General features: G+C 41.7%; 1 protein-coding gene across 2 annotated transcripts in view; it reads left to right on the forward strand.

The window, feature by feature from the left end:
• Positions 1-1105, forward strand: part of LOC132472633 (protocadherin-9) — a 171935-nt gene extending 170830 nt beyond the window's left edge. For both annotated transcript variants that reach the window (XM_060072350.1, XM_060072351.1), the window contains exon 5: positions 1-1105. This exon is cut by the window's left edge and continues 910 nt beyond it. The gene's annotated coding sequence lies outside the window, so the exon portion shown is untranslated.
• Positions 1106-288358: the final 287253 nt, after the last annotated feature.

Here is a 288358-nt window from a genome sequence, read left to right on the forward strand (position 1 = left end):
GTCTATGTCTGTGTGTTTGTAAATAGGACCTATTAACCAATCATGTACCCGTTATAATCCGACCAGTAGGACAGTGATCCTCATTATGGCTTTGTGTTACATTAATTTCACAACTCAGCTGGACCAAGATATTTAAAATGCGGCCAAACGTTTGTTGACTTCATCATTGCCCTGGAGTTATTTTAAAAAACAATTTCCCCCAAAACTGTATTCCACTTTCCATTTCTTTGCTTTTTTGAAGTGCTGCGCCACTGTTGTTTTCAATATATATATATATATATGTATTCTGTAAGAAGGATGTCAGTACTCAATATTCTACATTATACAATTTAAATGGTGAAAAGTAAAGTTCCTCTAAAAAACGATTTTAAAAAGTGTTGAGTAAAATTCAATAGCAATATATTTGTAAATGGCTAAATGTTTTATCTAATGTTGATCTTAATACTGTATACATTTTATCGAAAGTGATTTTCAGCAGAGCTCAAATTCTCAGTAGTACTTGCAATTTAGTTACATATATGAATATAATTTCCATACAGAATATTTTTCCATACGTAGAGAAAACAAAACGACGACAGACCTAATTCAATGTGCCTTCGTGACGTTTTTTACGTAAATTTAAATGAGGACATCCTTTCTAAAAGACAAACAGGTCATGAATGTTGGACAAATTTAAACACATCATGCAGATTTGAAAAGACTAAATTAGCTCTGTGAAATCAAATGAAACGAACAGGCATGTGTCATCGGGCATAAATTATTCTATCATTCATAACTTTTCCTCCCCCCCTCCCCCACAGCATGGAAGGCTAATTTACACAAGGGAATAGCATGCGACAAGTTATAGCTCTTAAAATGAAGTGGATTATTTTGTGTCATATTTCATTTTGTCTATACCAGATTTGTGTATTAAGAAGGCATCGTTTGTAAAGCACCTTCATGTTACCGTCACAAAACAACCTTCTGTTAGGGGTGGAGTGTTGAGTTTGCTTACTGCAGTATGTTTGTCGTGGGGGTGTGTGACATCACAGATATTGAAACAGTTAATCCTTGTTATTATTCTACAGGTATACGGCTACTGCAATAAATGTTTTCATTATGCACACACTTTATCCTTCATCATTTAGCTGGTCTCCAATTGCAATATCTACACTGTGTGGAAGAAATGGGGCCATTCCCAGAATTCAGGTCAAGGTATCAATCCAATTAAATAAAATATTAATATTATATTGTACAATTATAATAAAATTAAAAATGACAATAACATTTAACATAATCTAGAAGTATACCTAGATGATAGACAATGGGTATTTTTACAATGGATATATGGACACCTTTTAATGTCCCTGGTGACTCATCAACTGTGGGCCCAGTCCTAGAACCGTTGTCCAGGGAACCAAGCCCTGACACCAAATAAATAACCGTTTTAAAATGTTTTACTCAGAAATGTCCCACATCCCCTACATGTCGGGGGAGACCACACTGGCCGCGACCCCAAGGTTGAGAAGCCTTGTTGTATATGGAGCAGTTTATAACTAATATAAGTAATTGGTATGAAGGCACACCTGCAACTGTGGCGGTTGGTAAATAATGGTGTTCAGGTTCAGTTGATTCTTAAGTAGCCTGTTCCCCAAAAAGGCTACTTCCTGCAAAGAAATGTGGGCACACGCACTTCTGCCGTTCACATCGTCCCCTCCAAAGTGTGTGAGTGTGAGTGTGTGTGTGTGTGTGTGTGTGTGTGTGTGTGTGTGTGTGTGTGTGTGTGTGTGTGTGTGTGTGTGTGTGTGTGTGTGTGTGTGTGTGTGTGTGTGTGTGTGTGTGTGTCTTGGATGTGTCTAACTTGCCTGTATAGAAGCAAACCGGGAGCGACCCCCTCCTCTGTAATGGCGGGCCGGAACCCTGACTAACCAGTGAAGTAATTATATTTTCTTTTATTCCTCTCAGTTTCTCTTCCTCTCTTGATCTGTTTATCAGCCGCACCCCAGCGGACCTGCTGCTTAACTTCCCAGTTCCCAGACTCGCCATCGACTGGCCGAGACGCTTCCGCGCTAATTGCCTTGGAAGTGTGAGGGGAACCAAATTAGTGTCGCACCACAACCAAGAGAGAGGAGAAAAAAAAACCAATCGCATTTTCTTTCATATGGCTTTGAGAATATTTCTGAGCGTGCACACAGTGGAACAGGCCGACTGTTCAGTTGGGAATCAGTCAGCTCCCTCTCCCTTTCCCCCCCTCTCTCTCTCTCTCTCTCTCTCTCTCTCTCTCTCTCTCTCTCTCTCTCTCTCTCTCTCTCTCTCTCTCTCTCTTTCTCTCTCTCTACCAGACAGAAATAGTGGTATTTACATATTTCAAAGGCCATATTTAAAGATAATAAGAGCTGCCATTGATCCAAGTCTTGTTTTCCAACTGCAGTGAATTAATTTAATCTCATCAAATGAATGTATGTTTTCATGGAACCCTGAGGGTCCGGTCCTCCTGCACATCTCCCCATGTTTGTTTATATCCCATCCCGCAGAATAAACTAACTTCAGAAGTTGTGGAAACCCAGAGCCCAAGACATCTAATTGTGGTGAAATATTAAGGCAAATTAATAATGTATTTATAATATTGATGTAGTTTATTGATTATATATAATCAATATTTCAGTGCCATGTTATATCTCACTATGTTACTGAAGGGGGTTATTCAAATGTTGTGCGTTAAAGTATATAAAGTAGCCTAAATGCAAAGTCTTTGGGTCGTTTTTATGCCAAACCTCGGCTCCTACTCTTCCGTGACCATGAAAGAATGTAAACTAAGCAGACATGACTATTGTCCAAAATACCTCACTGTGCATTATTCACAGTCAACCATCGTCAAGAATAATGAATACAAAATAATTATGAAGGAAGTAGGCTATTCATCGCAATATATTTTACCTCCTTACATTTACTTTTGGATTGCTGTTATTAAATGTCACATTAGGCCCTATCTTGCATCGAACGCAATTTACTTTCAACACCGACGCATGTATCTTTGCTAGTTTGCTTAGATACACCGACCCATATATCTTACTAAACACGTAACGCATGATACAGTCCATGGCAATGTACATTCACGGGGGAACACATGCATAGTAGGAACATAAGTCGATAACGATATGTATACAATACTGGTAAGAAACGAAGCAGTGGTGGCTCGCCTATAGAGGGCGCTGGGGCGCCGCCCTCCCGCCGACCGGCCATCTTTTCTTTTTTAAATATATTTATATATATATTTTTAAATAATCTTCTCATTTTGAGAATTAATCTATTTTAATTGCATTCGAATAATGCATTTACTTTAGAATATCTTTTGAATCCCCCATCATTAAATCTTCATTCACTTACATGTTCAACGTTCATTTTGGTGAAGTAGATGTCTTCCGTGGGGCGCAGTTCGCTCAGCCCCACATGCCTGAATTATTAGCCAATGGTTCCTCCGTTGCTAGGCAGAATAGTACATTATTTCGCCAATCAGCGTCGTCGAATTGTATGGCTTTGGGGCGCTCATAGCCCCAAGCGCAGTGCACCGTCCACTGCGCGTAACCGCGCATTTGCCATTACCTCAGAGATCAGCAAGATGGCGACTTTCAGTACTGCTACCACTGTTTCCTTGTGAGTTCAGCTAGCCCCAAATTCAGTTAAGTCTTTGCTTATGAATCCCTTCGAAAGAAGAATATTTGCAGAAAAATTGCAAGTAAAAGAACTCAGAGCAGATAAGCCAGAAGTGAACATGACCCAACAAGCAAGAGAAAAGGATAGAGCCTACAAGAGAAGTTTTTCCAGAGTTTGGTTCAGGCTTGGCGAACTAGCTGTGGTTATGCCAATGCAATTTTTTGCTTTCCTTGTATACTTTTTAAAATAAGTGCGTGTGATAGTTCGTGGACACTGGACACAGACAGGGTTGACAGACCTGAAACATCTGTCAGAACGGATAAAAAAAACACAAGCGAGCAAGAGTGCATATGAACAACTGTGTGAAGCTAGCCATGCCAGAGGTAAGCCACTTCTATTTATTCCACTAGCCTATATGTATTTCCCTCGAGATGAACACTGGTTGCAGACCCTCACAACCTCCCCCCACCCCTTTCAAGTGTACTGTATATAGTTCTCTGCAAACCTATGGTGGGACCAGGCCTTCATTGTGCATATTGTATATAGTCCTCTGCAAACCTATTCAGTGTACATACTGTATATAGTTCTCTGCAAACATGGTGGCATCAGGCCTTCAGTGTGTATATTGTATATAGTCCTCTGTAAACCTATTCAGTGTACATACTGTGGATAGTTCTCTGCAAACCTATGGTTGCTTCAGGCCTTCAGTGTTCATATTGTATATAGTCCTTTGCAAACCTATTCAGTGTACATACTGTATATAGTCCTCTGCAAACCTATGGTGGCATCAGGCCTTCAGTGTGCATATTGTACTGTATGTAGTCCTCTGCAAACCTATGTTGGTATCATGCCTTAAGTGTGTCTTCAACAACCACAAACAAAAGTTTGCACATTTACATGAATTTTGTGGAATTCATATTTCATTGTATTTGTCTAAATGCATACTAATGCAGACTGTAGATATAGTTATGAGTGACGTTTACCAACACAATGGCTTGGCCGTAACACACTCACCCATTATCTCTATCTCTCTCTCACTCACACACAGAGGGAGAGAGAATGTTACCTTGTGTGTAATTCAAAGTTATTGTTTATGTATCTGCGCACTCTTAATGTTGCTGATTTCTACAAGGCAAAAAATTTACTTAAAACTTAGTTCCCTGGCCCCATTCGTCTTTGTAAGTAAATGTTCTTTTTTTGCCTTTACTATTTTGTCAGAATGCACCAGAATGCTTCGTTTGTTTGTGAAAATCACAAAAAAATCTTGTGGGGGAGGATGCCCCCAGACCCCCCTACAGGGGTTTGGAATGCAAACGTTCAGTCCCCCCTCAAATAAATTCCACCAGCCGCCACTGAAATGAAGTGTGTTAATGTATTGCCGCATATCATTAAATAGACCAACAGTTGTGGCCAGAGGACCGCATATCAGATGTGGGTTAAGTTTCCTTTGCCAAAATGTACATGACGACTCAGTAATTCGAAAGATGCAGAAAAAACACTATTCAATGTGTGAATTAGGGCTTATTATTTGACCAATAACTGAGCCATTTGAAGTTTGAAATTCATGTGGTCATGCATCTGTCTCATCGGAGACTGCAAAAGCGCTGTCAAAATATCAACTCGTCAGGTTCAAATGCGCTCATGGCTCTAAAAGGGGATGGGAGATGGCACTCTCATTGGTTTATTGCACGTTACGCCCAAATCACACCTACGGGTAAATAGGTTACTTCAGGGCAACTCTTTTTAGATTTGCGTCGGGCGCAAGAGTCATTTATCCGCCGGTATAATGGCAACAGCGGCAGAGACCCGCCCACAAAGCTACTTCCGATTTGCGCTTCTCACTTGTGTTTGAGACCGTTAAAATAGGGCCCATTATGTTGCACTAAACTCTCTTCCTACAGAACCTTTCACTGCAGTTCAAAACCTTCTGCTGTCCACCAGAAAGAGTTTCATAAGGAATACAAGGAATTACAGTACATAGGGAATTCAAACAATACAAACAATTCCCAGATATAAGTAACTTTCATCCCTAACGTAATTGTTATTTTATCGACTTATTCAGCATTCTTCAGCAGTGCTTTGAGCATATTGTTTTTGCGTTGGCATGGAAACATCAGGTTGCAGAGATGTCATGCTATTGAAAGATAACGCACACCCTTGAAACATTATTGACCAATCACAAGAACAATGCTGTGGCATAAAGTAATAGGATGCATCTGTCTGACAACACCATGTTGATGCAGCAACAGGAGTTTCACCTGTACACAATCAACGGGCTGAGTGCATCCCGATGGCTGCGAGTCCTTCTAATACGCACTCTGCCCACATCCTTTCAATTACCACACCGGGAGACGGCCCACCAGAGAGGAGATTGAAGAGACACTTGATGCAGCCATTGACAGAACGTTCTGGCTTGTTTGACGTAGAGCTCAGGCCCAGGGGGATCAATGGCCGTACTCAGCTTGCTGCGGAGAAGTCCATTTCTGAGCCCAGAAGAGCCTGAACGTTCCGGAAACACGGATGCACCCTGGACACCCATCCCTCCCACACTTACAGCCTAGTGGAGAGCAAACACACAGTGAGTTCCCTGTGGAAAGGAAGACCTGAGCTGTGAACACTGTCCGTGGGGAGAGCAGACAGACAGAACAGAGATGAGTGATTCACTTGTGTCGTCAGTGGGTAGTCGTTGTGTAGTCAGTATGTAGTCGTTGTGTAGTCTGTGTGTAGTCGGTGTGTCATCGGTAGGTAATCTGAGTGCAGTAAGAGTATAGTCATTGTGTAGTCTGTGTGAAGTCAGTGTATAGCAGTTGGTTTGTAGTATTATATTTTCATTTAGTCATTGACCAAACACTTTTATACAAAGCAAGTTATTTAATACCATTAAAAGCACATACAATTGAATTTAGAGCCGCCACAAAAAAATCTTTTTTACAGATTTGCGTAGTTACTGTAGATAGTGTGTTTTAAGCTTTAGCTGTCTAGTGCAGGCTGTTGAGCAAACTATTGGAGCAGGTTGTAAGGAGGTTATTGGAACAGGTTAGAGACTTGTAATTGGTGGAAGTGTACCCTGCTCCTAGATCTGGTCAGGTGACCCTTTAAGACCATCAGGCGTTTTGTTATTGTAGGGGTGTGTTTAATAATACTAAGCAACAAGGTTCATAGGGAAGAGACGGTATAGAGGCAAGGTTATGTTTCTGTTCATTTTGAAGTGTACACACACACCTTGGTTGTTGAGTGTTTGCTTTGGGATTGCGACCTCTTGTAAGCAGAGTTGGCTCTGCCGTTTGTTTGCATATTTTACTTGGGATGCAGGGTAATTCTAACAAGGGATATTTGTATCCATGTAATCACTAGTTTATATTCCTGTATGGTTTATGCATCATACTTTGGTTGAAGGTGTAAGAAAATTAAAAGAAATTAAAACGACTTTCGTTTCCCTGATACAAAGGGAAGCCATCAGGCTTTAATCACAGACTCCTATTCACAAGTCCTCGTAATTGAAATCAAAAATCAGTTTTTTGGCTGCAGAGCATCGTACTGAGTGCCTCATGTCAGTGCACCTTTTGACCGAGTTAAAATGGAATTAGCCGTAATTGTGCCAGTTTTCAGATGATCCTAACAGGAGTTCCTTTGAGAGCCTGAAATACGGGCCTGAGATAAGCAGGACCCATTAACAAAACCCTCTACGCTACACCCTGGGTGGGCATTAGCCCTGGTAAGAGCTTTCAGCCATTCATATGCTAATCAACCAACATGGAATTCCAGTTATGTCTTCAGTTGCTACGATTTTGAAGAGATTCATTTATTACGTTGCGCTCTCGCCGCAGCCAACGTTTTTGATTGGCTAACGCTGAATTGATGATGTTGTTTTAACTGAAATGTGAGTGAATACTGTGTGACTAATGTAACGTTTTATAATATGATAGAATTGTATATTCTCTACTATATATATATATATATGGGAGAGGAGTGAGCATCGGCAGATGGTTTATTGAAAGAGGGAAACCATTTCAACGTATTCATTAAAATACATCAGCCAGTTTTATTGTCCGTTACTGATGTAATGGAGAGATTGCAGGGTGAGAACGAGAGGAACAGAGGTGGCGTGGGGATCTACTAATTAAAAGCTAGAGACACTGTAGGTCAACATGGACATTAATAAGAAATCATCACTTTAATCTTTCATCTATTGCTTTAGATTTAATCAAATAAGTTAATTAAGATATGCCTTTTAGTCATCATTTTCCATTTTAGAGACAGAGTTGAATTAACTAGATGTGTGACAGTTACTGTTTGTATTGTTTGCTGTATGGATGTAATGTGATATTGTGCAATGTTACATCATGTAATTGTTTGACCCATCGAAGCAGAGACAGAATGCAGGACCATAACTGAATTAAAGGGAGAAGGAGGATAAAGAAGGTATTTGTGTTGTGATACCAAGGTGGTTATGAGATGCAGCAGTTTCATCGTTCAGCAGAATTATTTATTGAAGGCTTCAGGAACCACCATCAGAAGACACACAGCAGCATGCCATGTCTTCCTCATGAAAGTATAAACCTATCAAGAGCAGCCATGTTTTTATACCTTAAGCTGTCCGTCTGTCCATCTGTATCTCTGCTTGCCTGTCTGTATGTCGATCTTTCTGTTGGTTACTATGTTCCATCTTTCTAAATTCTCTTTTTGCTTTACAAATTCTTGACTGCTTGAATGTAATTTGTTGGTAGGCCTACCTTTCTTGAAGAAGGCTCTTACAATTCTTACAACATGGAGGTTAAACTAATTTTGTTCTGAACAAAATGTCCTCTCCATAACCAATACAAACCTTCGCATTTCAGATGTGACCCAACCCTTTCCCATACAGACACAAACTAAGATATCTGACTCACACATGATTCATCTTTATGTTGAATGTGGATTTTTTTTAAATGGCATTGACAGTTTTTAAACAAAAATTAAATGCATAAATAAATACTTTTCTGAATAGCTGGCACGAGAAGAGGAACTCGGGTTGTACCAAATCTTTCTCTCTGCCTTAATGATGCAACCAATGTGACCGCAAAGCTACGATTAAGAGCTATGATTGAGATTGCAAGTATTGCAATAAAACACCTAAACAGATTTACAGTGTTAAGATCTGCAGAAGTGCTTCTAAAACTGGGCAGCGACCAATAAGCTGTTAACAGTAAGGGAACACCTTGGTTGCGATACGCCGACAAGTGCATATTTTATAAAAAAATAAATCTAAAATAAATATGCTACCCACCCTAACTTGTCGATTTAATTCGGTTATAAGTGTTGGAGACTGGAAAAGGGACATTGCATTGATGAACAATCTACACGGCAACTGTTTTTTTTTTACATAATAATGAGAACGGTTTGTTTATATTGCACAAAATCTTGTTTAGGTCCTCCTTGGTCAAGGTAAAACCATAGGGGATACAGAAAGCTTACCTGCTGAAAGTTTCATTTTAACAGTTAACAACATCAACCTCGCCACACCCTGCTCTACCTCGTGTGTCACAGTTCATCTTCAATCTTCCAGCACACGTACGAGTCATTTCCTGACCCAGTCTTTCCCGGGATACCAGAGAACATAAATGTCTCTCTCTTTCTCTCTGACCTTGCGTCTCATCTGTAATCTCCTTTGAGGAAATTACGTTCACTTTATGAATATATTGTAATTAGGAATATGTATTCTATGGGGCCAGTATAAGATATAGTTTCCGCCTAATCTCTCATTTATATGCAAAGAAGCAGAGAGCTTATTTTGCCTTGGCTCTTCTAAGCGATCCCTTCTTGCCCTAATCAACTTCCTCTTTTCTCCCCTGCCATTGTTCAGTTTGCCTTATTGGACGCACACTGCGCCACTGGGTCGTGTATTATGAGCTGAAAGGGGGAGGTGGGTTGGAAACAACGGGTGAGGTCGGGTCAGGCCTAGAGAGCGGGAGGTGGGCTGGAAACGAAGGGTTAGTTCGGCTCAGGCCCAGGTAGCAGTCATAGATGCAATGTTTGTAACACTGCTTTCTAAACCTCTCGTACAAAGAGTGTAGTGTGTAGGTGGGTGGATTGTGCCCCTCAGTTTGTAAGTTCATCGGATGATTTTGATGAACTCTATTTAATACTTCACTACTATAATACTTTTTAGCCTCTGAACTTCTGGAGAGGCAGGAGCTGGGAAGTAGGAGTGGTCGGATCAATCCCAATGTACGGACGCCTCCGATCGGCTTCACTCCGCTCCCCGCTGAGAGCTGCTGACAGGGCCTGGGCAGGACCCCTGGGGAACAGTTGTGATTGACGATCAAAACGATCAAGTCCTCTGCTATGTAAACTCCTGGTCATTAAGGGGGTGAGTAGAATGCCACACCAAAAGTATGAAAAGTTGCAGTATGTTTTAATTGAGTGATTTTGAGACGTAAAACATTCAACTTTAAATTATGCAATATATCAACTTTAGTAACTGAGCTAAAAAATCAACAAAAAAATGTGTCTTGTTTAAACATCTCAACTACTACAACTTCAGCAGAAGAAAATCAATAGTATAAATAGAAGCCTTTAAATATTGAAGGCAGATCATCTTGAGTTGTATTTTTTTGGGATTGACTGTGGGCTGTAAGCATCAGGCTGGGGAACTCATTAAATTTTCCTATTTTTTTCACCTACTACTGTACGGCCTGATCAATCTGACATCTTGCCACCGATAGGATACCAATTGCCGCATGCAAAACAATCCAATTGCCAATATTATCAAGTATGTTGCATGTATGTGTATAGATACAGTATTTGTGTATATATTTATAGCCTGCCTATATCTATTTATTTTGCATTGAGCAGAACATTTTAACAAAGTTTTAATAAGGTTTTTAACAAAGAATCTCACCTCGAGTGAGATGCACCCCTGGTAACATCTGCCACAGCCTGTGACATATAGCACGCTCTTTTCGCATGCTCTTTTTGCTCAAATGTGCGATATTACAATTAGGATATTCTTTCTTGGAATATGAAACACGAGGGTTTAAGAGACCATTCATCATTTTTTGGGGAATAAGTTAATAGGATACTTCATATCCAAGGATTTTGAGAAGCAGTAGTGAATTCTTCTTACGTGACAAGGACACAAAGATTGAATAGCTTTCACCCGACTTTGGGATTTCACTGAAACTTTGAACAATGTACAAAACACCTTTCTTGTCTCATGATAATTTGAGGTACCCCCATATGTTCAAAGCCGTGCTTTATTGGAACTTAAAGCTGGGGTAGCTAACTTTGGAGAAACCTGCCGGACTAAGCTAGATTTTGAAAGTATCCAATTAAAACAAATCCACGGCCCCTTTGGGCTTCCCTCCCAAGCCTCTCCCCTATTATTGTGCGACAAGCTTGCTAGTTTTTAGCAATAGGTCTGCCTAGCCTCTGGTCTTGCACAATAAGTGCATGGGCAGAGTGCGTGCAGGTAGGCTGGTAGCTAGGTAGACACATCATCCAATCATTTAATTTGGCCTAAATTAAATGATTGGACAGATTTAGTACTTGCCAACGACCTCCACAGATGCCTGGATTTTTTCCTTCTTTTCTCAGAGCATTTGTTTTATTGAATACATATATTCAATATTTTATCGGAAGTGCCTTTCGTTCAGACGGTGACGACGTTTTTGGGGATAAAAACGCAAATATCTGAAACCACCCTCCAGAGTGGAAAACTTGAATACGCTCCGCCGTAGCGTTTCCGTCTACACTGCCAAGACACAAAACCCTACTCAGATCTGCTCACGTCGCATACGCGTTTATGTCACATACAGCACCACTACAGGGAAATAAATAAACATGTTGGATTATTTCCATGCGTCGGACCGTCAAGCCTCTCTGGCAGCTCTAATAAACTTACAGGAGTCTTTCCACGAAATGTGCAGGATATTTACAGATAGTAGGATAGGATTACAGAGAAGGATCTGTAATTATTAGGGATGGGCACGAGTAGTAAATTCCAAACTCGAGTGATCGAAGGAATTCCTCGAGGATCAATCGAGTACTCGTTTAATCAAATCTATTTTTAGAATGCAACGCATCTGCAGCAGGAATAGGCCTAATGATGAACGGCAATATTACCAACCAAACATAATGCTTATTCTCGATCAAAACAGTCAGTTATCAGAGTTCTCATTATTTATTTTTGCAAACGTTCAAAACACATTTTCATTACAAAAATAAATATGCGTCTCACAATTTAAATCACGTCGAACCAAGGCCTGTGACGGTTTAAAAAAAACAAAAACGAAACAAGTAGCCTAACCATTGCAAATAATTTAAAGCTGCAAATAAAACGGCAGCAAATGGACTATAGAAATACTCAGCATTGTGATCTTCTCTACACGGCCGCCCGGGATTACAGCTGCGTCTTGCGGTGGTGAAAATAGCCGACACACTTGGTTGCTGCGGGTCTGCTTTCCCGAACTCACCATTGTGTTTCAGGAGCATATGTTGCCGGCCGCATAGTACTTGTAGTACTCTGGTAGCTTGATTTCGCTTGGCATATTTTACATTTCACCTTATGATCTCCTATTTCGAATGCGTTAGTGGCGCCGCACATAAAATTGATACATTTGCTTCAGAAAACTTTGTTTTTGTGTGTATAAGCAAACTCGAGTTTGCCTGTTCACCAACCGAGTTAATTTGTAACGAGGAGTACTCGAGTAATCGATTCCTCACGCCCATCCCTAGTAATTATGTTTTGGTTTTCGCGGCGCAGATAAGAAAAGGAAGATTCTACGCATGCATTCAGACATTGCGGTGTGTGATAAGCTGTGTTCGAAATCATTCAAAATGGCCATTTTGTAGTGGTGTTCGAATTCTCTGTGGTTAATTTCATGCACTATATAGTGCACTTAAAATACCCAAGGTTTTAGTGTACATACGATGTACCCTACATGCGGTCGTGTTTTTCTGAAGAAGCTGAATAACCGCGAAAACGAATACATTAATGATGGAGTCTCCGGCTTTCGTTTAGAAATGTCAACAATTTATTTGGAATCTAACATAGAAAATGTAACATTCAAAATTAATAAAAAAAAACTTGAACAAGGAAATGTAACATTCAACATCAATACAACCTCCAGCTTTCCTCGTGAGTACCCGGATTGTTTACATGATGTGGGCGCATCTGTCTGAGTCACACAAGTACCCGGCGCATTTACTGACGCACATGACGTTTAGAAATGTTCAGTGTAGTCTCAGAATTCTCGTTTGTTCGTTCCCTATATAGTGCACTATATCATGAACACTATATAGGGAATAGTGAGTGAGCGATTTTGAACACAGCTGTAGTGCTGCCAGATCGGCTCGGGGTCCTGTGCTTACAGATGACGTATTGACACTTGACGCATCGACACGGACAAAGCCAACGGACAAAACCCGGAAGGGTCGTTTATAAACGGTGCTCAATCAGTTTTGATATCATTGAACGGAGCCCGTTATCTCACAAAGACATTTGAAACACGTCTAAAAGCACAGATGAACGCATATTTTTATTTTCACATATGTTAAAGTAAGGATTGGCATTGTTAAAGTTAGATATTAAGACATTATTTTCTAGTTTCTATTAACTGTAATTGAAGAACTTGGACAGTCGTATGATTGGTGAGATTTTATTTGCTCATACAAAACCGAATAAATAAGACAATACATTGATACAACTGAGGAACAGCTAAATATAAATCCATAAAAAACGGCATGTTTACATCCCATGGTGAATTGAGGATGAAATCATGAATGTGTTCATATACATCCTATTCATTGACATTTTTTTTTTTTTTTATGATTTTCCAGATGGTCAATGAATTGTATCCTTGCCTATACAACTAATAACAATAACAAAATTTAAAAAAATTCTCGTTTCCTCTAGGGGTATCTTAGCTCTATAGTTTAAAAAACATCTGTAAAATAGTACAAATTTCAAGGTAGGCCTATAAGAATGTATATGTGTTACCACATTCAGCTGTATTTGTGTATGTGAATTGCAGTGTATGTGTTTGGATACACACACGGGCACACACGCTGACATAAGAGCGGAAAAACGCTGACACACCGGCTACTGAGTGACGCGCATGCGCATTTAATGACATCGTTCACAGGAAGTGCGTCATTATTGCGCACTAGGACCCGCGTACTAGGACCCCCGAGCCGATCTGGCAGCCGAACACATCTGGTACTCACACCGGCACCACCTAGCCGATGATGGTCTTCTGTTCAGACCATCATCATGTAAACGTAGCCTAAAGGATACTTTTTTCAATTTTGGTTTTAGGTCATTAACACATTAGGCCTGATTTCAGGATGAATTATAGCCAAATGATCCCTCAAATGATTGTTACACATCAAAGTGTATCCGGTTTATTAAGCACATTCATTGTTTCAGATCATTAAGCCACACAAAGATCAGTTTTTTACTCTGGCTAAGTCTGATGGTGTCCTAGATCTGAGAATATTGTCTGCTTTGTCGGCAAGGGTAAATATTTGCATTGCCTCGTAAAGCCGTTTTCACACTAAGCCGTTTGGGACATGCCGACACTTGACGTGATCCTAATGTGTTTTTCCTCAGGGCATGTGAGTGAAGACAGACCTTCAACAGTCATTGACCTGATGGTCGATGAGATAACAAGGCTTGCCAATCAATCACTTGCATGGCTATAAAGATGTCGAAGGGCCTAATGTGCTCTGTTAGACCTGTAACGTCTGATGACGATGTTGATGGCACCAAGAAATGTTATTATAAAACACTGCCATTATCTCGTCCTGCAGCGTTCGGGTTCAGTGATTCATGCGTTCGTGTTCTGTATCAATCTAAGTGTTTCCTCCTTAAAAAAAATGGAGGGAGAACAGGTCAGACCTACCTCTATGCTGGAAGGAGGAGGGGAGAGGAGAGAAAGAGAGGAGGGGTGAATAAGAGATGAGAGGAAGGTAACGGAGAGAAGGTGAGAGGAACGGAAAGGAGAGAGAGAGGGCCCATCTGCGAAGGAATGTTGTGATGTCATAAAGCCGCTTCAAATGGAGCTCCAAAACAAGTTGACTCCTCCAGACATGCACAATCGATTAAGCCCCTTCACTTCAAAGGCTGAGGAGCCAGCCTCACTTCTAGGTGAGGAGAAAAGAAGTGGAGGAGGGCAGAGGAGGAGGACAGAGTGGAGATGGAAGTGGAGAAGGGGGGGAGAAAAGGGGGAGGGAGAGTGGGGAGCCTCCTTCACAGAGATGATCTTATTATGCATATCACACACACACACACACACACACACACACACACACACACACACACACACACACACACACACACACACACACACACACACACACACACACACACACACACACACCGTCTCATGTAGAAGTGTGATATGCATAAATATGTATAAATTGATATTTGGATTTTTAAGAAGATGAAAAAAATGAGGTTAAGAAGACATGTGTTCAATATTTGTGTTAATGATAACCATTCCTCTTCCATCACCTTTGATGAGTGTGAAAACAGGAGCTTTTTATTTTAAGAAAGATAAAATCCTCTCATAATTCACTCGGAACTTTTTATGTAACTGACTCTGTTGTGTACACTGAAGGCATTAGCCCTTTGATTCCTCTGTATCTAAACTCACTATCATAACCCTGGGGAGAACACATCCCCAAGACCGCTTCTGTCACTTCGTAATCACTTGTAACCAACTCCAGCAGTCAATGGGTGCAGTTCACATGCATTTACAAGCAGTTGGATTATTAATTTGTTCATTGCAGTCATGATAATGCTCCTCTGGAATCTGCTGAGTGAAGGTTGGACGGGTCAAGGTTTGGTTTTAGCTTAAGGGTTTGAGTTTATGGTTAGGGTTTAGGCATTGGTTATAGGGTTAGGTTTTGGTTTTACTGTTAGGGTTGGTTTTAGGGTTAGGGTAAGGGTTCTGTTCTGGTGATGATGGTCCCAGGGTAGGGCCCACAGTCACAGGTTTCCAAGAAATGGTGGAACAGGTGGAACTTGGACGGGGCGTGTTCCCAAGACAGACCCTCAATGCCTCTGAACTCGAAACTAAATAAAATCATAACTTATACCTTCCTAATAGTGGGATGATATCCTATATTTATCCTAATGGTCACTGGAGAACATTATCACACACGTATAGATGTTTTCCTTTATTCCATGGTACAATTTAAACATCCATTTAGTATATATGTAAAAAGAAAATAATATTTCAAAAAGCATTGAGGATTAATGGAAACAAAGAATGTATTACATATTAGGGCCCGACCGATATTGTTTTTTGAGTGCCGATGCCGATTATTTTCAGAGAAAAATTACGATTGCGATTTAATCGGCCGATTAAAAACAAAACAAAATAAAGCATATAAAACGTAGTTTTTGATACCTTAAATATACTTTAAACACTTTTGACGAATATGTGAATTGAATGCAGAACCTTTGAGTGTTTTAGAATACATTTACAGTAAAAAATGAGTGTAAAGTAAAATGTAAAATAAATAACTAACTCCCAATGTTCTGCGCTCGTGGGCAGTGACACGTGCTGAGCAGTATGGTCTCACCGTTAGAGCCTACAGTATAACAAATTAACATGGCCTGGGACCTAAAGAAAAACAGGCACAACATGCTCAAACAACGCGTCTTGTGTACATTGGTGAGGTGAGCGCGCAGCTGCCTGAGCGAGCGTGCTTTCATGTTGTACGGTAAAATTCAATCTCCTCTTTTTTACTCCAGCTAAAGTTGTTAGTTAGCAAGGCGAGTATGAGCGCAATCTGCAGGATACTAAGCGCAATAACATTTAAAAAAAAATAAAAATAATAATAATAATAATCGGTTGTAATCTGCGTCTTTTTGGCAGATGTTGATTATTTTCAAAAAGGCTATAATCGGCCGATTAAATCGGCAGGCCGATGAATCGGTCGGGCCCTATTACATATATTGTTTTTCATTATTATTATTTGGATGGCTACTGGAAATGTTATTCTTTTGCCACAATCTAAACATAAAGGATGAGGTATATCTGTTATTTGGGTCATCTAGATACATAGCTATGTTATACTTTTTATTATTCATGTTTTTTATCAATCTTCAGTGGACATAGATTTTTTTATCAATATTACTATTTTTAGATCAATTTAATCAGAAGTGTTGATAGGTCATCTCACTTTCCTTCAGTTGAAGGAGAGTCAGAGCTTTAATGAAATTCGGTCGGACAGACTCTTGTGTGCGTTCCCTGAATTTCTGCATATTTATGAAGGTAAGATTTAGGGTCTTGTGTTTGTTTTCCATAAACACTGCAGGTATTGATGTGTCTGCTGCTGTTTACCATGATGTTAGGAACATGGTGAAAATATGTCCTTGACGTAATGGAACCACTCGTTCCTTCCCCTCTCTATCTCTCTCTTTTTTTTATCTTGCTCCCTCTAATTCATTCTCTCTCTCTCTCTCCTACCTTGCTCTCTCTTTCTCTTTCTGGCTCCCTCTTTCTCTCTATCTGTTTCTTTCTGTGTCTTTCTCCCCTTCACTTTTGCTCTCCTACTCCCTGTCTCTCTCGCTGTACATGCATGTATGTGTCATTTTGCGTGATAATTAGGGGTGTAACGGTACATGTATTTGTATTGAACCGTTTCGGTACGGGGTGCTCGGTTCGGTGCGGAGGCGTACCGAACGAGTTTCAATACGGACATATTAAGTAGAGGACCGCATGTGTGGAACATGCTGCGGCGGCACATGCACAGTTGCGCAAACCGTAGCTGTGTTCGAAATCGTTCCCTATTCACTCACTCACTATTCCCTATATAGTGTTCATGATATAGTGCACTATTTAGGGAACGAACAAACGAGAATTCGGACACTACACTGAACATTTCTAAACGTCATTTGCGTCAGTAAATGCGCCGGGTATTTGGGTGACGCAGACAGCTGCGCCCACATCATGTAAACAAACCGGGCACTCAAGAGGAAAGCTGGAGGTTGTATTGATGTTGAATGTTACATTTCCTTGTTCAAGTTTTTTTTAAATTAATTTTGAATGTTAAATATTCTATGTTAAATCCCAAATAAATTGTTGACATTTCTAAACGAAAGCCGGAGACTCCATCATTAAATATATTCGTTTTCGCGGTTATTCAGCTTCTTCTTCTCCTCCGGAAAAACACGACCGCATTGCATTGTGGTATACGGGAGTAACATGTAGGGTACATCGTATGTACACTCAAATTTTGGGTATTATTATCCTGCAGATAATGTGGATAAAGAGATTTTTCTAGCAAAAAAGATAGATTGAGTGAAAGTCATCAGGGCTGAAGATTGGAGGGGGGGGGGAGTAAAAATTAATCTGATCAACAACTTGAAACTGTTTAGTGTTGCAATTGTTCATTGTTGCACATTAGATAATATATTTTTTTAAAAAACAGTGAGCCAATGTTATTTATTTTTATTTCTACATTTCAGAATCTTTATATTTTTGAGCAGAATTCTATTTTTGTATTGTCTAATGTTCCTATTGTAAAAAGCACAAAAGTGTGTTATAACAACTTGAAGCACATGTTATGAAGCACATTTATATTATTTAGCATTTTGATTTCTTACTGTACCGAAAATGAACCGAACCGTGACCTCAAAACCGAGGTACGTACCGAACCGAGATTTTTGTGTACCGCTACACCCCTAGTGATAATGTATCCACGCTCCATAAAAGCATCCATTGCTTGTTTAAGAATTATGCATATAAATATGGCGTGCATAAGTCTTGCACAAATATGATACAGCAACTAATACATTGGAACCATAACGTGTACAAAGGATTGAGTGTTCATGCATTAATGACAAATAACAAATACACACAAACTCCTTATTGCTTTCCAGTTCTTTCTTCTGTGACACACGCGGGATCTGAAACCATCAGAGTGTAGTGAATCTCCTGAAGAGACTCTTGCTTCTTAAAAAGATTGTCTCATGTTCTGTACCACCAGTATGTACTAACAGTCCCTAAAATTATTTTGATGAGGTCGGGATAACCTAATAGGTAGAAAATGGATAAGGAAGGCAGGGTTGAAGGATTAGGGAAACTAGGTGAGCTAACAATTTGCCCCCATATGTGGCAAACAAAGATGTGCTTGGAGACCATAAACAACATAAAAGTTAGTTTGATGTTGAAGCCATGTTTGTGCATTCTTTGATAACAACCCTGGCTTGGAGCCCATGGGTGAATCACAGAGCGAGCCAATAAAAAGCTAGAAAACTGAGGTGATCTGCACACCAGCCCTTCTTTTGTATTGCTTTCTTAAAGTTCTAAAAAGACTTACACTTTATTCTGCGGTTTCCTAATCTGTTTTCTAGTTAAAGTTAAAATGTTGTTTTCTATACAACAAATGCATCTATGTTCTCAGAGTGCAGGAACGCTGGAGTGATTTGTGGAACAAAAGCCGTCTACATCCTGCCCCGCCACCCCCTCCTCCATCACCTCTGTGTGTTTTCCTGGCCTCTGCCCTCTTCTCTCCTCCCGACGCTAAGTGCTGTGCTATTGATACCGCCGTATTTACGTTAAGACCGTAGGCTCGCCTGGCAGCCGTACTGTTTGATTATGTCATGATGTAACGTGGTACGGCATTGCCGCGGGCAACAGATGAGAGTGTGATGAATGCTTGGTCCATATTAAAACGTTCATGTTTTAGCTATGTCTATTTGATAACAGCAAACAAACCTATCATTCATTTCATTTTAAATGCCTGGGTGTGTTTAAATTACCACTACTTTAACAGCAAATATTTGGTCACATACACACACACACAAACACACTAGGAAAACACACACACACGTTCCACGTAAACGACGGTAGACACATCCACATATTTCTTATTCTGCTATTACATTGGGCGGGGAAGGATCAAGAGGGAAAATTAAAGAGTGGTTGTGATAAAGATTCTGGCTGATAAACTCAGCTGTTTCTTTTTTTTAGTTCAAGGTCAGAGATGAAGTAGTGTTGAGGTGAGATCTTTTACGAGGACGCAACTTGTTCTAATTACGATGCGTGGAAGTGAAGGATTTTTACGAGGACAGAACCCGTTCTAATTACTCAAGTTTTTAATTCTCCAAAGGTCTGTCTTTTTTGGTGCGACCCGCTCGGTTGACACACTTTCATGAAATGAACAACCTCGCTGTTCGTCATTTAGCGATAATAAAAACTCAAGACGCAGACAAGAAAATATTTAGCCGCACAATGACGCAGTCAAGACACCGCAGCCCCCCTAGGTCCTCGGTTCCATTTGTCGTGTTTGTGGCGTGAAATCGTTGCAGCACATGGAAAAATCAATGAAACACGCAATGATGGCGTGTTCATGAGTTCACAACATAACGGCAGGCTTCTGAAAGCCGCCGTGGAAATGTAAGACCTCTGGCACTTTCATTTTAACTGCAAAAAGAAGACCATGATGTGTAACAAAAAAAACGGATAATTCTCTACTCTTGTCTAGAGGAAAGTTTACAGCTTTTTAGAGCAGACCTTAAGAGCATTATATCTTATTGGCAACACGTGGTCTAAGAGTCATTTTAGTCATACTTTTAGTCCCAATTCTTATGGGAGAATTAGTCACTACCTCACAAAGGCAGTTCTTGTACCTAGAATTAAAAGGAACGATTTGATGAGTAATTTAGCATAAAATAATACAAATAAAATCCTTGTTTTCTTACAACGCGGCACCAGTTGTTTTTACCACTGAGTGTCTCCTTGAGGGTAATGGAACAAGATACAATAGTATTTTTTCCTGACCAAAGAAGAGTCAATCGTCTGAGTGGAGGTCATGCTATTATAATCACAGTCTGCTGGGACAGAGGAGAGCTGTCAGTCCCCTGTTGGGAGAACTGGGGCCCCTGTGGTGGGGTACTGGTAAGGACTGTTGGGGGCACCCTAGTGGGTACAGTCAGTACCTTTTGATCAGTTGAAACAACAATTTGAAAGGGCACATAGCGTGTGTTGAAGGAGGTATAAGTGTACATGCAAATCACACAGAAATAGAAACTGAAAATGTTATCAGGTGCTGTTTAAAACACCATTTGAATACATGAAAGTGATGCCAAGAAGATAAATATCTTTGAGGAGCCGTGCTGTTTGGCAGATGAGCGTCCATTGACTACATTTTGTTGTTAATTTGTCTCTTTATCACCAACAAAGGTATTTCCACAATTTGCACTTAGTCAGATGAGTGGAATGTTGTGTGGAATGGTTGAGATCAAGATGCCGAGGATTTTAATTAATCAACTCACTGACAGGTATGTAACAGAGAGGTGAAAACTGAGTATATTGTGACAGCTCTCAGGTTCTTTGAGGGATAGAGAACTTCAGGGATATTTGCAAAGGTGGAGCTCAGAAGCGTACAGAGATGTCTTTCTGTTTTAGCTCCTCAGTTCATCCGCTCCCCGTGTGCAGAGGGGAAATGGAAACAAGAGCCAATCTCCTGGACACTGATTGAGCTGGTCCTCATCACGTCCCTCCGGATCTCATATTAAAGCCCTTGCTGCTTCACGCTGGCGAACACGCTAGGACACGTCTCAGTGTTCCCTCGCCACAAAGCCCAACATTTGCCCAACCGACCGGACAGATAGATAAAAAACACAACACATTTAGGTTGGTGGGGAATGAAGCAGAAAGTACAGCACAGGATAGAAAGAAAAAGAAAAAGTAGTATCAATAGTAAAAGAGGACAAACAATTTATTCAATGTAGAGCTGTCAAGCGATTAAAATATTTAATCGTGATTAATCGCATTAATGTCATAGTTAACTCACGATTAATCGCGATTAATCGCAAATTCTTTTTCTATGCTAAATATCCCTTGATTTTTTTGTCCCATAATTCTTCTCATTTTAATTCTCTTATCAACATGGTGAAGTGCATCGGCTTGTCTTGTGCAAATGATTTTTTATTGATAACAACATTGGCATATACTGATCAAAACAGGACGATACAAAAAAATAGCCTATAGTGCAATTAAACGATTTGAACATAGCAGTCAGGCTACTGCTTCTTTGTTTTGAGCCAAAGAATTTTTTTTTTTTATTTTTTTTTGTAAATAAAATATTTGCGTTAATCGCGCGATAATTTTTTTAACGCCGTTAAAATTGGTTTGCGTTAACGCCGTTAATAACGCGTTTAACTGACAGCTCTAGTATATATACATTGAATAAATTGTTATTGCGCATAAAGATATATCTTTATGCGCAATATGTATATAAAATGTATTGAATTTATGTGAAAATTTAAAACAGTTGAGCTTGACATTATTAACAGTAAAAATCCCAAAAATGTGAACTTATAGAGATTTAATTATGGTGAATGTAAAGCAGTATCTTTGGTGAGCTCTTAAACATTTCAACATTGCAAATGCTCTTAAACATTTTGATTTCAAATTTTGTCATATCTTAGCAACTCTGGCAACAGCAATAAAGCTTGACAACGTAATTCCTTAGGGTACAAATTAAAATATAAAGATGATAACAAGATGGAAGCTTTGAATGGTAAACAAAAATTACCACGAATTGTGGTCATTGTGGTCAATATTCACATATCCAACATGTTAAATCATGAAATTTCTACATAACTTGATTCACTGATTAAAAACACTGTGTGTGTGTATATATATATATATATATATATATATATATATATATATATATATATATATATATATATATATATATATATATATATATATATATATATATATATATATATGTGTGTATCTCTTTCTTTCTTTCTTTCTTTTCAATGGTTTGTCCTCCCAGGAAACGCCAAAATAGAGCAGTTATGTTCAGCCTCTATGGAGGATACAAAGGTGGAATAAATAAAATGAAGTTGAAGTGTGTAGGTACTACAAAGCGTAACCTAAGAGATACACTCGACCGGTTCCTTCAACATAGCCGTTTAAAGCCTTCAACTTTCAACTGCCTCCTCTCTTCTCTGTGACTAGAAAGTAACATCCCACAAACACAAAATAACATCACACATTGAGTCGCTTCATTAAAATAAATGTTTGATGTGCCTTATAAGACTTTGCTGCCAAACATTTGGATTTGATCAAAGCCCCGGTTGGAAAACCATCGGGTCTTAAGGACTTAAGGCGACAATGTCTCGTGAACAAAGTGTCGGGAGAATCCTGACACTTCTATTCCCAACCTCTGACACTTCCTTCAGTAGATGCATAAGGTCTAGACAGACACTAATCTGAGTTGATATTACACTCTCACATTCCTGAGTATATATTTATTCATTCATTCCCAATGCAAGTTTAAGAAAAGATTGGATTGAAAGTTTCTCTCTCTCTCTCTCTCTCTCTCTCTCTCTCTCTCTCTCTCTCTCTCTCTCTCTCTCTCTCTCTCTCTCTCTCTCTCTCTCTCTCTCTCTCTCTCTCTCTCTCTCTCTCCTGCCCCTTTTTTCTTTTTACTCGCTTTTATTTTCTCCCCCGCCTACCCACCCTTTCCCTCCATCATGCTCCTTAGGTCTGAAATAAGAGTGGCCCGAAGGAGAAGGATAATTATTAACAATTAATATTCATAATGAGGTCGGGTCCCAGGACAACCGGGCTGAGTCTCAGTGCAATAGATTCAGAATTCAATCTGTACTTTACATAAACCAATCAGAACGATGCACACTCCCGCATTCCACTGGCACCCCAGAACTCACTCTCTGATATTTAACAGAGAAATCTGTCAGGATTACCGCATGGTATCCTAAACCTACGAGGAGGAGGAGGAGGAGAAGGAGGGAGGAGCATGGAGGAGGACAAGTGTGAAAGGGAGGAGGTGGGAGGAAGTGGAGGAGGTTGCAGGGAGAGGAATTAGCAGGGAAAGTGACATTCAAAATGTACTTTTTAATTAACTCCAGTTCTGGGATTATCAATTTGTGTCGGTAACTTCACTCTGAGTGGGAATATTAAAAGTCGGTTGATTGCAGAGTCTATATCCAACGTTGTATTATTTGATAATTTTTGTGTATAGGAGAGACACATTTTTTATTTTGATTGAAGAATCTGGCCACTTCTTGTGTTATACATGATGTGTTTGTTGTGGATGTTGTTTAGGACACAATCAGGTTCCTTTATTTACAGACAGATCAGTTCTGATGCTTTTTCCATAAAAATAAATTCTGAATATGACGCTAAAATAAAGGATAAAGTTGACATATATTAACATATGGGATAACAGATTGTTTAAAGCTTTATTGACTCCTAATTACTTACTTACTCAATTATTTGGTAAGCCTTCAGAATAAGAGTACATTTTAATAACCATTCATTAAACAGTAATAAATGCAGTCATAAGAATGAACTTACAATTCATTTCTAGACATAGTTAACTGTCTATGTCTAGTAATCACTTGGATTTCATGTTAATTAAGGTTTTCATTAATTCATACATTATTTAATTGGGTATTCAATAATGTATGTATGAATAATATCTAGATAGATGGATAGAATATACAATATGAGTACTTTAATGAACCTGAACACCATGAGTAAACTAGACACCATTGGAAGATGATTACCAGACCATTTGTTCACTTTCAATTAACTTTTAATTTTACGTTTACGCTTTTTACTGCATTAACCATTGTTAATCAACGGATAATAAGTGTACCCTTAGTGACAATATTTTTACTTCTTATGTATCAAAAGATCTTCGCCTCACTGGGAGCGACATGTTTAGCTGCACATGCTTAGTCTAAGTTTGCTGCTAAGTGTTTTCCCCTGTGGAGCCACCTTGGGCGTGACGAGACAGGAGAGGGCAGAGTTGGGATTCTCAGCAATGCCTGCGTTGTGTTCAGCATCAAACTTTTATCAAGACATAATGGGGATAAATGATGCATGTAATCAGTGGCTAAATAATGCTTGAATATGCATGGTGGGCAGGTAGGCTGTGACCGGGTGTCTGAGCGGTCGGCTCCCAGGTGGATGGCCACCATCTGGCCACCCCTGCGCGCGCTGACCCGAGTGCCAGACTCCTTAGTGTGCACGGACGTGTGCACGGACGCTGGACATCATCTGGTCAGGCCCTCGCACACCTGACCACATGGACACAACCTTGCCATGGAGTTAGGGGACACACCACACTCTCCCACTGCCCACAACAGCACATAGAGGTTGCACACTTCTGGAAGCAAAGCTTTGCCTTCCTGAACGGGCAACTTGCTGGGTTCAAGTTTATTTTTACAGTATTACAGAAATAATATTCAAGAAATAATACATTCAACTACATTTCCAAAAGCAATCAAATATCTGTGCATGGTAGAGTGGATGAGAATAAATGCAATGGTTGTATTGGTGTCGTCTTCTAATAACGTGTTTTGACAGGCTGCCATGTGTGACAATTACATCTCAATGTAAGGAGAACAAAATAATTCTCGAATAAGTGTTACGTCAAATATATTTATATTTTAATTTAAAAAACATTCTCCAAAGTTCATCAAAATAAATTAATTTCCATTTAAGCTGTTCAACTAAATGTTAATAACTTGATATTATTCAGCCCAGTCTGATTATGTACGGCGTGGAAGAGTAGAAAGTAAATAGTTAATTGTGTTCACGTGTGTTAATCAGAGCTTTATTGATGTCTTATTGAGGGATTTCATCTGGAACATTTTCAAACAACTAATAAATTGTAGGGCTGCACAGCATATTCAGAATCGGGTTTGCAAAGAAATTGATCAGCAGGTTAATTTGCAAATGCAGGTTTGTTTCTGCTATGTTATCGAAGGAAATTATTTACAACATGTTCGTGTAGCCCTTAATCCACGTTAAAGTCTCAAAGATACAATTGAATAAGAAAAAGTTTTAATTCAATACCTACACATTCAGCTTCAGGCTTGTCTTTTTGGGGGGAGGAAAATCAACATTTCAATGCATGGTCATTTTTTTGTGACCCTTCATTAGTCCTTCCTAATCCCTTCCTCCATTAGTGGGTCCTGGCTTGTCCGTATCTTCGGCCGTTGAAGGGCCCTGGCAGTGGGCCCCGGAGGCCCAGATTCCGGCAGGCGATCCAACCACAACACCCTCCTCTCACCTCTCCTCACCTCTGATTAATATCAAAATCTCCTTTAGTTCCAAGGTCCAAAAAATGAAGTGTGTTTGACAACAAAACTAAGGTTTTGTGTATTGATTGAAACTTTTGCAGAAGGTTGTTGATGGTTCTACCCTAACAAGCCGCCTTACGGCTGCTTGTGCATTCTGTTCCAGTCGTCTCCTTCCAAGGTTCAAGGAGGAGGAGGAGTGAGAGTGCAGAGTTTGCAGAGGAGCCAGGGATATGTATTCTAGAACACAGTCATGAGGTTTTTTTTGGACAGAGAATAATAAAGGCTGACCAGAGCATTGTGTCGTTCGCATGCTAACAGTCTAGCATTGCTCCATTCATTTAGCTTTCAGACGATGACACGTGACATGACAATGAGTACTCGGCAACCTCCACTGACCGGGACACGTGTCTGGTTAGCCCCAGAGTCTTCCTGGATCTGCTCATTATGTAAATTACATCCCACGGTGGTTGGTGTAAAGCACTGCTCGTGACAGCGAACAGGGCTTCATTTCAGCAATTTCTTTCAGAGAATGTCGAGGTTCTGACAATTGTCCCCGATTGGTGGAAAGTGCGATAGGGAGAGAGATGAGACAAACGGGGCGATCTGTGACACGTATAACGGGAAGCATTCTGGGGTTTTTCAGCAGATGATTATTAGGGGAAGAAGATGGATTTGTCTGGAAGTGGTACGTGTTCACTGATTTTTGGACTCGACTGAAGGATAGAATCTTCCAGACTTCCTTACAATTCTATTCCCCCCTGTAATGCCTCTGCTCAACTTTCTTACCAAGGACACGTTCATAATAATAATATTACAAATAAAGTCATGTTGACCGAAGCTCTTCCCTCTCAGTGAGAGATTATTTTCAACTTTATAAGCGAAGAAAATCCTCAGCAGAAAGATTTTATTTTTTAACAACATTATGAAATTTTGTTAATACGTCGCAAACTGTTGGGTCCGCCTTGTAAAAATAAAAAAAGAAGGTCTTCAATGGAAATAAAACAGAAAATCCATAACACAGAGTTCTGTGACTGGTATATTAGCAAAGCACACAGCTGTTTTCCCAAACCACCAGTCTCTCTCGACAACAAACACAATGAACACACAAGAGCAGAATTAGTATCTCTCAAGAGGAATCCACTGTTTCCTTCTGAAAGCCGTTCTGCTTTTACTAAACTCTGAGTAGAAATGAGCGCTTTGCCCTCTGTATGCACATTGTTATATTTAACAATCACACAACAGTTTATGTTTCTATTCATAAAGCCTGGCACACAATAATTGGTTGTTTGTATTACAGTATTATTTATTTCTTGCTTGTGATGTACACTGCGTCTTAACAGGAGCCAACATGAAGTCAAAGGCTTTTTCGAGTTTCATGGAACCGTTTGATTACATGAATGTGGATACTTTTATGTACCTTTCTGCTTACTAACGAGTGTGTCAAATATCCTTACGTTCAGTTTACTCGGCTCCTAATTTATTTACTAGTGGTAGTTGTGTCATTATTATAGAGGATTTAAGACAATATTTGTTAACAGTGTTGGCTGCATTTTTGCACAAGTGCAGGTTTTATCTTGCCTGACATCGCAGTACCAATTTGCAAATGCATAGTCTAAAACCCTATCAGTCAGTTTCAGATTTCCAAGGGGTGGTATGAACCACACCAAAATGCCTCTGGATGCATTGAATAGACCTATCACAAATCAGAGCAAGGATGCACGTTACACATTAGTGGCACCCATTGTGGTTGTTTATTAAAATGCATTGATGGCGCTCCTATATCTGCACAGTCATCATAAATAACCCTCCATGTATGAGATAAACGATTGTGATTGGCCTTACCCAATCCAGGTCGGCTAGATATCTGTGGGAGGAGGCCAGACGCATATGCCAGATCAAATGAAGCTTGAGCTCGCAGATTCGTCTGGTTCCCAGGCTAGGATTCAGCATAAAGTCATTAAATCCCAGAGTATTATATTTGATTTAGATTATCAAGCTTCAAATTCATAGTATTATAGTTGATTTAGTTTACTAAGCATTAAATTAAAGGTATTTTAGACCGTTTATTTAATTTATTAGGCCTCAGATCCACAGTTTTATAGTCTATTTCGTTTGTAAAATTGTGTGGAAGAATCCTGACCTTTTGTGCGTTGCATATCAGATTTTCTGTGCTTTGGAGGAGCAGCGACTGCTGATGCAACAATTGGAAGCTCAAAGCACGGCTGACATTATGTCCTCTCCGGCTTGCCGTATGTGTACATGACTAATTAGTGGGAAAACTCTGTCACAAAGCCATATGGTGGCGGTGACGGAGCAGCTTGAGCAGGGTTGCTGCCACCAAAAACATCTAAGAATGTCAACGCAATCTGTCCGGCGCCAAGGTACCACCATATGCAAATGAGGTTAAATGTTCAACAATTTTTTATTTTGTGTCGCAGGGACAGGAAGCGACAGATAGAGAGAGAGCGTATGAGAAGAGACATGTTTATCATACCAGTTCAAGCAGGATGTTTTAATTTTATTTTGTAAAGATCTATATATGTCGGTCTTATGTATCCGTAACGCAGGGGGAGAAGGTAATAGGAGTTGGAGCACGACACCATCTGACTCACTAATATCAACACTTTAAAACACGCAACACCATCAGTCATCACACCGAATAAATCACACTGCTAATTCTGGGTCAGGAAGATTGCAGAGGTTAGTGTGTGTGTGTGTGTGTGTGTGTGTGTGTGTGTGTGTGTGTGTGTGTGTGTGTGTGTGTGTGTGCTTCATGGAGTGACTGAGCGGGTGATTTTTTTCATGTTAATGAATGCCGAATGGTTCACAGACTAAAATAAGATAATTAACAATTTGTTATTATTTGTAGATGCGTTGACAGTTTAAAAAAGCAAGTTAACAGATAACGTACAAATAATAAATACAAATAATAATAATAGTAATAATATTAATAATACTATGCCTACAAATTATTAATAATATATTTTCGTTATCTTAAAAGTAATACATGAAAATTAATCAATTAGATTATTGATGAACAAAGAACATTTTAATCTTCATTCAAAGTATGGCTCAGCACGGTAGGGGTGGAGGGGGAGTCGTGGGAGGAGGAGTGCTGGGTGGGCAGAGGGGAAGGAGGAGTGGGCCAGTGCTGATTCAGGGAAAGCAGCTGACGTCTGGCTTGAGAGGGAAGGGGAGGGTTGGGGGGTTAATGGGTAATGACGGGAGACACTCTCAGGACTTTCAAGTTCACAGGAGGTCGACACTCGCCGCTACAATGCTGCGGGTGCTTTAACTGTGGGAGAATCTCCGCTCCGCGCCTTCAGTCAGCTCCTCTCCTCAAATCCAAACCAGGACTCCGCTCCACTGTCGCTGGTTTCGAAACACAGATACCGAGTGAAAAATAGAGAAGGTTAAAGAATATTAAATTAGCACTTCACTAAGTAGCAATCGTTAGGCGCAAAACACTTTGGCATTTAATATTCTTAACCTATATTTATTTAGCCTTATGAATTCACGAGAGTCTCTTTATTATTTTCAAAATTATTAATTATTTCTAAATGTAGGCCGTTTCATTTAATGTTACATCTCTGAACTCCACTTTGTCTAATGGCCCATTTATCTCATCGTTCATCAAGTGGAAGAATAAAAAAAGTTTATCTCTGTAAGAGTTCAGACAAGATCATTTTCAACGAAGAGGTATCTTTCTTTGGCACTGTAATTAAAAGCTTTTTCCCTGAACTCAGAAGGCAACTGTAATTTGGAGGTAACAATGCTCTTTCCCTGAACTCAGTACTGTAATGTAGGGGTAACAATGCTCTTTCCCTGAAGTCACTACTGTAATGTAGAGGTGCTACAGCTCCTTTCCTGACCTCAGTCCTGTAATGTACAAATAATATGGCTATTCCCATTGACTCTCTAGAGGTCCCAAAGTTCTTTCCCTGACCTCAGTGGAGTAGCACAGCTTTTTCCCTGGCCTCAGTACTCTAATGAACTAGGACAGCAAAACTGAAGGGCAGATTTCTGCTCACCAGCTCAGGAATGTCTTGTAAGATTTAGATGCAGTAGTTTGACAGGAAAGGGCAGAGATACGGGAGACTGTCATGCAACTGACAACCAATGACCTCTGTCCAAAGTGTCAAAACACTACACACATTTTTCAACGATTCAGTTCCCTTACTGTTTTAGTGCTACCAGCTTAGCATTTCAACTGACAACAAAGTTTTATTATCTACTGCTATAGCAGTAGCTCATGTGGGTCCCTCCAGATTTGTATTTCACTGTGAATTCAGATACATGTCATTAAGGAGCAGGTGGGGCTAAGGGGTCATCTTGATCTAGGATGGCATAGGTACACTGTGGACATGAGGATCAAACCAAGGACCATATCTTTTGGGAGTCTTATAACAATACAAATGTTATCAAAACGACGTAGAAGGGAAGAAGATAACTTTACTTTATTTAATAACATAACTGACCAAACCAAAATCATTACTGTTACGACCCACCCTCTTGCGAGTCTTGCGGTTTGTTTGTTTGGACGGTTGTTTGGCAGGGTTTCAAGGAACATTCCTTTCCCCAGTGTTTCTAACAGTGAAACCCACAACATCAATATAAACCTCGACCGTGTTTTTAAGAGTTAAACCCACAACACAAACCTTGACAGTGCTAACACCGCAGCTAACTGCCACCCCCAGCTTCATGAGTCCGCGTCGCTCTACTTTAAAAGCCAAAGCACTACCACCCATGCTGGCTTAAGGCATCATTGTTTTAGCTGACCCGCATATACAAACTATAGAAACAAACTTTTAATCCTTAGTCACTTCAGTTTAACTTTCTCTACTCTTCTTGGCCATTTCCTTCTCTCTCCTCACAAGATATGATATAAATGTTCACATGGGAGAGGAGAAAAGGGCTCTGGAAATAGCATCGGGGAGAACATTTATATCTAGAAAGCTTCGCATTATAAAGATGAATTGAGTAAGAGACTAATTGAGCCGATGTAATTTGTCAATTAAACGCAATCTATTTCCCACCGCGCTGCCGCCTCCTTGCGATTCAAATATAGTTTTTTTTATGATCGATTCAATAAAAGGGTACTTTGCAGTTAAACACTCGATATAATGCTCTCGTGAATAATTAAAGAAGACCTGAAATTTGGCATTTAAACATTTATCTCAGCAACCAAATTTGGTCACGCAATTAAGTTAGGCCTAAGCTTGTGGTGATGAATGTGGCTGGGCAGAATGTGGGTTCTACACCTTCCAGACTTCTCCTCTTGAGAGTTTATACCATCCATAAATGAACAAATGACTCACAGACTTTCAATACTGATACTAATGCTTATATCAAAACCAATACTGAAAATAGGCTACCGTCAATCCAGCGTCTAGCAGCACGAGTCTGACCATACATTCTAATGTGGAGGCTTTTATCAAATATTTTCAATCAGGTTCCAGACTTGTGTGATTTAGGTTAACTTTCAGACGTTGACTTACCTAAAACAAATCTTACTGCATTCAACTTACAAATGAAACAAACCAAATAAGTATAATTGTAATTATACACAGAACATAATTTACAAAAAATGTTTTAGCCATCGTTGTCATAAAGGTTCAGTTGAATACATTTATGAGATGTTGCATACATATTTACCATAGACCGGTCAAATAGGTAACAATTAAGTGAAGTAATGTCATTCATCCTCCACTGGCATTTTTTCACTTTTATTATATCATAACAGCAGGTACTTGTGAGAAATGCTGGGGCCTAAAAAAAAATTTTGTTTGGTTCCGGTTTCCGACCGACCCTGTCAATTTATGTGCGACCCAAATTATTTTATGAGCTTTATAAAAAAAAAAAATAATAATAATAATTTTTGATGCAAACTATAATTACGTTTTGGTACAGCACCTCTTCATTCTGTACAAGGATGAGCGAATTTTCTCGTTTTTAAATGAAAACAACCTACCTATCATTCGCTGCCGCTGGAAAAAATAAAATAAAAAAATAAAATAAATTCCCTTCCTACCCATGACCTCAACTGACAACCAACAGGAACCAAACTTTTTTTTTTTTTAGGCCTGGGCCCTGGATTCCAGGCCAACAACACACTGTTGTTTTTCAATTCATAACTTTTTATATTGCATATATATTTTATTTCCTTCTTCCTTTATCGGATATGTATGTAGGCTTACAGTAGTTTGTTGTATTTTGTCTATCATTTTATTCAGTGCGGCAACAGATTGGAAAAAAAAAAATTATCAAACGAAAAACACAACCGAAGTTTGGTCTCTAACCTGTAGGAAGACGTTTTAGCTTCAGAAAGAATGATATCACCGGCCCACTATCTGAGAGAGGAACCACAACAGACCTCATTATGAATAATAACTTTCGTGTCCCCTTCATAAGCTCCTTATGAACTTATGTAAATGAACATGCGTACGGTGGAAGGAAGTGACATTAGTATTAGTCATGTTGGGGTTTATGTATCCCCATGGGCTGGGGGACGCTGTCATTGTCGCTCATTTGAAAATAATTGCGGTGTTCAGAGGTTGGCAGTGGTTCAGCTTATCTCTGATTGGGTTGAATAGCGACTTCAGCAGAGTAGCAGCGCCACCCTTAAACATTGCACAGCTAACAACAGAATACCCGGGAGAAAAGTAAAAAATTAAGCTTTTAAGATGCTTATTTTAAGACATTTATCACTCAACCCAAAAATATATATATGAAAAATTATCTCACAATTTTTCTTCCTCTCTCTGTCGGAAATATAAACACAAAAAGAGGAAGCACTTAGCTTTGAGAAAGTACAGAGAAGTGTGAGTTGCATAATGAGATGAAATGAAAGTACGATGTGCAGGTCTCTTGTATGAGGGAATCGGAATGTGTAAGATATATAGAGGCCGATTTTTATATATATATATATATATATATATATATATATATATATATATATATATATATATATATATATATATATATATATATATATATATATATATATATATATATATACATATATATACACCTACACACACACACACACACACACACACACACCTATATCCTTATATATAAATCTCTATATATCTATACAGTTTGATAGTGTATTAACATATATAATAAACACATATATGTATTAAAATTTTGTGTTATTTGTGATTATTTGTATTCATTTATTTTTCTCATGTTTTAAGATGCTTTGGCAATAGCATTTAATCAATCATACCAATAAATCCCATTTAATTTAAAAAAGCTACACAGAATCAAGAATTTACAGTGTGTGTGTGTGTGTGTGTGTGTGTGTGTGTGTGTGTGTGTGTGTGTGTGTGTGTGTGTGTGTGTGTGTGTGTGTGTGTGTGTGTGTGTGTGTGTGTGTGTGTGTGTGTGTGTGTTAACAATGCTACAAAGGTAAATTATCTATGCTAATCCTGAGTATAATTTTTGCATACAGCATATTTGGTGATGCAATAAAATGGCAATAAGACCTTAGATATGCCACTTCTTAAAAATGTTAGTCAACTTATTAATTCTGATATGGAATCTGTTTTATGTCGAAGAAGATCATGTTAAAATATTTCATATTTATATCGGTACATGTATATCCCTCTTATTTATAGGCAAGCCTTAACATCTTTTTAAAATCTGTCTTTGGGCACTTCATTTATTAAAATATAGCAATGTGGAAATTCTGAAAATGTATATTACATGAAGGATCAGAGTGTATGGCTTATTTCCTTTCATATATTTTGTTTTGCCAAATATAAATCTCATGAATATTCAAAAGGCTTAGAGCTTGGCCACGTCAGCTGACTTTTTTCAAACGTACATTGCAGTTACTAACCCTCAACCAACCAGCTAAGCAGACCTACAGAACACACATTAACACAACCAAACCCCATCAACACATAAGCACCAACCAAACCAAACCCCAACCTACAGAACACACATTAGCCCAAACCAGACACCAACCTACAGAACACATTAAAACCAACCAAGCAGACACCACCCTAACAAACACATTAGCACCAACCAAACCCCAGCTCACATCAACAAAATTGCACCAACCAAATCACAAACTATATAAACTCATTAGCACCTACCATACCTGACATTAACCTACAGAACATGCATTAGCACCGACTAAACTCCAACTTACATCAACATATATGCACCCACCAAAGCAGACACCAACCTACATAACACACATTAGCACCAACCAAACCCAATAAACACATCAGCAAAAACCAAACCGCAACCTACACAAACATATTAGCACCAACCAAACCTGACACCAACCTAACTAACACATTAGCACCAACCAAACCCCAATTTGCATAAACACATTAATCCAGACCTATAGAACCAATAGAACATACATTAACCCAAAAAACAAACCAAACACCAACCTACAGAACACACATTAACGCCAACCAAAAAAATAAAAATAAAACTGTTCTGTGTTTGAAACGATATCAAAGGTCATACTACACCAAACACACAGGATAAAGCTTCAGAATTCCAGTACTCCATGCAAGTAAAAGTCCAAACATATACATCCAAAAAGAGAAATGTGATGTCAAAGGTCAGTCGTTACAATATCTTGCCACTTCAGGTTGTCCTTCTGCAATCTTTCTACTTGTTGGCCATCCTGGGAGACCAAATTGTCACCTGATTAGCTCCAAATGAATTAAATTACTCGCCTATACTAACACAACACAACCCCATTATACATGGACGAAACCTTACAGTCTGATGCCCTGCTCATTCATTAAATATAATACTTTTGTTTTCATGAAGTCAGGGTTTAAGTCGAAGAACTATCTGGATGACAAGGCTTTATATTTACTCAATTACAAAATAGTAGTTGTTTTTTTTTGGAATGGGACTCATAATCTAATTAGGTTAAGTTTATCTTTATCATTCCACGGATATTACTTGCATTTCATTATTTATATTTTCCCTTGTTAAGAATGTGCTCTATAAATAAAGTTTGAGTGATCAATATCTGATGAAACAATAATTTTCATCCAGAAATGAAATGCAAAAAGTATCACATCACCAACATTTAAATCATCCACTCAAATCTTCTTGGGGGAACTTACCCAGTTCAGAAAAGGTTGAGATCAGAAAGTCAGTAGAAGTTCAGAATGACACACAAAACAATAGTATGGATACTTTTCTTCTCCACCATCTCTCTATGACTCTTCAAGCATCACATTTCCCCACGAGTCAGACCACTATGAAGCCCTCAACGCTGTACGCCGTTTTACCGGACGTGCGCTCCAGCGTTTCATCACGCGCTGACATTTCCTATTGAGCGGGTAACAAATGGCATTTCCCCGGACAACTTGTTAACTTTTAAAGGTTGATGGCTCGGATCTGTGGATCTGCCCTGTGCCTCTGCCCCAAGAAACTAAGATGGGAGATTAGCTGCTGTCAGCTAAGGTGATGTGTGGAAGTTTGAGAAGCAAAATGTTAGGACGCTATTTATAGTGCGACACACAGCATATTGATCTGCCATTTATTGGAAACAGGAGACTCGGTTGTGCTTTCTCCACCAGTGTCCTCTCGCCTACAGGGGATTCTCCTCTGTACTGTTTGACTGAGCGAGCAGACATCCAGACTAAGATTAATGTAGCGGTCAGATGTTGCAAGAGAAGATACACATCTCATATAATTACCAGGGTGGACACATTTGCGATCGTTATGAATATCAGACGAGCAGGTTTGAAATAATTTACCTTTGAAGAAAACATTAATGATGATTATGGTTTTATGGCTCGATCTGAAGCCGTGTCATTAAGCTAGAGGTAAAGTTATTCTCTTTCAGCTTCAAGGTCTCCTGTCTTGGTGTCAGGATAGGGAGATACGGTGGTGGAATATCATTTAGATTTACCAGAGGTCATCTCCGATGAAACCTTTAATGAAATGGAGAGCAGAGAGATTCATAAAGCAGACCACGCCTCACTGTGTGGATCGCACATGGCCGGCCGTCACACTAATTAAGAAGTCTGTAGTTCAGGTCGCACATGAAAGTCAAATCATATTATTCAGTCTTTAGTCAACTTTCCTTCTCTCTATCTTCTTCTGAATGGAGGCCCTTCAAACAAGTTTAGTTTTCATCTTTCAACTTTTACAGCTTGAAGGAAAACTCGGAAGGCCAAACTTTAAGACGCTCAGCAAGAAATACTTAAGTAGTATATACGTGCAATGCTATGAACTACTGTGCATGATCACTAGTATTCACTCTATTCTTGGAATCATGGCCATGAAACACACAAGTTTTAAAACACAACTGCATTCTGCATTTACTCTGCCATCTCCCTTTCTCTCTCCTGCCAAGCAATCCAACGGTGATTTAATCTCTGTCCTGCCCAACACTCAAACCTTGATTTAATCTCTCTCCTGCCAAACAATCCAACCCTGATTTAAACTCTCTCCTGCCCAGCAATCAAACCCTGATATGAAATATTTCCTGCCAAGCAATCAAACCCTGATTTAATCTGGCCTGACCAGCAGTTAAACCCTGATTCAAATTCCCTCCCACCCGGCCATCAAACCCTGATTAAATCTCTGTCCAGCCAAATAGTCAAACCAAGATTTAATACTCTCCTGCCCAACAATCAAACCCTGATTTAATCTCCCTCTCTATAGCAGAGGTGTGAAGGTTCTTTGAGGCGGACAGCGGGCAAACTCCCAGGAAACAGTGGATGGTCTCTATTAGGTCCTCAGTGGTATCCCCCGCTGGGCTCTGCATACTCAATAGGTTCACAGCAGGACAGAAGGACATGTGCACGCTCTCCTGGCTCAGAGGACACGTGCACGCTCCTAGGATAGGCAGGGCTCTTGGTTTGGCTGAGGAGTAACACAGCGCTACAACCAGCCTTCTGTCTTAAGCATAGCATTTAAACATTTAATAGCATTTAATAAGATGTTTATTATTTAAGAATCTATATATTAATTATGCTATCAACTTGGGTATATATAGCACCTTTCAAGGAAACCAATGACCCCTTTCAAATAGCAGACAAAACAAAATATTTATGCAATGCATACATATGTTTAAACATTCTAAAATATGCTTTTTATGGTTAATAAAATGTATATTACATATTTGCTTTTCTGTGTTTGTTTCCATTTGGTACAACTGTCCTCCGTGTAGTCACTCTGGTTGTGCCCTCTTCAGAAAATGTTATCGGGTAAAATAAAAGATTCTCAGCCTATTTCCATCATCTCTTCTCTGTGTTATCTACTTTGTCATTAGATTTCAGTGTGAACTGCCTGCACCACTCGGAGATTGTTCTAGAGTGTCCCCTCATCTCCTTATCGTTACGCTCCACATTTCCTGAGCATTTGAACTTTGATGCTAGCCTGACACAATGCTATTGACCTGGAACACATTATCTGCTGAGAATGTTTAACTCGCCCATTAACTGTTATTTAATCAGTGATACACAATAAAAAAATATGATGCCTTCACCGTCCGACATATTTATTTAAATACATATTCCGTATTTAAAAAAAGACCCAATCTACAAATGTTCTCCGCACAAACACACACAAAAATACACACACACACACACACATTTTGTAAACGAGGGTCTCTGTGGTATTGCAGGTCTCTATGGTACTGATGGTCTCTATTGTATTGCAGGTCTCTATGGTACCGAAGGGTCTCTATGGTACCGAGGGTCTTTATGGTACCGAGGGTCTTTATGGTGTTGCGGTTCTCTTTACTATTGATGGTTTCTATGGCATGTCAGGTTTCTATGGTACCGAGGGTCTCTGAGGTACCATGGGTCTCTATGCTATCGCAGCTCTTTATGGTTCAGAGGTTCTCTATGCTATCGCAGCTCTTTATGGTTCCGAGGGTCTCTATGCTATCTCAGCTCTTTATGGTTCCGAGCGTCTCTATGCTATCGCAGCTCTTTATGGTTCCGAGGGTCTCTATGCTATCGCAGCTCTTTATGGTTCCGAGGGTCTCTATGCTATCGCAGCTCTTTATGGTTCCGAGGGTCTCTATGCTATCGCAGCTCTTTATGGTTCCAAGGGTCTCTATGCTATTGCAGCTCTTTATGGTTCCGAGGGTCTCTATGCTATCGCAGCTCTTTATGGTTCCGAGGGTCTCTATGCTATCGCAGCTCTTTATGGTTCCGAGGGTCTCTATGGTACTGCGGGTCTCTATGGTACTGCGGGTCTCTATGGTACAGAGGGTCTCTACTGTCCTGAGGTTCTCTACTGTACTGAGGGTCTCTTTGTGACAGAGAGTCTCTACTGTTCTGAGGGTCTCTTTGTGAAGTAGGGTCTCTTCTGTTCGAGGGTCTCTTTGTGACAGAGGGTCTCTATTGTACTGAGGGTATTTTGGGTACAAAGGGTCTCTACTGTACCGAGGGTCTCGTTGTGAACGAGCATCTCTACTGTACTGAGGATTTCTTTGCGAGCGATGGTCTCTACTGTGCCGAGGGTCTCGTTATCACTGTGTGTCTCTAAAGTGCCACGAAAGAAAACTTTCACTGAGAAGCTGAAGCGAATATCTGACTTGATCTCTTTTGGGTAAGAAGAGGCAGCCTGGTTAGGCTTGTATTATTTTGTAGCTTTTTGGAAATGCTTGGGAAATGTAAGTAACATGCGTAGGCCTTATTTCATCATTGATATTGCTGCCAAGAAGGGGATCAGATGTTAATGTTGCTTCATATGGTGGGATAGTTGCTTGCTTTGCATAAAATCGATGAGGGTGGGCAGACCTAGACCAATCTCTGTTGTTGTCCCACGCAGCGTGTTACGGCACGCGTTCGGCAAGGCAGCTTGGTAGTGAATTGTCCATGTTTTTATAGTGCTGCAGTAGCCTGTATTGTGGATAACCGTGGGTGGCTGCAAATACAATGTGTGTGATTGTACTATCAATTATTATCGCTCTTGGGTTGTCAGAAAGGGAAAAATAGTTGTGCCCCCTCTGTAATTTCTGATGCCTTCAGGCCTAGTTAATCCTGCTGCCGGCGTCTTGGCGCAGCCAACAGGGCTGTCCACTTTATTTTAGGCGCCAATAATGCAATTCACAAAGCAAAGGAAGCGAAAATTAAGCATCGGTGTAGAGACCCATGGCGTACCCGGAATGACTGTTCAATGCTGAATAATAATTCAACCGTTTACTGGTGTAATTGTTGAGAAGTCCGCACATCTGTTTTTCTGTTGGGCTCAGTGTGAAGTCAACTCCTGTTGTTCCACTTTCATTTTGTTTGAAGAGGGAGACCCCCCTGGCTAGCTCTTTAAGTTCCTCTTTTATTGAGGTCCTTCGCTCTGGGCTCCGCACACCCAATTTATGTTTGTTACCGTGTGGACTTTTATTTTAATCGTTCTCTCCAATTAAAGAAGAACAGCTCAGTCAGACGTTTGTCCCATCTCACTCTTTTATTTTCTTTTTTTTCCCAGCTCCCTCCTCACAACCGTCTTCCACAGACACACATCCCCATCAGGCCAATTTGCTGCCGTTTCAGTTTGAATGGCAGTTGAGTTTGAATGAACAGAGTGTCTTTTAACTTCCTTTTGGTTTTCAACCCTTATTAAAACAACTGTGTACTATTAGTGTGTGGGTTCTTAAAGCAATCTATTTATATATATTTGGATGTATTTGATGATAGCTATCACACCGGTTTAATTATAATTGTATCGGTTGTAAAGCTGGGTTTGGCAGTTTGGAGAGACCAGCAGGGTAAGCTAGATTTTGAAAGTATCTAACAGAAAAATCTAGGAAGGAATAGCCTTGTGGAAAACTCTGGTCAAGCACATTAGGGGCCCTATTTTAACGGTCTGAAACGCAAGTGAGAAGCGCCAAGCGCAAGTAGCTTTGTGGGCGGTTCTACGGCGATGTCGCTAGTTTACCGGCGCGAAACATGACTCTTGCGCCCGGCGCATATCTAAAAAGGGTTGGTCTGAAGTAGCCTAATTATGCGTAGGTGTGGTTTGGGCGTAACGTGCAATAAACCAATGAGAGTGCCAGCTCCCATCCCCTTTAAGAGCCATGAGCGCATTTGAATCTGACTTGATATTTTGACACCGCGTCTGCAGTCTCCGATGAGACAGATGCACATGAATTTCAAACTACAAATGGCTCAGTTTATGGCCAAATAATATGGCCTAATTCACACGGAATAAGGTTTTCTTCCACAACTTCAAAAATACTGAGTCCTCAAATAAATTTCGGCAAAGAAAACGTAAATGATATAACGTATGACATGCGGTAACTGTGGTTCTATTTAATTATATACGCAATACATTATAAGCATAGTTTCTTATCAGTATTGTATGCATTATCGCTATCGACTTGTGTTCCTAATATGCATGTGCTCCCCCGTTAATATACATTGCCATGGACTGTATTATGCGTTACGTGTTTAGTTTGCGTGTGTTTAAACAGATGGGCGCGCGTGTGTGTGTTACACGTACACACACGCGCACCCGCATTCATTCATTCTTTTTAACACTCACTCGCGGTAAAACGATGTTTTCTCACGATCAAACACTCATCAATCCTAAAAGTTATAGTCATGTACACGATGTCTGTGTCAAGAAAATATGTGTTTGCTGTACGGTGTTTGCAGATGCATTGATTTAAAAGTACAACTTATTACCCAAATAATTTACCAAGAATGTGTGGCTAGGTAGATGAGAGGAGCAAAGTGTATGCGCGAGGTGCACAAGCAACATGCGCCCTTAAAATAGCATCTGAACAACGCGCCACTGACTTTAAACCAGGTGTTTCCTGGTTTATGGCTCAAGTCGTTTCTGAAACTGCAAGATAGCACCAGGGAATGTTTGCGCCAGAACACGCCGCCTCCTTTCGCCGAACCGCCCCTTGGGGCGCAAGATCATTCCCTAATTTACCGACGCGTGGCGCAGGAGGGAAAAGAACACAACAGTCAATTGCGCTGGATGCAAGATAGGGCCCTAGGTGTGCAGAGTGCATGCAGGTAGGCAGTTAGGTAGACAAACAGGTTAGCCATCCGATAATTTCATTCGGGACAAATTAAGTAATTGGACGGGGTTATAATATAACAGACCTGCGACAGCCACAGATGTTTTTTTTTTTTCTAATTTATGAATTTCGGTCTGGATGTAAAGAAAATGACAGAATGCCTCTAAATAAATTGCCTGCAATTGCATTAAAAGTTTGACCATTCGAGTTGGTGTTTTTCAGATAAGATGAAATCTGAGTTTAAAATCGACACCGATTTAAATAACACATTATAAAGAATACATCGTATTTTATGTCTAAATGGTGTGAGGTCTTTATTCAACTGACCTTTTCATGTGCACGAGCAGTCACAAATTGCAGAGATATGTGTGACATCCTAAAAACTGAAATTATTTCAGTAAATATGTACACATATACAGTAAAGATGTATGTTTCTCCTTATGTTTGATCTCATCTGGCCTGACTTCACTCATCCTCCATGTGCACGGAAAGGCCACATTGGCAGAGATGCAGTTACAGGGCTCAGAATAAGATCAAAACAGACCAGCCTGTTATTGCTCAAGGGACGCCAGGTAACAGGTTTATCACTCCGGTCCCGACGACAGTCTCTGGGTTTGAACCACTAAACCTGCGCTATGTTACAGCCAGCCCAGGCCGTTCTTCCGCTCTTCTCTGCTTATAGAATGGAGCGGCTCAGTTAGCGACAGATTAAATCGTGTTTTTAGGACAACGCAGGGTCTCTCGGACATCCTTCACATAGGTCCCCCCCCCCCCCCCCCCCCACACAGTAATAGAAGACCAGGAAATGTCAAATGAAAGAGACAACTGAGTCTGTTACCTCCTAAACCGTATCGGGGAAACATCGGCTCTCTTTGTGTCGCTGTGGCAATCTAGCGACATGATATGAAAATATGCCCTTATCCCCCAAGAATCAGCAGAGGTTAAAATCCTGTGGAAAAGTAAATACAAACATAAATGGATCTGACGGAAGAACAAACAGGTGGTGTGTCAAGGGCAACCTGAGTTTTGCAGTGTAAATAGTTGTGGTTCTTCCCTTCCTAATGAAAATATATTTGTGCAGCGTTGTGCTCGGCGGCTCAATGTGTGTGAATTGTGTTGTTCTGCAGCCAGAAGAGATGCTTGCGATATTCCCGCCGCATCCTATGCTGTCATGGAGACGGATGGCTGCGATGTGATCGATCGCCCCGACAAGAGATGGATCACTTCTGCCTGTGATCTGTTCAGATTTCTCTCCTTGAGCTCCACAATTGACTAGTCTCTCTCTGCCCCCCCCCCCCCCCCCCCTCTCTCTCTCTCTCTCTCTCTCTCTCTCTCTCTCTCTTTCTCGCATTCTCGCATTCTCTCTTTAAAATGGCCAGAAATAAAATGGCCCAATGCTGTGTTTTGGCCTTGGGTGAGGAGTGGGGTGAAGGGGGGGAGGAGGGGTAAAGAGGGGACGGCTGGTGGAGGGTGGCGGGAGGAGAGGTGAGGATGGAGGGTGGGATGAGGTGAGCATAGTCACTACTCTAAGAATGAATGAACAACCTGCCGATATACTGCTCCATCACCTTTTATATATGGAAAGACGGCCTGCAACAATAACTATATGGAACAGCACAGAGAATGTATCATGAAAGTACCTATACCGATCACACATCATAATCTGTTAACCAGGCCACAAACTAGGACAATAACAATTGTGTATCATTTAAAACATTTTCAATGCAACCACTTTCTTTTGGAATTTGGAATCCAATATACAAAATCGAACCAACTTCCAGATTTTGTTGGGGTGGCATCCGGTTCAGCCATTCATCTTCTTTGTGGGGTCAACGAAGCCCTGGCAGTGAGGATATCATGTGATGTATTGAATACTGTGGTTCTGAATAATAAACCGAGGCTCTGAGTTCCGAATGAGAGTTGAGATCTGTGGCTGAACTGTGGGTGTGGTCCCCAGACAGCTGACTGGGGTGTGACCTTTGCCAGTTGCAGGGTATGTGATGCTGGCCACTAATATACTTTATCTCAGCAGTAATAAAGGTTAGAGTCTGATGCGCTGCCGAAGTGAATATATTAAGCCACGCATGGTGGAACTACATGGCTCTGAGCCAAGCGGTCAGGTGGAGAAGGTGAATGAGATAGGGTTAGAGGGAGGAGGAAGAGGGATGGCGATGAAGTGAAGGTATAAAGCAATGGAGGTAGGGATGAGGGGGAGGAGCATGAGAAGAGAAGGATGGGAGTGAGGATAGAAGAATGATAGTAAAGAGGATAGGGCAGTCAGATGGGGCAAAGATACGGTGTTACACCAGCATGACACACGCACATCACACAGCTGTTAACCTATCTGCACACACACAAACAGACACACACACAGACAGATAACTATCGCAGCAATACAGTTGTGTGTGTATGTGTGTGATCTGTTTTTTCTGCACTTTGAAGGCGGCAGTATTGGAGCAGAATATCTTTTCAAATATCTGCTTTGTAATTTGTGATAAACGAGTTGTCTGCACACTACAGCATGTAAACATGCACCTCTTACTCACCATAGCATAGAGCCATTACAACTATCACGCCATCTCCTGCTTGTTTCTTTGTTTGTTTTCTCTCTCTCTCTCTCTCTCTCTCTCTCTCTCTCTCTCTCTCTCTCTCTCTCTCGTCCTCCATAGCCCTCCAGTGCTCGTCCACCCTCTCCCTCTTTTCCAATCTCTTCCAGGAGGAGTGCGCCGGCGTGATGAATGCGCCGCACATTAGAATGACCTCTGAGATCGCCACTGCTTCCCCGGCCACCGCATTCATCAGACACCGCCCCCGGGGGGACGGCGGAGATGGGGACGGCGGAGGTGGTGGGGGTAGGGAAGGGATGGGGGGGGGGGGGGGGGGTTAGTTCTGAAGGTGAGTGGTTGTTGTCACCACCACCGGCAGAACAGATTGCTGCCAGATATTGGAGGAGAGCAAGGAGGAAAGAATTGTTAGCCAAGCGTAGACCACGCTCGCTTTCAGACCACGCCCTGACCAAGACCACACCCTGACCAAGACCACAAATGATTGGTACAATGCCTCCTTTCGAGCCCCACTACCACAAAGGCCGCGCCCACTTCCCGACTATGGCCCTATCCTTACCCCCCCCAGTTCTGATACATTTCAGAAACCTTCGGCCACCCAGTTCGTTTCGCAGCTGGTTCAGGCTCTGGTGGCACATATTTCTAGATTTGAGGTGCAGGGTGCCAGATGCATAAATTACATTCATTGTTGTGATTGTCGTTCACTCTGTGTTGTAACAGATGCAGGGCTTGTTGTATTTCCCTCATTTTGTTGAAAGCGAGCGTTTCTGATTGCACACATTACACTCTTTAGACAAACAGCTCTGAGCATATCTTCACAGCACGTCACACACACACACACAATCTGTTGTGCTGTTATGGGTGACAGATGTTCAACATATCATGTAACTCATTCTCTGGATGTACCTAGCGATGAACAGAACAAAGGATAATTATTTGCGCTGATGTAGTGCAGGTGAAAGAAGGAAGCCAGTGTTGGAGAACAGATGCTTACGAGGGAACTTCATGACACAATGGGTCAGGGATAAGTCTAACTGATTAAAAATAACCAGAAATACGTGTATGGCGACACATTAGTGCCATAATTCACTAATGTGATAAAAGATGCATTCGGGCGTATTATATTAGTCCACACGCGTAGATATTAACTGCGAGCGCGCAAATGATCTCTGCGCGCGCAAAACAGCCTCTCGCGCGCGCAAATTACCTCAGGGCGCGCAAAACAGCCTCTTCGCGCGCGCAAATTACCTCAGCGTGCGCCAAACCTCTCGCAAAAGATGTTTTTACGCTCTCGCTCAAATTTAATTTTGGCACTATGGGGGAGGGAACCAAGGCAGGGCGGGCTTTCCTATGATTGGCCGTTTCTGAGGCGCGATATTTGATTGACAGCCCTCCTCAGCCCTCCTCTCATTCAATTCTGAATTGTACAGTAAATGGCTGAAACGATAGTTACTTATTGTAACTCTAGATTCTATGAGTATAGGCGCAGCCTTTTAAGGCTATCGCTATTGGGTTATCCCTAGGCGTCAGCCGTAGCACTGAAAAATTTGTAATCCCCGCCTGCCAACAGCGTGGGCCTCAATTACGTCCGAGTGCGGCGTGCCTCAACGACGTCCGCATTTCGCAGATATAGTCGGGCGCCGGCGGACGTTCTGCTCCCAATAAAAAGCTTTTCTTCAGCTATTTAAAGGACAATGAGGCCGACACTTAAAAGGCTGCGCCTATACTCATAGAATCTGGAGTTACAATACGTAACTATCGTTTCAGCCATTTACTGTACAATTCAGAATTGAATGAGAGGAGGGCTGAGGAGGGCTGTCAATCAAATATCGCGCTTCAGAAACGGCCAATCATAGGATAGCCCGCCCTGCCTTGGTTGCCTCCCCCATAGTGCCAAAATTAAATTCGAGCGAGAGCGTAAAAACATCTTTCGCGAGAGGTTTTGCGCGCGCTGAGGTAATTTGCGCGCGCGAGAGGCTGTTTTGCGCTCGCTGAGGTAATTTGCGCGCTCGCAGTTAATATCTACGCGTGTGGAATAATATAATACGCCCGAATGCATCTTTTATCACATTAATGAATTATGGCACTAATGTGTCGCCATAAACGTGTTCTGTACCGTACGCTAGAAGTGCAATGACAGCACCTGCCCTGTGCAATGACAATACGGTTGAATGTAATCTGTTATCTTGCCTGATTTATCATAATTGATATAAATATATTTTTATATAATATATTCCAGTGTAATATATTTTTTAGATAATAGTGTCATGGAAATATCAATCTTAACTAATATACAATCGTATGCAAAATACATTAACCTTGTTTATATAATTACTATTCACATTAAAAGGAACTGTATACATTCTCCCTGTATTTACATTAACATTTAGGGCATTTAGCAGACGCTTTTATCCAAAGCGACTTACAATAAGTACATTTGTCATAATAAATTTAACAATTTATCGCTGTCGGTACAAGAAGGATGTTCATAGAACCAAGTGCAAGTACAACAATCGCTAGGCTAACCAATTCCCTGTGTTACAGCAATGATAGCAGCTACTGCAGTTGCTACACAGTTAAGTACTATAATACAATACAATACAATGTTGCTACACTATAATATAATACAATACAATACAATACAATGTACAATGGTGGCCAGAAGGGGGAGGGTGGCTATGCAGAGTCGAGGTGGACTATGAGATGTATCTAAAGATACTTCCCTTCTTAGAGAGGTTACGAAAGTTCACATTTGCACATTGACTTCTTTGTTATGTCGATCCTTTGGCCTTCTTGCAGCCATGCTTGCAGACTTGCAGACATGTCCACTTCCCCATAGTGTATTAAAGTTAAATTGGCCTCTCCCGCCATCCTAAACTCTCCACTATGGTCACTCCCACTTACCTATGTATTCCCTACCCACAATGCAAACGATTCCCTATAAGCATCTTGTTCACCCATTGTCTCACTGAATGATTCCTTGGTATCTTTGCTGCCTGTACTTTCCCATGATCATGCTCTAATATTGAATGAAATATTTCGCTGGGCGACTTGTCCTAAAAATAAGTTTCTCTTCATCAAATAGCCTGTAAAATAATCTAGTCGAGTCTGATGTAGTCTATTAAATATAATCAATCTCAATAACCTATTCTAACCTAGTCTAGTCTTTATCAATATAATCTATTATCACCTAATCTAGTCATTATAAATATAATCTGTCTGAATTGAATAACCTAATCTCATCTATTTAAATATAATCTATCTGATTCGAATAACTGAATAAATTCTCACCTAATCTAGTCTATTATAATATAGTCTTTCTAATTCTAATAACTGAATCTATCCAATCCTCATTGATTATATTCTGTTATAAAATGATGTATTAAGATCATTCAACCTTATATATCCATCTTCATCCAACATGAACTAATTGTATCTAATTTTTAATCTAATATTTTACAAAAATATTTTTTATTCTCATAGAGTTTGACTTTTTCTCTAACCTAATCAAGTTCAACCCGATCTAATGCAATCTATAAACCAATTCCTTATTATTCTGTCCATTCAGACTAGCACTCAAAGAATAACACAACTAACACCAACCAACCGATATTGTTTACTTTTTCTTTACCTAATAAAAGTACCATTCTGTCTCCTGTGATGGAGTAACTCTCTGATAGTTTGTGGTTTTGTTCAGTTATCTTTTAGTTTGCAAAGAATTCCATGTATAGGTTACGGTTTGAGTTGATTAAGAACACATATGCTTTATTTGAGTTACTATGGCTATTATATCATTCCAACTGTGCTTGTGAAATGAACACTCACTGTTATATGATGTATGCATTGTTAAGTGGGTTTAACAATGCATACATTATATAACATCAGTTGATACACACATTGACAGACCGCCAGCAGAGTCAACCTTGAATGGTTGACTCTGCTAACTGAAATAATAGCAACCTCTCGGTTACAAGACAACTACTCTACCTCCTGAGCTAAGCCGACCCATGTTGATCCTCATTCTAAACTGTGAATACTTATTTCCTGTGCATACAACCTGGCCCTTTGTTCTTCTGTTTCTATATTTGATATCTTTCCATTTTACAGTCCAGTGTTTTTACAATGAGGGAACGTTGTTTGGAGAAGTTCAGGAAAGTAAAACAGACAAAATATAACAATACGCAATATATCAGAGTAAAAAATTCTAAATCAACCACAACTCACCTTTAGCTACAATTGTGCTATACACAAACAGTCGTTCATAGTTTATCTTTTTCTTCCTGAGACCTGAAATAAGGTATTAAAAAAAAATGTGCCCCAGGAGCTCAGCTTCGAAGATTCATCATTTATTTGAGTTCCTCGGTTAATGCTCTCCATTAATACGCTTCATAAACACCAAGCGCTTCCACTGCTTTGCGTCCACTCCTCACGGCGTTGTTTCATCTACTTCTAAATGTTTCTTAAGCAGAACGAGGGCCGTTAATAGTCCCTCAGCTGATTGTCTGCTGCAGGCACTACACCCACTCAGGGTGGTGTTGGTATCTCTGTGTGGCGGGGGAGGTCCTCGTCTGCAAACACACACGCTTGATCGCCGCTTGCGCTACGAGATCCAGACAAACCAATCAGCACACAGCAAACCACCCACACATCTCTAGCCAGAGGAGACTTTGTGTCAGCTGGGATGAACTTCCATAAGGGAAATAGTTGAGGAGAAAATGGTGGTAGTGCCGTGGTGGTGCTATGTTGAAGGAGGTGGTGGTGGTGATACTGAAAGAGAGATGGAGGTGGTCATTATGGAAGTGGTGATGATGGATGTGAGGATGTTGGTGATGGTGGTAGAGGTGGGGAGGGTAATGGAGGTGGTGAAGTTGTTAGTACCGACAGTATGTTAATGTATTTAGTGATGTGGGGTATTTAGCATGCAAGGATATTTAAAATGTTCCCTCCTACTCTGTTGACTGTGTTAGGGTACATACTGTAAACATTTTCTTTAGGGGCTCCTACAAATTGGGAGCTCACCAAATGTGCGATTAGTAAAGTTTAAGGGTACTCTTTGTGTATTGGGGTACCTGGCTTCTTAGTGTGATAGGTATCTTTTGGTCTTAGTATACTTGGTTACTCAGCCTCTAATTGTGCTACGGGTCTTATTACGCTGGGGTACTCTCCATCTAAATGTGCTTAGGGTTTCAGTATGCAAGGTGACTCAGTGTCTAAATGGGCTTAGAAGCTGTTATTCACCGCAGATCAGAAAAATATAGATATTTTTTACTGGCTGCTGTTCTCCAGTTAACAGCACTTTTCTCAATGAATAAAATACTTGAATAACACACAAACACAGTGGTATACTGTATGTGTATTTAAGGATATTTATGGAATAGACGGCAGATTAATTGTATACTATACCACATCCTATCAACAGGGCAAAATGGCTGTGAACTTTCCAACGCAAGTGTGTGTGTGTGTTTGTGTGGGTGTGTGTGTGTGTGTACATAACTATTCCATGCATACACTTCAATTTAGCATCCTTGCATCTCTTTTACATGATCATGCATCTCTGTGTAAACAGTGTATGTGTGTGTGTGTTCCCACAGTGCATTTACACAGGGTGTGTACTGTGCTGCCGACACGACTCATTAAATGTGCTGAATATGCAACGCCTGGCTGAGTGTTGACATTCCACATCAATGTAAACTACCAACCCATTCACTACTTCGGTACAGTAAAACATAGTTAACATATCCATATGCACAATACATTAATAATATTTACTATTGATGGAAATGATACTGCAGCTTTTTTTTTTTAAACTATGAGCTTCATATTATTATTTTAGACTTAATAACAAGTTAACTGTCTTTGGCTGCATTCTCACATTTAATTTTTGAAACACAATCTTTACAGTGGTGCTCTCCTGAGACACTTTTTATGATATAGTTATAAAGTCTAAAATGTTTGCTGCGTATTTGTCAGGCCGTAAACTACGGTTTTGTAAAATCCCTGGGGAATGTGTCATCCAATTTAAATAAAAAAGAATGTTAAGCACCTCTTAGAAGCTGCAGTTACAAAGTGCATTAAGAGACAATCTCTTTGTAATGCAGATATAAACCGATCTACACATAAATCAACACATCATTGGCGGGGAGGAGCGTCATCAGGTTTTGCGTCTCAGTCTAGTCTCTAAGTTCACAACCTAAACAATAAAGTGAATTAATGAACTAAGAGATCAAATATAAATATATAGTCAAATCAATAAATAACAGATAATACAGAATGCAAAAGATACATAGAATAACTAAATACATGCAACTATAAATAAGATGAAAGATTCTATGAACATTAAGAATGGCTGACGAGAGAAGAGAGAAAGCCAAGCGAGGCCGGACAGATCAGAAGGAAAGCCTGTTAGCTAAACATATCATTCTCATGTCCTTCCAAACATTCTCTCCCCGGACACATGTGGGAAGTGGGCCAGATGTTTCTGGAGCGGCACTTTTCTGTTGGCTCAGCGATGTATTAATATTTGATCAACGTCTCGTCTCTTCTGAATATCAGCAGAGGAGGGGACTCCTTCATCAATATCCTAGTGTAAACCAAAGAAGCCATTCTGACTTGGATCTAAATGGACTCAAGCCACTGTTTTGATTGACTTGCGACTTGACTTGACAGAAAATGAAAGGCTTGAGAGAACCTTGTACTTTGTAGTTAAAGGCTTGTGACTTGACTTGGCACATCATGACTTGATCGACTTGTCTGTGTTCATTTTATGTTTTAAATATTCCATGTGAAATATACAACAGCTGTGTAACTTTAACCGGTATGCGACACTGGGACTGCCACTGTCATCATTTGATGACATACGCAAATTTTCATTCTCAATCTCTGACATTTAAAAGGCCATTGCATTTTAAAATGTTGCTTCATTTAACATTAACTCTTAAGTATCTTTGGAGGGAAAAAAAGTGATTTGACTTGGTACTTGCCTATACAAACTTAAGAAATGCCCAAGAATTGTTTTATTTGAGACTTGGACCAATGACTTGAGTCACATGTCTGGGGTAAACTATCATCCTCCCTCCTTTTCTTACTCCCTGTTTGTCACATCATTATTACGATTATTTCTAGCGAGGGAAATGTTACGTAATAACTTGTTGGACCGCGGCTGCATTTCCCTCAATTACATTGAATACGGTCAAGAAGGCAGTAGCCTATTAGTAAAGAGCATATTATACCGGTTGTTCGTGTAAATGTCATGAGTAGTCTGTGTGGTGTTAGATATAGTGGCCTTGACTTATGTGTGTTTTTGAGCTGGGTTTCTGTCACTGTGTGCTAATTTGATTCCAACCTTTAATTTACCCTCCGGCGCGAGCGCCAGCCAGCGTGTGGTCTATAAGTCTTCTCATTGTGAAGACGGCATTTTGCATTTAGATTGCGTCACTGTCGTGCCGATGTGGCGGTTGTGTTTTTTGCACATGTTTATTTGGGGAATGCTAGTAAAGGTTTAGCCATTTATTTGTAGATGTGATCTAGCAACATTATGTGATATTCCTAGTGAACAGATGCCTGGTGTGTTTAGCATTTGAAAATGGGAATGACTATTTGTTTATTTTCTTATCATGTTTAACAGAAACCATCTATTCATTCTTCATTCTTCATGCATACACTATGGCGAATATGAATCTGTATTGATGCCAATCTTTCTGCTCCATAAAGGTTCCCTTTGTCTGAGTCTACTCTCCGCCTGGAGTTCATCACAAACTCATTATCTTCAATACCTCGCTTTGCCTGAACTTGACCCTCCTCATTGGCGTTCCAAAGAGGATGTAATGGATAACCAATACATGCATTTTTTATTTTAGCTAAGACTTGTCAATCAAAAAGGGGCAGGGCAAAATGAAGGGACGATGTCCCTAAACAAAGAGACACATGATTGCAGAAGGAGCTGAGAGAGCTTGAGGCGTTACAATGAATTGGGCCGCAACCCTTTGGGTAGCAGCTGGTTGATTAAATGTTTGAAATGTTAACTATTTGATCAAAAAGCAATACATGAAGGAAAAATGGACTCATGGCTCAGTGGAATTTTGTTTTGATTCACACTCACACGACTATTTCCAATCCTGGCATAATCAGGAAGAATGTGACGCATCTGTAAATATGTCGCTTTGGATAAAAGCATCTGCTAAATAACTAGATGTTAATGTATGCAAAATGTTTATTATGATGTTTTTTATTGGAGCATTTCACTACTTCTTAAACTACTTTAGGAGTGGACCCGATGTTGATTCTTTTTTTCAGCTCAAGCGAAATCTCGAAACATGAAAGCGTGGATTAGTTTCATTCGAGGAGGTTCTGCCTTGTGTGTTGGCGTGCTCTCAGAATGAAATGTAATGAGAACAAGATATGATTAAAAAACCTTTTGATGTTTTTTAACAACACGCAGAAAACAAAGAGATCCACATTTCACAGTGACTGAACAAAGGGTGTGTGTAAACGCAGTTAAATATAATGAGCGGCTTTTGTTTGCATTTATGACATTTTTGTCATGTGACCTAACTTGGAGGAGCTCCAAAGAGGATGCTAAACTTATCACTTTTTCTTGTGAAATTATTTAACATCAGAAATTGTTTTTTAGTTCAAATGTAGGATGTAAAAGAAATGCGTTGGTCTGAAAGATCAGTTTAGTTGTAAACAGAGTTTAGAATTGTAAGATACAGACTGATGATTAGAAGGACATTGCAGTGGAAGACATCAATCCATCTCTCTCCCTCTGTCGCTCTCTCGATCTTTGTACTGTACAAACCAAACTGGTAAAGTTTCAGTTTACAATATACAATCCAAACTATAATGTATACTGTACTCCATGTACAATATGTATTGAGGATGTCTGGTCACAAGCTAGTCTGTGTCTCTTTCTATGGTGTTGAAGTTGTCAGGTAGGACAAAAAACAAGTAAGCCTTGTGACCAGACATCCACAATACATGTTGGCCAATAAAACTCTGTCGGAACAGTAAGGTCGCTGTCGGTACAGTACGGGTGTTCCTGTGAGGTCAGAGAGGAAATCTAGCCCAGAAGCGCACCCCCCCCCCCCCCCCTTTACCAGAGGAGCACAACATTTGACCTAGACTGCAACAGCTGGGCTGGAGGGTTACGAGGATATGAGCAGGGGTTCCATGACACAAGGGGGTCAAGGGTCAGAGCTCTTAACCCCAGCCGCCGTAGCCGAGCCCCTGGAAGCTTGGGAAAATGGATTTGAACCGAGAGGAGAAGCTGAAGGGTGTTCTGGTGTAGCAGGGGAACCATGTGATCTGAGGTCAGGTTCCTCTGCTGCACCCTTTCTAGACATTGTTATCTACGGTGGATCCTAGACACACTCTCACTGGTTCACGAAGCGGAGGCTGAGTATAATCAGCTAGCATTTGGTCACATCTGGTCCTCCCTATACTGTGGAAATGCCATTTCAGATCTACTACCTCATGTGCGCTGCATACGTCCGTTAACAGTCCCTGGAGCGAGAAGAACAACAACCAAGTTTTTTTATGAATAATTTGACAAAGCAATATCCATAACGTAATGGAAACACATATCCCTCCCTCGGGAGTCCCTCCCTCTCTCTTGTCACTATCCGCACATTCCAAGCAATCATTCCCAGACATACTCCTGGGATCCAGGTTCCACTAGGCCTATAATAGTGTTGTTAAGTATTGGCTAAACACTGTAATTGTTGATCTATGGTAATGACTGAGGAATATCATTAACAAACAGCTCTGCTGCTCTGGCAGCAGCAAAGCTTTTCCCCTCGGCCATTCGTGACAATAAAAATGAATCGTTTTAGCTTTATATTCCCACGCTTATCACTGCGTTCTCATCTTTAACTACTTTCTTCATTTTTATTTCCTTTAGTGTACGGGTGGATGCCCAGGCTTTAGAGACATGTGATAATGAAATGTTCAGGCTAGCTATTATGTGTTTTAGAAGACGATGACTCAAATGTTTGTATGCAGAAGGAACGTCTCCTATCTCTTATATGTACTTGATGAGTGTTTAATGTGCTGTGAAGATGGATGACAAATTATTATTTTACTAACAGATGCTGAGGGCTTGAGGATCATAACCACGTCTCTACAATATATATATATATATATATATATATATATATACATAGGAGGAAACAACCTTTTGGTCTTTTCATCCTAGATTAGTATTTTTAGGCCGAAGCATCTTTGTGCATTTATGAGCATATGGTATAAAAGTGCATTCATAAATTATTTTTATGAGGAGCCTGGATAAGGAACCTCTAAAATGCTCAACAGAGAGTAAAAAAACTAACAGGGTCCTCTACGTTGGGGTACGTGTGTGTTTCTGGGTTATCCTTATCCCCCGGACGTTGAGATCAGGGGTACGTTGGTTTTAATAATTCAGCAGACCCTCCTCTCCTCCAGGCAGATAGCAGACCGGTAAGCTTGTGATACATCACCCAGCTACAAACCTATTTATCAGCTACAACGCAGGGACTTTTGGGGAGTCAAACATTAACCCCTAAGAATAATGCCGATGGTGTCTGTCCTGGTTTAGAACAGCAGCTCTGGTCTTTGTTAGGGAAGCTATTTTTGTGTCATTAGTAGTGGAAGACATGTGTGAAGACGAGGAACATGGCGATATTCTCTATTTGATTATGCAGGAAAGGCACATTGGCAGTGGAAATGTTTGGAATGAGAGTTTCTAATAGTATATGAATATTCCTTGAGCCACATGGGAGGAGGAGTGAAGCCCGGAAGACCAGAGTGGCACTTTGCTCTAAACTTGGAAAATGATCAACGCTGCAAAATCTCTAAAGCGCTTACTGTCAGAGAGGCTTGAGCTAGTATACAGCAGCTAATCCCTCCATCTTCCTAGTATTCAGTATTTTAATTCAAGTGACTCAACTCTGGCTCAAAAGTTAAATCTTGAAAGAACCATCGTGACAACAACAACAAAACAAACTTTTATTATTTTGTAACATCTTAAGAATAAATTAACCCCTGGAAATACATGAAAAAAAATCCTGGTTGAATCCATCGCACTTTCTCTCACTTTTTTTAAAGCAGTACCCGTAAAACAAATCGCATTGATTATATGTATAATAAATTATTTATATTATTTACATTTTACTCTCAACAAGGTCCATAGACAACCTAGTCTGCCTTCAGTAAGAAGTATTCTGCTGGTTATTAGGGGCATGTAGTGAAAGCAGGGGATTGTGGTTAAGGTTGAGAAGGGATGATGAATACAAACACAGTGGCGTGTTTGTATGTCCTTCTGTTCCGACAGCGACATTTTCCCGGAGAAGGATTCTGCTGCTAATGCTGACATCTCGAGCCTGAAATTCAATTCGGCTCAGGAAGGCATGAGGAGAAGACATTGGTTGGACAAAACAGTCGTTTATCAATCAGCCTTGTCACCGACATCCTGCAAGTGCGCGTGACCAGGAAACCAACGCAGCATGCTGTGGCCTACAGCGCCAAGGTTTTACCCACAAACAAGGAACACGATTTTATTTATTTGACATTAAACCAGAGTCAAGTATTTTTTTTTTCTTTCACCCAAGGATACACATTTTTTTGTGTGGCAGTATTTTATTCAGAACACATGCGGCGAAAGAACACTCACACACACACAGATTTAGTTTTCTCTTTCTATGGTGTTCAAGTTGTCAGGTAGGACAAAAAACAAGTAGAAGCCTTGTGACCAGACATCCACATCAACACTTTCTCCAACACACAGTTCGCAGGTTGTTTAATCCAGGTGGTGAATCTATGCATCTCTCGCATCTCGCGGCAGTTGTTTACCTCGATATGGAGGTGTTCCACTTATTCAGTGATATAACTAAACTCACTCACAAGTGAAACTTACTTTGAAGGTGCAGTCAATCATTTCTTTATTGGCAAAAGCAAGGACAAAATCTTTACCAATTGTTTGCCATGTCTGATATTGATTGGTTTACATGTATTTAGCGTTTTGGAGATTTGACATATTGAGGTATCGAAGTATAGCAGAAAAATTGAGTAGAAAAATAGATATACAGGACACCTGAATCCTTTCATTCTTCCTAACTTTACTCACCACAACACGAGGTACCGAATCATACTGTACGTTCACTGAAGTCTGGTTTGGTATCTCCCTCTCTCCTGTCTTGTTGTCGGAGTGTACAGTCTGAGCTTGATCTGAGGGGCTAAGTTTAAAGAATCTAACTTAACGATCCTAGATGTGTGGTGACTTGGATCTCAGTTAAATTTGGTTTAATATCCTCCTCTACGTATCTTTGACTCAATCACGTTCACAGCACCTAGTTTACACAAAAGCTTATCGGTTGATGTTAAAAGGAAGAGTCTCGTCTCAATTAAGATTGATTAAACTTAATTAAGCTTTTGGTCTCTGAATATTTTAGCCAAACATAATTTAAGAGCCAAGAATGAACCTCTTTCACTCTAAATTCAAATGATTTAATGTTATTCCATGTTAATCGTTTTCTTCTAGCTGGAAGAATGCAATTGACCCTGTTGCTTTTCTCCCTTACTTGAATAATGTCAGAGTTTATGTAGTGAGAATTTTTAATTCTGAAGCTTGGAAACTGTATTTTCACTCTGGCTCACATTTACATCTGTCACATGTAAGATGTTAATTCTTAGTGTCTAAAGAACACTTACTCAAGAACATGAGAAATAGCTTAGGTGTAAAAATATTAATCAAAGTCAATAACAAAATAAGCATCCATAGAACATGAAAAGTATTAAATAATAGCTTGTAAATGAAGGTGTTGAATTGTGAATATGTTTTGCAACAACAAGCTTCTGTTCTCGTGTTGGTCAATGAGGGAATACCTTGCATTGAATGAATTAGTCCCAGATTAACCGTGATAAATTACTTGTTGTTTCACCCAGAACCCCTGAATGTTGCATTGAACTTTAACCCGACCAGCGAGGATCACATCTTGTCCTTTCCCAACTCTCTAAACGTATCTCATTATTTTATTAATTTCAAGCTAATATATTTACAACACTAATATTCCTAGTCTCTTCTCAGTTTGTCCCCCTAGACAGAGGTTAAGACTTATTTATTGCACCTATGAGACGATCCACAGGGGAAGATCCGGGGGGTGAAGTTTCAAGCTATGGAAACACCGACGTTAGAGTGGACCGGAGGCAATCCTATTGAACCATTGATTGTTTCATCAGTCCCCACTTTAGGTCAATTTATCATGGTTAATGCTATGCTCTAACTTTACCGTGACTCTCGTCAATTTAAATCATTCCATTTAGCTCACCTTCTACTGCTTCTGTTACCTGGTTAATGTATGTGAACAGGATGATCATATGTTAATCCCTCAACTGGATAACAAGCATTACCTGCTCAATCTGCCTAGAGTGTTGTCTATTCATTCCTTATTTTTTTTTATGCTTTTCTCCTCTTTATTTTTTCTTTGTATCTTTTTTAAAGGATGTTCCACTCTAAAGTCCTTCTACGACACAACAAGGTTACTTTGTCGTTACGGGCCAAACACAGATATTGCGGTGCCATTGTTCTCACGTATTTAACAAAGGAAAGATTTATTTTCTAGGACTAGGTAAGGTAAAAACGTCTTTCACAGAGGAAGCAAAACTTGAAGTACCCACAAAATATTAAGTTCTTACATGATTATCAGAGGGACACGTGGAAAACTTTTAAATACTGTTTGACTGGAATCCTGACTTTATCTTTATTATTTAACAGTATTTGATGCCAAGTTAGATAACTGTTGGGTGTGTGTGTCTGCTCACAGCTGTTTGTACGTATGTGTGTGTGTGTGTGTGTGTGTGTGAGAGTGTGTCTATGTATTCTCACAGCTGTGTGTGACCTCACAACTTTGAGTTTGTGTGACCTCACAACTGACCTCACAAAGAGTGTATGTACCACAATGTGGGTATGTGTGTGTGTTCTCAAAGCCGTGTGTGAACTTATTACTCGATGTCTGTGTTTGCGTGTTTGTGTGCGTGCGGATGAATTAGTTTTGTGTGTGTCTGTGTGTGTGTGTTCTCACAGCTGTGTGCGAGCTCACAACTTGGTGTGTGTGGGTGTGTGTGTATGTTTGTCTGTGTATCTGTTTGTGTGTTTATGTTTGTGTGTGTGTGTGTGTGACGAGGTTGGAACACCACTGGCATCACTAGGACTCATCACTGAGCCAAAGGCAGTAACATTAGTCTTCATTTCCTCTGAGAGGCTGGCGGCCAACACACTCACAAATACACACTTATACACACACACTCACAGCTGCAAGAATACAAACATATAGTGAGACACACATAAAGAAACACACACAATCCGGACAAAGAGAAACACACAGTAACATAGTTTGGAGGACACACACCCACACACACACAAACACACAAACACACACACACACAGACACAGACACACGCACACACACAAACAAACACTACGCTTGACACAAATGCACAAACACACAGATAAACACAATAAAAATCACATGCATACTGAGAAAAACATACCCATGAATAGAACACACACACACAAACACGCACACACCGACTGTGATAACACACAGAAACGGAAACGCACACATATAGAAACAACACACACACACACACACACACACACACACACACACACACACACACACACACACACACACACACACACACACACACACACACACAAATACGCACACACAAATACACAGAAAAAAGGCTCAAGAGCCAGCAGGGCTCCAGCTTCGGGAGACAGGTGTGAGTGACTGAGAGCCCACACAATTAATTATTATTAGGTCTTATACTAAGCTGCACACACACACACACACACATACACATACACACACACACACGTATACCCCCTCCCACATACATACACACACACACACGCACATAGACACATGACACAACCATAGACACATGCATAGACACTCACCATCTCTCTATATATCTGTCCTTATCTAGGTCTTCATTCAGCCATTCATATATCTGTCAGTCTATATATCTATGCAAGATAGAGTTGATGATTAGAGAAAGATACTATATATGAACAGTGTGTATGTGTGTTTGGTATTATTTGTAGCGTATCCTTTTGCCAAGTTGTGTTGAGAGAGAGACAGAAAGAGCAGAAATTTGCAGGCAAACCAAGGTTGAAGATCTAACCTGACACATCAATGCCATTTGAATGGCTTGTGGTTTCTATGCAACACTGGCATCAGGTGACAGATCGATATGTTGTGGCTCTCTGGTAAGACAATACGAGTCCCCTTCAATTACTGTCATCTGGCTTCTATAACCAGCCAAACTAAACACTTTGTGATGTAAACCAGCTATAACACCTTGTGATGTAAGCCAGCTAAATACCTTGTGATGTACACCAGCTAAATACCTTGTGAAGTAAACCAGCTAAAACTCCTTGTGATGTAAAAGGGCTAAAACACCCTATGATCTAAACCAGCTTAAACTTCTTGTGAGGTAAACCAGCTAAACACCTTGTGATGTAAAACCATCTAAACACCTTGTGATGTAAACTTGCTAAAATTCCTTGTGATGTAAACCAGCTAACCTTCTTATTGAAACCTACTAGCCTGCTAATGTAAACCAGCTAAATACCTCCTGATGTACACAAACAAACCTGCTGATGTTGGCAAGCTAACTACTTTCTGATGTAAACCAGCTATATATCATCTTATGTAAACCAGCTAAAAAATGATGTCATGACAACTCATAAACACATGCAAAAAGACAACCCCAACACTGGTAGAGACACACAAAAAATCTCATACACACATAGTGGCAAAGACACAGAAACCCATCTATTTGAGACCTTGGTTCTTTCCTTCACGATTCTCCCATTGATGAATGATGTCATAACCTCTTTGAGTCACACTGAGACCCTGACTTTATCCCTCTGTTTTTTGCCTTTTTCTGTTCATGTCATTTTTATCCAATTTCTTCTATTTTTAAACAACTTTTTAATTCATCAGAACTCAATAACAAACCAAAAGGATTTGGGGGAAAAGATTTTGTTCTTTGCCTTTTTAGTTATTTAGCCAATGTTCTTTTACCAAAGCGACTCAATAGATTCAGGTACAGTTCTGGAAGGTAAGGCAGGGTAAAAACTGCTGAATGAACATAATTTGCTTGTTTGTTCAAAGTTCTTGTTAACTTTCTTGTGAAAGTTAACAACAAGACAGAAGTTTAAACACTGCTTGTGCATACTCTAACAGGGTTACCAAAAGTAGTAAGTAAAATCTAGCACATTGTTTGAGTGGTATATTTTATTAACCTTATCCTGACCTAGTAGACAGACCCGCAGCTCAGGACCTACTGAGGTCACAGTCTTCTGTCTCCTCCTCCCCTGCCAACTCCATCCTCATTAAAAGCTTTTGTTTAGTGGACAACTTCTCTGGTTGTATAACAAGCCCCAGCACATTACTTATGTATTACAACACCATTTAGGGGCCAAGCCGAGGATCGGCCTGAATAATCAGAGAAGATGCAGTATCTTGGGCACTACAGCAATACAACACATTACACATCACAGCGCTGCACTGGACTGAGCAGGGGCATCTGTATGAACACCGGATCTGTTTGACCACAGGTGGGTCACCGTCCCAGCATGAGTCCCTTGGTTTAATTTAAAAGTCTCAATGTGATAACCTCGTTGGTATTCATCGGTGTCATATCATCACACTGACCTCCGAGCCACGGCCAGTATACACACTCTACTCCACTTTCAGTCCCATCGATTCGTACTTACTCTCTCCAAACCAGCCTGAACTCCTGAACTCAAGTTTCAATACATCATCAAAGTGCACTCCCAGGTCATGAACTGCTGTGAGTAAATAACAACATCATGCATGTCCACTTCCGGAGGAACCGTTTTTTTGGAAGAGGAAACAATTTTTGTTTTCTCTTGATTGGTTTTGATCCTTACATTAGGACGTTACCAAAAATACAGAAATCAATTAAGATTATAATTGATTCTACTCAAATGGAATAAAATATTAATTATGAGCTTTACACATCAATATATCGATATAGATATATATATAATGATATATAAGTAGATAGATAGATAGATAGATAGATAGCGTCACTCAAAGGTCAAGTCAATCTCATTATGCCCAATCTCTGGCTTACGAATACAATGCATCATAATTCATGTCAATGTACACCAGGGACAGAAATTGACAGGAGAGATTGGATAACTTTTTTATTTTACTCAGTATTTTCAAAGAAAATAATTGAAAATTGGTGTGTCTTGCAACATAGAAAATATTTGTTATTTCCCAGCATTTGGAAACGTTACCATGGAAATGAGCCAAAATTGCCCCTAAATATATATACTTTTCAGTACATTTTTGGAAGGAGTTCCCTTGACAGTGAATATTGCATTCAACCTATGATAATCTGATAATCCACCCCACATTCACAGCAACGTTGAAACAATTAAGTTTTACATTATCTTGTTTCCTGATTTCTGAGACAAAGCAAAACAGTTTCACTTTCATCTGACATATTACTACTAGTAGTAGTGTAGTAGTAGTAGTAGTAGTAGTAGTAGTAGTAGTAGTAATAGTGGTATATGAGTAGTAATAGTAATAGTAGTAGATATGAAAATGATATGAAAAAGATATGATCAAATCACACTCAAGATACACATAATGGGAGACAAATCAGAACCCTTTTATTACGTCAGTAAAGAGAATAAAGTTTGATTCAAGTACTTTCAGGAGAGAAAAATCCAGTCATCAAGTTGTTGTTGTCCATAAAAAAGAAGTAAACTAACAGTCCAGGCAAACAGCTGCTTAGTGGGTCTGCATGTGAACACATGGTTTGTTCTGAGCCGGATGTATTGAGAACAAGTCCTACCTCTTTCAATATTGTCCTTAAATCTCCTAACTGGGGACATTCCTTACTATAACTTGTTACAAGTTCAACACAGGCTGTAAATAATGGATGACTGTTCTCTTGAGTGAGCATGCGGCAGTGTAATACCCTGTCAACGTCTTTTATGGAGGTTTCTATGTATTTATTTACCCTCGCCTGCATATTTGAGGCTTTCCTCCACTGTGAATACGAACACAACTCATCTTAGAGAAGCAAATTAAGAAGACAACAGCATCGATGGCCTTCTGCCGAGAGCCTCGAGCGTGTGTGAAATATATTAACATCGGCTAATAGATGTACAGAACTGCTTGGACAGCTTCTATATTTGCTTATTTGTTCATATCAAAGCCAACAGATTTTCCACTCGCAAAAAAGGAAGCGTTTGCTAATCGTTGCTGGGTTGGCTTCGGCCTGCTAAATCATAACCAAACACTTTAAGCACATCCTTTTATTTTCTTTGACATCAATGCGTAGAGTTTTTGTTGCCCTGGTTGTTCTTCAGAGCATCGTAGGATTTGACCAGAGTAAATGGTCTCATGCTTTTAGTTTTGTCATCTAGAATAAGGCCAAGGCCAAGCGGGGAGCAAGGTTTACAGAAGAGTAGAGCTTTGGGACAACTGAACCACATCTCCAACCCAGTCACGCTTCTGGCTGAGCCAGCACAAAAACACTTTGGCATCATGTTTAATATTATGTCTTCTATAAGAACATTGACTATCCTTTACCTAGAACAGTGACAAATGTCTTTGCTAAAATAATGACCAAACCTCAACTACAACGAGAAAATACACTAATTTTCTTCAAGAAAACTAGAAATTCCTCACTAGAAATTGAATATTGTTCACCAATAATGCTGATAATTCTTCTTGATAATTTGTCAGCGTTATTGTTGAAAAATAATTTGTTACACCTCAAATTGAAAAGATTGAAAACAATTTTTTTATGTTTTGGTTGGTCGTATGCTTCTCTGACCACATAACTCACAATAATATAACCCAAGGTGGTTATTTAATTCAAGTAAAACAGTTAACCACTCTAACAAATTAAAATACATATCTTATAAAGTTAAAAGTCAGTGCAGAAAATAGCAAACAAAAGGCCAAATAAAAACATGTTTTTTTCATACAGTTCGAATCAATTCCGGCGTTGGACTACCATTTCAAAATTACAGAAAAGCGCTTTTAGTGCTGTGACATGTTGTGGATCTCCATTTTGTAGCCGAGCTGTGTTTCAAACTGGGAATATGGCCCTGTGTTGGTATCACAGGCAAAGTACATTCATTTGCATCATGGCATTTCTAGCACATCTGTGGTTTAAATGTCCCAGCTGTCCATTTTATTTATAGCATTGTGTCATTATATCTACAGTAATGTGTCATTTCATTTTCAGTGTTGTGATATTTTGAGCCTTTTTTTGTCTTAACAATGGATTTGACCGATCGATGCCAAGCGATGTTGGGTTGTTAGTGTGTTGTGTTGTCTGTGTGTAGTTTTGCACAGCGTTTGTTGTGTTTGTTGGTTGTACTCTGGGTTAAATGTGTTTGTGTATCGTGCTGGATGTGCCAAGAGCTGCTAGGTTGTGTTTGTTTAGATGGTGTTGATTTGTATGTTTGCCAGATGATCTAGGCTGGAACCAAACCCTGGCTGCATGTGTGAGAAAAACTCATTTTAAATATTCTATTATATCAAATAAATATGACAACATCAATATAGTAAATACAAATTGCAACATACTTATAAGAACAATAAATACTGTCAGTGCAGATCAAACAATCCTAACGTCCTCCACCGTAAAAAGGCAAGTAATATCATGCACTCCTTCACATTATAGATCAGTGTCGGACGCTCCTATGGATGAACAGCAATATGAATTGAGATTCCTCCATCACTTGTCTATATTCAACTGTTTTTATCGTGTTGTTTCATGCCGGTTCCATGTGAATATATGAGAGGCGGCGCTGATGAAGTGATGATCAAAGGGTGTTCTGCCCCGCACGCGCCCGCAGTCACGCTGCTGAATTATGCAGCTCTGCTAGTGTCTTCTTCGCTGTCTGCATGTCTGCCCATGAAACACTCTTCTCCCCAGTGTTGCAGCACCGCTGAGCAAGGCAGTACCGAGAGTTTAGTACGCTCGCGACCACCTGCTGCCAGGGAACATGTTTAGAAGCTTGTTTGTTTGTTGGCTTCTGGTTTGTTTGTTTGACGAGAGAATGGATTGGATCCAAAAGTTTTGTTTGTAGAGGATTTCATCATCTTGAATAATATAAATCCTATTGCAAACAGAGATGATATATCCGTCTGATTTTATCACAAGTGACTGCTCTTTCTTTACCTACCCTAATAAAGCAAACATTCTTCATACCATAGGACCACAAATACTAAATAAATGCAATTTCAAACAATCCGGTCAGAGATCCAGTCAGAATATCTGGAAGACAACCAATCATCTTCAACTCCATCACACTGGCAGCCAATCAAGTTTGGGCTAGTAACAGCCTTGTTAATGGGAGGAGGGTAGGAATCTGTATAATAATAATTACCATAATAAATGAGCCATGAGTCATCTAAACGTTAACTAGACTTTTTAATAAGAAATAAAAATAATTTTATTTGAAAAGTACAGATGATTAGGGCAATATATCTTTGAGGTTGTGTCTTTGTTTACTCGTATGAGCCTGAGGAAGATTTACGGCCATTGCTAACCCGCCACATCGGATGGAGAGGACGGCCAATCAGAACAAAGCAAATGGAGTTGTGATAGCAAAGGTTTCATGCCTTCGACGCCTCCATCTTGAAATGTTATTAGTTTGCATGATTGCACACACACACACACACACACACACACACACACACACACACACACACACACACACACACACACACACACACACACACACACACACACACACACACACACACACACACACACTATCTAATTTGCATCTCACCTGAATACAACTAATGGGATACTTTGACACATGATGATACGACAAAGAGAACTATGAATATAATGAAATGTATTCCTATTCCGGTGAATTATGGTCAAACAATGTGGTTTTCTTGCTACATCATTTATTTTCTTTTTCTGTAATCCTCGATCTGTAAGATTGATAATCCGTAGCACCATAACAAGCCTAATGCTTCTATAAAGATAGATTTGCAGATTGAAAGCCAACGGAGCTAGTCTGATGAGCAGGCAGAGGCTATGTTCACTAGTATATTAGAATAACAGAACAACAATATTTCAGATTCAAAAATGTATTAAATGTATCCAATGAATTGATTCAAACCATTGCCCCCTTCTATACCAGTAGGCTATTATCATTATAATTATAATAGTATTTATATTCTAATAATATAAAAAAAATGCGTACCCTTACTTTACAAATAATTTTTTAAATATGATTGGTGATGATTAAACCGTCTACAATTGTATTTTAATTTGTTAAACATGCACTTGGTCGTTTGCTGCATGTCATCCCCTATCTGCCATACCTTCCTGTCTATCTCACTCTATCATAAAGCATACAAATGCAAACAAATATATATATATATATAGATATAGATATAGATATAGATATGATTCCTTGTGTTTAAAGGATAAAGTTTAACTTGCATACTTTGAAATAAATAACAACTAAATTAAACAATAGAAGGAAGTGGGAGGGTTGAGAGGTTGCAGGAAATGCATGGGTTGAAAGGTCACGATGTAGCAATGTATTGTGAAGGCTTTTATCGCTGGCTGTTTCAAGCGGCACGCTCATATCCCCTCCCCTCTCATTCAAACACAACTTGGCTTGAAATGTGGGTCTCTGAAGGAACAGTTTCTACATCCATGGTATTTTTAATTTTGTCGGGATGATGGTTGGCTGGTTGCTAACAGGCATGTAATGTTTGGGGTGTTAAAGGAATGGAGACTCTGTAGACGGGAACTGCAGACCCAAAAAGCCAAGTTTAGACATTCCCGCGTGGTCCTTAAAAATAGACAGACATTCTCATTGCTTCCAGGGACCATCTATTGTCACAGTTTCTACTTATGTGGATTAAATGGCTATTAAAGAGTAATTTAGTCTCTATATCCGTCTCTCTCTCTTCATTAAGCGGCTCTCACAGAGGACGACCCAATCTGAAGTATGAAAGGCTTAACGATAATGCTTCATGTTATATTCGTTGGTATCCAATTCATTTGAGGTATCAGTATAATACAATGCTGCATATTCTGCTACATTTTGTGCTGCTTTGCTTTAAAGCATCCACAATACCATCCACATTACTCAATTACACAAACACCCTCCAATTATCTAAACCCAAATATGGATAAAACACTGATGACTATACAGTCATCATGGCCTCATTTCTTGCAATTCAATTTGAATGATAATTATAATTGTATCTACTTTGCTTCTCCTTCAAATTCCTTACTCAATGGTTAAAGGATATTAAAGTTATATGTATATGTGTATGTATATGGTATGTTGTATACAAAGTCAACAGAAGCTCACCAAACAAAACAGCGGCATGAAGAGCATGGTGAGGACACTGGTGGTCTACAGCTCACATTTTTTTAAAAAGACTGACATGGACACTGTCAAATAGAATCTCTGCCTCGGCCATCCTCCATATCACACCTAACGTGAATACAACTTTAGAAAGACCCTTCATAACTGCCCTACCGGCCCGACAGGAGGGATGAGAGACATTTTGAAATACGATCAAGTAGAGCCCAGACGATGGATACGCACCACAGTTAGACAACATTATTGGGATGAACGGTGAGGAGGTGTTGTGATATGTGTTTCACTTCCTCAATCATCTTTGATATATATATATATATATAAAAAAGAAATCTTTCATCTCAACACTGTAATCTATTTCCCTCATTTTTGGGTCTTGAAGCTTGACACGGGGGGAGTGTGGGATCGATATTTGCCAAGTTTAAACCTGGGGATTATCCATCCATCAGGCCTCCCAACAGAAGCCCTCAACTTTGACATAAATCTCAAGCTGTCCTCCATCGTTTGAGAAGGTCAGCCCCGGCTGTGGTGCGTCGTACACCTAAAGAATGGATTACGCAGTCTGTAATGTCACCCTCGCTTATAAACGCCACAATAGTGACTCATAAACCCCCTGGAAGCACAATTTACCCGCCAATCAATCTGCCTGCCACAGCTGCCTAGCCTATACATTATCTCTATACAAATAAAAACCTGCTTTACATTTATTTTTGTTTTTGATATTTTCAATGGTTCGGACATAAGTCATTTTTCAGCCTTTAGTTAGTGATGAACTAATCATTAAGAAAACAGATATCAGATATATTTGTTGATTTATAAGTGTTAGGTTACCACCAGGTGTGATGTGGATTAGCAATTACAAGCAATTTAAAATTGACCCTCTAGTGACATCAAAAGTGGGACTGTCCACACAGATTTATGATGGATGGATCAGTCTACCAGTTGATACAGTTCACTGGATAGGCTGGTAGGCTGAGCAGGCTTATTACTCATCTACTATGTGTATTAATATTTTTTTTAATAATTAGTTAATCAGTTACGAAAGGCTTATAAATCAATTTTTGAATGAACGTTATTATGAAGTCTTACCAGTGAGATTCTGCCACGGTCAGTATTAGTATACATACAGCATGAATAACTAAATAGTTAAAAGAAAAAGGGCCAATCCTTTTAGACCGAGCCTCAGAGACAAAGGGACATCATAGTTTGTAATTTATGTTGCCTGCTATTCTCCCAGAGGTCAGCTAAAGAAATGCAACTCATCAAGCAGATACTTTATCTGTAACTTTTTGTCTTTGTACCAGATAATGTTGTTCAGTACGCGTGTGTGTTTATTTGGGGAAAAGTAAATGTCATGGTATTGGCAACAAAGGTGACAAATTCAGGAATAGACTCAGAGAATCTGGGGAAAATCAATCTCACATGCACCCTAAGCTCCGGTGAAGGGCCGGCTAAAACAAACACACAGCCCACAAATCATCCTCCTGGGCTGATAAAGAGAAGATATGCAAACCAGCCCAGCGGTGGGGCTGGAGGAAGCTCCCGTCTACTCTGTAATGGATTGGACATCAGGCTTATCCAGGAGGAGCTGCTGCAAGCAGAAAATATGGAGGAAGCACCCCAAGCCACTGCCACACTACAGGATGTTTATATTGACTAATGGTTCCACCGGAGCAGCACGCAGTCGGGTTGTGGTGAATTAAATTACCAGCAGGCAGATTCCCTCCCCGATTCCATTAAGGTTACTGGGAGTCCTCGTGACGCGACACAACCTCCAGAATACTTTGCTACGTTTCACAGAGCTCCCGAAGTGGAAGCAACACCCTCATGAAAATCACCAGCCGAAACAATACGGAAAAGCACAAAAAAAAGGCTTTGCAGGGAAGCACTGGTAGGATTAGAGGCGACAGTTGCAAGAACAAAGGAAACAACAGGAGTATGTGTGGTGCCTAGTGTGTACATTTACAACATGGTGTGTGTTCCTTCATCATATCTGCAAGACGACTTGCGAACACTTGAGACACGGTGGGGTGCAATTTGTTGCCATGGCGATTGCTAGGCTGAGAGGCTGAGGCGTATACAGCGGCGAGACGAACAAAAAACTACTCATAGCCAGCTAGCGCTGCTAACTCCTAGACCATTATGTCATCACTACAGAGAGGCTGCGGCTTCAATCAATTAACCAATATGTCAATCCATTGATTAACCAATTGAATAAAATATCAATGATTCATGAAGCCAGAGAGCTTTTCTTGGTGAAAAGGCCCATTCTTTGTGTTGGTGTGTACTTTCTTTCATGCTGTTTTGAGCCAAGTTGGAAATCATTTTATTTAATGTTACAAATAAAGGGTATCCAAATCCAAATGTGTGTTTGAGCATATTTCTGAGGGATCAACCTGAAGTTAGTTTTGTTGCAAATCTGATAAATGTGGATGTTCTTTTCGCTCTTTCAACACAATTAAAAATTACAAAATACAAAAGTGCAAACAAACAAACCACTTATCAACCCGACCCTACGACAGAAGAGAAACTACGTGCAGACACCGATCTTTTATATTTTTATTTTTTATATTTTGTAGTATGTAGTATGAATGAGAAAGAATTTTGTCAAACCGACAAATTATTAAAAAGTATTTTCGTAATCACAATTTATTTGATGCACAGAACTTTTATCTATTCACCAAAACATGAGGTGAATGCTAATGCAACTACTAATACAACTACAACATAGAGCGACTGCTGCCAGTTATAATGCATGTTGGATGACGTCCATGCAATAAGTGGAACCCTGTGATCACCAGCTACAGTGGAGTATAAATTAGGGATCGACCGATACCGTTTTTTTAGGGCCGATACCGATACCGATATTTTTTCATCAGCCTTAGCCGATACGCCGATACGCCGATACGCCGATACCGACTTTCTTGAGATGTTTTTTTTTTTTTTTTTTTTAAAGAAACATTTATTGAACTTATTTAACAAATAGTAAAAACAGGTGAAGTAGAACAAGTAAGAACAAGTAGATGAACAATATTTAACAAATAGTAAAAACAGGTGAGGTAGAACAAGTAAGAACAAGTAGATGAACAATATTTAACAAATATTAAAAACAGGTGAGGTAGAACAAGTAAAAAAAAAAAAAAAAAAAAAAAAAAACGGCAAAAATCAGCCGCGTATCGGCCGATACCGATACACGTAAAAAACGCGAATATCGGCCGATAATATCGGCCGACCGATATATCGGTCGATCCCTAGTATAAATCATCACTGGCTGGATGGTGGATAGAAATAAACTACAGTTTGAATGGTGGGTTTCTTGGATGGCTATGAATACGAACTGTCTGCCTGACTGGCTGTGGGACTGAATTATTGACTGGCTAACTGAGAGACCGAATAACCGGCTGGATGTCTTACTAACAGACTGGCTGACTGTCGAAAATGACTGACTGAGGCTAATTTCTTGGCTGAATTACTGACTGGCTGACCTGTTGGATGCCAGACTATTTTCTCCATGTTCTGTCTGCATGCGTTTCTCATGTTTCTGCCTGATCACACAGCGTGGTGTGATTTACATGTCAGGAGTGTATTCCTATTTCCTACCTATTATGAACACAGGATGTAGTCGTAGCAATGCACTAGTTGACCTTCCCAGTGATCGAGAACCAACACCCTGAGGACTGTCCAATGACCTAAAGCGAGCCATATTTACAACTGCAGAAACGTGTTGCATTAAGAATCGTGTTGTAAAGTATGTGTGCTCTGCTACCGTTTTGGTTCCTCAGGTTAAAACTGACTGGGCGTCTTTGCCCTTCACTCTCAGTTAGATGTCCTCTTCTCCTGGTGTCCCCTCTCCTCATACCCAGCCCCCCCCCCCCCCCCTTAAGCAAACTCCAAACAATATTGACAAATTCAACTGTGATCCTATTTAGCAAAAGATAAGCAACTATAGAAACGACCCACCACCTCGCTCCTCCTCCAGCTCCTCCCTACATCTCCTTAATCCTCCTAAATCCGTCAGGCTCAGAGGACGCGCTCCAAGGGCAGTGTTTCAGAATGCCTTGCTGGCTGGTGTTTAAAAAGAACAGGCCAACGTAACGCAGAGGAGATGGATGAAGCGCCTCAATTCAGAACAATTCCACAATACAATGGAAACAACCGCAGCCCATGCTTCCTCTCTGTGCCGGAACGGTTAGCCGTTAAATCGCTTGTCATGTCCGGATGGACTCGAACAATAGACACCGACGCATGAGCCATGAACATGCTAATTAGCATACTTTATCGTAACAGACAGCTGAAACATTTTGTGATCTTAATTCCCTTGCTTGCAGCATATATTTAATTTGATAGAGAAAGAAAGGCAAATTGATTTATGAGTACTTCAATATCCTGTAGCCATTGGCTTTGTGTTTGATTGTTTATTAATCCTGACACTCCGAACAATGCCTACACTTGCGAGAGGAGAGCATAGCCGTTCTCCTCGCGCAGACTAGCCGCCTGTAGCCGAGCTGACGCTAGCCAGACCACTCCAAGTCACTTCCTGCTCATCCGTGGCCGACGGGTTCCTCTCTGTGTGTGTGTGTGTGTGTGTGTGTGTGTGTGTGTGTGTGTGTGTGTGTGTGTGTGTGTGTGTGTGTGTGTGTGTGTGTGTGTGTGTGTGTGTGTGTGTGTGTGTGTGTGTGTGTGTGTGTGTGTGTTTAAGGGGGGGGGGGGGGGGGGGACCTAGGAAGGTGATAGCGTGGTATCTGTTCACCACAGCCGACCTCTGGAGAACACAGCCATGCCAAGGCATCCCCGCCCACCACCCACCGACTGCAAGCACTCCAATTCTGTCTTTCCATTTCTACGGCCAATATGGGTCATCTTTTCCTCAGAGTCAGCCCCATCACACACACACAGACACAAACACACACGCACACATGCACACATGCACACATGCACAGCGTTCTGCTTAGAGGTCCTTAGCCCATCATCCTGACAGGCCTCCAGCCAACTAATATCAAAATGGCCCCGTCCAGATTATGGCAGGAAGGGAGGGCAGAAATGCGACTTTAGTGTGGGGGCAGAGCTCCATGTGTGCCCTTAAGTTGACAGAAAGCTCTCGGTATCAGCGTTTCTCTGCAAGCTCCTTATGACAGCACTGACCATGAAACCATATTAACTGTGTTGCAGACGAGGAAGCAGACCTGCACACCCATGTCCAGTGGGGTAAACTCTGCATATTTGCTTATGCGAATGGTGGTAAGTACGACTTCATCACATCCTTTTAAACGGGTTTGTTGATTTTAGATCAATGCATAAAGTAATGGGTATCTGTATCGGTATAGTAATTGATATTGGTATCTGATATCTGTCTTTACCAATGCATAAAGCTTTGGTAAAGACAGATTAACCATTTCATCTGTTGGAGATGAATTGCTTGTTCATATTTCTCTTCACAACTGGGATAATAAAACTATTTTTGAAATTATTAATTGGGAAATCCCAGTTAGCGTTACTGACGATATCAAACCATACCACGTGTTACAGTAATAACTACTTCATAAGAACATATAGCATATATATAGTACTACATAGTAAATAACCAAAGCCTGTAATTGTAATCCATCCAATAATTACTGCAATGGAAGTCTGCACGGAGTCTGAGCAGTGGGGAGCTTATTACTTTAATTACATATCGACAGCTTGCACTAATGACTGTGATGAAACGACACGCATGGAAAGGTTAGGGTTCATCATCCGTACCAAACCACAAACATTTTCCTTTGAGCTAACATTGAACTTTTATCATTAAGCATTGTTATTATTTAACATCGACATACGGCAATCAAAGGATTCAGCTTAGCTAAACTGGAACAGTTCTATCGATGTCAATGTTGAAATTGTCCAAGTATTGACCCTTGCAATAGAAATGATCATTAGCAATAAGAATTACGAACATTCTTAGGGCTCATGAGAAAAGTCGAAAAACAAAGTCTATTTAAACTTACTTTATTTTCTTTTCCAACCAAATTGCAATCCTCATTGAGAAAGTAAAAATGAAGATTAATTCAAATGGAGTCAGGTGAGGATTTGGAGTCAGTCCAGAGGTTAGAAGTCATGAGTTGGATGCAGGTAAATCTAATCCACACAAGACATTGATTGATTCAAGGGAAGATTGCAACACTCAACAAACTTGAGTTGGTGATTCAATGATCACTTGGCACTAGAGGTCTTGAGCTGGCAAACATAAACACTCCAAACACACTTCCCCCTTTCTTGTTTTCCAACTCTCCTCTCACTTCCTACTTTCCACTATAATTTTCCTCCACTTCAGATACCCTGTTAGCTCAGCCACCTCATCCATCCCTGAGTCATGTGTCTTCTGCAGGTTATTTGTGTCAAGTGGGAACAATAAATAATGTGCAGCAACTATCAAAAACATAAGGTTTACTTCGCAAGGATGAGCAAAGATTGTAATTTATTGTGTTGCGCGTTGGGAATGATTCTAGCCTTGTGATGTGAGACTATTCCAAACCCACACGTTGAAGTTGTTTCTTGCTGAAGATCGGTCTGGCCTTGATTCTGTTGAAAGCCTTTTCCAAAGTGAAAAAACGCTAGGCCCAAAGAGAGCTCGGTTGTGTAAATTTCAGTTCATGGTTAACAAGGAGGGCGTAGACTACTGAATTACGTATAGGCCTATAATGGACAAACCCTAGGAAAGTGTAGCATTCTTCAGAGCACTCAAAATTGTTTTGATTGAAACATAGACTGAATTACATTGTAAAAAGTAAGGAGGTCAAATAAGTAAAGCTTTATTTGCAACAAATCCGATGGATTGGGGAAGATGGTTCCGGAGGGGCAGTGCTACACAGTGTAGGCGTGATCACCTTTAGTGGCTGGCTGAGATGTGTGGATTGGAATGGTCAAGAAGTGGAATGAATAACAAGGAGATAAGCAAGCTAACTGGGGAAAGGTCAAAAAATGTATTAAATGTAATCAACAGGATTGTGCAGTCTAATCTGAATTGTACAGAAAGCCAATGGAAGGATGCAAGGACAAGGGTAATGTGCGGCCAACGGCAAGTTCTCTATACAAGCCTGGTGTCTTCATTTTGAACCAACTTTAAAATACTTTGAGCGGCATGACTGAGAGACGTGTAGAGGGATTTGCAATAATCTAGACGGAAGAAGATTCGATTTTTTTGTGATATTTCCTATCTTGTGAAAACTGGACTGGACGAGCCTAATAACATGATGGTCAAAATTTAGCTTCAGATCAAAGATGATGCCAAGATTCTAAGCACTAGAATTTATATTAAATGAAATGGACGAATAAACGGATCAACTGCAGTGGCAAAGTTATCAAGTCCAATTACTGTGCCATTTTACAAAAACGGGTTCACCATCATTTAACATTAGTCACTTGGCCGGGCAGGTTTAGGTCACTTGACCTAAACCATGAAACAGACCCCTCCACCCCTCTGTCCTCAACCCCTCCACCCTCTACCCCTCTGTCCTCAACCCCTCCACCCTCCACCCCTCTGTCCTCAAACCCTCTACCCTCCAATCCTCTGTCCTCAACCCCTCCACCCTGTACCCTCTACCCTCCACCCATCTGTCCTCGACCGCTCTACCCTCCACCCCTTTACCCTCCCCCCTCCCCCCTCCGCCCCTCTACCCTCCACCCTCCGCCCCTCTACCCTCCACTCTCTACCCTCCACTCTCTACCCTCCACTCTCTACCCTCCACCCTCTACCCTCCACTCTCTACCCTCCACTCTCTACCCTCCACCCCTCTACCCTCCACCCCTCTACCCCTCTGTCCTCCGCCCCTCTACCCTCCACCCTCCACCCCTCTACCCTCCACCCTCCACCCCTCTACCCCTCTGTCCTCCGCCCCTCTACCCTCCACCCCTCTACCCCTCTGTCCTCCGCCCCTCTACCCTCCACCCTCCACCCCTCTACCCCTCTGTCCTCCGCCCCTCTACCCTCCACCCCTCTACCCCTCTGTCCTCCGCCCCTCTACCCTCCACCCTCCACCCCTCTACCCCTCTGTCCTCCGCCCCTCTACCCTCCACCCCTCTACCCCTCTGTCCTCCGCCCCTCTACCCTCCACTCTCTACCCTCCACTCTCTACCCTCCACCCCTCTACCCCTCTACCCCTCACCCCTCTACCCTCCATGCCTCTACCCCTCACCCCTCGGTCCTCCACTCTCTACCCTCCAGGCTCTACCCTCCACACCGCTACCCTCCACCCCTCTGCCCTCCTACCTGCTACCCAATAGTCCATCCATCCATCCTCACGTCTCTCTCCAAGTATCATCATCCTTGATTCCGTTCTCTTTGGCCCCCGCCGCTCCTACGGCGGTGGGAGTCAGGGGATTGTGGGGCTCTGGGGAGCGAGGGCTCTGGCTGAGGCATGGCATTCGTTGGCTCTTTGTCTCAGCAAGGCATTTAGTGAAAACATGTCAAGGGCTCGTCCAGACAGTGTCAGGCGCGTGTGTCAGAGCGCCCCCACAACCAGACAACTCCCAGCATTCCTAGGGGCAGTGGGAGGACAGATATTGCTGCCCCCGCACGCTGATCTCGCTGCAACCCAAGCGCAGCGGGCAGGCAGATTTTGTTACGATTCACTTGATCTGTTGCTTGAAAAACACTGAAGTATACAAATACGGCCTTCTGTGTGAGTGCAATGTGAATTTGTGACAGAGAGAGCTTTTGCGGTTGAGGAAACTCATGTATTATGTATTCAGCAATTACGGTAATGTAGTGTGAACAGACTGAACGAGGGAGCAGAGCATGTGATGCCAGATGAAGATATGCCCTACCCTTTATTTCAAGCCTAGCTCATCTGGATATTTTGGATAGATGGATATATTTTGTATACATATTTGTATATATATATATACTTTATATGCATTCATTTATATAAATATAGGTATATATATAGATATAGATAAAGATAGATATATGCATAAAATGTATGTATATAATGTGCATATATATATATATAGTTGGAAGGATGGATAGATAAAAAAAGTACTCTGTTAAGGAATCTGAGAGTCACAAGGAGGAGGACTGAGACAGTTCAACAGACGGATATAACTTTAGTATCCAACCACAATACACATAAAAGCAAGGTAAGCCTTTAACACCTAGCCAGCCTAATGAAAGGCTGGTGTTGAGTCTGAAATGTGAATCTAATGTGTGATGCCCACACTCGCCGTCGCCAGTTCAATTAATTTGTTCATTTAGCTTTTTTTTTTTAATCATCAGCGCCAGATGAGCTACTTTACATTGTCAATTATTTTGCTGCGCTACATTGCACAGGAAATAAATATTCACCATTACAGCTGATGGCAATTAGGTAGCAACTTTTAAGTGTTGGGAGAGGGGAAACCGGAGCGAGGACCAGGATCAACATAGTTAATAAGCCTTGTAGAGCAGAATGTGTCCACTCACTGTTCAGACCTCTGCTCCGTGCTTAATGGTGCCGTTTTTTTTTAGTTTAGGTCCTAAATCACTGCTTTTTATTTGTTGCTATTTAAATGTTCCTGCACATTGCTACAGACAAACAGCAGATGGTGTCTTAAACGTAGCACTGGCCCTGGAATATTTCCCAGAATACGTATGGAGTGGTGTATAGTGGATGTTTCCCGTACAAGCTGGCCTCACCCGGACGTTATGCAACGCTTGTTTAGGCAGCTACACTCAAGCAAGTTCTGAATCCCTGAGACAATATGAATGAGTTAACATTTGGATGGTAGTCTGACAACGGGTTTGAGTCATAAAGTACACAATCTTACTTCATAATACCACTTCAGCAGACAGTACAACCCACTCGCGTTTGGACGGAAGTTGATGTTGAGACATCTTGCTGGTAGCCCTTGTCTATTGGATTCAAAACTCCTAGGATACGCTCGAGTACCCCAAAAGAACACCACTCTGAAAATAGTGATTGCTATTGTTATACTGCACTCCGTCCAGCTGTTGTATTCTTCAGGAAGTTGGTTGTGCAGCAGTTGTTGGTTCTGCAGAATTATTAGTTTTCTAGTTTTGAATAGTTTTGCTCAATTTTGATTCAATCCTCGACTTTTTTGCCGTTAAGTGTCTAAATCACTTAACGACCTGAGGGTCACATGTAATGAATGATAGGGTTGTGTTTAAAAACTTATCTCTAAGACTCATAGAAAGGTTGCAGAACATTAGGCCAGAGCAGAAGTTGGCAAAGGAAGCGCAACATGTTGGAGTTCTGCAGCGAAGCTATGCTGTGTTATTGGCCGACTCCAACCTTTGCCCTTCAACAAATGACACGGCTCCTCATTAGCTTGTTGCCGTGCCGACGTGTTCTCCAGTCGCATCACACCCTCGGTCTTGGAATCAGTGCATTATATTTGGTTCCGTCTCCCTCATCCTCCTCGCCATTTCTTTTGTCCTCAGAGGCAGCTTCTCAAGTGAGTGTTACCCTTCACTTCACCTCATCCGCCTCCTCATTCCTCTTCTCCTCATGAATCTCCTCATCCCTGCTGCTCATCAGCCTCCTATCCCTCATCATCCCCGCTGCTCCTCATTCTCCTCTTCCTCATCATCCCAGCTGCTCCTCATCCTCCTTATCCCCTCTGCTCCTCACCCTCTTCATCCCCCGGTCAACCTCCTGTCACTCCCCGTCCTCCACCTCCTCAGCCTCCTATGCTCTCCAATCACCTGCTACTCTTCCCTCTCTTCCCCCCCCCCACCGCCTCCTCCAGCATTATATAATTATTTAAGTTTTTATTATTACGTTTATTTGTATTTATACCCTCTGCTCATCACCCCCCCCCCCCCCCCCCCGCCCCAGCCCCCCGGGGCTTCATTGTATCCCCCTGGTCATCCCATCGATGCCCACCTATTGAGGAGAGCAGAGAGAGGAGGGGAGAGCAGAGAGGAGTAGGGAGAGCAGAGAGGAGTAGGGAGAGGAGAGAGGAGAGAGGAGAGGGAGGAAGGGGCGAGGAGAGTCGACGTTTGCTGCTGAATGAATATGCTGGATGGCTAAAAGGTTATAGTCATCAATTGCGGTCAGGGAAGGAGGGGAGGAGGAGGAGGAGGAGGAAGAAGAAGAGGAAGAATTCTGGTTCAAAGGGAGCGTGGGGCTGCGGGAGGTGTCTTGGATTTAGGTCACCTCAGATTAAGATAAATGGTCGCCTCGGAAGCTGGATCGGTTTCTCTGCACCGGCCGCAGCGCCATTAGAGCACACAGGCACACACACACACACACACATACACACACAAAATAATATGCGTACACATACACACAAAATAAACATGCACACAAAAAATGATACAAATATATCTACACATACACACACAATATACATACACACACACAAACAATTGAGCACACATCCACACACTAACGAATATATCTTAACATACCAAAACATATATATAGACCCACACACACACAACATATAAATATGCACCCACAAACACACATATTGTTATTAGACTATTAGTAACCTGTTCATTAACTGTTAGTACATTCTCAGACTAATCCTTATTACTGCATTAACATGTTAACTAATGGTTTAATATTGTACCCTTACCACTGTTATCTTTGTTATTGGTACACATATACTTACTTTTTATGCACAATTTTGTGTGTGAATATATATACTGTAAACACACAAAAAGTAATAAAATATTAACTCTAACTATAAGGTATGTAACCATATAGCCTAACTATAAAGGTGGCTCATAACTCTCCAACTGGGCTGTCAGGGGCCCAGAGCTGACTCCATGGGCCTGCAAGAGGATATGTCTGGGCCCCTGGGTCACTAGCAGTATTCGAGGCTGCAGGACAAATGGTTAGGGACCTGACCTCCACACGTAAAAGACTATGGAGCAGGGGTCCCAGGATGGCCGTTATTCACAGGCTTACATGGACACCCTCTCTTTGCTCTGCTCTCTCGCTCCTCCTGCTCTTGCTCTACTCTCCCTCTCTATCACTTGTTCTCTCTTCCTCTATCTTCCCCCTCCTCTCTCTCTCTCTCTCTCTCTCTCTCTCTCTCTCTCTCTCTCTCTCTCTCTCTCTCTCTCTCTCTCTCTCTCTCTCTCTCTCTCTCTCTCTCTCTCTCTCTCTCTCTCTCTCTGCGCTGTGTCTCGCTCCCTCTGTGGAAGATGAAGGCCTCTCTCCAGCTCCCCCTGACTCTCTTTCCCGCTCTCTCTCCCTCTCGGTTCTCTGTCCCTCTCTATCTCATCTCATCTTATCATCTTAAACTCGGTCTCAGAGTCAACTTGTCTTCTCTTCCGTCTCTCTAGGGGACGTTAGACTCTTTGATTCTCTGAGAAATTCTACACAGGGCGTGACTCCTCACAAAAACAGACACACACACACACACACACACGCCGACACACACTCACAGTGCAGACAACCATGCACACATACACACAGGCACATGCAGCCTCTAAGTGTTTCTTAAACACACAGCAGCGGTGGCGTCGTTTTTAGAGAAAGGTCTTCTCCATGGGGGAACTCCTAAAATGGCAGACAAGACTGCATGAACTTTGAATGGCATTATACACTCCTGATGGAGCGTGAATGTGTGTGTGTGTGTGTGTGTGTGTGTGTGTGTGTGTGTGTGTGTGTGTGTGTGTGTGTGTGTGTGTGTGTGTGTGTGTGTGTGTGTGTGTGTGTGTGTGTGTAAGCAAGGATGCGTGTGTTTGTGTGTGTGCGTATTTATGTGTGAGTGTTTGTGTGCAAGCCTGTATGTGTGTGTATATGTGCCTGCGTGTGTGTGTGTGTGACCGTGTGTGTTTATGTGTGTGGGAGACTGGGTGCATGATGTGTGTGTGAGAAAGCCTTTTGGGGACCCCTGCCTGGGCTGGAGTGGCTCCTCAGCGGCCCTCCATTGGAAGCTGTGTGATTGAACAGGGACAAATATGACCCTTTCCACCGTCTCATGACTGCTTTTAATTAACTCATTAATTAGGAGAGATACTCCAGAGGTGCAGCTGGGATTCCACTGCAGACAACTGGAGAATACATCTAAGCTGAGAGCATTTCATGTGGAACAGAGCTTGATAATATACTGTCCGCGGTCCTCGCTCATTTATTATGCGTCCATGGTGTGGCTGCTCCATCGGTGAAAACACTCTGGAAGCTAGTTGTTCATGAGACACTCTTTAACACTAATAAATGACTTCCAAACCCCTAATATAGCAGAAAAAGACACCTTATCCCTGGAAGAAACATGTAATGCCTGGATTAGGTGGAGACGTGGAGTTAAGGTATGAAAAGACTTAAACAAACAGCTTATCAGGCACAAGAGAGGGTCTTCTGCCGCGCGATGAGCCGGAATATGACAGAAATCCCTCCGTAAACACTCGGCTTAAGGTAGCCGCTGACTGCTGCCTCCCTTTCCTGACAGGCCCAGTGTCGCCTCAACACACACATGAGCTAGAAGAGTCTCCTATGAAATCTCCTCCTACGTTCTCCTCTCCTCCTATGTTCTCCCCTCTTCTCTCCTCCTATGTTCTCCCCTCTTCTCTCCTCCTATGTTCTCCTCTCTTCTCTCCTCCTATGTTCTCCTGCCTTCTCATTACTCCCATTTCCTCCTCTTTTCTCTTCTCTGCGTTCACCTCCCTTCTCCTCTATCCTCTCCTTCTATTTTCTCCTCCCTTTTCCTGTCCTCTGATGGTCTCCTCTCTTCTACTCTCGTCCAATGGTCTCCTCTTGTCTCCTCTTTCCTCTCATCCTATGTTTTCTTCACTTCTCTCCTCCTGTGTTATCCTCCCTTCTCCTCTCTCATCACCTTCTATGTTCTCTTCTCCTTTCTCCTATCCTCTGATTGTCTCCTCTCTTCAACTCTCAACTCTCGTCTTATGGTCTCCTCTCTTCTCTCTCCTCTTTTCTTCTATGTTCTCCTCCCTTCTCCTCTCCTATCATCTGATGGTCCCCTCTCTTCTCTTTTCTCTTGACTGATGGTCTCCTCTCTTCTATCTCCAATCGTCCTCTGTTCTCCTCTCCTCTCTTCACCTCTCTCCACTCCTCCGATGTATTCCCTTTCTCTCTCCTCTCATGTTCTCCGGTCTTCACCTCTCCTCTCGTCCTATGTTCTACTCTCATCTCCTCTCGTCCTATGTTCTCATCTTTTCCTCTCATCCTATGGTATCCTCTCTTCTCCTATCTCCTCTCCTCCTATGGTCTCTTCTCTCCTCTCCTCATCTGTTCTACTACCTCCTCTTCCAAAGGGGCCTAGATTTATAACTGCAATGCTAGGGGGCTTGTTGTGTTCTAGGTACAGAGAGAGGGACAGAGAGTGAGTGAGGAGAACAGAATGAAAGAGGGAGAGAGAGTAAGAGGAGAGGTAAAGAGAGGGAAAGGGAAACAGGGGGGAGAATTGAGGAGGGCAATAGAGGGGAAGATAGGAGAGAGGGAGAGGATGGTGACAAGGCCTAAAAAAAAAAAAAGTTTGGTTCCTGTTGGTTGTCAGTTGAGGTCATGGGTAGGTAGGGAATTTATTTTATTTTTTTATTTTATTTTTTCCAGCGGCAGCGAATGATAGGTAGGTTGTTTTCATTTAAAAACGAGAAAATTCGCTCATCCTTGTACAGAATGCAGAGGTGCAGTACCAAAACGTAATTATAGTTTGCATCAAAAAAACAAAAACAAAAAAATTTTTTTTTTTTTTTTTATAAAGCTCATAAAATAATTTGGGTCGCACATAAATTGACAGGGTCAGTCGGAAACCGGAACCAAACAAATTTTTTTTTTAGGCCCAAGGAGAATGGGAGAGGGAAGGGATATATAGGCTGATAGGGGAGATAGGTGGGGAGAGAGATATAAACAGGAAGAGAGAGGAGGAGAGGAAGAGGGATGCTGAAGTCGGAGAGAGAATGGGTGAGAGTCAGAGACATTGGAAAGGAGCGAGGGAGATAAAGTAACTCTGAGAAGCCTACAGAGAGACAAAGAATTGAACAGAATGGTGAGGTAATGATTGCTGCTAAAGGCTGCTCCACTCAGAGAAACAAACAGAGACTCTGACATCTGGATAACACCACACTGAACCCCCTAATCCTCCAGCAACTTCACCCAAGACATTCTAAACACTGGTGTAGTGTGTGTGTGAACACTATGGTGTGGTGTGTGTGTGGGGAGTGTGTGTGTTCGGGGGGGGGGGGTACGTCTGCATGTATGTCTGTGTGTGAGGTGTATGGCCTGTTTGTGTGTGTGTGTTGGTGTGTCACTGTGTTCGTCAATATTGGTAAAAATGAGACCCTTGGGCATTCATAAACATAGCGATGCAGAGCTCAAGGCCAACGTTAGATATTGGATATGTTAAAGTTTATCTCGCCTCAAAGCTCTGCCGTCTCTTTCCTTCCTGCATTTTCTCGGCTTTTGCATATTCCACTGCCGCAAGTATTGATAGTTAGAGATTTCAAGGAACAATGGAAAGTAGAAATGTGCAATTCATTCTCGTCAATTAACATATCTGCAGCGCATAATGAGGAAATGACTGCCTTACAATCGATTCCAAAGACTGCGCTCCAAACTTAACGTTAAGCCAAAGCTATTCTTGGTTCGGTAAATACCGGATCGCTGGTGATATCAGCAATGTCCATCAATTCCCAGAATCACTGATGCATTCTGCACACGAAAATGGGACTTTATGTTGATTAGCATGCTTAACTATCTTCAGATGCACCCCAGACACACAAACCTAACAATGGAAAGTAGCAACGACAAACAAATATGTTAAACACAAAAGAAAATAAGCATAAAACACCAAGGATACAGGCCTGTTGAGCAAAGCTAAGGGCTGGAACATTCTCCACTATATCTAGCGCTGCGGCACATTGTCATTAAGTGTGCTTATTTTTCATACCTTCTGTGAAATTTACCCCAGCATGGAAGCTCTTGAAAATTGGTATGGTGGCAGGGTGCACAGTTTTGCATACAGCGCTGGAAATGAGAGACCATTAGAGTTAGCGGTGGTGGGGAATGGAAAGAGCTAGGCCATCAAGACATAACACTGGATAGGCAGGAGAACAGCCACACGCAGAGGCGTGTGCCATCAATCAGGTGCTGGAAGCTAAAACACATTTCCGTGAGGAATACGAATGAAATGGTACAGGAATACCGGTGGTTTGGACAGAGTAAAAGCATATCAGGCATCTTGTTGTGCCATTGCGATGGACTGATTCATATGTTCTGGTTCATGCTTCCACCCTCGGCGGAGTGCTGGCCTGGGAAGACGTTTGAACATGCAATTCTATAAAAGTGCTGTATAGATACACTTGACTTCAATGAAACATCTGCAGTGCATCAGCAGCAGGCTTTTAAAATAAATTTTAGTCTAAACCACTACAGCGATACCTAACCCATTGATAACAACATGGAGGTAGTGCTCGTTGTGAGATTTTAATTTCAAAGCAGGAGGAGAGAAAACATCCAAACGAGCAGTCCTACACAAAGGCACTACTACAAACCTAGATTGTTCAGGCTAACCTCGGGCCCAGCATGCAGAAAAAGATATCTTCTACCCCAACCCTAATAAAGTCTCACCCTGCTCATTCAGTTATGTGTTAATCGTTTCATTCATTTTCACATTGTTTCCTGTTTTACCCTGTCTTACTCACACCTCCTCCCATATGCGTTGATTACGCCGGGTACGATTGGGACGCGTCCCCACCAGATTTCGTCAAGATAAATTTTGTACCCACCACTTACCCAGCTGTCAATTATTTTTGTTTATTACACGGCTCTTCTCAATGCAGTGGAATGCTCACATCCAGCATATTTGACCGCTGTCAAGGAAAGTGTTCCTTTTTGCCACTGATTCACGTCATCTGTATCACTCCACAGTCTGGTAACTTATCAACCCCAGCGTATTCGGTTGCTAAGTGACTTCAACGACTTTGGCGAACTACTGCTGATCAACGCTACGAATGATAACAAATACATTGGAAAAAGACACACTGTGTGAAGTTATTTTTTCGATTTGGCCAGTAGCCATTACTAATAATACCAATACTCTTTGGCTGGGATGATGAGGCATCAGACAATCAAGTCATTTTAGCCTGAATACATAGGTATAAAGCACCACGGCAGGTTTCTGGTACTATGGACAGTATCAGAACGATAACCTGTTGAACCAAATGGATGTGGTAGGCTACACCACGGGTTGCATCTGCAGACCACTGCCACATAAATAAAGCTAAGATGCGATGTTTATTGCTTAAGATTTGCTGGTGCTGTGGCGAGGTCTTTTGAGTTTTTTGCACTCAAGTGGTCGGCTGTTTTAACTTGCAATTGATAGTCGGTGGAGTCAGACACAAAGTGACTTTTGGTCATTCTTGCTTTGATTGAATTCTGGAATAATTGTGGGGGGGAGTGCATGAGTTTTGGTCAGAATGCCTGATGTAGGCTAGTTTTGATGGAATGCGTGTTGTGAATTAAGAACAGCCGGCTCATGATGTGATACAGCGTTTAGCTGTGCAACAAATATTTTTTTCTTTTTCAATCTTGACGACTTTTAGCCACACGTTTAGCCCTTCTGAATTTAAACACGCAGTTATTTTCCTTACCTAGCTCCTCTTGTTTATGTTGTTAGCTTAGCCATGTCATGTCACGTTGTCAACATTGGATACATGGAGCAGAACATAGTGGGTCATATGCTTTTTGGAAACGTTTACTTCATAAAACGACAGATTTTTGATACATTTTATTCCTTAGTAATTAGCTACATGGGTATGCCGTCTTTCAGAACCGTTCATTACCGGCAATAAATAGAGAAAAAAGAGTGCATCCTCATTGTACCCAGCACTTCTGAAAATGCACTTCCAAATGCGTCTCTGTCCCCAGCACATTTCAAACCAAACTGACGCCCATGCCTCCTCTGGCCTAAAAAATGTTTTTGTTTGGTTCCGGTTTCTGACCGACCCTGTCAATTTATGTGCGACCCAAATTATTTTATGAGTTTTATAAAAAATATAAATAAAAAATAATATATTTTTTTTTTTATGTAATTACGTTTTGGTACAGCACCTCTATAATTACGTTTTGGTACAGCACCTCTTCATTCTGTACAAGGATGAGCGAATTTTCTCGTTTTTAAATGAAAACAACCTACCTATCATTCTCTGCCGCTGGAAAAAATAAAATAAAAAAATAAAATAAATTCCCTACCTACCCATGACCTCAACTGACAACCAACAGGAACCAAACTTTTTTTTTTTTTAGGCCCCATTCCAGATACTTCACTGTCCTACTGCCCTTGTGTTACCCATCTCTGTGATTGCCCTCCCTCACCTTGATTTTTTTCACATGTCCCTCATTATCATTCCTCTCCTGGTGTATTTAGTTAGCGTGTCTCCCTCAGTGCCAGTTCGGCTTTGTTCCTTGTATCAAGCATCACAGCATTTCCTAAGAGATTATTCCGGTTTTGAATGTAAGCAAACTGCTTAACGAGCCTAAGGGAAGCAGATCAACCCCATGATGAAGAACAACTCTACTCATTCTACCAAAGGGTGTGGCCAGGTTGGCCTCCATCTGAGGCCAGGTTTGTCATTTGAGTGACCAATTCCAGCAGCTATTGGCAAGTCTGGCAGCTCCTATTCCAGCCTCATATTTCCAGAAAGAAACGTTTACATGAGGACTCTGGGAATTGCCAGTCCTTCATGGTCCAGTGCGGGCTACATTGTGAGTTACAGACGCTTTCTTTCCAGAAAGAACGCGTCAAGGTAGCTTATGATATCTCCCACAGGCAAGGGATGTTCATCCAGCTGTCTCCCTTGTATTTCCGACCCAGAGCCTCATGCCCCACAGTTACTGCTCCTCCTGAGTCACTTCCTGCCTCACCCCTTCAACATCATCAGACTCCAGCGTCCCCGACCTCTTCGGGTTTCCAGCTACCTCTAGGAGGTGTTCAGCAAGGGTTGTGCAAACTCTCTCTCTACTCAACGACCTTATGACTGTGCCATAGACTTTCCTTACAGATGGCATAATTCGTCCATTCTTCGTCCAAGTCTGGCTTTTTCGACAATGAGGATAAGACACTGTGTCCTTGCATTGACAAATGAGGTCTGAATGACTTTACTATCAAGAACCCTTCATCATAATGCATCTCCTCTACTTTCAAGCCTTTGCAAGGTGCCAAGCTATTTACAAAGCTAGACCTTAAAATGCTTATCATATCAGGGAAGGACAAGGGAGGGGGTTCATTGGGGAACCACTTTCAAGACTCCCAGTGGTTATTATCAGTACCTCGTAATGCTTATTGGCCTTACCAATGCTCCAGCTTTGTTTCAGGGTCTGGTGAATGAAATTCTCTTCGACTTTCTGAACCGGTTGGTCTTATTTTATCTGAATGATATCATCACCTTCTAAACCTCGAGTAAGTTTAGCGCATTCTTTGCTCTGCTAATTTCTACAAACTATTTATACGACATTTTAGCACCGTTGCCGCCCTGATGCATGTCCCCCCCTAAGGTCCAGTTAAAGTGGTCTCACCAGGCTGATCTTGTGTTCGAAAGGCTGACAGAGAGTTCACCTCGGCACCCTGCAGTTCCTTGTGGAGGTTGATGCCTCAGATGTCAAAGTGAGTCTTATGTTTGCCTTTGTATTAAAACAATTCCATACCGCTCAGCTCTTGACCAGGACTTCCTGAAAGAAGAGATATTGTATCTTTATGGGACCTTCCTGGTAATATAGGATAAAAAAATTAAATACCTGGACAATTCCTGTTACCCTGGAGTATGGAATAGACGCAGTTTGTTGTCAAGCAACCTAACCTGGTGGTCGGCCATGTAGAAGGTGGATGGGGAATATGTGGATGCCTGTCCTGTGTGTGCCCGGAAAAAGGACTCCCTAAGCCCACCCCTACCTGTGCCTCATACTTAGCCTGGCTATGCATCTGATATCTCCCCCTTTCATTAAGCTTATGGTTAGTTCCTCAGAAGCTCGGGCCCGTACAAGAAGATTGCTTACCGGCGGCGAACCACGGCCCCCAACTACCATCACGGGCAGGAGGTCTGGCTGTCCAGTCAGGACCTCCCCCTACGTGTGAAATTCCGCACGTCGCTTCCAGGCCCAATCCCGCCCAGTTCATTAATGGAGTACCGGTTTACACAATCAAGCGACAGCTGGCCTTTCTTCGCCGGGGTCCTGGACACTGTTTTCACCTATCCCTTTTTATCATACCCCTCCTGGTGTATTTAGTCGGTTCATCTTTGTTCCTTTTTTCATGATTCCCAGCATTTCCTTACACGGTTCCTTGTGTTTTGATACACGCTCATTTTCCCGACTACGCCTTTGTTCTCTGCCTGCCGGATTGTTTGCCTGATCACCAAATGATTACCCATGCACCGACCCTTATTTCTACTGGTAAAGACTATTCTTACTATCCAGAGTTTTTGACTCAAAGATGAGTCATTTTCCCTCTGGTTACACCAGTCTTTACAAAATAACCAAAAAAGAACAATAATAACTGTATAATAATAATCTTATTTAAACGATTAAAAAATAACGAATTACAAACTTAATCCAAAACAGAATCAACATTTATAATAAGTTAATGACTATAAAGACAATTCATTGACAGAATTTAATTGCACAATACAACAACAATACAATTAGTAGGCTGCACAACTAGTAGGCTAGGCCAAAGTACGTCATCTTTCTGTGTTTTCGGGGATTCTTCTGCCTCCAACCTAAGTCCAGCCCACAAAAGCTTGTTATTGTTTAGAGAAAAGGGGTCTAGAAGAACAAAACGCCCAAAACTAACTCGATCCCAATAGACTCAACAAAACACCTCAAAAAGCAAATCTAAAAAAAGACAATATATTCGTAAAAGTACATTACATTGGAACAGATAATATTCAAAATAAATTATATATATGTGATGGTGTGGTGGTGGAGGAGGAGGTTCAGAGGATGAGGTGAAGGAGGAGGTGGTAGTGGTGGAGGAGGAGGAAAGGTGGTGGAAGCGATGGAGGGAGAGATTTAAAGGAGGAGGTGGAGGTTGTAATGGTGGAGGAGGAGAAAGGGTGTTGGCGGTGATGTAGGAAGAGAGTTAGAGGAGGAGGTGGAGGTTGTAGTGGTGGAGGAGGAGTAAAGGTGTTATGGGGTGGAGGAGTTGAAGAGGAGGAGGTGGTGGAGAAGGACAGGTGGAGGTAGATGATAGAGGAAGAGGAGGTGGTATTGGTGGAAGAGGAGGATGATGATTCTAAGTTTTCGTGTTGGTAATTATGGTTGTTTATTCGAGGTTAAGTAAAATGTTAATTATTGTATTTAGTGTATTATCATGCCATTATCTAAATCCAGTAAGTTCTTGAATGACAGCAGAGAACAGGTGGCAGTTCATTTTGAGGCCTTATTCCTGCACCGGATTAGTTAATGATTACGTTGCTCGGTTTTTTGGACTTGATAATCACTCTTTCTCCATTCATGTATGAAACTATTTTATGGAAATGTGTGTATTTGGGTCTACAATTGTCTTAATTAAAGATTAACAGTCAAATCTCCATGCCATATAATGTTGCTGAGGAGGTAACCCCTGCAACTTTAATTTATGTGGTTAATATTATAGAATTATTTTTATTTAATCAAATAACTTTTCATTTAATTGATGCATGTTTTATGCTCCTTCGACCCTGGTTTATATTATTTAATCTACCTTCGGTTTTGTGAAGCTTGTATATTGCACCTGGTTTGTATGAAACAGCTGTATACATAAAGTCATTTATTCATCTGTGTTTAGTGATTTTACCCCAATCACGGCTCTACCCAATCACGGCTCTCAGATTTTACCCAATCACGGCACTCCATCTGGTAGGGCTCAGATGTGCCGCTGCTCTGGGAATATAGGACCTACGTTTGGCTCAGATAAAAGATTTGTGATGCAACTGCTTGCTTGTAAAATAACTATAAGTCACTGATCTAAAACTGGGCCGTTCACAGGGAAAACAGATGACCATTTCATTCATTTTGCGCATCAAGAGGAGCTCGCGAGACCACTCTTTACAAAACAAAGAACAATTCCAGGAGCCTAGAGAATTATGAGAAATTCCCTTTTAAAAAGTCATGTAGCCTCAAGACAGTTTTTAATGTTGTGGTCTATATATCTGTCATGTTCAAATACCAAGTAAAACACCCAATGATTGACAAGGTCAGATCTCTTAAGACCCTATGCAACAGCTTCAGATACTCTTTAACAAACCATTTCACACCACTGCACATTCTCTTCAACACTCTAAAACCACTCCTTCTTGTTACTGATCTAAATTGGGCCTGAGTAACGTAGCCGGCATCTTTCTCCATTCTGCATACAGTTCCCCCAACCAGCAAGTGTTTAGAACCAAGATGGCGCACGGATGAATAAGACCCATTGCTGGCTTATAGTTCTCTAGAGCAATCAATATGGTTAATAAATGACTTAATAAATATTTGATAAATAACACTGGATTACTCTAACAACCTGTAATCCTGTGAATTATTTAGCTTGATATATGATAACTATTCTGTCCCTGTTGCAGCTCCTTTGTTATGTTTGATTATTATATTTGATGAATGCTTAATGTTGGGGCTTCAGGTCCCTTATGGAATGTTTCTGGTGTTGACAGTTAGCACGCGGCAATGTGTGATCAACAATGAAAAAAGGAAATTTAAAATGTTTTTTTTTTGCTATGCTCCTATGCTCTGTTTGCAGTCAGCCCACAACAGATGTCTGTGTGGAGGTGCGGACGATACTGTACTAAATGCTCACTTACTCAAAATCATGTAGACACACATATCAACCAGGTAAAGTCACTTTGAAACACCTAGTGCACGCATTTATCATCCACAACACACCTTCCCTATAAATAGCTATTGTTAAAAATCGACATCTCTCTCTTTGCCAGGGAGATCTATTTGTAAGATGAGGGGAAATCACCTTCATATGTAGAATTAAATCACACAGGTTGAATCGTTTCATCTTGTGGCATAGTTCCCGTTTAGCCTGTCGCTACGCCGCTCCACTAACTAGCAGACTGTGAAATGACCTCGTTTAGTTAAATGGTGAATTAATTGGGTGTGGCCCAGGAATATCATGCACCGAGAATCATTACCTCGCTGTCTCTCTGCTCTTTGTGTTTCTTGGTGTTACAGCTGCAACTGCCACAACTAAACCATAAATTACACTTTGGCAGTGTGACCGGAATGGATTTGCTGATCATTTACAATAAAACAGTTGAGCGTTTATATGAAGTTTTAGCACTATCAAGTGTTTAGAGGTGACTTTATCGTCCCCAAGCACAGTCCATGGTCATCTCTGTCATACCGGGGAGCGTGGGACTCTGTTGGGAAATCTGTATTTATCTCCTGACATTATCCACGACTAAACGACTAAGCACACAAAGCATGATAAATGAGTTCCATTGCAATCTCAATCCATGAGATGGGGTGATTATTTCAAATTGCACATCCCCTTCCAGGTCCCCTTGTAATTTGAAGTGGAATCAAATACTAACACATAAACACATATCAACACTATAGGACCTGGAGGAAGGTCTCCCATTCATTACAATGTGGCTGAAATGAAGCATTGAGATTATTATTATTTTTCTTCAGTTATCAAGTAGCCACTCATATCCAAAACGACCAAAGCTAGTGTGAATTAGGGGTGAGGGCATCTGGCTCTAGGATGCCTACATGTTAGGCTGTGGTGCCAATTTCACCTGGGAATCACACAGCCTGACCACTATCCTACCATCCTTATTTCAGACACTATACCAGACTTTACTACTTTTGCTCATCGCTAGTAACGGAAACAATTCCAGATTTGTTTGTAGTATTGTCTCTTGTTTTATTCATAGTATTTCCTGCTGCTTTGCAATGCTACCCTGTCCTGATCAAAACAGGAACCCGCTTAATACCACAAAATAATTCAGCAATACGTCAGCAGTGCTGTAGTTTAAGTAAAATCACATGAAAATAGTTTAATAGCTATCGAGCAATTCTCTCAACCTTTTTTCTCCTAATCATCGAGAGACCAGATGAGAGAAGAGAAGAGAAGGACAGTGACAGATTGTACCGTTTATGCTATGGAGATCAGGGAATAGAGAAGATCAACGCTGCATTCTTCAAAAGAAAAGAAGGAGCAGTTCTGGTTTGTGTGGGATTCTTGCTACAATCATCCAGAACTTTCCATTTCGCTCAGAACACTCAAAGTGCTTTGAAAAGGTGTTTGCTCCTCAGTATCAGAGGTTCAGTTCTTTAAAGAATTCAAAAACAACATGTTTCCTAGGTATTTGCAGGTCTTCAGGTCAGCACATTGTGTCTATAGATATATATGTATTTATTTATTTTCAATAGCTCTTATTCTTGTTTAATTCAAAATGTCTGTTTAAATTTCTGCTATTGTCTTGTAGTTTCTGTTGTGACACCTGAACCTCCCGTCTGCGATTACTGAAGTACATCTTATTTAATGGCAGCATATGGAGGACTGTGAGAGAGTCTATCAGCACAAACAGTTTTGGCAGACGTAGGTTAAGTGTTGTTAAGCGCGGAAGGAAGGAATGAATAAAGACAAGATGGAGGCTGTAGGGAATGGAAGACGGTCCATCCAGTCTCTATCCTCGGCTCCAAACAGAAACCTGAGCGTAGCACGGGGGCCAATTTAATCAGAAGACACCCTTGCATGCGTCTCTTTAGAGTCTGCGCTAGATGGTATGTCGCTGACAATCCCAGCTGGCAGAGGTGGAGCGGAGCTGACTTTCCCATCCTCATTACTGTAGACGGAGCGCGGTGCTGACAACCTGGTCTGTAGCAAGGCCAGCTTCTTAGGGGTTTGGCCCCAAACGGACAGCATGGCTGCAATACTTCATGGTGAACGAAGAGGGGGCCCCAGGCTATCATCACCCCTCACACCGGAGGCTGCCTCTCTGTTTTCAAATAGAATATCTGTTGTCTACCATTACTTATACTACAATAACAACTGCTATATATGTATATGTATATATATATATATATATATATATATATATATATATATATATATATATACATACACACATATACACATATATATACACATATACACATATACACATATACACATATATATACACATATAGATAGATAGATAGATAGATAGATATTTATATCTTTAAATAAATATGTCTTCAAATAAATGGAAAATAAACTGAACTCAAGTAATTGATATTTGTGTGTGTGAGTTCATTAATAAAAGTGTCTCGGTGGTAAAGGATATATTTGAAGTAGTTTGTGATAATGTGTTCTGGCATCATGCACCACTAGCTACAGCTAACTCTACATCTGTTTACTTTACTGCTGCAATGCGGAAAAACAATTAAATTCTGCTAACGCAGTCCTCCTCTAATAACAACATCAACTTGGGTCAGTCATGTATCAAAGGCAGAATATTTTAAAAGGTTCATTTAGATTATAGACTTATCCGTTTTTTTCTAAGGTTATATTAATTTTTCAATAGGTTTTCTTAGTGGTTTGGGTTGACTTGTTTGTCTTTTGTTGTGGTTTAAGGTCTTGTTCTTATAGAAAAACAGAAATAATAAGAACTAATAGTCGTACTCGTAATTATAGTTTAAAAGTAAGGACATGGTGCTCTTGCCCCTCGGTGAGGGTTTTGAGTTAGGGAGGTAGTGAGGTAATGTGATCTAGGTTAAAAAAAGATTGAGTGGGGGATTAATTGTGGTGTTTAAACAGCTCCTCCCCTGTCCTGGAGGAAGCAGGGCTGGAGCTGACCTCTAGGGACGCTCTGCTGTTATCTTACACCAAGGTCCTCACAATGACATTTCATTAGTGCTCATCCCCCTCCTATCCTCCGCCTCATCCTCCACCCCCTCCTCCTCTTTGCTCCTCCTCTCCCTCCACCTCCTCTTCCTCCTCCTCCTCTATCGCTCCTCTCCTTTACTGGCCTCTCTTCTGTCACAGCGCTGTCCTTCTGCTGTGTGTGTGTGCGTGTGTGTGTGTGTGTGTGTGTGTGTGTGTGTGTTTTTCCTAAAAATACGTACCACCTCCTTGACGGTGTCCTGAGAGGAGCTTCCTGACAGCGACCCTTAGAGCCCCCTCTCCCCCTCCACTCTCCTCCCCGGTCCTCCTCCTCCACTCTCCCCAACTCTCCTTCCATCTCCTCCCCTCTCCTCCTCCACTCGCCTTTCTTATAGAATCCCCGCGTCTTATCCCCGTGTCTCCTCATCTCTCATATTTTCATCTATATGTACATTTTTCTATATTGAGATGGCCTTAAAAAACATTGTGTTATAGATTTGTTTTTGCGTGACTGTTGTTTTATTTGTGTAACATATGTGGTTTTCCAGTTCCTTTATCCTTCCAATACCCTGAGCAGAAACAATTGCCAGGATATATATATTACTCATACACAGCATACAGCCGTAGCCTAGCGGTTGGAGTGGATTTGTTTGGCGGATATTGAGAATGTCAAGCGCTCGTCTGCCAATCAGGTTAAGCTGAACACAATGAGGACAGGCCTCCCTGGAGCCGACGCCTGTTTCCTGTTTCCTGTTAGGCAAATGGCATTGGCAGCCTCTTCCTTTGTTGTTACGCTCTGAGGGTTAAGACAAAAGTAATTTCCTGGATCGACAAATTGCATTGATTCAAGTTGCTTTTGAAGTCACCATTCAATTGCATTCGTTGCACAGCGCAATCAGGCATCCCTGGTACTATTGATTTTAAAGAAATCCTTGTTTGGATGGAGAGGGAGGAAAAAAGTCATTGCAAATTGTAACGTAACGAAATCCGAAAAGACTTTCAGTTGACCTTCCCATTGTGTTCTGTCAAGATTGCCGCATTCATAGAGCAGTTCCAAGGACACGAGGCTAAACAGTGGTCTAGATCGAGGATTGATATGATTTCATAAATAACGTGATCTCTAAACATAGCCAGACAGAAACAAAGTCCTGGTTTTCCTCTCGGCTGAGCCGATAAATGAATTGGTATTGTCATTATGTCCAAACTGCCACTTGCACTGGAACATTTACTGGCTTTCTGTTCTCCTGTCGCTCCCATTCCTGTTTGTCTGTCGGTCTTTTCAACTGTTGGTCCCTCGGTTTGTCTCTCTGTGTTTCTTTCTGTATGTCTTCAGAAAAACAGAGAATATCAGAAAAAAACCTTAGAACTACCAATGTAACCTGTATTTTTATTTTAGTGTGTGGCCATAATAAATGCTCTTTATGTACCTAATGAATTTGTAGATTGCATGTGTGTATTTCCATCCATCCATCATCATCATCATCATCATCAACATCAACATCATCACACACACACACACACAGGTATGCAAGGACATTTTGGATCCTGTGTGTGTTTTTTTGGAGTGAGTGGGCCATTTTGCTTGTTTTTGTGTGTGTGTGTGTGTTTGAATGTAAGCATGTGTTTATGTGTTGTTTGTTTGTATGCGTGTGTGTTTTAAGGTCTGCAGGCGTGCATATGTATTTGAACAGTGGGGACTATCCTTTGAGGGCTCTCTAATGAGCCGAGGCAATCAATGCCACTGGATAAGTGTGTGGTGGATGCCTCTGATGGAACACAGCAATGCAGGGACACAGAATGTGGGGCCACAGAGTTGCGGGGACACAGAGTCACAGGGACACAGAGTCACAGGGACACAGAGCCATGGGGAACGCCAGCGTCGGATACCACACAGAGTGGACAGGAGGGGAAGAGGAATACAATGACCTTGAGGCAGTTGTTGTCCCCGCATGCACAGGATCGATTACGTGCACGCCTTATATGCACGGTATTGGTACATGGTTCAGGGAAAGGCCTTCTCTGCCCTGTATCTTGGTAGGGAAAAAGGATTTAGCTTCACCTTGTTGATGGGGAGACATGGAAGGATGAGAAGCCGGACGATGTAGGAGAGGAATGTATAGATTCAGAGGGGGGAGGTAGGAATGGAGAGATAGGTAGAGAGGAGGATAACAGAGGGATGGAGAGATAGTGACAAATAGGGGAGAGGGATGGAGGGGAAGGGAGGAAGGAGGCCGAGATAAGTCAGGGAGACGGATGGAGATGTGTTGCTCCCATTAACCTTCAGGGGGATTATGTTATCATTCATTCAATAGATGGTAAATATAAAACAACAACCAGACCAGCTGTGGCATGTGAAAGCCTGTTTACTCTCGAGGAAGGCTGTCACTGGTATGGTCTGAGAAGGCCGTAAAACAACGCTGTTGAGACTGGGTGTCTTTCAGGGTTGGCCAAACAGAGAGGTCGTCACTGTCCTCCTCCATTCATCGTTCATCTAGGGAACCTTCCAGTGTCCTGTTCTAATCAGAGTAATGCCTTTAGTAAAACATCCACCATACACACACAAATACATCGTCCAAACACACTGTACACACATACACATACGAGACACACATACACTATGTGTACACAGTCACACACAAATGCTGTACACAATGTACCTAAGAGTTAAGAAATACCTGAATTTTCACACTTCTCTTCTATACTACCCATTCTCCTATAATAACCGCATTTTCTTTCTGGGATTAATAAATGACGATTTCATTGTAATTAATGTTGCCTTGAATATATATATATATATAGAGAGAGAGAGAGAGAGAGAGAGAGAGAGAGAGAGAGAGAGAGAGAGAGAGAGAGAGAGAGAGAGAGAGAGAGAGAGAGAGAGAGAGAGAGAGAGAGAGAGAGAGAGAGAGAGAGAGAGAGAGAGAGAGAGAGAGAGAGAGAGAGAGAGAATTATCTTTGACCAGATTCAACTCTGTCTTTACACAGAGTAACCCCCTCTTAAAGGGAGACGGGCAAACAGAAGAGCTTTCCCCTTCAAGGGGAGCTGGACCTCCTCCCTGAGGGAGACTCATCGCACCAAGCCTCTAGGTGCTGGACCTCCTCCCTGTAGGGGTCTAATCGCACAAGGACGCTAGGGGCTGGACCCCCTTCCTGTAGTAGTCTTATCACACCAGGCCGATAGGTAATGGACCTCCTCCCTGTACAAGTCTTATCGCACCAGGCCAACTCCCTATAGGAGGAAGTCACTCAACTTTGCTGCTGATGAGGCCCACCACCATTGTGTAGTTTACAATCTTGAAAATGGCATTAGAACCATGTACAGATTTGGAGAGATTTAAGGTGAAGAGGACTCAGTACACAGCCCTGGGGGATGCCGATGTTCAGGATGAGGGTTGAAGGAGGTGTTGTTTAACCTAAATGAAAGCAATTGCAGGGGAAGGTGTTGATGAAAAGCATTCTCGTATAAACCGTAACACGCAGGTTGTCAAGATGGGAGAGGGCAGACTTAAGTGCCGTGAAGATGGGACCTCCGAACTCCTTCTCTGGCAGTTTTTACATCTATATATGTAAGGGATAATGTATAGCATGCCGGTCATTATCGGGAAAATAATCCCAGACAGGGCGAACTGGACACCAATGCGAAGCAGAGGTGTCTTCGTTCGCCTTGAAGGGCCTTACTTTCGATAAGGCGTTCTATACATGATCCCCACTATTACACAGCTACTTGCCACACACACGGTGTGTCTTTTTCCAATTTATTTATTACCATTCAGCAGAGAAATAGTTCGCCAAAGACGTTGACCTCGCTTAGCAACCGAATACGCTGGGGTTGACAAGTTACAGGACTACTTGCAGAGTGATACGAAAGACGTGAATCAGAGGCAATAGATCAACTTTCCTTGACAGCGGTCATTATATGCTTAGCATATAATCCATATAATGCTTAAAAATAATTGACCGCCGGAAATTGGGAAGGCACATGCAAGTGAACGGAGCATTCCACAGGGTTAAGAAGAGCCGTGTAATAAATATATATATTTACACTGCTGTATATTTTGTGGCATGTCAGCACAATCAGGTGAATGTCTAAACAGAAAACGAGAACAATCCCAGCTTTGTCCTTGCAGGACAAGAACTTGACATGTTTACACAAGGGCTTACCGGACGCGTACAGGTTGAAGAGCACACATGGTAATAACAGCAAATAAGGACCCTCTCCACCAAATGATTTGGATAGAGGCGGGTAATTATTAAAGGACAATTCCGGTGTAAAATGGATCTGGGATATGTTTAATATGATAACGAGATGGAATGTTTGTTTGGGACAAAAAAGCGCATATCGACGCATTCTTAAGTTGGTTGTTTTTAGCCGATTCCGCCAAAACGCTATAAACTTGGAACGATGGGGGCATTTGTTATGGTAAAAACTAAATCGCTACTTTAAACCACTTAAAAGGCTGGAAGTAGCACGACACCTCTTTGGTAGTATAATAAGGGTCTTAATATATAAAACGAGGCATTGATAACTTTAGAAGTAGACAGATTGTTTATTAAAAATGACATTTTATACACACAATACCATTAGTAGTTCACCCGTCGACGCCATCTTGTTTTTAAGACTCGATAGGTAGATTGGTGAACACAGAGCATGCGTGTTGCTGACAGATGTCAAATTCTCTGTGTTCGTCAATCTACCTATCGAGTCTTAAAAACAAGATGGCGTCAACGGCCGATTTAGTTTTTACCATAACAAATGCAACCCGGTATCACACGATTTCGTGCTCATGCGCACAAACGTTAATCTGTGCGCATCGTGTCCCAGATCACGATTGTCCAACTTTTTTAGTGCTGCACAGAAAATAATGTAAACCAATGCATTCTGAATGGGAGCGTTCTCCGACAATTAACGTCGTTTTTGAGGCGGTCTGCTTACAAATCAGAAATGTTGACATATATATAACTAGATAATAATATATACAGATATATAACTAGAGGGTGCACTGTACTATCTGCGCTCACCCCTTCTGAAGCTTCTCTCTCTCTCTCTCTCTCTCTCTCTCTCTGTCCCTCCCTTTCTCTCTTTCTCTCTCTCGTTTCGTTTTGTGGAGCATGTCAATTGTTGGAGAACGCTCCCATTCAGAATGCATTGGTTTACATTTCGTTCTGTGTAGCACTAAAAAAGTCGGACAATCGTAATCTGGGACACGATTCAATAGATTAATAACATTTGTGTGCATGAGCACGAAATCGCGTGATATGGGGTTGAACAAATGCCCCCATCGTTCCAAGTTTATAGAGTTTTGGTGGATTCGGCTAAAAACAACCAGCTTAAGAATGTGTCTATACGCTCTTTTTTGTTCCCAAACTAACATTCCAACTCGTCATCACATTAAACATATCCCAGATCCATTTTACACCTGGAATTGTCCTTTAAAGGAAATTACTTCATATATTGCTTGAGGAATGTGCATACGCTTTCGGCCCCAAAGTTGCTTACCATTATTTCCCCCCCCCCCCCCCCCCCCCCACACACACACACACACACTCTATGTAGTTTGTGTTTGAGCACAGAGTCTGTCTATATCTGAGCACTGCACATGGATAGGGATGAAGGCTCATTAAATTGTCTGGTGTTAACACACTGCCACATACAAGAAGGAAATAATGTGTTTCACAGTTTACCTTACTTGTCTACTGCCAAACTTTAATCTATTAATATATATATATATTGTGTAGCAGGCTCATGAGTGTGGGGTTTCCACGCCACCAAGTTGAATAGCAACCACACATACACAGACTACTGAATTCAAAGTCAATGGTCATTTATTAGGGGCATTTACATTGGGGGGGGGGGGGGGGGGGGGGGGGGGGGGGGGTTGTAAGGTCAACTCATCCAAAGCAGGTCGGTACACGGTGGGGGAATCAGACAGTCCAGGTCGCAACTGGTATTCAAATGCTATTCGTTCTCTCTCTCTCTCGTCGGCTGTACAGTAGTTCAAGAAGATCACTCAGATGCTGTCTGTAGTTGGTAGCCCCCATGTGGCAGCCTGCTCTCCATTTAACCCCAAGCACTGCCTGCTAAACGATCTTCAGGCTTGCGTGGAAGTACATATACGGCTTGGGGGTGGAGCCAGTGGACTGCAAGATATCTTCCTTCAACTACTATGCTCCTCACCCCTCCCTACCGTCTGCCACTATATTTATATGTATATATATATATATATATATATATATATATACATATAAATACTCTTGTTTTGACATCAATTCTGAGACAAAGTTAAAAGTGCTTCCAATGCACCGTTTGTTGTTTGATTCAACAAAAAAACAAAAAACGTTTAGTTTCTCTTCAATTGTAATTCAAAGATTTAAATAAAGACAGAATTAAAAGCAAACTAAAGTGAAAAAACAATTTGGTATCTTTTTGCCAGACAAACTGTTAGTGAGAAAGGAAGAAAGAAAAGCTTAGCTTTAGTTTATTTTTTCTTAAATGTGCAGACTAAAACGGAACCAACAATTGCCCTTTTTTAAAATGACTCTAATTGAATTCCTAAAGTAAATGCACGTTTGCTGTTTTGTTTTTGTTCTTTATTCATTTCAGACGATCGTAATGTTGTGTTGTCTCCCACCAGGAGCTGTCACTGGGCAACAGACGTCAGGCCCGGCGCTTTTGGCAGATCGTAGGAAAGACGGGCATTTCTGCTTCTGTAATGATACATGACACAAAGTAATTCCACATTTGGCAGCATGGGGAAGCAATTACATCGCAGGGTTTGTCACGCAGCCCATCTCTTTTATGCTACGTTAATACCCAACTTGCCACTAGCTAATGGACTGCACGTTGCGTCGAAGCAATTACTTTACAGTGAGAGATATGTGTGATACCACACGCACGGAAAGAAGCTTCGCTGTAAAAAGGGAAACATTATCATACGTTAGGACTAATTTATTTCAACAACTGGTGAGAGCCACACTGTGTCGCAGATTCACAACGAGTAACTATTATTCACCACTGACATCCTATTATATCTCCTCAAGGTTATATTTCTCTGAGTTGTGCCTTGGTTTTCTCTAATTGGTAATTCTTCATAACTCATGTCATAGAGTGGGATGGTGCAACCGGGATGAGGACGCTGGCAATATTTGTTCCACTCGGGAGTGTTTTTAAAATAGTGATCCCAACATGCCACATACACGGACAGATCATTATCTCAGCGAGCTCTGAAACCATCGTGACTGTGGTGTTACAGTATGGAATGGTCCCTTCAGAAAACACTTACTACTTTTTCTAATCATTAAGCAGACAATTTAATCCAAAGCCACTTTTATTGAATTCAGATACAGGTCAGTAGTAGGTAGGGATAAGGGTCTCTTGCTCAGGGATCCTTACAAGTAGACAGCAGGTCATTTGGAATCCAACACAGAACTTTTGGGGTTGGACTCCAATACCCTTACCACCACTAGATTATCAAACTCCTCTCCCTTTTGTCTGATAAACACTACGGATCCTGAGGAGTCCCTTTACTGGCTCCCCATCACACATCTCATTGACTACAAAATAGCCTGGCTCACCTTCAAGACTGTCTACCATGATGCCCCCACCTACCTCAAAGACCTCCTACAGCTCCACAAATCCCCCCGGCCCCTTCGATCTGGAAGTTGTGACCTGATCCTCATCCCACACACAAAACTGTAGACCATGGGAAACCATCCCTTCTGTTTAGCTGCTTCCGAACCTAGATCTCCCTTCCAAACCACCCGAGGTAACTCAAAACCCTCTTTGGATTCAAAAATGGACTCAAAACCCATTTTTTTCTGTTTTTCTTCTATCTGGCATAGCAAATTGTGATGGTTCATCTTTAAGAATTTATTACAGTCAAGTCAGAAGGATGAAAGGCTGGAATGGCGGGCATGTTAGTTTTGACGTCTGATGGCCACCATGGACAGCTCTAGGATGGATATGGGTCTTAATGTATTGTAGAGATCCTGGTCAGATTAAATCCGCCTGCTTCATGGATGTCTCGACTGGGAGATATTGATGTTTTTCTGCTCTCATGTATCCCTCTATCATAAGATAAGATCAACTCGCCTAATTGAAGGACAATAAGAATATGCTAAGAACACAAGGAGAAAATCCTATACCAGCACCAAAAGAAAAATATAGAGATATTTGAACCAAGAATGGGATTGAATTATGAGCACAGTAAACCGTATTGTGCAGCACAATCACATGGCTGAGGCCGCATAGTTAAAAAGGTTTAGGTTTTAATTAGCATTTATTTGGTCAAATATCGAGCCCTTCTCTCAGCTGAAAGAGTTAAGATGGTAGTTAAGGTAAATGGCAGGAGGCCATCTAATGGAGGGCCAAGTGTGGGATCGATCAGACGGTTTAACATTAGTCTGGAGTTGACAGGCGGAATCTGCGTTAATTAACCTGATTTGGAGAAATCTAAATCCATAAATACAGACACAATCCATCCCCTGAATGTCCTTCTCCTACCCTTTGCCACGTAAGCTGTCCTTTATTTATTTATTCCATTCTCTACTTGTCAAGCAACATAATTGTTGGTGATTTACAGCAGACTCATTGATTTACATTTAAAAAACTTCACAGTAATTGATCGCTGGCCATGGTGGATGATTTTGTCACTGAAACAGTTCCACAAACAACATTGGCTCCTTCAGTTTACTCTATCAGTAGGATCACAGAGGTTGCAAATACACACACACACACACACACACACACACACACACACACACACACACACACACACACACACACACACACACACACACACACACGTTTCAATAAAATATAGTTTAGCTTGCCGAACATTTGGGGCTTAGCATGCTAGGCTACTGAGCACCTATCAAGAAAACAACTGAAAGACAAATCAGGCATTTAGCTAGTGTACACTTGGTGAAGAGAGGATCAAAACAATCAGCTCTCTGTGAGGTGAAGGAAAGCCGAGTCTGAAGAGGATTACTGCGTTTGTATTGATCACACATTATTAATCAGCAGTGAAATAAATGAGAGCTTTGTGCTGTGTAATGTAAAATTGAGTACAGGTTGAACTGCAATCAATGCCTCATCAAGTATAATTATATAATAGGCAAACCCATTCATTTAAATTAGGCTTAACTGTAGGAAATTGTTCATGGATAATATTCTTTGTCAATGCACAACAATAAGTCCTTTATTTATTTCCACATTACCTTACCAGATGGAAATTCATTGTGTCAAATTTGTTCTGCAGAAGATGGAAAAAGTATAAATAAAATAAAGAATTAAGGGAAAATCTAACAAAAATAGTATAAATATAATTAAAATAAATAAATGCATATATGGGTAGATCATGGTTCTTATTGGTAGACTGAGATCAAATAATATATGGGAGGTCAAAGGTGACAAAATAACCTGTTTAATCTCACACCTCAATTTTCTTCGGCAGGGGGTTCTCTGCTGTACTGTTAGGAACATCCACATCTCACACGGCACTAAATGTTGTGTGTGTTGTACGTGTTGTATAAACACAAGGTACTTCATATTATGTTGGGTGTGTGGTTGAGACACGTTGCGCTTAATATGTACCACGTGTGGTACACTAAACATGTTGTTCAAATTGTGGACTGTAGTTGTTTTGTTTGGTTGAGAGCTGTAGAAAACAACACAAATAATTTTCCCCACTAGCCTTAAAAACAAAGAAAGATAATTTGACTGTAAGCACATGCGGTATCAAGAACGTACGGTTTCCTCATTTGTAAAATAACTGAAAATTCAGCACAATGTTGACCTCCAGGGCGTCTCTAACATTCTTTCTTGAACATAAGACAGCAGAGCTGACCGAATTCTGGCTAAATTAAGACTAGAGCTGCCAGCGTTTAAAAATAAAAAAATGTCTATGGAAAGATGTGACAGTACTTTAATTACATCGAACTCTGGGTAAATGGATATCTATATAAAGAGTTGTGCTTAATGGATCTATTCACAAATTAAAAACAGGCTGTTAAATCCCTGAGCCATGAATACGTTGTAATGCTTTAAAAGTATATGTTTATCAGGGACTTTCTTGGAAATCATGCAGTATTGACCTTGTTGTTCTTTTTCACAACTAAATATTAAAACCTTTTCACAACTAAATATTACCCCAGAGAGCCCTTCAACAGTATTATATTAACTAATCTGGAAAAGTACTTGAATATTTGTCATCATAAAGGGGTAGTTCGGAATTTTGGACATAGGGCCTGATTCCCAAGTGAGCATTGGTATTCTATATCACTGGAGACAGTTTTCAACACATTTCATACAGTCCTTCTAGTTGCAGAGTTCGCTCGTGCTAGGCTAGCACACGTCAACGGGCAATGCTAGCCTGCTATTAAAAACAGTCTTACCCACTCCACAGTACACCCGAGGTAAATCAATTATAACGACAGGCTATAAATCTAAATGTCTGTTTATAGAATAATGTTAGAAATAAAACCAACCTTGCATTGCATTGCATTTTGAGGGAATTGCGGGGTCTCAGCAGCAGTGTTTATATTCCTGTACGTAGGCTACGGCAGCGGCGGACTGATACCTAGGTTACCTGCCGCTGTCATTGCTACAAACGCAGAGTACAGTGAACGAAGGAATTCTATAAGCGTATTCAATTAACAAGATATGCCCACGTTTGGAGGAGTTAGTGATGCATCTGCTTTTGAAGACGATTATGAGGAATTTGTTGTATCCAACGAACCGTACATGTACAAGCCAGTGTTTTGATGTCCAAGCCAGCAGCAACAAGCCACAGTTGAGTCCTTTCTGGATCTCGCACTGGAAATTGGTGGAAACTTTGTGGTGCCCTTCTGTACCGTTTATTTCTAAAATTTCTAAAAGCACACTGAACCATCATGTTGCCTAGTCGTTCAATTGCGCTTCTGTCCCACGCTTCTCTGTTTACGTTCTTCTGTCGTGATTCGGTTACAAACCTAACCAGCGCATAGTAAAATTCCGCTTCTGCTGAGAAAGTAGTCCCTCGATGATTCATGCGATGCAAGGTTAGTTTTATTTCTAACATTATTCTATCAACACAGACATTTAAATCTATAGTCTGGCGTTATAATTGATTTACCTCGGGTGTACTGTGGAGTGGGTAAGACTGTTTTTAATAGCAGGCTAGCATTGGACGTTGCCGTGCGCTAGCCTAGCACGAGCGAACTCTGCAACTAGAAGGACTGATTGAAATGTGTTGAAAACTGTCTCCAGTGATATAGAATACCAATGCTCACTTGGGAATCAGGCCCTATGTCCAAAATTCCGAACTACCCCTTTAAAGTGAATGTATAGACCAGAAACATGTAAGGTGAAATTGAGATCGTTCTATCTACATATTCTCCTCATCGTCTACAATATAAATATCCTAAACCTAATGAAAATCCAACAGCATAAAAGCCTAGTAAAGCCTGAGTAAAAATAGTATTCATAACTGGGAGGCATTAGATCAAAGTAGGGAACTTAAAAAATAAGATCATTTAGAATTTAGTGAAGTAGAAGAAAAATAATAAGAAAATGGCAACGATTAGGCAAAAGTACTAACTTGTATACTATATGATGCACACATGATCAAATCATACATGATTGCTGCCTATCACTTTCATCTGAGTGAAGTAACATTTGTTTTCATATTTACTTATTATAAGCCTGCTCAATATTACTAAGCTTTTAGTTAGCCGATTCTTCGATCCAAAGCGATTAACAGTGCATCAGATATACGTCATCAGGGGTGAGGGGGTTAAATCGGGTCAAAAACCCAGAACCTCTGGGTTGGTAGGCGGAAACTAGACTAACACAAAGCAGTGAAAGAGCGTTGCTAACATCAGACAAAACTTGGACGTGGAAGCCAGGGCTCTCATCTGGCTGGGTTCCGAGAGAGAGCAGGGAGGGCAAAAGTGTTGAAGCTTTCCAACGTAAACAATGAAACGTGAAAGGCCAACATCCCTGGGTGAGACAATTTGTTAAAGAACAGAAGAAGAAAAAAACTTTCCCCCCCACATTATATCTCTTCAACATCAAGTTTTATTTTTCTTTCCACTGCATTTCTGATATTTGGCCTTGGCATGCGAATCAATACACGCAGTTTGGACCGAGCGACGGGATATGAATATGTTTAGCACGCTGTCTCAAAAAAATAGCCAGCCAAAATGAATAAAGCTGTGAAAGAAGTTTTTAGATATATCCGTTACCGTCGAGGGAAGGGCTCGTCTTCGGCAGTGCCCAACACCCAAATGAAAATGAATTACAATAATGGTTGTGACAAAGGTAAATATATGAATACCAAAATGAAAATAAAGAATAAAGGTTGGGCTTTGAACAAGACAGTGTGGGATAAGACTGAGACTCTCGGAATACTTAGAAGAGAAAAGGCTACAGAACCCGTTAAGAAAAATTAAGGAAATACACGGACAAAGGATGTGGTGCACTAATCCCTATTAACATATATTACAGGAGGTCTCAACAAGAGAAGAGCAAAGCAATGTAAAAACGACATCTACCACAATACTGCTACTCCTAGAGCTGCTGCTACTACTGCTGATAAGAAATAGTACTACTCACTACTACCACTAAATACTTCTACTAATACTAATATTGATAATAATGATAGCAGTAGTATTCACTTTTCTATGTACCAAAGGTCCTAAAAAGGAATGAAAATGACGTTAAGATATCAATATATTTACAAATAAATAAACAGATACCCCTCAGATCTCCTAAGGAGCAGTGTTGTAGAATGCCGTAAATACATCTCAGGTGACTCAACCATCCCATAATCATCAAGGACATAGGTAATGTTCAGCAAATTAAATGACGTGATGCTTTATTTGATACTTCCATCATGTTGGCAGTCCTCTGGCAGCTGAAATGCCCTTAATGCAATGCAATTAATGTTAAATGTACCATTTACTGAAAATAATTGAGAGCTAGTCCCTGACTAAACAGTCAAATGTTGACGAAACAGTTCAAACTGAAAAAGCGTGAAAAAGAGCATCTACTTTTGAGTTGTTTGTAGGTTCCTTTTGCGGCGTTAACAAGAGTATGTGAAAGGGAATATCTGGACTAGCAGTAGAAGGACTGCCTCTACTGCACTAAAACTCTGCAAGGCTCACAAACAAAACTCAAACAAACTGGCAGGCTGAAGGATCATGATCAGAAACCAACTGCTGCTAAGAGTGCACAGAAGCAGTTTCGCTGCTAACAGACGCCCGTACACATGGCTCCATTGGACATGCATGGTGTTTTCAGAAGAAAGCATTGTCCAGAATCCCTCTCATTCTCCTTGCTTACAAAGAGCCCTCTGTTAAGAGCGAGTTGACAGAGATTTTTCTTTACGGTGAATACAGAAATGGGTCATTAGAGTGCAGGTGGGAGGGGAGGGTACCATGCAGGGCTGTTTCCTGCATGGTAGGATGCATACAGTGGGAGGTAAACCTGCAAAGCTATGGAAGGGATAGACATATCTTTTGACCTAAAGTAACACTGGGTCACTGATAGACTCATACTGTAACAGAGTCTAACAGTGAAAGGCGGGCAGGATCTGGGCACATGACCAATTGTATTGCATTTTCCTTTTGGATAGTTTGTCCAAAATGTAAATATTGTCTCTCTAGAAAGTCTTGAAGTTAGTAAATGTATCTATTTTTCATTCATGCTTTAAGGATAAAAAAATATCACTGTGTTTAACCATACAAACAAGTCACATAATAACAATTCCACCCGGACAACATGAAGTTATTAACAGCAAAATGTGTCCGCCTCAACATCATTCATCAATAACTTAAAAGCGCCTTCAACTAAACGCACATGTCTGGAACCTTTGTTCATTATGTGGCTGTTAAAAAAGCTAAACATACAGCTTGCTCTTCTGTGTTTGGTTGATAAATCCCGTGTGTCCTCATCTGGCTGACGGCGCGGCGGTGGTGATGGATGCGTGACTCTGCCTGTGTGTTTGCGTTCATGACCAGTCTAGTCAAGCCACGACCGGAGCGGACCAACGTCTCTGTCAGAGATAAACATCACAAGGTCGGCCCTGCCTCCACATTTCAATTAAGCTTTTTTTTTTTGGAAGGGCAAATATATCGGACGGGAAATAACTACGCAGAGGACTTGGTGGAAGAAAATGACTATTTAATGGGATTGTCACTTTTGATTGAACGCTAGAATTGAGGCCATCTTGAAATAAAATAGGTAGAAGGTTCTAAATTTAAATTTGATTCTGTGCGACTTGTACAGGCAATATATCTTTGTCGGCCATATGCTTTTTCATGATGCATGTTGTTTGTTTCTATGTACCTATTATTCATTCGCTACCATTTGTGTGTGTCAACGTGAGAAAAGTGTGTGTGTATACATATGAATGCAGCTGGTCTTGAGCTTGGGGAACATATTTTCGAATGATTAGATCAAATTGTATGTGTTATATATGTCAATGTATGTAGTAGGAGATAGAGGTACTTTAGAGAAAGCACCACAGCAGATCTCTAGCAAACCCTGCATGTCCAATAAATCAACAAATAGGCATTATGCGTCAAGCAGGAAAAGAATGGGCACTTTAGTCCAATTAGGGAGCTAAAGCTGCACGGGCTGAAAGGTATTGTGGGAAATTTATCAAACCCGGGCTTATGTCAGGTTTCCGGGAAATGAACTGTCACACACGTTACCAAGGTAACTTTAAGTATGAGATTGGAGTTGTACGACAGACCCAATTTTAAATTGAGCTAATAGTCGTTGTCTGAATTAAACACTAGAAAGTCTGCCCTGGTAAGAGAATCAAAAGAGCAGAGATTGACACATGTGACGCAATGAGTGTAGCAATACTGTGGCGCCTTGACTGCCATAGCTCAGGGTATGTCAGCAACTCTGAGAGAAGCGGGGGTGAAGCAAAAAAGGTAATCCTGTGCCAGGACGTAAATGTGAATATGTGCCGTGACTTCCTGCTGACAGTAATGTCTCTGACGGTTATCAATTAGATGTCCATGAGTGACAGTGACATTCCCCCAAGGAACGGAGGCTGTGTGTTACCACGGTCACACTTCTCAAGGTAGCACTACTTTGGTAGCGCCCACACGGTAATCATCTACTGAACATGAAGACCAGAGTGGCTCAGCCATGTAAAGTATTGCCATGCATGCCATTTTTTGTCAATTCAATTTTTTTATTTCTTATAAGATGCTTATTTTGACTTTGCGCTCCCTAAATGTGGATCATAATCCACATTTAAAACAGACTAGATGTTTTGTGCCTTAATAATCATACTATTCTGAAAATAAATGACTGCTTTATTGATCCCAGACAGGAAATTCAGAACCATCAGTGATGTAAATGTCTGCACCCTGAGGCGTTAGTTTGTAACCCTGAGTGTCTGTCTTGGAGATAGTAGCTTGTGAAGGTAAAAACGACCTCACTATAAACGATGTGGTTGACGTGTGACAGTATAGAACACAATAACAACGGCAGCAGGTATTGTGAGTACTGCATTCGCTTTTCTGCTACAAAAACAAATTATAAAAGGTCCGCTGAACAGCTGAAAGCCAAGAGGTAATATATAACAGGCAGCTATAAACAATACACATAGTTAAGGCCGACACGTTCGACCGCTAGCTGGCAGGGTCGTTACGGAGACGGCTGATATTGTTTAGTTGGATGGGAATTGAACTGGGAACAGTTGTGAGCCGGAGAAGGTGGCTAGGCTATCATGTTTTCCTCTAAAGGCTTTTAAACAAACTGCAGGCTGTTGCCAATATAGAGCCCAGTGCTAAGATGTCCAATATAGAGACCAGTGCTAAGGTCTCCAATAGAGACCAGCGCTCAGGTGTCCAATAAACAGGGACCAGCTAATATATAGAGAGTAGCACTAATATATAAATGGAAAGAAATGAGGGTGCAGTGTTTTGTACCGGACTGTAACAAAACTATGTGTCCAGCTTTTTGGTGTTTTTGCACAGCTTCCCCTAGTTTCCCTAGTTGTGGAAACACAGAAAGTGATGTTATGTTGCAAACTTTCAAATGTCAATTGTAGAATAGGAGATATCATAGAAATGATTAACGTTACCATATAAAGTGCATATTCTCAGCATTGAAGGAAGAGCTTTTACATTTATTGGTTGCAACAGTCATGCTATGAGGTCATAGTGGTCCGAACCTTTGGAATTTTTTTTAAAGCTAAAGATAAAATTGGTAACTAAATACAACTGTATAAAAAATCTGCGATTTAGTGTTCTTAATTCAGTTTAGACTTGCTCTGCACCGTGTGTCTTGGAATTTATTTTGTATATTATTCCATATTATTAACTATTAAATGGTTGAACCAATACATAGAATTATATTCTTTGACCCTCTTTATCAAATCTATAGAAATAACCAGAAATAAATATATTATAACCAATCAGAAGAACAAATTCAAATCAGATGTTTTCTCAGTCTGGCTAAAATACACTGGCTCGGTCCACAGCTGAAATGTGAAAACTCCAACAGGAAGTAGCTTTGATTAATTCTCGACATGCAAGGATGAATCACCTTTAACACTCTCAGCACCAGAGCGAAGTGTGAGTGTGGTGTGTGTGTGTGTGTGTGTGTGTGTGTGTGTGTGTGTGTGTGTGTGTGTGTGTGTGTGTGTGTGTGTGTGTGTGTGTGTGTGTGTGTGTGTGTGTGTGTGTGTGTGTGTGTGTGTGTGTGTCTGTGTGTGTACAGAACCTGTATAAAATCTAGCCTCTGAGTTGTAAATTCGGTTTGACAACTGTCCAACCAAACTTGTGTTCCTAAGGATGAATCCTTGCATCGTAGTTGTTAAGTATGCGGGTAAAGTAGACCTCATTGGTATTGAATGATATAATATAGGTAATAATATTCAGTGGTAAATTAATTCGGGATCAACAGAATATAGATAGATAGCTACCCTACCACTCATACAGGTCCATGCTTCATAGATTATCATTATTCATGTAATTTGAGCAGGTCTTTCATGTGTAAAAATAAATATTCTATATGAATAAGGTTTGGTTAAGGCATTCCATCACAGTCTTTGATATGCCGCATTATGTAAACCAGTCGAAGTCTGTAAACAGAGGGAGAGGGCTGTGATTATTAAAACACCACTGGTCAGCACGTTGAGATGGACGGATCAAAGATACATGGTTCCCAGGATGGAGGAGCATGAACCGGGACATGAACACATCCATACTCCTTCACCCCAATCCTTCATACTCTCATGGATAGTTTGCTGAATAGCTTCCTTCCAGATATCAAACTGATAATGTAGCAGCGGCAGTTCTTGAAACATCAGCTGAAAACACTGTGGTTTATGTGTTGAACTAGTTGCATATAGAGCTTAATATTAACATAACATGTGTGTGTGTACAACCAAGTGTTGTATCTAGTGGCAGTTACGGTTTTAGTGTGTGTACATCAACTGTGTGTATATCTAGTGTGAACCTCTAACTTGTGCTCTGTATCGCAGTTTCTTGCTAAATTGAACCGTTAACCATTGGAGTCGACCAGTAGTTCTAAAAAACTAAACGGGAAAATCACACAAGTAGTGAGAAAATATTGAGAAAGGAAATGGAATGCTATTTAAAAAATGATGAACTACATTTCTATTCATGAACGCATTAATAACTCTTAAGTCTAACTGGAGAGAATTTAGCCAGAGTCCAATAATACGGCTATTTCAAACATAAAATTCAGAATTTCCTGTCTGGGATGAATAAAGTATGTTGTATCTTATATTAATGGAGTTGTTCTGTATTGTATAAAATCTTTCGTCTTTGTTGTTTGTGTTCTCAATTCATCCAATGAAGCAGTAACAGTGTAAGGTCTATAGGAAAATACGTGGCGTTTTAGAGGAAAGGGAAGGTTATTTCTAAAGGGCCGTGTTTCCAGCAAAAACATTACGATGATGTATGGTTCATCATACAGATTCCGACCGAAGGCTTTTACTAATCTAATAAAACACCAAGAACCGCTTGTTTTCTCTCCGTCTATTAAAAAGGCTCTATGGGAGAGCAAGATGGAAGGATTTAACAAGGCGGTCGCCGTGGTTTTATGTACGATACACAAAGTGGCCGGCCTGTTCTCCTTCCGTTTGATTTTTCAGCCGAGCTGAAGGCTTTCCCATTTGCCACTGACAGCTTTTAAAAAACGGCACGTCCCGTTTGTTCCCAAGACGATAATAATTGCGAAAAATGCCCTTTGTGTGCCCTGCGCCAGCTCCCGACCTGCCAGCGCTAAGGCCTATCACCAAACAAACATCCGAGCGCTGCACTAAACTGTCAGCAGAGTGAGAGAGCTGGCTCGCTCCCCTGCGTACACTGCCCCTGGAAATTAGTCCAGAGACGTTATTAATCCTCCCGCTGCATCTAGCGTCCTTGCTTGTTTGGGAAAGACACAGACCGCCGGGGTACATGGACTGATCCCCTCCATCAACCCCCCTTCGCCACTACTACCACCACCACCAACACCACCCCGCCTAGCCCTTCATCACCGCCACCATCGTCACCCTTCCACCATTACCCCCCATTCACCATCAACCTTCCCCATGACCACCAGCCCCATCACCTTCCGTCAATCACTACCAAGAGGCCACCATCGGCAGTGTTCTTCCATGCAATACCTCTAAGGCCTTACAACATCTACGATCCACAAGCTTAAATGATCAAGGGAAGATCGAAAAGAGGATCTAAAAGAGTCTAAAAGAGTCGTTATCGTGGCAAAGGAGTCAAAGAGCATTTATGTTGTTATTTTTGAAGACGGCACTCTGCTGGCAGCAAGCTAATAGCATTCAATATTGTTGTCAGCAAAATTCGGAATTAAATAATTTTTACGCCTGAACAGACAATCTTCACTGTTCCTCAATTCTCTCCATCTCTCATCCTCTTATCTATTTCCATCATATCCCTCCACTAAAAGTGACCCGCCAGCCTCTAAGTTAGATAGGTGGGAGCACCATGGTCTAGTAGCTCAGGTGTTTTATTCCCAGCCGAGAGGTTCTGGGTTTGAAGACAAAATGCACAGTTAACTTGCAGGCGTCTTTCAGAACGAAAAATGCCCCCTACCTGCTCCACTTCCTGTCGTCTAATCTCACGACGGAACACATGGATCGGCAGCATCGGATGGGATGTTATTGCTGAGAGCTTGGTTGAAAGGCGTAAGCAAGAAACTTCTGGATCGGGATATCCGTTGACGTTACATGGTTCAGATAATGCTTTGTCTTTATCCTGTGTTTATCCAATGTGTCTTTAAGACTAGACATTTATTCTCCTTGTCTTTGTTGTTGTTCTTCATGTCATGCTCTTATTCTTCTCCCTCCGCAGACCGGAAACTGGCATACACAGCTCAGTTTAATGAAGTAATATAACTTAAATTGCATAGCAGTAGAATGGTATAGCGCTAATTAGTGACCCTCTCAGCCTACTTAAAGGTGTAGGTGAGATTTAAGGCAAAATTTTTTGTATAATTTGTTTGAAATTATGCATCCATATGTCAGCTATTAGCGAATGAAATGCGATGTGAGAATATCTGAACAAGGTGTTTCCTCCCCGATTGTTTCAGGGAATCAATCATGCCTGTCAATCTCAGGTGCGTAATTGCAACACTTCACTATGGCAGACGAGGGAGGGAGGGAGCAGATAAGGAGAAGAGTTACTTTGGGATGCTTATTTTCTATATATTGCTCTGTTTGGCTCTCTCTTCTGTTTGCAACTCTCGGGGTAGGTTGCGGGCCCCAGCAATAACAAAGACAACATCAAGGCTGTTGATACTGTGGGTGTATGTGTGTATGTCCGTACAAGCACTTGATTGGTCTCCATTGTTGCCTTGGTTATTCTGATGCTTGTGGAACCGCATCGCTAGTTTGACGGTTTTGTGTGTACGTGTGTTACTGTAGCAATTAACCCCATGCGTAAGAGAAATGAGTGTAATGAGCAGAGTGGGATGCTGAATCTATCCAATCAATCCTCCATCCCCCTTCCTCCCTCTCTTTCCCTCCCTCCTCGTTCCCTCTCTCCCCCGTCCCTCGCCCACTCTTGCACTCTCTCCCTCCCTCTCTTTCTCTGTCCCTCTCCCTTTCCCTCTCTCTACCTCCCTCAATCCCGCTTCTCTCCCCACTCCCCACTCCCTCCCCCAGAGTGTTTAGCGAAACCGTGACCTTGTAACGGAGCACCAGGAGTGTTCAGAGGAGGTTCAGGACGACAGCGTCTCCTCCGTCGTTCCCTCCAGACCCCGGAGAGCGGAGATCCAGAACACCAGGAGTTGATCTTGTTTCAGAGATCAAACAGAAATAAACCAACGATGCGGTGAACAACTCTGTGCCACGTTCATTTAGCTGACTCCTCGCCCACCTCGCCGACATGAGAATATTCACCGGAGGATGTTGAGAATCACACCCTGCATTATGCACTAGGTTACGATGCGTGACTTTTCAAATATAAGTAGCAGCAGTGTCAAAAGGTATACTCAAAGATATATCCTAAAAATCACCTACTGTTTAAATGCACTGCGCGTGGTGGCGGGACTATCTATTTTTCATAACCATAAATTATATAAACTGTAGCAAGCAAAGATGGACAGGTTCATAGTGGTGAGATTATTTCCGTTCACTGTATGTTTCCAGCCCTTTGCTAGCAGCAAGCTAATAGCACACTGGATAGTTTTAACAGTGGTTGTGAGGAAAATACAGGGGCCTATTTGATTTGGGAACCGTTAATTAGAAAGACATACACGTGGATGAAAGAAGATTATGGAAAGCCTGCAATAAACGCTGACTGACAGAGAGGCAAATTAGGTAAAAATATTGTTTGGCTCCCGCTGAGGGAATTAATTTGGGCTACGACCACATCACCTACGAGGTCTACTGCAGTGTCCAGACACTCACCGCATGGCTAGGGTTACGTGGCTTCATGGCTTTGATTCAAACAATCAACGCAATACCTTAAACTATGTAATTTTTTGTATAATATCATCTGACAACAGCGCTTATCAGAAGGAACGGCATCGTCATTAAAGTCATTGTAAAATATGTAAAATGTGTTCGTTTTGCATTCTGTGTCAAAGAAACACGGCTTAAAATAAACTCAAAACCAACCTAGTACACAAGAGTAAAATTCTTAGGCTTGGTTCCTGAACAGCCATACACCTCAACATAATAGCAACAATACAAGAACAACATTGAAGGGACAACAGTTTAAAAGACTGAAAAAAGAAGAGGGAATCACACAGATAAGCAGCATTTAAAGAGATATTTAAAATAAAGGAATAAGGTATGTAAAAAATCGAATAATATTAACAAACTCTTCGGCAGACAAGATGAGACAAGATCCTTGAATGGTTCCGTCCCGTGCTTCTGTTGTGGTTGGGTCTGGACATCTAAGGATCTGAATCGGAGGTCTTGGTGTGTGACTGTGGTGTTCACTGTCTGTATTACTCATCTTCGCTGTCTGTGGAAACCGAGAGATCCTTGAGTAGTAGGAGAAACGAGAAGAGCACTTGACATGACTAGACCTCCCCATTCATCACTACATCAGCACCCAGCACCCAACCTTGGGGTGCGTGGGGTGGGGGGGGGGATAAAGGGTTGAGGGCAGAGCATAGAGTGAGGTTGAACTCATATTTTTTGGTTCAACTGCTTTGCACTAGACCAAATAAATGGGGATAAAACAAAACAACGAATAACTTTGATTGTGAATGCTACTTTGAGTGGTTGTGTACAGATTCAAGTGGAATCAAAAATGAGGTCAGTTACTGACTTCTCATCCATTTTCCAACGTTGTTCTTTTCTCTGTCGATCAACCACAATTATACATGGCACTATTTCTGTCGCATCTGAGCATGTAAGAGTTTTTTGCTCTAGGAGGCCTACAGGTAAGCTGTGGCCACCCAGCGTTCAAACCCAGAACCCTTTGTCTGGGAGTGAAACACACTAACCGCTACACACACAGTGTGTTCCCATCCACTGCGGCCACTGAAGTTTGAAGTCCCCAGCTGGACAAGTTGAACACTTGAATGCCTGAGAGTCTGGAGCAAGTCTCGCTGTCTCCCTGCAGAGTGTTTATCTCGGGGCAGTGATGCTAACTGGGTCGACACAGTGCCTGGTCCGGAGTGGCTCGGACCGGGCTGGGACTGATGAGGGGCATATCGCCACTGGCAACTGCTCTAGGTGTTGTGGGGTGGGGGCAGCCCCTACCTGCCAGGCCCCATGTTGCTCAGCTGGGGAGAACAGGGGTTTCTAGAGCTCTCGATCTCCACCACCACCTTCATCCGTCAGCCGGGTGTCCCGGGGGCCAGGGCTGACTAATGCGGGGCCCACCTCCTCCACTAATTAATATATGAAAGGAAGAACGCGGAACCGCTTGTGATCTTTGACAAACTGCTTGTTATTTTTTAGATTTTTGCATCTGGGGAAAACCAATTTCCATTTAAAAGCCTTGGCGTGTGAATGAGTGACTCCACGTTAAGACATTTTGCACAAGGATTGGCGATTAATGAGATCATTATTAATGACAATCAAACTTAATCATACTTTGTTGTGAAGATTGTTTCAAGGGACACATAATTTTTTTTTACAAACAATCCCCAAAGCTCATTTAGCAATCATTTCATCATTACTTAAGTCCTTTAAAATATGCTCAATTTGTCATGGTGTCAGTGTTTTGGACACTTTGCTATTTATTATTACTTCTTCTTCTTCTTAACGTTGACTTGCTTGAATTTAAGAAACGCAAGGATCCAATTACATGCAATATGAAAATTGTACATATAGAATCTGTTTTACATTCACATTAGGCTAGAAAAAATATTTTAGAAGCAATTATCAGAATAATGCTGTTTTGTATTACTGCAGTCGATAGGGCTGTTGGGTATAAGACAAATTATTGGTTTTCTCTAAAAAATATTTATAATTTAGTTCTCGAATTCTTCCCAAACCAGCAACATTTTTTCAGAAAAAAAATTTTTTTCATAAGAAATCAAAGTACTATTCGGCATTGCTGGATGAATAGATTCACAACATCTCTCTTCGGACAGGTCTGTTTTAAGATGGATTTATATAGAGACCGCCTTGAATATTTCAAGAACAAATGTATTTTTGTCAGATTCTCCACCAAGGCACGTTCTGAACATGAAATCTCTGACACAACAAACCTGTGCTCTGTATTAGTTTCAAGAGAGGCCATGGTCTAAATAGAAGAGCAAAGTATATGAGTAATCCAGAAATCGAATAGCAGTGAAACCACGACACATGGGACAGAGATAAGGTTAGGATGTTTGTCATATGTATTTTAATCCTATTTGCATCAATGGACCTTTTTTCTTCTTTTCACAATATGGAACCATGGACAATATGGTAGCTATATCAGATGTCATCTAAATGTTTCTGTTTTTCTTATAAAAAGATCAGGAAGTATTTTTGAAAGCAGCCTTTAAACATTGAAAAGGAAAGCCAAAGTGTGGAGTCCGACTGGGGCTGGTAGAAAAATTTCACATTTGCATGTTGGACATCCCATTGCCTCTAAACCAGGGGTCTCAAACTAAACTTCCCTGGGGGCCGCTGGAGGTAGAGTCTGGGTCAGGCTGGGCCAGATCCAGTATTCCACAAAAAAAAGTAGCACAACTGACCCAATCTAAGTTAATGATCGGGCTATAATTAGATCACGTTGGCTATGTAATCGCTGACAACCGGGGACATTTCATAGTGGTTGGTGGAAAACCGGGACATTTTAGCGTCCTTTGGCTTTTGTCAGGACTCAGGACACGCAACTCAAAATTGGGACTGTCCCTGTAAAACCGGGACATCTGGTCACCCTATCACAAGTGATAAAAAAGTGTGGCAAGCGACTCAGCAAAAATGTGCGTTTGACAACAACGCGCGGGCCGCACTAACACTAAACTTTGATGTCAAGTAGGGGGCCACAAAATATCATCCCGCGGGCCTCAATTGGCCCCCGGGCCGCAAGTTTGAGACCCCTGCTCTAAACCATCCAAACCTCATGATCAAGGGTTAAAGATTACTATGAAGTTGGCGCTATTAAAGGTTCAGACAACTAATTGAGTGGGATCCCCAGGGGGGAGCAATGCTAAAATCAATCAATAACTGTGTATTTTTGTGAACAGTTTTGATAAACCCACTATAACATACAAAAATATACATATAAAAATACTCTTATGATGTATTTCAAGTGTTAAATGGGATAATATAATAATGCTATATAATAATATGAATGGATATATATATCTATATATATTTACACGCATACACAGTGCACATATATACTGTATGTGTACTGTATACAGTGCTTGATCCTATTATTAATATTGACAGAAACAGTGACAGAAACATTCAGGGCGAGAGAGACAATGGACAGCCAGGGTATATCCACCTGGCTCAATACTGTGACAGACAGATGTGCGATATTCACCACTACATTTGTACGACAAGCGGTCTTCTGGCAATCTAAATCGTCTGTTCTAGCGGCCGGTACGCCAGACGGTGGAGCATCACGCTGCTTCCCTGTAGTGCGCTGGAGCGACAACGCCTTTCACAACCCTCTCCGCCGACCCTCGGCATGCTGGGAAATAAATTGGACAATGAATACAACAGGAGCAAGAAGAGACCTTACAAAGGCACACTGTCAAACCTGTGTGTGTGTGTGTGTGTGTGTGTGAAGACTGAGAGACCCATGATAAATAGCATGTGTGTGTGCTTGCGTGCACATGTGTGTGTGTTTTTGTGTTTGTTTGTCTGCATGTCACGTGTGCCGTGCACACCTCCTCTCATGGTGTGGAGGTGTGTGTGTGTGTGGTATTTGGGTGCCCACTAGTGTTGACGCAGAGGATGTTTGAGGCATCAGGTGTTGACAGCTCAGCCCAGGAAATGACATCGTCCTCATTTGAGGTGTATTGATAGTATGATTGTGGTGTTTTCTTCCTTCATATTTTTTTCGTTATAACCCAATGCAGGAGATGAACGCTGTGGTTATCGGTATGAATGAATGGCCTCCAAGAGGTTAAAATAATGTATTTCACAAACACAGCTCCTTGTATTATGAAGGATAACATATTCAGAAAGAATATATGTTTCCCATTCCATTCCATGACACACATCAGCTAAGGGCTACAGGAGACAGCCATAGGCCACAGCTAAACGCCAGCAACGGAATGGGACATTAAAACCTTCATTACTAATTTAAACGTTCTGAGAGACACACTGAGCTGCTGGAGACACTCTGGGCGCATAAAGAGGATGTTTTTCTCTACGTGCGCCTCCCCTCTCCTCCGTAGTCCTCTTACTTCTTATCCTCAATTTCCTCTCTATCCTCTTCCTACAATCTCCTCTACCTCATCTCCTCTGCTCTCTTCCACACAGTCCCCTTGCTCCTCATGCCTGTTTCTCCTCGCTCTCCTCATCCTCCTCACTCCTTCCCTTCCTCTTCCTTTTTCTTCCTTCTCCTCTTCCTACTCTCTTCCTCCTCCTCCCCCTCTCTCCTCCTCGTGTTTCTCCTCCTCCTCCTCCACCTCCTCCTCCTCTTCTCCTTCCTCATCCTATTCTCACTCCAACCACCTCCTCTGCCCTCTCCACTCTCTCCACCTACTCCTCTCCTCCTCTCAACAAAGAAACCAACAGCAGTTGACAGAATTTTCATGGAATCACTGATTGTTCCCATTCGCTCGTCGTTATGAAGAGGAGAAATAGCCTTGCGAGCCGCCGAGTTGAATGAATACATGAATACATGAGTAGGCTGAGGAGAGAAGGAGAAGAGAGGAGGATAGGCCTGGTTCTCTCAGGGTTACGAGGAATACTGTATCCTCAACGGAGGCCATTACAGCCCTCCAACAATTGTTTGTCCCAAACATGTTTCTTTAGGAAATAAAGATGGAAATCACTTCATTGAGATGGGAAGCAATCAATATGATAATTTCTTGCGGGTTTTTTTCTTCCTACACCTGCTTAAGCAGCGTGTTTACGTTTCCCACGCGACAGTTAAACGTTTTAACACGCCTGATGAGAAGGATATTCCTCCTGTTGGACGACAGGAGAAACACAGGCATCCGCTTGTGGTGTGGAGCTGTGAGGTTTCAGCACTGTAGTGCACGATGGGCGTGCACGCCGGGGCCTTTGTTACACACTCGCCCATTTGTTTTGTCAATCTGGCCTCCTGCTCCTAAACAGCAGTGTTTTTTTACAAGGAACTATCAGGGTGATTTATGCCCTCTCATAACGGCCCAGCAGAAGCTGAAGGTCGTCCAAGGACACACCGCCTCTCTGCGCTAGACAGCAGCCCAGCGACCAGTATCCCCTGTCTCACAAACACACACACACACACACACACTGGCACACACACCCACAAACACGTGCACACATGCACATGCACTCCATTTCCTAAGTATCCGATGACTCAATGAGCACATGACCTGAATATGGGCAAAGTGTGTGCAAGTGTGTTGGTGTGTGTGAAAGCGAGAGTGCATGTGTGTGTCTGTGGCAGAGGTGGGGGTTGTGGCGAGCGGAGGGTAAGAATGCACACACAGCACCACTAAGTTTGCAGTCGCGCGTGTGAATTATGTGTCCATCTTCGACTTAAGAGGACGTTAGCAGGAGGGGAGCGAAGGCGCAACATGCGCTGTCCGTATGTGTGTGTCAACCTTGCGGTGGAAACCGTTGACGCTGATGTATTGCGTGTCACTTGCGCATCCCTGCTGAATACTAACGCTGCCATCTGTGGAGATGGCAGCCGCATTGGTGTCGGGGAATTTCCTTCAATGTGTTAGTTTTTCCTTTTCATTTTTCCTTTTCAGAAGAGAACACCTTGTAGCAATCTGAGGTGCTGCTGCCGTTGTTTTTTTTCAGTTGTTTTCTGAAGAGCATTCTCGTGGCGTTAAACCACGGACACTCAAAGTGAGCAGTCTGCTGTTAATAAGCATCTGATCTGGTCTTATGCTCCGACAAGCTTACACATACGCACCCACAAACACACACAGACGCACACACACATCTGTAGTTCACACACATACCGTCACGCACGCACACACAAGTAAACACACGTACACAGACAATCACACACACATCTGTAGTTCACACACACACAAGTCGTTTGTTCCTTTGCTGGGTGGCCGCGCTGGTAAGACTTGGTGTCAATGGGGGGTCTTGAACTTCATTTGACCCCCAAAGCCACTTAACAAAACCTCACTTAATACACTCTCATTAGATATGCAATGCATGTGCATGTGGCCGTGTTTGTGTGCACGTGTTTCTGTGCGTGTGTTAATCCGTGTGTGTTTGTGTGCACAAGTGTGTGTCTGTGTCTGCATGTGTGTGTGCATTTGTCCTCCATCAAGGATCGCTGAATAGACAAAAGAAAGACCTTCTCATCAGCGATCGCTGATCTCGGAATGTTTTGGAAATTCCTTTTATTCAGTGATGTCACTTTAACTGTGTTGAATATAACACAGATAATTAATACACGGGTAAAATAATCAATAGAGGGGTTATTGTTGTGTCCGTGTGTATAAGGCTAAATAAATACACAATGCCAAAGCGTAATGCGCCGTCTAAATAACATGCATAATTACAATGCATTCTAACTATGGGTAGACCTGATATGCAGCGGTGGTTAACCTGTGGCCTGCTCTCCCACAGGAGAACACATCGGCCTGTGCCGGGGTATCCCTGGAGGGTGCCAGGGATAATGGGCAATGTAGTGTTGTGTAATGTATGGTTGCTACAGTGTTCTGGGAGCTGCCTGGGGGAAGATGTATGGGTGAGTAGGATGGGATATTTCAACTAGCTGGTAATGCTGACCTGTAATGGGATATCTTAGCTAGGCAGCAATGCTGGTTGGTTATGGGGTATCTCAACTAGCTGGTCATGGGTCTGGGATAGCTGGTAATGGGTTAACTCAGCAAGCTGGTAGTGCTAGCTGGTAACGGTGTATCTCAGCTACCTGGTAAGGCTAGGTGCTAGCTGCTAATGGGTGTGGATTAGTGTCCACTAATTGCTCTTCCCAGGACAACCTCTTCAGCTCCTAATGCAGGTCAACCCTCAGCCACTTCCTCCAGGCTGCAAGGCTGCAGGGCAGCACTAATCGATGCAGCAACCCAGGAGAAATCAGACCCTCTTTACAGAACTCGGCCCTCACCAAATTGCATCATGTTCAATATTTTTTACTCCAGTGACTAGCGCAAGCAGACTGGATCAGTACTTGGGTCCGTTTAGTTCCAGGATTTATAATGAACAAATGTGAAAAGCTTGCAGGCAACTTTGTTCATTCATTTATTTATTTTTGCAGCTGGTTACTCTCACAATGAAACTGAGGATCTAGGATCTAGGATCTAACATGCATTAAGACTTTAGTAATTACTGTACAACATCCTAAAATTACTTTTTTTTTATATATATATTTACTAGATTAACGTGTGTTTCATAAACACCATAAATGTACCATAAAACAGTGTGTTTCATTGATAAAGACTATGTGTCTCAATTGCCTTTAGCTTTATTCATAAAGACCATATATGTGTAGATCACAGTGAGTTTCATTTATAAATACCCAACATATCTAGAATACATTGTTTCATTCAAAGAGAACATATTTTCCCATCTAACAGTTAATCAGTTGTCATGGGAGCGACAGGATCAATGAGTCTTGTCAGAGCTGTGAAGACAGCGATGACAGGAGAATGATGGAGACGATAAAAGCAATGTGTACTGACTCTCTCTGACAGACTCAGTGCTCGCCTCTGCTGTGCGTGGGAAGGTTCACGTCATAATACGTCATAATGCCTTACACTTACACGCCCCGACAATCGATTCAGCACGACCGATTTAAACTAAATCACGCTCAAAAGACTTTCCATGACAGAACCTCAGGATCTACGAGAAATGCAGGCACATGCAAAACCAAAGTGTGTTTGAGATTTGTAGTTCTGTTGCTTTTATTAATTTTTTCCCACTCGGCTTCGAGGGATTTCCTATTAAACCAGCTGACAGTCGACAGTGACTAGAACAACCTCTTGGCCACCTGCTAGGGATGATATGCTTCACATGCAAACAATTAAACAGCACAGGTGGGGACAGAATCACGCGGCCGGTGATGGGGGGAAAGAATTCATTGAGCGCGACAGACGACACAAACAGGGAGACATGGCGCGTCCAGAGTGATGACCACACGTTAGCCCACTGATAATTACTAGTGCTAACCTCCAGCTGCCCAGACCATGAAGAGATGTAAAAGCTAAATGTTCAGAGACTGATCTCTCTGGTTACAGGTTCTTACAGTGTGTTTTTCGATTTTGTTCGATAGTGGATGTATAAGAAAGCCTGGCTAACGCCAGACCTCATCTCAATCTACATTGAGATGAGGTCTGGGAACCACACATTAATTTTCTCGTATTTAAGGCGTGGTTTACTTGCCTAGAGCCGTTTATTGGGCCCTATGAATGTCTATCATATGCGTCTGTGCATAGCTCATAGCCAATCAAAGCCTGTTGGCACACCTCTCCCAAATGTGCCGTGGCCAAGGGGCTGTTCCGTGCTGGAATACGGATGGCGTGGTCACACTAGCCAAATGTTCTAGACTTTAGTATGCAAATGAGCTCGGGCACGGGGCCGCGGCCCTAGTGTGAGTGGCCCCTTTGGCTGCATCGGTAGGTAACGCATGTGCTGCCATTTTGGATCCATAAACTACAAGCTTCGGTGTGTCGCATAGCCGTCATCATCTTTCCGTGACTGGTTCCCTATCTCAGGCGAAAATCGGATCCATGGAATCCAGGCTGCCAGGCAGCATGGGTATACCCAGGCTATGTATAAGAGGGATATTTGCAGAATTGCTTATTACTCTTAAATATCACTAGTTATTTAATAGTAGACACTTTAATCCAAAGAGTCTGAAAGGGACTTCAGACAACAGTAAGGATCAGGTAGGGGGTAAGGGCACCTTGCTCTTGGATGCCTATAGCCTATATAGACATGAGAGATTGTACCTTTGGGCTGTGAGTTGTAAACCCTATCCACTAGACTATACCCGCTCCACGCCAATAAGGCTCCTTGTGGGAGATGGTGTGAGCAATAAGGAATGGTAGCTAATGTCAGAATGCCACTTGTAAATGCATATAATAATATCAGAAAAATGCGAGGTGAAAACCACAATATCAATCGATTGCAGGTAGGTTTGGGCGTATAACAGCGGGGGGGAGGGGGGGGGTGGTGGTATATTGTGCAGCAAGCAGACGCTCTAGCACTCAGAGCTGCAGCTCTGTCTTCTTCGTGACAACTACGGTAGTGTCTCGGGGAAAAGAGGAAAACTGTTGTCGAACACATTGAGCACTTGGCGAGTAAAAGCAAGCTCTTAAGTGCCTCGGAATCACGATGAATCTTTAAAGGGTGAAATTTGAGAACTCCAATCCGAGCACCAATTCCCCCCTGAGCACTTTGGAAGAGCGGGATAGGCCACGTCTGTTAGGATACCATATTCTCGAAGTAATACAGGGGTGAACAAGAGAATACATCTATATGCTAACGTCTTCCCATTCCCTTCTGAACTCCTTTTCAACACACCAAATTCCTTGCCTGGATTGCATTGGATGAAGGGAGCTGCTCTGGGTCTAAGAGATGAGAAAATCAACATCTAACTGGAGTCTATTGGGTTTTATCCCAATGAGCTGCTAAATGAGGATCTGCTGCTGCACCGAACGGTGCAGCTCGACAGCGTTATTGACATGTGATCCCTGGAGGTTCAAGCACTATGTACATGTAGACCCATGCGGTCCTGGAGGAGAACTTCAGGATATTCACAGCACAGCACTAGGTTGTCAAGTGATTCAACCCTAATGGGACCCACCATGATTTAATTATAAATATTAGCTACTCTGGTATTTCATGAATGATTTGTATGAGGAAACATTGAACATAATTTACACTGACGAGCCACATTGTGTTATGACTTGAATGTGTGCCCGACCTGATATTTAAGTCAAAACACAATGTGGCTCAGGATTGTTTGGGATGCAAATAAAAAAAGAACTATAAAAGTAGGTAGTTATATGATGATATGATATGGGTAAGAGAAGATGGACGAGGGGAAAGACTGAAAGTGTGGAAGATAAAGTAATTCCAGATATTCAGTATCTGGATGTTGGGGAAGAGAATCATGATTCTGAATGTGTGTGAGTGTGGGTGTGGGTGTGTGTGTGTGTGTGTGCGTGTGTGTGTGTGTGTGTGTGTGTGCGTGTGTGTGTGTGTGTGTGTGCATGTGCGTGTGTGTGTGTGTGTGTGCGTGTGTGATGTGTAGGTGTGCTGAGTGAGACACGCATGACTGAATGTCAATAACTATCTCTGTAAGGGCGTGCAGGAGCACGTAATGAATGCCACCCTGATGAAATTAATTTACTTTAGCTCTGAGGCGCACATTTAAAGATATTCCTCCTACACAACTCTTCATTGCACCTAGTTATTTTATCTTTTGTATCTCCTCATCTATTGCCTCTTTCTCCTTTACCCTCACCATATCTGTCCTGACTTCCATCTTTTACACTTCTACTTCACTTACACTCCTCCCATGTCTATATTTCCTCCATCACCCCCTATATCTATATTTTCTCTATATTATTCAAATCATCCTATATCTCAATTACATCCAGCTACTTCATGTCCTCTTATATCTCTATTTCTTCTATCTTCTCCATCTCCTTCTATATCTCTATTTCATCAATCTTCACCATCTCCTCCTATATATCTGTTTCCTCTATCTTCTTGATTCATTTGTATGTCTCCATTTCCTTTATATTCTTCTTACCCTCCTATAGCTCTATTTCCTCTATTCTATCCTCTATAGTTTTTGTATCCTCTATAGTTTTTGACTTTACTAATCACCAAAGGGGATTCAAGTCTTCTACGGAAAGTATAGTATGGAAATATGATTTTAAATACAATTTGAATAACTTTACATATATATATAAAGTTATTCAAAGATCTACACAATAAATCTAATTAATTAACCAAGTTAATAAAAAACTCCAAACTGTATTTACAGGATCATCTGAAGAGTACATCAACCCTGCAGACGACTTTGACTTTAACATGCATGCTGTGGGGGACATCCCCATCAACCAATCAAAACACAGTGTTAATCGACCGTTTGCCCACAGCTAAACTAAAAGCCAAGGATGTTCTCCTTCCATCAGGGTATTAGTATCCCTGAGCATCGATCATCATGTCTGGCTAATATTGTGAAACAGCCCAAACAAACCGTCTATCAGTTAACCAGCAATGAGTTCAGCTTTGTCAGTATTTTAATGGGAGAATGGAAGATGAGACATATTTTATCTAACATTAAGCTGTCAAATTCGTGCTTGAGTTTGCATGGCGTGATTCCATTTTTGAGTAGACACTTAGCTTCAGGTATCTGCATTTTGAATCACTTCAACATATATGTTCAACAATCAGGCAACTTTGGGAATAGCCAATCCCAGAGCTTAATATTCACACATCGTCATCCAAAATTTAAAATTAACTACAGTTTAATATTTGTTATGCCACTGCTGTCTGCGGTATATATAATTCTGGGGCTATGATGAGCAGAAATATGATCAATAAACAGTGTGTCAACAGAAGTCTTCATCCTAGTCCACAGATCAATAGCAGTCCATCTAAATTAAATCTCCCATCATGGTAAAGAGAATGTGTGAAGTTGACATCCCTGCGTGGTATCGAAAGCATGAGGTTTACCAACCAGCAGTGATACCCTGGCCAAATCTGAGAATAAATTCAAGATGTCAACCTATTATTTCCTTGCCCCGGATAACCTACAAACAGTTGGAGATATACTCTTTCAGTACTGTAGTATGTAACATGCTATGGACAAATCCTTCCTCTGCCATCACCAAACCACTGTCTGCTTGCTCACGAGGCCGAAACAAAACACTTAACTTGAGTCTCGAATCCAATAGACCCTTCTCCAGAGGTTGATTTGAGTGTCTGCGCTTTTGCTAAAATTGGCTTGACTTGTTTGACTTGTTTCCTGTCGGTTGCCAATAGCCAGCACACAATCTATGTTCTCCTCATTCTCTCCTCTCCTCCTCAACTCCTTCTCTCGTGGAAGGATGTGGGACACTTGTGGAAAGAATAGAGGAGCCTACGGAGTTCACTAGATAGGATATGGTGGAGTGACATTAATGTCCAATTGGAAACCGTATTCCATTCACAGCATTGCTAACTACTCGTGTATCACTTCATCCTCATCTGACCCCTGGCTTCCTGTTGCTACGGTCCGCGCAACCATGTGAGACACATCTTTAGACGTCCCAATCATCTCCACTGATAGGAGACTCTGCTCAGACACACTGCAGACAGGATTAAAGGAGACATGAGAGAGAGAGACACACATTTAAGCTCATATTTGGGTTGTTAGCGACGATCAATGATGGGCCTAGCTGGTTTGTGCAATCATGTGGAGCTGTGGTGCTTGTTACACTATTATATTTATCTAATTTATATTGTGTTGTCGGTTACACCTTTTATATACAAATAAACATCAATGGGTATTTCATTAACTTTATATTGTTAATTAGCGGTAGTGTCTTATCCTACGCGGGAATGTAAAAGCTAATTATGCCATTAAGAGAACACAGCTTTTTATTAGCTCAAATGAAAGGTGTTTCAGGAAAGAAATATAATGAGAGAGAAATAGAAACTACATGTGATTCCCTTCAGTAGTAAATGCTCATGCCGTTTCTTTATGATCACTTAGGTTATTCAGTTCAGTGTTTAGAAAATTACATTCAATCATGTTCCTCCTACGTTTTGGCCCACGCCCATTAGCTGTATTTGAGAATTCATCGCATCAGAGAAGTACGACACACTCTGAATGCCAATTACACGTTCTTTTTAAACATCATAATTGACAGATTATGATGGAATCCTGAACCTAATGGTGGTTGTTGAAACAATTTTGCATCTCTCTCTCGTGCTAAAGAATAGGAAGAAGTAAGATCAAGGACTCGATTGATACAAAAAAGTGATTAGCACACCTCACCGCGGTTCAGTGTGAGTATATAAATAGATATACACAGAGAGTGAGATGGCATCAAACCCCTGCTGTCAGGTGGCTGCAAGCAGGGGAGAGGTCGGGGGAGCTGACAGACGGCCACATGCTCCGACTGATGATGCTTGTCTCCGTCTGCAGATCAGATCCGTTCTGAAAGATGTAAGCAGGTGCCCAAACAATAGGGCCTCGCTTCCTGTACACCCATTAAGACGTTACAGTGATATGAAGATGCATTTAGGTAATAAGATAATGCTTTGATGATCTCAAACGAGACATTTGGATGCCACTAAATTTGAACAAAGCAGGAAGGAGTATAATGAGGGCAAAATACTTGATACTTTTCAAAACATTCCATTCCCTAAACTCTGCGATATCCGCTATTCAGAAGGCGTTAGATTCCATAGGATATATAGCCGTAAACAAGGTGAGGAGAAATTCATAAACAAATAAAGGATTTACTCAATCGATTGGTAGAACAGAATGTGTGACCTGTGCTCGGTGGTCCTTGGCCATATTGACTTGTCTCTTAATTATATTTATTATGGGTGTTCCCTTGATTTCTATCTCAAATCTGTTATTTTGAACCGCATACCGCGTTTCGAGAGAGCTTGTTAACCAGACTGGTTTGTTTATTGAAAGTTTCAGCCCTGGATAATTGGTGCGTCAGAATGTTGGCTGTATTTTATTCACCATAGGAATACAGCAAAGTATCATGTGGTCAGTAGGTTTATGATTGTAAATAAAGACTTTAAAACCAAAATGGACCGATCGCTGATTAGCCATGCCTGTCTTTTTTGAGGCAAAAACTCCCAGAAAGCCACACAAGTGACCCCCTAGCAAGGTGAACCACATAGATGCTGCTGAGTCCGGGGGGGGGGGGGGGGGGGGGGTGGAAGGGGGTGTTAGCTGAAATGCAACAAGCCTTTCAGAGGCAGCCAAGGTTTTGATGTGGCGAGCCAAACCCTGCTGCGTACTAAAGATAGAAGCCTCTTATCAATTAGTGGTGGAGGACACCTCCTCCACCCTCCCTGGTCAGATAACTCGCCCTTGGGCCGGCCCATCGGATTCACACTTTGTCAGCTCCACCCCCCCCCCTTCCCCCCCCCCACCTGTCCTTCACAGCCTTACACAAAGAAGCTGCCTCCCCCCTCTTCCTGTCTCTCTCTCTCTCTCTCTCTCTCTCTCTCTCTCTCTCTCTCTCTCTCTCTCTCTCTCTCTCTCTCTCTTCTAACTATCCCACCATCCGCTCCCTCTCTCCCTCCCTCTCCCTCTTTGTCTCTCACTCTCTCCCGACCCGTCTCTCTTTCTATCTTCTACCTCTGCGCCCTCTCTCTCTCCTCTTCCCTATCTCTCTTTATTCCTCTATGTAGTCCTCTATTTATCCCAAGCTCTTTTCGCTCTCTCTAAACACGGGTTTAAGAAGGGCCTGCCAGAGATCCCCACCAACTCTTCAAGACTTAGAATTTACATAATGTATCTATAGCTTTAGCGTTTCAAACGCACAATGAGCGGGAGGAGTCATGAATTCATCATGTGTGGGCACATGGTGGTGAGGCGTGAGATGGTCGGGCTTAAAGCATCTGTTCCCTACATACGTATTGTCTCCACTGACCCTTTTATGTTCCACTCTCAAAAAACGATGTCTGCCTTTTGTTCCACGCAAATCAAAATGTGTCATGTAAATATTTTAGCGGATACACAGGGGTGGATTCCTTCCCTGCTAAAGATACATCCACAGAGGGAGTTTTGTAGTGTTGGAATAATAAGTCCTGGGAGAATGAAGTTTTCATGTTCTCTCTCGGCTCTGATAAATGTCAGAGACTAGCGTGTTAGTCACCCTGTTCCGGTGCTTTTCATTCCTAACCAAACCTTTATCCAGAGCACAAATCCCCCGAGCCGCCGCCGCCGCCCTGGAACATGCATGGCCCCGTCGCCCTGAAACATTCATGACTTCATGCAATTTTTACGCCCCGGGCTGCGGTAATGGCTTTTAGAGCGGCCGTCGGTGAGCAGGCTAAAACCCAACGAGCGGCGCAGAGCAGCACTTAAGACTCGCCCGACGTCGAGTTTTTACGTCCGAAAAAAAAAGCCACTCGCTTCCGATATTCTCTCCCATACGGAGGGGGGATGGGGGAGAGTGGGTGAGGGTTTAGAGATAGCGAGAACACGGCTGGACAGGAGTTTGGTTTGTCTGCGCTCCGAGTGACAGAACACTCTGGCAAAAAAATGTCACTTTAACTGAAATTGTAGTCCTTGATGTGAATAAATAATGTTTTGTAAATAATGAAAGGATGTATAGTGTGTCCCCCTGTATATTCTGGTGCTCGGTTCTCTGGGACGGGGGGACGGGGATGGGGGCAGGTGAGGGGGCTTCCTTTTAGCGGATGGTCGGACCGGGCAATGTCCAATACTCTTGCCCATATTGATGCATTATTCCTCAATGTCATTCAATAGGAGGTTGATGGAGGGGGGAGGGGTGGTTTGAGGAGGTGGAAGAGGAAAGTCATACTTCGCCTTCTGTTACCGTCGGGGGGAAGCCTGCCGATCAATAGATCAACCAGCGTCACGCCTCAAAACAGTCGATTGATTACGTATTGACAGTGGCTGTGATAAAAGGAGAGGGTGCTTTGAAGAGAGAGATTGTGTGTGTGTGTGTGTGTGTGTGTGTGTGTGTGTGTGTGTGTGTGTGTGTGTGTGTGTGTGTGTGTGTGTGTGTGTGTGTGTGTGTGTTTGTGTTTGTGTGCGCAGAGGTGACAGGGAGGGGCAGGGGGATGTAACGAGAGGGAAGAACAGAGAGTAGGAAGGCGGTGAGAGAGAATAGAGTAGAAAGAAGGTGAGGATGGAGGGTGAGGATGAAGAGAGGGTGAGGAGGGTGACAGAGAATAGAGCAGATAGAAGGTGAGGATGGAGAGAGAGGGTGAGGAGGGCGAGATAGAGTAGAGCAGATAGAAAGGGAGGAGGGAGAAAGAGGGTGAGGAGGAAGAGAGGGTGAGGAGGGAACATAGGGTGAGGAGGAAGATAGAAGAGAGCAGAGGGAGGGTGGTAAGGGAGAGAGAAGGTGAGGAGGGAGTGAGAGGGTGAGGAGAGTGAGAGGGAGAGTCTTGTCGTCGTATCGCCCCACCCTGGTGTACCTGGGTGCTCAGTGTACCAGAGCAAGAGTCATGATGAGATATGGCCGACGACTGAACGCAACTGCCTTCGATTAATAATGCAGAGACGTGTGATGGCATGGAAATATCAGAGGGGCAAAGACGGCATATCGGAGCTGACGTGGAAGGGCGGCTGAGCCATAGTGTTTCAGAGGGTTGTTAGTTTGAATATCACATCGGGAAGCAAACAGGCCCGCACACAGACACACACACACGCACAGACACACATGCAGACACATGATACAGTTTCACATCCTCAAATTAAATTGTCAAACACAATCCAGAGGGCGACCGCCACTGTGCTCGAGAGGAGATGATGGCTTTGTAATTGTAGATTTCCTTCACCTCTGGCTCTCCTCTTATGACGACCTATATATATATAAATATATATAAATATATATATATATATATACATTTGAATAAATAAATCCTCATTCAACCAGAAAACAATGTGACAGAAACATTTTTAGCTGTCTTTGATGTTATTTTGACTACCTTTAAACAGATGCCGAAATGTGCTTTTAGATTTATTTTCCTTGAATATTTATAACTGATTGGAGTTTTAAAAAGTTTTATGAATAATTTAGTATTCATTCTTAAAGTATCCGTCTAAATCGTTGACTCTCCAGCGGCAGTGTTTTGGTGTCTCAATTTCAAAAGGATTTTTTTCTTTGTTAAAGACGACATATTAGACACATATTATATTAGCTGATAACAGAAACAAGGCCAACTATTCTGTGTTTTCTGTCAGGGTGTTATCGCTGGACAAGGTGAAAAGAGCCACTCACAGAATCTCCAGAACCTTTCTTATCCTCACTCAGAGAAGCTGTCAGAGAAGCAAATTCATGATAAATATCACGTATCTATATATATTATCATGATGAAATCATGCCACTTAATGTTGACTATTTAGTTGTTTACTCACAGACAATTCAGACAATGAACTTCAGGAGCAGGTAGGGGCATGTTGCTCTGGGATGACACTGAATGAGGGAATTGGGGAAGGTTTAAGGTGGCATGTTTTAAGTGCTGTGGTTTGAAACCTCACCGTCAAAACCATCATCCTTGACTGATATGCTGTCAACATGGAGCATGCAGCTCAGCGTGTTCCACAGTGAACCCTTCCTGATGGCATGTGTTAACCAACAGGATGCCACGGCCAGCAGCGCAGGTAATCAGCAGTGTGCTTGCGATGAGTCTCTTGATGCGTAAGGGAAATGCAAACCGCTCTCATGTAGCAGGAAGATAACAGGAAACTAGCAGAAAACTAACAGGTAAAGAGCTTGAGCTATCGTGGATAGAAGGAAGCTCACAAGAGGCTAGCAGGCGGCTAACAGTGGATAGCAGAAAGCTATCTGAAGCTATCAGGAAGCTAAAACTGTCCAGCAGTAAGTTAACAGGCTGCTTACTGTGTGGGTGCATTTGTTTGTAGGTCTCTGACTGTATCTGTAGTGTGTCTGCGTGTTGTGTGTGTGTGTGTGTGTGTGTGTGTGTGTGTGTGTGTGTGTGTGTGTGTGTGTGTGTGTGTGTGTGTGTGTGTGTGTGTGTGTGTGTGTGTGTGTGTGTGTGTGTGTGTGTGTGTGTGAGTGCCTGTGTGCTGAATATTAATCTGTGTGATTGCTTTAATTGGCCTAATTCATGATAATCACTAATTGTGTTGCCTCTCCAAGCATTTAATATTATTACATTTATTTCTTAAATAATTACTCTACAGTTTAAATTAGCAAATGTAAAAATTCATGTTATTTTGCTGTTATAGATTTGCGACGATGTAACTTCCGGTTTAGTCACTTGTTAAACTTACCTGGGTAGAAAGAATGGCCGACATGTGCATCGGAACATAATCAATCAGCATCCACTTGAAGGCATCACAGACGCAATGCCGTGAGTTGTTTGATTGTTAGAGGACATGTTGAAGATATTATATTATGATGGATTTAGTTCTAAAAAATGTTTGACATGTTGTTTAGGCCGATTTGGGTCGCAGTTGTGTACAAGCTAAAACGTGATGTAATTGTCAATCAGAATGCCTAATTTCAGTGTTGGACAGTTTCTATTGTTATTTATAACTATGCATAACGTGATGTTTAGTTATAAAGTTTTGTCATAAATGGACACAATATTTTTGTATTATTTTATTTGCAGTTTTCACCATCTGTCGATGAAGAAGTAAGAAAGTAAAAGGTCAAGCTTACTACGACTCTGTCTTCATTGGCTACGGTTTAGCTCAGTGTTTAGTCAGAGTTTCGACACTGCACGAGAACATTACATTAATCATTGATTATCTGCCATTCATCTGGAAAGTAATCATAATACATTAACAAGCACCTGAAACTGTGATGAATGGATGATTATAACACGTGTTAATTACAGTGCTTGAAAGGTAGGAGTGAGCAGCATTACAACAGAACGTTTAAATTGAAAACTGATGAAAAAACAACTTCACGTGAAATTCTAAGAAAATACGTTTGGGAAGTAATGGACTTAGACAGCATGTAAGATTTATACTGCTTGAACCAATCAAAACAAACCCAATATTAACGTAGATTAACGCTCGCAGCCATGTCTCGCTACGTTTCGTTAAAGTAAAATAGCGGGAAAAAAACTGTCAGATGTCTTCGGTTGCAGTGTATGAATAAAACAATATGGCTGTTAAAGTTTCATTAAAAGCATCAAACAAGAGCTGTGCTGTGTTTTTAGTCCTCTACTTCTTTGGCAGTGTGTGAGTGTGTAGCGAGAGCGGGCCACGGCGGAGGAGCTAATGTATTCCTGACGTTCTGCCACATCAGCTAACCTGAGACGCTTTGATCTTCCTGCTGTACTAGCGCTCTACGCGGAGCAGCACTTTGATTGTGCGAAGCGCTCAGCGTGTTCTGTATTAATCATCTGTTAGCGGTTTCACGTTTTTAGTCAAAAAAGGGAGAGAAAAAGGGGGGGGTAATGTGTTGACCTGAGCGCTTGTCTTTCTGTAATGCTGCGTTTTTCCACTTCAGCTTTTCTGCTTATTCTTTACGCAGGCTGTGCAAGAAGCATTCAGGGAGAGGGGATGTGAATACTGCCGTCTGTACCATCAACAACATGAAAAGATGCAAAGGGATGTTCCCGCGTATGAAAGGGATTTATGAAAAGCCAATGGAAACTCCAAACCTGGAGAGTTGAAGTGCTGTCTTTTTACTTTCTGCAGATTAAATATTTAAGAGATGCACTTCTATTTACCGTTCTGGTACAAAAAAGGGGGCATGCAGTCTAAAAGCCTTCTCCTACCATCTTTCCGAGCACTTGATTATATGTTTACCTGGATCTTTCAGCCAGTGTTGTGGCTTGTGAATATTTCCACGGTCTGATTTGAAGGCGAACCCAGAGTGTAGGGCGTTACAATCTGTGTCTGGCGTTCTGTACCGTACTTTCTTCACCTTTGACTCTCTTACCCCGCTCGACTGCCCACAAGGAAGACTATCGCAGGAAAATACTGAATGCTATTACGGAGATATACCACATACTAGACCATAAAATAAAGTGTAATGGAAACAAACTAATGGAAACATATTTCTAGGTAGCATTTTGATGTTTGGATCTTTATAACTAAAAATAACTGAGTAAGTTTAATTATCTGCATAAAATGATGATTACAAGAACATGAATTTAGGTCACAAGATTGATCATAGACTCTTCCTTGTATCCATTTGAGGAGAACACTTCAAACAATCAACCGATCAAAATGAAGGACACAGATGTCCACCAATAGGTCGCCTTAGAGAGTTCATTTTTCCATCAGGCTGTTCTTTCCTTTTTGGTTGTCATTCACGCAATGAATAATATATGGGGCCTATATATTAATATTGGCTAAATAGATGCTGCTGCTCCGATCGAATGGTTGCAGCTCCTTTTATTTTTAATAAAAAACAGAATCCTAAAAGATCGATACATCTCCACAACCCCTATAATGAGTTTGATGTCTTCGTTTCATCAAAGCAGAAATGATGCTTCACTCTGTCTTCAAAGATCCGTGGAGTTCTGTTTCATTTTGATCCATTTATGAATAAGAAAATAGTCATATTTAAGACATCATTTAATTAAAAATTATTTATATTAGAAAAGTCGGAAATTAATGCTGTGTCGACATGCACATTTAAATAAGTCATAACAGTTAACATTCATAACTAAACACAAGTGAATATATTGACGACCACATAAACGCAAATCAGGTATGCATGGTTGGTGCAGTCATGGTAAATATTAGCTTTTCCCTGCTGCAGACAAATTACTTAATGAGTCAAGAGGTCAGGGGTCAATGGGTGACCTGAACTAGACTGCTCCTGTGCTTTCTCACCGCGGTGTGAGAAGAGGTCACATGGTGTCTAGTGATACTGCTAAGCACCGGTATCTATAGCAACGCTGGAGGAAAGGGCAATCCTGATTGTTCTGAAACAACTGTCTAAGCTAGGGCAGAGAGGAACCGAGACCCTTGTGTGTGCGAGCGTGTGTCTGGGTGTGTGTGTGTGTTTGTCTGTATTTGTGGTTGTGTGTGATTGTGGTATGTGCAAGCATGCACTGATGGGTGCATATGTGTGTGTTGTGCTGGTGTAGTGTGTGTGTGTACAGGCGGGTGTGTATGTGTGTGACGTTATTGATAGCAGTGGTTTCCACAGTCTTGACCCTGCTATGAGACTGCTAATAGATCACGACTGAGAAAGTGCAGAAATCCTCAGTGGAAGAATGCCGTTTTGAAGATTGTCTGGGAACGTTGTAGGTCGAAGGTCATAGATGATCACGGTTGAGGTGTAACCAGAGTAGGAAGGGGTACGTACTGAGCATGTTCAATTCCTGGGGGCCAGCCCAAGATGGACAGTGAGATAGGTGTCTAGGTATTTACTGCTCCTGGATTCTTGTATCAGCTGAGGACCAACGTGAGACCCTACTGCAAACCTCCTTTAACTCTCCCCTCAAAATGAACCCCTCCCTCAATATGAACCTGGACCTCAATGTCAACCTTTACCTCATAAAACTGCTGATCAATACAAGATGGCAGCCAGGCCTCAGCCAGAATTTCCGACACCCGCACACAAGGGTTAATATCTTGGGTGCTGTGGGGTTCACTCCAGACAGTCCCCCCCGGGGACATCAACCAAATACTGAAGCCCAATGTGTTTAGCTAAAGCAGCTGAACCAACCCTTATCGTTGGCATGAGAAGTAAGATGATAAGGTAGGAATACAACTAATGCACGTAGGTGTTTTCCTACTGACTCTGCCGTTAAGCAGTTCAACCATTGAAATCGTAAGAATGCACAGAGGTATTTTGTGAGATTGCTGATTGTGAGGCAAAGCTCCTTTATTCTTATGAAAAGATTGTGTGGGGACTGAGTGTTCATTCAACTGAACTAATGCTCCATTCTATTGACCGAAAACCTCTGCATCTCTTTGTGAATACATGTCCATGTGTGGACAAGAGATCGAGTCTCTCGAGTGGAAAATACTGAAAACATACATACGCTGCGTTCTTCAGTACATGGTTGGTGAAAAACCCAAAGCCTGGGGAGAGCGCCTCCCCAACCAGAGGGAAATTGGAGGCCATCTTGTGCTGTCAACAGTTGATGGAACAGTCTGAGTCGTGCGTGGCAAAAATAAAAAAGATACAATGATGAAATAAATAAATAAAGATATCGATAAAAAAGCTCTTTGGCCTGACAGGTTTCAATGATGATAACTCGACGTCAGCCCAGACCAGACAGCATTTTGTTACGGCCATCGGTTTGATTGACAAATAATGGCCTGCCAGTTGTTTTGTTGCTGCGAGGCGCGCTGTGCGTAACAGACACCCATCTCAGCACCGCCACCTGGGGGATTCATTACTGCCCGGCGCCCGCGGTGAGCTCTGACTCGGGGAGTTCGTTAGGGGACGGGATGGGGTGTGGAGCGTGGTGGTGGTGGTGGGGGGGACTCTGGGGAGACGGCAGCCAATCAAGATGCAGGATCTAGGAAGGCTAGGGAAATCTAGCAACAAATATCTCAGAATGAACACTTCAGCCCCCAAAAACCACAGTGGCTGTTCCCTTGGTCCCCGCACACTGCCGCAGGAATCCTCTCTGCCTATTAGGGGCCCCGGCACCCAGGGGCCACCTGTGTTGAAGGCTGTTTAACTAACTCACGTGTGTTAAATATTCACATGGGGCCAGTGTGTGTGGCAGTGTGTGTGTGTGTGTGTGTGTGGGAGTCAGTCGGCATGTGCAAATGTTGTAAAAAAGTATCCCATTTATCATTTATCATAGAATTATGGAAAATTAAAACTAATCCCTCATCAGTCATTTTAGTACACAGATTGCGTCCTATTCATGGACATACAAAAAACAACATTGATGCTTCACAGTGTTGATGCTTAATCAGAAATAAAAAAAGATTCCATTAGAATGTTAAAAGTGTCTAAAATCGCCGACCTGCCAGAAGTCACTTTAAACGTTCTTTTAAATCCACCAAATATGATAATATAATAATAACATGAGAGGTCGAAGCCCACACCCCCAGCTGGCTCCCTGTCATTCCGATGCATATCCCAGCGCTGTTTGACGCGCGTGTCCTGAATACCAGACGTCGGCGAACGGGAGTGGGGATGAATATTCGCCGTATTAGCCCCACGCAGACTGGTAGCGCCATGCTTACCCCCACCCCCCGACGATTGTGGGAAATCAAATGGGATGGCAGGGATCAAAGGAAACGCGGAGCGGGGCAGAACGAGGGGATCGGGAGGGAGGGGGGAGGGAGGGGGGGCTTAGCGCCTCATTAGGAATATTAGGAAGGTAAGGCAGGGAATTAGGTGTGTGGGAATAATCGCCGACACCTTCTTGATACGCAGCCAGGGGGTTTATGCGGCGCTCTGCTGGCGCGACGCGGGACACTGAGGGAGAAACACAAACCCTACCTACCGCCCACACGAGGCGACCTTGGTGTGCAGCGGCACTCAAAAAAAAAGTTTTTACCCTCTGAAAGTTTACATTAAAAAAATGAATTGAAATGGTAGTACTTTCTTCACATTTTCTCTACTTGATATGGTATACTCATAGCAACTTTCTAGTTATTTTCTAAACTGTTTCCTGTAATCTAAGTGTCAATAATTCTTGGCTGTCACTGGAGCTGCTCCTAAGTGAACTTTGGTTTGAATCCTCCACTTAGATGTGTGGGTATGTGCATGTGTGTGTACATGGGGTGTTTGTGTGCGTGTGTGTATGTGGAGGGTTAGTTTGTGCGGACATGGGTTTGTTTGCCTGCAAGTAAGTATGTGTGTGTGCCAGTGTGTGTGTGTGTTTGTGTGTGTGCGCGCGTGTTTAATAGGGCAGGTATTTTTAGAGTCCATATGCTCTGTCTGGCCTGCAAGCTATGCTAGGTAGCTAGCTAGAGGGGCTGGCTGAGAGAGAGAGAGAGAGAGAGAGAGAGAGAGAGAGAGAGAGAGAGAGAGAGAGAGAGAGAGAGAGAGAGAGAGAGAGAGAGAGAGAGAGAGAGAGAGAGAGAGAGAGAGAGAGAGAGAGAGAGAGAGAGAGAGACGGACGGTGGGAGAGAGAGACGGTGGGAGAGAGAGACGGTGGGAGAAATGGAGGGTGTAAGAGCACTAACATGGTTCTGAAGGGGATGGGACCACAGCGTCAAAGGTTCAGAAATGTTTTTGTAAAAATGTACAAGGAATCCTCTCGGTGTAGGTGTTAGCTAGCCTCGTGAGGCCATCTAGTTATTGAGGTTTGCATTATGCAATACAAATCAGTTTAGCCTTGGCCGGCCAACAATTGATTAGCATATGTGGCCAGTGGCCACAGTCCTTTGTTGACGCTATTGCTCTCTTCGCCGTTGCCGGATCTGGTTGGAAGTTAAGCAAATTCTCTCCTCTGAGAAAAGCCTTCTGTGGAGGATTTCTGTTAATCTTTAACATTGTCTTTTGGATGAAAACAAATTTGATTGCTTTGTAGATTGCTACACTGTCATTGGGGCTCTTTCATTGTTTTTAAGTTCAGCAGACTGCAGCGCGCCTTGTTCCTCCTATCATTTTTACATTTTTGGAAAAGGCTTTCAAAAGGATCTAGGCCGGACTGTTCTGCAGAGAGAAATCTCAGAGGGTATAATCCAGGGTTTTGAACCGAGGGCTGTGTGTAAAGCTTGTGTGCGTGCTGGCCCTGTGGTAGAGGGGAGGACTGTGTGTTATTTGAGGATGTGTAGTGGGAGTCCGGTTCTGGTGAAAAGGAGAAGGAAATATAAGGAACACTCGGAATACATCTGTTGACTAACTATTAATTACTAACCATTAACTAACCAACCCTTCAGAGGAAGGACTGGAGATGAAAGATGAACAATCAGGCTTTGCTAGGCCAGTAAAGAAAAGACTAGACCAGGAGAGGAGAAGGGAGCTGAGCATGGAAGAGAGGAGGTGAGGAGGAGGGGGGGAAGAGAGGAGAGGGCAAGGAAGAGAGATGGAGGAAAGAGGGTGATGAGGTAAAGTGATGAGGTAAAGGGTAGAGGGGGAGATGAGAGGAGAGGAGGAAATGAGGCTATGAGGGTAGTGGAAGAGATAATGGGGTGATGAGATAAAGAGGAAAAGATGTGATGAAAGGAGAGGAAGGGAAAACAGAGGAGCGGTAGAGGAGAGGAGGAGAGTAAAGATGGACAGGGGAGGTGGAGGAGAGGAGAAAGACAGAATAGGGAGATGGGAGGAGGTAGACTGGCGCTTTAAGGTGTCGTATCGAGGTCTGAGCACCCAGAACTGCAATCAGCACCCTTTTCTCCTGGCTTCTACACATACACACTCACGCGCGCACACACACACACACACACACACACACACACACACACACACACACACACACACACGCACACTCTAACACACACACACAAACTAAGATATACACTCACATGCTTACACACACAAACCCATAAACAAACACAAACTAGGATACACATTCACAAGCAAACACACACACACACCTGATACTTACACACACAAAGACACACACACACTACACGTGCATGGGCGTTTGTGCCCTGTGAAATATGGATGCATTATAATACAAAGCTGTATAATGGAGATATTGATCAGGTATTGATCCATGCAGGACGGACTGGGGCGCCGTTCAGCGACCCACCAGCTCTCTCCTGAGAAGAGGAAACATGGAATCAGTCAACCATGGTTACTGATTAAGCACTGCTGGCCCCACACACCTGCTCCCGCTCTGCATTCTGCGTGCAGCCCCTAACAGCGATAACGGGTATTGCACCCTGAGAGAAATCTGTGTGTGCAAATATCCCAAAACCGTTTTCCATCCATTTTCCATTTTCCTTCAACAACAGAGATCATAGGAGGATCATTTTAGGAGGTGGAGGAAAGAGACGAGGAAAGGAGAGAAGCAAAGATAAGGACGAGAGTAGAGGAAGAATAAGATGAAATAATTGAAGAGATGAGAAAAGGCCATGGTATTTATTCCAGAGCTGGTGATTTATAGTTAGGTTCAAACTATTTCAAACCCTTTCCAGTTGTTTACTTTTACTTTTCCTAATCGCCAAAACAAACAGATGGAAACGGCCACATTGTCTTGTCAGTCTGTGTATCAGTGTCTGTGTGTGTGTGTGTGTGTGTGTGCTTGTGCGTGCGTGCGTGTGTGTGTGTGCGTGTTTGTGTGTGTGCTCGTGTGTGAGTGAGAGAGTTGCCACCAATGCAGGTGTGCATCTGCAATTTTTCATGGAAACTCAACTCGCTCAGCATTGTATACCTTCACATTTGCGATTTGCCCATTCAGTCACAGAAATGTCCGTGTGTGTAAATTAATTGTCACAGTAAGGTCTAGGCCATCTGTGTTGCTACTAAGTGAAGTTGGTAAAAATGTGTCTTACTTCAGCGTCACTGCACCCGCTGGACATGCGCTAAAGACTGATATATTTACTTAGCACCTGGCCTCAACATACAAGGACCTCAGCTACGCTGGAAGCCAAGGATGTCATGTCTGATGAGGCGTGTAAAAAATATGATTTACAAGTTCAGAATTGTATTGAGTAATTAGAAATACATATCATGAAACTTCAGCCTTCACCATGGATTCCCCTCACTAGGCTGTGTGCTTTCAGGCCAGATGGTCTTGGGGCATGTTGTGTAGCAACAATGATGATGACCTGTGACCCCTATGTGGTCTCCAGACAACACCATAATCAGTTGATGTGGTGTGTGACACAGTCCCTGGTTGACATTCAGGATGGCAACCCTGGATGTGCATTAGATAATTATAATGTTGACTCCTAGACCAACATTCTGTCTGTCAAACCGACAAAACATTTAACCGACTCTAATGAGTGAAACCTAACATGGTGCTTTTATTTCAACTCTTCTTTTTCTCGTACTAATCAACACATTTTCATAGAATCTGGTGCAACCTTGAGATGTTAACATTCCCTCTGCTTAAGCGGCAGACCTGAATCTCTCTCTCTCTCTCTCTCTCTCTCTCTCTCTCTCTCGCTCTCGCTCTCTCGCTCACACACCCTAGAGTTCTACTGGTGTGTGATTACACACGTACGCCCACGCGTTGTGATTGATATTAACACCACAAAGTTGGATGGGTGGGAGCGTTATCTATCACGTTATATACATATGCATCACGCCTCCTTGCCAGAAAGAACTCTTCTCCCAAGAAAACAAAGAGAGGCATCGACAGTGGCAAATTGGGACGGAGTGATTTGCTTAATGTATTTCCTTGGAGTGTGCAGGAATTAACCCAGACGTGTTAATGGCGTGTAAGAGATTGTTTTTGCTGGAACAGATACAAAATGATATTACCTTTAGTTTCTTCCACTTGAGAAGAAGGGAAGGGAGATAGTGAGAGTAGACCCGTTTTATATCATTGTTGAACACAGAACACACATCAGCCCTTGCTTTCATCATTGTTTCATGGGCTGCAGTAGAAAGGTATATACTGGGTTGAGTTCACAGTTCAACCCAGTATACAGTTGATTCAAAACATTGACTTGCTTGATTCCAAGTCGAAGATCTGAGAGTTCTTGTATGACGGATACCAACGATACATCAGCTACACACAAGCTCGGCGAGTTACTTAATGTATCACCCATCTGTAGCATACTAGAATGGGTGTTCAAAGTCGACTCTGTCTTTGTGGCATACCTTTGCTCATGAATTTAGATTCAAAGTTTAATCGTGCCCCTTCTCACACGACTACTCAGCATTATCTGAAGAAGGAAAGCAGGAAACATTCTTGAACAGTTTATTTTTTATCAAAAAGAACATCTGGTGGTCGAATGTTGATAAAGGTCAGTTGTATTGCATTGTCAAATATAATTGTTAATTACAGAACACCATCTCTCCAGCAAGCCAAAAGGCATACCGTTACCGTGGATACGGAGATAACGAGTGCAACGCATGCGCCGTCCCTCCCTCCTCTCAAGGGCTTGGCGATCATCAATATTTAATTCAGAACTAACTAGCTTTACTAACCTCAGACCTACTGAGCAAAAGTGGACTCATGTCAGTAGAAATACTGGGGAGTGTCTCCTACACCTTGCCTTCTGTAAACCTATGTGCAGCCATCCGTGCAAAAACATGCAAGAATGCGACTACAATGCGTCTACCCCTTCTACCCCTTCTTCGAGGACCCCCACTACCCATTTCCGTCTATATTCTTCACTTTTCTTTAATCTCCCTCGGATAGGGGCTGGGATATTTTTATCTAGCATGGACGGGCACCCCTGTTCTTTGTCCTGTGACTTGTTTTCCGTGCAGAGATGAATCCCTGTAAACCGTGTTAGTGTGTCTAAACCATTGGTTCTCAAAGTGCGGCCCGCGGGCCAATGGCGGCCCGCAGAAACATTCCTGGCGGCCCGCAATGACATACAGATGTAAATTAACAAAAAAATAAATAATAATCTATATTTTATCTATCTAAAATATATATATTTTTATGCTGCTGGGGAGAATTGCAAACATGTAGGGTAAATGATTGTGAGATTCTGAAAATAAACAACAACCTTAAAAAAATCTCTCTATGATACGCCATTTGCACCAATGATGTGTTTGACAGGAAGGAATGATTCACTGAACCAATCAGGGAAGAGATGCCAGATTGACATTGGTCAGAAATTAGCCAGCAGCAGTCTAAAATTGTAATGGTCTCATGCAGAGTCAGGTTCAGTCAACCAGAAAAGATATTCTCACAGAGCATTGCACTCTCTAATAGCTGATGGATGGCTATGGCATTTCTAACACATTGCCCGTAAATTATAGTATTTAAATCCAACATTCAGCATTTTAAGCGAAATTCAAAATCAACTTTTAATGGAAACTTTTTATCTAGCACACAAAGGGTCACACCTGATATGTTTGGTCTGTATTAGTTCAACCATGTAGTAATAGTCTGGTTTGTTTGGGGTGGTCTGAACACTCATTCCAACTCTGGTGCGAATCAAACAGTCTGATTCCTGTCCACGATCAAGCAAAGGGTCTTGGTCTGCTTCCATGGTCACCCTTTAAGAGAGACATAATCAAGACCAAACCAATAGTTTGGTCTTCATTTTAATTTTAACCATTTTAGTTTAGCTTTTAATTTTTACATTTTTCACAAATGTTGGTCCTCTTTCAAATATTGCAGTGTGAACTCAAAACAAACCAGGGTGAAAATGCATGCAAACATGCATGCAATATTGAAAAAGGAGTCACTTTTCTGGACCAAATCAACCCAAATATAGGTGTGAAGCAGAAAAGAAGAAGGAAGAAAAGATGAAGTCAACATTTTTAGGAAGATACACCGATGTATCTATGCCCACCGGTGTTCGTCCAGTCCTGTTGGTCCATAGTCTTGCAAAGGCAGCTTTCCTATAGGAAATCTTGGAAAGAGCATTGATTCACGTAATCTAGTCAGGCTAAGGCCTTGATTGACATGCAGCATGATGAATCACAGACTGACTTGTTATTTAAATTTGATTTCCTACAATTGTTCATTGGTAAGATATACCGATTAAAGCCAACAGATTCATAAGGGTCGCATAAGGCTTTCAATCTGTGAGTGACAATGCTGAAAGCAAACGAGTAGTGTTTGAGTTTCTCAAGACACTGCCCTGGCTTATCTTGCTCTCTGTATCAGACATTCAGGATGAGTCAGATGGTGTGAAGCGCAAATGAACGGAGGAGGCTGAGACTAGTTTAACCTGGTCCTTTGACCTATAAGTTCTCCCCGCATTCAACCAATCTCAGTTCTATAAGAGCTGGTTATTACGCCAGATGTCTGAACTCTTCTCTTTGTCCTCGTCTAGTATAGACCTTTAGAATCCAATGTTGACAACGTCATAACCCTTAAGGTAAATATCGATAAATATTGAACTTTCATAGTGAAAAGTTGATAGGTTAATCACAATCTCAAAAAGGAATATGGTGCATTAAAAGCAGAATAAATCTGTTCTTTGGTGTAGAAGCATAATCCTTGACCACAGAACACTCCTCTCTCTCTTTACCTCACTGTGATTGCATGATTCTCTTCTCTATACACCAACTTTAAGAACATTTACATATTCTTTATAACATTGCTGCTACACATATTGTGTATATTTATGTATTTATTTATGTATTTTGTTTTCATATATTTGTATTGTTATTTCAATGCTTGCAGAGCTCTTTACAGGGGGCTTTCAAATGCAGTGCCGCAAACCAACACTCTGTTGCATTGTTATTGAACAGACTTTGGTGTTCCACCGGGGAAGTGACACTGTTAGGCCTATGCATCCAGTGTGAGGCTGCAACATTGCGGCATGCAACCGGGGCTCAGGGCTCCCCCAATCATGCGTGAACGCCAGTCACTCAGGCTCCCCCATCAGGAGATGGGGGGAGGGGGTGACAACATGCATCTGAACCGTGCTGTCGTCTCTGATGGATCACCACACTAGCACTGTTGAAGTCAGGGAGCCCTCCGCCTCACTCCCACTCTGTCTCCATCTCTATCCCTCCCTCTCCCTATCCCTCTCTGTTTCTCTCTGCCAAGCTCTCTGTCTGTCTCGCTCTCTGTATGTCTCGCTCTCTCTCCCCCTCTCGCTCACTCTCCATCTCTCTGTCCCCCTCCCTACCCCTCTCTGCTTTGCTCTCTCTCTCTCTCCTGCTCTCTGTCTGTATCACTCTCTCTCTCCCTCTCTCTCCCCCTCCCTACCCCTCTCTCCCCCTCTCTCTCTCCTGCTCTCTTTCTGTACCACTCTCTCTCTCTCTCCCCCTCCCAGTCCCTACCCCTCTCTCTCTCTCCTGCTCTCTGTCTGTCTCACTCTCTCTCTCTCTCCCCCTCCCTACCCCTCTCTGTTTCGCTCTCTCTTTCTCCTGCTCTGTGTCTGTATCACTCTCTCTCTCTCTCTCTCCCCCCCTCCCTACCCCTCTCTCTCTCTCTCTCCTGCTCTCTGTCTGTATCACTCTCTCTCTCTCTCTCTCTCTCTCTCCCCCCCTCCCTACCCCTCTCTCTCTCTCTCCTGCTCTGTCTGTCTCACTCTCTCTCTCTCTCCCCCTCCCTACCCCTCTCTGTTTCGCTCTCTCTCTCTCTCCTGCTCTGTGTCTGTATCACTCTCTCTCTCTCTCTCTCTCTCGCCCTCTCGCTCGCCCTCCATCTGAGAGGGGTTTGAGGCATAAGCCACAGGAGGTCCTGCTGGTTTCAACAGAGAAATGTTCAGATGATTCGTTTGAAGACTCTTGGCAACACACTTATACCTAACTAAGAATAATAAAGGGTTCAAAGTTATTCGAAAGATGGGGAAATTTAGATTTGACTTGTTTGAAGCAGTTGAAACCGGACTTATTCAGGGTTAAATAGTTGATATAATCTATGTTATCTGTTTTATCTTTTTAAATCTCTCAAACGTATCTCTGTCATTCACTTTGTTTTACAGTTATCTTAAAGACCAATAAAGTTGGAAAGATATATTGATTTATTGAGGGATAACAGTGCTAATATGTAGAACACATTAAAGAGCTACAAATCCCCCTGATCAGGTCTGGAAATACACAGAGAGTTTGGCTCTCGTTCTTCAACCAGCGAATTAAAACATCAATGCCTCAATTACATCAAGAACTTGTTATAGGTAAGGGTAGTCATTACCCCCTTCAAGCAGCGGAAAGGAGACCTAGTAAGCACATTTATAGTTTAAATTGTAAATGTTTTATGTAACGAATGACTTCCTAATGTAAAAATGTTGAGCTGAGGCATACTCTATTTGAGTGTAATGAACTCATCAAAATGAATACATGAACCTTGAAGTTAGCATGAAGAAAAGTGAGTAGGTAAAGCAGGATTCATATCGCACCTTCGGAAAACAACATGTGCTGTGCAGCGGCAATGAACCTGGAGGCTACGTTTGTTCTGCTAACTTAGAACGCATAAATCGTCCGTCTTTATGCACCGCCATGCTCAGCCCCACCACCCTAACAGAGACACCATGTGGCATCACGGAAAAATGAAAATAACCTATAAATGATCATTCAATTATAGTCCAATTTGAGGGAACGATTAGAACATTAGCATGTGGAGCTAATTGTCTTCAGCATGCAAGGAGTTGGATGTGAAAATAGGATGTGTGAACGTGTTACAGCTTTAGTGCAGTGATATATTTACACACCGAGGAAGAGTGAATGTATTGTGAAACAGGAGGTGAGGAAGAGAAGTGGAAGGTGAATAAAGCAAGCTAGAGGAGGAGGAAGAGATGAAAGCTAGCCATAGATTTTCACAGCAAGAAAGAGTGAACATTATTAGAGAGAGATTGATGAAGAGTAGAATGTACCTTGATGAAGAGTTCCATATCTGAAAGTTGCAAAGCCTGGGTTTGTTTTATTTATGAACTTGGTCCCAAATAAATAGTGTCCCAAACTGCGCTAACAGGGTGAATAGTGATTCTTTTGATATAGTTTAGCGAATATTTTAACATAGTTTAGCTTTATCTATCCATCTATTATCTGTTGTTTGTAGATCTTTAGTACTACATATTGATGAACTGACAAGGTTGAGATGAGCTTTTAGCTCAACCGTGGCCAAGATAAATGGATGGATGCATCTCAAACTCACTGTGTGTGTGTGTGTGTGTGTGTGTGTGTGTGTGTGTGTGTGTGTGTGTGTGTGTGTGTGTGTGTGTGTGTGTGTGTGTGTGTGTGTGTGTGTGTGTGTGTGTGTGCGCATGCATACATACATACATACACAGAAAATAAAATAACAAAAAACATTTACATTTCCAGTAAATATGTTGATGTGTATATTCTATATATAAATATTGAATTGCTCTCTTCCCTGCTTTGAACTATCAGTATTTTAATCCAAAAGGAAAAGTCGGCCTAGTGCTTCTCAAAAATACATCACTAATATGTCTTGGAACTACACTTAATATTGCATATGAGACCGTTTCTGTTTTCCATCAGAAAGTTTCTTGAATAATTGATTGTGAGAGGGCCAGCATTGCAGACAAGCCCTACTGAATCAATCAGTTTGACCAAAACTCCTCTGCTCTCAGAGAAAAAGGTGAAACTAAAAAGTAGTAGAAAGTATCTGCGAGTTGCTCGCTCCACACAGTTGAAACAGTTGAAGTGAAAATGTAAGATTTAAGATTAGTTGAGAAAGATATTTCAGGGATGTGCTCGCAGCAAAGGTTAACTTCTCATTAAACAAAAGGTCTTGCAAATAGTTCTGAGATTGAATCAGTTGACTGTGAAATGTTGTAAACCTAAGTTAAGCGTTTGAGGTCTTGGGACTTTTGGACGGGAAAATTTGTCTGAACGATTCTATTTTTTAGCGTTTACATTTAGATGTGTTAAATACACAGGACTGAAAACTATTCCATTAGGGAGAGGAATTTATACAATATGTAGCATATATCGTTAATAATGTATAACCTCATTCTCTGTAATATTTACATTTATTGTTTGCATGCATATTTACATTGCTACTTTTCCTTTTCTTATTTACTTATTTTTTCCCTCTTTTGAAATCCTCACTTCTGTCCTGTACTTTCTGTACTTTTTGTTTTCTCAATTTCCCTTCTAACATTAATAATGTTCATCTTATCCTACCATTAACCATAGAGGCCAAAAACTGTAAAGGCCAAAGTTTCAGCATTGCTACTTAGTTTGGATTTTCTAAACTCCTTCTGGATTATTGTATTGGGTGGACCGCACAGATCCATCAAGAACTCCAAGGTCACGTCCTATATCAATAATTCCTTTCTCATTCTTTGTTTTCTATGTTGCCCTGGACAGCAAGAAATGTTACAAATTGTCAATGTTTTTTACAGCAGAAGTATACCACACCCAAGGTTAGCATCTATTTGCCGATCATTGCAGACATAATATATTGGAAGTCAGAGAGCAGGAGTAGAATATTGCAGAGAAAAATATAAATTAATCTCTGGTAAATTCACTATATTATGGAAGTAACATTTATGTATATCTCTCTATATATTATATTATAGATTGGTATTATCTTAGGCTGCACATGTTCTCCACCGCTAGCAGCCCAGCATGCCTTAAGGATTGGGAAGCGGTGGTTTCCGTAGCGACAGCATCATGCAGGGACCAGGAGGAGGAAACTAAGCAGCTTAATATGTCAGAGTTAACGAGGGATTGAAAACGAGTCTGGAGAGAACACATTCTGCCTTTGAATAAAAGGCAGAATGGATAAAAAAGAGCCAGTGCATAATTCAGGCAGATTCATCTCCCACCAGCCGTATTAAAGCAGCGTATGTTGTATTATAGCTATATGACGTTCGTTAACCGCAACGTAGGGCTGTTGGACTGTATGGGAGGATGGGTTGCTTGTTCCAGGGGAGCGTGTAAGATCTTGTGCCTTGCCCAAGCACCGGCTCAACGTGTCCTTGGACAGGGCAGTAGATCTCCATCACATTGGAAATCATTATGGAAAAAATGCCAATAATGTGAATCGTTTTTGTTATATTGATTATTTAGCTGTATAGTAATAATAGTTGTATAATAGTTAATTATGATATATGTATATTTTTGTATCTCATACTGTTCCACATTGATGTTTTTTTTACAAATGTTTAACAAAAGATTTAAGGTTATTAAAAGATGGGTTTGAGTTAGAGAAGCAAAAATGAAGGGATCGTTTGAAGAGAAGGTTTTTGAAGATGGATCAAACTCAAACGATTCAACTTTACTTATGAATTATCTTCAGCAATGGACAAGGAGCTACCGACTGTCAGCAAAAACCAAATAAATTAAAAGTTGGATCACAAGACATTATATTTTAATACGTTTAAATGTCAGCCGATAACAGATATGATTGACCTCTGCTTCCTACAACGTCAGCAGATCTAATTTCAGCAAGACTCCAACCTCAACATTGTTATACAGGAACAGACCTTTCATTAAAGTAAAAACTTTAGTAACAGAAATAGCTTTAGTTATTGTAATAGTAGATACATTTAGTATCTATAAATGCCTTTAGTTATAGATACCTGTAGTAGGGGTAGATGGCTTTAGTTATAATCACAGGAATATATACCTTAATTTATCGTTATAGAATATATACATTTAGATAGGCTGCCAAACAAAAAGCCAATGACAACAAACTAAATAAAGAGAGATAGAAAGAAAGAAACTACACACATTTTATTCCTGTTTGAGGTGAAGGCCCTACATTATCTCAATGCATTATGAGTAAATATGTATGTATAAATGTACACACACACACACACACACACACACACACACACACACACACACACACACACCCTGCACAGACCTGAGAAATGTCACTCAACTGAGAAATGGACTTGGCTCAAAAGGTAGGCCTGCTATGAACACTGTGTATACCGTATCCTCAATATGCTTGAGACAGGGGCACCGGAATCCCAAGATGTAAATGTTCTTCCTGTTATGTCTGCCTTTCTAGTTCAAGCATTAAGTTAGCCTATATAAGCACTACTACAACTACTTCTGCTCTACTCCTGTTTGAATCATACTTGAGGTTATTTTGTTGTATTCTCATCTCATCTTCAAACAGCTTATCCGGGGACGGGTTGCGGGGGTAGCAGCTCTAGCAGGGGGCCCCAGACCTCTCAATATTGTTCTTCACAAAGTAACACTAAATCTATCCCCTGCCCTGGATTGACCATGGGGAAATTTGATTTGAGATTATAAAGGAAAATAAACGTAGCAAGAAATGCGTTTGCAAACATTTATGATTTGTGGTAAAATAGTTAGTAAATTACTGTGTTAGGAATGTATCACGTCCTGCCTTCATCTTGATTGGCGCTATTTTCTAAATCAACGCGTCATCTGAATTCCATATGCATTTATATTAATCTGAACACTGATCAAGGTGGGGACTTGAGAGACAAAATAAAATAATTTGAACAAGAATAAACGGAATGAGCTATTTTTTTTTTTACATTTTTAAACCTTTTATTTGGGGACAGGGGTAGGCTTCTTACAAAGGTCTGGATTCAGCTGCATTGCCTGGATATATAGTAGTTATACTACTACCTCACCCCCTCTTGTCATTCTGTAGGATCATTGAGCGATCAGATTATCAGCAGTATGTTTCAGACAGCCGACAGAGATTACACTCAACGGATAAATGTCCTTGGAACGGGAAATCTATTTGTCATTTGTGTAAATACATGCCAACAACCGGTTGGCACTTATTGGTTGTAAGTGTAAGACGAGACAGCTGGACGATCTCATGGATACAACGCTTTTTATGTTAAAGACTGAAAAAACACCTGATGTGTTCTAAATGTCGAGGGGCTAAGCTATTATTAGTGTACCAACAACCCCATCAGCATGGCTGTAGTACCTCTTAACCACACCTAACCACTCATGTTTTACCTTTCATTATTCATATTAAAGCGACCTACAGCAAAAATATATATATGCACAAATATTTATTAATATATAGGTTTTTCCAATAATTGCAATGGGTTTTGTAGCTATAAAAGAGCTAAATTAAAATATATGCAAGTACCCCCTGGAACCTGCTCACATACCCCTGGTTAAACGTCCCTGGTTTTGCAGAGGCTGAATACGTGTCTTTTTGGATCAGCGTTAGGGCATCCCACTGTAGGATGTAGGACGTAGCACTTTGTAACCTTCTAGAAGGATATCTGTTAGATTCCCAAACTGTTTAGCTGAAGACATAAAGCCACGTTAGTCCCATTCACAGAACCACACCATGAATATCTGACCTAGCTACTGTTGGTGATTTAATAGTTTGTAGCCTAGTAACCTGTATCCTAGCAACCCCTAGAAGTAATGAAGAACTTGTTGGTCAGTAGTTGAGCAAAGAACAGACTGAGGTCTCAGGTCTCTAACATCCTTGGAACCACCGTGCTGCCACTTGTGAAGCAGAATGAAGAAAAATACAAATATCATGGGTTTTTCCTGACCTCCACTGTAACGGGTGTCCATTGTGAATCGCATGACTGAATGAGGCTGTGGTCTCACTGAGCAAGGCCAGGAAACATCACTCTTTCAGGGGTCTGGGGGCTTATATGCCCTCGGAGCCAGACTTTACCGTGATTGATATCTGGGAAGTTGTGGAAAGGAGCGATCTCTCCCCAGCCTTGAGAACGAAGAGGAAGTATCAGCCTTGTGCTGGAAGGAGGAGTTAAATGCTGGTGAAATGTATCACATTAATCGTCTCTGCTCCGCTCTGAAGTAAACCTAGTAAAATGTCTGTCTTTAACAACCGCTGACCCTCATATAAGCCATGCTACGATATTTATATTGAAGCGTGAGTGTGTTTATGCTTTTGAACTCACAGACACACACACACACACTTTATCCAAACCTGTTTGGTTTCCGGGCTCCATGTTAAGGAGGATGAGGTGTTTATTGTTTCCATCATTGCCTCCCGATCAATACGCTAAAGGGACAGCTGTGTCTTCCCCAGTCCTGACACTCGTCTGTTTTAATTTGAAACCTCAAACACAAAAAGGCTGAAAAGCAACTCAGCTCCAGCTCAGGTGCTTGAGCTGAGTTATCAAGTCTTAAACGACTTGATAAGCGTGAGGGTGTGGAGTGAATAGATGGTATTAATACGGTGTTAAGGTGTAAAAATAATGGCTCCATTAAAACAAAGTCACGAGAATAAGAAGTTGCAGGAGGAGGAGAATGGAGGAGCGGAGAGTGTCTTAGAGGGAAATTGAAAGAGGAAACCATTAGAAGTGAAACGCCGAACATGATTTCATTTGATCGCCTCTCTTCAGCAGAAAGCCATGCAAAGCTCTCTCAAGAGTCATTAAGCACTGCATGATAGAATATCATTTAATTTTGTTCAGTAGCATCTACCTGCCCTTTAGCAGAGGATTCTAACCAAGTGACTTACGCCTGGACCTCAAAGTCTTTGCAGTGCTCCAATATTGGATATAAAGTTTGGCGAAACAAGGTGATCTTTCGTTGGTACTTTTGATTTAGTACATGCTAAAGGAATACAGGTCCATCCCTAGAGTGTAGATACAAAGAGGTGTCGAATGATTGGATCTGGCCTGTGCCACTCTGGATCTGCCATAACCAATCGCTTACGTTTGGCTGGGAATCACATTGCGCGCAGGCTGTACACAAACCAAACACTGTGTGTGAAGATGTCCTTCAACGAGTGCTGACTTTAACGTCATTGTACTCAGCCACTCCCTCTGTTCGCTGATTGGACGCAGACAGGAGAAAACCAACTTACAGACTGCAGACCCAGACCGAGTGCTGACGGGAAATCAAAATTGAGCGGAAGTACTTGGGCGGGCGGAGCCAGGCTACTGTGTCCGTGTGATTTTGTGCTATTGGTCGGATATCACTATTTTGTGCTATTGTCCTGAACCACTTTGTGTATCAGACAGCGGTGCCCTTGTTGTGTGTGAGCTGTGAGGGAGGTGTGTGGCCTTAGTTGTGTGTTTGATGGCAGGGAAGTGTGTATCTTTGGTTGTGTGTGTGCTAAGAGAGGGGTGTAGCCTTGGCTGTGGGTGTGCTGTAAGGGAGAGGTGTGGCGTAGACAGGCCGAGATAGACCTGAACGAATGTGCAGTCTTCGTCTGCATGAAACACACCCCAAGTGTTTGCTACCTAGTCCAACTCCTTCTTCAGCAGAAGGCCACAAATGAGGTACCTGTATGCAATGTACGCAAACCATACCTTTGATTTGACCCCTTGACTTGTCTATGTTGTGAGGGACAAGAATTATCCACTTACAATTTGTTTCAGACAGAAAACAACAATGCAAGCCGCGATAAATAAAGAGTGTGCATGCACATCATTATAAATGGCATTGTGGCGCTGACAACAGCGCATTGCTATTTGTTACCCAGATAATAAATCAGTGCATGTTGTAACAGGCAGATCCTTGCCGATACAACGCAAAAACCCACTACAGCGGGAATCACAATCAATCAACATCAATCATTCAGTTCTCTATCATTCTCTTCACAACTTTAGCTACCATCAGTTTGATTCGCTGGTGTTGCGCTGGTATTGACCTTGTGTGGTGACCTTGTGTGGTAGTGGTTGTGACCTTCTGTGGTGGTGTTGATGGTGACCTTGTGTGATGGTGGTATTGGTGGTGACCTTGTGTGGATGTGGTGACCTTGCGTGGTGTTGGTGCGACCTTGTGTGGATGTGGTGACCTTGTGTGGTGTTGGTGACCTTGTGCGTTGTGGTGACTTTGTGTGGTGGTCGTTGTGACCTTGTGTGGTGGTGGTGACCTTGTGTGTTGTGGTGACCTTGTGTGTGGTGGTGACAGTGTGTGGTGGTGGTTGTGACCTTGTGTGGTGGTGGTGACCTTGTGTGTGGTGGTGACAGTGTGTGGTGGTGGCCGTGTGCGGGGGTGGTGTTGGTGGGGACCTTGTGTGGTGGGGGTGTTCGTAGTGACCTTGTGTGGTGATGGCATTGTGTGGTGAGGTTGTTGGTGGTGACCCTGTCCGGTGGGGGTGTTGGTGGTGACCTTGTGTGTGGTGGTGAACGTGTGTGGTGGTGGTGGTGGTGTTGGCAGTGACCTTGTGTGGGGTCCGGGGGTGACCTTGTGTGGTGGTGGTGGAGGGTGGCGACCTTGTATGGAGGTTGTGACCTTGTGTGGTGGTAATGACCTTGCGTGGTGGTGGTTACCTTTTGTGGTGGTGGTGACCTTTTGTGGTGGTGGTTACCTTGTGTGGTGGTGGTGGTGACCTTGTGTGATGGTGGTGGTGCCCTTGTTTGGTGCTGGTGGTGGTGACCTTGTGTGGTGGTGGTGACCTTGCGTGGTGGTAATGACCTTGTGTGGCGTTGGTGGTGACCTTGTGCGGTGGTGGTTGGTGTGTGGGACACCCTACCCTCAGCCAATTAAGATCCCGCTCTCACCATATGAATTCAAACAAGCTGTGTGTGTGTGTGTGTGTGTGTGTGTGTGTGTGTGTGTGTGTGTGTGTGTGTGTGTGTGTGTGTGTGTGTGTGTGTGTGTGTGTGTGTGTGTGTGTGTGTGTGTGTGCGTGCGTGCGTGCGTGCGTGTGTAGGTTTATGCGTGTGTCTGTGAGAGTGTGTGCATGCATATGTGGGTAAATACCTGTGTGCCCCTTTGTTCATGTTGTATGAAGCACACCGCTGCAGTTTACCGATGCAGGTGTGGGAGTGCAGCGTGTGTGGGTGCGTGCATGCGTTTATGTGCACATGCGTCTGCATGTGTGTGTGTGTGTGTAAATGTGAGATGACAGGCTGAGCAGAAGGAGTGACCCTCCGGGCGCCTCCCTGTCAGTGAGTTGCCCCCCTGTGGATTAATTTGTCACCAACATTAGGGAGAGCATTCTTCAAGTCCGCCAATGAAAGGCTTGGGATTGGCAGATTAAGGGCGGGGGGCTCTTTGTATATATTAGCTCCCGACATAAAAACCTGTCATCGCTTTGAGGGAATTGACACCTGTCCCTGTGATCAGGTCCCTGGGGTGGGGGGCAGCAGGTGTGGTGGTGTTGGAGGGGTGGTGGGGGTGAGGAGGGGAGGTGGTGGTTAGGGGGCTGCTGATGAGGGGTGGTGGTTGAGGGTGGTGGTGGTTGAAGGTGGTGGTGGTGGTGGTGGTGGAGGTGCGGCGGGGAGGTGGTGGTTAGGGGGCTGCTGATGAGGGATGGTGGTGGTGGTGGGGGTTGATGATGGAGGGACAGGAGTTTGGTTGGTAGTGGTGGATGTGGAGGAGCAGGGTTGAGGGGTGAGGGTATTGGTGGTGGCGGTGGTGGCGGTGGCGGTGGTGGTGGCGGTGGTGGCGGTGGTAGCGGTGGTGGTGGCGGCGGCGGTGGTGGCGGCGGCGGTGGTGGCGGTGGTGGCGGTGGTGGCGGTGGTGGCGGTGGTGGCGGCGGCGGTGGTGGTGGTGGGGGTGTTGAGGATGGTTGTGTTGAGGGTGCTGCTGGAGGTGCGATGGTGAGGAATACTATGGTCGTCAGAGCCTGATGGCACCAGAGGGACGAATATTATAGTCCTTTTTTAAAAGAAAACTTGGTTTTCTTTTTTCAGCGTCTTGCCACAGCAAGACGCTGTGGCAAGGTGGCTCGTACTAATTGTATGAGAACACGTCCTCTAAGACATAATTAAATCAAATGTCCTTCACTATCTCTCTGACACTGGGTCTCCGTGGGGGTTATAAATCACAGGTAGGAAAGAAGATGGTTCAGAGTACTTGAATAACATCCGAGCGGGCCTGTTTACCTGACTCCCTGTCTTTCTGCATGTCTTTCTGACTATCTGTCTACCTGACACCCTGTCTATCTGTCTACCTCTCTCTGTCTGTTTGTCTGTCATCATTTTTGTCTATCCGTCTGCTTTCCTGTCTATCTGCCTGTCTGTCTGTCTCTCTGCTTCTCTACCTGTCTGTCTATCAATCTGTCTGCCTGTCTGTCTGTCTGTCTGTCTGTCTGTCTGTCTGTCTGTCTGTCTGTCTACCTCTCTTTGTCTGTCATCATTTATATCTATCTGTTTGCTTTTCTGTCCGTCTCTTTGCTTCTCTACCTGTCTGGCTATCTGTCTGGCTGTATTTCTGTCTGTCTTGCTGTCTCTCTGTCTGACAGCAGATATTAAATAAACTGATTCAATACATGTCAGCTATAGTATATATTTCCAATGATCTCAGGCAGTCCGTATACAGATGGAAACACACAGACAGACAGTTGATTTGGAAACAAAGCCTTAACCATCACCAGAGAAAGATAAAATGTCTACTGTGTGTTGTTGACTCTAAAAGAATTGGCCGATTTGCAATTGTCAATCTAGAAAGATATAGACGGACTGAACTTGATTGAGGTTGCAAACGCATTTCCGATTCTGGCCATCATCAAATCAACAGAAACATTTCAGTTCTAATTTTCCCAAAATACCAACCACAATCATCCCTCCAATATGAAGAATTTCTCGTCATATTGTCCTTCTAGACAGCGGTGTCTAGACAAACCAAATGTCGCTGTTAGGACTGTGTTGTGTGTTTATTTTCCATATTTCCTTTCGAACATAAGAATGTGAGGTTGAAAACCTTTCAGCTGCTGTGCATTTCGCAACCGTCTTTTCAAGTCTCTGTCAAATCTTTTGAATATTTGTTTTATAAAATAAAATGTATATAACACCAAAAATAATATTTCACTGTCACTTTAAAGGAGCTTAGAGGTTGGGTTACCCTTTGTTTGTGTTGCGTGGTTTCGACGAATATCAGGTGTGATTCGTGTTCAGTAAATACTGTCATTGAGCTTTCTAGTTTTCTGCGCCGTGTCCGGGCACAGAGCCAGACTGCTGCCGTCCTGGTTTACCAACGTCATCACTCGTGCTTACTACACCCGCTGTCTGCACCTACCACCCGAACATCACTTCTGCTCTGTCCTGTAATACAATCAGCAGCCTGCTTTTCATAGACAATCAGGCCTGACGAGGCCCAAACATCTACCGTAATCGTTTATCGTACATGAATTTACAAAGGTCAGCGCTTTCCTGCATTGTTCATCATATTCCACCGCTCTTCTTCTCCACACCTCGCAACCACTCCCCCCCCCTCCTCAATCCCTCCCCCCCTTCACAACCACTCCCCCCCCTCCTCAATCCCTCCCCCCCTTCCCCCCTCCTCCATCCCTTCAACCCTCCGAAACGACTCCAACTATCCACAACCACTCCATCACTCCTCCATCCCTCGACCCCACCTTCACCAACCTTCCATCTCTCCATCCCTTCATTTCTCCATCGCCCCACTTGCAGCCCTCCCAATGTCTCCGTCACCGGCGCTCCATCCAACCACCCCTCCATCTCTCCAGCAACCCTCCCACAGCCCTCAACCTCGCCATCCCCAAAGACCCCTCCACCTCTCCAGCAACCCTCCCACAGCCCTCAACCTCGCCATCACCAACCACCCCTCCACCTCTCCAGCAACCCTCCCACAGCCCTCAACCTCGCCATCACCAACCACCCCTCCACCTCTCCAGCAACCCTCCCACAGCCCTCAACCTCGCCATCACCAACCACCCCTCCACCTCTCCAGCAACCCTCCCACAGCCCTCAACCTCGCCATCACCAACCACCCCTCCACCTCTCCAGCAACCCTCCCACAGCCCTCAACCTCGCCATCACCAACCACCCCTCCATCTCTCCAGCAACCCTCCCACAGCCCTCAACCTCGCCATCACCAAACACCGCTCCATCTCTCTACCCCGATATATCTTCGCCCATCCATATCTCCACACTTCACTTCCTCCACCACCCCTGCATATCTCCCCCCCCCCCCCCCCCCCTCCATGACACCATCTCTCCATTGTCCCAACATCCCTCCACCACTCCACCGCCAGCTAACTACAGCACCTGACTTTGTATTTGTGTTTCTAGGCCTCGGTCAGAATCAATACAGCAATTTACCAGCTTGTCAAAACATTCAAATACAAATAGCTAAGGGCTTCCGAGAGAGAGAGAGAGAGAGAGAGAGAGAGAGAGAGAGAGAGAGAGAGAGAGAGAGAGAGAGAGAGAGAGAGAGAGAGAGAGAGAGAGAGAGAGAGAGAGAGAGAGAGAGAGAGAGAGAGAGAGAGAGAGAGAGAGAGAGAGAGAGAGAGAGAGAGAGAGAGAGAGAGAGTTGATGGTGGGTGTCTGTCCAGGCAACTGAAATATCTCTCCCATCGGCGCCCATTCCCACCACACTTTCTCTTAAGAAATCAACGGTGTGAAGAATAAGCATTCATTTTCATTAACTCTCTGGGAGATGACAGAAAATCAACAGAAGGAGTCCTGCTCTGCTTATCCCCCAGGAAAGATTACATTTTGACAATCTCTGAAGTGCTTTAGGGCCATAAAGTTGAGGGTGCGAAGGCTTGAAGGAGTATGCTTGTGGTTGGACAGCTTCTAATCTGAGCTTCATGTAGAAGATTGACCGATCCCTTGCCGGTTGCACCTAACCGCTATTCATTGATGAATGGAGAAGAAACTAAATGATTTATACACCAATATGGACTGTACTGCGCAAACCCCTACTGAAAAGAAAGGAGATTGGAAAATAGTTGTCAACAAAGCTCAACATATAGTGTGTTAATGATCAGTGTGCGCTGTCGAGGCATATACCTGTGTACTCAAGGGTCAAAACATTGTTGTAGATACTCTCTCAGCGATTCTTTATATTCTGTAGTTTCTGTTTGAATAGATCCCACTGCTCGATGCACTGATCTGTCTTTCTGTTTGTAGAAACACACCTTTGGTTTGATTTGACGCTCGAGTGATTTAAGAAGAGTGTCTTCTGAAACGGCAATTTGATCCGCTCCCCATCAGTGTCTCTTGGCATGTAATTTGTTGTTTAGTTTATGGACCGGTGCATCCCAACACTGCCGCAGTGTGTTTACATGCAGAAAAGGAATAATGGATCTTTGTTGGCGTTGCTTAAAGTGTGAAACGCTCTGGAGGCGGCAAATGAACTGGATTTATAAAATAAAACATGAAATCAAACTGGAATTATGAAATAAATATGAAACTTACTGGAATAATAAAACAAAATATCCAACTGCTAATGAAAATTAACTGGGTATTATGAAATAAAACATGAAAACTAACTGGAATTAAATTCTAGTTTGGAATTTATAAATGAAAACAAACTAATATTATATTAAACACCTTTCTGACGGAAAAAAATAAACGATTGGTTCTGATGATTTGTACTTTGTAAAGGGGAACACAGTGTGTAGATTTGAATAATATAAAATAGTTCCCATTCGTTTATCATGATAAGCAGAGTTTCACAGTGGCATGATTTTACTTAGGTATTAATCGCTTTCAAAGGCATCATCTGTGCCAACGTTAAGGGCCATTTGGGAACTAAACGGTGGAAAATTTGAAATCCATCTTTCTCTGTGGGTTTTTATATTACAACCTGAACCCAAATCTGGGTTAAAGTAGGACTTGAAAATCAACAAGCCTTTCTTTATGGTCAAAATGAAGGGCTCAGCATCTGCTATGGTCTGCTGCTTTTGGTCAACACTCGTTTATTTCTCGCTGCTTTCAGCCCGTCCACTCCCATCCGACACCCCCCATATCTCTCTCCTTAGAGAGACATTCAGTGGAAGGGCATTTCTCCCTCTCCTCTTTTCACAGAAGATTTTACTAGTTAGGCAGGTATAGATATCCTTTAACAACATTTAACTTTAACATATCCATCACCTATCCTCCTATGTAGGAGCTCTGCGGAAGTACATTATCTACATTAAGGCTAACCATAGTATGGTTAACCAAGGAGAGAAGTTAAGGGACTATCGGACCAAGATGGATTGTCATGGATGTTTTCACATAATGAAAAGTGGGTTGTGTTTGTGGGGGGATGGGGCTTTTATGGGGTTTCAGTGTTTTTCTGTTTGTAGATTCACTCAGGCCTATTCCCTTTGTGCACTTTCTGTTTTTCTGATCATTTGCATTTGTAAAAACAATTCCTCCTTGGGTAAAATAAAGTTATATTCTGCTCTGCTTCTGTATCACTATCCAGCTCTACCTCCAACTACCGTACTTTTACTATGCACGCAAAGTAGAAGAATGACTTAATATTGTTGCATTTACTCAGCATTGTACTGTGTATAGTAGTACCATTAACCATACACACACAACTGTTAGAAGACAGATGGAGTGAGAACCTGACCTATATATCTCAGCATGGTGCAGAATGATCCAGATTTTAAGGGGTTTGTTTAAGAGGATGGTGTTGTAATTGGAAGCAATGAGGAACAACAAGCAAAGCCAAAGAAAGAACGTGACTGTCTAAAGTCAATAATGTATTGCATGTTTTTTATGATTCATCATTTATTAATGTTTTTACATAACTTGACATACTTATACCGAGATTAATAATGAAGAAAAAAGCCTTCAGTGACTTCATCTTAGTTAGATTTTCCTTCTCTCTGCTTTATATTGGCCCTCAACTGAATTCCTCATTACAATGAATGAGTTTATCTTCAACTCGTGGATCAGCAGTATTGTGGCGTGTCTGTCTTACTCCCATCAATTCTGCCTGAGATCTGCTCCTCTGTGGAAGCCTGATAGATCGTCCTCCGCGTCCCGTACAGAGATAAGCCATTACCAGAGACCAGGTGTGTCCCTATTAACATTATCACACAGCTCTGGGATTCACAGACAGTTAGAAAGGGCCCCAGATTTTAGTACATGCACTTTGTAGTCTGTTGTTAGTTGTGGCACCAGTACTGTCACTCCTATTAATGTTTGAAAACAGCAATTTGATTATTGTTGTGGTCATATCTGTGTACAATATTTGATCATAATATACTAGACCAAAATTGTGATTAAATCAGAATATTTATTATTTTAGTACTAGTTATTCTGATAGTAATGATGTAAAGATATGTGTGTCATTAGAGCGCACAATTATTTAATTGAGTAACATAATATGTTAAAACATGTATTACAATGCAGTACAATTCTAGCTCTTTAATTAAACCATTGATTAAAAAAAATCTTATGAATTTGGAACATTAAATATAGGTTGTACTTATTATTAATTAGTCACACAATGTCATCCAATTAAGTAATATAGAAAGAATTTTAAGTTTGCTTATAGTTTTGTTATTTTCTGTCAAAATAATGTATCAAGTAATCAATAAGAAAACTAATTCATAATAAATTGTTTTGGAAACATTCTCTCTCAATTTATTTTCTCAAAGCTTTTTCACCATGATTATTATTACAAAATGCAATATTTTCAGAGAGTTCCTGAGAGAGTGAGAAAGAAAGAGAAAAGAAACGTGTTTTCAGCAAGGCTCTTTTTTCTACCTAATTATTTTCTACTTAATGAAAAACGATTCATAACTTTGAACTGTATACATGCCCAAACATAATTTAAAATGATATACTTTGGCAACACATTTACGGCAAGATATATTTGATATGATAATTGTGATCATAAAAAAAGTTTTTTTAATATTCCCAGTCTGTAGACTGGGTGCTCCAACCCCTCCCTCCCTCCCCCTCTCTTTCCATCTCTCTCTGGCTCAGTTTCTCCCTTCTTCCTCACCCTCTCTAATTTTATGTAAAGATATTGGTTTTTATCATGGCTGCAACTGATAATGAATCTTGTCTGCTCTCATTAAGGTGAATAATAGCAGATAAGATGAGTGTGTGTGTAACACTTAACCTACTCCTCAACTCCTTGTCAGCTGAATGTTTTCAGCCCTCTTCCGCTGTCACCCCATGTCCCTTCAGACTTGACAAATGACTTCCATCAGACAGCACACCTCTGTGATCTATGTATCTGTGATCATGGATGACTGTGGAAAGAATTGGGGAGCACAGCCGTCAACGCAGGGACTAAGAACTACTCATTGTCCCTGCCGAAGGACAGACTACCTGCATCTGCTGCAGTGTTTTTTAGCAAGGCACTTAATCCTCTTTGCAGCTGGTTTGGCAGATGGAAGGTGAGACGTGAGGGTCATCCCTGCTTTACAATGAAGAATACGCTTGAGGATCAATAAATCACTAAATCAATATTTTCACTCAACGCTGCAATCCAATGTCAAAGGATGAGCTTTTACTCTCGTGCTCCATCAAAATCAATGGAGTCTGTAACCCAGGAAGACATAAGAGAGGAATCTTTCTGTCCCAACCTTCCCTCCTCCTCCCATTCTGTAATTTCCTCACCTCTGTCTCTTCTCTGCTCACCCCTCTCCTCCACACTCTCCTTCTCCAGCCTCCTTTCTCACTAATTTCTTTCTCCACCCCTCTCCTTTCCTCTCCCCTGTCTTCCTCCCTCTCCTCTCCTCTACTCCATTCCCCTCTCATCATCCAACGCTAGCTGTATTTGCTTCCTTGCCTCTGGCTTGACCAGCGTTTGTAATCTGCTTTCCCTGAACTCTAAGGACCTGAGTGTCTTGTTAGCCACGGCACACACAGAACAAGTCCATTCATTATGTGCCGGCTGATGAACGACTTGGTCAGACAGTAAGGGAAAGCCAGGGTGTAAATGTTCAACCTCTCATAAATCACGCAGACGGCTGAGTCTAGACCTTAACCTACATGCACCCAAGAGTGATGGTACCTTTGTATATTTCTCCCCGCATCTCAGCGCAAGATGGGCGAAGGAATATTTTGGGAGCAGTCCCATTTTCTCTCTGCCTATCTCCCGCGGCTCAAGCTGTTGGCTATCTAAGGGCTACAGAGTACCCTAAAAATGCTGACGTGAAGGAAAGAATAAGTGACTACATTATGGCTTTTCATAGCATGCACACAAGCCTTTTTGTTGTTACACAATAGCACACTCGCTAATAGTTATTATTAGTAGCACACAATGATTTTTGTTTTGTTTTGTAATCCGCCCTGTACTTTCTGTTCATCTTGAATTAACAAAGTAAATTTATATTAAAGTAGAAAACTGTTATTATTATAACAATAATTGTTATCATCATGATTAACTTGTATTTATACATCAATATACAACATTAAACTAGACAGCTATCTCTACCACACAGTTATTGTAAAACAGCCTATAGATTACTATATAGAAAATATGATGACATAGGGTTAGGGTTGACATATGAAAGATATCCTGGTTTTAATAGTGTTGTACCGAAGGCTATTCCTTCCTTTATACTCTTTTAGTTTGCTGAGGATTTAAAGTGCTTATGCTTCCGGAAGCAAAGGGGTAGAGCTATTAGATAAAGACACTTGTGCATTTGATTTATTTATATGTCTTATAAAATAATAATAAGTACGCTTTAATAAACAGATGCTATGATATCAATATACAATTTAATCTCACATCTGCATTTGCCAGAACAGCCATATTCTTGATTTGAAAAAGTGTTGAAAAGTTCCTCTTCTCCGAGTTATGACAGGTGTCTGTGTAAACATCTTGATTAGGACCTTAGATTTAATCTAAAATGTCACTGTTAAATCCAGGAAGACTGTAGTATGTTTTGTTCAGTTTATCAGCTAATCTACAGGTATCAAAAGCTACCACGGCTAATCAATCAACAATAAATCAATCAGTTGATGTTTTTGTTTTTACTGTGTGTCTCATTGTGAAAAATAATTGGGGTGTAAACAAATAGCTAAAGTAGAAGTTTAATTGGGTGTTACTAAATACTTATTTATATACTTACTTCTCTACATATGCATATGTTCATGCATATGTTTCCAGACACTTTAATATTGAAGCAAAAGGAGCAACATCTACATGTACATGAAGCATATCATGACCAAGACACGATAGAATATGACAACTATATTAATCCCAGAGGTAATTCGGGTGCCATATGCCGCGTTTCCACTGCAGGGTGCGGAACGGATCGGTTCGCAAAGGTGCGGTAGGGAGGGGGCGGTATAGCCCAGCTCAGTTCCGAGGTCGCGTTTCCACCGCCAACAGTACCCTTTAAGGTAGGCCGGATGTCGATCGCCGCAGCAGCTACGTAAACATTGTAAACAACGTCTTCCTCCCCAAGAATGCAGACGAACGTCTCCACCTCCTTGTTCGCCCAAGCAAGCGTTTTACGCAACATGTTAATTGTAAAGAATAATACCTCGAGGCTACTGTTTGTTTGTTTTTATCCCCACATCGCCCGGAAGTGATGATTCTGTCGACCAATCAACGGAGGGGGTGTGTAGCTAGAATTTCCCAGGACCCTTTCAGGCGTCTCGTCTAGTTTTCAGTACCCCAACGGAGGAGTACTGAAAACGAGGCCAAAATGGGTACAGCTAAGTCCGGGTCATGGCCACTTTTGGCGGTGGAAACGCAACCCGTACCGCATCTTTGCGAACCGATCCGTTCCGCACCCTGCAGTGGAAACGCGGCAATAGGAGAAAGTATAGGACAGTAGTAGAAATTACAAATAGATAAAAAAATTTTTTTTAATAAACCTATCAATGAGTATTTGGTAAGCTAAGAGTTAAAACGACTACAACATAAAACTCATGCAACATATTTATATACACTTGAGCATGTGTGATGAAACATGAGTAGCACTGTGAATATATATATTTTTATAAATTAACATATTACATATACATCTTAACACTGCAGTGACACATAACAAGGGATCTCATGATAGCCACTGGATAAGGAGACTGCATGATAGGATGACTTCAGGAGGAGAGGACGATAAAGGAAATAGAGGAAGAGGAGAGAGGGGATGAGAGGAGGAGAAAGGGGAGGAAGATTAGCGAAAGACGAGGAGATGGAAGAGAAAATGGAGGGAGAAGGGGAGGAGAGGAGGATAGGCTGGAAGAGAGGAGAAAAGAGGAGGTCGATGTAGTGAAGAAGAGAGTGGGGAGGAAGGTGTAGAGTAGCGGAGAAGAGGACGGAACTGAGGACAAAGGGAGAACGGGGGAGAGTGGGGAAAAGAGGAGGATGGGAGGGAGGCGAGGAGAAAGAGGAGGAGGATAGAGTGGAGGAGAAGAGGGGAGAGGTAAGGTACAGTGGAAAGGAGTGGGTGGAGGAGAGGGAGGAAGAACAGGGGGGAGTATTGGTAGAAAAGGAGGGTGGAGGAAAGGAGAGAGTGGAGGGAAAGGGAGGGAAAATGGGAGGAGAGGTTGGATGAGGAGATTGAAACAGAGGGTGGAGAAAGGGAGAACATTTTGGTGGAAAGAGTTGAGCAGTAGAAAGGAGAGGGTTGAGGAGAAGAGAAGAAGAGGGAAGAAGAAAAGAAGGGGGAGTAGGAGAAGGAGAGGATGGAGGAGAGGGTGGAGAGAAAAGAAGGGAAAAGGGGAGGGGAGGTTGCATGAGAAGATAGACGGCAAGAGAGGAGGAGAGGGCCCAGCAGGGAGCTAAGGGGTTAAATGAGGTGAAACTCAAGCCAGCAGCTTTGTTTTAGGAGCATTATAGCCTCTTCCGTGGGCACATTGAAATGTTTAAACCTAATTAGACTTGATGAATGGCTTGACAAGCTAAACAGGAGGTTCTAACATCACAACAACAAAAACACAGAATTTTAATTTCTTCCCACTAAACGTGTGGTCACGAAGCGTTCAAATCAACAACAGTGATGCTTTTCTGCAGACGTGTATAGAGCTGAAATTAGCAAATAAAATAACCAAGGTTATGACTTTCACATACAACAATTACATGTGTTTGTTTCATAAAAGACTAGCGACATGTTTATTTCACTCCTGCAATAACAGTCACTCCTTGGTACGTGTGGACAGACGTATATTTGGAGGGTCTGAAGTTTGATAATAGTTGACATTTACAAAATATTGTGAATCTAAATCCATAAAACATCCAAGATTTCTAGTTCAAGGAAACCTTCAATCATGGCACCCGGAAAGACTAGTACACACTCTTGTTTGAGTCAGGAATTATATACATATACATATATATATATATATATATATATATATATATATATATATATATATATATATAGTACAACAAGACAGGAGCTGAGCCTGAACAGACAGGTCACCTTTGTCAGCAGCTCTCAGACAGGAGAGAGCTACAAGACATACAGCTCTCCACCTCCTACCCGACACACAACCAATATCCCCGTAGATCCCCACCTCACCACCTCACCAGCTTACCACCTCACCACCTCACCAGCTTACAACCTCATTTCACCCCTTTACCAGCCCCCAGAGATATGAGCAACCAGTGGAAGAAAACACCAGGGGAAAGAGGATGAACAGTGAGTGAATGTAAGTGATAAAGACCCACTGAACTACATAATTTGTAAATAGCCATACTCCTAGTGCCCTGTAAAGCGTAGCGGTAAGTGCTGAACAGTGTCATTCTGGACAATGAAGGGCCGTCTATGTAATGAATATAAAATATAAAATAGAGATATAAAATAGTATCGACGTAAAAAGAAAAAATACAATAATATAGAGATGAATAAAGAGAGCGAGAGGGAGAGTTCTGGAACAGTGTGTGTGTGTGTGTGTGTGTGTGTGGGTAGATCTGTCTTTCTGCAATGAATAAATAATCAAATTAATTGAGTTGGTATAGGATAAAATAATTTATGTTAATATGATTCTGATTGCCAGCATATTAAGATTACATTTAGGTTCATTTCAATTTCATGAGGCAATTTCATGTTTGTATTCTAAATGTAAAACCAGTGTTCCATGTGAAATAATCCCATTATGAATGAAACCTGGCAGTTTAAAAAATACAACAGTGAATAGAAGATAAAGTGCTAGGACTCCAGTTGGAAATTACCATTAAGAATACAGAAAGAAAGAAGGAAGAAAGAAGAGAGAGAGAGAACGAATGAAAGACAGAAAAAAAGAATGAGAAATCCAGTGAGAGAGATTGAGAAATACAGATTGGTGGTGGATGGGAGAGAAACACTAACTACAACCACCTTCTGTGCAGAGACTTTGGAGTCAAGTGAAACAAATCTCACAAACTTCAGAACTTATTCAAGTAAACAAGCGATGTCAGCCGGGCTCTCCTCCTATAGTCCCACCAACACATTTCAAGTCAGGAGAACGTTTTTCTTGCTCATGAATACCACGATAGGACGTGTTCACAGCTCGTCCCAAAACGGCAGATGAAACAGCTGCACAAACTTATTTTACAAAGATGTGTGTTGCGTTGGATTCTTCTGGGTCTCTCCTCGCTCCGCATTCCCTGCTATGCAGTAGTAGAACTGGTCTTATCTCCCAGTGCTTTTTATATTCTAACGGGAGGAGGATGGACACAGGTGGCAGGAGTAGCTTGATTTCTCTGTACTCTCATTGGAGGAGGAGGAGGAGGAGGAGGAGGAGAAGAAGAAGAAGGAGAAGGAGGATACCAAGGAGGAAGATACAAAATAGGGGGAGGAGAAGGAGGAGAAGATGGCCTTCTTGTCATTTCTGGACAGGATGTCTTTTTTAATGAGACGGCCTTCAGCCATCACTCACATCAGAAGCTGGGCAACGGCTGGTGTGTGATCAAGTTAGTGAGAATATATGTTTGTGTGTGTGTGTGTGTGTGTGTGTGTGTGTGTGTGTGTGTGTGTGTGTGTGTGTGTGTGTGTGTGTGTGTGTGTGTGTGTGTGTGTGTGTGTGTGTGTGTGTGTGTGTCAGTGTGCATGAGAGTTGTGAGTCTGCGTGCGTGACTGAGCATGCCTGTGCGTGTGGGTGGTAAAACAGCTCAGTAAAATATTGTATCATGACAGGCCTTCCCCCATATCCGCCTGACATTATTTAAAATCCTAACTAATTTGACTATAGATTTCATTAGGAGTAGGAAAGGAGTATTAATATCAGTTTGAAACAAAGTTGTATGAATAGATTATGAATAAAAATGTGGCTAGAGCATGTAGATAATACAAATAGTAGCATGCATAGAGTGTGGATATTAGTGTGAATAGAATGTTAATAGTGGTATGAAAAGACTATAAATAGAATATAGAGTAGCAATATGTTACGGACAGAGGTATGTGCTTTACAAGCCATATTCTGCCTATTATGGTCTGGCATGATAGCTGCTACACAGGGAATAGTTGTGAAACTTATTCCACCATAATGTTCAAGCCGATGGTGTATAATAGTAAACGTTACTTAAAGCCCATAGTATAAAGAAACAGGGATGATAAAGGAGAGAGGGATGGCTAAACAAGGAACATTGCAAGCTTTCATATGTGGCACAAGACCCATGTAACTGTAAATTACAGCAAATGTTTGATGTACGATGGGCGCTTTAATAATTACACATAAGAAGCACATCAACTTTTGGGCCCAGTCACTCTTTGTCAGTCACTCTTCAACGGACATAAAATGGAAATCCGTGAAATCAAAAATGTGTGGAAGCTTGGTGGCCTAAAAACTGAAACGGCCACTTCACTCTGCAAAGTGTGTGTGAGCCCCCTGTTTCAGCTCCAATATGAACATTTTGTGATTTAAAGCTACCATGAAAATAAAAGCATGCAGAACATTGGCCAGAACTTATGGGTGTATGACGGCCGTGGGCGTATATGGCGTAAGTGATTATTTATTAAATTCCCAATATATTTTTGAAGACTGGCTTTTCCGTGTATGTACAGCTGTGAGTATGGTTAGATCGGAGACAGGGTTGAGTCGTGGCAAACACGAGTCAGCAACAGAGGAGAAAAACACACATCACTGGACAATGCAGGACAGGAACCCTTCCAATGCCATGGTCGTCCCCATCCCGTTGTACGTTGTTTGTCATAAGGCTGTCTTTATTTATTACTTACCAAATAAAGGATTCACAGGAATTACATTTTGTATGGTTAGGATTTAACCAACACACACTTGTCATGTGTAAAACAAATGGTATTTGATCTTATTACAATATTATTTAACTCATCAATTTAAACTCAATGAATTCGATCTTTCTATTATAACAGTATAGTGATTATATATTCATCATACTATTTACTTATTTTAATATGGATTGTTTTATTTATTAACAGTTTGTTTATTGCTACTTAGACAAAGGGCTATGACTTCACACAAAAAAAATGTTTTTTTTGGCAAATAAAACATATGCGCACACACACACACACACACACACACACACACACACACACACACACACACACACACACACACACACACACACACACACACACACCCAACTCCCTTGTTCGCAGGCCCAGCTGTGCAGAGATCCATGTGTCCCTTTCCAGTTTACATCTAGTTCATACACCACCCAGGAGAGTCAGCTGGGGGTAGATTGGGTTGCCAACCAAGATATACATAGATGTCTGTTTGTCTGTCTGTCGAGTTCAAGTTTATTAATTAAGTGGCTTAAAAAACAAACCAGGCTCGCAACGAAGTGCTTTACAGATCATTTTACAGTTCAAGTGCATATATAAACAATACACATGGAGTCAAAATTAGGGACGCAATAAAAACAGGAAATCAAGTGCACAAAAAATGCTGCAAATGCAGGTGTCGTAGGCAGGTGAAAGTTTTTAGTCCAAATTTAAAAAACACCAACTGACTCGGCTGATTTGATTTCAGCCTGGAAGAATGTTCCAAAGGTTGGGTGCAGCAATTGAGAAAGCCTTGTTCGGAGGACCCAAGGGGCCTGCTAGTGTGGTAAGGCGGGATGAGGTCTGTGAAAGAGGCAGGAGCCCTACCAAGTAGGGCTTTAAAGGCCAGGAGAAGGATTGTGAACCAGATTCAGCAGTGGAACCTATGTAGTGCTTCAAGGATTTGAGTGATGTGCCCTCTGTTTTTAGTTCTGTTTAATAGCCTGGCTGCAGCACTTTCAAAAGGTGTACTGTGGAGATAGATGTCTTAGAGATACCAAAGTAAGTGAATTGCAGAAGTCGATTCTGGATTAAATAAGGGCATGAATATTTTTGTGAATATCTGTCTGTGAATGGATGCATGGATGGATTGGTGGATAGAAAGAGAGAATGATTTACCAAATACTTTTCCAGATGGGATAAAGACGCATAAAGAATTCTGCAATTCCATTCAGAGTCCCAAGAGATAGACAATACGGACAGACGGGTGAATAGACGGACAGACATAAAGATAAGTGTGTTTAAATGTCTGATGTCACTTTGGGGTCCATTCCTCCAGGATGCAGGCATGTATTTAAGGCCTCAAGTCTATCAGGCTGCTTTGTAACCTAGTGTCCAATCACTTAGCGCTACCCTCTTGCATGCTTCTCACCACTACCTTCAAGCCTTCCTTCTTACCTTCCCTCACAAGTTCCTCTGATGCTGGTGGCCATGACACCTGCTGCTGTCAAAGAGATTGTATTCCCTCGCCGCTAAGAGAAACAGCTTGCTGCATATATTAAACCTTATACACACGAAAACTTAATGATTAAGTTCCTTTATACCGTTGCTGTCAATTGTACAACAATTAAAAAATCATCAAATTATCATAATGACACAATAGATGATGGGATGGGTTATGTTGAAGATTTGCAAACTGTTTGTGGAGTTATGTTACACTAATATTTTGAATTAGGCTAAGTCTATACTTCTGATAACCGTTTAGCCATACCACACCTGATACCCATGCAGGTACCTTCCTTGATTCCTATAACTTTGAAGTAGGAAAAATTCTTCCAGGGTAGTTTTACATAAATGCTAAGGCTAATGTACACATAGCAAACTAGGAAGTCAAATATAAATGGCAAGTCCACCATATAAACAAGCTAACTAACTAACTAAGTAGAGTTAGAGGGCCATTTCAACTGCATAGTACACTAACTAACTAAATTGATACTAGTTAACTAACAAACTCACTCATATCCAACAAACTAACTTACCCATGAGCAAATTATCGAACTGAATAGCTTTCTAACCAATTAACTATGTAGTTAACTAGCTAGCTGTGTAATACACCGAGTAGCAAATTTAACACATTAGCTAGCTAAGAGACCAACCTACTAACAAACTGACTAGCTACCTAACCTATGAGCTATCAACTAACAAACTTAAAAGACAACAAAAAACTTTGTATAACTATTTTATCTGGCAAAAGTAAATAAAATAAAATAAAGCTTCCCTCTTGTCTCAGTCCCAACACAGACATTGCAAGCATTCTTTTATCTATCTTTTAATACATGTGCAAGACATCCCTGGACCAAAGATTAAAAAACAAATGTTTCATCTGCTGACCGTGTTTGGAAGTAAAACCATGCCACACTGACCTCTGAGGACAGAGGATTGGATGCCAGACAGGCAACACCATTTAAATTATACATCACACTGTAAGCAAAAGGCCTATAGTGGGGGATGTGAATGTTCAAGTGAAAAATCAATATGACGCAATTACTGTAACGCGACGGTTACACAATACAATAATACAAGCAACATAGCCCAGCCCTTAAATGAAAACGTATCTCTGCCAGAAGTCAGACAGAAGGCATTTAAAAACTTTTATTAGTGGGCGCGGACGACCTTAAACAAGGGTGTATGTTATCCCTTTCAGCATATAGACTTTTTGAGAGAGAGAGAGAGAGAGAGAGAGAGAGAGAGAGAGAGAGAGAGAGAGAGAGAGAGAGAGAGAGAGAGAGAGAGAGAGAGAGAGAGAGAGAGAGAGAGAGAGAGAGAGAGAGAGAGAGAGAGAGAGTTAACTCTGAAACACAAGCTCTCAATACAACCGCCAAACATGGTAACCCATTTGCAGTGAGGGAGCAAGGCATGATCGGTAGCAACGGTGACCAGGGAATGGAGGGTAATATGATCGTGACAGCATCAAAGCCTGGCCAGAGGTTCCCTCGGATGCTGACTCAGCGGCAATAGTGCCACCGCGGGGGCAACCACGACACTCAGAACAGATAGATTGACTCTGATTTGTTAGTGGATCTCTGCCAGTTATTGCTAGCTCCTCTAATGTCTGCTGAGGCTATTTTGGTGATAGCAAGGTTGGAATAAATAAGAAGCCATCAAACCAATTAATATTTAGCTGGCTGACCCTGTAATTCTAGAATTCAGATGTGCACTGTCCAATGTCATTCAAACCTCTTGTAAGATGTAACAATGCTGTTAATTAAGTGATTATTTTAATAGAGATGTTGTGCTTGTGCTCACCTCTATCTCCCACACAGTATCTTTAAAACTTCTGCTGAATACTTCACCACTTTGCTAAATTCCTAATAATAAAATAACAGATTCTGATTGTTGCACCATATTAGCTGAATAGTCGATATCCAATCTCCCTCACCTTACAACTATTCCTCAGATTCTTGTTTTGCATTTTTATAGATTGCAAACTTTGCGCGCCTCAGGAAGAGTTGATTGAATTGTTTGAATTTGTATTTTTTAAGGGTAAAAACTTTTCATTAAAAGTATCTTTTGAACAGCCAGTAGAACAAGCCCGTTTGGCAAATGCCTTTGCAATTACAGCTGACACACAGATCACAGAGCGGCAAACCCCAGGCGTCACGGTGCAAAGATAAAAGAGGAAGGAGCGGCCGATGAAAAGAGAGAGATGGCGATGGAGAGAGAGAGCGAGGAAAGAGAGAAAGGGTGATGGAGAGAGCGAGAGAGAGAGAGGGAAGAGAGAGAGAGGCAAATTTGTGAGGTGGGATGGATTTATTTTTGTTGGCTGCCTTGCCACAATGTGAGGGGAGCTGATCAATCAGGCAGCAGAGGGAGAAGGAGCGTCTCTGATGTGCAGAGAGCTCAGGATAAAGACTCAATTATCCTACTGTCCAAATACCCCTGCTCTGTCTCCATTTCCCCTGTCTCCCCCAACGTCTCCCCCTCTCCCATCTCCTGCTCACTCTCTGTATCTCTCTCATCTCCCTATGCCACAGTATCTCCCTCTCTCGCTCTGTCTCACAATCCTCTCTTTTATCTGTGTCTCTCACCCTTGTCTCTTTCTCTCTCGACCCTCTCTTATTTTGTCCCTCACTCTCTCACCTCCCTCTTTTGCTGTATCCCTCTCGTCTCAATCTCCCACCCCTCTCACTCATTTATGTTTCACTATCTATTTCTCTCTCTCTCTCTCTCTCTCTCTCTCTCTCTCTCTCTCTCTCTCTCTCTCTCTCTGCAGAAGTTCCACTTGAATCCAGCCTTGTGGCTCTTTCAACTGAAACACTGAAGGAAATAAAGACAGAAGACAGCTAGAGAAAGACAGGAATTAGGAAACAATGGAAAATAACACAAGATGTGTATTTGTATGTGCATACATGTGTGTGTGTGTGTGTGTGTGTGTGTGTGTGTGTGTGTGTGTGTGTGTGTGTGTGTGTGTGTGTGTGTGTGTGTGTGTGTGTGAGAGAGTCTTTGTGTGAGAGTGTGTGTGCGTATACGTCTGTATGTGTGTGAATGTGTGTGTGCATCTGAACACGCCATTGATTTAAAGGGGTACTATGCCACTTTTAAGGCTTAATTCACATTAACATAACAGGTTAAGAGTCATTGTGATGGTTCTATAACACTTTATGGGTCGATTGGTCGCTGTTTCGACTCCCCATAACGTATCTTGGCTGAAAAAGGGAACATGCAAGTTTCTGCCGGCGACCCGCCGCCCACTCTCGCGGGAGTCTCGGGTCTCGCGAAGCACCGAATTGCTTTATGGCACTACAGACCCACAAACACGGAACCGGCTCGATTAAACACAAGTAGCGAAGGGATTGTTACATTCATCATGGATCAGCCGACTAAAAAGAGACAGAGAAACCCAATGTCGGAGAGAGAAAAGGGAGACTGACCGACAGAGGCCAGACACAAGTAAACGTTAGGCGAGCTTCTCAGGAATAGCGTGAACTGAAAGAAAAAGAAGACTGCGAATCGGATGCCGACTTGCCATGGCCGTGTTGCTCTTGAAATTGTAAATACCCTTGGCTGAACTTTGTCCACTTTGTATTGTGGCTTCTTGATGTTGACAGTGAGTCTCTGTAAAAATGTGTTTGCTCGACCGTTTTGTTGTGAGCCCTGTATGTTTCTAGCCTGCTTGCTTGCTGGGGTGTTAGCGTACTTGCTACCAAAGACGTTTGTTTTCATGGTTGCTTTGCTGTTCGTCTGTCTCGTCCCCCAGATACAGGCTAAATCCCCGAATCCAGGTTCTTGTTTATTTAGATCACTACACTGCTATTCAAATGCCTCAGGTTTTTCTAAGAGTGTATAGCCTATATCATGTGATATTTCCGGCTGGCCATATAATGCAGTACACTGCACGAGAGCTGCTAGTTAGCACATATTCGTCGGTAACAGAACTGTTACGCTACGTGAACCTCCATCATAGCTTTAAGTTCCCCGATTGTAACCATGTTTGTAAAAAGATTGCTGTGTATTTTTTCTTAGTTACAAGCGTTGGCAAACAGCATTGCTATGAGGCTTGATGCTTGATGACCCAAGAAGGCTCGGCCTGCCTGCCCCGGTACAGCCACCACCCACATCCGAATTTGTGCGGGTATTGTCACGAGGAAATCCAGAGAACCCTCAAGAAGATGTTACACATAAGCCGTAAGGCAAAAAACAAACCATAAAGAACTGTCACTTGCATTTCTTTCAATATCCAAAATAAATATTTTTCTGTTTTTTTAAAAAATGGAAACATTTTATAACCATATACAATTATATTATTTACAATGTTTATTTGCAGGCATTTACACATAAACGTAAATGTGTCCCTAATATTCCAGACACAGCATCTGCCTATGACAACAACTCTCCTTCGGGGTTTAGTGACAGCGTACCGTCTCGATCTCTGAATCCACTTCCCTGTAATTCCGTACACAAGGGACGTACTTGAGCAGATACATAAATGTACGATTGCTGCGCAAATTGTTCATGCTATCGTTATGTATTATGTTGGACAACACTTAAACTGATCGTTCTGTTCAAAACCAAAGATAAAACAATTCTAATCTAGGATATAACATCTCCCGTCAACTATAAAAAAGGATGGGTTTATTGTAACACATACCCTTTCAAAATGTATAACCTTGTCTACTCTTTATGAACATCTACCTCGGACATGGCTCCAGGCATTCGCCGGCTTCTTTGCAAACAAATGCACATGGCTAGCGTAGAAGTGGATGGGGAAGGGTTGTCAACGAGTTGTTACGACAGTGTTGTAAAATATCTCCTCCGAAGCTGCAGGGGGAGCTCCATGCGAGCGCAAACCGAAAAAACGGCGAAGAAGTGGCCAAAGTTGCATAGGTCCCCTTTAATCATCCATTCAGTTAGTTTGTAATTATTTTAGCTCTAACATAAGTTTATTTGGAACGAGACTTGGTGAGGATGGTTCATAAAAAGATATAGAGCACTACAGTACTATCAAATGAATGAAATAAATATTGAAGCAGAAGAATTAAAACAAAATAGGAATCAACAATATATACTCAATAAGTTATTAAGAACAGCAAATTAGAAATAATGCCGGCTAGACTAAGAGGCAATCAATAGGGTATGGGACATAATATAAGTTAAAGTTTTTAAAGGGGTATGTTATACATTTGTATTGCACATGTTTATTATACACTTGAGGTAAGAGTTGGGGGTGGTGCAGGAACATCAGGCTGCACCAATAAGCCCGGTAGTCAACTTCCTTTCTGGAGGCGGACAGATTCCCATTGGAGATTATTCCAATGAGAGTTGTGTCATCCCCAAACTTCAGGAGTTTGACAGAGGGCTGGCTAGAGGTGAAGCTGTTGGTGGGGATGGAGAAGAGTAGAGAAGAGAGCGTATAGCATAAGAGGGCTCCAGTGCTGTGGCTCAGAATCATGCTGCTCCCTATCTGTCAGGAAGTCCAGTCGGGATAGTTTGTCCTGGAGAAAAACTGGGGAGATTATGTTGAATGCGGAGCTGAAGTTCACCAACAGGATCCTAGCGCAGTTCCCGGGGGAGTCTAGGGACTGCTTGTCCTACAGACCTGTTGGCTCTGTAGGAAAACTGCAGTGATTGGAGGAGGGTGATGGGGATGGCCTTGAGGTCGGCTAGTGATCTAAACCGACCATCACACTTTCACGTTCTTAGCTAACTTCTGAACTTACAACCAGATAATATTTAGATGGAGCATGGATCTCCATAGAGTCCTGAAACACGTGGATGGTAAAGAGCCATATATTAGACAATACTCTGCTACGGATGCATCCAGGAAACAATGAGACAACGTGAAGGCTAATGAAGCTGTAAATTAGATTTTTTGTTTCCTTAATGTTTCTCACTCAATGGAGTGGATTTCAGGAGGAATGAAGTCTCTCATGTTAGTAATAATAATAATAATAATAATAATAATGAAGGGAAGTAAATAAAGGGGAAAAAAACCTTGGTGACTTTGAAGGAGTGTTAATTTGTGTTTATCTTTTGATTTAACAGCTTTTTACTAGTGAGTGAGTAAGGGAATGTGTGCGCGCCTGCGTAAGTGAGTTACTGAGCTAGTTAGTTAAAACCATATAATATTTTATTAATGCGAGGTGAGAAATTCTAGTCACACCGAAGTCTCCGTTCAATGCTGGGGGTACTCAGTACTCAGGGGCCTATGTCAGGGAGTAAGGGGCCACTGAGTCACCCAGGAGCCAGGAGCTCCTGTCAGGGAATCAGGGGCCCTTCAGGCACCAAGGAGCCAGGGTGGTGATGTCACCCTAAGAGAGGGTACCATGTTAGAGCCCAGGGTGACCCTCCACCTCACAGATTCAACTGGTCAGCTGCAGTTCCTAGCACAAACACGTACATCCATACCACACACGGGCATATTTTTGCACGAACGAACACACGCAAAAATGCACATTCACGCAACTAAGAAACACACATTAACACACCAGAGACATGAGCACTCTCCTACAGCTGGGAAGTGATGGCTGCATTGTGGTGGCAAAGTGGGGCAGGTGAGCTGGTACAGGCAGGTTTAAGGTTTTTATTGTGTAGTAAGGAGGAGGTGACTATTGTGGGTTCCCTCAGATACACCTATTTGTTTTTTTTCCCCACACCACTGCTCTATTGTTAAAGTGCAGGTTTACACCAAAACATGGGTCCAAACACTCACACAGGGTACGTTATTTGGGCTATGTATGTAACGCAAGTTTTCTATCATTATTTCACTGCGAAGAAGACTGGTGTTCACACAGGGACAATCTTATGACAACATTGTCCCTGTGTGAAAGGAATCCCTCTGAATAAATGTACTCACTCACACAGTATTATTAAATATGTTATGACATCACATATTTTGAGGACATCAGTTGACGAGAGAAACCACATCTTCTCTTGTCATGAAAAGCATAGGCATGAAACAGTTCATGTCTTGTTGCTTATTTTACCCCTATTGTTTAATTGACTGCATAAGTTGTCATTACAGTATAACCTTTCCATTCATGGTATCGATATCCATTTTAATATAACATCAAACAATTATACATGTTTACACAATGCACTTATGCACTTTTGTGTGACACATTTATTATTTTCTCATGAGAACCAATTTCCAATTTCATGATTCCTAACCTTTTTCTTAGGTGTGTCACTCAATTGTCATCAAGACTTTTTGTTGACCAATTCATGTGCAAAATGTAAAAACAAGTTTGAATACACCTGCAGTGGCTGGGCAAAGAATGCCAGTGCACACTTTGTACACAATCATTAACAGTATATTTACACCTCTCAGGTTTGAAATCTGCTGTTTTGTAGCTTGTTGCAGTCTGTCAGCATATACACTCTCTTTGTTGTCAGATACAGACAAAAACAATCGCCGGTACCAAACATTGCAACCTGGACCCCAATCAACATCCCAGCTAAGGGCCCATAGCATCAATTTATTGGCAGGGGTTCAGCATGCAAACTCCGAGAGCTGGTTTGATCATCTGTCTCCTCTGCCACCACAATTTGATCCAGTAGAAGAAAATCCTGCAACCGCTGCCGCTCCTCCCTGTCCATCCAAAGGGAACAGACAAATGCAGCGCAAGACAGGATAGATCAAACCCTCCCTGACAATTTCAAGAGAACAGCCCATACAACGTCACCGGACTCCCCACCAAACTCATCAACAGACTGCAGATCATTCAGAACTCCGGATCATCACCCACACCAAATCATCTGACCACATCACCCCTGTCCTCCTTCAACTTCACTGGCTCCCAGTACACTACCGTATCCAATACAAAACCCTACTCCTCACCTACAAAGCTCTCCACAACCTAGCCCCCAGTTATCTCTGCGACCTCCTCCAAGAATACACTCCCTCCCGCTCCCTCCGCTCAACCTCTGCTGGACTACTATGTATCCCCACATCACGACTCACTACAATGGGTGCCCGGTCATTCAGCTGTTCAGCACCCAGGCTCTGGAACTCCCTCCCCCCACACATAAAACAGTCAGACACCATTACAACCTTCAAGTCACAACTCAAAACTCACCTGTTCAAACTCGCACACAACGTCTAACTGATCACTGTTTTGATTGTTTTTTTTTGTTTTGTCTTGTTTTTGTTTTATTTATTTCTTATTGCTTATGTTAATTAATTAATTTATTGTATATATATATCCACAATGTCTTGTTTTTTAAAAAATGTATGATGACTATATGCTCTGTAAGGTGACCTTGGGTGTCTTGAAAGGCGCCTCTAAATGAAATGTATTATTATTATTATTATTAACGTCCGGATGAAGATGTCCGAGATCAGAGGACCTTCAGGCCTTTGTTTCAACTTCCCACCTTTCCACCCTACTCAGCTATGAACTTCCGCACTCAATCCTCCCATCTTCACCCTACTATCCCAGCTGTCCTATCCAGCCAGTCCCCCTGTCACCTATTCCCAAGCCTTTACGGTCTCCGCTATAATTCCCTGTATGCCATTCATTTCACATTTCCGAGAAGTTCAAAGAAAAAATCCTGAAAGGTAAAGAAATTAACCTTGTCTCACTAATTCAGCCATCATGCGATAGGGCTGTTGCTCCTGGCAAGAAAACCTTTCTTGCCATTACTTTATCCACCGACCGACCCCTGCTTAGCCAGGGATCAATCTATTGGAGAGTTTCTCGTAGCTTTCGGAATCTAAAGGGATGTATTGTGTACCTTAGCCCGGTAATGTTAAGACATTTAGTATTTGAAAACAATTTCTACAGTACATCATGCAGCCGCTATATATATTACTCAGACCAACAGACTCAATGACTGGTCTGTATTAGACCTGGAGCTGTAGGTGAGGAAAATTATGCGGAATGTGAGCCACAATTCTACATTATGGCCCAGACTTCCATCTTTTTCTGGATCACAAGCTCATTCATTTCTTTCAACAACTGCCCGATATCAAATCTCTTCTCCATCACAGTGGCCAGTAGGGAGGCCCATCCGAGATCTGTCTGCCCCTGCTGCTTGAATCCATACAGGAACCATCCAACCGCATTCAGGAAATAATGAAGCATCAACAATCCACTCCAATTGATGTCCAAGCCTTTACATCAGTACTCTCTTGCCACCCTGACTGTGTGTTTGTCGATCAACTTATCTCAGGGCTTTCTCAAGGATTTTGTGTGGGAGGCATGTCTTTAAAAAAACCAAATAGGCTACCATTTCCAATCCAGAGACAGTTCTTAAATGACTTCAATCAAATAAACGTGTATTTATTTGGTTGGTTTAATTCCCCTCCTTTTTAAATGTTTCTCAGACACCCCCCATGGTTGTCTACCAAGAAATATTCAGCGAAGAAACTGATGATTTTCGTCCTCTACCCAAATTCAGCCCGAGGCAGCAATTATAGCATTATTCCTCTCGAACCCTTTTCCCTTCACCATGCAACGGTGTATAGCGCCATCAAGTTCATAAAACTAGCAGGCCAGGGAGCTTGGCTTTAAATGCAGTATCACAGTCGCTTTTAAAACAGGTGCCATCCAAGTGGCACCTGTTCAGGATCAAAGCCGACTCTATGTTCTGTTTCTCTGCAAGGTTAAAGGTCCCATGGCACACTACTTTATGGATCCTTATATATAGGTGTTGATGGGGCCTTAATAGAGTATTTGAAGATGTTCAAGAAATTCAGCCGTGGTGCAGAATTACAGCCACTACTTCCAGTCCTACAATGAGCTCGTCCCGTTTTTTAGAGGCGGGTCAAGGTGGAGGCCCTGAGCAGCTTGCGGCCACAGGACCATGCGCTCGTGTTTACAGTGGATGTATCACAATGGCGAGGCGCACACAGCTTTTGGCAGTGTTCTGTAAATATTATAGACTAACACTCCAGGTGGTAGTCCTGGAGCTCTATGTCTAAATAATATCATATCATACATAGTTATCTATATCATTCTTATTATCGCGGCCAAAAGCTGTGTGCGCCTCCAGACGATATTATGAATCTCAAACGACTGCGGTGGGTTCTCCTACGTCTCTGGTTCTTCCACTTCCTCTTCTACATTAATCTGAAGTAGACTGAACCACGACATTGAGGAGAAAGGGATTGTTGCCCGCGATTGTTGACCTCAATTGTCTCCCGCCGGATCCCCTGTGCCCGCTGCCGAAGCACTACCGTCTCGGAAGCGGGCAGTGCGGCTCCTGCGTGAGACAATCGCGGGCAACAATCCCTTTCTCCTCCATGTCGCGGTTCATGTAGGCTACTTCAGGGAGTCAAAGCCAAAGTTCCTTTTCCCCAATTCCCTCTCCACCTTAGCTGAGATAACCCCCAATACGAGTCTCGTTAAGGAAATACCAGAGACGTCAGAGAACCTGACGTGTTATGCGCCATAACACCAACAGCAGAACTATTATCCAAGTAAAAAATAAGTGTGCAACAGTCGTAGCTCATTGTCTCATTGGCGAGCCAAATTCTCTTGGCGGGCAAAGCAGAGAAGGGGAGGTAACGTGAAAGAATATATATATATATTCCAAATCAGCGCGTCTGAGCTTTGTTTTTTCAAAGGCAGAGTAGGATACCTAGTGCTTGTTGTACACCTAACGCCATTTATAGCTAATGAAGTGAATTACGTCGCTGGCATTCTGGAATTCTGTCTCCCACAATTTCATACTGACTGCTCATCACATTCCATGACATCACAATGTATTTGTACAGTTTTCTGATCTGCAGTAGCCTCTGCCTGGATGTTAGCATAGCCATTATGTTATTCCCTCCACCTTTGCCACTCTCATTAACTAACAAACTATTTTAAAAGGGGTTCTCTTGCTCGCACTCCAAGGGTTGGCTAAAAGGGACATGAGGAAGGGGCTAGCAGATTCCAACCTGAAGTCTAATGACTTTGCATTAAATACTTTTGCCTTAGTAGGCCCCCTAACATCAGTTCCAAGAGTCTGAACTTTCATATCTAGAAGTGAAGCCTGCCTATGTTCGAAAAAGACAACTCGGCTCATATTCTCTACTTAAGAGGGTCTAGTGACGTTCTATGAGTTTTTACATGGCAGGGAAATAACCACTAACTAGAAATTATTTCAACCTTAACAGAGATGTCAACGTCTATGTTGGGTTTAACATGAATCACTATAGTCTGTCTCTTAAACTAGACTAAATTCTTCATCAGGGGTTGATTGCGCCATAATAGTTGCTTGCATTCCAATATGTGTTTTAACAAAGATTTAGATCAGGAGGTCCATATCAGTTATGGTCTTCCATGCAGAACTGTTCAGGTCATTCATTCATGATACGGGGCTGCTACATCTGCTGCAACGCTAGGTGTCCCATCAACACCCCTCCTACTGGGCCACTGGTCATTGTCCACCTACAATTCGTATATTCGGCCTGACACCGCATTAATCATCCTCGCCAAGAGGTCCTTCAAACTACGACTCCCGCTGTAAGTAAAGCAATTAGCTGGTCGTGGTGTCATTATCATTACAGTATATCATAAGCTAAGTCGAGCAACATTACAGGCAATATTTCATCGGCCACAAGCCCCCCCTATTCACCTGTTCTATCAGACCATTGCTGGCTGGCAATGGTCTGATCTGATCATCTGACAATTTATCCTATGGAGCTGTTCACTCGCCGTGTGCCTAAGCTTTCGTTAGTCTCTCCATCGCCTTGCTCACTCCCGGAGTAACAACATTTACACCCTCTCCATCATCCAACATATGTTTTACTTTGTAACTGTTTCTACTTCCAGGCGCGGAGTGATATGCAAACTTTCATAAAATGATCGGGCGTCATAGCAGTTATGTATACGCTCATTATACAACAGTTGGGAACCAATCAGATCGCTGGATTTAGGTCCCCCGTTGTATAATTACTATTATATATAGAGCTCCGAGAGTCGCAAACGGCAACAATCACTTTCTCCTCCATGCTGCAGTTCACCCCGGACTGCGCTGCCCTGAGTTTGACGGTTGAACGCTGATTGGCTGTTACGTTAAACATGTCACTCAGTGGCCACGCTGTTGAACGCTGATTGGCTGTCATCACGCGAAATTCGTGTCAAAGTTGAAATATTTCAACTCGAGCGACTTTGTCGCGCCACAAATCCTCGTGAACGCGCTCGCCTGTGCACGGCGAAAGTGTGGCGCGACAAATCAAAACTTGTCGCCGGTTTTCTCTCGCGAAAAATTCGCCCTATACGCGTCTATACATTCACATTGTGTGGGATCCTGTCGCCCCGTCGCGTTTGGTGTGAACGCACGGTGAACGCACTGGAGAAGTTTCAAGACAGACACCCAAAATTGACACTTTTGCTTCCTGTAAAAAGCATGTTTGTGACACTGGATAACGATATGGCTACATCATCTGGCCTGCATGTGGAGGGCCACATAAGGTAAGAAATTGGTTTGCGTAAACTTTGCTGCTGGTTCTGTTTGCTCGTGATGACCTGGCCAAAGGTTACCCACGGTCCTAAGCGATTGTGATCTGATTCTGCTTGGTGCTCCAGCTAGTATGCATTGTAGATTGCAGCTAGTAGCAGCTAAACACGGTGCGATTGCTATGCCAATGTGGTTATAGTTCTTTTGTCTGATTGAGATATGTGACGACTTGGAGCCTGGTAGGCCTATCCTGACGTAAATATGTTCTTGCATAACCTGTGTCATTATCCTAAACTGTAGGGGATTTTACTTGCGGGCAATTTGCTTATGATGTTGTAACGAGTGAAGTCTACATTGGTCCTTCGCAAGTGTTTACTGGTGGTGGTCAGGATTTGGCAGATGCATTTCTCCTCTGGGCGCTTGTTTTTCTTTTCTTTTTTTAATGCAGCATAACATATGCTACCAGCAGCCCTTGCTTGTCTTCAAAAGGCTGATGCTCAGTACCTCGTTTCATTTACGTACCCCCTTTACAGTCTGGCATTGTTTGTCTGGTAAACTTTGTTGATGTCAAGATAAGTGTTAAATTGCCAACACTGTTCTTTGTCCTGTGTGTATTAGTATTATACCGATATACCGTTGGTGTTTCCAACGCCGTTTTGCAAAACAAGCCAAAACACCAACTGTGGTTTTCAACTTTTATTGTTCGAATAGGATTTTCAACACCTGACAATACACTGTTGAGCATATTGTAATGCAGCGTTGAATGGATGAATAGCTTACAGAAGGGTATCCAGCACTTTTCAAACCACACTCAAGCTTATGGTTATTGTCCCCACCACTTCTAAAAACAAACTGACGCCCTTGCGTTTCACCACTGCCTCTCACTGCATTCAGTGATCACAGAGTACTCATTCAAGGCATGTATTCATTTTATTGTTCAATCCATAAGGTGCAGTTGCTGTCTGTCAAGGTAAAAACTTTCATTACTTTTTTGAAGGGGCATTTATCCACCAGCTTCATGGATCTATCATCCCCATGACAAATGTTTTGATGGTATAACCTCCGAATGTTTTGTTGTCAATAAATGTTGCACATCATTTTAACTGATAGCTGATGATACTAGTCCCTCCTGATTGAACAGTATTCACGGAACGATACTTATAATTAAGTCATTTTTTAAGTATCGATAATTTTTTTTATAGTATTGTAAATGTCTATTTCAGGATAGAAATCCCACATACCATCTTCCACGTGTACCACCAGTTGTGACACCCACCACAGACAGTGTTTCCCATGCATAGACCATTGTGTGGCGCGCATACTTGCCAACCTTGAGACTTCGAAAATAGGGAGAATTCCCAAACTAAAGCGCGGGGTCTGGGGGTCCTCCCCCAGGAAATTTCCAGCTTTAAAGACATTGTTTCCCGCATTCTGGTGACTTTAAAATAATAAAACAAACTAAAAAATAAGTAAATTGAAACCTCAATTTTATGTTGAATACTTTCATTTAATTTACATTTCATGTCATTACATTTCATTTCATATTATTATTGCATATTATTACATTTCATATTATTACATATCAATATATTTAATTTCCCTAACCCTAAACAAAACTACAAAGTACTACATCATGTAAACTGCTACATGTAGGTCAATGCTTATTGTAGTTGAAAGTGCAATGCTTTGCAGCCTGTAACACCTTCCTTGAGGGAACGTAGGTGTGGGCCTGTCCTGGAAAATTTAGTTTGCAGGACAGGAGTGAGCAGAGGGTGGAGTTGTCCATCCTCATCCTGTTTTCTGTGACTATTTTTCTGACCATGCTGAACACCCTTTCTGAAGAGGCATTGCTGTGCGGAATGCACAGCAATGCCTTCATCAATTTACTCAGATTCCTGAACCTAGCATCTTTTCCCATGATGGCCCAAAACCTGTCAATTCTTGCTTCCTCAGGAAGTTCTGCCCTGTCAACCACCTGGTACTCTACAACTTCTTCCCTGAGGCTAGCCATGTCCAAGCTGAGCTGTGGCAGTCCTTTCCCTAGCTCTATCACTGCAAATACAAACATTTTTACACAACTGAACTGGATATTTATTTTTCTGTAAAAAACCTCTGCAAGCAATTATGAATTTATTTGTTATTATTTATATGATTACCATACCTGATTTTGGGGCAAACTGATGCCTTGACGCTGGGTCAAGCGCTGTCAGGTTCTGGAGCATGATGTTGTCCAGGGGAAATGCTGACATCATCTTGGTGGTAACAGCTACAAAGAAGTCTCTCACTGCCCTATGACACATGAACAGATGCAATTACAACCAATGTATGATGGTATTTCAGCTTTTTCTTCATGGGGTTTACTTATTTGAATTACACATTAAAGCTTACTTAAGAAGCTCTGGGACTGAAGAGGAAAGCTCATCAATGTTGTCCTCCAAGAACATTTGTGCTTCCTCTCCAAGACAGAGGTCATCGTTTTCCAACTGGAGGCTTGTGTCCTTGAAACTGATGTCCTTCAGTGGGACATCAGCGATAAGGTGAGCGGGGAGAAATCTTCCAAGCCACCTTCTTACCAGGTTGGTCATCTCCTTGTGAAGCTTGTGTATCATCACCCCTTCAGCCTACAAATACGTAATCAATTCCTCAGTTAATAACATGATTCTGAATATCACATCCTTTAAGTTATCTACAATTCTTACTAGCAATATGTAGATTAACTGGTGATAAGAGTCAACACGTATCTCATGATTAGAGCTGCCTACAATCAGGTCAAATATCAATGTCAAAACATGCATCAGTGTTTCCCAAAGCCCCAAATGACTTGCACTGCTCACAAACCAAATATATTCAGTTTACACTCAGGAGTATAGAAACCATTTCCATTTCCATTACTTATACCAATACATTGGTTATCAAAATAGTTGGTGATTAACTGAATAATCAATTCTTATGAGACTCACCTGAAATGCAACATTGAAATCAGCCAGTGGTTTCAACGCTTGGGAGAGGAAAAGGAAGAAGAACTTGGTCTTCTTGCTGGCTAAATGCCCTGCCAGCATCTTAACCTTGCCAGGCTTTTCCACTTCCTCATGACTCTCGAAATACGCTTGCAGCGCATTCCACTGATTCAGGACTCGCTTGATGCAGGTCAGCAGGCTGAGCCACCTTGTTGCACAGTACCTTAGCAGCTTCAAATTTTCTGAGTCTGTGAACTCCACAAACTCTTTATATATTTCACATCGTTTGGCACTAAAGTTGAGGTCAAATAAAGGAAAAAAATAGGAGAATGGTTAAAAAGTCTTATCTAAGGAGACCAAAATGACATCCAATATCGGTCTAACTGTACCACAGAGACAACACAACACCCTCATTAGTAAGTGCAATGTGCTGATATGGATTTTCTTACCTGATGTCAAAATGAGCATATATGCTGCTCAGGACCTCTTCAATTGGCTGGCGGAGAGCTTTAACTCCACACCCTGTTGCCAGCTGCACCAGATGACATATACAGCCAACGTCGTGACACCTCCCCTTCATGACACTGGCGTTGTCACTATTGAAAGCCACCACTTTTTGCCATTCAATGTTTCTCTCGCTAAAAATCAAAACACAAACTTACAAGTCAGTGGTCAACCTTTAAAGAGTATTGTCATTTATATGGACAGTAGGGATTTTTTATTTATTTACCTTAGCACTGTTTCCAGGGACCTGAACAGGTTCTCTGCAGTGCCTATATTACACACTGGCATGTGCAGGAACCTAGTAACTACCTCTCCAGTCTGTTCGTCAAAAACTCTGGCCAACATAACAAATTCCTTCTCAGCGCTCCTGGTTGTGCCCTCATCACACAGTAGACCAAAGGGGTTTTGGCACAGACGTGAGACTTCATTGTCTAGTTCTGGGGCAATGGCACCTGTTAAGTAAAAATACAGTTTTTCAAACTCTTACCATCACTGCAAATGGGCTGTGAAATTAGCCTATCCCATGTACGCATAGTAAATAGAAAGCTTGGAACATTATCCTTACATGGATTGTTTTTATCATTTTCATTACGAAAAAATAAATGTTTATATGTTTCTAAGGGTATGTTAATGGCTTACCTTTCACTATCTGTGTGGCTTTGGTCCTCCCACAGGCATACTTCTTTGCCACATCCGAGTCAGGAAACATGTCCCTTACTGACTTATTTATTTCGTCAGTAAAGCTCAGAGGAATATTATTCTTTGCCACCAACATTGCCATTTTGGTTTCGGCATAAATGACTGCATCTGGTCTCCCTTTCCCCAGCAAACCAACGATGCTTGGCTGAGACTGTGAAGCAGCTACTGCCTTCTTGTGTTTGTCTGTATTGGCATGGTGCTTTATATCTGTCCGACCGCCGTGCTCCACGGAAAAATCTACCCGGCAAACTTTACAAAGGGCATGGCCAGTACCTTTAAAACTTGTAGTGAGAAAACCAAACTCAGATTTCCATTCTTCATTGAATTTACAAATGTATTTTTTTCTTTTCGGCTCCATTGTCTCGTCTTCGTTCTTTGTTGTCTTTTTAAATACTCGGTTTATACTACTATACTATACTTTAAATACTCGGTTTATACTACTATACTATACTTTAAATACTCGGTTTATACTACTATACTATACTTTAAATACTCGGTTTATACTACTATACTATACTATACTTTAAATACTCGGTTTATACTACTATACTTTAAATACTCGGTTTATACTTATACTAATACTGAGGTTTATTCACGAGTGCGGGTAGAATAACACAAGAAATAATACCAGGAGTGCTACGAGTAGTGTCAGAGAGACGTCTCTGATTGGTCGAGCCCGCTGTTACCGCGGAGCGGTGGCAAACGTCTCCATGGTAACAGCGGGCTCACTCAACCAATATCCTTTTCCGAACAACAGGTTGTTGTGATGATAACGAAAGTGGAGAGAAACAGGGAGACATGAAATCTTGTCAGAAATCAGGAGAATTGCGGGAGATTTTTTACCGCGGGAGGAAAACGGGAGAGGATAGATCGAGCGCCACGAATTGATTCTGTCTTTTTTTTTTTTTTTTTATTAATTTTTTTTTTCTTTTTTTTATAACGCGATTTGGAAATCTAAAAATCGTTCCGTCCATTCATCTCTGCATAGCACTCGTTCCCCCTGTCATTCTCACACACACACACACACACACACACGCACACACACACACACGGAGCGAGAACGACGATGCTAACACATGAACCCACCGATGTCACCCGTCGCTTAGCAACCGGACACGCTGGGGTTGTTAAGTTACCGGACTACTGAAACTACTACGGATTTCGCACAACACAAGTGCCCTGCTGTTGGTTTCTTTCAGCTGTGAAGAGGCCAAAGGATGACGTGACAGAATCAAATGTTGAATGAATTAACTCTTTGCTGTATGGGGTGTTTATGTGCATAAACATGTGTGATTGACTGACTGTAAGTGTATGTGTGTGTTTATGAGTGTGTACGTGTGTGTGTTACTTTATTTTCCTGAAACATTTCTCTCAACATAGCACTTACTACACTTCATCCTGATTAGTTAAGATGGAAGTATCTATTTAGATTCAAGTTGTACTTAAGGTTGACTCTCTATTTATTAAAGGTATACTTTGATTATTGCGATGTTGTCTTTAAGGTGGACTATCTACCTACAGATAAGTAATTATGGAGGACTATCAGGTCCTGGTACATTTTTTACTGCCTGTTCTGTGCTTGTATGACACAGAGCTAATACAAAATAACATATTTCTCTCTACATTCCACATCATTCAATCCTCTCTGTTCATAAAGTCATTATTGTTTTACAGCTCCACCAAAGGAAACAGGGGACCTGTATGGAAACGAATTGGCTGTTTACAGGAACCATCGTCTAACATTTGAAAAACATCATCTGTTCATAATTTTTACCCAGAAACTTGAACACTCAGGAGCCAACATTCAATAATAAAACTCACCAACAACAATAACCTGTATATTCGCTGAACAAGCCCTTCCCAGGCTTAGTGATGTTGTCTTTGTAAGCAATGTTCATATCAGTGTAGAAGGCTTCTATACACATTGCGCTTGTTAATTTGATAGACAGCCCTGTGCTGCTTGTTTTCGACCTGAGAAGATCATTGTGTGCCCAAACAAGCACAAAAGTATGCCTGGGAAAGTAGAACTTGAGCTAATAATTCCAAATGTGGCTTTGGGGAATTCTCTACTGCAGGTTTGTAATGTGCTGCAATGTGTGATGTCAACCGTCTTCCATTCTGATACAGACATGTTCTCCTTGGGTTTAGCCACGGGCAACGCACCCACTTGTTGTCTATCTTCGAATATAATCATCGGAAAGTTAGGAACATTTTTACATTTTGTAGAAAAGGTAGAAAATCCTTGTTGGGGTAAAACTTAAATCTGAGTATAGAAGTTAGGATACCACTTAATTTATTATTAATTCAAATAATATAAATCTTTATTGATCACTGACATAAAAATCTTTAATTAAATATATATAAATATATAAATAAACAATCAAGGCAAGGCAAATGAATATAAAAAAAAAATATATATATATATTAGTGCTGTCAAGCGATTAAATATTTAATCGCGATTAATCACATTCATGTCATAGTTAACTCGCGATTAATCGCACATTTCTTTCTATTCTAAATATCCCTTGGTTTCGTGCTGCTAGCCTTTTAGTGAGATCAGAGAGTGTTGAGAAGGACAGCAATAAAATATAATTGGTAAGATGGATATAAGAAGCGAGACCCGCAGTGAATTTAACCCAGTCCACTTGACATCGGGTAGGTGCATGACAGTTGTAGGCCTACCGTAAAACTTCTATAGCCCAGGCTTTTATTTGTTTCAATCACAAACCAGTATGAATATTCCTACCGTACGTAGGCCTATACACATTACCAGGCTATCGAATAACGCCTACACACAGACACACCCCCCCGCAACACACACACACAGATGCGCACACAGACGCGCGCGCGCGCACACACACACACCACACACCACACACCACACACACACAGAGTGACACAAGGGGTCGGCTAAGCTCAGGAGGTAGAGCAGTTGTCTTGTAACCGAAAGGTTGCTAGTTCGATCCCTAGCTGAGTGTTGATGTGTCCCTGAGCAAGACACTTAACCCTAACTGCTCCTGACGGCTGTCGCCTTGCATGGTTGACTCTGCCGTCGGTGTGTAAATGTGTGTACTAACCGATGTAAGTCGCTTTGGATAAAAGCGTCTGCTAAATGCCCTAATTGTAATTGTGGCGGAGTGGTAATCGGGAGAATTCTCGGTGGACCGTTAACGTTTCGGGGCTGTCGGGCTGATAACTGTGGGATAGCAATATTGCGTTTATAAAAGTTCCTTGCAGCGCCGTCCGGCAGCCTGAGCTGTGCGCCCGCAACCTCAACAGACGCAACACTCACAAACTGTCAAAGTCGCAACCAAGTAGATTTTGTCTAGAGGGGAGTAAGGCCCAATCTCAATACTTCCCCTTACCCCTTATCTTCCCCCTTACCCTTGAAGTTGCGCGTTCATGTGAGAGCTAGTGGTGTCTCAATACCCAATTTGATCAAGATTAAGGGATAAGATTGAGTGCTATGTACCCCTTATTTTTAAGATGATTTGAGAGCTCACTTGCTCCTCCAAGGGCTATCCCAGAGCACATAGCGAAACCGGGAATTTTCAAAAAAACATGGCTGCTTGAAGCGAGGAATATTTTACAGCTATCTACACAACTTTTTATATGTTTATAATGACTCGGTTTGATCTGAAATGTGCTACACGAACGATGCATAGTATTGTAGGTCTTAACTGAAGCTTTCAAACGGTCGTTTTAGGATACAATTAGCGCGTATACCACCACTCCATTGGCTTATATGGTAGCTTGCCAGCTAGATGGCCTGCAGCGGATTCAAATTGTATCCGAATCCGTTCGGTTCGTTTACCACAGTTCGGAGCATTCTGGAGATCCGCGGATTTCGGTTTCATGAAGGCATTGCCTTATGTAGCGTATTTTGCCTACTGTAGCCTACGTCCGATACAAGGGTGTTTAGGACCCAGCGGAATGCATTCTCTCCAGTGCTGCCCGAGCCAATGAGACTTTTCCCGCCCCTCCCTTCAGCCTGTCAGCGTTCAAAACAAACTGGGCTTTAAACTTCGTTGCGCTCGTCGCCAGAGTTCTAGCCTCGTCGGCCGTTAACCCTTACATGTTACACTCAGTGCACCATGTTTTCAAATGCATTTAGGGGAACATTTATTGCACAAAAAAGCCTTGCAAGTTGTCTGATTGCAGTCAATTAACACATTGCAAATAGACTGTGGGTCTCATTCATTTTTATGTTTCTCCCCCACACCCTCCGTCAAAGAAAAGTCCGCCTTTTTACTATCACGGACATGATCCTAATCCGAACCGTATCCGAAACCGAGGCCCAAAACGGTTATCTGAACCGAACCGTGGACACACTGATCCGTTTCACCACTATGCTACACACACCCTCAACTCTTCAACGATGGCGGCAGCATCTAAGATATATATCGCTCTTCTTCTCTGGCTTTTATTGGCGTTTCGGCGCTCTGGTGACGGGGCAGCCAGCTGGCGACGATGAATGATGACGTACCCGAAACCGAGTGGCGTCTCATTTCATAGGGGAAAGATCTCAGCCCTTGGCCCTTACACTTGCAAGTGCTAGGGTTAAGACAAAGACAAAGACAAAGCAAAAGGGGCAAGGGGAAGAATCGAGATTCGGCCTAACTGATCGGCCCCTCCCGAAGTGGTTCAGGTGGGCCTTGAACTGCGATTGGTCAGAAAGACATAACAGCTAAGGACAACACTGAACTCTCGTACAGGCTCGAACAGAGTGACGCACAAACACACACACGCTTTTAAGGTGTTTTTCACCCCCTCCGTATCCTTGCTTGCCCCAACAAGTATGTGCGGAGTGCTTGTTATTTTGTTTCCGGTGTAGCTAGATCCAGTATGGTGATGTCGTTTTTCTAACGTGACTAGTTGTTGCTAGACAGCAGGTGAAAAAACTGCAACGTTTGCAAAGCCAAAAAAGCACGCGATAAAAAAATGAAAATTGGTTTGCGTTAATGCCGCTAATAATTCTTTAAACTGACAGCACTAATATATATATATATATATATATATTTATATATATTGAAATGTATATATGTATACAGCTGGTTCTTTGGGTTCAAGTATTACAGTAAATAAATATAATAAAACTAAATAAATTACATCTCTATGAATATGCTGTTGCCTAGTTGGCCCGGGCACAGCGGCTACTACAAGTTACCAAGACATTATGAGATGGAAATAAAGATCAAGGTTATCCCTGAGGGATCACAGACTGAATTCTAACTTCACATCTTCAGTTTTTATCCTTAAAGACATTGTATTTCACGAGCTATAGGAAGGTTACAGGAGGGCGGTATGAGGGAAAGCTTGTCTCTTCTTCTTCCTGCAGCTCCGTGGCAACATCCGCCTGATTGGCTGAGGTTTTCTAGTCCATTAAAAAGCCACGGTGGGGTCAGAATGCAGACAGGCGGCCCACAGTGAGAAATGTGCCGCACTCAACAGTGACACGCCGCTCGGCCTGATTTTCCACTCCAGCACTCTAGTGATGACACTTTACAGCACGCCTCGGACCAAGTTGTGAAAATCAATAGGTGTCCGCCACAGTCAACCTAGCGTCCGCCCAGCACTGAGACCGTTTGATACGGCCCAGGGTTTTATAGGAGGGGCTCGCTCTATTCAAACAGCACGGCTATTACTGCCGTCACAGCTATCAGGAAATACTTCACATGAGCAAACACCACACTCAGCACAACCCCAAAAAGTGGTTTCCTAGGTAACCATCTAGTACACAGCATGTGGTTGTTTGGCGCTTTGGTTTTGGTGCGTTTTTGGACAACATGGTCTTGCATTTCAACATGCAGTGAATGCATGAAATATATGTCTTATTTCACTATGCTTTGTATCCTCTCAGAACTGCCCTGGGTCTTGATGGGGTTGTCACCTGCAGAACATTCATAGGTTGTATCCATTAGGATGAATTAATTTGATCATTAAAAACAGAATGACAGAATACATTGATAAGTGGTTATTCCATAGGGTCACTTCAACCCAGTGCCTTTCTGAATTATATCCTAGAACGCCAGAAGCAATCCAAGCTCAGTTGTAAACTCTGAGTCCGATGGGTCCCACACCTGCTAGATAGCCCTGGATCATTCGCTCGAGGCAGAGGAAATGGCTGCCTGACATGTGTGAAAGCACCGGTCAAGACTTAAAAACTTTCATTTCCCACTAAAATGTATGGTACTTGAGGTGCTGACGCCATGTCATTTTTGCAGAATAGCACGTGCAAATCTCTGCTTGTGAAACAGCTGTTTCATGGTAAAGGAGACTCTAGACCCGGCTGTAGAGCCCAGGGGAGGCATGGTTCCTCGCTACTTGGTTACATCAGTAAATAGATAGAGATGAGTTGCTGGATGGGGATGCCACCACCCTCCAACTCTGTTATGGTCACCCTAGTGATGAGGACTCCTCTCTCCAAGACACAGGGTGCAGACAAGAGTGTTGTTTACGGGATGTCTATCTTCACTATCACGCTACACCTCTCATACTGCACCCGAGGGCATAATAAACCATTCATATCGCTTCCACAAAAGAAAATGCACTTGAGCGTTGACGTACTTGTTATGATGGAGACGTTTGTATGACAACCACAGACTAGTGTTGCTATGGCGATGCCAAAACTAAAACTGTTCAATGTAGTTTATCGCGATGGCAACCAATAAACATATACGGTACTACCAGAATACAGAAAGCAACGGACCATTAATTCCAATATGGTGTTGAGACAAGGCAAGTTAAGTTCATAAGTAAACTACAAAATCAGAATTCCAGTCTCAAAGGGCTTGACAAGCTCATATTATGTGACACCAGCATATCCCTAAGCCCTACCAAGAACTTAAATGGGAAACCCCCCAAACACAGTGAGAAGAATCCTTGAAAAGACCAAGGAGAGGGATCCCGCCTACCAGGGACGTTTAGGCCAGCAATAGGTACTGAATGAGACCAGACATATAATGGTAGCATTAAACAAGCAGACAAAGTTTAATTAAGATGAAGTTGTAACAAAATAGTAGATCAGTAATGTGCCTAAAATCAATCGTGAATGTGAGCGAGTCTGAAGTCTATATAAAGCAGATAGAGCACATTAGCTGAAGGCAATCATTAAAAGGATGATATGAGACGAGCTCTACTATGAATGAAAGAGCATCATTACCCCTGGTTCAGATACAGAGAAGAGGGTCGTACAAGGACAGCCTGTCTGTCTGGGGGAATGAAGACAGAACACAAGGCCATTGGTTCGTATCCCGACATGGTAACGGCAAGAAGACAGGCTAGTGAAGAATCACCTGCTAGCGGTCGATAATGAGGGCGTAGGTGAGATCTCAGGTGTGTTTTATACCTTTAGTATATTTTGGGTCGGGCTGACTTAACCGTCTCATCTAATGTGCTACATTTTGTTTTTAAAGCTCCATGTAGTGCTTTACTGTCCACCTTATTTAGCTTTTAACTATTTATTACTATTAATTAATTTACAAGACACTTCTACCAAAAGTGACTTTTTAGTTATCTCACAAACATGTATATCAGGAGCAGGAGGATGGCACGCACAACATAAACTCACAACATTTTGAGAAGCTGACAGGAAATGGTCACTGTATAGACCCCCTCATACCTATCAAGGCTAAGTTGCGCTATGGAAACACTGACACAAAGGACTTGGAACAGGCTCAGTTCAGGCTTCACTTAGGCCTTTATAGCTATCTCGGCTGTCTGCCTGCACTAACTTAAAGCGAGTACAACAAACCACCATTATAAAACAATAATCATACATCCTGAACTTAACTATCTTCTGTTCTGACAAACAATTTGATTTCTCAGGACCCAGTAAATCCCTGCTTCCAGTTCGTATTTGGAAGTGAGTGGAGGGGTTATGAATGATCCATGGCTTCAGCCTGAGGTAGCGGTATGAACGTGTGAGAGGTTGGGATGTCCACCCATAGTTTTGAGAAAACATTTATCCCTTTGGAAAACTAGATCATGGTAGTCAATGATTTCATGGCGCAGTTAGTTGCACTTAATTACACAATCTATACCTTTACAGTTATATCACAAAGACGTTTTTTATGGTTAGAATTTACATTTAAAGTCAATAATCTTTGAATGTTTTTCTTTTTGTCTGGGACCTTTCTGTTTAAGAGCCACTCATGTTTAATGAATTAAAACACCCTTCAAATCTTCAGTACTGCTGATATGTAAATGGCGGCTTATTCACAAAGCAAAACAAAACAAAAGCTGAAGATATGAACACGGCCACAGAGTTACACGATCACAAGTTAATGAGGCAAATGTAACTTGTTTTTATATTGATTCCGGGATGTTTGTGGGCATAAAAATTAGAGAAAACATTCAAACAAGAATAAATAGGGGCACTTTTTTATTTTATTTTTTCTTTGCAAAGGTAAGGACAAGATCGATAGGGTGCTAAACTATATGTTGCCTTCTGTGCTTTTAATTTAGACACAGCACACATAGTTACTGTTGAGTGCAATTAACACATCATTGAAATGAAGGAGAGGAGTGCATTTAGATGTTAAAATGGGAACAATTATCACTTCTGACTTCCAGTCTGAAAATAAAAGTGCTATCTTCCCCATTGTAATTCAATGACAAATGATCACATTAAAATATTCCTCTCAGAACAAGACACGTGTCTCAGAAACAGAGCTACATTACATCATGTATCAACGAAGATCGTCAACTACCCGCCGGGGATCAATAAAGAATGTCTGATTCTGATTTCCTACACCATTGCACAGAGACTTTAGTAGTTTGATTACCACTTCACAATCATCACCAGCATTTATTTTACAAGAAATAGTGACTCTATATAGATAACTATAACTTCAGGTGATTAACGACATTGTCTGCGTACTTCGTGTGCTTATGATAGGGTGATGCAAGGCGGGTGTTGACTGTATTATTAAGTATTATTTTGTTTTTTTCTATCGATTAAATGTTACTACATTTTGTTAAGGCTGTAAAAACAGGATCCGTTAACTTTCAGCAGCGATATCAGGAATGTTATGCATTTTGTTGTTGGTGAAGGATTCCTTCAATACATCCTATCAAGGTTGGGTTATTATATTGTATAATAAACACTTATAGGCCATACGAAGAGACTGCATGTTGTATAGCCACAGGCAAACTTCTACTAACTACTTCACTGGCCAATGACATAAAGAGCAGGTTTGGGTGGGTTAAGACACTGTGGGGAAAAAGATGTAAAACAATGTAAGAATCTTCAAGAATCTGCTGAGATACAAATGGGGTTCACAGGTAATATAAGGTTGGTTACCGTTGGGTTAAGGAAAGGTCACAACTACAGATCATAATACAAATGGTGGATTTACAAGGCTTATTCAATTTTTAACAATAAAACACACGTAAACGCTTAGACTATGAAGTGTGTTTTGAGTTCCTAATTAGAATCATGGCCATGTTTGCCCCATTTAAATACAATGTTGAAATACTAGTATAGCCCCCAAAGTCAAAATATTTGTCTAGTCTGGTCCTTCTACTTCTCTAATCTTGCCTCCAGCTGCTTCATTGAGGTTTTTGAACATTCCTAAATAAATGAAAAACTAATGAAATATAATCGTATTCATGGTCATCAATGTCATTAGCAGCCCCTCATTGCTTTGGTTCAACCGCTATAATCAGCATAAGAGATCCCCTAATCTCGTTAATATAAAAAATGCAGATAATTATAATTTTGACACGCACACAAGTTCAGTGTGGCCATTTTTTGGTCTGTGGTAAAGGGAAATTGTTAGTTTGATTAAGAGGATTTGGTCTTCCTAGGTGCCAATTAAACTTCCATTGTGACCTGACGTAGTGCACCCATTCGGTTGGCCTGATTCTGAAAGATGGCCTTAAGCAATAGCCAGTAAGCCTGTGTCTAGGGAGTTAGAAGGCTGTATGATTAGTGTGATACAAACACCGCAAATAGATTATAAGCAAATGGAGAAAATTTCGAGTTGCTCAGGCGTTTGACTTCCAGCCGAGACTTTCTGCGTTCGATCCCCCAATTTCCACAGTCGATCTGTAAGCATCCTAGATCAACATGTCCTAACCTAAAGGATTTGGCCAGTTTATGAAGACCCCAATTGTTTATATTGGCTATGTCCAATGGATGTTGCTACATCCAACAGAGCAACGTTTCATGAAGTTGCAATGTTGTAAAAGTGTGGGAGAGGTTGATATTTTTTACTGATTGGAACGCATCCTAAGCTTTAACTTCTGAATCAAAGTGAAGTGCTTAGTTCCCATTTAAATGAATGTATATAAAACAAGACTGTCTACAATTTTGCCACTTGATTGCAGCAATAAAACATCCACAGTTCATTCCAAATTTAAACCATGTGCTATGACCAGGATATTTAACGTAAAAATAATTCTCTGTTTCCTAGTCTCAGCATGTGCAGTGACGTGCCAACACAGAATTGCCACGTTTGATTGCAGGTTATGCTGCAATCAAATCACTTAAAAAAAGACTCCCTACCACACCTATGTCAGGGGATCAAATAAACATCCAAGTAAAAAACAGGACTATTAGATGAATAATAGAGATCAATTAACAGTTTGGATGCATGCATGCATTTCTCTCTGGAAGTTATGTTGAGAATGATATTGTGTCTGCAGCTCTGACAGGAAGGAATTTAGCTGTGATGACCACCATGACTACATCGTTATGACAACTAAGGATGCGTCTTTTCCTTTCACAGAAGGCCAGGCGATTTTGGTCCAGCCTCTTGTCATCTTGCAGCTAGACTGCAACTGCAACTCACTTCTGGCTGGTCTGCCTGCATGTGCCATTCAACCTCTGCAGCTCATCCAGAAGGCAGCAGTCCGGCTGGTTTTCAACCTACCTACGTTCCTCCACACGACGCTGCTCCTCCACCCCCTGCGCTGGCAACCGGTGGCTGCTGGAGTCCAATTCAAATCCTTGGTACTTGCCTCCCATGCTGCTAATTGCAAAGGCCCATCCTACATCCAGGACAAGGTCAGACAAAACACCCAGCTACTCTCTCTCGAAGAGGGGGGGCCAAGCTACCGCTCAACAAATTCCAGATTGTTGGCTGTTTTCACATTTTGTTGGTGGACCGAGCTCCCCACAACATATTCCTCCCTTGTTTCTAAAATGAAGCACATGAAGCAGTTTGCTTCATTGAATAAACAAATTGTAAGTTGCTTTGGATAAAAGCGTGAGCTGAATAATCGTTACGTAGTACAATGCGATGTAGAGCACCTTCTAGATGCACCACAGACATATTTCTTTACTCATACTTGTGTTTGCTTGCCTATGGTCATTGCAACTAACAAAGTTGCTTTGGGTTGTTTAAAGGCCCATTCTGTTCACATATAGCGCTGATTGACAAATTAATTAGCAAGTCTTATATATATATATAGATAAAGTAGGTATATAGTTATATCTATCTACGTTTATATTTATCGTATGTCGAAACATCTATTGACCTTTATGAATATGCATCTACGTATCCATTAGGGGTGTGACGATACACTCAGCTCACGAGACGAGACGAGACACGATATTCGGTTCACGAGATCGAGACGAGACGAGATTTTAAGAAAACTACAATGACAAAATATATGACTGGACCAACAGACTTTTATTTAACCGAGTTGCACATGCATTTTGAAATGTTTTATTATAACTCATAACATTCATGAAATTGAAACTAAAACTAAAATTTATAAAAGTTGAAGTAAAATAAATTAAATTAAATAATTCTCTTTTTTTTCAAGTGCAAACAATATTATGTGCAAAACCAAATCAAAGTTCTACTCCATCAATACAGAGTGCAAATAGTGCAAACAGATTCTGACCAAGTATGTCACTGACAACTAGGTATTGTCCGTGTCTTATCAGTCACTCTACTGCCATTCATAATTTCCGCCGGGTACCCAAAATGCTGCCAAACAAATCATTTAAAAGTGGCGGGGGCATCTTCGACGGTAATACGGGTATTTTCCGACGTCATTCTGGCTGCCTATGGCTGCTTCCCCTGCTTCCCCTCCTTCTCCTCCTCTTCTTCTTTTCCTTCTCCTACGTAAGGTTCTGGCAGGCTAGACGTATCAAAGCCGCATTACTGCCCCTACAGGCCACAAATAGAAGTTTGGATAGCTCAGAAATCTCGCGAGACAGATTTTTAACGCGACGGGTAATATATCGTCGAGTTTAATCTCGCGAGATCTCGTGGCACGAGATCTCGTCACACCCCTAGTATCCATCAATCTTTATATCTATCTATTAATTCATCGATTTATCTATCTATCTACCTCCAAATGAAGAAGAATGAATACCTACCTACCTATCTATCCCACTGTTCCATGAAAAATAATAAGATGGTTTTCATCAGCACTAACAAAGAATGATACAGGAATAGCTTGAAGGACAACCATCTTGTGTTCCTTCTCTTCTCCGAGTTTCTTCCCTCTGGGTTTGGAGATGTTGTTCCGTGTCCTTTAATGGGCTGAGGGTAAGGGGGATGTCGTTTAATCTGGGCCTGTGAAGACCTTAGACACTGGAACTGTGAGTAAGGGGCTGTACCCATAAAACCCACTTGACAGACATTGGGAGAACGTTAGGGTGTCTAGTGCGAAGGTTAAAGACACAAGCAAAACCAGACAACCAACACAACACCTCTCTCGTGCAGGCTTCTCCCAAAGAGGAGGTTTATCGACAGTACTGACAGAGCATCTGCCAGTAGAGCGGAAATGGGCTAAATATGACAAGGGCTAAAGTGCTTTATCTGACCAGCAGCCAAGGAATTATAAAGTATTCATTTTATAACGATCAATTAACCAAATGTCATCATAAAGCAAAAAAGGCTTGCACTATACTTTTTGGAAGTTATTTATAAAGAATACTTGAAAATATTGGAGCGAGAACAATAGTGTTAGTGTACTGTGTAATTGATGGAGATTGTCGGCAAATGTTATATCTGTGACTGGTATCCCTTAGTGATAGGATGGCTGATAGATGCATGATGTTCGTTATGCTGCCTCTAAATATTCATCATCGCACAGGCATCCTAGTTATACGGCACATGTTAAACAAGACATGGTGTTTTTGTCATGTCGACGGTTCTGTGTCTGCATTCTGCTGATTGTGTCTCCAACCCTTACAGATGGCTTTTGCAGTGACTTTGTACATGGCTGCAGATTGATTTGAGAACACAACAAAAGAAAGCAGCACTTAAAGACAGGAAAGTGATTTTTTGGAATAATAAACATTTTTCTTGTAGTCGTGCTGCTGAGATCAGCAATTAAGTTCAGAGAATATTATTCTAAAACTTTTCAAGCAGTTGCCACCTCACATTTTATCATAGAAAAAAAAATCATATTCTAACATTGAAAAAGTTGGCTGTAATATTTGTGATGTGTCTAATTAATCACCCACCAAGAACGTGTAATTTAAAAAAATAAACTTCCATAAACTCGCAATTCTCTCTTGGATTCTATTGATACTTTTTTTTTTCTTCCCCTGCCCCATAAAATCAAATGTTGTTATATTTCCATGCAGCTTAAGTTTTATTTGAAAAGTTTGCCCACATCTGGGGATATTTCCACCATCGATATGAGATGCCGGCTTCCCAAAACACGTAGACAGTGGAAGAAGAGGAAGCATGGTATAATTAGTGGATCTCTGAGGCATGAAATCAGTGGTTATGAAAACAGCAACGCAGCGATCAGCTCCTTTCTGCAACCACCCCGACAATGGAGCTAATTAAGTTGAACAGCTTGCAGTATTTCACCAACGCCAGTCATCCGAATATATTAAGGCAAGCACGATGGCTGGACACAGGGGACGCTCGCAGGACCAGCCGACCAAGAGCAAAGGCGGTTCTGAAAAAGATAGACATCCTATTCATTCTAAATCATCTGTCTGTCACGTCTTCCCACGGCCTCAGGCACGATGGAGGAAGAGAGTACTCTCGTCCGTTTATAGTCGCGCCTGCTTCCGGCCTTATTCACAAGCCTCTGTCTCTGGAAGTGGCTGGGATGTCTCACGGATCACACACACCTGCAGCACATGTGGCCTCAATTATAATCAGCTTAAACACATTTATACTGTACACATACTGTATATGCAGTTACTTATACCGTGTATACATCCTGTATCTATGCACATATATATATATACATATACAGTATACACACAAAGTATATGCATATACTAGCTGTATACATACACATATAACTAGTATGTGTATGTATGTGTGTGTATATACTGTATATACTAGTTGTATACACACATATGCTGAATTTAGTAGCTGTACACACACAAACAAACACACACACACACACACATGTATATGTATAATAGCTGCTGTACATGAGTATACAACATTTACTACAGTCCAGACATTTGCAACTAAAGTACACACAACTACTGCTACATTACAGACGTATAAGGCTGTAGTACAGACAAATACTTCTCCAGTACAGACATATACTTCTACAGTATAGACATGTAATACTATATTCCAGACAGAAACTAAAACAGCACAGACATAGTACATATAATACTTCAGTACAGGCAGATATTAATATAGTGGAAACAGTTTCAGTGCAGACAGTTACTATTAAAGAATAGACAGATGGTAGTAATGTACCGACAGACAGATACTGCCTGTAATGCATCGGAGAGAAATACAGTATTGAATGATCAGGAAAAAAAAAAAATGGGTGAAATTCTGGAATCTATTAACTGTTATTAATGTGCATATGTGTGTGCAAGAGAGGGCGAGAGAGAGAGAGAGAGAGAGAGAGAGAGAGAGAGAGAGAGAGAGAGAGAGAGAGAGAGAGAGAGAGAGAGAGAGAGAGAGAGAGAGAGAGAGAGAGAGAGAGAGAGAGAGAGAGAGAGAGAGAGAGAGAGAGAGAGAGGGAGGGAGGACATTTTAAGCTCATTATTCACTTTCTTATAACAAATGAGCAATATGAAATACATTTTGAACAATCCGGAGTCTCTCAAATATAATTTGTTATTAAAATAAAAGGCCAAAGCTCAGCTCCAGTGCAGCAAGTGTTTTTAAAAGGGTGATGAACAGTAAACTGCTTGGAGCCAACGTTAACTGCTTCACCAGAACACGCAGCACCAGCACTGGTCAACCTGCCCTAGATAATCGCATGTTTTTAATTATATAAATTGGTTAATCAGGCACTTCAGAGAGACATTTATTTGTTAATGTCATGCTCCAGTTACTTAAAACATGTTAAATGTATAGAAATTAGAACAAATACATGCATTTAGGGGGGTTAACAAGCTCAAGTTTATTTTATTTTATCTCAGTAATACAACGAAAACCACACATGTTTTGAATACTTTATAATCAAGAGTAAATACACTCCATCAATCAAGTGTGTGTACATAGAGCAGCCATTAGAGCTATGAGTGTTGTGTAAGACAGGAAGGGGGAGATGTGATATTTATAATAGGATTATTATTATAAGTCAGAGACAAATAAAGACCCAGAGCAACAGCGTTGTGGACATTTTACCAGTTGAGCGATGGCTATGGCATTTCTAACAAATGAGACTGAAATTATAGCTCTTAAACCTGCGGCACCTTTAACATTAACTTTAACCTTTCCCTATAACGGCCGTCTAAGCTTAGCTTGTATAGAGGTATTAAATAAGATATGGATGTTATTCTCAAATTGTCTGGTTTCACATTCACATTATTCACTTCCAATGAATGAAAGAAGAGAAAGCAAAGTAGGAGGAAGAAGTGTGTTTGATCCTGCATGTATCATAAAATACAATATATGCATTTAACTTAATGGATACTGTGGTGACTGTATTGTAGGAATATCTCCATGGTATAATTAAGCTGTTCATTACAACAGTCGTTTTTATAAACATTGGAAACTTTTCTGTCGTAATTTAGTTTGCGTTGTGACATTTTTATCCTCTGTTTTTGTCTCCCTTGAAGACTCGAACAAGAAGAGCACTAGCTTAATAAGAAACGTAGATGACAATACAGCATTTTAATTATACTACAGCAAAGGGCTTTCAATCAAACAGAGAATTAAGGTTCTAAAGAGTTCACTATTTAAACAAACATGTGGGATTCAAAGAGATTTGATGTATTATTTGAGATGTCAGCTTATAAATGGAAGAAGAGAGGAGAGATCATTTCATGTATTTGACATGATGTTGTCAGGATATCTCTTCAAAGTGATGTTTATCTGAGACGAAGTGCGTTGGAAACATATCAGGTTTTTGTAAGGGTTTAGCCGGGGGGATATCCCCAAACCATCCCAACTTTCGGGGTAGAAAAGTTCAGTTAATGACAGCCCCCTTAAAAACCTAATTTAAATAAAACCATAACAATGTTTTCCTCACCATATTTTCACAGTTATAATAAATTCATCTATTCAACAAAGCATGTTAAATGAAATATAACTGTTCATTTATTGTTTCAACATCAATTAGCATAACCTCCTCCATCCCGTGATGCAGCACCAGCTCTAGTCAACCTGCACTAGATAATCACATGTTTTTAATTAAAATATATGAATTGGTTAATCAGGCTCTTCAGAGAGACATTTATTTGTTAATGTCATGCTCCTGTTACTTAAAACATGTTAAATGCATAGAAATTAGAACAAAGGGTTAACAGGCTGACGTTTATGTAAGGGATAATGCCCGACGAGTTGTCCTTTATCAGGAATTAATGGACGACGCAAACTCCATTAATTCCTGATAATTATCCCGCTTATACCACGGTCACTTGCCAAAGAAAATAAATTATTACCAGTCATTTATATTTTCATGTGTTTTACAATCCAAATATATAGTTTTTCACAAACTATATATAGGGAAACAGAGTTTTTCACTCTGTTTCTCTGGTAACACCTGAGGTTTTGACTAATACCTGGAACAACCATTACCCGCCCGTAAGGTTATTTTGCAATGGAAACGTTGTTCACTCCTTTAGTAAATATGACGGACCTTAGCTACGACTTGGCAACGGGAGATATTCTAGTCTGCTCAGCTATGAGCCAGAGAGCTAACATTATGCATTGTACATATTTATAATTTGAAATTTGTCCCAGCCTTTATACCACAGATACTCTAGGGCAGTGGTCATCAACCTTTTTAAGCCCAAGATCTCTGACCTCGACCTGTGTGAAAGGCAAGATCTACCTATCTACTTGAGAAAAAACAGACAGCGCAGAATGTATTTCCAATTAAAGGCCTTTTATTGAGTCTAATTGTATGAATTACATGTAATTCTTTGCTCGGCTTTTTTTAAATGCAATCAATCAAAACTAACTGAAAACAAAACAGCTGTTTTGCTTACCCAATAACCACATGGAAGTTAACAAATGTATGATTCACATTTTAGAAAGTGGAACTGTAATGTGTATTAATAAAATTCTCAGTGCAATCAGGTAAGCGCCATGTCCCATCTAAAGCAGCATCACCTCACAACGCCATCTAAAGGCAAAACTCTTGCAGTCATGTTACTCAAATTAGTGTGATGGCTCTGACTGAATACTGTCAGTGAGTGCCTTGAAGTCTGGCTCATAGCTACAGACAGCCAGCCTGAGACAGTCAGTGAGGTGTCGGTCTGTAAGGCGGCTCCTGTACTTTGATTTGATTATTTTCATTTGTGAAGACACCATTTCACAAAGATAAGTAGATCCAAAGTAGGCACTCACTATTAGTGCACATGCAGTGAGGAGAAGATCCTTCTCTTTGCTGACCAGTCCCCAAAAGTCACTGTCCCTTGATCTGTTTTTCAGCACTATGTCATTTTGCCCATCAACCATCTCCATGTCAACTCCACTTGTCAAAGCAAATACCTGCTGGAATCTGTCTGCTACCTGTTCTATATCAATGAGCAGAAATGGGTTTGAGAGGAGTGCAACAATATCTTCCATGACGTCTAACTCAACAAAACGCCGATTTGACTCATTTGTCACTTTGTCCAGCTCGGCACAGTACTGCTCAGGGTTAAAAAAAATCATTTTTTTAATGGCGCGTGACATTTTCTCCAAGTTGGGGAAGTGGGTCAGCCTCTTGTTCTTTAGGTGTGTGGTCCAAACACCCAGCTTGGCCTTGAACCCATTCAGGTGTCTGTCTTTTCCCTGCAGCTCGTTGTTGAGTGTGTTAAGTTTTGCCGTCAGGTCTGTCAAAAACCCCAGATCCAGTAGCCACGCATCATCGGACAGTTCCTCGTGCTCCTCGTTCCTTGTTGACAAAAAGTATTTATCTCAGGCAGCAAGGCAACAAATCGCTGCAACACTTTGCCGCCGCGACTCAACCCCCCGGACTTCAGCGTGGAGAAGCAGGTCTCAGTATGCGGCATCGAGCTCATCCAATAACGCCTTGAATAAGCGGTGCTGAAGCGCTTTCGCTCTAATCGAGTTTATCAGTTTGACCACCAGTGTCATGACATGGGAAATGTCCAAGACTTTCCCAACCAAGGCCTGTTGATGGATAACAGTGATAATCCATGAATGCAGCAAATTTGGGGTCATTACGGCACAGCGCTATGAAACCTGCCCGCACACCTCGCATTGCCGGGGCCCCATCAGTAGTAATGGCAACTAGTTTATTAATGGGGATGCCGTTTTCGTCAATATACTTTTTGAACTCCTGGTAAATGGCCTCCAGAGAGTGACAGAGATGTGCTTGCAAAACTTATTATGAAAATGTATCATGCATAATATAGGATATTGTGGATTTTTATTATTTATTTATTTTTCGGGATCTACAGTGAAAGCCTCAAAGATCGACCAGTCGATCGTGATCGATGGGTTGGCGACCAATGCTCTAGGGTATCAAGCATATCAACGCGTTGTCTGATTACAGTTTAATACATTTTTCACAATTTACCAGCTCTCACTTTGAAGAATGAATCACTCCATTCGCTTCAATGGGAATCGCAACGGTCTATACTTTCAACATAAAGTGTACATATTTATAATTTGAAATTCATCCCAGCCTTTATACCACAGATACTCTGGGGTCTATAGCATATAACCGCATTGTCTGATTACAGTTTAATGCATTTTTCACAATTTACCAGCTCTCGTTTTGAAGGCTGAACAGACAATTTGACTGGAATTACTTAGCAGGTGTCCATATATCAGGAGTTAATGCACACCCTGCAGCCTATCAGAATGGAGTATTCCCCCAGACCGTGGTATAAATGCAGTTAATCAACAGGCTCTAATGTTTTCATGTCATTAATAAAACAAACATAATTTAGCCTCTAGCATCCTTTTATATTGGATTCATCTTAAAGAAAGTAGTTACTAAGTAATTATAAGAACAGCCCGTTTGCTATAAAAAAGCATTCTTGATTTGAATAGGGCTAAGTTTGAGTACAGCAGTAGATCAATTCACTTAGAGACAGTGTCTCTGAGTGTATTTTTTGTTTAAAGGGGACATATTATACCACCAGGTGTGAGTGTGATTAGCCTTACAAGCCGTTTCGAAAATCTGCCCCATATGACATCACTACTGGGCGTGTCCACCTAGATCTGTGCTGGATAGATGAGCAACGTTTACTTCAGTCCACTGGGTAGGATGGTAGACTGATGTATCCAGCACAGATCCAGGTAGACACGGCCACTAATAATGTCATATGGGGCAGATTTTCGAAACGGCTTGTAAGGCTTATCACACTCACACCTGGTGGTATAATATGTCTCCTTTAAGAGAACAGAAAATCCAACTTAGTAGCATCTCATAGTTGCTTGTTTTGAAGGAATGACAATGATAATGCATGCCTCAGCACCACTGGGGACATCAAGTGTTATTTTATGAACATTCCAACGGTCAACTTTGCATTGGGCTGGGAAATGCTGCCATAAAATTCCATGAAAGGTGCTCCACTGCCTGCGTTGATACAAAATACAAATCGCCTTGCTCTCAATGGCAAACACTATAGCGATAGCTCATAAATCTCACTGATAAAGATTGATATTCTTTGCAAATGATGTTTTCTAAAACTTACTTTTAAAAATCCTTTTAGAATATACTGTCAAAAGTCAAAATAGAAAGTCAAAATAGTAAAAAAAACAGCATAATTACAATAGATTAATAAAGGTGAGTTAATAAAAAGTGTTTGAATTCAAAAACTCATCTACATCACTGGAGCAGAGCCAGAATGTAACCATCAAAAGACAGAACCTCCAGCAGTTTCGTACTAAAAGCTGTTGTTCTCTGTTTAAAAAAAGAAAACCATAATTAAATTGAGCTTCAGTTGGAATAACATGAGACTAGAGGTTCCTTGACCCTAGCGCATAAGACGCCTGAATAAAGAGAGGAGACCCCAGAGGGAAATCAAACCAAGGCTGATCTTCTGTTTCTCTGGCTGCTAACTTCTCTCATTAGAAAAGGAAAGACAGACTTTTTAAAAGTACTTTCTCTAAACTCAGGGCCATCCTGATCAACTCTGATCTACTTCCATGGCAGCGAATAAAGTGAATTCCGTGATTATTATTGTTGATAAATGTATTTAATTATGAATAGAACCTCTGTTACTGCCCTAGATAACAAAAAATAAAAGCTTGATTATAACTTTCAATATTTATTATCCATATTATGAATATTTATTGTACTTACAGCAGATACTTATTTCAACATTATTCCAGTGTTGTCTGAATTGAATGAACTGATTTATTTTAGACAGATGAATTCATAGACATGACTCATGTCAGTAATAACTGGTGTGTCTTGCAAGCTGGTTGTTGGATGTAGTTGCGATAGATCTCAATGAAACAAACGTGAAACAGGAGTTAACATAACTGTGCTCTTGTTCCTATGAGAGATGCTACTCTCGAGTTGAAACCCAATTCACACTAAATTCCAGCAGTTCTATCCACATGCTTAACCTTAATCAAAAGTATGGCTATACTGCACCACGCAAGTGTTTAAAGGTCCCATGACATGCTATTTTATGTATTCTTTAATATAGGTATTAGTGGGCAACTAACACAGTATTCAAAGACGTTCCCTAAATTCAGCCGTGGTGCAGAGTTACAGCCACTCCGAGCCAGTCGCACATTGAGCTTCCCCCAAATGCGCTGTTTCGGTGGGCGTGTCAAGGAGGAGGGTGGGGGTGTGGCCCTGAGCAGCTTGCAGCCACCATGCGCTCTGTTTACAGTGGATGTATGCAATGGCGAGCCGCACACAGCCTTTAGCCGTGTTCTGTAAATATTCTAGAACACACGGGAGTCCTGGAGCTCTATATCTAAATATTATCATATAGCCTACACAGATATCTATATCATATAATATATATTATCACGGCCAAAAGCTGTGTGAGCCGATATTATGAATCTCAAACGACCGCGTTGGGTTCTCCGACGTTCCTGGTTCTTCAACGTCCACATCAATGTGAATACACACACTGTAACGCAAGTGTTTCTTGTCGGTTCTTTGACGTGTCTTGTATTTCCACAACGAGACTGTCGTGGGGGTTATCTGAGCCATGGTTGAGAAGGAATTGGGGGAAAGGAACTTTGATTTGACTCGCTGAAGTACATGAACTGCGACATGCCGCCGGTTGCCGCGAGGCACCATCGCCCGGCAGCGGGCAGCCGGCAGCCGGCAGCAGGCAGCGCGCGGTTCAGTCGACTTCAGGTTGATGTGAAAGTGGAAGAACCAGAGACGTCGCAGAACCCGACAAAGTCGTTTGTGATTCATAATATCGTCTGGAGGCGCACACAATATGTTATATGATATAGATATCTATGTATATGATATTATTTAGATATAGAGCTCCAGGACTGTAACGCAAGTGTTGTACACTTCCTTGTTATTTGGATAACCGTTCTGCTGTTGGTGTGACGTCGGACTCTCGTATCTGGTATTTCTACAACGAGACTCGTATTGGGGGTTATCTCAGCCAAGGTTGAGAATGAATTGGGGGAAGGAACTTTGGCTTTGACTCCCTCACGAACATGAACCACGACAAGGAGGAGAAAGGGATCTTTGCCGGGCAGCGCTTATGCACCTCCGCCTCCGGCGGTGGTCCCTCAGCGGGGCTCAAGCGGGAGACATTCGCCGCCAACAATCCCTTTCTCCTCCATGTCGTGGTTCATGTTCTTGAGGGAGTCAAAGCCAAAGTTCCTTCCCCCCAATTCATTCTCAACCTTGGCTGAGATAACCCCCAATACGAGTCTCGTTGTAGAAATACCAGACGTGTTATGCGCCATCACACCAACAGCAGAACGGTTATCCAAATAACAAGGAAGTGTACAACACTTGCGTTACAGTCCTGGAGCTCTATATCTAAATAATATCATATAATACATAGATATCTATATCATATAACATATTGTGTGCGCCTCCAGACGATATTATGAATCACAAACGACTTTGTCGGGTTCTGCGACGTCTCTGGTTCTTCCACATCAACCTGAAGTCGACTGAACCGCGCGCTGCCTGCGGCCGGCTGCCCGCTGCCGGGCGATGGTGCCTCGCGGCAACCGGCGGCATGTCGCAGTTCATGTACTTCAGCGAGTCAAACCAAAGTTCCTTTCCCCCAATTCCTTCTCAACCATGGCTTAGATAACCCCCACAACAGTCTCGTAGTGGAAATACAAGACACGTCAAAGAACCGACAAGAAACACTTGCGTTACAGTGTGTGTATTCACACACACACATGTGGCGCTCGCACGGTCGAGTCTCATTGGCGGGCCAACGTCTCTGGGCGGGCCAGGCAGAGTAAGGGGAGGAGCTGAGATTCCTCATGACGTCATGAGCACAGATTTCCAAATCAGCGCGCTTGAGCCTCAGTTTTTTCAAAGGCGAGCAGAACAGCTAGTGCTCGTTTTACACCAAACGCAAGTTTTAGCCACTGGGGGACCATAGGCAGGCTAGGGGAACTCATATTCATGTTAGAAAACCTCATAAATTGAGATTTTCATGTCATGGGACCTTTAAATAGTTTTTTTATCTTATTTTTTTTGGTGTTGGTGGTGCTCTTTCCAACCCCAGCATGCCTTGGCATCAATTCCGTCCCTGAGCTCACATAAAGCTGTGGAATTGGTGTTATTCTGTTGTTTTATTTTATTCTAATTCAAATGACGCCTTAGCTACCCCCTTCATCCATAAATCTGAGCTCTCATCGGAAGCTTATCTCGTATTCTCAGCACATGAAGTTAAGTCAGCAGTCCGTACCAAACCGGGGGCTTTGGCCACCGGCGGCTCTGCTAACTATTTGCTTGTGGATGCTTGTTGTTTGTTCTTTACAGTTTTCCTGTGGGACCCGAGTCTTTCCTGCTCGCTAGTTATTCATTCCTGTCAGCTCCTTGTCTGTAAACAAAGTTAATGTCATGCGGAGGACTTTCTCACACTGCTTACAGAATAATTAATGTCCGTTAACACTCAACTATACGCCTGCAATTGCAAATTGCGCAAACTGTAAAATAATGGCTTGATTTAGAACTTTTCTCTATCTGCTGTGTGTCTACTGTATACTTGTTTATATCTATCTAGCTTTGTATCTGGCTTTGCAAGATTCAACTAGTTCTATCTATCTAGTTGTTTATAGCTAGGCTTTTAGCTCTCTCTCTTTGTCCATATATATATAAATATTATGTCTGTTTGTCTATCTTATAAGGAAAATACGAGTGTATAGGTGGCTAACCCCTGCTCTACCTGTCTACTAAATATTTGTTTCTTATGATGTCATTGTATCCGTCTATTCAGCTTTTTATCAGTCTATATCTATTTGTCTGTTGCAATGCTTCTATCTATCTCTCCCTTTATCTACATATCAGTTTTCTGTCCGTCTAATTATTAGACCCTGTGTATATTGGGCTAAATCCTGCTCTAGGTGTGTACTAACTAATGTTTTTTGTTGATTTATCTTGCTTCACCATTTGACGATTAGGCTAATATCTCTTATATCACTATACATAATCTTAAAATCCACCAAAGACCAAAACATCTAAAAGGAATATGACCTTTTGGGCTGAACTTGGAAAATAAAGAGTGATCATCGTCACGTAAATGTGTTGGTTATGTTGTCATGGTTACTTTCTTAAGCCCAAGGCTGTGATTCAAGCACAGAAAGCAACATTATGTACGTCCGTTATATACCTACCCAGACTTTGGTAAATATTCAATACTTCAAAAGAAAATCTTTGGTCTTCCTTATCCACCTTCATATGTGAATCAATAAACTTTGAAGTGAAGGTTGCAAGGTAAAGCTACTAGGCACAGATGTCATAAATAAGATGCAGACTTTTCTTTGAAGGACATCCAGATGAGGTTTATATAAGACCACCATCGGAGGAGGAAAGGTATCCTTCTGAAACCTCTCTCGGTGGATGAGATCATTTGAATAAATAAAACAGTGCTACGTTCCGAGAAACAGATTGGGTATTTTTTTCATGGTTGATTCACTCAGCAGGATAATTGTTTGATGGAATGGTTCCAAATTCTTTTTTTTAACTTTGTGATTATAGTTAACGTGATCAGATTAACACAATGCCCAGAGAGAATTTTGCCATATTACGGAACAGTGGGTAAACGCTAGCCTGTTACTTGCAGTAATGTTTCACAGCAGCGTCCCCATGGGTTTTAATTAGGTGTTTAGGTGTTTATGTGCCTGGTGAAGTCAGGTTATACACTTTAGCATCACGGGAATATCGGATCCAGAAGTTTGACAATGCAAGCCAAACTTCTGCAGTAAGACTGCACAGCGCCTGGACCGGGAACCAGAAAGTGAGAGGGGCGGAGCTACGCATTGTTTCCTGTTTTGATGAGAGTTTATTCTTCCAATGACAAACTCATTCTTGAGCGACAACATGGAGGATTCAGAAGATAATTGACTATTGGAAAAGTTGAGTTGACCAGGGCTTGCTGAGTTTTGGTTCTATGATGACCAAGGAGTGATACTGAAAATGAGAAGACAATTGTTTAAACAGCTGTATATGGTTCAACCCCACATGTATCGTCTATATAGTTGGATGTCTTGAATACGTAATGGCATCTCAGAACGACCACCAGAGAGGGCCCAACCCGCTACAAGCCGTTAACCCTTATCAACGTTAGTGCTACAAACTATTCAAAGACATTATGTCTGTTTGTATATGTGTGTGAGTGTGTGTGTGGGTGGGTGTCTATTAGTGTGCACTAAAAAACACTAATACAAACCAATAATGCTACAAACAGCATCCATTTAGTATTAGAAAAACGCTAGATCTACAAACCGTTGGCTCTTTATATTGCAAAACATTATTTGCTTTGCATTAGGCTTATGCAATTGTATCATCATGTATTGACACTTAAAATGGCAAACAATAACTATAGAGCAAATATGATGTTGCTAATTTGAAGCCGATAAAACGGATCAAAAGCTTCACAAGTACCAGATGACTTAACATGCACCTGCAGAGTAGGCTTACACACTAATTATTACCATTAATGGAGGATTTTGATTTAGAATTACAAGCTGCAACATGGCTGTCCTTACCTACCCAAAAAATAGAGTTTTAATAGCATGTTGTTTACTGAAAATAAGTCCCCTTTTATCTCATAAATTGCATGTAATTACTTTACCTATTTTTTTCTCACTGCAGCCATTGCTTTTGTTCCAAATAATCTGAGCTACTAATCAAGCAAAGGATAAAAGATAAAACAATCCTCCGCCCACAACTCAATCACCCCAGCCATGTTCTCTCTTAAATCAATTTGGTGTGTGGAAACAGGGAATCTACTTCTGAACGAAAGGGCGCTGACAGAGAGAATATTATGTAACGCAGGGTAAAGGTAAGACTGCACAATGTTCCTCGTGTACATTGGTCATCTTCCATGAAACTTCTCAATAAATAATTCACAAGTCGCCCAGATACATTCTGTCCACATCAATTTTACTGGAATAATGAGAACCACCTGGTATGGGGAAAAAGCAAAACAAAACCAGAAATGTAATTCATGGGAGGCAGACTTTATTTTTATATTGGCCAACACTTTTTGGGGAAAATAAAGATTTTTTTTCCTCAGCATAGTGTGGAAGGGGTTTTAGACTTGAGTGGAAACTGGTAAACCCTTTGGTATATAAACATGCGTTCATACTGTCACATTAACATCTATCGTCTGCCTGTCCAGTAGCTTTTCTTTTTCTATTAAAGCTTATATTCATTTACGATTTACCTGAATGAAGGGTAAAAGAAGTGGTGAAAGAAACTCATCAAAATGATTATAAACGTATAACATCATTTTATAAATGTAAAACAAAAGTGTGCTTCTCATTTACAGGTTGTTAAATTGATAAAAATTCAACAAAAAATACATTTATATCTGACACATATTACTTTTTAGGAACGACAAAGTTATTTTCATTTGAGAAAGGATGAGGGCAGGTTGTTAATGTAGGGAAAAATAAAGTCTTCTTACCAACCATTCACGCTCAGCCATCCAGCACTAGCATAATAGTATTTCAGTGTCATATTATAAAGTTGGAAGCCGCTGCAACAGCGCTTTGGTTAATTTAATTTAATCATGCGATTGTAGCTTATTCACAAATACATGCCTGAACATGGAAAACAACAAAAAATAAATGAAAATGCAACATTAACATTAAAAAATATTTAAATGTTTCAATCAATTTAGTTAAAGGCATATTGTACGATTTTCAGTGATATGCACTTTTTAATATGTTGTTGAAATTGGTTTTTACATCCTGACAGCAATAAATAACTTATGGGCAATGAAAAAGAAGCGAAAAAAAAACGAATTCTGTATCTGCTATAAACCTGTTAAAATGCTTACCAATCGGAGACATTGTACCCGAATCTAAAGAACCAATCACAAGCCTGCGCGTTCTCTCCCCTCTGTGTACGAGCCTGAGCCGGCCTGAGCGCGTTCACGGAGGGCAAAGAAAGCGTTGTTATCATAGTAGTTCATGACAGTGGACTAGACCTAGTGAGCCTACAACGTTAACACGATGGAAGAAAAAAACCAGAAGTTACCACTGCCACCGTTACTTCCCCCGGTTCATCCTTTTAAAAAGGCAAGAAAAAGAAAGACAGAAAATGAAAAGGCAGCAACAAAAAAAAAGTTGGAGAATGCTCGAGGAAAAACGAGAATAAATATTGGATTCGCTTTTCAGCGATGGCGACAGCTGAGGGAGTTGAATGGCCTGAAAAGTGACGCAATGGTTGCCGTTGAAGTAAGCCGTAAGCAGCATTAGCGCTCGTGCACGGCTCTGTGTCGAGGGGTTGGGGCAGGGAGTCCTGAAGGGTGGGGGAGGAGTTAAACGGAACTCCGAAGAGAAGCTAATTTCAAATCATGCTAGCTCTCTCACATCGTACAGTATAGCTTTAAGTAAAAAAAATGCTTCATAGTTTGATGTACGGCAGAACATTAATTAATGAATTTTAATGACATTGATATGGACTGTTGTTAAGATATATATCGTATTTCATTGTCATGCGTGAATAATAGAGGCTACTCTCAGGGTCTTGCGGTGTATGGGGGCTGGGGCTGCAAACAGGGTAGCAAACTCTTTTAAACTTGGCTCCTGAGTCCTGTCTGGTTATTCCCATGATTGCCACAAAATTAATATATACAACATAAGTATGCTATTGAATGCGGAACGGGAGCAAGTCTGATATCATTCAACAGTGCTTTGTGTAAAAGTTAGTTTATAGTGGCGGTCCTATTCTGTTGGTATTAGCTTACTTATGTCAAAGACCCGTAAAAGCTCCGCCTGGGCACACTTCAAGAAAATAGAAAAACCTTAAAATAGATGTCTAGGGCCTCTGCAGATATGCAGAATTTAGCTTGGGAACTCTATTGGGCGTGACTCCAGTCAGGGAGGGTAGCTTCTTTATTGAGAAACGGAAGAAACAATGTGGTTCTTAGGGTACTCATGATACAACACGGGCAGGCAGCAAGTCGACATTGTCGACGTGCTGATGAGCAAGATGCTTTGTGTGTGTGTGTATGTGTATTGGTTTTTTGGTTAGGACGTTTTGGACAAAGGGACGTTACGGAGTGTTTTGAATGGGGTTATTTTGACTGGTACTTCTGCTTTGTGAATGTGAATTTGTGAATTGAAAAAATAAATAAAAAGATCTCCATTGAAGATAAATAATGACAGTAAGGGAATTACATAAATGGTCAACTGGGTAAGTAGCAGATGCAAACAAGGAAAAAACTAGCCAACCAAATATTTACATCCACAAAACTTCCCTGAAACAGCAGAAGTAACGCAGCTCCAAGGTAAACAACCTGAGATAGATTGACGGTTCGAATCAGAGATGGAAACCTTATTCCCCTTAAAGTGACAGTGCCCTAATACATGTAAATTCATTGAACTGTACAATACTTCACATTCTACATGGAGCGTGTTGCTTTTAAGATAATAAGTGATTTCTGGCTGATGATAAATGGCTGCCTTTATGAATGTCGGCAGAATTAAATATGAGATTATTCGTTCATACCAGCCACTGAATATTCTCCCCGGACAATGTGGAAGTATTTAAGCCCCGCCCCCCAACGCAAGCCTGCCAACATGCAGAGCTAATGCTTTTCTGCCAGAGCATGGCTGGAAACATGGAATATACCAGCGGCCACTGGTTCTCTAAACCACAGGAGAAATAACCCGAGACAAGCTACTTCTTGTATTGTTTTGAAATGTCATCATGTTATTATGAAAGAAGAAACATGACATTGCACGACTGGAAAAGACAGAATACAGTACTTTGTGAGGTAACGTGTTCTTTATCAGTTTTTAGGGGATAGGAATTATGTGACAGTTTTTCTTACTGACTGAACCGTCCAAAAGAGACCAGGGAGATTTTACCCTGCTTCCAACTGCAATCTTACAAACAGCGGATTGTGGAAGACAACGATCCTCCCAGACAAGTCACAATGCTGTCCTCTGTCCCTGAGCAACACATCCGTCCATACCAATAATTTCAACACACTTTCCCCAACAGAAAAAACAACTGTAAGCTTCAGGTAGGGACATTACCAAGAGCGGAGCTCTTCTCAGCATCCTGAGACCAGACAACACCATAAAGAGAAGTCCTTGCTTTTGCCCATGCTTTGGACTTCTCCTTGCGGAGCTCTTGTAGACACAAGCAAACTCCCATCTGAGGCCTCGGGTGATTGTATGTTAGGCCTTGGATTATTGTTTGTTTGTTTTATGATTGTTTTATGTTGTTTTACCTTTATTACCTAAATATATTACCCTAATTGTTTAATAGTTGGGATGATTCTTTATTCTTTCTCAGTTTATACAAAAACGATTGAGGTGGCTCAAAATTCACACCACATTGATCATTAAATGAATCTTGAATCTTGATTTTCATATTATTATTATTTATTCTTTCTGAAAATAACATACCCAAAGTAAATAGAGTATATCTCCATAGCTGCAAGGTGTAAAAGCCGGGTGAGCTACAGAGGATATTGGACTCAAGAAGCCAAAGAAGTAGTCGGGAGTAAACGGGCAGAAATCTGGAAACCGGGAACCGTAAGAAACATAAGGACAGGGAGTGAAATAATCAATGAAGGGGGCGAGATGTGACAGTACCGCCCCCCTCCCCCCCTCTTGGGACGCCACCTGACGTCCAAGGCTGATCCGGGTGGAGTCGGTTGAATTCCCGAATGAGAGCTGAATCAAAAAAGTTGCTTGAAGTAACCGAAAACCTCTCCTCAGAACCATACCCGCCCAGTCCACTAGGTACTGGCATCCACGACACAAGCGACAAACAGCCAGCAGTCCCTTGACTGTGTAAACCCGTCCCCCGTCGATGAACCGGGAGGGTGGAGGAGGCCTGGAAGCGGGAACTAAAGGGCTCTCCATCACCGGTTTAACTCGGGCCACATGGAAAGGATAAACCCTCATGGAATTGGGAAGCCGGAGTCTCACAGCTACTGGATGATCACCTTAGAGCTGGGGAAGGGACCAACGAACAGGGGAGCCAGCCTACGGCACCCCACCCGAAGGGAAAGTTCCCAAGTCGACAATCAGACCTTCTGGACGGGTTGGTAGTTGGAAGCCTTGGTTCGCCGGCGGTCCGCCATCTTACTGTATCAGACTTAGCTTCTGAGGAGCATCTGTTGGGGCTGGCTGCAGGTGCAGCGACACCAACGATTGAGTGCCTGCGCAGAGGGGACACTGACTCCGTTTCCAGGTTAGCAAATAGTTATGGCTGGTAACCGTAAACACACTGAAAGGGGAGAGACCAAATGCAGAGCAAGACAAGGTATTGTGTGCGTAATCTACCCATCAGCCGTTTGCTCCATGAGACAGGGTTCTGGCTCCTGCTCTGTCTGGCCGTAGGACTGGGGGCGATACCCAGAGGAGACAGGCCGAGGCGCCAAGAAGCAAACAAGGCTTTCTAGAACCGGGAAATGAACTATGGACCCCTATCAGACACCACATCCCTAGGGAATCCATGGAGATGAAAAACATGGGATAACATGGCCTCTGCTGTTTCCTTGGCGGCGGGCAGCTTAGGCAGACGAATGAAGTGTACCATCTTTGAAAATCTGTCCACTACCGTTAGAAAAATGGGATTACTTCCGAAGGTAGTAACCCTGTTACAAGATCCAAATAGATGTCTGATCAGGGGCGATGAGGCACCCGAAGCGGACGCAGGAGACCAGTAGGTGGGTGACGGAGACCATGTTCCGGTCTTACCCAGGAAAGGTGGCACATAATATCCAACCACTCCACGGCCACCAGAACCGTTGCTTAACCACAAACTGTCTGCCGTATTCCAGGGTGGAAGGAGAGAAGTGAGGTATGGGCTCAATGGATGACCTGACCACAATGAGAAGCTGGAACAAACACTGTCCGGTACTTGAACACCCGCATAGTTAGTTTTTTAACCCCATGTTGTTGAAGTGGGTACAATATCTGCTCAGTCACAAAGACTATCAATCTAAACGCAGGCAGAATGATGTTTTCCAAGACTGCCTCATCCATCCATCCGTCTTATAAAGGCTTAAGCAAACCCTTAAGCGTGCTGACGTAGGACAGCTACAGTACTACAGACTAGCATGTGTCTCCACGATCCCTGATCGCCCAAAGCAAACAGCGGGGAGAGCAAGGCATCTCCACCTAGCCTGGATATCTCAAACCACTTTGTGCCACTGGCTGCTGATGATCCTCCGGCTCCTGCCTCTCCCCAGACAGTTAGCCCTGCGGATCATATATTATTCCTGCACTCGACCGAAACATGGATTAACCAGAGGATGCGGCCACACCCTCAGCAGTATGGACCAACAATGCTTTCACTCACACAAGCCATGTTTCTGGCAGAGGAGGCGGGACGGGATGCTTGGTAGCCAATGGCTGGAGCTTTACACAGCTTCTACCTGATCAATGTTTTAATCCCTTCTAAAATCATGCCACTACTGCACCGGTAGGTGTGGTTCGGTTCGATAAAATAAGGTGCGTCCCCGTTTCCAACGCCAAAAGTGGTTGGGTATCTTCTTAGGCTCAAGATCCCTGACCTCACCCTTGGTGAAAGGAAAGATCTAACTACCGTATTTTCCGCACTATAAGGCACACCGGAGTATAAACCGCAGCAGCTAAATTTAATGATGTGTACATATATAAGCCGCACTGGACTATAATCCGCAGGTGTTTTAATGTTTAATTACCATTAGGGCTGGCTCCCCAATGTTGCGGGGGAACATAGGACCCTTTTCTTGAAAAGGGTCCTATGTTCCCCGCAATCTATCAATCTTTGAAAATATTTGAACTTTGACGCTTGTAGACGATTGCCAAACCCTAATGCAGACGACACAAAACTCTGACTCCATAATATCTGCCAGAATTTCACCGTGCCTGCATGATATTTCTATCTGGATGAAAGATCGACTTCTGCAGCTTGATCTACCAAATACAGAGTTGGTGGTCCTCCCTGCGTAACCAAGTATTTCCCACCAGATCAATATCCATTCAGACGCATTCACTCCTTCACTAATTTATGCTGCCCGGAACTTGGGTGTAACAATAGACAATGGACTAACCTTCATAGAACATATTGCTGCAGTCACCAAGTCATGTAGATTTTCACTTGACAATATTAGGAAGATCAGACCTTACCGTACACAATACTCAGCAAATCTCCTCATACAAGCTACAGTCCTGTCTAAACTAGACTATTGCAACTCCACATTAGTTGGTCTCTCCGCATGTACTGTCAAACCACTTCAGATGATCCAGAACGCAGCAGCCAGTCTCATCTTTTCACATCCAAAGAGGCCCCATGTAACTCCTCTGCTCGCATCACTGCACTGGCTCACTATTGAAGCCAGAAATAAATTCAAATCACTTACTCTGGCTGGTTCTCACTAGGTCAACGCCATCAAATCTAAGTGAGTTAATCCAGCCCTATACCCCTGCTAGAACACTGCGTTCCTCCTCCGAGCAACTCTTATGTCGGGCCAATGTCACCACCAGGACTTTTATAATTTCTTTTACCTCAATGGTGGAACGAGATACCAAGCGTCATTCACTCGGTCACTAGCTAGAGACGTAACTGATCTAGCCAAATCTAATGTCTTGAGACTCTTATATTTTTCTTTTTATTTACTCATCATTTTTAATATTTTGTACTTGCTTGCAAGTTTTTAGTAAGACCACATATAACTTCTGCTGTGGATTATATTACAATAATGCTGCTTTAGAAATATGTTGTATGTCGCCTTGGGCAAAGGCGTCTGCCAAATGAAATTAAAGTATCAAAGTAACAGTTGCTTGTCTGACCACATCCTCAATGCCCCAAGTGACAGCCCCCGCCACGCATGAAAAGGGTAGGATATTGGGGGGAGAACTTGAATCAGGATCTTAAAGACGAGAGAGCATAACTCTCCTTTGAACCAGGACAGTAAGAAAGAGTGAACTCAAATGCATATGCCCACGCCTGAGGCATCCACGATGAACTGCTGACCGGAATCTGGAAGGATTGAGGACGGGTACCGAGGTGAAGCTCTGCCTCAGCCTTCGGAATGCCACATCAGCCTGGGGAGACGCCTGGAACTTCACCTTAGAAGGGGTAAGGGCATGCATTGGGGCAGCAAAGCTAATAAAGCATCTGTAAAAATTAGCAGGCGTTCAGCAACATGAACATGTCTGTTCCTCTTACCGACTAGCTTGGAAAGAAAGAGTGCAGGGACAGGAACAAGTCATTGGTCGAGACTGCTGCTGGAACCGGAGACGGGACAGCGATCTCCAGACTTGCCAATAAGTGCTGAAATTGTTAATTGAAACCATTTTTTTTAAAAGACTGAAACCTTATTGTGTTCCGCAAGCTCCCTTGCTCCCTGGCAGATTGAGGGGTTTTACTCCTAATGGTGGATAATCTGGTTCCCTTGGGCTCGAAAGGCATAATGGGTAGGTACACGGGTAATCAGTTGGAGATCAGGCAAACAATCCGGCATGGACAAGGCAAAGGCGTGGTCGGGAGTAAAAAGGCAGGAATCAGAAAACCCGGAACCGTAAATTTTCCTCAGAAAATACTGGGACCCTTGATACAAAGAACAAAGAACTGGCACAGAAGAAGGGAAACAAGCTGACTTAAAGGGGAACTATGCATTTTTGGGCTAAATGTATCTCAATATAACAGGTTAAGAGTCATTGTGATGGTTCTATAACACTTTATTGGTCGATTGGTCGCTGTCTCATATCACCCTAGCGCATCTTGGCGGAGAAAGGGAATATGCAAGTTTCTGCCGGCGGCCCGCCGCCCACTCTCGCGGGAGTCTTGGGTCTTGCGATGTAACGAATTGCTTTACGGCACTACAGACCCACAGACCCACACTACAGACCCATAAATCATCATGGATAAGCCGACTAAAAAGAGACAGAGAAACCCAATGTCGGAGGAACATAATAAGAGAAAAGGGAGACTGACCGACAGAGAGGCCAGACACGAATAAACATTGGATGAGCTTCTCAGGAATAGCGTGTGTATGGTTGATCTCTCTGACAAACCAGCCTCGCGTATCCCCACAACAATCCTATCACGGATCATTTCCTCACGCAAGTCCCCATAGTTGCAGGGTTCTGCCATCTTATGTACATCCGTAATAAAGTGCTCCACACGCTCTCCGACTTCCTGGCTTCTTCTGGTAAATTTTGCCCGCTCATAGGCTATATGACATTATGTATTCCGACAATGTGGTTATCAAAAGCCCTCTTAACCGCTGCATAGTCCTTTAGCTGCTCCAGGGTTAGAGGTAGGGAACTCAAGATATCATCAGCCTTATCTCCCATTATGTAGACCAAGGAATTTACCTGATAATTCCCCTCTTTATTTGCCAGGCCAGACGCTGTCCTGAAGCGTTCAAACCTTCTGATCCATGTGTGCCACGAGCTGGGTTCAAAATCAAAGCTTCTGGCGGGGAAAAAGTCACTAGTTGCTCCATAGCAGCAGTGCAGAGTTGACGGTGGGTTAGTTTAGCTCGTCGGCTAACACTGTCCGTCCGTAGATTAGCCTCTTGTTGCCTTTAGCCTTGTCGTGACGCACCTCCATTCACCAAACTTCTGCAAAGTGGTCGAACTGGTCCTCACAGGTATATAAGACTCAATCCGTCATTGTTGTAGCACTTCTGACACCATGGGCCCTATTTTAACGGTCTGAAACGCAAGTGGGAAGCGCAAAGCGCAAGTAGCTTTGTGGGCGGTTCTACGGCGCTATCGCTATTTTACAGGCGGATAAATGACACTTGCGTCGCGGCGCAATCAGAACCTTCTTGAGAACCTAATGTCCAATTTATGTATTTCCTCTGAAACCATATCTTAGCTATTATATATTGATTGTAAACCCCATGTTTAGTTGCAAGGTCAGACATTATTTCTGGTTGTAAAAAAGAAAAACCGGAGATAGTTCTTGTTTGTTTTTTGCATCTAGTTCAGCGAGTTTAAGTCAAAGAGAGATATGGCCAGACAGTTGAAATCAGGGCATTCAGCCTTCATTTGATGTATAGTTATTATTTGCATTCTTATTTTGTTTGGGGTTGGAATTGTCTTGTGATTAACAGATTCACATGACTGCCTTTGCCATAAAATGTGTATATAATTGAGTGGGAGGGGCTTTACCCGGCCACAGGTCATTTTCCGGATGAGGCTATACAAAAAAGATTTCCAACCCCCATGGAAGTATCATAATAATCTGTATGATTATTTTTGATATTGTTTATTTCAGCGGGGCCCCAGTTATATAAAAATAAATAATTATGCAACAGACTTTTTTAAATGTATTTCACATATTGAATACTTTCAGGAAAAATCAATGAACGTACGTTGTTAGAAATGAATCCTTTTCATACATTTTTATTCAAAAGTAAATATTTGATATTTATTTTGTTGGTGGATTTCTCCAGCTTTGGGCATTGATATGAGACAGTACACGTAGAATGTTCAAATTATTTTGGCAGCTTCTGGAGTAGTGCACCACAGGGGAGGGAGAGAGCAGAACAACAAGCCGATCATGTCCTACCTGACATCCCCGACATGGTTTAAGATAAATAAATATTTGGATTTCATTTTGTTTTGTACTGATGTCACGTGAGAACCATCCCGTTTCATTAAATGGCCATTTTGTTTGTCTGTGGGCAGTCCTGCTATTGTCGATCCCCGCTGGGAAACCATTATCCCAGTCAACACTCATGGAATTGTAATGATTAAGTACTCAGAGAAGTAATCCCTTGACTGTCTCCCAGCGAGCCAGCAGCCCACCTGACTCGTTAACACTGGATAGCTCCTCAAAAAGACACTGGTGTAAGAACACATCAGGTACCCAGACAGAAATGACACCTTATCGCCGGCCCTGCTCTCACTTTTTTTTGAGTTATTTTAGATTAATTGTTTATGTGCTTTGATTCTACCGTACCTGGATTCCATTTTGACAAGGTGTCAAAATATCCCACAGAAATGATTCCTTACTTGTACACTTGAGATAACAATGTTATTCAATAGGCAGACAGACAGATGCAGTGTGATGAACTGCAAGTAGGCCTACGTACGGACACAATGCTTCAACACATATCGTCACAAAGGACAGCTTTTAAAGCACAATATCAACGTTTGCCTGAATGACACTGAACAAATTTGTCAAAAAAGCACATTGGTCACAGTAACGTTACCTGGGAGCACGCTGAGCATGAAAGCATCTCGTGCCACATTTCTCTTCATCTGCTCCACCGCGCTTCCGTTGAGTTGGGAGGGGGAGCTTAGCTCGCTGAAATCTCGGTTGATTTCTCCCCATTCCAAAAGGTTGACACATGTAACGACAAGGTGTTAAACTTCCTGGCCCTAAATATTAATGGCCACTTAAAGTTAATGTGTGTGTGTGTGTGCATTCATATCTATGTATAGCCGTGTTGTGTGTCTTCTTGTGCATGCATGTGTCTGTGTTTGTGTAAGCCTTTGTATGTGTGTAATTTGTGCGTGCGTGTGCGTGCGTGCGTGTGTGTGTGTGTGTGTGTGTGTGTGTGTGTGTGTGTGTGTGTGTGTGTGTGTGTGTGTGTGTGTGTGTGTGTGTTTGTGTGTGCATGAGTTGCGTTCCAACAAATGTTTCTGCCTGTGTCTGTATCTGCATGTATATGTCTGTGTTCCTATACTTTTTATAAGAACACAAATGGGTGTGTATATATATATGGGTATGTATTTTTATATGTATACATATATGCTTGTCCAGCATCTCGACAAGACTTGATGCTTAAACCTTATATTCAACATATTGTGGTTCATCAGTAGTCACGTTTCATCTAAAAGGTGATGCAAATCTTTAGAAAGTTCGCAAAAAAGAAATTCAAATTACGTGCGTTTCCATCAAGTGGCTGGAGCGAAAAAGTAACCATTCCAGTTTTGAAGGCTGAACAGACATTTTGACTTGAATTACTTAGTAGGTGTCCATATCTCAGGGATTAATGGACACGGTATAATTAAAGGATATGCAAACATAGGCACCCTATATCATATATATATATTTATACAACGGGGGGCCGAAATCCAGCGATCTGATTGGTTCCTAACTGTTGTATAATGAGCGTATACGTAACTGCTATGACGCCCAATCAGTTTGTGAAAGTAACACTCCGCGCCTTGAAGTGGAAACCGTTACAACCGTTCTCTCGGAGGGACGCTAAAGTGTGTTGCATAGCGACCGTCGTGCATTTTGAAGGCAGCCAGGAGGGACTACTTTTTTGTATTCTTTAATAAAACGGCTACTTTGACTTTCTTGGTTTCTTTTTAAATGTAGGGTGTCTATGACTTTCGTTTTGCCATGATAGTAACCGTTGTATAAAAGCAATAGATCACTTCAGTCAGTGGTATGTGCTCATTATACCACTGTGAAGGGGGTCGCCGGCCCTCCGCTGCGCGTCGGGGCCGGACAACGCCCCTTAACAGTGGTATAATGAGCACATACCACAGCCTATCGTGATCTATTGCTTAAATATATATATATATATATATATATATATATATATGGTGGTGAAGGATATATATGGTGGTGTATATGGTGGTGAAGGATATATATATATATATATATATATATATATATATATATATATATATATATATATGATATAGGATGTCTATGTATACAAACGCTTAAAAAATTATATATATTGACGCTACAAGTTGATGTCGGCAGGGTTCCTGCGGTCGTTATGCGGAAATCGGAAGGACGTTGTCAGTCCTGTGTGTTCAATGTTCGCTACGTCACAGCTGTTTCGAAAAGTGTGTTTCCAACTCCCATTTTGCGCATTTACTCTCTTTCGCAATTCTCAAAAACCACCTCAAGCGAGCGGATAAACTATTTTGTGAATTAGAGGATTTTAGAGGATTGGTGTTTCCATCACCGTTTACTGATTTGATACTTAAAAATTCGCATAAAATCAGGGGGATGGAAACGCAGCTAGTGAAAACAGGATTATTCTGGCAGTTGTGGTTTCTGGGAGTTGGAGTTCAGAGGGGAAAGCCGGTGCTCTCCCCCTCTCACCTCCACAAGAACGCTTCATTCCTGGCTTAACACGCTGGAATAAGCCCAAACGCATTGAAGCTGAAAGAATCTCCAGGTTAAATGGAAGATGAGAATGTCTGTGACCTTGAGGCGGGTCATAGATAGGTTGTGATTGGTTCTCCCCCGATACATTGTGATTGGTTGTCCCTAGATACATTCCATGATTGGTCAAAGATATCTTTAAGCAGAGATTCCAGACCTCTAGGGACTCATCAGACCCTTTGAATAGCTGTGAGATGAAGCTGGTCCTCCAGGCCTTCTAGACATTTGCAGTTTAGCTTATTATATAATATGGATGGGCCACATCCATCTGGACTCTCTAACTTCTAGTGTAGTAATGCTGCTGCTTTTCACATCTCAGAGGGAACACTATCTAGGAGTTATTGGGCAGTATGCCAACACAGGCTACTAACTTAAGGAGTAATCAGGCATTACGCTAATACAAGTAGCTTTTGTAGTCATGGGTATTGAAGTAAATCACTGCCATAATATTTTTTTATTTTAAAAGTCATTGACTTTTGAAAATTTGTAAACACCATTGATTTTCTAAAATTTAACTATTAGAACTTGAAAACAAGGTTATCTGAACATGGATGTTTTAAAGTCACCTCTTTGAAATTCAAACAAGCTAGAATTTCAGCGACATTTTCGCTGAAATTGAAGTTGAACCATTTAGTGTCAATGTTCACTTGTTCATAAAAATATTTAAGTTGCAGATATATTGAAAATACTGTGGTGAGAAGCAAGGGAACGACCAGGGGGGAGCCCAGTGGATTGCAACCCTCGTGTCCCATACACCACACGACTATCAGAGATGCCATTATTACAACACAACCAAAATTTAACCCAGTACATACCCCACAAACATAACTGCCTTGTTGAGGGTGTCGCTCCAGCCGACCCATCAACGAGGTGCAACCCCCCCATAAACCATAAGGTCAGTGGTGTCCAGACCCAGGAGGACGCTATAAGTCCAAAAAGTGATAGTCCGACCTCAGCGGTGATCACCACAATACAATTTTCAAAACTCAAATTCAAGTGGTCCAAAAATGGACCGGAGAATTCAAGCCATAACAATTCGAACTTCAGTAGCAGGGCAGTCCAAGGACAGACCTACGCGATCGGTTAGCCATGTTCAAAGAAAACGGCTTGAGAATAAATCCCAGTGATGGCTGACAGGGAGAAAGACCGGGGTCTGGTAAGTTACCTGGTTCATGCCAGTTATTTATATTCAAACTTGGACCTCAATAAGCGTAAGGGTTTTCATGGGTTCAAGAACCCTCATAACACAACATAACTGCTACGATCGATTGCTTAGGCCTGTCTTTTGAATGTCCTGGTACTTGAGTTTAAACTTTCATGGCTTCAACTTTTCTGGTCTGTGTTTTTGATCACTTGAATAAGAGGAATGAACCAAAGCCGATTCAGCCTCGTCCAGAGCCACACAGAGGGTCTGACCTGGTGAGGCTGACATGCTGCCGCAGAAAGGCTTGTAGGGCCAGGTCCTCCCGTACAGCCGCAGAGAAGTCCTGGTAGCTGCGTCGGGTGTACAACTGTACACCGGCAGCGTATACCCCCAGGCATTCCTCCTCTTGGCGGCGGCGACCAGCTAGCTGCTCCTGGTTCTGGTCGCTGAACATTCAAGTGCCGAACCGCCTCTCCAGTGCCCTGATCAGGGCCTGAAGGTCCCGCTGCTCCGCTTGGTCCAGGTCGAGCAGTACCCCTACTGCCATCCCCTCCAATGCCCGATCGAGGCGGACTACCGCCTCTCAGGCAGCCCAGCCCAGCACAGCTCGACAGTCACTCTCGGGTATCTCTCCGCGTGCGCAGGCCACATCCCAAATCTGACTCCAATGTGGTGACGTATAATAACCATAGTAACCACAAAGAGGCAGGGTTTAAATGGTAACTGTAGTGCTGTGCCCCATACACCGCGCGACAACAGAACTACATTAACATACACACATTACACGTAAAAAACACCCTCCACCTAACCAATTAACATGAACATCCCAGTGATGCGTTACACATGTTCTCCGTTCTCCAACCCAACCATCACTGAGGTGGAGTTTAACAGCTCCCGCATTAATGTCAGTGGGCAGTGCCGCAGCGGACCCATGAGGGGGCCAAAGGTCCCTTGCGGCACCCAGAACAAGGCGACGAGGCCCACGTTCCGTATAGTGTTTCATTGTTGTGAATTCAATTGTGTTTACATTTTAATATTTAAAAGGCAATAGCTTTTAATTCTTCATAATTCAAAACATGATGGCAGTGATTTGCTTCCATACATCAGGCAATGCGCTAAAACTATTTTTGAGTCACTGGGCAGTACACTTAAGGGCCGATTATGGTCCCACTTTTCCCTGACGCAAGGGGGTTACGGACCCCTTATGTCCTTGCGGACCCTCCTTTCTTCCACCCCAAGGGCCTGACGCGCAGTCTCCAAAAATGTTAACCTTCAGTCAAGGCGACGCAGCAGCAAGGGCTGTGATTGGTCCGCTTACTAGAACCCGACGCAGACCCATGTAGGTTCACGACTGCGTCGAAGCGTCTGCGTGGTCATGACGTCGCTGGAACGTGGGAACATAATCAGCCCTTAACACTACTAGCTTTTGGAGTCATTGGGCAGTATGCTAACACTATTAGCTTTTGGAGTCATTGGGCAGTACGCTAACACTATTAGCTTTTGGAGTCATTGGGCAGTACGCTAACACTATTAGCTTTTGGAGTCATGGAGTAGTAAGCTAACACTATTAGCTTTTGGAGTCATGGAGTAGTAAGCTAACACTAGTAGCTTTTGGATTGATTGGGGAGAATGTTTCACCAGTAGCTCTAACTTCAGCTAAAGTCTAGACTTTATCAATTTATTCGATAATTATTCAACAACTCCATGAAAGACGCATTTTTTTTATATTTTCATCTCCCTGTATTAGAGGGAGCTACAGTGGTTTGCACACACACAAACCCACACTCACACCATTAGCTCTAACATAAGTTCAGGGTCTCCAATTAGGGTAACCTGCTGCAAGCATCCAGATGGCTCGGCAGTGAGGACAGGCTAACTCCATGCAGACCACACCTGCAGAGTTATGGTAGATCACCTAGCCTCCGTCACTGGACACATACAGCTCCTTCGAATGGAGCTCTAAACCTCTCTCATTGAAGGTGTCTGTTCACCACAGAAACACACATTGTTTCTCTATTCTAGTTGAGATTTTCTTCAAAACTAAAATGTTATTATCTTTGTCTTAAAGGGGTAGACCCTAAAAACGAATGCTTTCAATAGTATAGCAGCAGTTATAATTATGTTCTTCAACTTAAATGCATGAATCTGTTATTAAATAGGTCAGCATTATGAATGAAAACAACCAATAAAAACATACTCCTCAACTTCTACCCTTGTAGATTCCCGGGCGGGACTGGATTGCATTCAGATCAACTCTAGTGCATTATGTATGTGTAGCCTATATTTTGTAGTACGTCTCCCAACAGCCTGGCATACATTTCTTTGTGATCGTTTCCCAGACCCAGGATTTAATGAGGCAGCAACACATAGATGATGTCTTCCTCTCGCTGCACACAACAATCATTTATTAACTTCTATAAGGATTGTAGTAGGGTTGTGCGGTTGCTATATTGGTGCGGGTGGGGTGAGAGCCAATGGTTGATGGATGGTTATCCGTATTCTAACAAGACTCATTCAAATTAGCATTGCATGCCTACTGTGTCGTTGTGACGCCACGCTTCGTCTTTATTTATGAGACTCAGGTGAACACACTCTGCTCTCTAGTTCAGCAACGACGCATTAACACGCATACACACCCAGTGTACTCCCACACTCAGCTCGACGAAATGTCTCCTGTCGAGGGCATCAAGGTGGATATGCGGAGGTACGCTGTCTAAAAGATAAACACTATCTTAACAATATACACAACGGTTCTTAACATTATACACCATCACTGTTCTTACTCTTCTTATCAATATACAAAGGATCAGTTTTCTTATCATTATACATTATCACTGTTCTTATCAATAAAAACTATCAATGTCCTTAACATTATACACTCACTATTCATAACGTCAACGTTTTTATAAAATACCTAATTTACACAGTTCCCTGTTTTAAGACAATATACTAAAATGAAATAGTTTTATAAAATGCTGTCTTATCATTATGCACACCAGTAATTTCTTATTACACATGACATGTATTAATAATAGATCGTACACAACATTAACAAAACAACAGACTAGGAATGTGCATCTCATCACTGGTGCCGATGCGAAATGCATCTCGATGCATTGCCAACAATTCGATACATTAAAGATACATATGATACAATTCACCACTATTGAGATGCATTGCGATCCATGTTTTGAATCAACACAATGCGATTTGACGTGATGCGATTCAATGCGAGGCAAAATAATATGATGCTATGCAATTTGATAAGAGACAGAGAGTTTGATTTTATTTCATTGATCTTTGGTCTTTGGTCTTTAAGCAACCAGCAAAAAAAAAAAGTAAAAATACTCTAAAATACTCCTTGGTCCTTTCACAACCAAAAAAAGAGCCTGACAAAACAATAAAACCGGGCCCTTGACCTTGCCTTAAACCAGTCCTTTCTATCTGCTCTGTCTCCAGTTACACTTGTATAACATGTCACACATTTAACAGTTGAACAATTTAAGAATGATCAGGATTAACAATGAAGCATACTGCAATGTGTTGTAACTACTGCCAACAGACGGATGTGCTTAACACTATTTAGCAGGTAGGCAAACTCAACAATAGGCAGAAAACATTGGTGCTGTTTCTATATGAACAAACTTCTTTCATAACTGCTTTCAAATGTAAAAAAGGTAAACTATTATTGCCAGTTACAGGTCGCTGTTAACAGCAGTCACACCGTCATAACACCTCACACCCTCATGTCGCTGCTTCAGGTGAGTCTTTAAGTTAGTCGGGCTGCATGTGTACTTTATAGTGCCACGACATATTTTGCAAATTGCATCTGTCTCGTCAAGTTGTCTCTCTTGAAGAAGTCGCCAAAAGGGTTGCCAAACTTTATATTTGTAAGAATTTGGTTGAATGTGTAGCTTTTCCTTCCTCGCATTAAACGTACCGTAGTTAGCTAATTGGCCACTGACAGCAGTGGAGACGAGAGGGCGCACTTGAGAAACAGAGGAGGACTCAATCTAAATATGAAAAATATTTATTGATATATTTAATTATTGAAAATGAATAAATAAATAAATCAGATATTACCAACGCAAAGATGTTAGAAACGATGCAAATAGGATCTGTGAATCTTACCATCCCCACAACTGACTATACTATAGGTTAACAATGCATAATCTACCAGAATTCTTCTTTAACATAATGCATAATGCGCTCGATTACCTACACAGTTGTGAAAAGCTATAAGGACCTCTCGTGTGTAACTGCAGTGTTAGAAGGCAGCTTCACCATACCATCGCTGTAATAAACAGTGTTGATTAGATAGGGATGGAGTTAGACTACCCCTCATCTCCACATGTCCCACCATCGAAGCCTAACTGCAAGCCTTCGCGTTGCTGCCGCCTCATTACGGAGAGACTGTTTTTCTATACTCTGTAATTCAGTTACACAGGGGCCTTAACCCTGCTCAAGCTCACCTTGTAGTGCCAACATTAATGAACAATGTACGATTGATTGCATAACTGATTGTGCTTGATTAAAATGTATTTCCTGGTATAACACTATGTGACCCCTGACCCCTCTGAGAGGAGGCTCTGACCCTGAATTTCAACGCGCTACGATATTAACTTCCTATCCTGTAAAAAATATACTTTAGCACAACTGCTACTTAATTTGTCAATATGTTGCTCACCTGGTAGTGTGGTTGTGCGAGTCTGTGTGGTTTAGTCGGGTTCTTTACAACATAAAAAAGACAGAATCCAAAAAGGTCAATTTCAAGCTAGCAGGTCATGAGTGTGGGCTTTATGAGGTAACACCTGTTTTACTAGCTCAAGGTTTTCCTCAGGTATAAACATCATTTAAAGAACAGCGGAGCTCCCACTCACCACCTACCTCATCACCAGCACAAGCACCATAGCCCACTACCACCTCCTACCCATCATGATCACCTTCTCCTGGCTGCAAAACCAGAACCTCTTCCTCTCCATTTCACACACTTCCTACTCCACCACCATCACATTCTCCTGGCTCCATAACCCACAAACCCAGCCACCGTCCCCACACAAACCTTACCCCATCACTGCCACATCCACAGCCTCCAGTCTGGCTCCATACCCAGAAACAACCACCACCTTATCACCCACTACAATCACCACTACTACCTCCAGCTCATACCCTATCACAACCTCCCCCACCACTTCTTCCTACCCTATCATTCCCACTCACGGCTGCATAACCACCACCTGCTCTTCCTTCACCACCACCACCACCACCGCCACCACCTGGCTTAGTAATGACCAATAGCGGCCAAGTGACTAGTGTCCCCCCCCCCCCCCCCCCCCTTCCCCCTTCCACTGACAGTAGCATCTCTGGCTCACCACCTGGATCCCCTCCAAGCTCTGGGAAACACAGTGGGAACCAGACCAACCACAGACGACTGAAGAGTGTCTCGGGCGGCCATACCGCCTCCCTCCCCCAGCATGTCACCAGACATGGTGTTTGGCAGGGAGTGGCGAGCACGCATGTAAATCAACGACGACAGCAGCATGAGAGGAAGAGGAAGATAAGGAGGAGTATGCTGTGGACGCTGCATACAATAAACACTGTAGACAGGAACGTTGTCGGGCAGTTAGTCTCTCGCAGTTGAGGTTCGGGGGAAGCTCACCGACTAATGAGGTTCTGATATGTTGCCATGGTGGTGAGATCAGGGGAGGACGGGGTACGGCCAGGACCAAGACCTGGAGGTAATAGTAGGTTTAATCCCGACCCGGACCTGTCAATCCATCCACCATCCCGGGAAGATAATCTCCTCAGCACAAACGTGGGGATTAAAGCGAGAATGATCAAATAAAAGGCTAGTGCAGGATATGAAGAATGTTCCTCTGTTTCAATTATAGCCCCCCCCCCCCCAAACCATCCTCAACAACCTTACCCTGAACTCGCATATGACATCATCATCTCTGAATAGAAAGAAGGCATTGTCTCCCGGCAGCAGACGCCATTTTCACACATTTAAGACGTGTAATTATTTCTGTGTTGTAGCATGTACTTTAGCACTCCCACCGCACACATCGCTCTCTCAGTCTCTGTCTATGTGAGTCCGCTGCTCGGTAGGAAATTCTTCAGGGGCTGTTCCTGGCTTTTGGACATTATGCGATTATAACTGACAAAAAGCCCTCTGTGCATTCCGCCACACTCATTTAGATCCCGTTTTCACCTCTTCCCGAGGAAAAATGATGATGACTCATCATTTCTTGTTTCATAATTGAATTTGGGGGGAAGCCATGGAAGGTGCTCGAATGGGGGGGGGCGTGGGGTTAGATGGCAGGAATGGAGGTTATTTTCTGGAGGATCAGCAACAGGAGCTTTCCGTTGGTGTGGAGAGCCGCTCTGTACTCTGCGCCATAAAATACAATATAATCATTAAAATATTGTACTGCAATAAAAGCAGAAGTGGTAGTAATGAGTTACATTTCTTCTCAAGTCGAGCAAACTGTATTTCCAGATCCCGCATGTTTTGGGATTAAATGTTGTATGGGGGGTTCCTTTTAACATCTGGAAGCGTTTAACTGTCTGCTATGGCGGGTTAAGCTAGAGAGTTGGAAGTTCATCGGATACTTCCAGCTGGAAGTTCATCGGATATTCATTCATGTATCCTTTAGCAGGAGGACCTAATTCGTAGGCCTACCTGCCCATTTGAGTCACTTTGGTTAGAAGCGTCTGATAAATTACTGAATCGTTAAGGAGATATGTCAATCTTTATCGCCTTTGTGGTGGTTGTGTAGCGTTTGATCATTTCAGCTGTCTTACCCTACTATACTGAAGAACCACTGGTATAAATCTTTTTTCCGAGTTTGATGGAACCGGGTCACAGCCGCTCTTGATCCAGTATTTCTATTGTAATTATAGTTGTATCCTTTTATTTTTCTCTCGTAGATACAATCCTCTCTCTTTATCTCTGTTGAAATGATGTCACGGTAGATTGACTCCTCCTTAAATAACTACAAACAAGACAGGTAAATCCAAAGCGACTAGAACTGAGAGAGATTGAAATGAGGAAATGCCACTTTCAGCTTGATTTGAAGTTACAATATCCACATATGGTTAAAGTCAATTACCTTTGGTTTGGCTTTGTGAATGTGCAAGTAGTATGTGTAGGAGTGGGGACGTTTATACAACTGTGTGCGTGTGTATGTGTGCGCGTGCGTGCGTGTGTGCCTGCATGATTATCTGTGTAACTGTGTAGCTGCTGTGTGTGTGCGTGTGTGTATAAAGTTATCTGTGTAGCTGTTTGTGCGTGCGGTGTGTGTGTGTGTGTGTGTGGCGTTATCTCTATAGCTGTTGTGTGTGTCTGATGGGGTATTCATTTATTTGTCACTGTTTCATCTCTGCTAGTAAAACCCTTGAGTGCGGAGTAGCCGATAAAATCAGCACTGAAGAGGTTTCCACGGCGATGGTTCCTCTATAGGGAGAGATGTCTACTGATCGCTACATCCTCAGCAGGGGCTCCACCTATCAGCTTCTACATACCCATCTCCATAGCGCTGGAACAACTGCGTTGTCGTGAGTGACGGCTGCCCCAGGGGGCGGAGCCGGGGGGAAGGGAGGAGAAGGGCAGGAGGGCTTGCTAAACACCATGGAAACCAATTTGCTGTCCTCCATAATCAGGCCTGGTTCTCTCTTCTCTCCGTGTGCAGGAGATGGGCTGACGTTAAGCCTCAGAGCGGAGGCAACGTCCCTGGGGGAGATCATCAGCCAATCACCCTCCCTCGGCGATGATGGAGGTCCAATCCCCGGCCCCTCCCTCATAATTTAAACGCACTGCAGTGCACTAGGATTTAGGGACACTTGCACATCTAGGAATGTTGGTGCACTTTTTGGGATTCCCCAAACATAGATTTAATGTTTCAATTCTCGAAATGCTAAAAACAATTTCGTCAATCAGAAGCAATGATCCGACAGCCACTTCCAGGCATTTCAGAGAAGCACTTACGTTTTTTACCCCCCAAAAAATTATAGATATCCCAGGAGGGACCTATCGTTACTCTGATGCGTCAACAGGGGAGAGAGAGGCAGGTGTCGGTGCCATGGTAACATAGTAAGATTAAGAAGACCTAATTTCAATGTTTTGTTACGATGTCTCAAAATGTAATGCCATTTGGTCGTGAAATTTTGGGTTAGATACAGGAATGCGTGTCACGACCAGTGCTGGCGGGCAGCAGGAACAAAAGGAATAGGTTTCGGGAATTGTAGCAAAAAAAGCTTATAAGAAACTCAAAACACCCAAGGTCCCCAAACTGAAAAACAGTAACAACCAGAGAACCACAAGGACAAAAGGGACAAATATAAAGAACTGACAAGGGAACATACGAAGTGGACTGGTATATAATTGGAGAGACTAATAGGGGGATGATGTGCAGGTGAGAAGATTGACAGGGAAGCTCAGGTGAGGGGAAAGAAGTAATTGCAGATTGGAGCGGCAGGATCTGTGAAGTGTGGCCAAAGGTCTAAGGACATCTGGTGGAGAGGTTGAGAATGGAAACCAAAGAACAAAAAGAACGACTCTCACACTATGACAATGTGTTTCTCTTTCGTAGTCCTGATTACAAACATAAAGTTGCTTTACAGGAAATCACAGGTGTACCAGCTTGGATTGATAAGAGGAGATTTACTTTGGTAGTGGAAACATGAACAAATATAGAAAGGAAATGTGATTATCTAACCACTATAAAAGGATCTAATCATCATTTGAAGTTGTTTTCGGTAACCTTCCAGACAGTGAGTGTGTGTGTGTGTGTGCGTGCGTGCGTGCGTGTCTTTGTTACTAGTAAACCTTGCTCCTCTACCTTCCTCTGTACACAATGTGTGTGTGTGTGTGTGTGTCTGTGCCTGTGTGTCTGTCTAACTAGTAAACAGTGCTCTTCTACTTTCATCTGCCATATGGGGACATTTATTTCGCTGCCAACCCCCTCCAGCGTCTCCTCTCGCTGGCACCTCCTCTAACCTGCGCCTCCAATCACCTGCGCCTCCTGTAACATGTGCCTCCTCTCCGAGACTCAGGAGAGGGAAACAGCTTGCACACGCCACCCCACTCCACCTTCAAAATGTCACTTTCCTTCTGGACACTGAGCTGGCCTGCTTGAGTTTCAGGGAACCACATCCTCTCCTCTTCATCCCCTTATTTTTCATCACCATCTTACTTATGTTTTTACTCTTCCGTTTCTTACTGTGTCTCTCCTCCTCCCATCCCACCTCCTCCTCTGCTTTTCTTCCTCTTCTTCCCCTCCCACTCACTCTGCCTCTCCTCTTCTGCCTCTCCTCCTCCTCACTCGTCTTTCCCCCCCTCCTCATCCCCTTCTCCCTCCTTTTCTTACTACTGTCTATTTTTACCACCCACCCCCCTTCATGCAGCGTGTGTGTGTGTGTGTGTGTGTGTGTGTGTGTGTGTGTGTGTGTGTGTGTGTGTGTGTGTGTGTGTGTGTGTGTGTGTGTGTGTGTGTGTGTGTGTGTGTGTGTGTGTGTGTGACGGATGCCAGGCCAGACAGCCATCCTGAGACCTTTCTGGACATCAGAGAGTTGGTGTAATGACCGCGACCGGCCGGGCCGGGATAGAGGACAGCCTGAACCACGGTTTTCTGCCACTACCTGGCAACACACCACAGAAACTCCTGCACACTCGGTGCGGGTCAAAGCCCAGCCAGAGAACTTTCTAAACGTTGATCCCTTTGAAAGAACAATGCAGCAGCGGCCTGGCCTTCAGGAGCAGTCTCTGTTCTCCTGAACAAAAGGAAAGGTGCAAGCGTGGGCATGAAGTCCATCAACTCATGTCCATCAGATCACCAAAACCAGATCACAGTCAGCTTTCTTGGCCTTTGCCCGAGTTGCAATAAAAGCCTTCTTCTTAGTTCTCACTCTTTCGCAGGCCTTTCCCCAAAGAATATAGAGTCCGTCCTCCTCCTCCTTCCCCCAACCCAAAGATAACACAGAACATATATTTATGCAGGGTTTTTTGACTCGTGGACATACATGCGTACAATACTGTACAGCCCACTGCTTCCTGTGGGTATCAGGCTTCAGAAGCTTTTGTTCTGAGGTGGGAGATGTTTTGCTGTCAGCTTTGACGTGACCCTGGCCAGCCCGAAACCTCCACAAACTCTCCCTGACACGACGTCAAGGATGAAGTTTAAATCTGTTTCGCCTCTCTTTCAGTTTCAGATCAGAGGCAGCTGTGAAGAAACTGCTGTGCCCGACTAATTGTTGATCTTCGGAGCCTGACCGCCCCCCAACTCGCTATTCTGAAGACTTTTGATTTCGGACAGAATTTCCCACTCCCTTCTTCATTCCTTATGCCCAGACAGTCAGGATCTATGCTAAGGCCAGTGATTGAAAACCCTGTGTTTTTCAATATTGCTCGTAGCAATACTCCAACATTCTAATTCCAAAATACAATTCATGGTAACAAGCCAAGGGTTGGTTCAAGAAGATTCATTGCGGTGAACAGACCAAATTAAAGTCTAGCAATTGTACCCAACTTGAGTCTAATAACTTTGAAAGATGTCATAGCGTAATGAATCATAACGATTATTGTCCAAAACATCCAGTGAATAAGATCCCGTAAAAAGGGTTGCCAATGTTAGAAAGGTACAAATAAATGAAGACCTCCTCAATCCTGTCCATCTAGTAATCGTGAAATATATTAATTTAGAAATAACAGTTTGAGGGCCCATTACAAAAACCAAGAGATGGAATAAATCATAAGGTCTACTATAATGAGCTTCTCTTAGAGTTCAGACCTCAGCAGGTATCGCTGATAAGGCTTCAACAACACAAGCAAAAAGAAACAAACGCAAACAAAAACAACCACAAAGAAAAACAAACACAACCCAAACAAAACCAAACACAACATTAACCAAACAAAAAAACAAACACAAACAAACAATAGAACAAGCAGGGCTATTATTAGAGCTTGAAAGACTACGACGCAAAATGAGGGAGATGTGAAAACCAACACAAACGAAAATCAACAACCTACAAAAGCAACACAAAGAAAAGAAACAAGAACGTCCACATATATATAATAATTGTAACAATGAAAACATTTGATGATCCTGAGAACCTAGCATGTTAACATAGCCTACCAAATTGCCATAATAATATAGTCTGGTAACATGTTAGCCTAGCTTTTGAGCATTACCAAGCCGGCAGTTCAGCAACCGCTCACCCATCGATCATCCTCTAGGATTCCAAGGCTCTCCCCACCCAGACAGGGACCAAACCCCACCAGCCCCTCCTCCACAGCGGCCCCAGGGGGGCAGGCTTAGCGGAGAGTAGCGGCCATCTATCCCACTGTGACCTCCACGTATTCAAGCGATCATTCGCTCCGTGAGTCTGAAGCGCTTTAACACAATCCAGCAAGGACGAAAAAATAAAAAATATATAAAATAAGCAGCTCAAAGTGGATTAGTGGAGAGAGTAGAAAGTGTTTTCTGGGCCGTGCCGCCAGTATACAGGCGGGGGGGGGGGGGGTGACGGCAAGACAGCGAGACGTGATAGCATTAGCTTCACCGTTTAGCACACAAACACCGCTGTGTTCACTACTGTGTTCGTACACCCGCACACACACTTCCCCACACTGTGTGTATGTATGTGTGTTGATACGTGTTTGTATGTGTGTGTGTATCTGCGAGTGGATGTGCTTGCTTGCGTGAAAGTGTCTACAAGTGTGTGGGTGTGTGTTTATTGCGGCCCGCTGCAGATGTTTAATCCTGGAATGAATGGAGTGTGAAATGCAATCTCCCAACGGGAGCTAAGAGGGGTGAAGGAGTTCTTGGAAAGACCAGCCAAGAATAGTAGAGACCAACAGAAACCATTAGAGACCAGAAGAGACCAGCAGAGAGCAGAGAAGACTACAGGCAAACATTAGACAACAACAAAGACCAGTAAAGACCGGTAAAAAGCATCAGACCAGTAGGGACCATTAGAGCCCACGAGAGACCAGTTGGGCTACCAGTATAGACAAACCCGAGACTAGTAGAGAGACCAATGGAGACCAGTAGACACCTGGAGAGAGAGAGAGAGAGAGAGAGAGCGGTTGTGTGTGTGTGAGAGAGAGGGTGTGTGTGTGTGAGAGAGAGAGAGAGAGAGAGAGAGAGAGAGAGAGAGAGAGAGAGAGAGAGAGAGAGAGAGAGAGAGAGAGAGAGAGAGAGAGAGAGAGAGAGAGAGAGAGAGAGAGGAGACATGTGTGTGCATGCAGGTGTGTCAACTGGCATTTGATTTTGAATGTGCTTTGTGTCTATGTGCATGTGTGGCAGTCGGAATTTGAATGTCAATGTACCTGTGTGTGCGTATATGCGTGTGTGTGTGTACCTGCGCGGGACAGGAGGTTAGTGTGTGAGCGTGCTCAGTATGCTGCAGGGTGTTGCCATGGTTACACAGTGTTCTGTGGTTGCGGGGGTCGTGAAGCCGGAGCTCTGCAATGGATAACGGTGACATCATGCCTTCGCCTCAGGACGCACCTGATAGGCCGACAGCACAGGAAGTAGCCAGCGGCCCCGCGCTCTCACTGGGGCAATGGGTGGACGACACAGTATGCCAAAATAAAGTGGAACGCTATAAATGCAGTATTTTCTTCAACTAGTGGAGCAGCTTCAAAGTAGGTAAATAGCGATTGCATCACAGCACTACAGTATTTTTCAAAAGTTATACCCAAAACACGCAAGCTAAGTTTATGATTACAGCCCTTAACCACAGTTCCAGTCTCAAAGACCTTCACAGGCCCACGATATATGACATCCACGGTGGTGGACCAACCCCAAGCCATTATAAGTGGCTTTGCTGGGCTCGCCCGAAACCAAGACACAGGAAGATCTTATGCGAAACCTTGAATTGGAGAATTTTCAAGGCAGAACAGGTGTTCGATGCGGACAAGTCCAAGCTCTCCCCCGAGTATGTGCGGTGCATGGCGGAGAAATCCAGTGTGCCCTGATTGCCAAATGAACCACCAGTGTGAAGCCTCTCCTAGCCCCAGAGTAATCAGCCTACCATTGGCCAGGTGAGGCCATTCCTCTACCCCCCTTCCCCTAAAACCCCCCAAAGGCCAAGGAGACGCTCCCCAGACCCAGAGCGAGGGGACCTCGAGGAGGAACACAGAAGAGGATCCCACCTTCCAGGGACTGGAGGATTAAACATATAGACATATAATGGCGGCATGAAAAAGCACTGTATCACATCCTATTGGACAACAAACTTGACCTGTCGTAAACTAATCCTGGATTAAACCCCAACATTGTTGTTTCTCAGAGTCAATATGTGACAGGAGAATGAAGAATAACAGACCTCAAGTGCATTTCTCCCAGCATAATTATTATTTTCTTCCCTCCCCTCCATTTACACAATGACAAACATCAAGTAGCCCGACTAGCAGGGACACACGCACACACAAAGTAAAGACAAAGTGTCTCTATTTTCGCTCTACTCCATCGCCCAAGGCCAGCTGATAAAAATCACTTAAGTCATTGATTAAAATGTAAGCAGGTTAATTCAGAGGGTGACTGCTCCACGCTTTGCATAATTTGCTCTCGGCGCAACAAATAAACAAACCATTGATCAGGACAGCCCCTGCTCCGAGCGCGACGCCGTTATCAAGTTACAAGCGAGGCGCAGGTGTGCACCTCAACATGTGTGTTAGGAAAATTAAACAAGGGATTACATTTCACAATTTCTCAATCTAATCCCTCTAATACAGACTAGCAATTATTTTATGTAAGTGGATAGAGGGATTATGTTTTATCTGTTTCATAATGAAAAACCTGGTTGGGAAAAACCTGGTTACTAGCTTTTACGTCCTATCAAAGGTGTATGGGACCAAACGCCGGGAGCTATGTTTCTAATATTTGTATATTTCACATGTAACATACATAGTGTTGTTAAAGCAATCTTCACAGCCCTTATTTGCTCTGTATCCTTGCAATAATGAGTAAATAAAATGTAAACTACTGTTAAATAAACAGTAACTTCAGTACCTTCTTACCCATTACTCTTTATTTTTACCAATGTGCATTCATTCTTACTTTCAGTAAACTATGATAATGAATATGACTGAATGAATGACTAATGATGCATACATTCTGATCTGGTGTTGTTTTAAGGGGCCGTACTTCCCCACCAAGTGTGAAGTTGATAAGCCATTACAAGCTTTTTCAAAATGTACCCATTAGTGACATCACAAGTGGTCCACAAAGATGTATGATGGATAGATCAGTTGACAGTTGGTACAGTCCGCTGTGTAGGCTGGTATTCAATGACTCAAGTATTCAATGATCCATCATTGAATACCACACATTCCTTCTCATTACTTTGACAGAATAATTAAGGCGACTTGTTTGTTAACATATTTATGATGAATCAATAATGCCTCAATGATTACATTCAAAGTTTCAGATTGATAAGAGCAAAACAAGCTCTCACAGTGACAAACATTTACAAACCTCACAATCTGCTCGGTTGGATAATTGATTTACTTAAATTAATGGATTATTTGAATGGATCTGTTTTGTGCTTGTATGCTGCCTTTTAGTAATCATGTTTTCCCATTTCCATATTTTTCTATTAATATTAATGTTTTGCTATCACATTAAGGCAAACACATTTCTGCATTGACCTTCCAAAGTGTGTTTTCACTTAGACCTGCAACGGTTTAATATGGTTGCCATTAAGAGCTACATTATAACATTAGCCAAAACAATACACAATAGGCCCATACACAGACTGAGCCTACTTTCACTAGCCATGAAAGGACAGACATTCCTTGGTTAACTAATTATTTGGAAACAAGTAACAGAAAACCTAGTAGCCACAATAGCAGAGCTAGCCATGCTTATTTATGAATTAGTAACACAATTTGAAATGCATGATTCAACACTACGATTTGGAGTGGATCTATAAAGCATATTCACAATCCCAGAGGCCTCTCCAATGCCCCAGTGTGTCAGGCTATGATTGTACATTTTAATAAGATGCACAGAAGGGTGTGGATTGAATCATTTTCAAAGACTGCAGAAGAACAAAGACTTTTAAAGAGCAAAAGTTTTTTGCTCAATGATCTTGTACATTTTGTACATGAAATGCAGTGAATCAACTTCTTTACTAACTGAAGGTCCAGAGGAGATTGCAGAAGATCATAGAAGATATGAATAAATTCATCTGACCTCATATGTTGCCTTGTATTCTTGAAATCTGGCCGGAAACTATCTTCATATAGACTTGATTAAAATGAATCACTGTGCTACCCATCGCACATTTGTTTTACTCTTCCACTTCATTTGTTTCCAACCATTGCATTTTTTTAAATGGTGTGAATGTTTACCTTGTTTACTCTGTCTAGACTTTTGAACTCTGTTCAAATCTTTCACGTGATTTAAGCATTTCAACTTTTCTTTAGTCAGATGTTTTTAGCTGGCTCATTGCCAATCATGAGCAAAGTGCTTCCATATATTTTATTATTATTATTTGTTCAAGAGTAAAACAAAGTATCGAACTGATATCGGTATTGCCAGATAGTCAAAGCTGCGGTATCGGAATCGGTCTCGGAAGTGAAAAAGTGGTATCGGGACATCCCTAATGTGTTCTAACCATCACATGTGTCCACTTACAATTGCATGTGCTCTAACCATTGTATGTTTTCTCACCATTGCATGATCTCTAACCATCGCATGTATTCAAACTGAAAATTAAGAGATAGCTCAGCCGAGAAGAACATCTTCATACCAGCAGGTTGATACAAGTGGTGAAAAACCAGCACACACCAGCTTTTAATAATTGAATTAATAATTTGCAGAAGGAAGGCCGGTGTTTATTGATTTGCTCCAACCTTACCATCCAAACAACTGACTGCAAGATCCCATTCCAATCTCAATCACTGTCAGAGCCTGCGGCTTCAGGGAGGATACATGTGTTACATTTCTGGGTAGCGGGGAAGGGAGTTTGCCCGGCTGCAGACATCCATTCTAACAGTGTGTACCAAATGATCTCCCATGTACATAAGGGAGTGACCGAGCGATGCGACAACATCCTAACTGTTGCTGCCACAGGGAAATATTAAGCACTGATCCATGTTCTCACATTTATAGATCCTGCAGAAACCCTAACATCGTTTTGAAAACATGCATTGTTATTATTATTGTTCAGATAGTAGGTCATTTCTTATTTGCTGATACATGTTCACACCCAAGAGATTAACTATGTCTATTGTTGTCACTATTTATATTAAAAAGTAGTTTGATAAAGTCATTCAATTAGTTTGCAAAAATGTTAGGAACTTAGTATAAGTGTCAAATATTACCATATTATTAGGTTTAATATGACTTGTGTCTGAAACCTTGATACATTTGTGTTCAGAAGAGGTCACTTTTAAATTCTCATTTCCCCTGCAGCTATATTATTCATTGCAGTTCTTTAAGTATTCGTTTTGCAAAAAACTATCTGAATGTGTGGCGGCAAGGCGTGGGCTATCGAGTATAGACATGGCTACGATGGTTCACAAATCACCTTGGATATCCCTCTAAAGTAGCGAAGGTCGCTCACAAAGTCTTTACGGAATAGAAATGAATGTAATAATGTGACGTGAGGTAGACAGCTCTTCCTCCAGACGGAGACGGGGGGTGAAATTGAAACACATAATAAAGCAGAAGACTGGAGTTTGACATTTGAGATATTCATTTTGCAGATGACAAAAACAAAGTGTAATTATACCCAAAAGCCCCCGATACATCTATAATGCCAATTAATAAACAATATTAATGAATTAGGTTACGTCATTTCTCCCTACAGAGCCTTCTACTGCAGGTGTTATTGTTCAGTTGTGGCAATTATGGGTTTTACGATTAAAGAAAGGGCAACTCTGGCTTACTAGAAGGTGGCATGTGATCTGTACCAATGACAAACTGTCAAATAGAGAAAATGTAATCAAATAGGAAATGTGAATGTTTCTGAAGTGCAAGACAAACTGATCAAAACAATTATCCTGCTTACAAAGGATTTCCTCTTCAGCTCTAATGGTCACATTTCCTTTCTGTGTTTTTTTTTTGCTTTGACGCGACCGTTTAACTGTTGTGGAGACACTGTGTTCTGATTGGATAAGCTGGCCTTGGAGATGAAAGCCGTGGGCAGAGAAGCAGATCAGAGGTCATCTGGTGGCACACGTCTAGCCAATACTTCTCCGACACGCGGCCTGCCGTGTTACATGTCTAATTTTACCCATGTCAAGATTCTCGAGACTTGACGCACAATGTGTCAGTGACTGAACTTGTCTTCCAAGAATATAAATAAATAAAAGTAAAAAGCAGACAGGGTGCCGCCGTGATTGAGTTCAGGGTGAATGAGTGATGTGAGCTCTTCTCTTTTTTCAATGTCGTAGCGCTGTTCGGCCTGGTTGATCGAAGTCCAGAGAAGATTTAACTTCATCGTTTGTTTATCATTAATGTTTCCCCGCCAAAGATCAGCAACTCTGCGGCCTCCGACAAAGAATTGAAAACGTTGAAAACGTACCTCTTCACCAAGGCCTTTAGTCTCTTGTTTGTTTCAGCCGTCCATGGCAACCTTTGCTATCTTATTTTCTGTTCCTGTATTATTTTGTTCTGCTGCTATGTCCTTGGGTGCCTTGAAGTCGATTTGGAAATTAAAGATATTATTTTTATCATTATTATTGGCCCTTCAACTCGGATCAGGGGTGCCAACTGGTGTATTATCAGCCCAGAAAGGTGCAAGAAAATGTAATGAGCAATCAGGGGCGTAGCCACATGGGGGCCAGGGGGGCCCCTGCCTCCGCCCCTGGTCAGAGGTTGGCCACCGCCATCTTATTGAAAGTGTTATATTTTGACATTATGAATATTGCACTTAAAATAGCCCCCCCCCACCCCCCGTCGACAATCAAGTGCCCCCCCCCGTCGACAATCAATTTACTTCTAATTACTTAGAAGTAGCAGCCGTCTCCTGCCTATGATTCACCCGTATAATTACTTCTAAAAAACAGGTTGCTTACAGTGAGTGTGTTTGCTATAAGTTTGCGCAAGCAAATGAGCGGCACGAGAAAGTCTATCAGCAGTTAGAGTTAGAGTTTAGCCAACAGATCAGAGAAATCGAAGTCATGACGCGCCCTACTCTGCTTCTCATTGGCTACTAGTACTCGTTGATGACTTGGATGAGACAAATGGCACATTCACATCGCTGTGAACTATGGGCAAAACATTTTCTCGACGTCGGAAAGGTCTCGTGAACGTCACCTCATGACGCTCTTATGATCCTACTTCCGTTCGGCAACTGGGGCCAGATTTTGATAACAGGGTTGCCCAGTTGGTGACGTATGGTTTACTAGTGAACATGGCAGAACATGACATTTTTACTCAATATAAAATAATCAACCTTCATATCAGATACTTTACCATTGATTGAAGTTGTAACCGTCTGTTGGCATCGACTTTGCTCAGTTTTAAAAGTTATGTATTGGTAAACCAGCTCTAGATAAGGGCATGAGTAGCCTTCCATACAATGGCAATACAATGTGCTTCTCATAGATAAAAGCAAAAGGATAGTAGGTGATAGGCTACAAGGAAATAAAGGCGTTCGAACTTGAAACTGATCCCACTAGGTTCTGGTTACTTCTGACTGGTTTTTATCGGATTAAAAAAAAAAACGCTGTGAAGAACTTTTGGATTCGAACGCAGTGCACATGAACGGTGTGGGCTGTCGGGAACACATGTGAGCGTAACCGTCGTCACTGAGGAGCGACTCGTCATCACCAGGACCATGAACGCGCCTATAGACCCCCCCTTCAATTCATTTGGGGGACATCTACAAGAATCAAAAAACGTAACTATTTGTTTTTAAAACTGCAAATTGGCAAAAAACTGCAAAGATTGACACTTAAGAAACTAAAACACTTATGCAAAATGGTCAATAATGTCATTCAAATGATATAGCACTGTCAATATTTTCTAACTCAACCGTCTGTAATATCTACCCTTTTTGTTTAGTTTAGGCACCGTTCTAGCTGATTCCTGTATGGATTTAAAATAAAATGTATCTTGCATTGCTTATGCAGGGAAAATAAATACCACACCGAATAGCCGCTCCAGGTGTACAGCTTGTACTACTGTAATATTACTTCTAGCAACAGTTTGTACTACTTTTAGTTGTAAGCTAATTCAATTTATTGGCACAAGTTGGATTCTTTTAGGCATCGAACTGTTAAACAGCTGGAAAGTGTAGATTTGTCAACTGTTTATTTTCCTGCAATACAGATGTACAGGGGAAAAAAAGAAAAATTCTAGAAGGTAATAAGGCTTTTGCTTCACATAACAATTCGAAGACCTGTTTGTCACAGCATTCTAATACCAATAAACATAGTTCATACATTCAGGCAAGCCCTTTCCATTCCAATATTTCTACACTGAATACTAACAAGCGTGACATAGCCCATTGTTGTTTGTCCATATTTAAAATCACTTTTTTTTGTACACCGTCTCAAAACGAGGAACATTTTTGGATGCTCAATAAACAACATCTAGCAATTGTTTGTTTACAGACTTCGGAGTAAATGGACCTTTTACTTGGAAATTGGATGTTGAGACCTCTCAGTCAGCCGTACGTGTGCCTCACTGCGGTGGCTACTGCCTCCTGTTTAAAACAGAGCATAGTCCAGAGAGTCCTGAGACGGACTGGGGGAAGCAACCAAGCGTCAAGTGTGAGGAGAATAATTGCCTTTTACAAAAGTGTGCGTCGTGCATCCGGACTCACAAACACAGCGTCTGGCGCGGTTGTGCCTGCTCAGTAGTTTCTATTGAAAGGACAGTTTGTTTAAGGGTTCCCTATTATCTGCACTCGGCCCGCAAGACGCCTCCGCCTCCGTTCACCACGCCGCATACGGGAGTATTATCTGCGAGATGTACTCGGGACAAATTGCTTGTTTGAAACGAACACATTTTCAATCCCTCTGGAGCATCCCCCCCCCCCCCACACTGTCTTAAAGGTTCATGTCAAATATGGTTGCGCGTTTTCTTCCCCTGTCTGCAGAGTTCAGAGTTGATGCTGATGTGGACGTCTGTTAGTTCCAGAGAATCGGACTCTCTGTAATTCTCCACACCCCCTCACCCCCTCGTCTATACCGTTTAACATCCGCACCACTGGGATGCCTCCACTGCGCAAATAAAATGTTTGTGTGTGTGTGTGTGTGTGTGTGTGTGTGTGTGTGTGTGTGTGTGTGTGTGTGTGTGTGTGTGTGTGTGTGTGTGTGTGTGTGTGTGTGTGTGTGTGTGTGTGTGTGTGTGTGTGTGTATACAGGTATCTATTGAGACACATTATTAAATAAATAATCAATAAATAAATTGTCAACTTGCCCTTATAAATAACAGAACGCACACTTATGTGTTTTTAGTTTCCTCGATGGAAGACATCTGCCCCTAGATATTTCTGGGCTAAAAAATCTAATAAAAACTCTCTTTTTGCAACAAATTGCAAGAAACATACATTTACAAGAAAATTACAAGAAACATACATGCATCTGCTATGATAACACGCCATAACTACATTTCTGGAACATTCCAGTCAGCAAAAATTACATTCAAGTAACAAGGTGAAATATCACATCCAACACCATAGGCGAGCTTATTTTTAATGATGAAGGGCTAAAAATGACATGGGGATATAAAGGTGATGCAAACTTAATTATTTCATCCAATTCCCGCACATATATGCCTTATATATATTTTTTAATTAAATTCCATACTCATGATGGTAAAAATACTCCATCACTTATTATTATTGTTCGAAGATATTTTGGCGAGAGCTGTAGCGTGATGACGACAGAGGCAAGCTTACTATTCAACAATGCTTGATTGACAAAGGAGGACTATATATCAGGAAGTAACTTAAATGGGGGTAAAGCAGCAGGGGCCATTTACATTCGAAGGGGAATAGCACCCCCATCTATGGTGGCTATAACGACAAAGGCATATTTTCATGGCAGAACACAACCAATATACACAAACAGTAACACCAACTATAACTAATAACAACATCTAGAATATTTTAAGAAAACTATAGAAGAGCCTCTTCCTGATTGCCGCAGGGCTTCGTGAAGGCGAGGTCAGTGCGGCCCACACATTCTCAGACGCTACAGGTCCTGAACCCGGCCTAGTCCTAAGGCTGTTCACTGGCAGCCAGGGGGCAGTTTGGTGCCAGCTTATCCTTTTGTAACACCACGCATGGGAAAGTTCAATCCTGTCCCCATCCTGGTGGGCAGCCAGGCTGGCCCACTGGAAGTGGTAGGCTTTGGCCTCCACGTCACACAAGCAATGACCTTGTTCAGAGAGCATTCTCTGTGTTGACTGACGGTCCCTCCCTAGCAAGGGTAGTGTGGTTGGCCAGTGCAGCCCCAAAGTCACGTTGGTCCCCCCCCCCCCCAAACCCCCAGGATAAATGAACCCCCAGAATCCCTTGTGCATCTGAATGAGCGTCAACACCAGTGGTCGCCACACAGCCCCCACCTTAGGGGTCAGGCGTCCCGACGACCCCAATACCAATCACACAGTCCGAAATGTTCCGGTGGCCGGCAGCGCTGCCTAAGCCCCGGCCGGTGGCTGTCCAATTGAGGTGCAGTCTGCGACGCCCGTCTCCCACAGCGGGCCGAATAGGCCCTCCTCTGCCGAGCCCCTGGGTCAGCAGTAGCCCTTAGGGTGTGGTCGGGGACCACCACCATCGGGGCCCCCACCAGTTCCTGCCGTAGGGCGGCGCTGGAGCGCCGTTCGGGGGACCTCATCCTCCGTTGCCCTCCGCTGTCTGGCCCGTCGACGGCCACGCCGGCGGCTGGGATAGACTGGACGCTGTCCAGTCTGCCCGCAGTCCTTGACCCGCCGACACTGCTCCAGCACGAGGTCCGGTGGCCTGGGTTTCCGGACGTGGTCCTTGTCCTGCCCGGACTGGGAAAACACCGTCGTTGTACCACGGGAGAGTTCTGCCCCAGCCGCGTCCACCCGGGCACCACAGCGGCGGCAGCAGTGCTTGACCAGACCAGACTGGTCCTGGCAATCATCCTCTGTGTACGGCTGCAGGCGCCTGTTCCGCTCCGCCTGTTCCGCCACGTCAAGTGCCACATCGAGGGCCACATCGAGGGTCGGGGGCATGATGAGGCGGACGTGCTGCCCCAGCCTGCGGCGGGGAAAGTCCCTGAAGGAATGCATGAAAGCTAGCTCATCCCTAGCCGCAACAGGGAAGTCGGGGTAGCCACGCCGGGCGTACAACTGAATGTCTGCTGCGTAGGCCCCCCAAGCGTTCCCCCTCCCGGCGGCGGCGGCGGCTGGTTAGCAGCTCCCGGCTGTGATTCACGGTCGCCCGCTGCCCGAAACGCCTCTCCAACGCCCGGATCAGGGCCCGGCGGTCCCGTTGGTCCTCTGGGGCCAGGTCCAGGAGCGCCTGCACCGCCGTCCCCTCCAGCGCCAGGGCGAGGTGGACGACCGCCTCCCCGTCACCCCAGCCGTTGTGCCACTCAACAAGCCGGAACTGGGCAAGGTACGGCTCAAGCTGCGTTGCCCCGGAGAACTTCGGCAGCTTCACCGCCATCCTTGCCACCAGGGGGCGGTTGACAGCTGCCATTCCTCTGTCCGTGGGCTGCTGCGCTCCCACAACGCATGGTGCGTTGACGTCGGTTGGGGCTTCTATGGGTTTGACCGTCAATCCCAATCCTTTATCCGCGTGCGCAGGACAATCCCACTTCTGTCACCATTGTGGCGAGCAGCAGGGGAAGGACGAGACGGGAGCCCAGGTTCAACCAATTATGCAGTTTCGTGCCCCATACACCGCACGACTACGGACTGCCTTTATTAACGACCAACATCAAACATGTTTAACAGCGCACCCAACAACACCCACCCATGTCCTTCTCGGGGACAGTGGCGGCAACGATACACACACACAATATTTTAACCAGTAACACCACACAACTAATTAACTACCCCAACCCATTAACCCCACTCAACATAACAACCACACTGTCCCCAAAAGGGTCCAAACCCCCAGGATAAATTATCCCCCAGAATCCCTTGTGCATCTGAATGAGCGCCCACACCAGTGGTCGCACAGTATGTTCTCAATGCTGTCGAAAAAACAACCTTTGACTCGTAGGTAAGCGATAGAGAGGGATAAGGGGAAAGAGAGAGGGAGAGATAATAAAGCCTGCCTGACATGAGGGTAAGAGGGTCTGGTTCTGGATCTATTATCCCAGTAGGCCTGACCTCCTCCTCCCTACCCTCTTCAGCCTTTTCAGTGTTTTATAGGGTACTGTGAGCCAGTGGTCATCTGCTATCCCATCCATTGATGTTCTATTTCATCATTCACGTTGTATGACAGAGACGCAGAGAGAGCGATTAATCAATTACCATATCAACATTCAGATTGGCAAGAAAAATTCCAAAAAAAAGAATTGGGGTTTCTTACATTTTATCACCTGGTCAATTGTTTTACCCTGTAGTAAAACTTTAAACTGCTGCATTCACCGTAGGATTTGGCAGGCCCCAATAAACATATGTAGACGGTTACATGCTGGGAATCAGCTAATACTGAGTCTTGAAGGACACTGAGTTTTTGCAGAATGTTAAAACTCTGTACAGGAAGTGGTTTGTGTATTACAATCAGGAGTAATAACTCAAACTACCTTACCAAACAGTGATTTCCCCCGCTGCGGCTCCCCTAAAAAATCTGATCAAGGGGTTTTTGCTTCAAGCCAGAAAGTCAAAAGCGACTCTCAAAATACAGTTTTAAAACCTCACAGATATGTTTTTGATGGCGTTTGAGTGATGGCAGGAAAGTAAATTGGGAAAGTCTTTCGGAGACATCGTGAGTGCTGAAGTCATGTTGTTGATTAGCATGGAAACTGCGGTGCGTGAGGTCGTCAGGGCCATGTACAAAGCTCGTTGCCTGTGATCGTTTCATTATGGGATGTAGGAAGTAATGGGACATTGAAATACACCCGCTTTGATGACATAAAAATCGTGCAAATGAGTCCAGCGGGAGGGATTTCTGTTCAAATAAAGTGACAAAGTCGATTTTTTACCTCCGTTGTCTTTCTTTGAAGACAGAAGGAATATGGCATGTGTTTTAAATAAATATTTCAGCAACTGGGAGGAAGCTCTTGAGACATTAATATTTAATAAAAGAGGGGATAAAATATAGAAGGGTAAAAGGGACAGCAAGAATCCATGTTGGAGTAACGGAGTGTATGTTTGATACAATCGTGCTGAGAATAGACAAGTGGAACTTTGTTCTCCTCCAATCGTCCCTAGCTGTGGGGATCAACTCCGGTACAATTTAGATATACATATTAACTTCTTCTGTATGATGTATGTATATCAACTCCTGTATGATTTACTTATACATGTTAACTCCTTCTGTATGATGTATTTATTAACAGGCACGATATACGTATACTTGTTAACTGCTCATATATGGTATAAGTATATCAACAACTGGTGAAGATGAAGAAAAGGAACAATCCAGGAAGAATCCTTATCCCTCGCTGCTCTCTCCTGCTCTACGTTTCTCAGCCATGGTGGAATGTTGCATTTCACGCACCGGTGGTGTAGCTATTTTTATGCTGTTTGCTTGCATGTGATTGACAGACACAATTCCCAAAGCCAATCAGGGAAGAGATATCCTGCTTGGTCATAAATGAGCCGGGAGCGGTCTACAATCTCATACAGAGGCAGGCGGAGTCAACAGGAACAGAAAGTCTCACAGAGCATTTCACTCACTAATAGCTGACGTTTTACTGTGGCATTTCTAACACACAATGTTCAAATGATGGCTCCGATATAATTTCTACAGCACCTTTAACTAATCTGTGATGTAAACAAAAATTCAACACTGCCTCTACACGCATAGTTCATTAAGGAAGACATGAAAAAATTAATAAAACGACCAGAGTGAGAGTACGAGTTAGGGAAGGAATACTATTATCGGTTCCCAGTGATGAATGCACTCAGTATTTAAAGCCTGTGGGCTGGTAAGGGTTTGTTTGAAGACGCGGAGGTCAGATGTGAGCACGGTTCCGACATCCCATTTGTAAACTGTAAAAGAGCACCGAGAGACAGCCTGACCTTTCTGGCCTGCATCACAAGCAAATTTGCATTCTTTTAATCCCAACTTTCTTTGTGCACAGTATGCGTTCAGGAGCGCAAATACGGAATACAGATGTAGGAACCGTAAATAACAGCTCATTCGGATGCATGTCCATTGATGCGTGTACGTGTATCTGATCGATACCAATACGACTCACATTGTTGTCACAATATGCCTCTTTAGATATTTAGCAATATGGAGACATTTCGATGCAATAAAAAAGAAAACCAGTGTGATTCTACAATTGAGTAAGAGCAACATTCTATGAACTCACGCTCATCCTGTCTGCTATTCATTAGCTGTTATGTTGTTAGCAAAATGTTTATAATTCTGTTATAATACGCTAAACCAACAAATCCCATCATACCTAGTTCACTGTCACGCTTACAAAGACATTAATGAAAAAAAATAGAACTGAACGACTCTAGAATAGATGCGTTTTTATTCAATCAACTTAAAATGTGAGGGACACATAAACCACTGTTTCAACCCAAATTAAAACACTGAGATCTGGAAAATAAAGTTTGGGCTAAGAGTTCCTGGAAGGAGGAGGGGACCTGTTCTCATGGATGTCGTTCAAATCGGATCTAATAAATGATACCTGAATATGAAGTCAGAGCTCCTTTTTCAGACTTCTGCATTGTTTTGTACAAAGTTTGAACCCTCTATAAAACGCAGACAGCAAAATGAACCGCTTCCCAGACAAAGCTCCGCACATCCACACGTACCTCGCACACACCACACACACCAGGCCACCTGCATTCAGAGCAGAGTAGAACACACACAAAAAAGGTTGGCTGAGACTGCCAAAAACTAGATTGTACATTGTCTAAATTACAGTCTTATTTTAGTAACAGTGACAGAATGGCATAGATTACTTGCTGACAGTCTTATTTTTTTTATTTGGGGTTTGCACCCTTAGAGCAATAATTACTATCTTTATTGCAAGCTATGACCTATAGTTTTACAGACTTAATAACTAAATCTTTCAAGGAACCTCATCGCTGGACACTTGGCTACTTGAAGCTGTTGTAGTCGATGACATCATTAAGAAAGTACCTGCTGGCACCTGTCACGATACTGGGCAATACGTTGTCAGAAAGGGAGGGGTTATTAGGTTATGATTAGTCTCGCAAAGCCAGACCAAACTACAGCAAGTAGAATGGTCTGGAGCCACGCTACCTCGAGCCGTCTATCCGTGGGGAAACTGGGCGGGCCTGTTTTTATTTCTTTAAACCAATCACAATCGTCTAGGGCGGGGCTAAGCCCGGGAAGCAGCAGCGGTGTCCATGCAAAATAGAACATCTTTCTTCCTCAGCCAATGCTGCAAGCAAATCTTTTGCAGTTCTTTGCAATTTTCGACGGAAAGAGCCAAACATGCCAACTGTACAGCGCCGTCAAAGTCCTTCAAAACTCGCCATACTGCCTAGTTACCGAGTTTGAGGGGGAGCAACCGGAAGGGGAGGAGTCGCGGCTAAATCCGACGCTAGGCAATAGACGCTGTCCACTTCCGTTCAGCCAGACTAGGTGATGATGGATAGTTGCTTTCTGCAACCTCAACGCTATATACTGTAAAATCACAAACACTGCATCTTAAAAGAAAGATATTATATGAGGCCAAAATATATGAACCCCTCGATATTAAAGCAACACTGAACCCTGTGCTATGGCTAACCCTGGGTTGGCTATAGCGTAGCATAGCACAGCATTGCATAGTGTGCATGAACAAGGCAAGGCGCCCCGAGCTGTTTCATTTCAGCTGCAGTCTGCCAGAGCATTTTGCAGGTTGCAGCAGCATCTCTTATTCATATCAACTCTGAGAGACCTTTTCACCCTGAGTGTATAGCAGCAGGTCACTCTGCTACATGGGGGCGTAGCACTATGCTAATGCACCGCTCTCTCAGAATGAGTAATTAATTGGACGCAATTAAAACCGGAACTGCAAAACAATGTGTGTGTCTTGGCATGCTAATGTTTCGAGCAAGGAAAAGAAGATTTATGAGAATTATTATAGACATTTCCATGAATAATTTTTGACGACTTCAGCTGTAATCAATTCCTGGAATTTATTACGTGTTTGCTCTCTTAAAAATAAACATTTTTGGTGCCTTAATGTGAACAGGTGTGAAACAAACATAGGAGTTCTTGTTTATATGTAGTGACCCATGCCAAAAAGCTAAAATATTAATCCTAACATGAAAACTTTATTGTGCCTTTTATGTTTGTCTGTCGATAATAATTGATGTAGTGTGTTTCTTTTTACCTGCTCAGTCAATCCCATTGCTGTCTCTGATTTGAACATTTCAAATGAGATAATACCCTGGCTTCATAAGGGGAGGGAAAAGTGGCTTTCATATACGTATAACCTAAAGGTAACCCAAATATGTCTCATACAACCCACAATCCTTATAAAAAATATCCGACATGGATTTTATATGCAAGTCAGATATATTAACATATCATCCTCATGATACATGTCCTAGTGGAATATAAACCAATATTAATAGATTGCTCTACATACAATTAAGTAGTGAGTTATTACTTTCATTTTTTGCTCCATTGTTACTGTAACTTATCTTATCTTATTTATTTCCGTTGTACATGAGGAACTTGTGTAACATATTCTCATTAAACGTGATGCCCTGGTCTTATTTCATCATGTTGCTGATGTTTCATTGCTCAGATGTTTTCATGCAACACATCTGATTTAAGGGCGTTGGATTCTGTTGCCGTGCTTTGATTCCGGAGGTGCCTTGGATTCGGTGGTGAGGTGCGCCAGCGCCAGATGGGCGACGCCTGCGGTATGGCTCCTGCCATGCTGTCTTTAGAGGAGTTAATAAGTGACCGGCCCCTTCCGCTCCCCCCCGTGGCTCTACCTAACAAGCTGTCTGACCTTCAACTACACAAGCACACACACGGGGGAAGTGTGTGTAGCCTTCATTTTGTATTACTTATTCAATTTTATTATTTTATTTATGACAATCTTAGCGTTGCCTCCATCAAATGTTGATGCGGTGATAGTCGCTGGAGTTCTGGGCGAAGTTCTTTATGCACCCAATTAAAACTCGATGGATTCTGTCCTCACATTTTCCTGCCGGTTTGGCGTGTATGCAAATGATGCGCTGATACACAATTTCACCTGCTCTCCTGCCTCAGGGGACTTCTTAAAGGCAAAATGTAAATTGGCAAAGTCCCTCAGGTAATTAAAAAGCAAGCCCCTTACTTATCGCACCAAGCATTTCTGGCTAAGCAACACCTGCGCTGTATCAATTAGCAGTAAGATATTTACTAATACAGTGTGCACAGTAATTGTACGTTACATTAACGGTCCACCACTGCTTGAGGGAAAAGCAGCCAGGGTAAGCGAGGCATGCATCAGGCTGCGTGTGCAAGACACTTCCATCATACATCTTATTATGTGGATACGCGTTAGAATCAATCCTTGTGTGTGTGGGTAATGTTCTATAGATGCTTGTGAATCCTCAGGAGAGAAAGGATGTAGAGAGACAGCGTGGATGGAGAGATAGGCGGGAGATCCAGTTGAGGATCTGCTGCATTGCGTAATGCCTAATTAGTAACCTGTTCAAAATGCCACCTACATCTTTTTCCGCTTAGTGTTTTCATTGTGATGTTTTCATAATAAAGCACTCATGAATGAAATCACTAATAGAAGGTACAATTATTGTCAGAGTTTCTGAGGATTCAGAATGCACTTTGGTTTTCAGGTAGAATGTTGCTTTATTTGGCAAAGAGAGGATAAGTACTTTATTCATATCAGAATTTTGGTGCCACAGCAGATGGTTCAGGACTGTTCACTCAAAATAAGAATTCAACTACCGCTAAATAAAATATGGTTTTAGTTTTAGAGGTTGGACAGCATTGGGAAAGTTCAGACCTTTTGACAATATTTCACAAGGTCAAGCGGGCCGTGTGAAAGGTGGCTGGTTTCATCCCTGGTTCGTCAAAACTCAGTATCGAGCTGTCCTTGAGGAAGACCCCATAAATCTTACATAAAGTTGATGGAAAAACCTAACCCCAAATATGAAATCTATAAAAAACGTAAAGAATGATGGCCTTGCACATCGTTCATATGGCGATTTATCATGTGCACATCTGAAATTGTCTGTTTGTGAATGTGTGTACGAATGGGTGCATATGAGGCACTAATCTTCCAGCACTTTGAGTGGCCAAAAGGAAGAAAAGCTATAAATGCAGTTGATTTACTGTTCCCTTCCCATTCACTTGGGTTCTGACCGGCTGTTTTAAAGTAAAATACCTCAGCATCCTGTAAAGGGTGTGAGGGAAAGAGAGAGCGAGAGAGCGAGAGAGCGAGAGAGCGAGAGAGAGAGAGAGAGAGAGAGAGAGAGAGAGAGAGAGAGAGAGAGAGAGAGAGAGAGAGAGAGAGAGAGAGAGAGAGATCCATTGAGACTCATCCAGTTGTCTTTGTGGAGGCAGTGAATCTCTTACACATTGAACCTAGTTGTGATGAGTTCCTGAACAGTTCTTTCCTGGATATCTTTTGGTATTCTGATATAAAAGTGATTTAATATCTTGGTTTTGTTTGCTTCAGTGCTCACTATGATGAAACTGCGCGCTAGCCCACCTGCTCATTAATCAGCGAGCCGGTGCAGATGGTGCGCTTTGACAGCGAAGAAAACATGGAGCGCTATCAACTTTTGTCGCTAATTAAACCTTTTCTTTGAATCACGTCTCAAACTACATATATTAACCTAGAAACTTAAAGGGACAGGATTTTGTACAATTAGCATAATGAACACACACTTCATTGTGCTTTGTCTTAACTGTTCATCCCTGTAGCATGATTCTAGGTTCCTGTCAAATATTGTCGTTAACTATTGACCTGTTACTTCTATGAACGTGTTTGTATATGCTCTGTTCCATTTGTCCGTTTTTAGTGTGATTATCAGTGATCAGAATGGCACTGGCCCATGTTCACAAAAACCCATGGAAAACAGACACACCTGACCACGCACCTTAGTTTTCATTCACAGAACAAATAGCAGCCTGCGTCTAGCCAAGTGAGGTCCTAGCTGCCAAGCAGAACCGCTAGAGCCGGAGAACATTGGAAATTCTGGAATTATTGTGTAGTGGAACATCAACATCCATGCCTTTATGATTGGCATTGTTTCTCCTGTGCCCACTCAAATCATGCTTCCCAAATGGGAGTTGTGTTGATTGAACACAACTGAAAGAAAAGAAAGGAAAAAAAAAAGCTCTGATTGAAAATATTCCTCTGTCTTCAGCTGTGAGCACTACCCCCCGGCAGCATGTGAAGTTAATGACTTTGGCAGGTTTGTGAGTGTGTTATTTGATCTGGTTGACAGATGATGCCTCCCAATGCTCTTTGCTTACATCTCGCAATACGCTGATGCTGAAGGCATCGCCGGCTCCACCAAGAGGTCCGGGCATGCAATCTGGAGTGCACGCCTGGATATAAATCCCCCCACACAGCTGAGCAAACAATGGCACCTATTACACGCAGAGCCCATTTAATTAACAAACAATCAACAAACGTAAAGAGCACATTTTGTAATCCCCACCGTGACAATGTAAATACAGTGACTAATGCTGCATCATTCTGCACGCATTCAGAAGAGAGCCGGTCACGGCACTGTTCACTGTTGGAGGATTTGTGTGTTGATCGATATCTCTCTGAACATGTTCACACCTGGCATTTACATGCGTCTTAGGTGATCTGATCATAAGCTTTATGTACATCAGTTTATACACCTCGGATTAAAATGTGTCTCAAGTGACCAATTGTGATTGGATCTCCGTTCCATGCTTTATATGCAAATAAATATTTGTTTGCAGAGCCAGATTTGTTTTCATTGCAAATTATTTTCACAAATTCAATGTATAAACACAATCCTGGAGCTATTTGGGACTGAACACATACGATGCAATTTCTGTTTTATGAAAAAGTGACGTTAATTTGAATCACATCAAGGTTGATTTTTGGCAGCTACAGCTAAGCCTACAAATAAATCAGTTGAACCAATCACAATCAGGTATCTTTGTCATCCACAACGGTCACTGTAGGCTACATGTAGGACATGTACAATGGCGGAGGTTCTTAACAGCATATTTACATAACTCACTACACAGTCCACTTATTGCATCCATTGTGGTTAACTAAATGCATAGACCTTACATAGATACTTATCGCTTTCTTATAATTGTATTGACCATTCATCTCAATAGCAATTGGTGCTACAAGCCAATGTTAACTTGCATCAAAGTATTGATAGCCTTTTAGTCATCAAACATAACGCAGCCAAAGCAAAGATCTATTAAAGAATGTTTCCATTCGGGTGGAAGGATGGAGCAGAATGGTTGAATCCCTCCATCTTTTTTTACCAGCATGATTCTTAATGGAAAATGCTGAATATTTGCGTCATTACTGTTGACATATATTTATTTTTCTTATTCTATTCTTGCCATATTTCTGCTATTTTATCTCTTTTTAATAATCTGCTAATGCCTACCACTCATTGTTGCCTGCCATGTCCAATATAATTTCAATGTACAGAAGGTAACTCTGCACATTTGACTAATCAAAACACTGACTTTGACACTCTCTTTTGTTCTTTTTGAGGTAGCAATCGTAATTCAAGGGAGCAGTTGGTTCAATATTATTCAGTGGTCTCAAGTCAGATTCAGTTGCTTCTCATTCACTCACACGACCCAGTTCAACAGAATGGTTTATTTGATCTCGTTCAGAGATCGCTCAGAGTAGCTGCCAGGCTGTCTCGACTTAAGTCACTCATTGACATCCTTGTTCGAGACAATGATTCACGCTCATTCATTGGTTGCTCAGCTTCCTGTGTTTTAATCGACTGCACAACCACAGCAGGCAGTAAGAGCAGTACCCAACGTCATCAAACTGCTAACAGAACGTGGCCATATGCGGCCAGACCACCTCTAAATGCGCTCTGAGCGATCAGATCTCATTGCGTCCTCAATGCATCTCGGGTGCATTCTCATTTGAACTTAAGGTTGTCGATGTTTGATCAGAACACCCTACAGCTCCATTTTATCGTCAGGTGTGAACAGGGCCCCAGTCTTGTCACTTTATTATCAACATTAAACACGATAACACTAATTTAAATATTGTCTGCAATCACATGTCTGCTACTCTTAATGCGGATATAGATATATCTTATGTATATACTGTTGTCGCTTGTGAAATCTTGCTTTTGAGGGAGAATATTAATTTTATTTCCATGCTTGAGGGCTGTGTCTCTGGGTGTGTCCTCTCTATGTCAAAGTGTTAGACCTCCCTCTCTGTGCCTCTATATTTCAGATTGTTGGTGCTTATCTTGCAGAGAACACAGAGCCCTCATGGAGCAGTGAATAACGTGAGTGATTGATCACCACTGATAATCTCTAAGCCCTCACCAGTGTGGCTCCATATATCAGATCTGGAGAACCATCTATTATACAATGTTCGTCTGTATTCAAGGCATTACACATCGTAAATATTTTCTTATGTTTGATGTGTGTGTCTGATTCTGATTACTTAATTCCAAGCATCTCAAGCAGTCTTCCCTGCATTTTAAATGGTATTGCCTAAATTATTATAACCCTATTCTTTACTGTATTTCATACAATATTTTAAACTGTATTCCCTTCACTGTATTCTAATCATTCTAATCAACAGTATTTTCTACATTCTTTACTGTATTCCACAATTGCATACAGTATTCTAAGGTGCATTCTCTGCATTCTGTGTTTCCTTCATTCTCAAATGTATTGTAAACACTAAAGATGGAATCTGTTTGGTTCACATGTTACGGTTTAGGGCATATATGGTTTGGTTCATTCAATTTAACAAAATGTGTTAACAGTACTCAGTACATCTCAGTCTCGGATGATGTCTGGGTCGCTGTCCCAGCAGCGCTCAAGACTAACAAATTTGACAGCGCCTGTTCTTTTGCCATTTTGTGAAAGTATTGGCATGTCCTTTATCACATCAATTGTAAAAGCAAATCATTGCGGATGCGACTGACCCCACCATTTAGCAAAGCTCCAACTTCCAGCATTGCTTAAAACCTTGACGTGCATCACAGCACCATGACCACTAATTATTAAACAAAGAACAAGACCTAAAATTGACGCTCCCTGACACGGCGCACTGTTGCTCGTCTAGTCTGTGACCCGCTTAAGATTAAAGCTCTGCTGTATCAGACTCAGGGCAAGGGTGGATCCGAAAGCCACTGAATTCCTCCACGTAATAATCTTTTGAAGCCTTATTCCAATAAAACATGTGTTTAACCAATTAGACAGTTTCAGGGAATCTTATATTTATAAATGTATAGCCAATTACAGTGCCAAAGCCAAAACGTTGAATTTTTCCACCCCTACTAAACAGCATTCTAACTTGTATTTCCCGCATTATTAAAGTTATTCCCTGAATTCTGTGTTTCGTGCCCAGCGTCACTTCCAATAGAAACACTTCATTCCCTCAACTGTAAAACACACAATCAGTAGGTTACTGGATGCTCAATCTAATGTATATTTAAAGGAACATAGACATGGCATTTGACAGCTTGTTCTACTCAAACGCTAAATAGATTTTCCCTCTACCGAGCACTTGTAATTTGTATACGTGTCTGCTAAATGACTGTAATCGAAATAAACAAAGTTGTGGCTCAACCAGTGCCGTAATGGTCCAATTAAGCGATGGCATGGTTGCCATTAGTGACCGCTGCTCTGGCGCGAGAAATGATCCTCAACCGAAAAAACAGCTTTTCTCAAATGGAAGCCAGCAGATTGAATAGGGCCACAAAAAAAGTAATTTACTTTGATTTCCTGCATGATTTCTGCATTGATGGTTCAAGAGTCAACAAAGCATCATCTTCATTAGGTGTCATGTTCATCACACCGAGACGGAACACAGAACATTGACATCGGAATTGTAACGCTTGTTATTTTATCTTTAATATTTTTTATTTTGTTATTTGAATGGGGGCTTTGTTGATCCAAACAGCCCGAAGTGTTGGCATGTTATCAAAATAACAACAGGTTTTTTATACTCCAGCCAGACATAGCCATCAGTAGAGAACAGAAGCATGGGTCAGGGTCTGCCATAATGTGTTTGCTGGGTGGGTTAAGGTGTCCAAAATTTCTCTGAAATTGAAAAAGAGGTACTGGGCTGCTGAATGACCTAAAAATGTCTGCATTCTCTTTGAGATTTAAGTCCTTACGAGCCACGAATCAAAAGAGTAAGTATTCCCTTAAATCAAGACTCCATTTGCCAGGATGCTGTATTGCCATACAGTATAGCACTTTTGGCTCCGATACACCAATACTACACTATTCATCAATACTTTAAATTAAATGAAATCTGCAGGTAGAACTGGGGCGAAGAGAAAGACCCTTCTCTGAACTGAGGACAAAGCGTCTGATAGCATCCTAGTAGTTGGACGTAAATCAGATCACCACACAGTGGGTGTCACAACGCTCCGCCACAGTTTGATGTAAATGGAAAACATCTGGCGCCCAGCGCTGGCACTCGATAGTAGAGAAAGTCATTTATTAATAGGAGAAAGGGTTTGTTAAATTGCCTTAATGACACAACCCATTGCAACTATTCCAAGCTCTTCATGACTTATGGCAAAACTGAGGCCAGCTCTGTGTAAGCCCTTAATGGCTCCCAAACTAAGAGATGCCATTCTTTAAACAACATTAAAACATGGGAAAATTGTTTGAATGTAATTGGATTTTTTTACTATTGTAATATACAGCTATACTATCATTAATTAAACAGCAGGGCAAAGAATAAAGTGTAATATCTATTTTTAAAACCTATTTGTATCTAAAGTTTCCATTAATGTCTGAAGGTTAGCTCCGGGGGCCTAAACTTAACTTAATAATGTTCAAAACATGATTGCTCACAAGTCTAGTGTCACTGTGCCTTATCTAGTGTTAGAACACAGAAAGTTTAAACACTGATACTTCTTTCTCTGTTTTCCCTTGTCAAGTGTTATTATACTAGGTATAATAACACTAGGTATCAACAATGATGATTCTGCCTCTGTACCTTAGTCTAGTGTTAGAAACCACTGACACAACGGCCTCTGTACCTTAGTCTAGTGTTAGAAACCACTGACACAACGGCCTCTGTACCTTAGTCTAGTGTTACAAACCACAGACACTACTTCAACTGCACCTTAATCCAGTGTTAGAAACCACAGACGCTACGGCCTCTGTACCTTAGTCTGGTGTTATAAACCACAGACGCTATGGCCTCTGTACCTTAGTCTGGTGTTATAAACCACAGACGCTATGGCCTCTGTACCTTAGTCTGGTGTTATAAACCACAGACGCTATGGCCTCTGTACCGTAGTCTGGTGTTATAAACCACAGACGCTATGGCCTCTGTACCGTAGTCTGGTGTTATAAACCACAGACGCTATGGCCTCTGTACCTTAGTCTGGTGTTATAAACCACAGACGCTATGGCCTCTGTACCTTAGTCTAGTATTAGAAACCACAGAGGGTAGTAACCCCCCTGTTCCGGGCTCTGTATCCAAGACTAGTGTTTGAAACAATAGTTTGTATTAATACTGATACTATGGTCTCTATCTTGAAGTCCGCCATCTGATATAAGAACTGTTTTTTCAGAAATTGACGTCAACGCAGGTGCTCATTAGGAGAATAAACTGCCGCATTTCCTTGATGGCTGATAAAAAGAGAAAGCTTTTATTATTCATTAGCAGAGTTTAAAAAAAAAGTACATTCATAAGTCATATGGCAGGAACCTTGTTTTTATTGCATCTATGCAAATGTCCTGTTGGTCAATAAAACTACTGTGTTGGAAAGCTTAGCCATAATTCAATCTCTCCATTTGCTCAGGAAGGAGCTCAGATTACTTATCTAAATTAACAATAGGGATGTATACCAACCAAGAGATCAAATGTCAGAGATTGAATTAACAGCACAGTTGTTGTATGTTTTCGGGCCAGCTGTCATGATATTTATTGCATTTAAGACAAGCAGCTATTGTGGAAGTGTTAAAAGAAAAGGTTTACTGGCAACAAATATCCACTGTGTCTCAGGTACATTGTTTTTCAGTTTTTCAGCTCCTTAAAGGTCCCATGGCAGGAACATTTCCCTTTATGAGGTTTATAACATTAATATGAGTCTCCCTAGCCTACCTATGGTCCCCCAGTAGCTAGAACCGGCATTAGGTGTAAAACCAGCACTTTGTATCCTGCTCCGCATTGGAAAAATGAAAGCTCAGATGCTCCGATTTCGAATTTGCCCCATATGTCGTCATAAGGGGCCAAGTTACCTCTCCTTTCTCTGCCTTGCCCGCCAAGAGAATTTGGCCCACCAATTAGACAATGAGCTACGACCGTGCGAGCACCACATGTGTGTGTTTGTGTGTGAATACACACACTGTGTTGTACACTTCTTTGATATTTGGATAACAGTTCTGCTGTTGGTGTTATGGCGCATAACACGTTGGGTTCTCTGACGTCTCTGGTATTTCCACAAGGAAACTCGCAGTGGGGGTTATCTAAGCCGTGGTTGAGAAGGAATTGGGGGAAAGCAACTTTGGCTTTGACTCCCTGAAGTACATGAACCGCGACATGGAGGAGAAAGGGATTGTTGCCCACGATTGTCACCGCAACCTGTTACCCCCTATGTTTTATTCGATACATTTTGACAGTGTTACCCCTTATGGGTTTTTCAAGACGACAGATAAAAAACGACAGATTACCCTTTACGTTTAATTTGATAAAAACGACAGTGTTACCCCTGATGTTTTTTTCCCATGATGACTGATGAAAAACAACAGTGTTACCCCTTATATTTTATTTAACAAGGAATTTTTTTTTTTTTTAAATATGTTTTTTTTCATGACGACCAATAAAAAACAACAGTGTTACCCCTTATGTTTTTTTGACAAAGACAACAGTGTTACCCCTTATGTTTTTTTTCATGACGACCAATAAAAAACAACAGTGTTACCCCTTGTGTTTTTTTTCATGATGACCAATAAAAAACAACATTGTTACCACTTATTGTTTTTTTCATGACGACCAAAGAAAAACGACAGTGTCACCCCTCATGTTTCATCTGATAAAAACGACAGTGTTACCCTTTATGGGTTTTTTCATGACGACCTATAAAAAACAACAGTGTTACCCCTTATGTTTTTTTCATGACGACCAATGAAAAACAACAGTGTTTCCCCTTATGTTTTTTTTCATGACGACCAATAAAAAACAACAGTGTTACCCCTTGTGTTTTTTTTCATGACGACTTATAAAAAACGACTGTGTTACCCCTTATATTTTATTTGACAAAGACAACAGTATTACCCTTTATGGTTTTTTTCATGACGACAAATAAAAAACAACAGTGTTACCCCTTATGTTTTTTTGACAAAGACAACAGTGTTACCCCTTATGTTTTTTTTCATGACGACCAATAAAAAACAACAGTGTTACCCCTTATGTTTTTTTTCATGACGACCAATAAAAAACAACAGTGTTACCCCTTATGTTTTTTTCATGACGACCAATAAAAAACAACAGTGTTAGGTTATTTGACAAAGACAACAGTGTTTCCCCTTATGTTTTTTTTCATGACGACCAATAAAAAACAACAGTGTTACCCCTTATGGTTTTTTTCATGACGACCAATAAAAAACAACAGTGTTACCCCTTATGTTTTTTTTCATGACAACCAACAAAAAAAACAGTGTTACCCCTTATGGTTTTTTTCATGACGACAAATAAAAAACAACAGTGTTACCCCTTATGTTTTTTTGACAAAGACAACAGTGTTACCCCTTATGGTTTTTTTCATGACGACAAATAAAAAACAACAGTGTTACCCCTTATGTTTTTTTGACAAAGACAACAGTGTTACCCCTTATGTTTTTTTTCATGACGACCAATAAAAAACAACAGTGTTACCCCTTATGTTTTCTTTCATGACGACCAATAAAAAACAACAGTGTTACCCCTTTTGTTTTTTTGACAAAGACAACAGTGTTACCCCTTATGTTTTTTTCATGACGACCAATGAAAAACAACAGTGTTACCCCTTATGTTTTTTTTCCATGACGACCAATAAAAAACAACAGTGTTACCCCTTATGTTTTTTTTCATGACGACCAATAAAAAACAACAGTGTTACCCCTTATGTTTTTTTTCATGACGACAAATAAAAAACAACAGTGTTACCCCTTATGTTTTTTTGACAAAGACATCAGTGTTACCCCTGATGTTTTTTTCCCATGATGACTGATGAAAAACAACAGTGTTACCCCTTATATTTTATTTAACAAGGAATCTTTTTTTTTTTTAAATATGTTTTTTTTCATGACGACCAATAAAAAACAACAGTGTTACCCCTTATGTTTTTTTTCATGACGACCAATAAAAAACAACAGTGTTACCCCTTATGTTTTTTTGACAAAGACAACAGTGTTACCCCTTATGTTTTTTTTCATGACGACCAATAAAAAACAACAGTGTTACCCCTTGTGTTTTTTTTCATGATGACCAATAAAAAACAACATTGTTACCACTTATTGTTTTTTTCATGACGACCAAAGAAAAACGACAGTGTCACCCCTCATGTTTCATCTGATAAAAACGACAGTGTTACCCTTTATGGGTTTTTTCATGACGACCTATAAAAAACAACAGTGTTACCCCTTATGTTTTTTTCATGACGACCAATGAAAAACAACAGTGTTTCCCCTTATGTTTTTTTTCATGACGACCAATAAAAAACAACAGTGTTACCCCTTGTGTTTTTTTTCATGACGACTTATAAAAAACGACTGTGTTACCCCTTATATTTTATTTGACAAAGACAACAGTATTACCCTTTATGGTTTTTTTCATGACGACAAATAAAAAACAACAGTGTTACCCCTTATGTTTTTTTGACAAAGACAACAGTGTTACCCCTTATGTTTTTTTTCATGACGACCAATAAAAAACAACAGTGTTACCCCTTATGTTTTTTTTCATGACGACCAATAAAAAACAACAGTGTTACCCCTTATGTTTTTTTCATGACGACCAATAAAAAACAACAGTGTTAGGTTATTTGACAAAGACAACAGTGTTTCCCCTTATGTTTTTTTTCATGACGACCAATAAAAAACAACAGTGTTACCCCTTATGGTTTTTTTCATGACGACCAATAAAAAACAACAGTGTTACCCCTTATGTTTTTTTTCATGACAACCAACAAAAAAAACAGTGTTACCCCTTATGGTTTTTTTCATGACGACAAATAAAAAACAACAGTGTTACCCCTTATGTTTTTTTGACAAAGACAACAGTGTTACCCCTTATGGTTTTTTTCATGACGACAAATAAAAAACAACAGTGTTACCCCTTATGTTTTTTTGACAAAGACAACAGTGTTACCCCTTATGTTTTTTTTCATGACGACCAATAAAAAACAACAGTCTTACCCCTTATGTTTTCTTTCATGACGACCAATAAAAAACAACAGTGTTACCCCTTTTGTTTTTTTGACAAAGACAACAGTGTTACCCCTTATGTTTTTTTCATGACGACCAATGAAAAACAACAGTGTTACCCCTTATGTTTTTTTTCATGACGACCAATAAAAAACAACAGTGTTACCCCTTATGTTTTTTTTCATGACGACCAATAAAAAACAACAGTGTTACCCCTTATGTTTTTTTTCATGACGACAAATAAAAAACAACAGTGTTACCCCTTATGTTTTTTTGACAAAGACATCAGTGTTACCCCTTATGTTTTTTTGCATGACGACCAATAAAAAACAACAGTGTTACCCCTTATGGTTTTTTTCATGACGACCAATAATAAACAACAGTGTTACCCCTTATGTTTTTTTGACTAAGACAACAGTGTTACCCCTTATGTTTTTTTCATGACGACCAATGAAAAACAACAGTGTTTCCCCTTATGTTTTTTTTCATGACGACCAATAAAAAACAACAGTGTTACCCCTTATGTTTTTTTCATGACGACCAATGAAAAACAACAGTGTTTCCCATTATGTTTTTTTTCATGAAAACCAATAAATAAAAAAAGTGTTACCCTTATGTTTATTTTCATGACGACCAATAAAAAACAACAGTAATACCCTTTATGCTTTTTTTCATGATGACCAAAAAGCAACAGTGTTACCCCTTACGTTTTTTTTCATGACGATCAATAAAAAACAACAGTGTTACCCCTTATGTTTTTTTCATGACGACCAATAAAAAACAACAGTGTTACCCCTTATGTTTATTTGACAAAGACAACAGTGTTACCCCTCATGTTTTTTTTCATGACGACCAATAAAAAACAACAGTGTTTCCCCTTATGTTTTTTTTCATGACGACCAATAAAAAACAACAGTGTTACCCCTTATGTTTATTTGACAAAGACAACAGTGTTACCCCTCATGTTTTTTTTCATGACGACCAATAAAAAACAACAGTGTTACCCCTTATGTTTATTTGACAAAGACAACAGTGTTACCCCTTGTGTTTTTTTTCATGACGACCAATAAAAAACAACAGTGTTTCCCCTTATGTTTTTTTTCATGACGACCAATAAAAAACAACAGTGTTACCCCTTGTGTTTTTTTTCATGACGACCAATAAAAAACGACTGTGTTACCCCTTATGTTTTTTTGACAAAGACAACAGTGTTACCCCTTATGTTTTTTTTCATGACGACCAATAAAAAACAACAGTGTTACCCCTTATGTTTTTTTTCATGACAACCAATAAAAAACAACAGTGTTACCCCTTATGGTTTTTTTCATGACGACAAATAAAAAACAACAGTGTTACCCCTTATGGTTTTATGACAAAGACAACAGTGTTACCCCTTATGTTTTTTTTCATGACGACCAATAAAAAACAACAGTGTTACCCCTTATGTTTTTTTTCATGACGACCAATAAAAAACAACAGTGTTACCCCTTATGTTTTTTTCATGACGACCAATAAAAAACAACAGTGTTATGTTTTTTTGACAAAGACAACAGTGTTTCCCCTTATGTTTTTTTTCATGACGACCAATAAAAAACAACAGTGTTACCCCTTATGGTTTTTTTCATGACGACCAATAAAAAACAACAGTGTTACCCCTTATGTTTTTTTTCATGACAACCAATAAAAAACAACAGTGTTACCCCTTATGGTTATTTTCATGACGACCAAAGAAAAATGATAGTGTCACCCCTCATGTTTCCCGTTGTCGACGTTTCTGCGGGGATCCGAACCTGAGCTGTTTAGAGTGTTAACTGCCGAACTTATCAATTCACCATCAAGACACCGATCAAAGTCATCACAATGGTTATACTTGACTTTATAATTCGCATGAAATAGAAATAAGAGACTTACAACAGAGGTCATCAACCGGACTTGAACCCCGGTCTCTGGGGCGCTAGCTCACAGCTCTCTCCACTTCCCACTGAGATTGGTAATTTAATTATGTCTGAGGTTATATGTGACCCTTTATGCTTTTCTTCATGCTGACCAAAAAGCAACAGTGTTACCCCTTATGTTTTTTTCATGACGACCAATAAAAAACGACTGTGTTACCCCTTATGTTTTTTTGACAAAGACAACAGTGTTACCCCTTATGTTTTTTTTCATGATGACCAATGAAAAACAACAGTGTTACCCCTTATGTTTTTTTTCATGACGACCACTTACCCCTTATGTTTTTTTTCATGACGACCAATAAAAAAGAACCCCTCATGTTTTAATTGATAAATATCGACAGTGTTACCCCTTATGGTTTTTTTCATGACGACCAAAGAAAAATGATAGTGTCACCCCTCATGTTTCCCCATGTCAACGTTTTTGCGGGGATCCGAACCTGAGCTGTTTTGAGTGTTAACCGCCGAACTTATCAATGCACCATCAAGACACCATTAACAGTCATCACAATGGTTAAACTTGACTTTATAATTCGCATGAAATAGAAATAAAAGACTTTCAACGGAGGTCATCAACCCGACTTGAACCCCGGTCTCTGGGGCGCTAGCTCACAGCTCTCTCCACTTCCCACTGAGATTTGTAATTTAATCAGGTCTGAGGTTATATATGACCCTTTATGCTTTTTTTCATGATGGCCAAAAAGCAACAGTGTTACCCCTTATGTTTTTTTTCATGAAGACCAATAAAAAACAACAGTGTTACCCCTTGTGTTTTTTTTCATGATGACCAATAAAAAACAACAGTGTTACCCCTTATGTTTTTTTTTCATGACGACCAATAAAAAACAACAGTGTTACCCCTTATGTTTTTTTCATGACGACCAATAAAAAACAACAGTGTTACCCCTTATGTTTTTTTGACAAAGACAACAGTGTTTCCCCTTATGTTTTTTTTCATGACGACCAATAAAAAACAACAGTGTTACCCCTTGTGTTTTTTTTCATGACGACCAATAAAAAACGACTGTGTTACCCCTTATGTTTTTTTGACAAAGACAACAGTGTTACCCCTTATGTTTTTTTTCATGATGACCAATGAAAAACAACAGTGTTACCCCTTATGTTTTTTTTCATGACGACCACTTACCCCTTATGTTTTTTTTCATGACGACCAATAAAAAACAACAGTGTTACCCCTTATGTTTTTTTGACAAAGACAACAGTGTTTCCCCTTATGTTTTTTTTCATGACGACCAATAAAAAACAACAGTGTTACCCCTTGTGTTTTTTTTCATGACGACCAATAAAAAACGACTGTGTTACCCCTTATGGTTTTTTTCATGACGACCAAAGAAAAATGATAGTGTCACCCCTCATGTTTCCCGATGTCGACGTTTCTGCGGGGATCCGAACCTGAGCTGTTTAGAGTGTTAACTGCCGAACTTATCAATTCACCATCAAGACACCGTTCAAAGTCATCACAATGGTTATACTTGACTTTATAATTCGCATGAAATAGAAATAAGAGACTTACAAAAGAGGTCATCACCCGGACTTGAACCCCGGTCTCTGGGGCGCTAGCTCACAGCTCTCACCACTTCCCACTGAGATTGGTAATTTAATTATGTCTGAGGTTATGTGTGACCCTTTATGCTTTTTTTCATGCTGACCAAAAAGCAACAGTGTTACCCCTTATGTTTTTTTTCATGACGACCAATAAAAAACAACAGTGTTACCCCTTATGTTTTTTTTCATGACGACCTATAAAAAACAACAGTGTTACCCCTTGTGTTTTCTTTCATGATGACCAATAAAAAATGACTGTGTTACCCCTTATGTTTTTTTGACAAAGACAACAGTGTTACCCCTTATGTTTTTTTTCATGATGACCAATGAAAAACAACAGTGTTACCCCTTATGTTTTTTTTCATGACGACCACTTACCCCTTATGTTTTTTTTCATGACAACCAATAAAAAACAACAGTGTTACCCCTTATGTTTTTTTGACAAAGACAACAGTGTTTCCCCTTATGTTTTTTTTCACGACGACCAATAAAAAACAACAGTGTTACCCCTTGTGTTTTTTTTCATGACGACCAATAAAAAACGACTGTGTTACCCCTTATGTTTTTTTGACAAAGACAACAGTGTTACCCCTTATGTTTTTTTCATGACGACCAATAAAAAACAACAGTGTTACCCCTTATGTTTTTTTTAATGACGACCAATAAAAAACAACAGTGTTACCCCTTACGTTTTTTTGACAAAGACAACAGTGTTTCCCCTTATGTTTTTTTTCATGACGACCAATAAAAAACAACAGTGTTACCCCTTGTGTTTTTTTTCATGACGACCAATAAAAAACGACTGTGTTACCCCTTATGTTTTTTTGACAAAGACAACAGTGTTACCCCTTATGTTTTTTTGACAAAGACAACAGTGTTACCCCTTATGTTTTTTTTCATGACGACCAATAAAAAACAACAGTGTTACCCCTTATGTTTTTTTTCATGACGACCAATAAAAAACAACAGTGTTACCCCTTATGTTTTTTTTCATGACGACAAATAAAAAACAACAGTGTTACCCCTTATGTTTTTTTGACAAAGACAACAGTGTTACCCCTTATGTTTTTTTTCATGACGACCAATAAAAAACAACTGTGTTACCCCTTATGTTTTTTTGACAAAGACGACAGTGTTACCCTTTATGTTTTTTTTCATTACGACCAAAAAGCAACAGTGTTACCCCTTATGTTTTTTTTCATGACGACAAATAAAAAACAACAGTGTTACCCCTTATGTTTTTTTGACAAAGACAACAGTGTTACCCCTTATGTTTTTTTTCATGACGACCAATAAAAAACAACAGTGTTACCCCTTATGTTTTTTTTCATGACGACCAATAAAAAACAACAGTGTTACCCCTTATGTTTTTTTTCATGACGACAAATAAAAAACAACAGTGTTACCCCTTATGTTTTTTTGACAAAGACAACAGTGTTACCCCTTATGTTTTTTTTCATGACGACCAATAAAAAACAACTGTGTTACCCCTTATGTTTTTTTGACAAAGACGACAGTGTTACCCTTTATGTTTTTTTTCATTACGACCAAAAAGCAACAGTGTTACCCCTTATGTTTTTTTTCATGACGACAAATAAAAAACAACAGTGTTACCCCTTATGTTTTTTTGACAAAGACAACAGTGTTTCCCCTTATGTTTTTTTTCATGACGACCAATAAAAAACAACAGTGTTACCCCTTGTGTTTTTTTTCATGACGACCAATAAATAACGACTGTGTTACCCCTTATGTTTTTTTGACAAAGACAACAGTGTTACCCCTTATGTTTTTTTTCATGACGACCAATAAAAAACAACAGTGTTACCCCTTATGTTTTTTTTCATGACGACCAATAAAAAACAACAGTGTTACCCCTTATGTTTTTTTTCATGACGACAAATAAAAAACAACAGTGTTACCCCTTATGTTTTTTTGACAAAGACAACAGTGTTACCCTTTATGTTTTTTTTCATGACGACCAAAAAGCAACAGTGTTACCCCTTTTTTTTTTTTTCATGACGACCAATAAAAAACGACTGTGTTACCCCTTATGTTTTTTTTCATGACGACAAATAAAAAACAACAGTGTTACCCCTTATGTTTTTTTGACAAAAACAACAGTGTCTCCCCTTATGTTTTTTTTTCATGACGACCAATAAAAAACAACAGTGTTACCCCTTGTGTTTTTTTTCATGACGACCAATAAAAAACGACTGTGTTACCCCTTATGTTTTTTTGACAAAGACAACAGTGTTACCCCTTATGTTTTTTTTCATGACGACCAATAAAAAACAACAGTGTTACCCTTTATGTTTTTTTTCATGACGACAAATAAAAAACAACAGTGTTACCCCTTATGTTTTTTTGCATGACGACCAATAAAAAACAACAGTGTTACCCCTTATGTTTTTTTTCATGACGACAAATAAAAAACAACAGTGTTACCCCTTATGTTTTTTTGACAAAGACAACAGTGTTACCCCTTATGTTTTTTTTCATGACGACCAATAAAAAACAACTGTGTTACCCCTTATGTTTTTTTGACAAAGACAACAGTGTTACCCTTTATGTTTTTTTTCATGACGACCAAAAAGCAACAGTGTTACCCCTTTTTTTATTTTTCATGACGACCAATAAAAAACGACTGTGTTACCCCTTATGTTTTTTTTCATGACGACAAATAAAAAACAACAGTGTTACCCCTTATGTTTTTTTGACAAAGACAACAGTGTCTCCCCTTATGTTTTTTTTTCATGACGACCAATAAAAAACAACAGTGTTACCCCTTGTGTTTTTTTTCATGATGACCAATAAAAAACAACAGTGTTACCCCTTATGTTTTTTTTCATGACGACCAATAAAAAAAGCAGTGTTACCCCTTATGGTTTTTTTCATGACGACCAAAGAAAAATGATAGTGTCACCCCTCATGTTTCCCGATGTCGACGTTTCTGCGGGGATCCGAACCTGAGCTGTTTAGAGTGTTAACTGCCGAACTTATCAATTCACCATCAAGACACCGATCATAGTCACCACAATGGTTATACTTGACTTTATAATTCGCATGAAATAGAAATAAGAGGCTTACAATAGAGGTCATCAACCGGACTTGAACCCCGGTCTCTGGGGCGCTAGCTCACAGCTCTCTCCACTTCCCACTGAGATTGGTAATTTTATTATGTCTGAGGTTATATGTGACCCTTTATGCTTTTTTTCATGCTGACCAAAAAGCAACAGTGTTGCCCCTTATGTTTTTTTTCATGATGACCAATAAAAAACAACAGTGTTACCCCTTATGTTTTTTTTCATGACGACCAATAAAAAAAGCAGTGTTACCCCTTATGGTTTTTTTCATGACGACCAAAGAAAAATGATAGTGTCACCCCTCATGTTTCCCGATGTCGACGTTTCTGCGGGGATCCGAACCTGAGCTGTTTAGAGTGTTAACTGCCGAACTTATCAATTCACCATCAAGACACCGATCATAGTCACCACAATGGTTATACTTGACTTTATAATTCGCATGAAATAGAAATAAGAGGCTCACAATAGAGGTCATCAACCGGACTTGAACCCCGGTCTCTGGGGCGCTAGCTCACAGCTCTCTCCACTTCCCACTGAGATTGGTAATTTAATTATGTCTGAGGTTATATGTGACCCTTTATGCTTTTTTTCATGCTGACCAAAAAGCAACAGTGTTACCCCTTATGTTTTTTTTCATGATGACCAATAAAAAACAACAGTGTTACCCCTTATGTTTTTTTTCATGACGACCAATAAAAAAAGCAGTGTTACCCCTTATGGTTTTTTTCATGACGGCCAAAGAAAAATGATAGTGTCACCCCTCATGTTTCCCCATGTCGACGTTTTTGCGGGGATCCGAACCTGAGCTGTTTTGAGTGTTAACCGCCGAACTTATCAATGCACCATCAAGACACCGTAAAAAGTCATCACAATGGTTACACTTGACTTTATAATTTGCATGAAATAGAAATATAAGACTTACAACGGAGGTCATCAACCCGACTTGAACCCCGGTCTCTGGGGCGCTAGCTCACAGCTCTCTCCACTTCCCACTGAGATTTGTAATTTGATCAGGTCTGAGGTTATATATGACCCTTTATGCTTTTTTTCATGATGACCAAAAAGCAACTGTGTTACCCCTTATGTTTTTTTTCATGAAGACCAATAAAAAACAACAGTGTTACCCCTTGTGTTTTTTTTCATGATGACCGATAAAAAACAACAGTGTTACCCCTTATGTTTTTTTTCATGACGACCAATAAAAAAAACAGTGTTACCCCTTATGGTTTTTTTCATGACGACCAAAGAAAAATGATAGTGTCACCCCTCATGTTTCCCGATGTCGACGTTTCTGCGGGGATCCGAACCTGAGCTGTTTAGAGTGTTAACTGCCGAACTTATCAATTCACCATCAAGACACCGATCAAAGTCATCACAATGGTTATACTTGACTTTATAATTCGCATGAAATAGAAATAAGAGACTTACAAAAGAGGTCATCAACCGGACTTGAACCCCGGTCTCTGGGGCGCAAGCTCACAGCTCTCTCCACTTCCCACTGAGATTGTTAATTTAATTATGTCTGAGGTTATATGTGACCCTTTATGCTTTTTTTCATGCTGACCAAAAAGCAACAGTGTTACCCCTTATGTTTTTTTTCATGACGACCAATAAAAAACAACAGTGTTACCCCTTATGTTTTTTTTCATGACGACCAATAAAAAACAACAGTGTTACCCCTTATGTTTTTTTTCATGACGACCACTTACCCCTTATGTTTTTTTTCATGACGACCAATAAAAAACAACAGTGTTACCCCTTATGTTTTTTTGACAAAGACAACAGTGTTTCCCCTTATGTTTTTTTTCATGACGACCAATAAAAAACAACAGTGTTACCCCTTGTGTTTTTTTTCATGACGACCAATAAAAAACGACTGTGTTACCCCTTATGTTTTTTTGACAAAGACAACAGTGTTACCCCTTATGTTTTTTTTCATGACGACCAATAAAAAACAACAGTGTTACCCCTCATGTTTTTTTTCATGACGACCAATAAAAAACAACAGTGTTACCCCTTATGTTTTTTTTCATGACGACAAATAAAAAACAACAGTGTTACCCCTTATGTTTTTTTGACAAAGACAACAGTGTTTCCCCTTATGTTTTTTTTCATGACGACCAATAAAAAACAACAGTGTTTCCCCTTGTGTTTTTTTTCATGACGACAAATAAAAAACAACAGTGTTACCCCTTATGTTTTTTTTCATGACGACCAATAAAAAACAACAGTGTTACCCCTTATGTTTTTTTGACAAAGACAACAGTGTTACCCCTTATGTTTTTTTTCATGACGACCAATAAAAAACAACAGTGTTACCCCTTATGTTTTTTTTCATGACGACCAATAAAAAACAACAGTGTTACCCCTTATGTTTTTTTGACAAAGACAACAGTGTTACCCCTTATGTTTTTTTCATGACGACCAATGAAAAACAACAGTGTTTCCCCTTATGTTTTTTTTCATGAAAACCAATAAAAAACAACAGAGTCACCCCTTTTGTTTTTTTTCATGACGACCAAAAAGCAACAGTGTTACCCCTTATGTTTTTTTTCATGACGACCAATAAAAAACAACCGTGTTACCCCTTATTGTTTTTTTCATGACGACCATAGAAAAACGTCAGTGTCACCCCTCATGTTTCATCTGATAAAAACGACAGTGTTACCCTTTATGTTTTTTTTCATGACGACCAATGAAAAACAACAGTGTTTCCCATTATGTTTTTTTTCATGAAAACCAATAAATAAAAAAAGTGTTACCCTTATGTTTTTTTTCATGACGACCAATAAAAAACAACAGTAATACCCTTTATGCTTTTTTTCATGATGACCAAAAAGCAACAGTGTTACCCCTTATGTTTTTTTTCATGACGACCAATAAAAAACAACAGTGTTACCCCTTATGTTTTTTTTCATGACGATCAATAAAAAACAACAGTGTTACCCCTTATGTTTTTTTCATGACGACCAATAAAAAACAACAGTGTTGCCCCTTACGTTTTTTTGACAAAGACAACAGTGTTACCCCTCATGTTTTTTTTCATGACGACCAATAAAAAACGACTGTGTTACCCCATATATTTTATTTGACAAAGACAACAGTATTACCCTTTATGTTTTTTTTCATGACGACTAAAAAGCAACAGTGTTACCCCTTTTTTTTTTTTTCATGACGACAAAAAAACAACAACAGTGTTACCCTTCATGTATTTTTGACAAAGACAACAGTGTTACCCCTTATGTTTTTTTTCATGACGACCAATAAAAAACAACAGTGTTACCCCTTATGTTTTTTTTCATGACGACAAAAAAACAACAACAGTGTTACCCTTTATGTTTTTTTGACATAGACAACAGTGTTACCCCTTATGTTTTTTTTCATGACGACCAATAAAAAACAACAGTGTTACCCCTTATGTTTTTTTTCATGACGACCAATAAAAAACAACAGTGTTACCCCTTATGTTTTTTTTCATGACGACAAATAAAAAACAACAGTGTTACCCCTTATGTTTTTTTTCATGACGACCAATAAAAAACAACAGTGTTACCCCTTATGTTTTTTTTCATGACGACCAATGAAAAACGTCAGTGTCACCCCTCATGTTTCATCTGATAAAAACGACAGTGTTACCCTTTATGGTTTTTTTCATGACGACCAATAAAAAACAACAGTGTTACCCCTTATGTTTTTTTCATGACGACCAATGAAAAACAACAGTGTTTCCCATTATGTTTTTTTTCATGAAAACCAATAAATAAAAAAAGTGTTACCCTTATGTTTTTTTTCATGACGACCAATAAAAAACAACAGTCTTACCCCTTATGTTTTTTTCATGACGACCAATAAAAAACGACTGTGTTACCCCTTATATTTTATTTGACAAAGACAACAGTAATACCCTTTATGCTTTTTTTCATGATGACCAAAAAGCAACGGTGTTACCCCTTATGTTTTTTTTCACGACGACCAATAAAAAACAACAGTGTTACCCCTTATGTTTTTTTTCATGACGATCAATAAAAAACAACAGTGTTACCCCTTATATTTTTTTCATGACGACCAATAAAAAACAACAGTGTTACCCCTTATGTTTTTTTGACAAAGACAACAGTGTTACCCCTCATGTTTTTTTTCATGACGACCAATAAAAAACAACAGTGTTACCCCTTGTTTTTTTTTTCATGACGACCAATAAAAAACGACTGTGTTACCCCTTATATTTTATTTGACAAAGACAACAGTATTACCCCTTATTTTTTTTTTCATGACGACCAATAGAAAACAACAGTGTTACCCCTTATGTTTTTTTTCATGACGACCAATAAAAAACAACAGTGTTACCCCTTATGTTTTTTTTCATGACGACAAATAAAAAACAACAGTGTTGCCCCTTATGTTTTTTTGACAAAGACAACAGTGTTACCCCTTATGTTTTTTTTCATGACGACCAATAAAAACAACTGTGTTACCCCTTGTGTTTTTTTTCAATGCGGCCAATAAAAAACAACATTGTTACACCTTATTGTTTTTTTCATGACGACCAAAGAAAAATGACAGTGTCACCCCTTATGTTTTTTTCATGACGACCAATGAAAAACAACAGTGTTTCCCCTTATGTTTTATTGCATGACGACCAGTGTTGGGTATCGTTACTTTTTAAAGTAATCCGTTAGGTTACTTTGTTACTATCAATTAAAAGTAATCCGTTACGTTACTACGTTACCTATAAATAAAAGAAACGCGTTAGAGTACTCGTGCGTTACCAACAATTAAAATGCGTTTGGGGTGCGTGCGTGTCCGCCTAGCGCAACAACAACACACATCCTCCTTTAGATGCACCAACAGTGCTGACTGTTTATGAATCAATCATGAACCTATAGCATAATGACAGGAAAGACAGTCATCATATTGCACGTTTTATTTAACAGGCATTCATCCTTTGATCATTTGAACAGCTTCCATGAATAACATACTCCGGTAACAGGCAGTTATTTTAACAGAATGTAGCTTACCGTATTGGCTGCACACAAAAGAACAGTGCGTCACACATAGCTTATACACTTTACAAGTGCAGGCGCCTAACAAAGTGCTTAACAGGTAGGCACGCAACCTTTTAGAATTGGAAATTTAACTCAATTTAACCGTATGCGTTGCACAAAAGAACAGTGCATGGCACTAAAAAAACATTGAATCATCTTGCCGCGGTACAAACACACGTAGCTTACACACACAGGTGCGCGTGCACACACACACACAGAGAGAGAGAGAGAGAGAGAGAGAGAGAGAGAGAGAGAGAGAGAGAGAGAGAGAGAGAGAGAGAGAGAGAGAGAGAGAGAGAGATGCAAGGAGCAGGGCAGCAGCATCTGACTAAATGCAGAAAACCCGGGACTTTACTTTCCTTATCGAGGGAAATTCTTAAAGTAACGGAGTAACGAGTGGTTATTTTGGAAATTAACGAGTTCCTGATTACTGAATTCGCAAAACTAACGCGTTAGGTTACTCGTTACTGAAAAAAACGAATAAGAGTACTCTAACGCGTTAGTTGTAACGCGTTACCCCCAACACTGATGACGACCAATAAAAAACAACAGTGTTACCCCTTATGTTTTTTTTCTTGACGACCAATAAAAAACGACAGTGTTACCCCTTATATTTTATTTGATAAAGACAACAGTGTTACCCTTCATGTTTTTTTTCATGACGACCAATAAAAAACAACAGTGTTTACCCATATGTTTTTTTTTCATGACGACCTATAAAAAACAACAGCGTTACCCCTTATGTTTTTTTTCATGACGACCAATAAAAAAGAACCCCTCATGTTTTAATTGATAAATATCGACAGTGTTACCCCTTATGTTTTTTTCACGACGACCGATAAAAAACGACAGTGGTACCCACGTCGACGTTTTTGCGGGGATCCGAACCTGAGCTGTCTAGAGTGTTAACATCCAAACTTATCAATGCACCATCAAGTGCCAAAGACATGAAAGCATTACATTCAAAATTGAAGATATTGTGTTTTCCACAGAAATTGAGCCGCGGTCTCCAGTGGGTTAGGCAGAGTGCACTCCACTGCACCACGGAGGCGATGACAATACACAATAATCAATCATCAATACAGAGGATCACCCGTCACCTCGTCTCTAAATAATAGATGTTGCGCAGCATTTATTATGACGTTATTATATAGACTCTCTCAGCACCCCCCCCCCGGACTGACTTCCCGCGTCCCTGCAACCGGTGCCTCTGGGCTGCCCGCTGCCGAGGCAATCGCGGTCAACAATCGCGGTTAACAATCCCTTTCTCCTCCATGTCGCAGTTCAGTCTACTTCAGATTGATGTGGAAGTGGAGGAACCAGAGACGTCGGAGAACCCAACGCAGTCGTTTGAGATTCATAAATACCGTCTGGGGGCGCACACAGCTTTTGGCCGTGATAATATATATTATCTGATATAGATATCTATGTATCATATGATACTATTTAGATATAGAGCTCCAGAAATACTGTATTAAGGGCCTACTATCACCCATATATAAGCATCCATAAAGTAGCATGCCATGGGACCTTTAAATGGCTCTCTTATGAATCCTTTCGTACAGTACTACCGTCAAATTATTTTACAGTTCTATATATTGTATGTGTTCTTCTGTTCTATGACAAAAGTGTGATTTATTGATCTGTTTGACAGCTGCTTGTTTTAGCAAGCACAACAAAACCTTTTGAAAAAAACAAAGGTTTACGATTCATAAAGATAATGAACGGTATTCAAATTAAGTTAACACGCACCCACTTTGGCTCAAATATTCACAATGGCACTTAATGTTTACCATCTTTTAAACCGACACAGAAAAGCACAGCACTACATGTAAAAGTGGTTCAGCTGAAAGCACAGCACTACATATATCAGTACGTTGTTAAGCACCATCAGGAAATACATATGGGATGAAAATGACATTTCACCTCTCCTCAGTAGATCATCCTTCATTATCCTACCCCTAGCACTGCATACATATATATTCATGAAAAGTTTAAATCTATCTCAAATCTATCCCAGTTTTCAGAAAAAGCTAAATCTATCTCTGAATGTTTGGGCTTTAAGCTTCACCCATCTTACATAGAAAATCTATGTTTGTGTCATTATTAATTGAAATGTTGCTCTGAGCAAAACTGATTTTCTCCACAAAAGACATGTGGTGTGTGTGTGTCTTTATTCCACTTTTTCAAGCTGTCCATCTCCAATACTTTTCTAGGACTGGACGTTCCAAAACAATGCACACGACTCTCTTCCTTCCAGTGCTCTGCTCTAACAAGAGCCCTCATAAAGCCGGTGTTTGAACCAAGATGTCGTTTCGGACGCTGGCTCTGACGCCGTCTGGCAGTAAGTGGCTTCTGGACAAACACACACAGCCTTATCTTCTCTTGATGGATTCATAGGCGTTCCTCTTGGTTGGCCCTCCTAGCCGACTCACGGGACATCCTAGCCCAGCAGAGAGAGCAGCCAAGGCAGACAGAGCTTCCATCGTCCACAATGTCCTCTCTTGCTTCCAGAACAATAACACATCGCTCCTGACTACCAGCTCGAGGATAGGGGGGTGAAAGAAATGGCTGTTTCCTGAATAACAATAGTCATTCGTTTCCGCTGACTGAACCGTGGTTTAACCATGCAGTGTGTTGGCCTGCTGGGATAATTAATATGTTCCCAGCTGTGCCGCTGGTGTTAAGAAAGCAGGCGGAAGCGACTGGAAGTTGGCGTTCCTCATCACACCTAGCTGTCACCACCAAGGCGGAGGTGTCGATGGGGTGGCGGTGGAGGGGAGGAGGCATGGATCCAATATGAGACAGCTCACTTCAACGAGGCTGCTCACAAGACATCAGAAGTGACGCTTTCCGCTTTTCTCCATTTCTGGTCAGCATACGTTTTAGAGGCTATTATCAGACGGTATAAGGAGCCGAAGCTATAGTCTGCATCAGGTCCCGGACGTCAGTACTCGAGATGGCTACTCGGAAATATTTGCTGTAACCAGGAGGAGCGATTGTCGGTGTGGATTGTGTCAGTGTGTCAGTGTGGAGATGGTGATAGTGTTGGAGATGATAGAGTGGAGTTAATGGTGGGGTGGATACGGATATCGGGTTGAGGTTGAGGTTGTGATGGTTCTCTGACGATGCCCTAGTCTCTGTCGCTGTACAACATTCTCCATCTCTCCAATGGTTGGCAACAGCAGGACAGGATTTATTCCTGTAAAATCCACCACACATCATCACACCTCACTATGTCACCACAGCTGCCAGAACGGTTGCATCGGCTTCTTGGATTGTCACTAACAATCGATTTGTAGAGAAATGTATAAAAAGTGAGGATGGCGCTCTCTTCTCCTCCTAGTAAGTGCTGGTTGTGTGTTGGGGAGGTTGGTCCTTCATCACCAGACAAAAGGGTTGGTTAAAAAAAATTGTTGCGCTGTAATTACAGTACCCAGTGAAACTTCTCAGTTTCAGATTATGTGTAGTCGCCATCACGGCATTGTCTACTTTCTCATTACTCATGAACAAACTGTTGCACTCCACCTATATCAGCTCTATCTACTTATAATAACAGGCTGCTAAGGTATTATACTCCTCTATCAAAAAGCTCCAATTACTAATTACAGGTTGCTAAGATAATGTCGACCTACCCTTTTTATTTCCTATTTTTTCTGTAATCTACAATAGGCCATTCCTACTCATGCTTTTTTGTATAGCGCTAGTGCTGCAGTGCAATTCCTTTGAAAGTTTTCACAATGTACAAACCACCTTTTTAGTTTCATGATAATTTCAAGTAGCCCAAAGCAGAACTTACGTGGGCGCTATAACTTTCACCACTGCTCAAAGCCTTGGCGAGCATCGCATCCAGATCAGAAAGTCAAAGACTTACTCCACGCAGCACTTCCGTGATATTGCAGTTTGGCTTTTTGAAGCATTATTCCAATACCACATGTATTTTAACCAATTAAATTTCATAATTTAAATGTCTTCGTCGCTGCAGCTCTATTTTTAAATGTCACATGATGGCACAGCTCCACAAATACATTGTTTGGGGGGGACTCTACAATATATATATATATATATATATTTCTGTCTTTCTATCTATTAATCAATCTATCTATTAATTCATCTATCTATCTATTAAGCCATATGCCTATCTATGTATTCATCCATCAATCTATCTATTCTGAACCAAAAACCGTGTCCACATCCCTGACCGATACCGATATTTTTGTCGACCGCTCAACCCCTACCAGATACAAATACTTTGGTAGCATTAGAAATCGCGCACTAGTATGCCAGTTTCCTGGCATAATATTGGTAGGCAAGACACAGCTATTATAAGGATACACTAAAGGTGTCACCGATTCTGCTATTTTCAAAGGTGACAGACATGCAACATACCAAGTTATATTTACCCATGAATCGGTTTGATATGTTCTGTCTGGGTTGTGGAGGAGGGGTGTGTTTGCTGATGGTACGGTCAATGGCTGGTGGTTTTGTTGGGGTGGCAATGGTGGGGGGTGGTGGGTCTGTCAGAGCGGTGGGGGGTCTGGTGGAGGGTTGGGTCTGGTGGGTCTGATGAGCGGTTGTTCTGGTGAAAGGTTGGTGCTGGGTTGGTGTTGGTTCTGGTGGAGAGTTTGTGATGGGTCTGGTGGGGTTGCGTTGGGTCTGGTGGAGGGGTGGGGGCTTTTTGGTGGGGTGGTGGGTCTGGCATTGGGGTAGGCTTGGCTGCAGCAGCTAAGCCTATTGTTCAGCTGCCAGATATCCCCCCAGCAAAGGCCCTCGCATGGGGAGAGCTTCCCAACCCTGAGGATATAAAAGGCCAGCATAATGGGAAAAAATACTCTGTAAAGCAAGAAGCAATCCCCTCTTCTTACCAGCGTGCGACTCACTGAACGTGACAACACAAGCACAAACACCCACACAACACTCCCATACCCTGGTCACATGCAAGTAGTTTTTTCTGTCTGCTATCTTAGTCGTCAGATTTAGTCGTGCGGTGCTATTTTTAAATAGATTTAGTCATTACTGTGGCACAGGCCACTAACGGCCCCCGGGAAAGAGAAATAAAGTAATATTTGTGCACTCATTTGGCCCCTTAACACGGCCCCTCAGAACACTGTAATTGTTCGAATCACACGGAATACAGGTAAAAGGCGGGCGAACAACACACACCGCAGGAGAAAGGCCGAATGATAGAAGAGAAGAAATTGTTCAGACGAGACATCGCTTGTTATTCCCTTTGTGCAATAGAAAGTCAGGCAAGGTCGGTCAAAACAATTTGAGAAAATTTCAATTGAAGGTAAAGTTCTCTCACATTCGTAGACCCTACTGCTGTAAAAACACTAGTATTCCAAGCACGACATAATTCCAGTCCCACAACAGATGATGTCGTAAAGCGTTCATTGAAAATATTGACATTGACGTCTAATTGCGTTTGCCTGCATGCGAGCGTATGGAGCTGTAAAGATTATATATTTCTCCATTAAATCTCTCCCCCCTAAAAATCGGTTGGATAGACAATTAAGCTGAGCGAGCATCCATATGGCGCTGTGTTGCTTTGTCCTCCAAGGCGTTACCACCAGGGGGAATCAGGAGAAACATAAAAGACACAATGCTGCTCCGCAGCCAGAACACAACATAGCACATCAAACAAGGAATTGTTATACCATTACCAAATAACGGAGACGGACACAACAACAAACAAGACTGCGCTCCAATAAGACCTCTTACCGCAGAGCGAAGAGGGAGCAGAACACACAGCCAAGCTGAGCTCTCTTGGTACCAGAAAACACCAAGCCTAGCAGAATAGTCTACCCATGCCCTGTGCATTCTGGCTCTGCACACTTTCAGCTGAACTGTAGACATCAAATAGATAATAGAAAACCAAGTATTAGAATATTATGGTGGGGGGAGTGTCATGTTGACAATAATCAAACTCAGATCGTGGTCGTGTAGGATTGGTGTGTATCTATAAAATATATGTATATATTTTTAACATGTTTGAGTAATATGAAGATGGCGTTAACTATTTTTTATCGAGACGAAACAAAACACTATGTTGGCATTTGTTCCAACATAGTGTAATTCTTAATCACACTCCGACATCTCCATTTAGGAAAGAATCAACAGTGTTATCAAATAAACTTTCTGAAACTGGAAGTATGCATTAGAATCATGACACGACAATTCAGTCAGTGAAGTCCACGCATTATTAATTACAACAATTTTGCATTAATGATGCAAAATTGTTTGAAATCAAATTGCATCTCCCAACCTCCCAAAATTAGGTAACATTATTATTTTGTATTTTACAGATATTTTAGGGTTTACGTTTAGGGCGCATTCATTGTTTCATTAATGCAAATGACTGTGATACTTACCAATAATAGTAAATCTAGTGTAAATCTATAGGAGAAGATAAAAGAAAGTAGTAGAAAGACTTTTAGAACATGCATATGGTAGAATTGAACCCGCGGATCAAAATGTCACTACATTAGGCACCAGATAGTCTGTGTTAGTGCAATGGTTTCTCCAGAACACTTTAATATCACAGCAAGAGAACAAGCTCAACATGCGTTATGTTGTATCCCAACATAAATACATATCACGTTTCACAAATCATAACACCCCCACCGTTGAAGGCTTTTCACTTAAGGAGATGAGATTAGGGGAGACCTGCTCGACTTTGGAATTCCATGGCTGGATTCCCAGACCTATAAAACTGAACTTAAATCCAATGCCCTTACTGGGACAAACAGATACACCCATACAGAATGTAAATGTATTCTTTACAAATGTTTATTAATAAAGAGACTTTTGTAGGTGAGCCAAAACCTTAAACTCAACTACAGAAACATGGAAAAAGCAAACAATTATATTCACAGTAATAAAAACTCAATGACAGTCTAAAATAAGCTTTCAGTTTTCTAGAATAACAAGCAAAAGAAGATGCAGTTGGTAACTGCCATTTAAATGTACTCTACCAAAAGGCAGCCAGGATGCACCAGAGTAATCAGCTTTATCAATCAATCCCTGCACACCAACTGAAACTCGTATACACAAGCAAGCACAAACATACAAAAAAATCATTTAACAAAGGCGTATGCAGTTAATTAGACCATCTATTAATCTATATCTGTTTGCCTGTCAATCTAATTTATGTATGTTGTTCTAGTTGTCAATTGAGTGGCTTAAACTTGAGCTGCGAAAATAAAGGAAAATAGTAAAATACTTACTTTTTATAATCACACAAGTAAAAAGTATGAATTTTATTTAGAAGAATGCTGTGACTTCTTCTTTCCCACCTTCAGTTGTGTGTATGTATCTGTGCTGAGGTCATGCAAAGGTCGACTTTTACATAGTAAACAAAGTTTTATGCAAAGAGAAGACTAAATTCACCTGATTGTTCTGAGTTGAATTAATAGTGTGCACGTTGAACGGAGATTTCATAAACTGGTCGTGTCAAATTTTCTAATCACCCCTTGCCATCTTAGATATTTCATGCTTATTTAAGAACTGCAATTGATAACAGAAAAGGCAGCCAGAGTGTGTTTCAGGGCTGTAATGCACTGTTACATACAATTTCAACTGTACATTATTTATAAAATGTACTTCATTACAGCATTTACATTCCACACCAATCGATCAAAATATTCATGACACTTAAATATGTTTTTTAAGCAGAGGTAACTTCTTCATCAGATATTGGTGAACCCATCAGAAGCAGCAGTGCAGAGATGACCAGTGGACACTGCAGGTCTGCGTCTATCAGTAAGGCTACACCTGTCAGGCCTGCCTCAAAACAAGATACAGTGTGTTTGGTCCTGCTCTCTCCCCCACCAGACCCATAAATCACACAGTGCTGCCTCTGACTGTAGGAACACAAACACGGCCATAGGGAGCTCCAGAACCCAGAATTAATTGCCTTTAGCGGCAGGTTAAAATTAATTGGCAGACTGAATGTGTCTGTTTGGCTGTTCCTTTCAGCTTTTCCTCCTATTACTCTTTCCTCCTCTTGTTTCCTTTACCTGGAACTTTTAGCAAACATGGAAATCTGTGTGTAGTTTTTTTTGTTTGATGATCAACTGCCTTGGTTGTAACAAGGTTCTTGGATGTGTGTTTTTAATTGAGATACAGGGACCTACCTCTCTCCTCTCTCTCCTCCTCGTTGCTGTGGTAGTCGTCGTCACAAGCGCGCAGCGTGCCACTCCTATGAATAGATATTAATAAGGCCTGGCTAAATGACACCGAGAGATTAAAAGGCTGGTCTCTCAGAAGGATAAATCGGAGGAACTTAAGCGTTATTACGCGTCTTTATCACATTGACGGCAGCAGCCGCTGTCTCAGGTTCCTGCGTGAGTTATGACCTCATCATCCCATTTGTACAAAGGGAGATATTAAATTAGTCAGAGTAATGAATCCTCTGCGCCGCTCAGAAGAGAGAGAGAGAGAGTCCCTTTAAGAACCACCAGCCACCCCCTCTCACTCACATCCCGAGCCGTTTGAAGGAGGCACCGGGGGGGGGAGCGGTGCTCCGGAGCTCCCCTGGGTGCCAGCGATCAAAGATGGAAGAGGCGACGGGGGAGCGGAAGAGGGAGAGTTGGGTGGAGGGGAGGAGAGGTGGAGAGAGGAGTAGGGGAGGAGAGGACGATAGACCAGGTGGAGAGGAGGGGAGAGTTGGGACAGGAGCAGAGTGGGATGGAGAGGAGAAGAGATGGGTGGTGAGGAGGATGTATGGGGGAGAGGGGGTGAGAGGGGGTGAGAGGGGAGAGGAGAAGGTAGGGAGCCGGGGAGGGCAATCAAGGAGGGGAGGAATGCCATTCATCAACTTAACAAATGTACTCTCTCATCTCCCACCAGGGAAGAGTGTGGACTCTGAGGGTGTATAAATGGATTGGGTGCACAGCGGAGGAAAGGGGCAAAAAGAGGAGAGAGGATAAGGAAAGAGGGGGAAGAATAGAGGAGGCGGAGATGGGGACAGGGAGGACAGGGGAGAGAGGAGGCAGGAGAGACGTGTGGAGAGGAGTAGGGAGGAGAGATGGGAGGAGGTGAGGAGAAAGGAGAGAGGGTAGATGGGGCGAAGGAAGGAGAGTGGGCTGGCGAGGAAAGGAGAGGGAGGAGGAGGGCAGAGGAGGTGAGAGATGAAAAGCAAGCGGAGGAGAGAGGGTGGAGGAGTAGGGAAGAGGGTGAATAGAGGATCAGGCGGGAGAGAGGTGGAGAGAAGAAAGAGGAATAAGAGAGCTCTGGCTGAGACAGTGATGGTAGCGTGATTGAAGGTGTTATTAATGAAGGCCCTCCTCCTAATTAAAAGCTTTTAGCTTTCCGCTGCATGCGGCCGGGGCAGCTGGTGATGGGGAGATGAGAGACATAAATTTCACCTCTGCGTCGCAAGACAGCACCTGCCTGCACGCACCTGTCAGGGAGAAAACCCCACCTCATTCTGTCAGCCAATTAACATCCTCCTGGATGCTAGAAAGAGAGAGAGAGAGAGAGAGAGAGAGAGAGAGAGAGAGAGAGAGAGAGAGAGAGAGAGGGGGGGGAGAGAGAGGAGAGAGGCAAGCCAGGGGAAGGGAGAGGAGATGGAGAGCAGAGAGGACAGAGACAGATAGAGGAGAGAACAAATACAGAGATCCCAGGTGACCTGACGCTCGTACATGGTCTATTTTCATGATTAAAATGCATCATACTGTTTGGCTTAGAGAGTGGAGAGCTGCTGTCTTCAGAGAAACACCAACCTGCTGCTCCCACCAATCAGGAGAGAGGAGACCCAGGACCAGAGGAAGCCTGAACCAATCAGGTGGAAAGGCTCTTGGAGGATAGAGAGTGAGAGCGGGAGAGAGCGAGAGAGAGAGAGAGAGAGAGAGAGAGAGAGAGAGAGAGAGAGAGAGAGGGAGGGGGAAGGAGGTGGAGGAGTTGAAAGCTATTCAGGGCGCCCCCAGATGGTTTGGGGAGCAGGGGAAAGATAGACATGAAACTCTCCGCAGTTTGGAAGAACAACAATACAAACCAGCATGGGACTTCCATTTAGTATTAATCTTTAATGTCTCTTTAATAAATGATTCTGTTGTCTCTTTTGGATGTGTGTGCATGTGTATGTGCTTGCGTAGGCATGTGTGTGTGTGTGTGTGTGTGTGTGTGTGTGTGCACTTGTGTGTGTGTGTGTGTGTGTGTGTGTGTGTTTGTGTGTGTGTGTGTGTGCATGTGTGTGTGCCTTTGTGTTTGTATGTATACTGTAACTTGAGTGAAGGTCTATGGGGACAGGGGAAAGAATGCTCTTAATGTCTACTCTTTTCTCTTTTCAACCTTTCAACACATCAATCCGACCTCTGCTGTCCAGCCCACCCACCGTCTCTCTCACATCACTCTCTCTCTCCCTTTGTAATAATAATAATAATACATTTAATTTAGAGGCGTCTTTCAAGACACCCAAGGTCACCTTACAGAGCATATGGTCATCATAAATCGTTTAAAAAAACAAGACATTGTGGAAAAAAAAAAAAAAAAAAATAAAACAAAAACAAGACAAAACAAAGCAAACAAACAATCAAAACAGTGATCAGTTAGACGTTGTGTGCGAGTTTGAACAGGTGAGTTTTGAGTTGTGACTTGAAGGTTGTAATGGTGTCTGACTGTTTTATGTGTGGGGGGAGGGAGTTCCAGAGCCTGGGTGCTGAACAGCTGAATGACCGGGCACCCATTGTAGTGAGTCGTGATGTGGGGATACATAGTAGTCCAGCAGAGGTTGAGCGGAGGGAGCGGGAGGGAGTGTATTCTTGTCTTTCCTCTCTCTCTGTTTGTTTGACTTTCCCTAACCCACTTTATCATTATTTTGTTTCTATCCCTCTGACTGGCCGATGGGGGGGTCACAAGACATTCTAGCTCCTTAGAGATGCATGCTCATAATTGCTGTTGTCACGATGATGTCTTGATGGCTCGTTGCCGTGAGGAACCGGTGATTGTGTGGATGCTAAAGTGTGTCTATCACCGACGGTGACCGCAAATAAAGACATTGGGGTGAATGACAATTCGTTTTTGGGCTGAGTGTGTGTGTGTTTGTGTGTGTGTGTGTGTGTGGTGGGGGGGGGTGTTTGTTTGAGGGGGACATATGGGATTAATAAACAATAACCTGATCATTTGTCTCAAATTCTGTATAAGAGTGTGCTTGGGTGGGTTTGGTTGTGTGTGTTTACGTGAGTCTGTGTGTTTGGTGTGCATTTAAGATTGGAGGTTCTCTGAATGTGCATTTATGTCTTTATGTATTTATTTTTATTTGTGAGGCATTTTATTTAGTGTGTGTGCATGTGAGAGTGTGCTTGTGTCGAGGCTGAGTGTGTTTGTGTGTTGGCATACGTGTTTATGTATGCTGTGTAAAATTAGTGTGCGTGTGTGTTTGTGTTTGTGTGTGTGTGTGTATGCAGGTCTAAACTGCCTCTAATATTTGAGTGTGTGAGTGTGCAGGTGTGTCTTTATATGTTTGTATGTGTTGTGTGTGTGTCTATTTTTGCTTGTGTGTTTGTAGCTGTGCGTCTAAACTGGTTCTACGTGAGTGTGCAGGTGTTTCTATATATTCTTTCTGTGTGTGTTTTTGTGTGTGTATGTGTGTGTGTGTGTGTGTGTGTGGTGGTTTGTGTCTGAGTGTGTGTGTGACTGTGTGTGTGTATGTCTGTGTGTGTGTGTGTGTGTGTCTCTCTATGTTTTTCAATGTGTGTATGTGTGTATCTAAGTATGTGTGTGTGCGTCTGTATGTGTGTTTTCATCCTAAATGTCACTCAATAAATGGGCCCAGCTGTGCTCACCTTCTCCTCCACCACTCAGCTTTTCATCTGCGGCTTCCAGCAACAGCACAGCCCCTGTGTTCTGCAGCCAGACAGAGAACAGCCGACTGGGGGAAGACACACACAGCAGAATAAAGAGGAAAACATGACAAAGAGAGAAAGATGAGAAAGAAGGAATAAAATAGAAAGAAGGAGATAAAAAGGAAGAAACAATTAATAGAAACACAACTTCATTCATATAGCCTTCAAGACACTTTACAAAGGCATTAAAGAGTAAAATCAATCAAATATCCATAAAAAAAACATTGCAACATTTAAAAGCATACTTATGAAACTAATTTTAGAAAGAATGAAAGAAAGAAAGAAAGAAAGAAAGAAAGAAAGAAAGAAATTAAAAAACATATTAAAGTAGAAAGCATGAAAGAAAGACGCATAAAGAACAAAAGTGGAGAGCAGAGCTCCAGAGGAACAGAGAGTGTGTCTGTTCAAGGTGTATTTTGGGGGAAAGTCGGAGCGATTGATTAAACAGTGAAGCGATGTGTCATCATGGTGGTTGTGAATGGCTGATGAATGGAACCTTCGATCGGCTCCGCTATGTCAGAGCCACACACTGAATCACTGTCACACACAGGGGCCTCACAAGGGCCCCTAGTGGATCCACGAGCCCAAGTACCACCCTCTCCATCTCTGTCTCTCCTTCTATCCTCCTCCACCCCCCCCCCCCCTCTCCCCCTTCCTCCAGCCGAGGATACAACTTCACACTGAAGGCCAAACATCTTCACCCCCGCTCCTCCTCCTCACGTCTCCCCACCTCCTCTTCTGCCCCCACACTACAACATTACAGTGAAGGCCAAACATCTTCACCTCCTCTACTCCAACTGCTCTCAGAGGGGACGGGATGGAGGGAGGAGAGGAGGAGGTAGAGCAGATTGAGTGAGGCAGGGAGAGAGTCAGGCGATGGAGGGAGGAGAGGTGGGAGGAAAGATTGTGAGGTGAGAGAGATGAGGGGTGAGGAAGGGGAGAGAGAAATTTGAAAAGGGAAGACATAGGAAAAGAGATGAGTGAGGGGGGAAGAGGAGCGAAGAGAGGGGATAGAGGGAGTGGAAAGGGGAGGAGCTGGAGGGACAGGAGAGAGAGCAGCGAGTAATTGCGCTGAGAACAACATGTGGTGATCCACCGTGAATCAATCGGTAGAATGTACGCAGAAATCATTCAGCGCTCCTCCTCGTCAAAAGGGCATTCATTTACATCCTAAACACTTCTAAGTTCTAAGCACAAATGCTCCAAACCAAAGTCACAAATAGCCCAAATCTAAATAAAACAAGTCTTGAATAAACTCACCTCCACCCCTCCAGTCTAAACCTCCACACCTCCAGTCCAGACCTCCACACCTCCAGTCTAAACCTCCACACCTCTAGTCTAAACCTCCACACCTCCAGTCTAAACCTCCACACCTCCAGTCTAAACCTCCACACCTCCAGTCTAAACCTCCACACCTCCAGTCTAAACCTCCACACCTCCAGTCTAAACCTCCACACCTCCAGTCTAAACCTCCACACCTCCAGTCTAAACCTCCACACCTCCAGTCTAAACCTCCACACCTCCAGTCTAAACCTCCACACCTCCAGTCCAGACCTCCACACCTCCAGTCCAGACCTCCAGTCCAGACCTCCACACCTCCAGTCCAGACCTCTACACCACCACTCCAGACCTCCAGACCATACACCTCCAGTCCAGACCTCCACACCTCTACACCTCCACACCGCCGCACTTCCAGACCTTTATACCTCCAGATCTCCACCTCCAGACCTCCTCACCTACGCCGCTAGACCTCCAGACTTTCAGACCTCCACACCTCCACCTGCTTTGTCGAG

The sequence above is a fragment of the Gadus macrocephalus genome, chromosome 14 (genome assembly GCF_031168955.1).
Source record: "Gadus macrocephalus chromosome 14, ASM3116895v1".
Classification (NCBI taxonomy): Eukaryota; Metazoa; Chordata; class Actinopteri; order Gadiformes; family Gadidae; genus Gadus; species Gadus macrocephalus.